The following is a 288,358-nucleotide window of genomic DNA, read 5'->3' as shown; positions in this document are numbered from 1 at the left end:
CTTCTAGATGTTGCATCGGGTCCCCTAAAGTGTAAAGCCCCTGATCCTCTAATTGTCACCTTTAAGGATCTTCTCTAAATTATCTTGTTCCCTGGCTATTGCCGCATCGAAACTAAGCTTTCTACAAAACCTCCTGACATGTCCTGCCTTTCTACAGTAAGAACAATGTCATTCTCTCAAAGGGCCTTGAGGTGTCTCTATCCCTCTTGTACCTTATTACTGCGCCTGAGTGGGTCGCAGCTGGTGAGAGAGAGACAGTGAATCTTGTTTCTTGAATCAGAAGGCTTGATTTATTAAAATATTATATATAATACATTATTACTATACTAATAGGAATAAAGAGAGGTTTGCAGAGCAGCTAGGCTCGGCTAAGAATAGATAGAAAGAATGTATAACAAAGTTGTGTCCAAGGACTGAGTCCCTGGCTTACACTTTGTGATTGGCCCTTAATTATAAACAAAGAAAATGAGTCAATCAAGGTGCGTCCCATTACATTCCACAGCAGCTGATAATAATTGTTTACCTTGTCTTCCGAGGCCTCTGGTCTCCAGAAGGCACAGAAATCCGAAAGAAAGGATTTCTGTGGAGAAATGTCTGCGACAGTACCTGACAGTACTGACCTATCCTTGCTTCCTCCTGGTGGTGGACCTGCCCACCCTGCACTTTCTCTAGCTACAGCAACCATAATCTTGGCCTTGGCCTTTGCTTTATCTTCTTCCCTCTTTAAATACACCTTCAATGCCTCTCTTAATAACTCATTTATGTCCTTCTCTTGCCAATCTTCCATCTTTTCTAATTTTCTCCTTATATCAGGCCATGATTTGGTAACAAATTGGACTTTTAGTAGCATTTGACCTTCTAGGGTGTCTGGGTCTATTCTAGAGTACAACTGGAAGTTCTGCTTTAGGCAGTTAAGCCAGGCAGCAGGAGTTTCATCTTTCTCTTGTGCACCCTCAAATGCCAATTGGGTGTTAGTTCCTTTGGGAACTGACTCTTTGATCCCCCGTACGATCAAAGATCTATATTCTATCATGGCCTTCCTCCCCTCCTCCTGGTTAGGGTTCTAGCTGGGATCCGTTAGTGGCAATTTCTGTTCACCTGATGGCACCTGGGGTCCTGGATGGTTATCTTTCTCCCAAATTCTTATGCCAGCCACCCTAATCATCTGGACCTCTTCTGGGGAAAATAATATACTCAGGATGGAATTCATCTCCCCCCAAGTGTAGATATTTGGACCTAGAAATTGATCTACTTGGTTGGCTATGCCCACAGGGTACTCAACTAAATGCCCCAACTCTTTCTTGAATCCTCTCACCTCAGAAGCAGTTAGGGGAGCATTCACAAAGCCAACACCTCCCGCTACTCTTTGCATAGGAACCTCTCTGAGGGGAAACGGTCTCTCTGCCTTGGAGGTCTTGGATCTGGTGCTACAGTACGGCCCATCTTCAGATGCCAAACTACTTTGAGGGATATCTGAGTTACCCTGAACGTTCTGCCAATCAACAGGTGTATTTGCTGACAGCTGTTTACTGCACGAGGAGGCATTTGTGTCCCAACTAGGAGGAGGTAAAGGGAAAGCAATAGGAGGGGGAGAAGAGCCTGAGTGGATATTAAGCGGAGCTGGAGAAGGGGTGGAGAATGCAGCAGGTGGAGTAGGCACTTGCGGTAATGCAGAAGGAACTGTAGGAGCTGAAGGTGGTGAGGGAGTGATTACTGGGGGAGATACTGGCTTTATCATAGGGGAAGCTGAAGAGATAGAAGGAGGAATTTGAGCAGGTGGTAATGAGATGGCAGCTGGGGGAAGAACCGGACCTGCCATTTGAGGTGCTTGAAGAAGAGGATTATAAGGTGGAGGGGCAGAAGGAGGCAAATAATCCAGGGGGTCCCATCTTTTACTAGTCCTATCATTCCCTCCTTCATTCCCCTCTTTCTTCCACTGTACCTTACAAATTCACACTCCTTCATCTTCAACAGCGCTCTTTACCCAGCAAGATACATACAGTAATTGCTCAGGATCAGTATCGCCTCATGTAGAAGTCCATCCGAAAATCCTTCATTTTTTGCCTCACAATTGTCATGAGAAAAGACTACCGAAGAGTTAAAAGTGCTGAGCCGGTTGGGAAAGAAAGTCTCCTGCTTATCTAGTGTGTTCACAGGTGATGCTTGCAGAACACGCCATGCTGTACTCAAAGGGGGCATGCTGCCCTTTTCTGGACAATTGAACTGGACTTTCTTCCAAACTCCTGAGCTGGCTGGACTGAGCTCTGGGGTGGCTCCCCCCCGCTCCATGAGAAGACCCCTCTTGCCTGTCTTCAACCACCGTGACAGATCAACAGAGATGCGAATCCCCTCATCAAGGAACCAAGAACCCCTCTGGCACCCTATTGACACCCCCATGGCACCCCCATGGCACCCCCATGGCAACCTCCTTCCAGAGACTGGGACTGTACTCCCTCCCAACTCAGGGAGGGGGAAAACTTAACGTACATGTGAGCATTCGGCCATGAAAACAATGGACTTCTCCCCTCCATGGAAACCTAATTTCAGTTACCTTCCCCCAACCAAGAACAGTATATATATATTGGGGTTCGGCCCGACTGTCCTTTGAGATCTCCCCAAGACGTGTACCAGCGAGTTTCAGCGGCGGGACCCCGAAGACATCACGTCTTGGTAGCTATACCCCATTCCCTGACCTTCTTTCCTCCCTTTTTTTCCTTGTCTTACCCTTCTCTTCCCCGGATCCCTTAACCAAACGCATATTTAGCTGTGGTTATAATCAATAAATTGCACCTTGTTGATTTGTTACTGCAAAACCCCTGTGCCTCTTGTTGGTTATTTTTGCACCCAAAAATCATTCGTCACCCGTTTATTTCGGGCGGACCTTCACACCTCAAGCTGTCAGATAATTATTTAATTGTTGGCACATCCACTTATCCTTTGTCCCACACCAAGGCCATCCTCCTTGCACCTCTAATTCTGGCCAGACTTCTACACAATAATGGATCATTTTCACTTTATCTAATCCCTCCGTGGCTTCTATAGAATCTCATTTCTCTAACAGTTCTCCTAAGGGACTACTGGGAGGTATATCCCTCAGTCTCTTGCCGGTCTTTTTACTATTACACCCTCCCATTTTTCAGGTCTCAATAGTAAAAAGTCCCAAATGTGACTCTACTGACTGGGAATTTCAAAAAAAAACTTGTTTGAGGAGCTTCAGCCACCTCCACTGAACTTGAAATTTCTGCCTGATGCTCAGGACTTTATACTGAAACAACTGCCCGATCTCTTGATTGCCCAACTTTCCCAACGTTCAGTCTCTCAACTCTTAGGTGGCTCGATGTTTTTGGGGTTTTCTCTGTTCATTTGGAATAGGGGTCCCACACAGCATGCTGGTCCTCGGAGTCACTTTACATAGCCCCCCCCCCACCCTCTCAGGTCTCTTCACCATTCTAGGGAAAAGTACAACTTAGCCTCGTGCAAGGCCCTGCTAATACAAAAGGAGCAATTAGCCACAACGACCCGTGATTACAGTAACAAAACAAGCAGAACTTCGGAAGCAACAGTGATCTGGCTGCCTTTTTGTAACCTTTTCTCACAAAAAAAATTAGCAGAATTTTTGTTCATAACACTACACATCAACCCGGAAGAAGGACTGTATAAGAACTCCACAGAAAAGCAGAAGAGTGTGTTAGTGGCGGAGTGGAGACTCCCTTGTCGCCCAGCGCTGATTTGCTTATTGCTTTGCCCGCTGTAATCAATAAATTCTCAATTGGTTTTACTTGACAAATTGTCGTCTCAATGTATAACAAATTTGGTGCTGTGACTCGGATAGGGATAATTGCGGAGGGCGGATTTTACCGCGAAGGCGCCCCCACCACCCCTGGTGGTCTCGGATCCGACTTTTCCCTTCTACCCTACCGACGAACCTAAATTTAAGGCATTAAGCAAAGGGAACCGGTCGACCCTGTAAACTTTGTGCACAAAGGTCCGGACGAAGATGCAGGACAACAGGACGCATAAGTATAGTGCGGTGACCATTCGGTCTGGGTTGGGTAACCTGGAGTGTTGCGAGTGAGAAGGGAACCGGCAGCTCGGATTCCCCAAGTGATTGCGGACCCTCAGTAGTGCATTTCTCACTGCTCACGAGAGCGTGGGCCACGAACCAGGGAAAGTGAAAGCAGATCTGTTGTGTGAGTGTACTCCACAAGACGGGGCGGGTGTACTCCAGAGGATGGGACAGGCGAGAAGTAAGCTGTCTGTATCTGATAAACTTGGTAAACTTCCCCCAGTGCCTAGAGACAGTCCGCTGGGATTCATGTTAGATAATTGGGAACATTACCCTAGCACGAAGGGTAAAGATAAGACCAGAATGATTCACTATTGTGTAGAAATCTGGGATGGGAAGGAAATATCCCCGGGGGTATATTGGCCCATGTTCGGATCGGAAGAGGACTGGGTCCGACAGGATTTAAATATATGGGTAAAGTCAAAACCCCATCTTAATAAGAAAGAAACCGACTATGCAGGGGTTTGGGCTGAAAAACCAAGTAATTTCATACAAATATACCCTCTAAGGGAGAGGGGAGGCGGCGTCAATTATAAAAAGAAAAATAAGAAAAAGGAGGAAGTTCTCTTAATCCCACCACTGTTATGAACAAAAATTCAGTTAATGTTTTTTTTATGAGGAAAAGTTTCAAAAAGGCAGCCAGACCACTGGCCCTGCCCAAGTTCTATGTGTTTTGTTATTGTAATCACGGGTCGTTAAGGCTAATCGCTCCTTTTGTATTAGCAGAGGCTTGCCCGAAGCTAAGTTGTACCTTTCTCATAGTGAAGACACCTGAGAAGGTAGGGGGAGTTATGCAAAGTGACTCCAAGACCAATGCAGCATGGTCTTCCACTGTACTGAGAAGACCCCAAAAACAACGAGCCAAATAAGAATTGAGAGACTAGAGTGATGTCTAGATGTGAGGAGCAGAGCGCTAAGCCTGCAGAGATGCGAGAAACCTTCATCGTTCCTCACCCTGTCCTCGAGATCCCCCGGGCCAGGACTGGGGTGTCTGGAGACCCGGACCGAGGCAACATCTGACGAGAACATCTTATGAGATCAAGCCCTGAAAGCTCCCAAGAAGATCTGATCCCCAGCTCTGCCCCTAGTGGACAAAGCTGCGCATATCCTCCTCCTCTGAGTCGCCCTGAGAGACGACAGACGCTGCAGACCCGTTGAGCCGCCCAATCCTGAGCTGATCACTTTTTAATAAAAGCATTACACAGGAGAAGAAGTCTCCTAGCCCTTTTTGTTTATTTCACCACCATATACCCCTCCAAATGCACCCCCTGTTCAAACAGAGAGATGCGATGAAGACCCCCTCCCCTTCCCAGATGGTTATCCTGACGGCCCAGAGACTCCCGAGCAAAGGGAGCCACCTAGTGAGCAAAGGGGACCACTGACTCTAAGTAAAACCAAAAGGCTCAACCTCTATCCCCTAAGGGAAATGCCAATGGGGGGTGCTCAAGCTGGAATTGGGTTTATATCAGTTCCCCTTAATTCAGGGGATGTCAGAGAATTTAAGAAGGAAATGGGCAAGTTATTGGAAGACCCATTGGGAGTAGCCAAACTACTGGATCAATTTTTAGGCCCTACACTTGGGAAGAAATACAATCAATTCTGAGTATTCTTTTTACTGCTGAGGAGAAAAACATGATTCGAAAGGCAGGAATGCGCATCTGGGATGCACAACATGTCCAGCGTCCACGTGCAGATACTAAATGGCCCCTGCAGAACCCTAATTGGAACCATCAGGACCTGGTGCATAGAACTCATATGCAGGACTTGAGAACCATAATTATCCAAGGAGTAAGGGAGGCAGTCCTGAGGGGACAAAATATTGACAAAGCAATCAATGAGAGGCAGAAGAAAGATGAAACTCCTACAGACTGGTTAGAAAGACTTAGGCGAAATATGCAGATGTATTCAGGACTGGACCCACAGAGTCCAGCAGGACAATCTTTTCTAAAGATGCACTTTGTAGCGAAATCATGGCAGGATATTAGGAAGAAACTTGAAAAACTGGATCACTGGGAGGACAGGGGTTTGGATGAACTCCTAAGGGAAGCTCAAACGGTATATATAAGAAGGGAGGATGAAGTACATAAAAGACAGATTAGGATGATGGCCGTGGCTGTTAGGGAAGGAAGAGAGTTGGATTATAAGGGACGAAGGTTCCAAGGAGAAAAAAAGGAAGGAGCTGGAGCTCCAAGGATTGATCAAGGGAAGAGTGTTTGTTTTTACTGTGGAAATAAAGGACACTTTAAGAGAGAATGCCACAAGAAGAAGAGGGATGAGAGAATGTTTCAAGAAGATTAGAGATTAGGGGTGTCAGGGGCTCTATCTGCTGGGGACATACAATAAACATCAAGAGCCCTTGGTAAAACTTAGAATCGGTCCCCAGCGTCAAGAATATGAATTCATGGTAGATACGGGAGCTGAAAGATCAACTGTTCAAATTTTACCTGAGGGGTGTAAAACTTCCCGGGAAACTGTTGTAGTAATAGTGTTGGAAAAGAAATGAAATTTAACAAAATATTTAATTATAGTGAGTTGTGTGTGAACTGGTTTGTTAAAAAGTAGTTTTGTAGCCGTTGAAAGTGTGTGTTGGGTTTTTGTGTGTAACCTAGCAGGTAGTCTTAGGGATTTAATAAATAATTAAACTAGTGCAGGAAAGTAAGAATGCTAACCTGTCTGGAGGCAGCATACAATGCTCTTAGAATAAGATAAGCAGAGGATTAATGATCTTGTTTGTGAACCAAGGAATGTATCACAAGGGGTCTGTGACCAGGCAAGGGGAACGGGGAACTGTTTCTTGGAGACTTTGTTGTGAATCGCATGTATAAGAGGGAAGAACCCATATGTGAATTTGGGGGCTCGGACTTTAGGGACGTGAGTCCCCCAGTTCCCCGGGCCCTTAATAAAGCACCCACAAAACTTATCCGAGTTTTGTGTCATTTATTAATCGGGCAACAATAGGGGCAAAAGGGGAACCGTTTGAAGTTCCAATTATCAAAGAAGTTCTAATAGAAACAGAATCCAGGATAGGGGTGGGGGATTTTCTTTTGGTTCCTGAGGCAGATTTTAACCTTTTGGGGAGAGATCTAATTGTCAAATTGGGAATAACTGTAGAAGTAAAGAACGAAGAACTAAAGGTCAGATTGTGCCCCCTCAGAGTGGAGGATGAGAAGAGGATTAATCCTGAGGTGTGGTACACCCCTGATAGTGTAGGGTGGTTAAATATTCCACCCTTCTTTGTTACCATACAGGACCCTGAGGTCCCGGTACGTGTGAAACAATACCCAATTCCCCCAGAAGGCAGAAAAGGATTAAAAGCTGAAATTGACCGACTAATAAGCAAAAGACTTTTAGAACCTTGTATGTCGCCTTTTAATACTCCCATTTTACCAGTTAAGAAACCTGATGGGACATACCGGCTAGTCCATGACTTAAGGGAAATCAACAAAAGAACTGTGACTCGGTTTCCAGTCGTAGCAAACCCCCACACCCTCCTAAGTAGATTAGGACCCGAGCATGTTTGGTATAGTGTAATCGATCTCAAAGATGCATTTTGGACATGTCCGCTGGATGAGAAATGTCGGGATTTCTTTGCTTTCGAGTGGGAAGACCCAGAGACACATAGAAGACAGCAGTTGAGGTGGACGGTATTACCTCAAGGATTTACTCAGTCCCCAAATTTATTTGGTCAGGCTTTAGAGCAAATACTCCAGGAATATCAATTAGGAGAGGGGGTAAATTTGATTCAATATGAGGATGACCTCCTCATTGCAGGAAAGGAGGAAGATATGGTTAGAACAGAGAGTGTTAAACTATTGAATTTTTTGGCTCTAAAGGGGCTCAAGGTTTCAAAATCAAAACTACAATTTGTGGAGGAGGAGGTAAAATATTTAGGACATTACTTGAAAAAGGAAGAGAAGAAAATAGACCCTGAGAGGGTTAAAGGGATCCTCTCACTCCCTTCCCCAAAAAGTAAGAGACAAGTAAGGCAGTTGTTAGGTCTGGTAGGGTACTGTAGACAATGGATCGAAAATTACAGTAGGAAAGTAAAGTTTTTGTACAACAAATTAAGTCATGAGGGCTTACTGAAATGGGATGAAAACGACCAATTACAATTAGAGGAACTGCAACAAGACCTAGTCACAGCCCCAGTATTGAGTTTGCCAGACCTAAAAAGGCCCTTTTATCTATTCATTAACACAGAGAATGGCACGGCTTATGGGGTACTTACACAGGAATGGGTGGGGAAAAAGAAGCCCATAGGATACCTGTACCTGTCCAAATTACTGGACCCTGTAAGTAGGGGATGGCCTACTTACCTACAGGCAATAGTGGTTTGTGCATTACTAGTGGAAGAGGCAAATAAGATTACTTTTAATGGGGAGTTGAAAGTTCTATCTCCCCACAACATTAGAGGAATACTACAACAAAAAGCAGAAAAATGGATTACGGACTCCAGGTTATTAAAATATGAAGGAATCTTGTTGGACTCCCTGAAATTAACTTTAGAGGTTACGAGCTTGCAAAACCCTGCTCAATTCTTGTATGGGGAACCCGAGGAGAATCAGTTGATTCACAACTGTATGACGACTATTGAAGAACAGACCAAGATTAGACCAGATTTAGAAGAAGAGGAACTTGAAGAAGGGGAAAAACTATTTGTAGATGGGTCATCTAGAGTGGTGGAGGGAAAGAGAATGTCTGGGTATGCTGTAATTGGCGGAAAGAATTATGAGGTACTGGAATCTGGACAGCTGAATAAATCTTGGTCAGCTCAAGCATGTGAGCTGTATGCGGTATTACAGGCCCTTAAAAGGTTGCAAAATAAAACTGGCACGATTTACACTGTTTCAAAGTATGCATACGAGGTCGTGCACACGTTTGGGAAAATATGGGAAGAAAGGGGATTAATTAATTCACAGGGAAAGGATTTGGTACACCAAGAACTAATTAAACAAATGCTCCAGGCTCTAAGGGGACCAAAAAGGATTGCAGTAGTACATCTAAGGGGACATCAGAAGGGATTAGATTTTCGAATCCAGGGAAATAATTTAGCAGATCAAGAGGCAAAACGTGCAGCAGTATCAGTATTGACACTGAGAGTGAGGGAAAAGAAATATAAATTGTGTGGAGTCGAAGATTGGGAGTATTGCCTCTGCTGCCCAGACTACTATAATGGGGACCCCCTGGAGGAAAGGAAGAAGTGCAAAGCCTGTGGGGACCACCTAGAAGAAATTTCTTGTGGCAGATGTTATGGAGCATGGGGGGCAGATGGCATAGAATGCATTTGTTACAAACCAGGTGCAGAATATTGTGAACGTCATCAGGAAAGATTGTGTTATATTTATAGTTTTACTTCAACAGAGAAGGAAAAACTGTTGCAAATGGGCTTAAAAGAGAACTCTAACCATGAGTGGAAACTTCCAGATGGTAGAACTATTGTTCCAAAGGCAGTGGCACGGGGAATCCTACAGAAACTACATGAGCAGACACATTGGGGAACACAGGCCTTGGTAGATCAATTTGGAACAAAATATATGTGTGTAGGGGTATATAACATAGCAAAACAGGTAGTCAGAGGATGTGTAACCTGCTTAAAATTAAACAAAGCTTATCTTCGAGAGCATCCTCTCGGGGGCAGACCTCTTGCTTATAGGCCGTTCTCACACATCCAGGTTGACTTTACTGAATTACGTAAGGTAGGGAGATACCGATACCTGCTAATTCTAGTAGACCACCTAACGCACTTTGTGGAAGCCTTTCCAACTACCAGGACAACTGCACAAACAGTAGTTAAAATTTTGCTTGAAAATATTATACCAAGATATGGGGTCACGGAAGTAATTGACTCTGATAGAGGACCACATTTTGTGTCTAAAGTCATTCAGGAAGTAATGAAAATAATGGGGATACAATGGGACCATCACACTCCGTGGCACCCTCAAAGCTCAGGAAGAGTTGAGAGGATGAATGGGGAAATAAAGAAACAACTCACTAAATTGATGATAGAAACAAAGTCATCATGGATCAAATGTTTACCATTGGCACTATTAAATATTAGAACCCAGCCTAGGGCTGATGTGGGGGTTTCCCCCTTCGAAATGCTGTACAGGATGCCTTACAACTTAAACACACCCCAAGACCACCCCAGCCTCAGGGACCAGCAGATTAATACATACTTGACCACCCTAATGCGATATAGGGAAGAACTGTGGAAAAAGGGCATGATAGCCCAAAGACCACCACTGGAACTCCGGTTGCACCAGATCCAGCCGGGTGATTGGATATTAATTAAATCATGGAAAGAGACTTCGTTAACCCCACAATGGGAAGGACCTTATCTTGTTTTACTCACTACAGAGACAGCAGTCAGGACGGAAGAGAGAGGCTGGACGCATGCTAGCCGAATCAAAGGACCAGTGGCTAAGCTTACTACTAATTGGAAAGTAACTAGTGCCCCAGAAGACTTAAAAGTAAAACTCCGGAAACAATAGGAGGGTTGTTGATGGTGTCGATGTAAAACTTGTCAGGATAGAAGGTGGAATCAGCCACAAGAGAAAAAGGGGGGAGTCAAGTTCTTGGAAAAATCATAGATGGTGCCCCTGTAATCCCATCCTTCGTACCCTTGGGTCATGAGCTCTCTCTCTCTGAAACAGCATAACAGTTAGACCCTCCTGAAGAAATACCTCTGCTGCCGAGAAGACTATACCTCTCTCGTAGCTCGAGGCAACCGAGTTGACGAGCAAAGGCAGAGTGGTAAGTACCTGTGGAGGAATCGATGCTAACCTAACAAAGAGAAAGATTATGGAACAGGCGGAGCATGAACTCCTAAAAAGAAAAGGGGTACAGTCACTTAATCGGGGAATGAATTGGCAAATATTTCAATCTGGAGGCGACACCCACCGTCTGTTCTGGCAGGTTCTGGTTTTCCTCTTATGTCTGTTACAGCCTGAGCGGGTTGGTGCAAAAGGAACCGAACACCAACCTTTTAAATGGTCATTGATAAGGTGGCAAGATCAGCAAGTGATTAAAACAATCACTACCCCGGGGGGACCATCCTTCCAAGTTTATCTAACAGAACTTGACACCTTTTGGGGAGGAAGGGATAAACCTAAGGATCCCTGGAATCTCGAAGGAAGATATAAAGCATTCTATATGTGTCCCGCCTCTAATCCTGGGAAAAGCTACTGTAATTATCCTGGGTACAATTTCTGTGGGTATTGGGGCTGCGAAACAATTGCGTGGGCATGGGCTAGAATAGCAAAAGATCAGTTTTTGCAAGTAGGCCGGGGGCCTCCAGGATGTACACCTCCAAAATATGATCATTCTGGAGCAGTACGAGAATGCTGTCCTGAGGCTGAGAACTGGTGCCAGTATTTATATTTAAATGTGAGTCGGCCAGAAGAGCCAGCATGGCTGATTGGGAAAACATGGGGAATTCAATTGTGGGAACCAGGAACAGATAGGGGAGAACTCATCTTAATGAAAAAGGAAATAGCTCCATCGGATCCTAAACCAGTGGGACCTAATCCAGTACTGAATCCAGAAGTGAGTGTAGGTCGAATCTCAGACCCAATCAAAAACAACCCCTTAAATACAGTTGGGGAAGGGATCAATAACACTCAAGTGAATAAAACAACAGAGCAGAACACTTTGTGGAAAGTAATGCAGGCCAGTTTTGGAATTCTAAACAAGACCAACCTGAACCTAACTGAGGGGTGTTGGCTATGTTATAATATCCAGCCTCCCTTCTATGAAGCAATTGGGGTAACTGCAAAAGCTAGAAGGGTGAATGGGACAAATCCTAGTCAGTGTCATTGGAAACGGGACAAAGAAAATACTAATTCTCAGGGAATAACACTCTCCCAGGTAACAGGGAAAGGGCGATGTATAGGGGCTATACCAAGAGACAAGCAGCACTTATGCAAGGAAATCATCCCAGTAAAAGACAGCACACCTCCTGCGGAATAGCTCCTGCCTGCTGCTAATACAAAATGGGTATGCCAGAGCATCAGAGTAACTCCCTGCTTATCTTTGAAATTGTTCAACCACTCAAATGACTACTGTATCCAAGTGACTATCATACCTAGAATTATATATCATTCCATGGGTTATGTAATTGACCAACACATTACAAGGGAAAACTACTTAGTCAAAAGAGAACCATTTATGGCATTAACAATAGCTGCCCTCCTCACATGTGGGGGGGTAGGGGCTGGTACAGGGGTGACTTCACTGATTACTCAGCATAAAGAATTTAGGGAGCTTAGAATTTCAGTCGACGAGGACTTAAGCAGAATCGAACAAGCTATTGATGGATTAGTAAAGTCCGTACGGTCCTTATCAGAGTTGGTGTTACAAAATAGAAGAGGATTAGATCTGCTGTTCTTACAGCAGGGTGGACTATGTGTAGCGCTTAAGGAAGAATGCTGTGCTTATGCTGATCACACCGGAGTTGTTATCGATACCATGGCAGAACTAAGAAAATGGCTGGAACAAAGAAAGAAAGAAAGGGAAGCACACCAGAGTTGGTACAAGTCATGGTTCAGCCACTCTCCCTGGTTAACCATGCTACTGTCTACCATTGCAGGGCCCTTAATTTTACTAGTGCTTGGACTTACATTTGGGCCATGTATATTCAATAAGTTGATTGCTATAGTAAGAGGACGCTTGGAAGCTGCACATCTTATGCTCATTAGGGCTAAGTACGAGCAAGACTCAGAAGACAAAACGTTGGAACTTGCTATACGGGAATTGCAAAGATTTAATAAACAAAAATAAACAAACAGAAACTATTTGATGAACAAAATGGTTAAAAAGAAAAAGGGGGGAATTGTAATGGGTTAAAACTTTAAGTTTGTTCATCAAAGCTGACAAAGTTATTCCAGTAAGACTGCTGCACCACCTCTAGTTTATTTAAGTAAATTTCCAGACTTAAAAGGATAAGGAAGGTGAAACCAAAAGACAATAGTTTCACAAACATTTGTTTATCTGTTTAGTAAATTGTTAATATGGGTGGGGGGTTTGCTATGATTGATAACACAGTATCAGCTTATCCGCTCAGTAAACCTAGGATTCCAGGAACTCAGCAGATTGAGCCTAAAAATTCCAGGAATCAGACAAAGGAAAATTATCAACCTTCATCTTCAGACCCCGGGAGGTGGACTATGACCACCTAAACACAAAAGAAGAATACGCAGAGTACTACACATCAACCCAGAAGAAGGACTGTGTAAGAACTCCATGGAAAAGCAGAACAGTGTGACAGTGGCGGAGCGGAGACTCCCCTGTCGCCCAGCGCTGATTTGTTTATTGCTTTGCCCGCTGTAATCAATAAATGCTCTGTTGCCTTCTATGCCAAGGCAGGCGACCTGGTTCTGAGGTACAGCTCGACAGCCCTCTCTCTAGGGCCGTTCGGGCCAATGACATACGCAGACACCAATGTGGTGGACGGTCAAAAGGCATTTATTACTTCTTCTCATGGGGTCTTATAGTCTTAGGGGTCTCTACATCAAAAAGGGGTTTGTCCTTCTTACCTATGGTTAGTAGGGGATGGAAAAGTACTGGGTAAGGGATGGAAAGTTACTGGCTTCTGTGGGGCAACATTCCTATTGTTAGTGGGACCACATTCCTATGTTAATTTCTTATCTATGAGTACCTGAGGGTCTTATCTATGGGGAACCGAGGGTCCTGGCTTTCCGTGACATCGCGAAATCTTCCGCAGCGCCTCTTCCCTAGCTACCACAATGCTCAATTGGTTTTACTTGACAAATTGTCGTCTCAATTTATAACATCCACCATAGAAATTCTGTTCTCTTCACCCCATTTTTGCCAGAAGGCAATAAGACTCTCCTCTGAAGGGGATAACGGAACCTCAACCTTGGTGGGAATACCCCACCACCTTTGCAGTCACAATCTGTGAAGGGCAGCATCCTCAGGAAGGGAAAAGCTAACAGTACCTTGTGACAGTGTCCAGCACTCTCTGGCCAGCTGCTTGGTGCTGCTGAGATTTCTGGACATCTTCCTGGAGGCTTTTCAAAAGGTTTTCTTTGTGGTCAGCCTTGCTGTGAACTCTGTCCAAATCAGGATCTTCAGTTCTTCAGCTCCTGGCTAGAATCTACTTCTGTGGTCACTCGTGAGGTGACCATCAATGCCACATACTCGGGGTTTACCCAAATGTAGCAATGCTCCTCTGGGGGTCTCACCAAGTGATGAATGTCCTCCTCAGTCGAGGATCACCATCTGTGACAGTGGTCACAAGGGTTTTCAGGATGAGGGAAGAGACGAGAATGTTGACTCCATGTTCAGAAGGCTTGATTTATTATTTTATTATATATATATTGCATTATAACTATACTAAAAAGAACAGAAAGAAAAGTTTCTTCTCAGAAGGCTAGCTAAGCTAAGAAAAGAATGAATAACAAAGATCTGTGGCTCGGACAGAGAGCGAGAGCCAGCTCTGCTGGGACTGGTCACTAAATCCAAACATCCACAGGAGACCAATCATGGATCCTCAGCTTCTCAGAAGGGAAAAAATCCTAAAGAAAAGGATTTTCACAAAAGATGTCTGCGACAATTCACCACCTCCAATAGGCGAGTAATTAAGCTCTCATGAGCAAATGTTTTCCCCTTCAGGTTAATAAACCCCTGTCCTCATAGTTTTCCAAATTCATGTGAGACCCCACATGCATACTTTGAGTTGGTAATTATATTCACCACCTTTCCTTGATACAATTCACAGGTTCTTATTAAGGCATACAATTCTGCAGTCTGTGCTGACCATGTAGATGGTAGCTTCCTCTCTTCTTGCAATTCCTTTCCTTTTGCTATAGCATATCCTTTAACTTGTTTTCCTGCTATTACTTTTGAAGATCCATGGATAAACAACTTTTTCCAATCTGGCCAAGGGGCATCCCATAAAACTTCCCTAGCTCGGGTCTGGAGATCTGTTACCTGGATACAGTCACGAGTTTCCCTTAGGTCTCCTTCCTCCAGACCAGTTAAACAGGAGGCTGGGTTAAACCCTTCTCTGTGTCTCAATTCTAAGTCCTCCTGTTCCATTAAACAGGTTTCATATTAAAACAATCAGAGATTCTCCTGCCTTAAGTTACCATCAAAGCTCTAGGCTGCACAATTCTGCAGACAACAGGGCCTCAGTTACCCTTGGAGCAAACAATGGGGCCACCCCCTTGCCAATGGGTCAAACATTTTAGCACTAGAATTTCTCTGGCACAGCCCTATTTAACATGCACATACAATTCAAATTCCTTTTCTGAGTCTGGAAGAGCTAAGGCTAAGGCATTATTTAATTTGTCTTTTAATTTTCTCAAGTTTTGCTCTCTTTCTCGTGCTCATACCACAACAGTGGCACTATCTTGAGTTAAAAAGTCATACACCAGTCTGGCTAGAACAGAAAAGTCCTCAATCCAGGTCCTGCATTATGCTATTCATCCTTAAAATTGTCACAGTTCCTTTATAGTCCTGGGTCACGGTACCTCTAAGATTCCCTGGACCCACTCTGGTCAATACACCACAAGTCTTCAGTCAAAATATGTCCCAAATATTTAACCTTTTTCTCCATCATTTGTGCTTTCTTTTCAGATACTCTAAGCCTCTTTTTAGCCAGAAATTTAGGCAATTTCACAGTGTCTTCTTCTACTATTTCCTCTTGCACTCCTGTTAGGAGCAAGTCATCCACATACTGCAATAACCTACTTTCTAGGGATAGAGTAAATTCTTCCAATGTTTTTTTTAAGGCTTGCCCAAATAACACCAGTGCTTCTGTGTATCCCTGCAGAAGGACTGTTCATGTCTTTACTATTTTTCCTTCTCCCTCTTGTTCCCACTCACATGCAAAATACTGTTTACTATCCTCTGTAACTGGGCATCCCCAGAAAGCATCTTTTAAATCAAGTACTGAATAGCAGCAGTGTGAGGAGATGGTTCAAAATGGTATAAGGATCTGGCACTGTGGAGTGTCTGAGCCTAATAATCTCATTTATCATTTTTAGGTCCTGCACCATTCTAAAGGTTCCATCTGATTTCATAACTGGCAGGATAGTAGTGTTAAAAGGAGACATACACTGCTTCAGAAGACCTGCTTTTAACAGGGACTCAGAAAGAGGCTGTAACCTCTTTCTTCTCTCCCTTTAAATCGGATGTAGCCGTGATATTTTCTGAAAAATCCTTTCCTTAGGATTTTTTTTCTCCTGAGAAGCTGAGAGGCCACAGGAACAAAATGTAAGCAATGATTATCTGCTGCTGTGGAATGCAACAGGTGGATCTTTGATTGGCCCATGTTTGTTGTTTCTAATTAATGGCCAATCACAGTCCAGCTGTCTGGACTGTCTCGGTCAGTCACAAGCCTTTGTTATTCATTCTTTTTCTATTCTTAGGCTAGCCTTCTGATGAAATCTTTTCTTCTATTCTTTTAGTACAGTTTTAATATAATATTTAATCATAAAATAATAAATCAAGCCTTCTGAAACATGGAGTCAACATTCTCGTCTCTTCCCTCATCTGAAGACCCCTGCCAACACCATCACAATAGGGCATTGCTTCTTAGACATCACTTGGCCTGCTTGCCTCAGAGCAATTTGGAGAGGCTTCATATCTAATTTTCCATATTTCCCTGTTGTAGAGGTGGCCGACTGGGGATCTGATGGCTCGACCTGGATGCCACAACCTTCCCAGAGAGAGGTCCCACAAAAGACAGCTTTCTAGGAGTCTTAGGCAGTCCTTCAGCTGCCAGGTAACCTCAGCAAGGTGCAGGCAGCTCAGCTCTTAGCAGTGATTTCAGCTCTTAATGATTTCAGCTCTGCCTTGCGAGGTGTACCCTAGCCAACACAGGGACAAAGAGACAGGAGCACTGTGTGTTTGTTCTGCAAAGTTAGCCTTTATTCCAGCACCCTGAGAAGGATTCCAGTGATGGCAGCCCCCTCCTGAACAGGGCAGAAACTGGGGTTTTTATGGGGAAAAGCAGGGGTGGTACAAAGGGGAAAACCAATCAGCCCAAACAAATCTACATGGGGTTCCAAAGCATGCTGGGAACTCACCATGACCAACAAGGATTTCTCAATCCATGAGAGTTTGAGAAGATCTTATCATAGCCCATTCAAGGGATACCTCTCCAACGGAGAGGGCTGGCATGCCCATGTCTCCACACCCTGTGTCTGGAAAAAATTCACAGCACCAGAGGTTTATGTCCAAAGAGGAGACAGAGGAGTCCTGTAACATTATTTGAATAAAGGGAGAGGCCATGGGACATCTCCCCTGAGATGTCTCAAATTGTTGAAGGATGCAGCCTCTTTTCATCCTATTTTCCCAGCTGCAACACCTTCTTTCTTTCCCCATTGGCTGAGGTACTTTAAGAGGTGCAGACTTCCCGAGCTAGTTACATTCCTCTGAATTTTATGGTTCCTTTCTGTTACTATGTCATCTATCAATCTCTGGTCTTATCTACAAGCAGACTCAGAGGGTCTGTTTGTAAAGACACTCATTCTTTTCAATCCCTCCTCTTTTTATTTTCTCAATAATTGTCTTTACAAACTGCAATTACCATTAATTTAATTTTATCTTTCTGGGTCGTTTTTGGTTTACCGATTATTTGTCATGGCATCGTTCTCTGTCTTTTTGTAGCCATTTCTGGATCAGTAGTCCTTGCTGCCACCTGTATCCCCTTGATCACATTCTCAATGAGCTGCACTATGCAAGGTGTTATGCTATTAGATTAGAGTTGCTATTGCACATAAGATGAAAAATAGCATTTGTTTAACATATAGTGCACCAGGTAACCAGGAAAGTATGTCCCATTCCCATCCTTTCCACATTTGGACTGGTACATGAGCTAACTTTCTGATTTCCTTTGTTATCTCCTTTACCACTTTTCCGTTGTCATCTATTTGCAAACAGAAGTTTGAGTCATTTAATTTTCCACAAACTCCTCCTTCTTCTGCTAATAGATCATATAATTTCATCCCTAACTGATTTCCCTGAACTTGTGGTAGTAAAAAGAACAATGGTCTAATGTATCCTATATTGTCACAGTCAGGGGGAGATGGAAAGACGACACGACATTGGGGTTCGTGCAGCAGAGAGACCATTTTAATGGCTGACATAACTCTTATATACCCTATTCAAAAGACTCCGCATTCAAACCTGATTGGCTGTGATTGGTTACCACCCAGCTCATTGACCAATAGCTGCCTGCTTACATTCATGTCAGGGATTGTCTCTCTGTAGCCAAACCCCTCCTCCTCTTATGAGGCCTACAGACCATCTGTATGTTGTCATACTATATAACATATCCCTGACCAATTTGGAGGCAATCTTCAGTAGGCATGTTGTTCACAAATCCAGTAATGACCTTTTAGGGCCTAACTTCCACTAGGAAAAGGGCCACTTCAGGTTCTCTTTTTCTGGGGTTGTTCATAATATAACATTTTCCCAGGCCCTATAGGCCCTCCTTGCAGAACTCCCTGGGGAAGTACCTGTAGTACCCTGTGTTTGGCCACCAGACGCAGTTACATCCCCACTGTATTCCCCTCCATTTTGTCTGATTGGTTTCAGACTTTTCAGACTAAAATTTTTGAAAATAGGTTCGACTTCATTTAAATGTTGCCATGTCCAATTGAATTCCCATCTGCCTATATTGGCTTCTGTAGTAGAATTACTTTGTTGGCAAGCCAAACATCATACCGGAATTCCTTTAAGGGTACCTTTTTACAACCTTCATGGGAGCGCTTAAGTCAACCATGATTACAGATCTATATATGGGTTTGGCTCCATTTCCCTCCATACTGGTTACAACTGATCAGTTTACAACATGGAGGGATACAATCTATTCCAGGAGACAAGGTCTTCTCACCAGACACCTTTTTCCTGCATATACACCCCCTGTCCTACTTAAACAATAAATGCCTTTTTTTGGAAAATTAAGTTCCCATGGACTTCCTTCCTCATCCCAAAATCCTGTTCCATTATGGACCTCACTTAGGGTGCTGACCCACCATTTAGGTTTGACTGGGCTAGCCATCTATGGCTAGTCTTCAGATCCTCTTGGCCCTCTGCAGACACAATAATTGGTAAGGTATAAAGGTTTTTGCTACTTTTTTTCCTAAGACTAGAAATCAATTCTCCCACCCCTGGTCCAAACCTTAGTGACAATATAAAAGTAGGATTATTGTTATTAAGAAAAACATTCCAATGGCATAATCTAATTACCCAGCCTAATACTCATGCTCTCTTCTGTATCACCTGTGGTGAGTGAAGGCACAGAAACAACTTAACATAAAGGAAACAATGACAGGAAGGATTGGCCCCCCAATGACTGGAGATCCAAAAGGAGGAATGCCCATACAGACTATTTTTATAGATGGTCTGCGGGTAAGCACACAGGGTTTTCCCTGATGGTTACTGCTCTGGCCTACTGCTGCAGAGTATTAGTTGAGGCCTCCCATCCTTCTCCTCCAGCTGAGAAGTCCAAATCTCCAGGGCTTTAGAGACCTTGATCCTGATGCCTTAAGGAGCTGGAAGAGAGGCTTGACAGAGTTAAGAGGAATAAAGTGGATATTTATTGAAGTGCCTTCAAAGGCCACACCCTGGCAGTACTGGAGCCACAGTAGTTGGCTCTGCCCAGATGGCTCCAAGATGGAAGCAAAAGAGGGCTTGGTCACGAGATCGCACATTTTTATAAGTTTTGGTCCATTAGTATATAGGAGTTAACTGTCCAATTAATAGCTTCAAATTATGAAGTTTCAACCTCCTTGCTTGCTTGCCCGCCCTCCTCTTTTCATGTTGTTTATGCTTTGGGCCTGAAGTTTTAAGAGACGGTCCTTGAGTCTCCAGCTAGAATAGGATTGTTCTGTCTTCACCACCCTGTGAAAAGACCCTAGTAACACTTAATATAAAGCTAAAAGCTGCACACCAAAACAGAACAGAAAAGCTTAAAATCTAAGGTATCAACTTGAGCATGATGAGTCCACCCATGTTCAGCTGTCTTGACGGCTGTGTCTGTGGTCAGTAACACTTGGAATGGGCCAGGCCACTTTGTCACCAGGAGTGCTTCTTTCCACTCCTTAACTAGGACCCAATCCTATGGTTGGATGTTATCAACAGCAAAGTCCAAAGGCAGGGTCTGTGCCAGCTGAGCTTCCTGTCAAAGAAAAGCCAGTATCTTGGCCACATATTGTTTTAAATATACATCATTTATCTACATCCTGTTGCGATCCGATTTAAACCCAGAAGAGAAAATTAAGTCTCTGTGTATAAAATGGAAAGAATTTTGAAGGTGCAAAATATACCCAGAAACGAGATTAAAACCAAATGAGGTTACATGTTGGTGTCAAAAAATTGAGAAAAAGAAAAAGAAAGAAAGAAAGAAAGAAAGAAAGAAAGAAAGAAAGAAAGAAAGAAAGAAAGAAAGAAAGAAAGAAAGAAAGAACGAACGTGTGGGGGTGGGGGGACAGGGGGATGGGGGAGAGTGACAGGGGTTAGGTGGAAGCATATCACCCATCCGAGAGTCCCAACAACTTGGGACCATGGCATCTTAGTTTCTATCACCAGCTTCAGAATGTTTCTTTATTTCCCCATTCATTCTTTCTGCCTGACCTGAACTCTCTAGGTGCCAGGGGAGTATGGACGTCCCATTGTATTCCTAAAGAAGCCATAACCCCTTGAAGGATCTTTCCTGTAAGATGAGTTCCCCTGAGTCTATTGCTTCCATAATCCCATATCTTGAAATTATTTGTTCTAAAAATACCTTAATAACTGATCCAGCAGTTGCTGAAGCAGTCTGGAATGCTTCTGGCCACCCTGTTCGCTGACATACTATTCCCAGAAGGTATTTAAATCTTCCCACTCAAACCATTTCAGTAAAATCCACCTGTAATGGCTGAAAAGGACATCCAGCCCAAGGCCCCTTTCTCCCAGCAACTTTCTTTATAACTCGGCTATTTGCTTTAGCACAAATCAAGCAACCTTCAATAGCTTGATTTGTCAGAACTGTCAGGAAAATTAATCCACAAACATCAGAGGTTTATGTCAAAAAAGAAGACAGAGGAGTCCTGTAACTTCATTCAAATAAAGGGAGAGATCATGGGGTATTTCCCCTGGGATCTCTCAAATTTTTAGAGGACGCAGCCTCCTTTTTATCGTAATTTCCCAGCTGCATTTCCCTTTCTCTTTCCCCATTGGCTGAGGTACTTGAGAGTTACAGACTTCCCAAAATGCCTAATACCTATGACTCCCTTCTAATGTAAACCTCCCCCTTTTTTTTTTTCTTTTCCTTGTTATGAGAAACACAACTCAGCATTTAAAAATTTTATTAAAGTTTATTAAGGGATAAAAGGAATAAAATCCAGCACTGGGGTACTTGGTGTTATAGATAATGAGATGATTGGCTCTTCAAATTAAGGGATTAATATTTTGTGTATATTAAGAGAAGCTTTATTGATGTATAGTTATGTAGTTATGGTATTGTGGTTTGTTGTTTAGATGTCCTTTGTTCTCCCCATAGTCCCATTTTCCCTCCCTCTGTACTGGTGCCATCAGACAGGCTAGGTTATCTAGGACAGGTAGAAAGAAGGCGCATACATATACCTCTTGCATGGGGCAGTTGAGAACAGCAAAGCTTGTTGCTAGGGGGGTGCGGCATGACAACACCTGACCCTCCAATCAAGTTGCAAGAAAGCAGTCTCCACCATTAAACAGCAAAGAAGAGTTGACTGACAGACTTTGGGAGGGGCCAGAGTTGCCTGATGCAACCCCCAGAGGTATAAAAGGCAGAACAGCCCTTTTGTGGGTAGCCATGGGGGTTGGGGGGGGGGGCTTCCAGCACTGTTATTTTTCCTTATTTAGTCCTTTTGTTGTATTTATTGTAAAGGTTTAATAAACCTTTGAAATTTTAAAAAAAGTGAGCAGTCGTTCCTCACATTGGCTATTTGCCAAAAGCACACCATTAACTTAAACCACGTTCTCTATATACTGTTACATTACAGGGCGTACATGCATATTCATAAGAGTTTCTCCATATTCAAATATTCTTTTGAGTTTAGATGTTCTTTAGCTTAGTTTTAACCTTTGACTTATCTTCATGCTATCTTGTAGATTAAGCTAATATATTTTATTTCTTATTTGGGTTCCATCCTGTTGTATTTTCACTCTCTGATAATGAGGATTAATAAATTCTTCTTTTTTTTCGGTGCTCTGGTTTCTGTTTCTGTTATCTTGTCTTTCAGATAAGATAGTCCCCAAATGTGGGAAATCACCTAATTATTGTACGTGATTTTCTGAGTTAGTTACATGAAAAAGCATTTCAACATTTTAAAGTCTCTATTATGCTACAGTCTAAAATAGCATATATTACACTACTATTTATAAAAGCTATACGGTACATACATAAACTGACAGATGATACTATATTAAAAGCAGTAATTACAAGATGTACTATATCAAGATTTTTGTGATCAATAATAACTTGCAAAACAAAAGTTAATGCATAAATGCAAAAGCCAATAACTATATTTGTTATTTATAGCACTTATGTCAATCACTGGAATTTCTATGGAACTTATAGTTCTTCTCGTTGTTTCTTTCATCTCAGTATCCAATTTTATTTATTGGCAGACCTATAGTTTGTAAAGACAAATCTCTCTCATTCCATTTCTCAATCAGTAGAATCTTTCCCACTGTTTTTTGTATCTCTCAGTGCTAGTTTTATCTACTAGCAGACCCAGAGTTTGTAAAGTCCCTAATTTCTTTAAGAACAGAATGTCCCAAAGCAGCATACATTTTGAGGAAGGCTTCTGCCAATCCTCAAGAACCCCAATGACTCCCTTCATGAAGTCTTTTTAATATTTGTAGGGTCAGAGCTTTTGGTATCCACTGTTGACCATTCCTTGTGAATCAGTTATCCTCTTTCCTCTGCCCCACTATTCTTAATTATGTCGAGCTCCTCTGGTGGAAAAGACAGTTTCTCTGGTAGCAGTGGAAGCACTGGGAACAAAGGGATGATGTTAGAGACTTCTGGCAACAGTGCAGCTTTCCAAACCTCTTAATCTGCTGGTCAGTTACGTATTGCCTCCTCTGAGCACCCTGCCTGATGTCTCCTAACATGAATTACTGCCACCCTTATTGGTAAATTCACCATCTCCAATAGGCGAGTAATTATGATCTCATGAGTTAACATTTTTCCCCTGCAGGTTAATAAGCCTCTTTCCTCCTACAATTTTTCAAATGCATCTACCACACCCATATGTGTCCTTAGAATCAGTAAAGCTGTTCAATATTTTTTTCCCATATAATTCACAGGCTTCTACAAGTGCACACAGCTCCGCCTTCTGTGCTGACTCTGTTGGGGGTAACTTCTCCCCTTCCTCTAATTGACTTCCCTTGATTATTGTGTGTCTTGTAACTTTTTTTCCTTCTACCACCCTAGAAGACCCATCAATAAAAACATTTTCTCTCTTAGGCCAGGGAGTGTCTTGAAAATATTCCCTGGCCTGGGTCTGGAGATCTATCATTTGAATGTAGTCATGGGTTTCTTCCTGGCCCCCCTCTTAAGGCCCATTCAAACAGGAGTCTTGGTTGAACCCATCCCCACTTCTCAATTCTAAATCCTCCTGTTCTATTAAACAAGTTTTATACTGCAATAACTGTGCACTGGTAATCCACTCTAAGGGCTTTTTCAGTAAACAAAACTTTAACTTGATGCAAGACTTTAACAGCAAGAGATTCTCCTGTAGTCAGTTTTTGGGCTTCAGTTACCATTAAAGCCCTGGTTGTACAATTTTGCAGACAATGAGGCCATGCCCTCATCAATGAGTCAAACATATTAGCACTCGAATTCCTTTGGCTGTCACATGGTGGTTAGGTGTGTGAGACAGCACACCCAACAAACCTCCCTTGGTCATCAGCAAACAGTGCGCTTTATTGTTCGGAGCTTACTTTTATAGGCGATTCAAAACTCCTGGGTATAGACAGCCCATTGGCCTAATCTTTACGCCCCCTAGACCTTAAACCAGTGAAATGCTTGCACCTCAGGAAAGATGTTATTGGTTGAAGCCCCTGTCAGTGTCCTGGTTCAGGGCAAATTTGGGAGAGAACCCCCAAAGGGGTTGCTCTGGAAAAGCAGATTCAATTGGCCCCTCTCCCAACTGGTTTGGGAAAAAACACCTCCTCAGAGAAAAGTTGTAAAAACTGTTTATTAAACAATAAAATCTAAACAATATTAAACAATAAAACCCCTTGCTGCTCCAAAAGAGATGACAAACTGAGAAAGTCCCCTCCCTGGGTTGCAGCTCAGCTCACTCAGTCTCTTCTCAGTCCCTCCGGTGCTGGAAATGCCTCAGCCCAGGCCTGGCCTGGTGAGCCACAGGTGCAAGCTACCAGTGCTCTTCTGGGTGTTCAGTCTAGAGCAGGTTTAAACAGGTCCAAAGTAAAGGGAATCAAAACCACAGTCCAGGGAACTTCTTTGCCTCAGCTAGCTAAAACTAACTAAAAGCAAAGGAGAGCTCTGTCCCACTGTCTATCCATTCGCAGACAACACAGTCCAGGAGCAGGAATGTGGAGGAGTGAGTGCAGTGTCTGAAAACAAACTGCACACTTCTTCTCTCCCCCCTTCACTCTCTGGAACAAGTCTTAAAGGTGCAAAACTTATTATTCAGCATAAACAGAACAGAAGATTGCAGATAAAAGCATCATATAGTCAACCCAGGACAGTCAGTCAGGCCAGGGGCTGGTTTATGGAACTGGGATGGGTTGCTTATTTATAACCGGATTAATGCTCAGTACAAGCCAGCTTGTACTGTAATTTAATGTGGTAACATCTCACCCTTGTGTCTTTACTTAAATTGTAACTTGCTCTTTGTCACCCATCTGCAAGGGCCCCCTGCTAATGGGGTGACAGAAAACAGTATGGGTTTAATTTGCATGAAGCTATGTATTACTCAAGCTGCAGCATTTAGGTTCAGGATCTGTTAGGCAAGAATACAGGCTGGCATGTCACAGGCTTAATGCTTAGCTTACAAGTTACAACTTACCTCTAAAAACAATAAACCACTTAACTCTTAAAACTGTTAAAGAAAAGTCTATAGGAAAAACAGTTTGTAAACAGAAAAACAGTTCATAAACAGGAAAAATAATTTGTAAACAAAGTTGCAAGTTATATCTTAACTCTAAGCTGAATTTATAACTTTGAAACATTCAACTTTAGAACTGTGAGAAAAAACAAACTTAACAGATGAAGCAATTTGTAAACAAATACAGTTTTTATATTAACTGTTACTTCAAGAGTTCCAGATTTCTATGAGGTAGTTATTAATTTTTCTGGTTACACGGCTCTGTGATGTCTTTTGAGGAGACATCAGGCTGATGCTGTCAGTGGTTCTGAGCAGGACGTAGTGAAGGCTGGATACATCTAGTAGAGGTGTCTAGAATGTCCTAGTGTCCATTGAAATGCATTTATCATAGGATTATTGTACAGTTATATGATTGATTGAAAGACATTAGAGCATTATATTACCTAAGACTTAAAGAGGGGGTGTACATTTACCCCAAACTTTTTTCCCCTTTTATTTGTATTAATAACTAAAAATAGGAACAAAAAATGGATTTTGAACAGTATTAATAAGGTACTATTTAGAAGGGTATTAATTTCAAATTTAAAAAAAATTAACATGAACAACATATGAATAATGAAAGAAATATAGGCATTTAAATTTTTCAGTTATTATGATAATAGTGCAAGTAATATACTTTTTGTTAGAAGTTAGAAATTTTTTATTGATTTCATAGGTGACTTTTAGGGCTTTTAAAAGGATTACAAGTGGTAAGTTCTCAGTTAAAAAATTTTGCAACTGAAATTTGCTTATGTTTTACTAAATTAATGCTTTATATATACTTTAGTGGCTCTAGAATGTTAGAACAAGTAAATTCTTTGAATTTTCCAGGTCGATCTAGAAACATTTCAAGTAGAAATAACAGTACTATAAGAAAACTTAGTAACATACATTCTAGGATATTTTTAATACACAGTAACCCATACTTGAAACAGAAACGTAATATTTTCTTAGTAACTGTAACAGAATCAGCTATCAGAGACTTATAAATTTTTGGTTTAGCAAGCATAAACAAAAATAATAAATATTGTACTATGAACTCTAGGGCATATTTAGTAAACAGTTGTGCATTTTTGTAACTCTTGTGTGATACCCGTTTTACTCTTAGCACGTTATTAGTTTATTAAAATCTGTGGAATATGAGAACTTTTGTATAGTTGAAGCAGAAGACAGGATGGCTGTGAAGCTTTGTTGAGGTTTGAGGGGTAATGCGAAAAACGCCAATCATTTGTTTTTCAATTTTAAAAGTTTAATAGTAATAAAATGGTTATAAAAATAGTAATACAATGTGGTAGTTAGGGAAAAGGCACTGCGGAAGAAACTCGCAATGTTACGGAAAGGCAGGACCCTCTGTTTCCCGTAGATAAGACCCTCTGTTACTCATAGATAAGAAATTAACATAGGAATGTGGCCCCACTAACAGTAGGAATGTTGCCCCACTAACAGTAATGCCAGTAACTTTCCACTCCTTACCCAGTACTTTTCCATTCCCTACTAACCATAGATAAGAAAGACGAACCCCTTTTTGACGTAGAGACCCCTTAGACTATAAGACCCCATGAGAAGAAGTAATAAACGCCTTTTGACCGTCCACCACATTGGTGTCTGCGTATGTCATTGGCCCGAACGGCCCTGGAGAGTGGGCTGTCGAGCTGTACCTCAGAACCAGGTCGCCTGCCTTGATCCAGAAGGCAACAATACAATTAGAGTAATAATAATTTGGACAATTAGGATTAGGACAATACGAGACAATAAAAACAAAGAGTTCCAGATGGTCCAGGTACCATTTTCTGGGCAACATAAGCCCGAAAAAGGACACACGTTAACAAATGATTAACCCATAAAAACAATAGCCTGTTGCATATTCATACACCTCATACATGATGCATAAATTCCATTCAAATACAGGATTCTGTCTGGTCATCGTCAACTTCTTCCTCATAATACTAATGGTGTCGTCCTGCCCGAGCGAGGCGGGAAGAAGTTAGTGTCTCCTGATAATGGAGCAATAAATTCTCTTTCTCTGAAAGATTTAGGTGTCCTGTGGCTGCTATCTCGCTGCACGTACCTCATTCCTCTCTTTAAAAAAAGTATCTTACATAGCATCGTTTCTATTTTAACATAATGGTATAACCTAAAACTGTATTTAACACACTAGTTAAGAAAATTAATACAGCATAACTTTCTAAGATAACACAAATAATATTCATTTTAATATTTTCAAAAAGCCAATCATAAAATACGCATTTTTCACTATCCCCACTCTTATTCTTTGTAAATCATTTGGCTTGAGCAATATTTCTTGTCTACTTGCATCTTCTGGACTATGCTGGCAAAATAAAACAGGAGATTACACAAGGAAGAACTATCAAAACAGTTGTAACACATAAAATGAAAAATCTTAATTTCTTCTAATACATTACCCCACCAGCTAGGTTTTAACATTGTTTTCTAATATTTAGACAGGTACCTGGGTTATTATATGTAATTTTTTCTTTGATTTCTTTTGCTTTTTCTAGAATGACTTTTCTGTGGTCATCAATTTCAACAATCTGCTATATTGAAATTTCCACAAACACCCCCTTCTTTAGCCAAGAAATGGTCCAAAGCCAACCTATTCTGATGCACTACAGTTTTTCTTTGGCTTAGCTGACTTGATATTAACTATAATGCCTGGGTGGCTTTATTTGCTATAATTTCTATAACTGCTTGGAGTCTTGTTATACAACTCAACATATAATTTGGGGTCAATACAGAGTTAAATTGCTGTGCTGGTTTTACCTTTTTGTTTAGTATTTGTTTTTTTACCAAATCTTGAACTGTATCTTCAAGATTAACTGTAAAACAAATCCATCTCTCTCCTTTTGGACATTTAATTCCAAATCTATTACCACTTTTTCCTTAGTTTCTTGTAATCCAGTAATTTCCTCAATTTTGCCTACAGGTACTTAATTTGGATGGGTTATAACAGTGGCTGTTGACATAGGTGTGTGTAATAAAAGAGGAACTTTGGTTTCTTTCTATGTGATGCTTTCTGTAGCATTTGTGACATGATCTTGCTGGTATCCCAAAAGGGAAAAAACAACAAATGAGTGACAGAAACAGGAATAACAGAGGTTCAGTATGGCTTATACTCTTACCTCTCATGCCTGTGAGGTTGCAACCCACAGCAGGTGTATTTGATCTTCTTGGTGGCAAATACAGAGGCCAATCTGGTCTTGCTCTCCATATCCTTGTCACTTTCTCTTAACTAATTTCCAGGCAAATTGTTTTTGACACCCCTTAACTGTGGTTTCTCACCATTCCTCAGGTATCTCTCATTCAACAGGCACTAATAATTCCCATCCACAAAACAAAGTTCTTACTTTAACACTTCTTGCAATAAGAGCATCAATTTTGTGAACTACAATACTAATTATTCCCACAATTCAAGCATTTACATATAACCCAGCTAGCATGTCCAGTATAGGAATGAATCAAATAAAGTTTACAGTAGGGTACTGATGGAAACAGTAATTCCCCTTCTTCCCTGTACAATTCACAGGCTAAGGTCAGAACACAAAAACAGTCTTGATCCTTCTGTCTGAAGTATTCCTCCCCAAGAAGATGCTTTATTCAGGCAGTGCTGGAAACCAGTGATATAAGCGTTGCCATATTTCTTAATTAGGTGTTATTCTTTGTACATTTCTTGGATCATTTGGGTTTTCCCAAACCATTACCACTCAGTCCCCATTGGAAAGTCAGTTCGGTATCACCCAGTGTAATGTGATGTGATAGTCCATTCTTCAGGTTCTTTCACAAGTCTTTTGATTCTGCTGGCATGAATTCACCCTCTTTCCATGATGCCGATTGTTGCTTCAGTAGTACCCGAAAAGGACTTCTTAACAGCATAGTAATAAAAGAAAGACAATACTGCATTAACTTTAACCATTCGCTTTTCTTCCAAACTTTCTGGGTTTAGCTAAAAGCTTTCTCCACAGTAGTCTCTTCTTCTTATATCCAGCTGTGCTAATAGCTGCAGAGGCAAATTGTTCTTTCTGTGAGCTACAGTTAGTTAAATAAGAAAGGCCAGGCCGATTTTAACACAAGATGAATCACATGTATTGCTTTTTACTTTTTGGGCAAATGTAATTGTTACAAACCCATTCTTCAGGGAAAAAAACTTCTTCCTTTTTAAACAGCAAACAAAACAAAAAACTTCTTACTTAAGAAAAATAAACCACTTTGTGAGGTTTGGAGAGTCAGCAATCTCTGCTTTGATTTTATCTTTTAGTGCGAGCCCCCTCCCTCTCTTTTCACAGCATTGCTGTCAACGCTGTTCTTCGCCCTTCCCCCGCTGCTGCCACTTCTCTGCAGGGCCCTGGACGGCGGGAGCAGGGGAGAACAGCCACGGGCATGGGGACCCTGGGGGCATGCCTTGGGTCCCTTTTGCCCCCTATCCCTCTCTTCTTCTCTCTCTTTCTCTTTCCTTCTCTCTCTATCTCTCTTTCTTCTTCTCTCTCTCTCTCGACCCACTTACTGGGGCCGACACTACCATCCTGGACTCGGGACCCCGACAGCCTGGGAGCCACCCCGGCAGTTCCGTTACGGAGTCAGCCCCCTCCTGGCCAGAAAACCTGTGTAATCTGCTCCCAGCACCGCCGCCGAGTCTCCTCCATGAATTGGTCCCTGCCGCAGCCCCCGAGGCCCCGCTGCTCGTACAGGAGCGGTCAAATACCTCCCAATCTTGACAACCCAAAACTTGGCTTCCTCAGGTGCTCCTGACATTCTTTTCCTTTCTTTAGTCAACTTATCCTCTTTTCCCTTCAAGGAGGGCCCGTTCTGCTAAACCCTTCCCGGACCCCAGTTCGGCTCTTAACTGTCACTATAGGACACAAAAGAAAACAAGCACACCACTGCTCTCAAGGTGAAGGAAAAAAGGGAAGTTTATTTTCTGACTCCAACATTTATAGTTTTATAAAAGTGACAGCGGATTGGAGGGTGACAGTGACACCTCTCCAATGACACTGGTCAAACCAACAGTCCATCAACTCACTCCTCCTCCATCAAGGAATGCAAAACAATGAGTTATTTACAGAAAGTGTGTGAGAAAGTTCACTACAAGAATGTCAATATCAGAAGGCTTAGAAAATCTTAAAAACCAGGGTGACTTCTCACCCTTTTCCGTTTAAAAAAGAAAAAGAGAAAAGGAAAATGAACAATGTGAAAAAGAAAACATGAACAATGTTCAGTGTCCATTTGCGGAGGAATCATTGGAGTGATCACTTTCATCATCTGCATCCAAGCCATCACTCAGTGATTCACCCGCTTGATGCCCTTCAGGTTGGTCATGGTCTCCATCTTGCTCGTCAGCTGCATTCTGCCTCTGCGGTCACAGGTCAGGGCGAACACATTTCGAAGGTACCCAGCGTACCCCAGTATCTGTGGATACACAAGCATACCCGCGCCCCAAAGCAATAAGGTCATAGGGACCTTCCCACTGCTTGGTGACTAAATTCTGCACCCGAACCTTCACCCGAGGCTGATGTGCCTCGTCCGCAGCCTGCAACGAGAGATGGTGATTCAAAATGACAGGATTATTCGAGTTCTGCAGCACAGTGAGATGATTGATTGTGCACAAAGCTTTTGCCAACCGACTGTGTGGGGTTTCACCCTGCATTCCCTGCATTTGTTTTTGAAGAACCTGCTTCAGAGTACCATGAGCACGTTCTACAATAGCTTGACCAGTCAGAGAATGAGGGATACCAAACTTGTGCGAGACACCCCACAACTGCAGGAGCTGCTGCACCTTTTGCAATGTGTAAGGAGGACCATTGTTGGTTTTCACAGCAGAAGGTATGCCCAGAACAGCAAAGGCCTGCCTCCAGTGGGCAAGGACATCACGGGCCTTCTCCCCAGTGTGAGCAGAAGCCCACATCGCAGAGGAGAATGTGTCCACTGTGACATGCACATACTTGAGCTGGCCAAACTCAGCAATCTGGGTGACATCGGTCTGCCAAAGTTCCAAGGCCCTAAGGCCTCTGGGGTTTACCCCTGCTGGCAAAGGCAGAGCAAGTGTGTGGCAGTCGTCACATGACTCAACAATGTCACGAGCCTCAGTTGGCGTCAGCTGAAACTGCTTCTGCAGGGTATGTGCGTTTTGGTGGAAAAACCCATGCGATGCCTTGGCCTGCTCGAGTGTATCAGGCTGAGGCGCTACCCATGCTGGGTTAGCCAACTTGCCAGCCCTCGCGTTACCTTCCACTATAAAGCCTGGCAAATTGGTGTGACTCCTCACATGCAGAACATAAAATGGATGAACCCGGGCCTGAATGGCACACCACAAGGTCTTCAGTAACTGAAACAAGGCAGGATTACTGACCTCCTTCAAAACTGAATGACCCAACCGCTGTGCGATATCAGCCACATAGGCGGAATCTGTGACCAAGTTGAAAGGTTCCTGGGAAAATTTCTCAAATGCCATGACAGCAGCCATCAATTCAACCAATTGGGCTGACCCATCCTCATGGCCTTCCAGAACCTGCCACTCAGATCCGTCCCTCCAATTAACAATGGCCTTTCCTGTTTTCCCCAAACCATCAGTGAAGACGGTGGGTCCTTGAACGGGTTCCTGGCTATTCTTGGGCCGCAAAGAAATTTCTGTGAATTTTGCCATATGCAGTAGCCTATGGCTGGGCAGATGTTAAGTGATGTGCCCTGAAAAATTTTCCAGAGCACTCTGCAGGGACACACTGTTTGCAAAGCTCCAGTCAAAATCCTCCCGTTGCACTGGGAGTATGATCTTTGCAGGATCCGCACCCATCAATTGCAAACACCGTTGCCGGCATTTGATTATCAAGCAAGCAATCAGCTCAAAAAATGCAGTTGCCATCTTCTGCGGCTGATGGGGCAGGAAAACCCATTCCAGAACATGCAAGGAATCAGACCATTTGTCACTCCAGTGACCAATGATGCCTGTGGGATGCGAATCTGGAGTGGTGAGGAACAGAGTGACATCAACGGAGGGATCAATGCAATAAACCTGACAAGCCGAAACAGCCTGCTGAACCACCTCCAATGCCTTACACGCCTCAGGGGTCAGTGTGTGAGGTGACTTTAGATCAGAGTCTCCTTTCAACAAATCATACAGAGGAGACAGCTGTGCGTCGGTTAGTCCCAAGTACGGATGTAACCAAGTGATGAAACCTGCCAATTTCTGAGCATCATTCAGTGTCTTCACAGAATGCACAAATTGCACCTCCTGGTGATGGATCGTCCGTTCCAGAATTTTGACCTCCAAGTGCTTCCAGGGTGGTTTTTGTTGAACCTTTTCTGGAGCCACCTGCAGTCCATGAGCATGCAAAGCATCAAGCAACCAAGGCTGAATCCTCAGCAGATCATCCTGGGTGGATGCGGTCACCAAAATGTTGTCCATATAATGATACAGATGCGCATCAGGAAACTGCTCGCGAACTCCAGACAAGGCACGGGCCACATACCATTGGCATATGGCTGGAGATATGCGCATGCCCTGAGGCAATGTCCTCCATCGATATCTCTGTGCGGGCTCAGCCTCGTTAATCACTGGCACCGAGAAGGCAAACTTCGGTCTGTCATCGGGATGCAAAGGAATTGTAAAGAAACAGTCCTTCAGATCCACAATGAGGACCAGCCAGTCTGCGGGAAGCATGGTAGGCGACAGCATGCCCGCCTGCAACGTTCCCATGCTTTCCATCACAGCATTGACCTTTCGGAGGTCTTGCAACAACCTCCATTTCCCAGATTTCTTTTTGATACAGAAGACAGGAATGTTCCAGGGACTGGTAGAAGGCTCCAGATGACCCTGGTCCAACTGCTCCTGCACCAGATTCTGAAGGGCGTCCAATTTATCTTGAGGGAGGGGCCACTGCTTCTCCCAGACAGGTTTGTCCACCAGCCACTGTATAGGAAGCGTAGGACACTCTGTGCCCTTCACTGCAGTGGCCCCCATCAAAAATCCATCCCAATGCGTACCCCCCAGACAGACAGAACATCCCTCCCCCAGAGGTTGGCAGGAGTAGAAGTAACATGAGGCCTAACCCAGGCCATCTGTCCCTCCGGGTTTGTGACCAGCACGGGCCACTGGCTCACGTAGCATTGCGTCGTCCCTCCCAGGCCAGTGACAGATGTCCCCACTGGATTCAAGGGCCACTCCGGGGGCCAGGCGGCAAGGGAGAGAACTGTGACGTCAGCACCGCTGTCGAGAAGCCCGCGGAGGTGTATCTCCGACGGCCTCGCACCAGGGATGGACAAGGTACACAGCATCTCGGGACGGTCCTTGGTCAGGACAGCAGTCCAGTGAATTTGAGACGGCCCAGTGGATCCAAAGCCACCAGCTCCATGCAACCCGTCAGCTGTCCTGTGAACAGAGGACTTAAAAGGCACAAGTTGAGCAAGTCGCGTCCCTTTCAGGATTGTGACGGGAGGGTGGGTGTGGAGATCATGGCACAAATCTGCCCTGTGAAATCTGCATCAATGAGCCCCAGGTGAACAATGATGCCCTGAAGGGTGGCACTAGACCTCCCCATAAGGAGAGAACTCATGCCCCCACCCAAGGGACCAAAGGCATCCAGGGGAACCTTGCGTATCTCAGACGAGTCTAAGACAACTGTTGCTGTGGTGCAGACATCCACACCTGCTGATCCGCGGGTGCTGGCTGCAAGCTGGCAAAGGAGACCTCCATCAGCTCCGGGGTCTGGAGAGCAGCTTGTGTCTGAGCGCGCCCCTCCTGCTGCGTGCTCCACTTGACATTTCCCAAGCCCAGTAAAGCCTGGCCATTAACATGAACAGTCGCCTTGCAGATATATTGGACATGTGATTCGGCCTACCACACCGACTGCACAAGAACATGGGGAATTTGACCTTCTGCGCTTTTTTCCCCCGCTTCTTGCCAGCTTATGCAGTCCCCTGCTGTGGCTGCCTGCCCTGCGGTGCCGCTCAAACTGGCTGCACAGCAGCAGCCACAGCAGCCAACTTCCGACCCGAGGGGATGTAGAAGTCCATCCGAAAATCCTTCATTTTTTTTTTGCCTCACAATTGTCATGAGAAAAGACTACCGAAGGGTTAAGACTGTTGAGCCGGTTGGGAAAGAAAGTCTCCTGCTTATCTAGTGTGTTCACAAGCGATGTTTGTAGAACATGCCATGCTGTACTCGAAGGGGGCATGCTGCCCTTTTCTAGACAATTGAACTGGACTTTCTTCCAAACTCCTGACCTGGCTGGACTGAGCTCTGGGGTGGCTCCATGAGAAGAACCTCTTGCCTGACTTCAACCACCGTGACGGACCAACAGAGATGCAAATCCCCTCATCAAGGAACCAAGAACCCCTCTGGCACCCTATTGGCACCCCCATGGCACCCCCTGGCAACCTCCTTCCAGAGACTGGGACTGTACTCCCTCCCAACTCAGGGAGGGGGAAAAACCTAACGTACCTGTGAGCATTCGGCCATGAAAACAATGGACTTCTCCCCTCCATGGAAACCTAATTTCAGCCACCCTTCCCCCAACCAAGAACAGTATATATATTGGGGTTCGGTCCGACTGTCCTTTGAGTACTCCCCGAGACGTGTACCAGCGAGTTTCAGCGGCGGGACCCCGAAGACATCACGTTTTGGTAGCTATACCCCATTCCCTGACCTCCTTTCCTCCCTTTTTTCCTTGTCTTACCCTTCTCTTCCCCGGATCCCTTAACCAAACACATATTTAGCTGTGGTTATAATCAATAAAATTGCACCTTGTTGATTTGTTTCTGTAAAACCCCTGTGCCTTTTGTTGGTTATTTTTGCACCTAAAAATCATTCGTCACCCGTTCATTTCGGACGGACCTTCACAGGGGACGACGTCCGCACAGGCCTCCGCCATCTCGGAGATAGTAGGAACACCAGGCAGAGCCACTATGACCTTCCTACAAGCAGTATTGCAATTACACCTGACAAGGTTTGCAATCGTAACACTCCTTGCCACAGGATCAGGCACCTGCCTCTCCACGGACGCAATCAGCCTTGCCGCAAATGCCATGGAAGGCTCATCATCCCCCTGGAGAATGGTCAAAAACAGCTGCTTCGGAGCAGCCATTTCCAGGGTCTGAACAATCGCTGCCATGCCCAGCGTGTGGCACTGGTCAAGCACAAGGGGATCGAATCCAATCTGCCCCTGAACATTTTCATAAAGCCCTGTCCCCATCAGCATGTCAGCAACAACTCCATACCTGGGGTCCTGCTGTGCCAGCCCAGCATTCTGCACCACCGCGTGGGCCGCCAAACGAGTCCACTTGGTCTCAAAAACACCAAATTGCACAGGGTCAAAAAGAGAATGCGCCACACGATGGAGATCGTGCGGTGTCAGCACATCCGTAGCAATCCTCCAGAGAGACTGCATAACCTCAGCAGATCCCAAACCATGCTGAGCCACTGCTTCACGGAGTTCCTTCTACAACTTATATGAAAGGGGTTCATGGGTGTTATGAGCAACGCCCCTGAGCACAGGGAAAGCCTGTGCCACCGCCCCTGCTGTGTCCCGGTCCTTTGGCCCTATGGCGGCAAAAGAGGACGATTGACTGGGAGCCAGGTCAACACCACTCGTCCCTGCGCCCCCTGCAGCACCGGCAGAGCCAAAGGAGTCCGCTCCGCGACCCTGCAGATGCCACGAGGAGACAGGCTCATTCATCTCGTCAGTCTTGGTTTTGGCCTCTCGCCAGAAACGCTCGGGGTGCCTCGGACGCACAGTCACCTGGCACGCAGGAAGCGTCCAATGATTTGACGAGGAAGTGCCATGGCCCCGGGCACCTACTGGCCTCCCACTGGCTGTGTCAGCAGTTGCGCTAAAGGTAAATACCTAGGCGTCCTGCCATGCTGCAGCTCCGGCAAGGGGCGCCTCGGTGGACGCAGGTGCCGGCACGGCCCGCAAATCCGGCGCGGGCCGGGACAAGCCCCGTGCAGGGCCCTCAGCCCCCGACGCGGGGGAAGGGCGGGATGCCGAGAGAGGCGTGGCCCGCGGAGCCACGTCACTGCGGGGTGGCACAAGGGAGCCCGACAAGCCCCCTATGAGAGCCCACCCCAAGCCGCAAGACTTCACAGTGGGCACCGCCCCCACCGAGCGGAGAGGGGCGGGCTGCCCGCCCACCGGAGCGGGGCCGGACGGAGCACCGACCGACGCCCCGCCCCTGGCTGCTTTCACCGACTGCGCATGCCCAGCAGGCTGCGCAGGCCCAGAGACGGGTGAAGTCGCCCCCCCCCCCCCCCCCCGCTGAGGAGACCAACTCGGGGGCGGGCGAGCCCATCCCTGCCGCGCTCGGAGGGAATGTGACGGATACACCGCAGTTCGGACACAGAGTTGTCACCGGACCAGACTCAAGCCGAGGCGGAGGCTGACCCTCAAAGGCCGGGAAGGCACAAAGAGAGGGCAACCCGTCCCCAGCCCCGCAACCCACTCAGGGCGGGGCAGGGTGAGGACGGCCCGCCGAATCCACAGAGCCCCCAGAAACCCACGGGGCTCCCACCCCCGGACGTAGGACCAGCTGGCTGCAAGCCCAATCCACCCCGGGGGAACAATCGCCACCCCCCAGCACACCGTCCTGGGGCGGGGAGGGGGACACCACATCGGACAGAAACTCAAACTCCCCCTCATCCACATCCCAGACAGAAGGGCTTCCCTGGTGTGAAAAACGTCAATCACTTGTGTGGTAGTCAGGGAGAGGCGCTGCGGAAGATTGTTGTGATGTCACGGAAAGCCAGGACCCTCTGTTTCCCATAGATAAGACCCTCAGGTACTCATAGATAAGAAACTAACATAGGAATGTGGCCCCACTAACAATAGGAATGTTGCCCCACTGAAGTCAGCAACTTTCCACTCCTTACCCAGTACTTTTCCATTCCCTACTAACCGTAGATAAGAAGGACAAACCCCTTTTTGACGTAGAGACCCCTAAGACTATAAGACCCCATGAGAAGAAGTAATAAACGCCTTTTGACCGTCCACCACATTGGTGTCTGCGTATGTCATTGGCCCGAACGGCCCTGGAGAGTGGGCTGTCGAGCTGTACCTCAGAACCAGGTCGCCTGCCTTGATCTAGAAGGCAACACACTTGTTTTTAAAATTTTTAAAAGTTTAATAGTAATAAAATGGTTAAAAAGAATAGTAACACAATTAGAGTAATAACAACTTGGACAAATTGAATTAGGACAATATGAGACATTAAAAGCAAAGAGTTACGGATGTCTGGGTACCTTTTTCTGGGCATCACGAGCCCGAAAAAGGACACCCGTTAAAAAAGGATTAACCATTAAAAACAATAGCCTGTTGCATATTCATACACTTCATACATGATGTATAAATTCCATTCAAACACAGGATTCTGTCTGGTCAGTGTCAACTTCTTCCCTCTAATCCTAATTCGAGGCAGGAAGAAGTTTGTTTCTTCTGATAAGAAGGCAATAAATTCTTTTTCTCTGAAAGATTTAGGTGTCCTGTGGCTGCTATCTCGTTGCAAGTCCTTTCTTTTAAACAAAGCATCTTACATAGCATCGTTTCTATTTCAACAATTTTTATAACCTAAATCTATATTTAACACACTGGTTAAGAAAATTAATACAGTATTGCTTTCTAACACAACACATATAATATTCATTTTAATATTTGTGAAAAGCCAATCATAAAATACATGCATTTTTCAAACCTTGAAACTCCGAGGGCTACAAGAACCAGACCCCTGCCAAACCTCCTCACATCTTTTCCACTGCACCAGCAGCGATGCCAGCGGTGCAATCATCAAAGAGGGCCTCCATGAGGCGGACCCCCATGAGAGACCACTCCTCCCTGGAGAATGCCTTCATAAGGACTGAAAAGAACCCTCGCTCTTGGGCCCACAGAAACAATCTCTCAAAATCACTCCAGGAAACAGAAATCTGTTTCCACTCCAGGACCCCCCTCCAGAGATCCAAAACAAGGAAATCGTCCTCAAAAGTCACAGAGGTTGCCATTACCCCAAGAACAGCAGGCAAAGCACCAAAGAGGGGGGCAGAGACCTCACCAAAATCCGCAGTCCGTGTCTCAGTCTAGGCTGTAATCATGTCGGGGTCACCAGATGTTGCTATAGGACACGAAAGAAAACAAGCACACCACTGCTCTCGAAGGAAAAAAGGGAAGTTTATTTTCTGACTCCAATATTTATAGTTTTACTAAAGTGACAGCGGATTGGAGGGTGACAGTGACACCTCTCCAATGACACAGGTCAAACCAACAGTCCATCAACTCACTCCTCCTCCATCAAGGAATGCAAAACAATGAGTTATTTACAGAAAGTGTGTGAGAAAGTTCACTACAAGAATGTCAACATCAGAAGGCTTAGAAAATCTTAAAAAATCAGGGTCACACTTAACAACCATGTGTTAAGACATTTCCCTGCCTTTCATGCAAAAAAAGAAAAAAAACTGCATTCACACTTCTGCTCTCATCTAGCACCAAGATGTCATCACTCCACATTCCAACATCTCAGTCTGCTAACCACCCCCCTACTTCAACTTCTCTCTTTCTTCTCTTCTTTCTTTCTTTTGTCTTTGATTCAACACACCTCAGATGGCATGAGGTATACCCAACTAGCTTACTTCCTAAAGTAAGCTTACAACTTTCTTTTACTTGGATTGCAGTAGCTGTTATAGCTTAAATACATACTGGCTTGCTGTGGCTTACTGGGTCTAACATATTTGATATACAAGTTACTAGTTTTTTTTACTTTCCTCACTCCTGAATTAAAATTTTATGAGCTACTTCATTTTCTGTATTTATATATAAATGATAAAGGATTTTTCTAACAATGGTAAGCTTAAAGCTGGTACTTAGGCTAGTTTTAACTTCAACTCATTTAATTTAACAATATCTTCCTTGGTCCGTTTTATATCATCTCCCTCTGTCAATTTTTCATACACAAATTTTACTGCCTTTGTGTACCCCTCAATCCATAATCTATAATATTTCAATAATCCAAGTAGTTTTCTGATCTCCCTATTTGAAGAGGGAGGGAGAGGGGATAAAATTCCTGCAATTCTCTCATGGTTGGGTTTCCAGCTACTATTGGAAAAAAGGCTCCCAATATTATCAGTTATATTGTGCCTGGGCCAGTCTGACCCTCGCTGCTGGGCCAAAGGCAGCAACCGCGGTGTATCACCCCAGAGATACCTTGGCTTGCTGGTGGTTGCAGCTGGGCACTGAACAAGTCCAGGCTTGTAAGGAACCCCGTTACCTCAGGAGGATAGCTTCAGGCGATGGTGAAGAGAAAAAGGAGAAGATTCTGCTGGAGGGTTTAATGTCCAGAGGTTTATTCCATGGTTACAGAGGTCTGAACATGAGCAACTGCTCCAACAGAACCGGGACCGCATGCTCTGATCACCTTTTTAAGCTCAGGGACAGGGGGAGGGGAGGTACAGGTGAGCCACCAACCAGGTGAGAGGGGCAGGGTCTCAGGGGAAGATGACACCCAGACAGGCCAATGACCCCCAGGCCTGAGGGGCATCCTTTGAACTTGACCAACCACACGACACCTTGCTGGAATGTTAAGTCTGATTGACAGGACTCACTCAGCATGGGGGTAAGGGGGAAGGGAAAGAGTATAGGCACACCTGGGAAAGTGACCTGGAAGGCCAAAATGGGACATCACAGCACACCACAACAAGCTACCTTTATTTATTAAGTGTCTAAATATTTTACCTCTGGTTCTACAAATCACAGTTTCCCTTTTGATAGCCTTAATCCTTTTTTCCGTGAGAAAATTTAAAAGTTGTATAGTAGCCTCTCTCACTTCAGCTTCCCCAGACAGTAAAAGTTCATCCACATATTGGATAATTTGTATTCCAGGAAGAGTAGGGAAATCTTGTAGTATTGTTTCTAAAGCTTGCCCAAATAAGTTTGGGGATTCTGTAAACCCCTGTGGTAATTTTGTCCATCTTAATTGCTGCTTTCTCCCAGTTTTTGGATCCTCCCATTCGAAGGCAAAAATATCTTGGCTCTCCTTGGCTAGTGGGCAAGCCCAAAAAGCATCTTTAAGATCCACCACACTAAACCACTGATGCTGGGGTGGGACTTTACTTAGAGGAGTATAAGGGTTTGGTACCACTGGGTAGCGAGTCTGAGTTCTTTTATTAACCTCCCTTAAGTCTTGTACTAATCTATAATTCCCATCGGACTTCTTTACTAGGAGAATAGGGGTATTATGAGGAGACATACAACATACAAGGTTCTGATGTCCCATCCTTTATTAGTCCTTCTATTACTGGCTTCAAACCTTCCCTTCCTTCTAAAAAAAATAGAATACTGACGTACACGTATAGGACAATCTTCTCTCTCAGTTGTAACCCTTATGGGGTCAATATCTAATCTTCCCCTATTTCCTTCCCCAGACTAAACTTCCTTGTTGATTTTTTTCTTTGTCGTCTTGGCCTAATATTAAAACTCTAGCTGTCATTTTCCCATCTTCTGTTATAACCCCTATTCCTAATTGCACTTGTCTCTCCCCAATAAATTGCTACCTGCCCCTGGGACCAATAAGATATCACTCATCTAAATTTATTTTCCCCCTCAATTGCCACATCTTTAATGAACGGAACTGTAAAACTTTCTCCTTTTGGGTCTGTTACTTTCACTGTATGTTTGCTCACACTATAACCTTTTGGAATATTTAACAGGCAGGTTCTTTCTGCCCCTGTGTCTACTACAAATTCCAATTCTTCTTTTTGGGCACCCACTTTTAAAGTTATCGCAGGCTCCAGATGGTATTTGTCCCCTAAAAAATAGAGCTTATGACCTCCCTATTCCTCCTCTGTGCCCATCTCTTTAAAGATTTTCAGATCTTCCGCTTGCTGAGGACAATTTTCCTATTTTTTTTAAGTTTGTTTACCTATATAGTTGGAGTTTCTTCTTTTCCCTCTAAAAAGCTGTCCCTAAAAAACCTTCTTCTTGCATTTCGCCTTGATATGCTGTCTCATTTATTCCCTTGATTATGTAATTACGATATTTATTCATGTGTTTCCTCCCCTCCTCATTATTTTGACCTCACTCAGAAGGTACAGTTGGCATTTTGTCTTCTCTGGGGGTCCCTGCGGATTATCTTTTTTCCCAAGCTTTTATTTCAGCTGCTCTGATTACTTGCTTTTCTTCCTGACATAATATTATTTTCATTATAGACTGCATCTCTTCTCAAGTATAAATGTTTGGACCTAAAAATTGGTCTAATTGTTCAGCTATGCCCATGGGATCCTCCAAATATCGCTTTCATTTATTTCTTTAAATTTCTGACCTCAGACGAAGTCTAAGGGGCATTTACAAACCCCAGTCCGCCCCCTCCTATGGGAACCTCTCTTAATGGAAATAGACCAATCCCTTTATCCCATTCATTTTGGATTTTTATCTTCTATAGCCTTTCTCCCGTATTTTTAGGAAGAATCAGGAGAGGGCTTTCTTTTAACTGAACTTTTAGTGTTTCGATAAAGTGCTTCCTTTAGAGAGAGAGTTCCCCTGATCAGCCGGAGCTGTGGTTACCAAGGGAACGGAGCTCGGGGCAGGCCCGGTGGGACTCAGCATAGTGCCGAGTCTCGGTCTTCCAAAGGCGGGGTCTGCAGGCGGAATCGCTAGAGGGGGATCTTCCGGTTCCGACCGAGGTAGAGCGTGGATAGGCCATTACATGGCTAATGGCGGCTGATCCGGCAGAGACAAAGCCGGCGACAGAGCCCGCTGCTGCGCCCGTAGCCGGCCCGGGCAGGGCAGCTGGGGATGGGACAGACGGGACCCCCTCTCGGTGCGGTCAGCGCAGTGACCACGGTCCACGCGGCACGACAGACCCCCACCCCCGCCAGCATGGCCAGCGGAGCAGCCGCGGGCCAGGCGGCCGGGACTGAGGCAGACGGACTGTGCCGGAGCCGGCACAGGGGCTGGGGGGGAGGGGGGTGTGCAGCTGCGAGCGAGTGGGTGAAGAAATGGAGCGGAGGAGGTTATCTTTTGTTCTCAGCCTTTTTCTTGGGTGAAATAAATAGGGCAAGGAGACTTTTTCTCCTTTTAATGCCTTTATTAAAAGTGATCAGCTCAGGATTGGGCAGCTCGGCAGGGCTGCAGTCTCCCGTCGTGTCTCCAAGGGCGACGAGGAGGAGGAGGATATGCGCAGCTTTGTTTATTAGGGGCAGAGCTGGGGGTCTGGTCCTCGTGGGAGCCTGTAAAGCGTGGTGACCCCTTCCGATGTTAAATTGGTCTTAATCTCGCCTCCTCCGAGACCCGGCCCGGGGGCTCTCGAACACAGGGTGAGGAACAACGAAGGTTTTCAGCGTCTCTGCAGGCCCAGCACTCCGCTCCTCACGTCGAGACATCACTCCAATCTCTCAACTCTTAGGTGGCTCGTTGTTTTTGGGGTCTTTTTTTAGCAAGCTAGAAGCAGTAGCTTCTCATGGCATGCTGGTCCTTGGAGTTATTTTGCATATCCCTCCCCTCAAGTCTCTTCACTGTCCAGGAGGTCCCCACCCTTCACTGTCTCAGAGAAGGGCCATTAATTCGCCCCAGCTAGGGCTTTTACTGATACAAAAACAACTATTAACAACAACGACCCGTAATTACCATAACACAAGCAGCACCCCAGCAGCAACAGTGGTAACCTTTTTCTCACAGAAAAAAATTGGCAGAATTTTTGTTCATAACATTGGGGTTTTTTGATATGTTTAAAGATGTTATTTTCTTACAATCTCCCCCCACCCCTCCAGCATGGGTGTCCTGGGTTGACTATATGATGCTTTTATCTCCAATCGTCTCATTCTGTTTATGTTGAATAATAAGTTTTGCACCTTTAAGAGTGTTCCAGAGAGTGAAGGGGGGGGGGGGAGAGAAATAGTGCACAGTTTGTTTTCAGACACTGCACTCACACCTCCACATTCCTGCTCCTGGACTGTGTTGTCTGTGGATGAACAGACAGCGGGACAGAGAGCTCTTTTGCTTTTTAGTTAGTTTTTAGCTAGCTGAGGCAAAGAAGTTCCCTGGACTGTTTTTTTCCCCTTTTTCTTTGGACCTCTTGAAACTGCTCTGGACTGAACACCCAGGAGAGCACCGGCAGCTGCAGCTGTGGCCCACCAGGCCAGGCCTGGCCTGCGACAATTCCAGCACCGGAGGGACTGATCAGACACTGAGTGAGCTGAGCTTCAACCCGGGGTTTTCTCAGTTTGTCATCTCTTTTAGAGTGGCAAGGGGTCTCATTGTTTGATATTGTTTTGGTTTTATTGTTTAATAAACAGTTTTCTTCCACCTTTCTCCAAGGAGGTATTTTTTCCCTCCCGGACCAGTTGGGGGGAGGGGCCGATTGAATCTGCTTTTCCCACCGGAGCTCCTTTGGGGGATTCTTCCCCAAATTTGCTCTAAACCTGGGCAATTTGGTATATTCATTTTCTTCTTGATTAAACGGTATTTTTACAAATAAATCTAGAGCTTAACAAATCTAAACTTATGCTTGGATACTTTGAAATGGTCGACGAGATAACTCACGACCTCATGTTTTTCTCATCATCCTTTTATTTATCCTTTGGCAAATTATACATCTTTCAGTTACTTACTTTTCTACTCCAAAAATCCCAATGCACCCATGGTTCCTTAAAAAAATGATTACACAAAGCCTGAGTATCCCACTGGGTTTTCTGATGCATGTCTTCTAATATTCCCTAGTAAGCATTTTATTAACTGTCTTCTATCAAGATGTTTCTATTTCCCTGATCTATCTTGTTCACCCCCTATCTTGTTTAAGTCCTTTTTTCTCTGCTTCCCTAAACTTGGAAATTTCCAATTTTTCCTCATTTGGATTTAATATTAACTCTTTCAACTCAATTTTCTGCTGTGTCTTTAGTTTCCTGATCTGCCAAATTATTTCCTCTTATTTCTGGGGTCTTTACCTTCTGGTGTCCCTTAATATGTACTATAGCTATCTCTCTTAGGTAATTGTAATGCCTCTAAAACCTCTAAAATAAATTTCTCATGTACTAATACTTTTCCTCTCCAATTAAGTAATGTCCCTTTTAAAATTTTTCTTAAAGTATGTACTACTACTCTAAAGGCATACCTTGAATCAATATATAACTCCTTTCTTTTGTGATAAATATTCTAGTGCTCTTTTTAAAGTATATAATTCACAAGTTTTAGCCTTCTAGTTTAAGGTTAATTTCCCTTTTTCCATAGTTTGCATGTTTTTCTCATCAACTTCTGCATACCCTGTATTTTGCAAGGAGTTGTATTTCTGTTAGCTAACATAACTCCAAAAGGGCTATCTTGGGGTTGTGTCTTCTAGTATGCTTTTATTCCCCCTTTTTTTTCCTGTATCCAACTTCCTGGTTTTCTGTTCCATTTTCAAGATCTTATCTATTCATCCCCTCCCTCTGTTTCTCACTTTCACTAACAGCTTAAATACCACTTTTCTTTCAACTACTCTACCCCAAAAATAAAAACCCTTTTTCTCACACTACTTTTCAATACAATACGCCTCCCTCCGAGGAGACATGGTAAGGCTTCTACATTACATATACTTCCATTCGTCTACATTCACTCACTTTTATTTCTCATTCACTTTCACACATTCTTTCACACCCTCAAGACACAAAGTGTATCCCTGTCGCCAGAAAATCATGGGTCCCTGTGGCCCCCCCTCGCCTTGGGGTTGGCCTCCAGGTCTCAGTATTGCCGGGCCTCCTGGATGGGCTCTGACTCTCCTTGCCTCTGGTGCCCGTTCACCTGTGAGCCTGTCTGCGTGTCACTTACACTCTTCAGATATGGCCCCCTCACCCGCCCGGGGAAACAATGGCCTGTTTTGTAGGTCACCTATACATTATTCCACAGCCCCCACCTGCCTAGGGGACACAATGGCTTATTTGCAGGTCACACACTCCTTTTCCACTGCCCCCCCTTCCCACCCGCCCGGGAAGTTGAGGGTGATTTTGTCTGTGACTCACTCTCACACACAAAATAAGACAATTATAAGGTACCTTTTACTTTCACATCACCTATTACAAGTTTAGGTGTTACTGGCCAGTCCCAGTGCTCTTGGATATCCCTCAACCCAGCTGTGTTGTCCAACCCCGGATGCTCTTGGGCAAAATTTTCATCCCTCAATCTAGCTGTGTTGTCCAACCCTGGATGCTCTTGGGCATATCCTTACTCCGGCAGAATTCTGCTCAGCACTGGATGCTATTGAATGTAAAGCCCTGGATGCTATTGAAATGTAAATCCCTCAACCCAGCAGGTTTTTAGGGGCCCCTCCTGTCCCGTTTCCTGGTGGATTGGGCTAGGAAACATTGCTCCCTACCTCCGAGGGGTCCAATCCTGCCCTGAGACCCAGTCCCAGTTACTCCAGGGGATTCTCTCACTCCTTTTATCACTCGCTTCGTCTCTTTACTGGCCACTTTGCTCGTGGAAAGTCGGAAACGCAGCATGGGAGACTCCAGCGCTTACTTGGCAGGTCTGGGACAACCAGCCCGCCTCTCATTCACACACATTCATCCTCCCGTACCCGTGCCTCAGAAAAAGTACTTACTAATCCCTTTTCCTTCCCGGGTTCTTCGTGCGCACTACTAGTCTTAGGGGCCCAATTACTGCGGTTTTAGGGAGCCTTTTTCCCTTCTCTGTTCTATTGCCTCACTTTGTCCACCAATCGTAACCTGCATTTGTCAGTCACCCCAGGGGAAACAGAGCGAGGCTGCCAAATAGGGCAGGGGGTGCCTTCCCCACTCTGACTCTCCTAAAGCGCAAGCAGCGAGGTGTTAAGTGTTATAAATGATCAATTGAGAAGTCAAATTATCAAAAACGTGAAAAGATTTTATTTATCTTTTTCTGCGACCTAAATAAGGTCCTCAAAACCACCACAGCCAAAGAGCGTCAAGCCTGGGATTGGCGCTGGGTCAACCTAGATCCGACCTCTATTGCATCGGACCCTTCCCTGTTCACGAGAGCCGCTTCTTGCGGGGTTGTTTTATAGAGTTTATTATGCCCAAGGCAGAGCAGTCTGTTGCTTTTGTAACTCTGCATATTCAAAGCTGGTTCTTCCACTGTGCAGAACTGGGCAATTGCTGTTTCCTGGTCGATAGTCGGTGTTAATCGAGGAGTCGGGGGAAGTCACGTATTCAGATGTATCTTTCTGGCAACTCCAGCTATCTTGATTGATGTTATCAACAGGGCAATGATCGCTCCTAGGCGTCTTCCGATGACTCTGAATAGTTCGCGCTGGGCATGTCTATTCATAAGTGTTTTGCGGAGAAAAGAAGAAACCTCACAACTTTATAAAAGTTGTAAAGCCCGGTATGTTTATTTACGACGCGCGCCGGGACGCAAGTCCCTCAACAAGGCATGCGTGCCTCTGAAGACCTCGAGTCTTCTTTTATCTCCCTTCTAAATGCATATGCATACAGTTTCACAATAAGTTCATACATATTCATTCCGTGTGACATTTAGCACTAGTTCTTCTTTATCAAAGGAATTTCTAAGTCGGGGGCAAATCGACCTTGTGGTCTTTTCTGTTTTTCTTTCTCTGTCTCCTTGCTGTCTCGGCATGCGAGTTCTTCTTTCAGCTTTGGCCTCACAGACTTTTCACTTCTCTTAGACACTTCACCTAATTCAGAATGGATCTTTACTCTGTCTCATAAGTTAACTGCTGATTGTTCTCCTGCCGCCTCCAGGAATATCGGAATTCAAGTAGACGTCTACCTTTGGGCTGCTTGTGGTCAGAGACTCGTTTGGATCTCACAATTTTTATAAAATACAATCTTTCTATAGCATGAATTATTTCATAACATATATTACATTAACCATCATCTGCTACCATAATTGTGAAAAATACCAATCACTTGTTTTTAAAATTTTAAATGTTTAATCGTAATAAAATGGTTATAAAAATAGCAATACAATTAGAGTAATAATAATTTGGACAATTTGAATTAGGACAATATGAGACAATAGAAACAAAGAGTTACGGACCTCGAGGTACCTTTTGCTGGGCAGCATAAGCCCAAAAAAGGACGCACATTAACAAACGATTAACCCTTAAAAGCAATAGCCTGTTGCATATTCATACATCTCATACATGATGCATAAATTCCATTCAAATACAGGATTCTGTCTGGTCATCGTCAACCTCTTCCTCATAATACTAATGGCATCGTCCTGCCCGAGCGAGGCAGGAAGTTCGTTTCTCCTGATAATGGAGCAATAAATTCTTTCTCTGAAAGATTTAGGTGTCCTGTGGCTGCTATCACAGTGCAAGTCCTTTCTTTAGAAAAAAAAAGTATCTTACATGGCATAGTTTCTATTTTAACATTATGTTATAACCTACCTAAAACTATATTTAACATATTACTTAAGAGAATTCATACAGCATAAGTTTCTAACACAACACATAAAATATTCATTTTAATATTTGCCAAAAGCCAATCATAAAATATGCATTTTTCACATGGTTTTATAACTCTTATCAAGTTTTTCTCGCCTCTGGAGGCTGCTTGAATTATAAATTGTCCAGTTCATGCCCTGGTATTAAAGTCAAAAGCAGCTTCTTTAGTTGTGTCTAATCTGGTTTTTAGGCCACGTTACCAATGCTAATAATACTTTTTCATCATAATCTATATCCCATTTCTCAACAAGAAGTTTCCATAACTTTAGTACTGGGTGGTCCTGCAGAGAAAGTTTCCCATATCTTGGGTGGAGTTTTTCTTCAATTTTCAGCTTCTCTGGTTTTTTGTTTTACACAGCCCTTTGACCGTGATTTTTTGCAGCCTTTCCTGCAGGGTGGGCTGTACTCGCCTCTGTTTCATTTCTGGCTTTTCGCTGTGGGGACAGGCTTTGCAGGCACTGCCCTGTGTCTCTCTGCTCTGCCCACGGGTCAATCCTTGGACTGTTCATCCTCACAATCGGGGGCTCCACTTTACATGTGGCGGTTAGGTGTGTGAGACAGCACACCCGACAAACCTCCCTTGGTCATCAGCAAACAGCGTGCTTTATTGTTCAGAGCTTACTTTTATAGGCAATTCAAAACTCCTGGGTATAGGCAGCCCATTGGTCTAATCTTTACGCCCCCTAGACCATGAACCAGTGAAATGCTTGCACCTTAGGAAAGATGTTATTGGTTGAAGCCCCTGTCACTCAGCCCAGGGGCCGGTTTATGAAGCTGGGCTGGGTTTCTTATTTATAACCGGATTAATGTTCAGTACAAGCCAGCTTGTACTGTAATTTTATGCGGCAACATTTGGCATGGCTCTGTTTAACATACCACATACAATTTAAATTATTTTTCCCTGTCTGGAAGGGCTAGGGCAAGAGCCTCAATTAATCTGCTTTTTAACACTTCAAAGTTTTGCCTTTCCTTCTGATGTCCATTCATTCAGTTTCTTAACTGGCAGGATAGGAATGTTATAAGGAGACACACTGCTCCAAAAGACCCAACGTTAACTGGGACTCAGAAAGTGGCTGTAACCCCTTTCTTCCCTCCCCTTAAATAGGGTATTGCTTTTTAGACACCACTTGGCCTGGTTGTCTTTGAGTAATTTGGAGAGTCGAGTCTTCATATCTAATTTTCCATATTTCCCTGGGGCTGTCCACACTTCTGCATTCAGTTCAGCATAGGCCTTCTCAGACATTTTACACAAAGTACAAGAGTATTGGCCTTTGTATCACCTTTTACATTACTAATTTTCAGTCCAAATTTAGCCATCAAATCTCTTCCCAGGAAATTGCAATCACAATAAGAAACAAACAGAAATTAATGCATTTCAAATCAATCTCCCACATCTACTAACAGTGGTTGAATAAAACACGTTCACTCATCTTTTCCACTTACCCCCTGAATAATCAAAGAACTTCTTGACAATTTTCCTCCTCTAGGTATAAAATTCAAAGTGGCTCGAGAGGCCCCTGTGTCTATCAAGAAACACCTCTCAGCCTGGACCCACACTAAATGTTATCAAGGCCTCCACTGTTATGGGTCCCTGGTATAATGGGAATCCCCGACAGCCATAATAATCCATTTCCATTAACCCATAGACTTCCTCCTCCTGAGGGTCCACCTGTCTCTGCTTCCAGTGACCCTCTGACCTGCAGATAGCACAATGATTCCTTCCCAACTGCTGTTTTCGTTTGCTCTTCCCTGAGGAGGAGGGTGTTATAGATGAGTAATGTAATAATTTGTTCTTACAATTAAGAGGTAGATATTATGTGGATGTTAAAATGTATAGCAATGCTATTGTAATATGTCCTCCCATAGTCCTCTTTCCCCTCCCCCTTGTAATAGCCTTAGTAGACAGGACATTTGGAGAGGGCCAGCTTATTACCAGGAGGCGCAATGTAACAACACCTGACCTCCAATCAAGATGTAAGAAGGTAATCTCCACCAATAGACGGCAGAGAAGGAGTTGACTGACAAAACTTAGGGAGGGGCTAAGGATAAAAAAGAGCATCCATTTTGTAGATGAGCCTGTGGCAGATAGTCATGGAGATTCCAAGTGCTGTAATTTTTCCTTATTCAGTCCTTTTGTGGTATTTTTGTTAAGGTTTAATAAACCTTTGAAATTTTAAAAGTGAGCAGTCCTTTCTCACAAGGGAAATGCCTCTGCCACATCCTAGTGGCCAGCCCCGGCCCCTCGGTCCTGGGGGCCCCCTTGAACCCTGTGGTTCATCCCTCAGGTGCTGTAGAAACTCTGCCCTTGCCTTTGTCTTCACATTCACCTTTTCCTCACCCCTTCTTGCATACACTTGCTGTATCTTTCTAACCAGCTCCTCCAAGGGCTTATTCTTCATTCCTCCAGCCTTCCCCCCCCCCCCCCCCCCCAGTGATGCCTGTGGGTTCTCATTTTCCCACAGGTGCCAAGCTTTCTACAAAAAAAAAAAAAAAAAAATCACCACTCCGTGGATCCCAATGGTGTTCCATTGGTCCTCTCCAAATGGTCTTCTTGGTGTTTTTCATGGTTTTGCCTGGGAGACACTTAGGGAAGTGATGCAAAGCTTCCAGCCACTAGAAAGCTGGACATGCCTCTGTGGAAAACACATGTTAAAGATGAAAGAAACCTGGGAACTTCCTCTTTTCCTTCCCATTTGGGAAGAGGTAACAAGGCCAACCTGGTCCCTGACTCGGCTGGGCTGGGCAGTCTCTGCTGTGTGGCCAGGCCCTTTCCAGGTAGCTCACTGAGCCCAGTCCTGGACAGGCCAAGCCTCAGCAGCTGACAGGCAGGAAGGCGGGGAGGATGCAGTGCCCTGGCCAAAGCAGGCCTGGGCCGTGGCTGATAACATCTTGCTGCTAGCGTCCCCCCGCCCCTTTCCCACCACAGAGCGGCTGCTGCACAAGATCATGTGGCTGAGGCCAGAGGCAGTCCTTCAGCCTGTGCAAAGTGGCCCTGCGGCTGGAATTTAATGCAGCAAAACCCAAAGACAAGCCATGCAGATGATCCTGACAGCCCCAGCCGCAGTTTCCCCCCTGCAAGCACTGAGTGACCATCTGCAGGCCCTGGGCAAGATGTTAACTCTTTCAGTGCTTCAATACTCCCTCAAGTGGGAGAAAGGAACAAGATGCAAGCATGTAAAGGAGCAACATGAAGACATCAAGGTCAGTGTAGAAGAAGTCAAGTCTCAGATGGGAGGGAGGAGGAGATGCCTTAATCGTGGGGCTGAAATCCTCTTGTAATAGCTATGGAGAAGGACTCTTTTTCCCTGTAACACATGAAAGCCATGGGGAGATGAAGGGTTCATTTTGATATCGAGCAAAGGCCTCTATGCCAAAGTAAGCAGATGTTAAAGTAGCTGTGATCCTATGAGGAGTTTGAACAGAGAAGGAGACGAGTGGTCCTGTGCCCACAGGAAGAGAAGACGACCTCTGTTCCCAGAGATGAAGATGATTTTAGAGATAGATAATGAGAACTTTTGCCTTTGAACAGCTCATCTTTAAAACAGTACCCCATAAGTTGACATGGCCCATAAACACAGCTGTGGAAAAAGCTTGTGGAAAATGGGAGGGACTTCACAATTGCAGATTTCTCCAGGCAGCTGCTATTTGTGACATATTGAGAGCCATGAGAGAACTGGTTTTTCCTCGTGGAGAAGTCTCCAAAACATTAACAAGAGGGAAAGAAAAGGTTGAGGGGTGAGGAGAGATGTTCTGAAGGTTCTGTTCTGATTCTTATTACTCTTTCTTTTAGTTACTGTTATAAATTATCAAATTGGGAGCCAAATTTATAAAAAAAATTTGACAAAGATTTATTAAGTCAATTAACAAAAATAGAAAATTTGAAATCCCACCACAACCAAGACAGCGTCAGCCCCGGGTGCAGCCGCTGGGTGCCCTTGGGATCCTGCTGACAGAGCAACAGTGTTCCCCCGAAGGTACACCCCGAGTGCTTCCAGCAGCCTGCTTATATACAGTTTATTCTGCCTGAGGCAGAGATGACCACATAATTCTTTGTCTCTCTTTGCATGTAAAGTTGGATCCATACATGTGTAGAAACAGACAAAGAGAGTGTCCAAAGTCTAGATGAATGTCTGAGTGCCCAAGAGGAAGAGCTATTCACATGTAGTAGATGATGCCATCTCTTGAGTAGTAGAGATTCCATCAAATCCATGTGTATGATCTCGTGGGTTTCCTGAGATGTCCCGTTGATCATCACCCAGGAAATTCCAGATGATATCTTCCAGGTGCAGAGAAAATCCTCTCTGATGGCTCCAGCTGGTCTCCTACATCTGATAACATGTCCAGTATAATCCCAGAGCCTGTCCGGGAACTGGTTACCATGTGGATACCTCTAGCCCCAACAAGGACAATTGCAGACACCATGACTCAGGGCTACTCTGTTCATATGAGAACAGGGTTTGATTTTATTTTAACTCTGTCTGGGAACCAGTTATAATGTGAATAGCTTCTGTTCCTGGACAGGGTGGTTTCACAAGCATAGGTTTAAGCTTTACTAATATTTTATACATACATATACCTATTTCTATAGCATGAATTATCTCTACTACATATAACATTACTGTTAAAAATTTTTTCTTTATACCCTTTAAAAGTTTTGAGCCTGCTTTGCCTTTTTCCTAATCTTATCTCACAGCAGGAAGTGAGTTCATTGGTGATTGACCAGTACTGAACCCACCACACTCATTGCTGCATTGGCCAGGAAATCTTAAAATTGGCGAAATATCAAATTGGTGAACCAAAACAATTACAGTTGTGAAGGTCCTCCAAAAAGCGCAGAATCTGATGTGTTTAAGATACGCTCAGGCCAGGTGGGAATGCCCAGGTACCTCCCCCTGGGGCAGGGGGGAGGCAGTTTGACACAGTGTCTTGCAGCACACGCTGGGCCTGTTGCATCACTTTTCATCACATGCAATCCCGTGGTACAAGGCCTGAGTAATGAGTCTGGGGAGCACTTTGGGGGCATCTTTAATGGATTATGACACCCCCTCAGCTGCTTCCTGCAGGAATGTTCTGTGGATGTGGCCTGTGGGGTTGGGAGTTTCACAGCTGGGCCAGATTGTGCAAGGAAGGATGGGTGTTCAGTGCCTCTGATCAGAGGCTACACCATACACCCGAAACCTCCCCCCGCTGCCTGTGGTTGGGGGGGAGTCTGTGTAAACCTGGCCTCTGTGGACTGTGGTGTCCCCTCCACTCCAGACCCAGCTGGAGATGATTCTCATCGAAGCTGCTGGGTTTGGCTTTCTTGTGGATGCATTCTTCTCCCTCAGCCTGAGATGACTGAAAAATAGTGTCTCCTTTATCTTATCTAGGCAACTTAACTCATAGTCCAAAGATCCAATCAGGCATCTTCAAGGAGGGGTGGGCTTCTGTGGTTGAAGCTTCTTTATACAGTTTTTGCTAAAATGGGCAAAACTCCTTTGTAACAATGTTTAAGGCATGAACCATTCCAGCCCCTGACAACTGCCCCCCTGGGCATGGATTGCTGAGACCCTTTCTTGACTCCCTTTATTGCCCCTCCTGGCATGGATTTTGGAGACCCTTTCTCAACTTTCCCTTACTGGCCTCTGTGTGAGTCTGTCCGAATTTTCCCTCATCTGCCTCACGATCGTCATTTGGGGACCACTGAAGAGAAGACCCCCCGTCTTAAATCTCTGGGTCTGTGGGAGAAAGTTACACACGCCAAGGGCCCTGCGACCTGAGCACAGTGCTAAGCTATTGTTCACAGGTGTTGTTTGCTGTATGCTACACTGAGCCCTATGAGAAGAAGAGGGGGGCACCATGCCCTTTTTGCAATAATAGCCTTGGAAGTTGTCCCACCTCTCGGGCCGGCTGGACTTCTCCTGAGTTCTGGGTGGTGCCCCACAGAAGACCCCTCTCACTCGTTTGCAACCACCATGACAGACAAACTGAAATGTAAGAAGCCTCTCCATCAAAGACTGAGACATGAAACCCCCATGTGAAAAGGCCTCTCTCCTCCTTCCAAGGACTGGGACTGAAAACCCTAACCTAGGAGAGGTTTATGGGGGAGGCAAGCGGACCAAAGCGAGATGTTTGCCTTCAAGTTGTGACCACTGGACTAAGAAAACAATGGCTCTCGCTTACTGCTGCTCACATGGACTACCTGTTACATCTATTCCTTATTGTATCTGTTCCACCCCCTGCCCCTCACAATTTCCAATAGAGTTATCATAATAAAAACCTCTGAGTTAGCTAGAGATTTTGAGATCTCCCTGACGTAACAGGTAGATCCTTGGCTGGACTGGACCAAAGGACTTTGTCTCTACATTTGGTAGCTATATCTCCCCCTCTCTCTCTCTCCCTCTTTTCTCTCTCTTTTCTCTCTCTTTTCTCTATCTTTTTCTCTCCCTTAATCCCTCGATCACATTTTGCTGTGGTCATTCAATAAAGGCGCATTTGTTTTGATTATCTCTGCAAATCCCTTGTACCTTGTCAGTTTTTTGCACCCTGAGATCAAATCCACAAACCATCAGAAAACCCATTCGTAAGGACGGATCGTGACAGCCTCCTTGGGCATCCATGTCCTTAATTACCTCTGTCAGAATGTGCAAACTACCTCAACATTCTCCCTAGAGACACTTAAGAGATATTTCAGAATCGTCATCCTTTTTACCAGGACCCTTTCCCAGCTTTACTGTGCTACCCTCCATAGGTGCCTTCTCAGGTTTACTCCCTGTCCTGGTTTAGGGCAAATTTGAGAGAAAACTGCCAAAGGGGTTCCTCTAGAAAGCAAATTCAAGTGGCCCCTCCCCCAACTGGTTCAGAAAAAGATTTCCTAGGAGAAAAGGGAGAAAAAACTGTTTATTTAACAGGCAAAGCATTCACCAGCACAAAAAATGAACAATACTAAACAATAAAACCTCTTGCCAATCTGAAGAGATAGCAAACTCAGAAAGTCCTTTTTGTGGATTGCAGCTCGGCTCACCCAGTCTGTTATCAGTCCCTCCAGTGTTGGAAATGCCGCGGCCCAGGCTCAGCCCTGGTGAGCCACAGGTGTGAGCTGCCAGTGTTCTTCGGAGTCTTCAGTCCAGAGTAGGTTTAAACAGTTCAAAGAAAAAGAAAAACCACAGTTCAGGCAACTTCTCTGCCTCAACTAGCTAAAAGCTATCCAAAAGCAAAGGAAAGCTTTCTCCAGTCATCTGTCCGTGATGCACACAACACAGTCTAGCAGAAGGATGTGGGTGAGCAAGTGCAATTTCTGATAACAAACTCCAAGCTTCTCCTCTCCCCCCTGAGACAGAGTAGAAATTCTCCAGAGTAGAAATCCATTCTGATTTAGATGAAATGTACATCTTTGAGTTAAGTCTGTAGTTTGAAAACATAGCTATTTAGCCTGACTGCAAAAAGCCTAGTCTCAGAGAAACTGCTTCACTGAAGGACAGAGATAAGGGGGGGGGGGGGGAGAGACAGAGGGTGATAGAGAGAGACAGAGACTGCTGTGAGAGCAGGTCAACCTGACCTAAGAATTCTTTCTGATAAAGAAGAACTAGCGGCGAATGTCACGTGAAATTCGTAAAAATGAATATGTATGAACTTATTGGGAAATTGTATGCATATGTATTTGAGAGGAGGATAAAAAGGGACCTGAAGTTCCCAGAAGTATGCATGTCTTTTAATGAGAGTTTTCTCCACATGCGTCCAGTGCTGTAATAAACATACTGGCTTTACAACTTTCATAAAGTTGTGGAGTTTTGTTTATCTCCGCAAAACACCCCCTTCACTCTTGAAACCAGTCTTTAAGTCTTTAAGGTCTAAAACTTATTTTTGGCCTAAACAGATGAATGGGGATATGAGCATCATGCAGTCACCCCAGTACACTCCCCAAAGATCTCACTGTACTCTCTGATGAGATTTTCAGTGGTCCTTCCATGTGGACTCTTCACGGACCCCCTCAAGTCAGCCACTTGTGTGTCTCTAGGACAGTCTCAGGAACCCAATCAATCACCCGATGCCAGCCACCACCCAAGGGAGCTGCTCACTGAAACTGGGTGAAGCACACCTTCAGTTCCGCTTGCCGTGTGCTGTTCTTAGATGGTGGAAGTGTTGCATTAGCATTAGTCAAGTTATAATAAGGAGCCCAGCTCAGCTCCATGAACCATCCTCTGGGCTGACTGACAGAAGCTCACAGCCAATGGAAGCTCTCCTAGGACACAGGCATCTTATTGGTTCAGAGTCTGGGGGCACACAGATAGACCAATGACCTGTCCCGACCCAAGAGTTTTGAATGGGCTATAAAAGAAAACCCTGAACAATAAATCGGGCTGTTTGCTGATGACCAATGGGAGTTTGTCGTGTATTATGTCTCAGACATACGAACATTACGGGTTATTAATGGTAATAGTGGAAGGATCCCAGACAAGTCCCCACTTGCCTGGAAAAATATCACAACACCAGGCATTTATGCCCAAAAAAGAGACAGAGGAGTCCTGTTACTTTCTTCAAATAAAGGGAGAGGCCCCGGGATCTGTCAAAATGCAGCGTCATTTCCCAGCCACATTTCCGTCTCTCTTTACCCATTGGCTGAGGTACTTGGTTGGTACAGACTTCCTGAAATGCCTACTACATGTCCCTTTTGTTGTGGTGTGCTGTAATGTCCCATTTTAGACTTCCAGGTCACTTCCCCAGGTGTGCCTATACCTCTCTCCCTTCCCCCTTGCCCCCATGCTGAGTGAGTCCTGTCAATCAGGCTTAACATTCCAGCAAGGCGTCGTGTGGTTGGTCAAGTTCAAAGGATGCCCCTATGCCCAGAAGTCATTGGCCTGTCTGGGTGTCATCTTCCCCTGAGACCCTGCCCCTCTCACCTGGTTGGTGGCTCACCTGTACCTCCCCTCCCCCTGTCCCTGAGCTTAAAAGGTGAATCAGACCATGCGGTCGAGATTCTGTTGGAGCAGTTGCTCATGTTCAGACTCTGTAACCATGGAGTAAACCTCTGGACATTAAACCCTCCAGCAGAATCCATCCTTTTTCTCTTCACCATTGCCTGAAGTTCTCCTCCTGAGGTAAACGGGGTTCCTAACAAGCCTGGACTTGTTCAGTGCCCAGCTGCAATCTCCAGCAAGCCAAGGTATCTCTGGGGTGATACACCGCAGTTGCTGCCTTTGGCCCAGCAGCGAGGGTCAGACTGGCCCAGGCACAATCCAACTGGTAATATTGGGAGCCGTATTTCAATATTTGGCGTCCCTGAGGCGGGCAAAGCGACTCTGCAGTCCGAGACGGACTCACAGTACCTCGGAGAAGCTTCTGGCAGCCGTGCATCCAGCTGAAAAGGGCTTTGGTTGCATCGCCCTCAGCTAGAGGCTTTGGGAATATTCCCAGAAGAAGTTTCGTGGACTGTTCGGTGCCTCTGGAAAGCCCAGCTCCTTTCTGGTGAGCAGATTTTCCAAAGGGAGGACAGGGTAGGCTCTCTCGCCCACAGAGAGGTCCTGTTCTGGTGAAGAGACCTGCCTGTACCCAGCCAGCTACAGCTTCCATTTTGGGTGAGTATCTCTGCTCTCAGTAGAGCAGGAGCTCAAAAACAGACTCTGCCGTGAGTTCTGCTCCTTTTTTTGCCTTTGCATTTTTGGCTGCGCAGCCCCACAAACGGCAATTCATTGCGTTCTAGCTTTTAGCTTTCTGCTGCGTGTGTTACTCTCTTTTGGAATTCGTGCCGGAGCGGGAGTGCTCTCTGCCCTTCCCCCCGGCTCTGCAGCGCAGCGTGCTCGGCTCTCTCCACGTGGTCGGGAGATCTTTCTCTCTCTCTCTCTCTGTGCGGGGGAGGGGGGGCTCTCCACGTGGTCAAGGGATATCTCTCTCTCTCTCTCTCTCTGTGCGGGAGAGGGGGGTTCTCTGCACACACAGCGCCGGGGGGCCCCGGTTTCGGCTTGCCACATGGCGTGGCTGCTCTCTCTGCTCCGCGGGGGGGCTGCATTCCACGGCGGGGGAGCCTTTGTTTCTGCCTCAGCTCGGCAGGGCGTGCCCTGCTGCTGCTGCCCGGGAATTTTAAAAGCAGTATATACAGCTGCATTGTGAAGCTTTTGTCTGTTCGTTATCGCTTTCCTATCTGTGCTTTTTTTTTTGAAATCGGTAGCTGATTTTGGCTTTGTTTTTGGTCAGGCAGGATTTAGTACTTTGCTTTTTTACATCTAACATGGGTTCGAAACTCAGCATTGTACAAAAAGGGATGTATTATAATATTGTTAGCATTTTAGACAGTGGTAATGTTAAGTTCTCTAAAGGAAAATTGAAACAGTTTATAAGATGGCTTTTCCTGCACTTCCCAAAAATTTCCCCTGAAGAAATCCACAATATTCAAATCTGGGATAAAGTTGGGAATGAACTGATAACCTTAGGACAATCTGGCAATGCACCCTCAGCTAAATTTGTGTTTTGGAGTTTACAAATTCGAACAGCATTGCTCAAACAAAACGAAATGGAGAAAAAGTCAAATGTAAAGCCATGTACCTCTGCTTTCCCTGTTTCTCCCTCTCCTAGTTCTAAAATCCCTAAACCTCTTTCCCCAAAACTTGGTATTTTAAAGAGAGCACACTCATTGGGAAGTCGACTCCCAGAGTCTGTTAAAATGCCTGAGTTTCCCTGTCCACAAGGCCCTGGCCAGGCTGTGTGGAACCTTTCCCAATCCCCTGTGTCCCCTCCTCTGAAACCCAGAGCAGGTGTCAGCTTTCCAGAGAACAGTGATGCCCAAAATGGCCCCCAGTCCCTAGGGGGTCCACAAGATGGTGGATGCCACGTGGTATCTTCCCAAACCTGGTCTTCTTCTTCCCAAAATCCCCTTAACTATCCCAAAACTCCAGCCCCATCCCCCTCTCCTCCTGTTCCTCGTGATACCTTCCCCCCTCCCCCTCCCTTTCCTGCAATACCCTCAGCTCCGCCCCTCTACTCCTCCCAGGGGGCGTCTGCTGACGTGATGTCACCAGGTGTCCCCGCCTCCTGCCAGCCCCTTGATCCCGCCCCTTGTTCCCACGGTTTCCCCGCCCCTTGCCAGCCCCCTGTCCCCACCCCCTGTACCCGTTGCGTCCCCGCCCCCTCCCGAGGTTCCCACGGTGGGGACACACCCACTGCCTTTCCCCAAACCTGTATCTGTGATCCCAATGCTTCCAATTCAAGGGATACCAGAGCAGGGAACAGCAGATTCAATGCATAGTCCCATGTTGTCACTGGCTCCTGTTACCTTTCAGCCTGCTGCTCAGGGGGGAGCAGCTCCAACTGCTAATTGGAGTTCTTTTGGACGACAATTGATTAAAGAGACCTGTAAATCTCATGAAGAATATGGTCGACACAGTCCATGTTTCCGTGGCCTTTTAAATTCTGAATTGAGTAGGACTGTAGTGATTCCACATGATTTAAAACAGCTTTTTTCCTGTCTCATGACCTCCACGGAATTCAAATTATGGGAAATAGCATGGAAACAAATGCTAAATTATGCTCTCCCAGGCTTGCATGCTGATCCAAACACAGCCAAAGACAACAGTGGTAACCCTATCACCATTGAGCACCTCTGTGGTGAGGGCCAATGGTCTTCTCCCTCAATCCAAGCTACTGCAATTCCTGCAGAAACACTCGAGAAAGTAAAGGAAGCAGCTGAAAATGCATTCTTTTCCCTACAACCTGAGGGGCCTTTTGAGCCCTATAGTAAAATTAAACAGCTATCATCAGAGCCTTTTTTGAAATTTGTAGAAAGGTTAACTAGAGCCATTGAAATACAAGTTAAAAAAGAGAATGCTAGGGAAGCAATTTCAGAGGAAATGGCATTTACAAATGCAAATAAACAGTGTCAAGCGGCAATCCTGAGCCTTCCTATAGAACCTCCCCCCACATTAAAAGATATGCTTCTAGTCTGTTACAGGAAAGTGCCTCTGATGAGTGTGGCTGAAGACACCAGACCAAGGCTGCTGCCAAGACCACCTCAGCGTGTCGCCGTTGCAAGCCCTGCGCCTTTCCCCTCATCACAGCAGTACCCTGGGCAGCAGCGGAGACCAGCAATGGTTGAGCCCACAAAGCCATGCCTGCTTTGTAACAACCTAGGGCACTGGAGTAACCAGTGCCCCCTGAAAAGGGAATTTGATGAATTTAGAAATGGCAGGGGAGGAGAACTACAAGCCCTCCCTGGGGGTCAACAACAACAAAAAAACTGAAAAGGGAGCGCCGGCCTGCCAGGTGTGCAGACACAAAAAGAGCAGGCCAAGGGAATAAGGGTAGCAAAACAAACCAAGCGTGCAATAATATTAATATTTGTGTAAGTGAAGCAGGTGCTTCAAAGACTGTGTATGATTTAGGTGATCCTGTGTTAACCATGTCTTCTGTCAATGAGCCTTACAGGTTGCAGCTGACTGAGTCACTCCACCTGGAGGACACTGCCTGGCATTTTGTCTCTGTCAATCCTGAACAGAAGGGTACTTGGAACCGAATTCATTCTAAGTACATCGTCATTGGGGACACCAAACACACACCACAAGAGATTCAGAATTGCTCCAGGAATGACAACATCAGATCCTGAGCAATTCGTTCTCGGCCTGCATTGTTTCCACCCACCCCTGTTTCTTCCCAAGGGAAAAATTGTTGCACAAGCTATCCCTGTGCCATCTTTACCTGAAAATATCAAAAAACAACGGCCCACAGTCGCCCCAGTACAAGTTATTGGGAAAGACAAGCGCAAATTATGGTGTAATGTCAGTGGGGGTGGGGAGTCTAAACGCATTGAGATGCTTGTAGACACAGGTGCACACTGCACAGTGATTCCAGTACAAGACTGGCCAGCACATTGGCCTTTGCAAAATGTTGCAGGTCATCTTCGAGGTGTAGGAGGTCTGCAATTGGCAAGACAATCCAAAAGCATTATTCAATTTGAGGGACCAAACGGACAATTGGCAAATATCCGTCCATTTGTGTTGGATTATTCGGAACCTTTGTTAGGGAGAGATTTAATGGCTCAGTGGGGTGTCACAATTGATATTCCAGACGCTCCACAGCATATTTGTACAGCAGTCATTGAACAACAGCGCCCCACCCAAAAACTGAAGTGGAAAACAGACAAACCAGTTGATGTAAAACAGTGGCCGCTCAGTAAACAAAAACTAAAGGTGCTTGAGGAACTAGTGGAAGAGCAACTAAAAAAGGGCCACATTGTGGAGACCATGTCCCCATGGAACTCTCCAGTGTTTGTCATCCAAAAAGCTGACAAAAAGAGATGTCGACTCCGCTGCGACCTCCGACAAATTAATAATGTAATTGAAGATATGGGTTCTCCCCAACCTGGTATGCCATCCCCAACAATGCTTCCCCAAGATTGGAAATTAGCTGTTATTGATATTAAAGATTGTTTTTTCCAAATCCCCTTGCACCCTGACGATGCACCGCGTTTTGCATTCTCCGTCCCTTCTATTAATTTAGAAGCCCCTATGAAAAGGTACCATTGGACCGTTCTTCCTCAGGGATTAAAGGTATCTCCAGCTATCTGCCAGTGGTATGTCTCTTCCCTGCTTTCCCCAGTACGTGCAGCCGCAGAGAAGGCCATCATCTATCATTATATGAATGATATCCTTGTGTGTGCCCCCAATGATGATTTACTCACACATGCGCTTGACCTAACGATCGATGCATTGATTGTTGCAGGGTTCGAGCTCCAGGAAAAGAAAATTCAAAAGATGCCACCTTGGAAGTATTTGGGCTTAGAAATTGGAAATAGGACCATTGTTCCTCAAAAACTAGAAATCAATCCAAGGATCAAGACCCTTGCAGATGTCCACAAGTTGTGTGGGTCTTTGAATTGGGTAAGGCCGTGGCTCGGTCTGACTAATGAAGACCTTGCCCCTCTTTTCAATTTTTTGAAAGGGGGAGAGGACCCAGGTGCTCCTAGGTCTATTACCCCAGAGGCACGGAAAGCTCTAGAAAAGGTTCAGATTGCAATGTCCACAAGACAGGCCAATCGATGCCGGCCTGACCTGCCATTCAAATTTATCATTCTAGGTAAGTTGCCACACCTCCATGGAATTATTTTTCAGTGGGAGGAAAAACAAACACCTAAGGCAAAGGACACACCAAAAAAGGACCGGGACTAGAGGGACCCTCTCTTGATCATAGAATGGGTTTTCCTTAGTCACAAAAGGTCCAAGAGACTGACAAAGCCTCAGGAGCTGGTAGCGGAACTGATCCGGAAAGCAAGGACCCGGATCAGGGAGTTAGCAGGATGTGATTTTAAGTGCATTCACATTCCAGTTGAGTTAAAATCAGGTCAAAATACTATGAAAATACTGGAACAATTGTTTCAAGAAAATGAAGTGTTGCAGTTTTCTCTGGATTCCTACTCAGGACAAATTTCGGTAGCGCGGCCCGCTCACAAATTGTTCGAACAAGATGTTCAATTTACCTTAAAATTGAGAAGTGCTTTAAGTAGGAGACCTTTAAAAAGGGCTCTAACTGTCTTCACAGATGCATCCGGGAGGTCCCACAAGTCCGTTATGACTTGGAAGGATCCTCAAACCCAGCAGTAGGAGACAGACATTGCTGAGGTGGAAGGTTCACCTCAGGTTGCTGAATTGGCTGCGGTTGTTAGGGCTTTTGAAAGGTTCTCAGAACCATTTAATCTGATTACAGACTCTGCATATGTGGCAGGAGTAGTATCCAGGGCAGATCAAGCAATACTGCAAGATGTGTCTAACATCGCACTTTTCGAATTGCTCTCAAAACTGGTAAAGTTAGTCACTCACCGAGAGCAACCATTTTATGTGATGCATGTCAGGTCACACACTGACTTGCCAGGGTTTATCGCTGAAGGCAACAGAAGGGCAGATGCTCTTGCTGCACCTGCAGTGATGGCCACTCTCCCAAATGTTTTTGAACAGGCAAAAATCAGCCACCAGCTTTTCCACCAAAATGCACCTGGCCTGGTTTGTCAGTTTAACATCACTCGAGAACAGGCCAAAGCGATTGTGGCCACATGCCCAAATTGCCAACAACATGCACTCCTTACAGTGAGTACAGGAGCAAACCCAAGGGGACTGAACAGTTGTGAACTGTGGCAAACAGACGTAACACACATACAGTCTTTTGGGCGGCAGAAATATGTTCACGTTAGTGTAGATACCTTTTCTGGAGCGGTCTATGCTTCTGCCCACACAGGAGAATCATCTATCGATGCTATTAAGCACCTCTTACAAGCTTTTTCTTTCATGGGCATCCCCAAGGAGCTGAAAACTGATAATGGGCCTGCTTATAAATCCAAGGAATTCGGGAGCTTCCTGCAGCAATGGGGAGTAGAGCACAAAACTGGCATCCCTTACTCCCCTACAGGTCAAGCCATTGTAGAAAGAACTCACCGTGATATTAAAAGGGTCCTGGACCAGCAACAACAGGTTCTGAAGGTAGAACCTCCTCATATCCGGTTATCCAGGGCGCTATTCACGATCAATTTTCTGAATTGTTCTTTTGACAGCCTGAACCCACCCATCCTACGCCACTTTGGGGGGAGCAATCATAGGCTGATGAAAGAAAAACCTCCGGTTTTAGTAAAGGACCCTGAGACTTGGAAAATGGTGGAACCTTACAAATTGGTTACTTGGGGACGTGGATACGCCTGTGTGTCCACCCCCTCTGGTTTAAGGTGGGTTCCTTCCAAATGGGTAAAGCCCTATGTTCCCAAGGTCTCAGAGAAACCTACAGAAGCACCCCAGGTTGCTCATGCTGCCTGGAGAAGAAAACGCCGCACGCATTCTCTGGAGGAAATTCCATTTAAGCCTCCTATCTGGAATAGTTTGTAATATATGTTTGTCTTAAGTTTCCTTTTACCGGTTTAGATCCTGATGTTCGTGTGCAGTCTCGAGACGCCATGAGACCGAGCCTGCTTCTCGTCCTACTTGCGATCATTTCTCCAGCGACCTCCTGGTTAGTCCCTCAGCCCAAAGCGAATGTATGGACCACTCTGGCCAGAGCCCTTGGACAAGATCACATTTGCCTCTCCACCGCGACAGCCTCTGACACTCTGTCAACTTGCCTGGTGGGAGTTCCTTTTAAATCCTCAGAGTTCCCAAATGAAATGTGGAGTGCCTTAAATGAAGTTAACTTACTCGCACCTTCCCCTGGCTGTTACCCTGCTGACAATCCTTTACTGTTTTGGCAGGAGTGGGCGAGAAAGTTACCAGCGTCAAAAAGGGAGCCACAAGAGTTCCATCTCTTAGGCTCCATGAATGCAACCTTTTGCATTCACTTTAAATTCAATTCCCACTTACCATATCAAGAAGCTAAACCAAACACCTATTCTGACCCTAGCAACCCACACTACACAGACAAGAACTGGTGTGAAAATTTAGTCTTAGTCATGCACTCATCTGGTGGTGATTACAAGCCTCGTGAACTCCCAAAGGGTGTGTTTTTAATATGTGGAGACAGAGCATGGGCAGGTCTCCCTCCTCGTCTGCTCGGAGGTCCATGTACCTTTGGCAAGCTGAGCCTGTTAACACCAAATCGAACAAACCTAATACATTGGCAAACTAAAAACAACACACATACATTGGCTATCAAAAAAAGAGACCTAAGGCAATTAGACCCTGACTGTAATTCAGAAATTGTTCACTGGTCCAGACTTAAGGCCACCGCAATTACAGTCCTTTTGCCGTGGATCTCGGCAGCAAAAACCATGGGAGAATTAGGCCGATTGGAATGTTGGGTTGCAAAACAGGCAAACCTCACTTCTACTGCCCTGAGTGACCTCTTATCAGATGAGGAAATTACCAGGCAAGCCACCATTCAAAATAGGGCAGCCATAGACTATCTGCTCCTTCCGCACAACCATCGCTGTGAAGAATTTGAAGGACTCTGCTGTCTTGACTTGTCATCAAAGGCAGAGAACGTACATGCCACAATTGACAAGATGAAAACCATGGAGAGCGACATCAAGAGATAAACTGACAACTGGCTGAGTGGACTGTTCAATGGCTGGGGACTCTCGGGCTGGTTGGGATCTATTCTGAAAACTGTGTTTTTAGTGCTGTTTATTTTAGTTATAGTTATTGTAGTTTTTAGCATTGTTTTTGGACTAATCAAACGCATGGTGCTCAAGTTAATTTCAAGCTCATCTCCCCCTCCTGAAGTCTACCATTTAGAAGCCCTCAGTGCTCCAATGGATGACCTGGAAGCCTCAGTGGAAAACACTGACCCTCCTGTAGAGGAAGAATTGATTTACCAACCATGGTTTGGCAATTATTCTGCACCACAAACACAGTCCTCTTCTTTTTAAACAAAACTAGGGGGAGATGTTGTGGTGTGCTGTAATGTCCCATTTTGGACTTCCACGTCACTTCCCCAGGTGTGCCTATACCTCTCTCCCTTCCCCCTTGCCCCCATGCTGAGTGAGTCCTGTCAATCAAGCTTAACATTCCAGCAAGGCGTCGTGTGGTTGGTCAAGTTCAAAGGATGCCCCTATGCCCAGAAGTCATTGGCCTGTCTGGGTGTCATCTTCCCCTGAGACCCTGCCCCTCTCACCTGGTTGGTGGCTCACCTGTACCTCCCCTCCCCCTGTCCCTGAGCTTAAAAGGTGAATCAGACCATGCGGCCGAGATTCTGTTGGAGCAGTTGCTCATGTTCAGACCTCTGTAACCATGGAATAATCCTCTGGACATTAAACCCTCCAGCAGAATCATCTCCTTTTCTCTTCACCATTGCCTGAAGTTCTCCTCCTGAGGTAAACGGGGTTCCTAACAAGCCTGGACTTGTTCTGTGCCCAGCTGCAATCTCCAGCAAGCCAAGGTATCTCTGGGGTGATACACCGCAGTTGCTGCCTTTGGCCCAGCAGCAAGGGTCAGACTGGCCCAGGCACAATCCAACTGGTAATATTGGGAGCATATTCCAATACTCTCAGGTTCTTCTTCTTCCATATACTTGGAAATGATTCACAGGTACAATTTTGTCTATGGTGGAGCTTCTTCAGCACGTGTCACTTGCTCTTGTTCCTCTTCATCAGTGAGACCACAGTTTCCACCTTATGGCCAGTTTGTAATTATCTCCAAAATCCCAGGGCAATTCAGGTTTCCATTATGGGCGCGCTGTGTGATCAGGGCAATCCGTTTGCTCCATGTGGCGTCAAGCGGCGTGGTTGGTAGTGGGAACCTCTGCTTTAAATATCCACCATAGCACCGGTAGTCGGGGTGCCAGGAGGAGTTGCGCTTCTGTGTCAATCACCTCTGAGGCAGCTTGAACTCCTTCATAGGCCACCAAGATTTCTTTCTCTGTAGGAGTGATGAGCCTTAATTTGTCTTATCATAGGGCAAGCTATTACAGCTCCAGAGCTCAGCCCCCAAGGGGACTGAGTGCCAGAGGCCAGCTCGCTCAGACCAAGGCTGCGGGTCAGCCCCTAGCAAGCAGGGGGATATTCAGCTCTTATAGTGATTAGCCAGCTCTTATGATTTCAGCTTTGCTTGCTAGGTAGCTTGCCCTTGGCTTGAGGCTCCAGCATATGGTAGAGAGAGGAGAAGGAGAAGACGCCGGCTGTTCCACGAGTATGGCTTTATTGGAGGGGTCCGTGAAGGGTCTCATCACTTCTTCTTCCGAGTTAGTAGGGGTATGTCACAGACCTCTTTTGTGAAAAATCCTTTCTTCAGGATTTTTCCCTCTTCTGGAAGGCTGAGGCCCCAGAAAGAGAATGTAATCAATGGTTATCTGCTGCTGTGGAATGCAACAGGTGCACCTGTGATTGGCCCATGTTGCATGTTTACAATTAAGGGCCAATCAGGGGCCAAGCTCTCTGGGACAGAATCAGAGAGAGGTCCTTTGTTGATTCACTCTTTTTCTATTCTTAGCATAGCAAGCTTCTGAACTTTTCTCTCTATTCCTATTAGCATAGTCATAATGTAACATATATCATAAATTAATAAATCCAGCCTTCTGATCATGAAGTCAAGATTCTCGTCTATCTCTTCACCCCTGAGGAACCCTTGCAAGCCCGGTAACAGGGGTACAGGATGCTACTTTTATAGCCTTGGCCCGGTTCCAATCTTGACCAATGGCAAAAGGTTAGAGGGAACATAAGTGACCAATAGTAGGGTTAACAAGATATTGCCTTACATGGTTATAGAGATAGGTTATAGGGTGGCTGTCCCTGGAGTCAGGAAGCTTCTTTGCTGTTATGTCAGCATTTCTATTATTCAGATTCTCCACAGGGCCCTGGCTAAACTTGTGGGTTTTACTACATAGGAGTATAGTTGGCTTCAGACCCTCTGTAGCTTCGACTCCAAAATCCTAGTGGTTGGCCTCGAGTCTCCAGGCACCTTCTGCCAAAGGCTCCAGGACAAGTCATTGTTCCCGGCTGCAGAATAAAGCATGTTCTTTACCTCTGGTCCTGTCCTGACTGGGCCAAGAGCTACTGCATGAGTGATCTCCTGCTTGATCTGGGCAAAAGCTTGTTGCTGCCCAGGGCCCCAGTGGAACTCATTCTTCTTGTGGGTGACCAGGTAAAAGAGGGCTCACAATCTGACTGTACTCGGAAATGTGCATTCTCCAAAAACCTATGGCGCCTAGGAAAGCTTGTGTTTCCTTCTTGATGGTTGGTGGAGACATCGCGGTGATCTTGTTGATGACCTCAGCGGGAATCTGACGCTGTCCATCTTGCCACTTCACTCCCAGAAACTGGATCTCCCAGGCAGGTCCCTTGGCTTTGCTCTTCATGATGGTGAAGCTGGCTTCTAGCAGAATCTGGATGATCCTTTCTCCTTTCTCAAATACTACTATTGCCATGTTCCCCCACACAGTGATGTCATCGATGTACTGCAGGTGTTCTGGAGCTTCACCCTTTTCCAGTGCAGCCTGGATCAGTCCATGGCAGATGGTAGGGCTGTGCTTCCACCCCTGGGGCAGTTGGTTCCAGGTGTACTGCACGCCTCTCCAGGTGGAGGCAAACTGATACCTGTATTCTGCTGCCAGAGGAATGGAGAAAAATGCATTAGCAATGTTATTAGTGGCGTACCACTTTGCTGCCTTGGACTCCAGCTCGTACTGGAGTTCTAGCATGTCTGGCACAGCAGCGCTCAGTGGTGGAGTCACTTCATTCAAGCCATGATAGTCCACAGTCAATCTCCATTCTCTGTCAGACTTGCACACAGGCCAAATGGGGCTGTTGAAGGGTGAATGTGTTTTGCTGACCATCCCTTGGTTCTCCAGTTCACGGATCATTTTGTGGATGGGGATCACGGCATCTCGAGTGGTCCAATACTGGCGATGGTGCACTGTCGAGGTGGCAATTGGCACTCATTGCTCTTCTACCTTCAGGAGACCTACTGCAGATGGGTTTTCTGATAGTCCAGCCAAAGTGTTCAACTGCTTAATGTTCTCTGCCTCTACAGCAGCTATGCCAAAAGCCCATCTGAGTCCCTTTGGATCTTTGTAATATACATTCTGGACAAAGTCTATGCCTAGAATACACAGGGCCTCTGGGCCGATCACAATAGGATATTTCTTCCACTCTTTCCCAGTCAGGCTCACCTCAGCTTCCAACAGGGTCAATTGCTTTGATCCCCCCGTCACCCTGGCAATGGAAACAGGTTCCGCCCACACATGTCCGATGGTATCAGGGCACACTGCGCACCAGTATCAACTAAGGCATCGTATTTTTGTGATTCTGATGTGCCAGGCCATCGGATCCACACTGTCGAGAAGATCTGGTTTTCCCGTGCCTCTCCCTGGCTAGAGGCAGGGCCCCTCTAACCCTGGTTATTATTTGTTTCCTGGGCATACATGGTAGAGGTACCCTCAAGGGGATCTGACAGATCATATTTGGCAGCTCGGTCATGGGAAGTTTAGGCTACCTTCACTTTACTGGAGTTCCCTCGGTTAGTGTTTTCCTCCTTGAGTTGACGCACCCGTGCTGCCAGGACAGAAGTAAGTTTTCCATCCCACCTTCTCATGTCTTCCCTACGGTCACGCCGAAAGAACCATAGGTCAGCCCGTGGGTGTACCTTCTCTGTCTAGCTGGGGAATGTTGGGCTCTGACTTTGGGGCCTGTGACTCACACTGGTGCGATATGGGAACTGTTCCTCCTCACCTCCTCCCTCACCACCTCCCTCATCTCCTCTTTGAGGTCCTTAATCACAGCAGAGACATGAGCCTGCATCGGGCCACTGATTATACTCTCATAATTTCTAAGCTTGTTTGCAACAGAACCCACTGTCTCTCGGCTGGCATTGGCATTAATTATTGCAATGAAGGTGGTGTATTGAGATGGCCCTAGATTTGCCAGGCTCCTCAACATTTGCCCTGTGCACCTGACCTTGTCGGGGTCATTATCATGCTGTCCATTCCTCCCAAAGAGTACCTCCAATACTGCCACTTCTCTCAGCTGTTGGATCCCTTCCTCAAGGGTCTTCCAGTGCATTCTATGGTGATGCTCCTGCATTATCTCCCTGTGGACAAACCTCTCTCTGACACTTATTAAAAGCCACTCCCAGAGGGAAAGGGACCCTGGCTCCTTGACAAAAATCTGATTCATACCTGAGTCCTGGGTCAAGGGTCCCAGATTCCTTGCCTCACCACCATCCAGCTGGACACCTGTACCCATAGGGTCCCAGACGCGGAGTAACCAGGTTGTATAAGCCTCACGTCCCCATCGTACAATGTCTTGTTGCAGATTACAGAGACTTTCATACATCAGGGACTCGGTGATGATTACAACCTCTGGCTCCCCTGTTGGTTGTGAGGGCCCTCCCCTATCTGGGTGCTCTGCTTTCATCTTAGATCTCCTTGTTTCTAAGGGCAACTGCTGCTGGCTGTGACTGCCTTTGCAGTTCAGCTGGAACCTGGACAGTTGTAATATCTGTGGGTTCTGCTGCTGCACTATTAGATTCTCCCTCTTCGAGGCAGGGGGAGGCCTTCTCACCAGCTGTGGAAGTGTATTCCTTCAGCATCTGGCCTATCTCATGCATCTCCCTCACCAGACCCCCTACCCAGTCAGGGTAGTTCATATCTGGGATGGGCTGTGGGGTAGGGTCAGGCTCTGGGGCAGCAGCATCCCTAGGCTCTGGTGCCATGTCAGGTTCTGGGGTAGGTGTCAGGGTGGTTATCCAGGTTACTCTTCCCTTCTCTCTAAATGCTAAATAGAACAGGCCTATCAGCAACACCAGCCACTGTATGATATCATTAGTATTTAGAGTTGATCTGAACCCTTCAAAAACTGCTGGGGCAGACCCAAAGAGATGGTCAAAGGGTTGAAGAAAATTTCCCCTGGTGTCATTTCCTTACAGCAGATGCCATTATTAAAGTAACCCCAAAAACATACAGTTAGTGTGTGATAGCTGTGAATCCATGTGCCTGCTTTCCAGAGGAAGTTAAAAATCCATTAATTCCTCACCTTATTCACCCATAAAGCAAACCGGATAACAACCACAGTAGCCTTGGTTATAGGACACATGTTTAGATAAGGGCCTACAAATGGGAGAAATACAGCCATGATCACGTGCCGCCCAAACCAGGGTAAGCTGGACCACATGGTGTTGCTTAATGAGATTTCTATAGCTGCACACAAAAAATTAGATTACTCAAGAACTGTTATTCCCCTTTTGTTTCTGTGCCCTCGAGCCTCACGTTGGGCTCCAAAATCTGTCTTTGGGAAACAAGTGCCTGCTAAGGAAGGCAGGAGCCTCCCCTGAAATGGAGAATGTAAACACCCTCCCAGAATTGCTATAAATTTTAAATTAAGGGGCTCTCAGGCAAAAAACTTGGGAGCAGGAAATAACAGTTCTTTAATAGGGAAGAAAATAAAAGGATATAATAAACAATGCAGTAAACTAAAACAACACTGACAGAGTCAGAACTCAACCTGACACCCTGTTGGTCAGGGTGTTGGCAGCAATCCAATTGGAAATGTGGCTGCAGTCCTCCTGGAGTGTCAGGTGTGGTTCTGTTGGAGCAGGGATTTTGTAGAAAAGGGTGTAGTCTTCCTTTGAAGATCCAGTAGTGGAAGAGGCAGCTGCTGTTCCTCTGGGAAATCCAGTGGAGAAGCTATGCTGGTATTCCAGAATTTCCAGATTATATCTCTGGTAGGAATGCTTGGCTCTTCCCTCTGGGCGGAGCATCTCACAATGGGATGTTATAGTTCTTATCAGTCAGGCAGTGACATTCAATAGCCTATTATCAGCAGATGTCCCCCCATTTCCCACCCCCCCTCCCCCCAGGGATGAGTGGTTGTAGAATAGAATACATCTTGCCTTGCAGTCTGGGACAAGCATCCACAGCTCTCACCTGTGGCCCACCAGGTCGGGCCTGGGACGCAGCATTTCCAATGGCAGAAGGACTGATAAGAGACTGGGTCAGCCGAGTTACAGCCCACAAAGGGGACTTTCTGAGTTTGTCATCTCTTCTGGAGTGGCAAGAGGTTTTATTGTTTAATATTGTTCATTTTTTGTGCTGGTGAATGCTTTGCCTGTTATATAAACAGTTTTTTCCACTTTTCTCCAAGGAAATCTTTTTCCCAAACCAGTTGGTGGAGGAACTACTTGAATTTGCTTTCTAGAGGAAACCTCTTTTGAGGTTTTTCTCCCAAAATTGCCCTAAACCAGGACATCTTGAGTGCTCACGGTAATCTTCTAATCGCTTGCACTAACTCAGATGTTGCAGATAGGACCCATGTTTAGATCTTTTAAAGATTGCCGTTTGCTTCAGCTTCTTGCTTGTCTTGTTACTCTTGTCACAAACCCATGCCTAAACCACAGGGTAAATCTATTTCTGTTACCTCAATAACCAGGGGATTCCTGAAGCAACACCCAGTCAGAGGCACATAAGTGGAGATACAGGCACTGTTTAACTCAGTCCATGCTAGAGGATCACTGGATGCTGTTCACACAATTTTATTAAGGATTATTCCCAGCTGCAAGGTCACTTGAATGTATTTACAATCCTCCTCAACAGTCTTCCCCTTTGTCATGGTTTAGGAATCATATTCTCCAATTTAGTCCTCCCACTAAAATAACCCCAAACACTGATCCCCCACCCCCCCACCTGGTTGGAGGCCCAAAAGGCAAAGATCATGGTTTGAGATAAGAACAATTTGCTGGAAACAAAAATAAGAAAACCAAGAGTCACAGCAACAATATTAATAACAAAATCATACAAATGAGAAAGTGATTCACATGCAAAAATGTTCACTGCAGAGCCTGCAACAATAAACAATACCAGATGGTGCCCATCTGTCACATTTACTTGACTGGAAGGAACCCCTTTTCCCCAGCAGAGAGTCCATTTCCCCTCCCCTGGCAAAGACTTAAGGTGGTATAGAATAACCTCTGGGTCCTGGCCATGCCCCCTCCTGGCTATTGCAAAAATTAACCCTGTTCTAGCCAGAACCAGGACACCATTTCAATCCATTTCTCCCAACATGACCCAACTGCTGTGGAATCCTCTGAATCTTTCCCCATAAGGCAAATCCCCAGTGCCTTGCCTTGGAAGAATTTACCATAGAGTTTTGCAGACAGAAAAGACTACCCCACAGAGTCTTACTCAGCACCATGATCCATCCCAGTTCTTTTGCCCGTATGTCCCAAATTCTAGTGGTTTCTCCTTTTCCTGTTTCCTTATTGGTTGTGGTATCCTTGGTGGCTGGCCCCGTCTTCCCTGTATGCTAATGCCCTTTGCCCTGCCCTTTGTACCGCCCCTGTGCCCTCCCATACTTAACCTTGTGCAGACCACATGGCCTCGTCTATTGTCCCTGATTTCCCTTTCGCACACTGCAATAAACCTTTGATGTAACAGAATCATACAAAAGGCCCTTCTGCCTCTCTTCGCTGAGCTAGCCATGGTGAGTGTGGTTTGTGGACTTGACTGCTTTGCCTGAATGCTTACCCAAGTGGCTTTTCCACAGGAGATGCTTATTGGGGAATAAGTATAGGTAGCAGCATCCACCATCCAAACCCTATGCTGCAACAGACCGCCACTGGTGGTTATGACTGGAGAAGTTACAGGAAATAAGAGTCAGGTTGGTGGGGGGTAGGGACACAGTGTCACATACAGTTCCTTCAGGTACCATGTAAGGAAAATAGTTCCTGTGTCGCTGACATCTTTTCATAAAAATCCTTTCTTTAGGATTTTCCCTTCTGGGAAGCTGAGGCCCCAGAAAAAGAATGTAGACAATGGTTATCTGCTGCTGTGGAATGCAACAGGTGCACCTGTGATTGGCCCATGTTGGATGTTTACAATTAATGGCCAATCAAGGACTGAGCTCTCTCGGACAGAGTCGGAGAGAGGTCCTTTGTTATCATTCTTCTCTATTCTATTCTTAGCTTAGCTAGCCTTCTGAGAACTTTCCTTCTATTCCTTTTAGTATAGTTATAATGTAGTATATATATCATAAAATAATAAATCAAGCCTTCTGATCATGGAATCAACATTCTTGTCTCTCTCTCATCCTGAAAACCCTTGTGACCACAGTCACAGTTCCTGTTCATAAAAAGATGCCATACTGAAATAACTAACTAGGTCTTAAAAAGCATTGTTTCCTGGCCTTTGATTGACTGTTTCCTAACTGTAGTAATATGTATTGAATATGTTCATTGATCTATGAAATGTAGGCTTTTAATGTAGGCAATTCCAATTTTGTGTGAAAAAAGAAAATTCCAGTTTTATCTGTCACACAGGCACTTGAGCAAACACTTATGCACAAAATTCAAGATATGCATTTTTTTTAGTTTGTCAAAATGCCAGGAAGTTTCCTGAGATACAATGATGTCCTATAATTACACTCAGAATCACAGAATGAATTAGGTTGGGAAATACCTCAGAGATGATTGAGTCCAACCTATGATGGAACACCATCATTTCAACTAGACCACAGTACTAAGTGCCAACTCCAGTCTTTTCTCCACCACCTCCCTGGGCAGTTCATTCTAGTGTTTAACAACTCTTTCTTTGAAAAATATCCTCCTCCTGTCCAACCCAAACCTCCCCTGGTTCAGCGTGAGGGTATGACCCTTGTCCTGTCATTAGTTGACTGGGAGAAGAGGCTGAAGCCCATTTTGCTACAACCACCTTTCAGATAGTTGTAGAGAGCAATAATATCACCCATGAACCTCTTTTTTCTCAAGACTAAACACCCCCAGCTCCCTCAGCTGCTTCTCATCAGACTTACTCTCTAGACCTTTCACCAGCTTTGTTGCCCTTCTCTGGACTTGCTCCAGCACTTGAATGTCCTCTGTGAATTGAGGGGACCCAGAACTAGACACGTGTTGGAGGTTAGGATTTGTTCCTTTTTTGTTTTTCTTTCTCTTATGGAATTTTTCTCCTATTTGTTGCCTTAGAGAGTGGAAGACGAGACTTAAGAGAGACAAAGGATGTGGCCAAGATGGGGGGAAGGCGTGCAGCTGGCTTCATTCTCTTAGCTTTGGGGCTTTCTCTTGGGAGGTGCAGAGATGCCATGTGCGAGATTTTGGCTGGAAGGTGAGGAGCTGGGCTCAGCTCCGTGCTCTCTCTCAGTCTCAGGACTGGAGGGGAACAGTTGGGTTGCTGTGGGGAGAATTTGCTGTGGGGAGAATTTGCTGCCACTGCAGAGTTCCATCCTTTACTCCTTCTCCTGCCATGAGTGAGACTGCTCATAAAAGCAACTGTTGAACTGGGACCTTATCAACAGCCGATCTCACTGGAAAGGACCCTCACCATCTACTCGGGTGCCTTGGGGAAAAACCCAGGACCTGGAGCCTCTCTGGAGGGAGTGTCTCCTAGCTGTTTGTGGGACCCCTGCTGCTGCTGTCCAGCCCCACTGTTTTCTGCTGCTGCTTTGAGCTTTTTGCTACACTTTAACCCAACACATGTAGTGAAACCATCAGGTTTAGCCAGGGCCCCGTGGAGGATCTGAATAACAGAACGCTGACACAGCAACAAAGAAGCTTCCTAACTCCAGGGACATTCGCTCTATACCCTATCTGTTATGAACAAAAATTTGGTTAATATTTTTTTGTTTTAAAAAGTTACCACTACTGCTGGGCTGCGGCCTTTGTTATTGTAATCACGGGTCGTTGTCGTTAATGGTTGTTTTTGTATTAGTAAAAGCCCTGGCTGGGGCGAGGTAATGGCCCTTCTCCTGGGTGGGGACCTTGCCCGAAGCTAAGTTTTACCTTTCTCAGAATAGGGAAGACACCTGAGAAGGTGGGGGGGGTTATGCAAAGTGACTCGCAAGACCAGAATGCTTTGTGGGACCCCCATCTCCAAACTCATGGAGAAACCCCAAAAACAACGAGCCACCTAAGAGTTGAGAGACTGGAGTGATGTCTGGACGTGAGGAACCAAGTGCTGAGCCTGCAGAGACGCGGAACACCTTCGGACCCTCTCGCCCTGACCATGGGAGGTGACCCCGGCAGTGAGAGCAAGTTGACAGAGTGGGAGGGGTAACATCTTATGGGATCAAGCCCTGAAGGCTCCCAAGAGGATCTGATCCCCAGCTCTGCCCCTGGTGGACAAAGCTGCGCATATCCTCCTCCTCTGAGTCGCCCTGGGAGACGACGGATGCTGCAGACCCGTCGAGCCGCCCAATCCTGAGCTGATCACTTTTTAATAAAGGCATTACACAGGAGAAGAAGTCTCCTGGCCCTCTTTTTGTTTATTTCAGCTGGGGGCTCTCGTCCGGGATAGCCACGCCGCAAGAGGACTCAGGACTGGCCATCTTGGATCTTCAGAGGACAGCTGGCTACCAGGACCAGAGGGACCAGCTCAGGACAGCGACGCAGAGGAGCACCGGAGCACCGGACTGGTGAGAAACTCGGTGGCAGGAGTGGGAGACGTGCGCAGGTGTGTGTGAGACGAGGGCCGGCAGCTGGACCTTCGAAGCGAGAGTGGACCCCTCAGTACTGCGGTTCCGTCTTTTCGCGAGAAAAGCGGCCAGGAACAGGGGGACGCGAGTGGAATTAGCGTGAGCGAAGTCGTCTCCCAAGGGGGAATAAAGGGCCCCCCCACTCCGGGCGTGCGGAGTGAATTACTGTGTATGAGTGGCACGCACCCCAAAGTCCTGACAAAGGGAGGTCAGGCACTTTTGTAGGTCTCGAGAAGGATTCGAGTAAGATTTGTCAGTCCCGAGAAGGATTCGGGTGTTTCACAAGCCCTGTAGGCAAAGTAAGTCCTGACAAAGGAGTCAGGCACAAACCCCAGCGAAGGAGGCTGCGGTTTGCTTTTAAGTCCTCATATGGTGAAGCCTAAAAATTGGCAGGTTAGGCAAACTAAAAATCAGGCAGTTGTTTTTCCTGACTGAGGATGTCAGGCACGACCCGGATTCTTGGCCGGGGCTTCATGTGTTTAAGTCCCGATAGATGTAAGACCTGACGCTGGGAAGTTGGGCAATCAAGAGATTGGGCAGTTGTTTCAGTATAAAGTCCTGAGCATCAGGCAGAAATTTGAAGTTCAGTGGAGGAGGCTGGAGCTCCTCAAAGAAGGTTTTTATTGAAATTCCCGGTCAGTAGAGGCACCTTTGGGATTTTTACTATTGAGACCTGAAAAATGGGATGTTGTAGTAGTAAAAAGACCGGCAAGAGACTGAGGTATATACATCCCAATAGTCCCTTAGGAGAACTGTTAGTAAAATGGGATTCTATAGAGGCCACGGAGGGATTAGTTAAAGTGAAAATGATCCATTATTGTATGGAAGCATGGCCAGAATTAGAGGTGCAAGGAGGATGGCCTTGGTGTGGGACCAAGGATAAGTGGATGTGCCAACAATTAAATAATTATCTGAGAGCTCGAGGGGATACTGATCCTGAGCAATTATTGTATGTGGCTTGCTGGTTAAAGAGCGCTGTTGGGGATGAAGTGGTGCGAATTTGTAAGGTACAGAGGAAGAAAGAGGGGAATGAAGGAGGGGATGATAGAACTAGTAAAAGATGGGACCCCCTGGATTATTTGCCTCCTTCTACCCCTCCACCTTATGATCCTCTTCTTCAAGCACCTCAAATGGCAGGTCCGGTTCCTCCCCCGGCTGCCATCTCATTACCACCTGCTCAAACTCCTCCTTCTACCTCTTCAGCTTCTGCTATGATAAACCCAGTATCTCCTCCAGTCCCTTCTGCACCACCACAAGCGCCTACTCCACCTGCTGTATTCTCCACACCTTCTCCAGCTCCGATTAATATCTACTCAGGCTCTTCTCCCCCTCCTATTGCTGTCCCTTTACCTCCTCCTAGTTGGGACACAAATGCCTCCTTGCCCAGTAAACAGCTATCAGCAAATACACCTGCTGATGGGCAGAACATTCAGGGTAACTCAGAAAACCCTCAAAGTAGTTTGGCATCTGAAGATGGGCCGTACTGTAGCACCAGATCCAAGACCTCCAAGGCAGAGAGACTCTTTCCCCTCAGAGAGGTTCCTATGGGAGGAGTGGCGGGAGGTGTTGGCTTTGTGAATGCTCCCCTAACTGCTTCTGAGGTGAGAGGATTCAAGAAAGAGTTGGGGCATTTAGTTGAGGACCCAGTGGGCATAGCCAACCAAGTGGATCAATTTCTAGGTCCAAATATCTACACCTGGGGGGAGATGAATTCCATCCTGAGTATATTATTTTCTCCAGAAGAGGTCCAGATGATAAGGGCGGCTGGCATAAAAATTTGGGAGAAAGATAACAGTCCAGGACCCCAGGTGCCATCAGGTGAACAGAAATTGCCACTAACAGAGCCCAACTGGAACCCTAATCAGGAGGAGGGGAGGAAGGCCATGAGGGAATATAGGTCTTTGATAATACGGGGGATCAAAGAGTCAGTTCCCAAAGGAACTAATACCCAATTGGCATTTGAGGGTACACAGGAGAAAGATGAAGCTCCTGCTGCCTGGCTTAATCGCCTAAGGCGGAATTTCCAGTTGTACTCTAGAATAGACCCAGACACCCCGGAAGGTCAAATGCTACTAAAAGTCCAATTTGTTACCAAATCTTGGCCTGATATACGGAGAAAACTGAAAAAGATGGAAGATTGGCAAGAGAAGGACATTAATGAGTTATTAAAGGAGGCATTGAAGGTGTATTTAAGGAGGGAGGAAGAAAAAGTAAAGGCCAAGGCTAAGATCATGGTTGCTGTAGCTAGAGAAAGTGCAGGGTGGGCAGGTCCACCACCAGGAGGAGGCAGAGGTAGGCCAGTAGTGACCGGTGCACGAAGGGTTGAGAGACCTCAAGAAGTCCCTTTGAGAGGACGACAGTGTTATTACTGTGGGGAGGCAGGACACATCAGGAGGTTTTGTAAAAAGCTCAGTCTCGATGAGGCAATAGCCAAGGAACAGGACAATTTAGGAAGGATTCTTAAGGGGAAGGACTAGGGGTGTCAAGGGCTTTTTACTATAGGGGACCCGATGAAACATCTAGAAGAGCCCTTGGTAAATTTTGAAGTGGGACCCCTAAATGAGGAATTTGAATTTTTGGTTGATACAGGGGCAGATCAGTCCTGTCTCAACAAAATACCACAAGATATGGAAATTGGGAGACAATTTTGTGAAGTATTGGGTGCAGAGGGGAGACCATTTAGAGCATCGGTGATTGAAGAAGTGAAAATAATTGGAAACTCAAGGCAGTGTAAAGCTAATTTTCTTTATCTGCCTAACTTAGAAAAAAGTTTGTTAGGAAGAGATCTGCAAGTCCATTTGGGAGTTAGGATTGTTCCAAGAGAAGAGAAGATAGTAGTACAAGTGATGAAGCTGTCTCAAGGAGATGTTGCAGAAATAAATCCTGAGGTATGGGCTGAGGGGGGAAAGAGAGGCTTATTAGACATTCCACCGATAACAATAAAAATGCAGGATGATACCTCACCCATACGGGTTAAACAGTATCCGATTTCCCTAGAAGGAAAGAAGGGGCTTGCTATAGTTATTGAGCAACTGTTGCAGGAAGGAATTTTAGAACCCTGCATGTCACCACATAATACCCCTATACTGGCAGTTAAAAAGGCTGAAGGGAAATATAGGCTGGTACAAGATTTGAGGGAAGTCAACAAAAGAACCATTGCCAGACATCCAGTTGTGCCCAACCCATATAGTCTCCTAAGCAGAATTCCAAGAGAACATGCTTGGTTCACTGTCATAGATTTGAAGGATGCTTTCTGGGCGTGTCCCCTGGCAACAGAATGTAGGGATTGGTTTGCCTTTGAATGGGAGGACCCGAGTACGAAAAGGAGACAACAGCTAAGGTGGACCCGATTACCACAGGGGTTCACTGAATCCCCCAATCTCTTTGGACAAGCTTTAGAGAGTTTGTTGGAACAATTTGTCCCTGAACAAGAAGTGCAGATCTTGCAGTATGTTGATGACCTGATGGTATCAGGAAAGGAAAAAGATCAGGTCAGACAAACTAGTATTAAACTTTTGAATTTTCTGGGAGAGAAAGGACTAAAAGTTTCCCAAGGGAAACTACAATTTGTGCAATCATAAGTAACATACTTGGGGCACATAATAGGGGGAGGGTATAAGAAACTAAGCCCTGACAGAATTTCAGGTATTTTATCTCTCCCGGCCCCAAAAACGAAAAGAGATGTGAGAAAACTCCTGGGCTTGTTCGGGTATTGTAAGTTATGGTTGGATCAATACACACAGAGTGTGAAATTTCTGTATAATAAACTAGTAGATCCAGAACCCCTAATTTGGACAGCTGAAGATGATCAACAATTTGAAAACTTAAAAAACAAATTGTCTTCTGCCCCGGTCCTAAGCTTACCAGACCTCAGGAAGGGCTTTGACCTGTTTGTGAGTGCAGAAGGAGGTATAGCCTATGGAGTATTAACTCAAGAGTGGGGAGGGTGCAGGAAACCCGTGGCTTACATATCCAAATTGTTAGATCCAGTGGCTAGAGGCTGGCCAGTTTGTATACAGGCAGTAGCAGCAACTGCAATCCTGATAGAAGAGACTCAAAAATTGACCTTACAGGGAAAAATTAAAGTGCATACTCCTCATGATCTTAAGGCAGTACTGAGACAGAGAGCTCCGCAGTGGTTAACCGATGCTAGAATATTAAGATATGAGATAATACTAATGAATGCAGAGGACTTAGAATTTATCACATCAAATGCCCTCAATCCAGCACAATTCCTAATGGGAGAGCCTATAGAGAATTTAGAACATGATTGTCTAGAATTGGTTTATCTCCAAACAAAAGTAAGAGAAGATTTGGAATATCAGCCTCTAGCAACTGGAAGAAGCTTATTCATAGATGGCTCTTCGAGGGTAGTAAATGGAAAAAGAGCTTCAGGTTATGCCATTATAGATTGAGAAACATTACAAATTGCAGAAAAAGGGAAACTATCCCCAAGCTGGTCAGCCCAAAGTTGTGAAATATATGCCCTGAAAAGGGGACTGGACTTACTGGAGGGGGACCGGGGAACCATTTATACGGACTCCCAATATGCGTATGGGACAGTTCATACATTTGGGAAAATATGGGAGGAACGTGGGTATCTAAGTTCAAAGGGAAAGAGCTTAGCCCATGAGAACCTAGTCCGATCAGTACTAGAGGCCCTACAAAAACCTATAGAAATAGCAGTGGTCCATATAAAGGGGCACCAAAGAGGAGACAGTTTAGAAGTTAAAGGAAACCGACTGGCTGATCAGATAGCCAAAGAAGCAGCTCTGGAACCAGGGGATCCAGTAAAAATTTTGAAGACAAAAATGACACCTGAAAAAGGGGAGGAACCTATATTTAGTGAAGAAGAATTAGAGGCAATAAAGGATTTAAAGTTACATCAAGGACAACAGGGAGAGTGGTTAACCTCAGATGGACGGGTGTTTTTGAATAAAGCACTGGCTCGGACAGTGCTAACAGAACTACATAAATTAACTCACTGGGGAGTCCAAGGACTATGTGATCATTTCCTAAGAAATAACCTATGCATCGGGGTATATAGCCTGGCTAAAGCTGTTACCAGAGGGTGTATCATTTGTCAAAAAGTGAACCAGAAAGTTATGAGAAAAGTAGCACCTGGAGGAAGGGAATTAGCCTTGAGACCCTTCCAAAGCATACAGATAGATTTCACTGAAATGCCCCCAGTGCAAGGATACAGATATTTACTGGTTATAGTTGATCATCTCACACACTGGTTAGAAGCCTTCCCGACCAGGAGAGAAACAGCTCAAGTCGTGGCAAAAGCAATCCTAGAGAATATTATCCCCAGATATGGTATTGTGAACACCATAGACTCAGACCGAGGTCCACATTTTGTGTCCCAAACATTACAAAATATAATTGAGGCTTTAGGAATGAAATGGAGGTTGCATACTCCGTGGCACCCCCAGAGTTCTGGGAGGGTGGAGCGAATGAACAAAACTCTCAAAAATGTATTAACTAAATTGATTGAAGAAACAAAGATGAATTGGCTGAAGTGTTTGCCCCTAGCGCTATTGCGCATCAGAACAAGACCTCGGGCTGACATAAGAATTTCACCTTATGAAATGATGTTTGGGCTGCCATTCTTGTTAACACCTTATAGCACAGGAGACTATCTGGAAGGGGAAGAAGCTACCAGAAAGTATTTAGAAATAATTGGAAGAACTCTGGAGGGACTTAGAAAGAAAGGATACCTTCCTCAAACTTCCCCTCTCGACACAAAAGTTCACAACATTAGTCCAGGAGATTGGGTTTTGATAAAATCATGGACTACGGGAACATTAATGCCTAAATTTGAAGGCCCCTTCCAGGTGCTCCTGATCACAAATTCAGCTGTGCGGACCAAAGAAAAAGGTTGGACTCCTATCACAAGAATAAAAGGGCCAGTCTCACCCCCAGGTACGAGACTAGATCCAACATCAGCTTCCCCCTCTGGCATTGGACCAGAGTCTACACCACTCTCACCCCCCGGCACTGGACGAGATTCATCTGCTTCACAAGCTAAATCACCTGAGTACACTGTGGTAAAAGGACCAAAGGATTTAAAGTTGACTCTCAGAAGGAAGAGTCAAAAAGACTGAACTGTGTGGGAAAAAATTGTTTGTTAAGAGTTCTAATATTGCTTAAAATGTTTTAAGACTGTTCTGTGTAAATTATGTTGGTAAAAAGTTTAGGACTGTAAATAAGTAATTCTGGTTAAGTTCCCCAATTTATTTCTAAAGACTCCAGGTTAATCCTCTACAGAACACTCCCTTGGGAGGGGAAACCAAAATTGGTAGGGAACAGACCAAGAGAGGTTCAACCAGAGAAATGGGTAGAAGGGACTCTAAAGAGCTTGGAAGCTTTTCCTCAGTAAAGTTCCCCAAGAGGCAAGGCCGGGTGGGCAGGCTGTGTGAGATGACCCATACCGGACTCTTGGGAAGGGTAGTAATGATGGCTCTGATTGCTGGTGGTGCTCAGGGGAGCCCAGCTGAGCCGTGCAATGAATGCTACCAACCCCTCTGTGAGGAGGAAGTGAGCTCCTTGTCGAGAGTCCACATCAGTTCTAACCCTGATTGTGTTAACCTCTCCCAATTGGTCTTTTATCAAAAAAATAAGAGAGTGTATTGGATAGTATACAATACTGCCACTTTTAGGCAGCCACTCCTAGGAGAGTGCCCTATAGGGGAAGCCTGGTTGTGCTTTGAATGGGATGCTGCTGAAACAAGCTCAGCAGATCTAGTAAAAAGCAAAGAAATGGTGAAAATGGTAAGAAAAATTGTTTGTTACAAGTCTCTATATGGGTATACTGGAAAAGAGATAAACTCCTCTTGGAACACATTTCAGGGGAGCCTTAAACCCCTAGATTCGATCTTGTCTGGCAGCTGCGCCGCTAGAGTGATAAAACCTATTTTCTTATTACCCAAAGAAATTGGATCAAGTTTGGGAGTTCCTATATATAATGATTTGTTGGGAGAAATTAAACAGAACAAGCAAAGTGGAATAGAAATTGAGAAAATCCAAAATTGTAAAAGCCAAATTCGGATCCCAATATCTATGTTAAACAAAGTTATTCGGCTCCAGGCAGTATTAAAAATAAAGAATTCAATTATTAGGAACATTTCAAACGAAATAAAAAGGTTAGCATGTGTAAATAATGAGGAACAAACTCCTACACTTGATCCCAGTGGGTGGGAGAACCTAAAGATTTTCAAAAAAGATGTATGGGAGAAGGTAGTTTTTCTCACTGTGTGTGTACTTGGAGGATTGCTCTTTTTACTATGCTTGTTTATCTGTTTTAGTAAAATAGTACTGGCCGTGCAGACCAACCTGAAGAAACCAGGGAAAGTAACAAAGTTAAGTAACCATGATTACCAAAGTGCACAAGGGATTTATAGTAGATTCAAAACAAAAAATTGGGAGTTGATGCGAGCTTAGAATTTAAGCTCGATCAAAGAAAAAAGAGGGGGGACTGTTATGAACAAAAATTTGGTTAATATTTTTTTGTTTTAAAAAGTTACCACTACTGCTGGGCTGCGGCCTTTGTTATTGTAATCACGGGTCATTGTCGTTAATGGTTGTTTTTGTATTAGTAAAAGCCCTGGCTGGGACGAGGTAATGGCCCTTCTCCTGGGTGGGGACCTTGCCCGAAGCTAAGTTTTACCTTTCTCAGAATAGGGAAGACACCTGAGAAGGTGGGGGGGGGTTATGCAAAGTGACTCGCAAGACCAGAATGCTTTGTGGGACCCCCATCTCCAAACTCATGGAGAAACCCCAAAAACAACGAGCCACCTAAGAGTTGAGAGACTGGAGTGATGTCTGGACGTGAGGAACCAAGTGCTGAGCCTGCAGAGACGCGGAACACCTTCGGACCCTCTCGCCCTGACCACGGGAGGTGACCCCGGCGGTGAGAGCAAGTTGACAGAGTGGGAGGGGTAACATCTTATGGGATCAAGCCCTGAAGGCTCCCAAGAGGATCTGATCCCCAGCTCTGCCCCGGGTGGACAAAGCTGCGCATATCCTCCTCCTCTGAGTCGCCCTGGGAGACGACGGACGCTGCAGACCGTCGAGCCGCCCAATCCTGAGCTGATCACTTTTTAATAAAGGCATTACACAGGAGAAGAAGTCTCCTGGCCCTCTTTTTGTTTATTTCACTATCCCTATAGCCATGTAAGCAATATCTTGTTAACCCTACTATTGGTCACTTATGGTCCTTCTAACCTTTTGCCATTGGTCAGGATTGGATCCGGGCCAAGGGTATAAAAGTAGCATACTGTACCCCTACTAACTCGGAAGAAGAAGAGCTGAGACCCTTCACGGACCCCTCCAATAAAGCCATACTCGTGGAACAGCCGGTGTCTTCTCCTTCTCCTCTCTCTACCATATGCTGGAGCCTCAAGCCAAGGGCAAGCTACCTAGCAAGCAAAGCTGAAATCATAAGAGCTGGCTAATCACTATAAGAGCTGAATATCCCCCTGCTTGCTAGGGGCTGACCCGCAGCCTTGGTCTGAGCGAGCTGGCCTCTGGCACTCAGTCCCCTTGGGGGCTGAGCTCTGGAGCTGTAATAGCTTGCCCTATGATAAGACAAATTAAGGCTCATTTAAGTGGCTGCCCAAATGTGATCGTCGTCGGACCCTGGCCCCCAGGAGCGAAGCGTCACCGGAGCATCGGAGCCTTTTGGGGTCTCCTGTTATTGCCTGTTCGGGAAGCCGCTCCTTCTGCGAATGGACTTTTCGTTTTAGAAAATCCTCTCTGCGGAAGGCTCGATTCGACCCTCAACACACACATCTGGGAGAGATAACGTCCGAGGAGAATTGAGCAGCAGACCCCTTCCACAGACCCCTGACCCCAAAGGACGTAAGTATTACTTAAGATTGCGCGCATGCCTTTGGGTGCTCTAAAAAATCTTTTTTGCTTGTTTTTTCTTTTTTTCTCATTTTTCTGTGGAAAGGGCTTGAAAAATATGGGTACTTCTTTAAGCACCCTGAAACTAACCACACTTGAGAGAGAGTTATATTTAACCATTGTAGAAACCTGTTATGGTTTGGGCCTGGCAAAGCCAGAGCCCCCATGAGGACACCTTCTCCCCGGTGTCTGCTGCGAGATGTGACCAGGAATAAACAAAGCAGGCTCCAACTTCAACATACAGAAAAGTTTATTAACTAAGCTACACACAAACAATTACTAAACTACAAAACTACACACAAAAGAGGGAAAAAAAATAACACGAGGAAAATGAAAACCTCACAAAAAAACACTCTCCCCCTCCTCCCCCCTAAATTCCCAATACAATACATCCTCCAAAATCACCAATTCTAGGTCCAACACCACCCTTTAGATTGCTCAAACTTTCAACTCCTCAAGAGGAGAGGGAGTCCTTCCATGTGTCGTGGTGGCCTTTTCCGTCCTTGTTCCGGTGCTCTCACCACCGAACAGGGATCAGGGCTGCTTCCAGGGTTGTCTTTTTTTTAAGGATGCTTTGTCCAGTTCCAGAAAAGCACAGTATCTCACCTTCTCACCTCTGGGACATCTGTCCCCCCCATATTTTATATACCCCCTGGGGCCGAGGGGTCCCCACACTGACTCTTCTTTGGCTCTGGGACATTTCTCCCCCTGGACTCAGTCTCTGTATCACACGGAAACATGGCTCTGTCCATGACTACACAAAAGAGTCCAGCATAAAATGCCACTCCATCTTCTCCATTCTTTCAACATCTCTCACTCTCTCTCTCTGGTCCAGACCTCCATCACTCGTTCATTTCCTTCATCCTCCTCCACTCTTATCACTCGTCTAGGAAGGGTTAATGTTCTGTAAGGCTTTCATTGTCCAAAAAAAAGGGTTAAAAAACTCCTCCAGGCGGCTGGACTCCTGGCTGCACACCCCCCCCCATCTCCTCAGCTGGGCTGCCTGCTGCCAGCACATATTTACTGAATTTCAAGGTAACACAGGCTGCACTCTCTCTCTCTCTCTCTCTCTCTCTCTCTCTGTCTCCAAGGGGGGGGAATGGCTGCCCGATGTCTCTTGTTGCTCTCCACCCTTCCATCCTCCAAGGCCTCCTCACTCCCATCTCTGTCCAGGCCCAGGCCTACCGCATGGCTGCCCCTCCCCCGCCCAGCAGCAGTGGCTGGACAGGGGAGAGATCCGACCTGCGTCCCTCAAAGTCCCAAGAGAGCGTCCCAGGGCCGAAGCTCTGCTTTTAACCCCTGGGTGTTCTCGGAGGTGTGTCCTAAAACCCACTGGCTACCCCAGGTGCCAATATCAAAATCCAAGCACCCATTGGTTTGACCACAACATCCCAGAATTCCCACTTCTTCCTGGTCAAACCACCACAAAACCTTATCTGTTAACAATTTCTCTTTTTCTAAAGGTAGTCTGTCAAAAAAGACTCCTAAAAAATTTGTAACTTGGATTGTGCTGCATTTCCCTTAAACTGATAAGACCACAATTACTGAAAATTCTTTCTGGGATACAGTTGGAAACACCATTTATATGTTTCAAACAAAACAGGACTTTTCTGTCACTAACTTCTTACCTTTATTTCATATAATAACAAAGACAATTGAAAAATTAAATTCTGAAAAAAGCTGCACACTAACAGATCTCTCCTCTTCATATGCTAATTGTGCTGATAAGATAACAGAGGTATGTGCCTTGCATGCCAGAGAGCCCCTGGGCTCTGCAGTACTTCCTGCAGATACCACCTCGCAGGCAGAGGCCAAGCAGTCCCCCCCGGACCCCCTCTCCCTTGCCCCAGAGCCACCACGGTCCCCCCCCCCACATCCTCCCCCCTCGCGGGACCCACGCTGCCCAACTCCCCGTTTCCGGCTGTAGCCCCCCATCCCCCCTGCCCCGCTTCCTTCCCGCTGCTGGCCCCAGGGGGCCCGCTCCCTGCCCCTGCCGCCGTAGCCCCCGCTGAGGCCACCCCTCCCCTTGCGCTGATCTACCCCCTCCTCATTCCCCCCGCCCCCGTGCTGCCTTTATCGCCTCCCATCGCCGCGATTCTGGTCCCCCCTAACCCCGCACCGCCGTTCCCCGCCCCCGCTTTCTCCATCGCCGTATTCCCCACTCCCGCTGCTGTCCCTGCCCTGGCCCCCGCCCCCCTCGCCGCACTTGCCATGCCCCCGGGCCCCGTTATCGCCGCTGCCCCCCCCAATCCCGCACTGCTCCCCCCCGCTCCCATGGCCGCCCTCCCCGCCGTCACCACCCCCGCTCCCGCCCCTCCCGAGAAAGCTCCGGCCCTCCCGGCCCCGGCTGAGAGCGGGCCGGCCCCTCCTGCCGCTTTCCCGAGCCACGCCCACACCCTATCCCCCTGCACCCAGCCTCACACATGCACAGTAACACCAGCTCTCCCTATACCTGTAGTATCCCAAACCAGCGGCACTGTTTGCACACCCCCAAACCCTCCAGGCGTGCATCCCTAGCCCACCCACCCTCCCTGCCCCCATGCATCCCTCCAACCCTTGATCCAACCCTCCTGCCACCCGAACGGATCAGAGACCACCCGTGGCGATACCCCCCCCACCCAATCCGGTCCCTGCTGTGCTGCTACCCCTCACCCAATAGCGCCAACTCCTGGCCAGTCATTGAAAACCTTGAGAAACGCTTCTAAATGAAAAAAAGGAATTCACGGGTAGCAAATCCCTCACAGCTTTCCTCAGACAATGAGAGCTCCTCCGATGAATCTGATTTTGATACGATTAACATAGACCCATGGGCTCTTATTAAGATAGAAGCTACGAAGTCTGGGAATTGGGACCTAGCACAGAAAATCACAGCCTTTCCGGTCGAGTATAGGCAAGGAAGGAATGGTGGGGAATCTAATATCAAGACATGGAAACCAATTTCTAATAAGGAACTAGTGCAATTGAGAAATATAGCCAAAGAACATGGACGTAGTTCACATATCTTTAGAAATTTCCTAGAAGCCATGTTCTCTGCACATGTCTTGATTCCTCACAATGTAAAAAATATTTCACAATGCCTCCTGTCCCTGGCAGAATATTTGTTATGGGATAGGCATTGGAAGAAACAGTTAAAAATGTTATCAGATTCATATACTGCCAATGCTACTAAGACCAACTTCACAGTAGACCAGCTAGCCAGCGATGGAGACTTACAAAAGCCAGCGGAACAAATGGAAACTCTGAATAAAGAAGCGCTGCAGGATGTAGCAATCCCAGCTAAAACCTCCTTGCTTCTTATGCAGGATGAGTCAATGCCAACAATGCATTTTTCTACCATTAAACAAGGCATTGAGGAAAGCTTTATAAAATTTGTGGACAGACTTAGAGATGCTTTGGAGAAAGAGACAGAGAGTGCAGAGGCAAGGAAGAAACTCTTATGTAAGCTTGCTCTCAGCAACTCAAATGAGAAATGTAAGGCCATTTTGAGATCTTTACCCGTGGATTCAAACCCTACTATAAAGCAAATGCTAGAATGCTGTACACGTCACATGTCCACTGAATATACAGTGGCCCAAGCAGTTGCTAAGGGTATTGCTGAAGGAGTTTTGGGTGCACACGCAGTCATAACCTCTAAAGAACAAGCTAAATGCTATCACTGTGGAGAACTTGGACATTATATAAAGGACTGCCCAGAGAGATCACCTCCCCGATACCATCGTAATTATTATCAAAGACCCCAACATCAGCAACGCTATCAGCCACATCCTTTAAACTCCTGTAGCCGCCTGGTGGACCTTCGGGCGCAGAATATAAATCAAAGGCCACCCAGACCCAATCATGCACAAACCCAGGCTGCTCCAGACCCAAAGAAGAAGCGCCAACCCACGGGACAGCCCAGATGGGTACCCGCCGGCAACTGGTAACTGCTTTGTCCATTGACTTTAATGATAAGAATGTTCACCGTGTTCCCCCAGGAAAATATGGACCTAAAGGGAATCCTTCAGACATTTTAATTACAGGTGACTCTCTAAAAACTCCAAAGGAAATCTTCATTGTTCTGGAAGTGCTGACAGTGCAGCCGGGACAAGAGATCCTCGTGCAGGTATGCTGCATAGACTTACCATTTTTTCTTTCTAAGGGAACTCCAATAGCTCAGGCCTTCTTACTCCCAAAGAATCACAGGGAACAGATTCCTCTAAACCCTACAGCTATGTGGGCACAAGTCATGGGACCATCCAAGCCTACCATCGAGTGTGGCCTCTCCCACAAAGGAGAGAAGACCTACCTGCCAGGGATGCTAGACACCGGTGCAGATGTGACCATCATCGCCCGTTCAGATTGGCCAGCGCACTGGAATCTACAACCTGTTGCAGGCATGATTTCTGGGATTGGTGGAGCTACAGTATCCATGAGAAGCAAGAACAACATCCTCGTTGAAGGGCCTGAAGGCAAGCTGGCAACCATCCGTCCATTTGTTGTAAGGGCCCCCATCACCCTTTGAGGCAGAGACGTTTTATCCCAGTGGGGAGCTTCCCTACGTATCCCCATTCAGGATTTCTAACTGGGGCCACTGAGTTGAGCGCGCTGCCAGAAATACCCCGTCTCACCTGGAAAAGCCACGAGCCAATCTGGACTGAGCAGTGGCCCCTAAAGAAAGCCAAGCTGCGTGCCCTAAACACCCTCGTGGAAGAACAGCTCAAAAAAGGCCACATAGTGGAGTCCGACAGCCCTTGGAACTCTCCAGTCTTCGTTCTACCAAAGCCTGGGACAAACAAGTGGAGGCTTCTCCATGACCTTCGCAGAATCAACGAAGTCATCGAGGACATGGGCCCTCTTCAGCCTGTCCTGCCCTCCCCATCAATGCTGCCTAGAGACTGGACACTTGCTATCATAGACATTAAGGACTGTTTCTTCAGCATCCCTCTACACTCTGAGGATGCTCTACGGTTTGCTTTCGTCATTCCCTCTATTAACAAGGAAGCTCCGCTCAAAAGATATCATTGGCGTTTTTTCCCTCAGAGACTAAAAAACAGCCCAACTATTTGCCAGTGGTACGTGTCTCACATCCTGTCTCCCATTCGGAAATAATTTCCAGACGCCATCATCAATCACTATATGGATGACATTCCGGTGTGTGCTTCAGACAAAGCTTACTTGGACAAAACAGTTAAAAAGACTATTGAAGCCATTGAAAAGGCAGGAATGGAAATTCGTGAGGACAAAATCCAGTACACGGAGCCATGGACTTACCTTGGAGTCCAGATCCGGGAAAGAACCATCGTACCTCAGCAGATCGTCATCAACGACGACCCAAAAACCCTCAGGGACTTGCACAGCCTGTGCGGATCCATCAACTGGGTACGTCCACTGCTAGGAATTACATCAGAGGATCTTGCTCCCTTGTTCAACCTGGTTCGTGGACCCAAGGAACTGGACTCTCCCTGCACTCTCACAGAGGAAACCAGAGGTGCCATCGTCAAAGTCCAGGAAGCCCTGTCTTCACGCAAAGCCCATCGCTACGAGCCCAGTCTGCCTTTCCAGTTCATCATCCTGGGAAAAGCACCTTGATTCCATGGACTGATTTTCCAATGGGACCCTCAGCTGCGAGATCCTTTGTTGATACTGGAATGGGTTTTAACAAGTAGCCAGCCTACAAAGACACTTACCACCTACCAGGAGATTATAGCACACTTAATAAAAAAGGCTAGGACTCGCCTTTGCTCCCTTTCAGGTTGTGATTTTGAATGCATATATTTGCCAATAACCCTTAAAGACTTTGAGGATTTGATCAAGACCAATGTGAGTCTACAGTTTGCTCTGGACAGTTATACGGGTCAAACTTCATCAGAGATCCCACAACACGATCTTTTTAACCAGAATGAAACTTTCCATTTGATTCCAAAACAAATCCAAAGTAGAAAACCTCTCAAGGCTCTAACCCTCTTTACAGATGGCTCAGGGTCTTCCCACAAGTCGGTGATTACTTGGAGACATCCCCAAACACAAGATTGGCAATCTGATGTAGAAACAGTAGAAGGATCGCCACAAATTGCAGAATTAGCAGCTGTCGTCAGAGCCTTTGAAAAATTTAAAAACGAGCCTTTCAATCTGATCACAGATTCAGCTTATGTTGCTGGTATAGCTATGAGAGCAGAACATGCTCTTCTCAAAGAGGTCTCTAACCCAAAGTTATACCAACTGCTCTCTAAATTAATACAATTGATATCTCACAGAAAGCAACCTTACCACATAATGCATGTGAGGTGTCACACGGGCCTCCCAGATTTTGTTGCAGAAGGCAACAGGAAAGCAGATGCATTAGCAATGGCAGCAGAAACTGCTAATGTTCTTAACATCTTTGCTCAGGCAAAGTTGTCACACGTGTTTTTTCATCAAAATATACCTGCCCTTATGAGAATGTTTAAGCTCTCAAAGGATCAGGCAAAAGCTATTGTGGCTACCTGTCCGAACTGTCAAAACTACCAGATACCATCTATGGGTACGGGAGTCAATCTCCGAGGTCTGAATAGCTGTCAGCTGTGGCAGACAGATGCAACTCACTTTGCACCTTTTGGAAGGTCAAAGTACGTGCATGTTTCGGTTGACACATTCTCAGGAGCAGTATTTGCATCATCACATGCAGGAGAAAAGACCATGCACACAATAAAACACTTTCTCCTCACTTTTGCCACCCTGGGTGTACCAAAGGAGATTAAAACAGATAATGGACCAGCCTATACCTCCAACAAGTTAAAGGAGTTCTTCAATGAATGGGGCATAGCACACAAGACGGGCATACCTGTAAACCCCACAGGACAATCCATCGTGGAAAGGACACATCAAACCATCAAAAGAGTCCTCGATCAACAGAACAGGGACACGAAAATCACATCTCCAGTGGAGAGACTTTGCAAGGCTCTTTATGTCATCAACTTCCTGAACTGCACAGCGTCAGAGCCTGACCCACCAATACTCCGCCACTTTGCAAATACCACCCAAGCAAAGCTCACGGAGAAACCATCTGTGCTCGTGAAGGACCCTGAAACACACCAAATTTCTGGGCCTCATCAGTTGATTACCTGGGGTAGAGGGTATGCGTGCGTGCTACTACCATCGGGTCCAAGGTGGTACCCAGGAAAATACGTCAAACCATACTTGGGCATTGCGAACACTACTGCTGCAGACGAAGACAAGAACTCTCCTGAGGCAAACACAAGACCACCTCAAAACCAAACCAGCTCAGCCTGGAGACGAAGACGCCGCCAAACACCCACAAACACAAGAACAGACCGCCCCATTACAAGGCAGCAGGCAAAACAGAAAGTTAAACAACAGTCTTATGCACCAGGCCACAGATAGCCTTAGCACAAAAGTGTTCTCTGAATTCTGTGTTATTACACTGTGTTTTGTATTTTAAAAAACCTTATTATTCCCTCTTCCTAACCTTTAAAACCCCTTAACCTTCTACCTGCTCCTCCTTCCTTAGTGTAGCTTAGAAATTAAAAGAAAAAGGGGGGGGAGGAGGGGAACACAGAAAAGAACAAGGCAGAAATCCCTCTCATCATAAAGATAACAAATTTTGCTTATATTCCCTATCAGAAACCCTATTCCTGTCCATAGATGAAGAATATCTCCATCAGTGCTGTCCTCACTGCTGCCTGGATGCTCTACACCGTACCGTGTGCCTTTGGCTGGATTAGCCCACAGCCTAGCCATAATGTTTGGGTAGCTGTCGCAGACATTTTTTCATAGAAATCTTTTCTTTTAGGATTACCCCTTCTGGGAAGCTGAGGCCCCAGAAGAAGAATGTAAACAATTGTTATCGGCTGCTGTGAAATGTAGCAGGTGCCCCTGTGATTGGCTCATGTCCCGTGTTTATAATTAAGGGCCAATCACAGGAGCAAGCTCGAGGACAGATTCCCTGGACACAGAACTTTTTTATTCATTCTTTTCTTTCTATTCTTAGCTTAGCAGCCTCTGCAACTTCTCTCCTTATTCTTTTTAGTATAGTTATAATGTATTATATATCATATATCAATAAATCCAGCCTTCTGATCATGAAACAAGATTCTCCACTTCTCTCACCCTTGGGACCTCATCAGGTCGCTGTAATAGGTAACCTTAGCAAAAACACTAAAACAAGACATGTGCTTGTCCATGGGAAGCATTGATAATCCACTTTCTACATGTCTAGTAGGAATTCCCTTTGTAGCAGACGACTGGCCTGTCTATAACTCCGAGGTTCTCCGCACCACAGGTAAGAGACCCAATGGGGCTGATACTTGGGACGAGTGGACAAAAATTCTGCCAGATGCTCGAGAGGAACCCCAAGAATTGAATCTATTGGGATCCTCCAAGGCCACATATTGTGTCAAATTTTACTTTAGGCGTCCGAAAAACGATTGGCCAGAAATTGACCAACACAAAAACACATATCGAAAAGATGTATCACCAATTAACAAAGCCTATAATCCTCATGATTGGTGCAATTACACAGCTCGTGTGATTTCTGTGTCCTCCCTCCATCCCAAAGTATTACCCAAGGGAATGTTTCTCATTTGTGGTGGCAGAGTATGGGCAGGGATCCCCTCCCGACTCCAGGGAGGTCCCTGTACCCTTGGAAAACTTTCTGCCCTTACTCCAAACATCACCCTGGTACATAATTGGAAAAAAAAAAAAGCGAATCAAAACGACAAAAAAGGTCCTACAATGAATTTGATGAAAATTGTGATCCGAGATTATACGATTGGAACAGACCAAAAAAGATTGCTGTCTCCCTGTTTTTACCCTGGGTAGCTGCAGCTAAAGCCCTCGGTGAAATCAATCACCTTGGGTGCTCACTCAGTAAACAAGCTAACGCCACATCATCAGCAGCCTTAAGTGATCTCTTAAAGGAAGAAGAAACCACAAGACAGGCTTCATTACAAAACCGAGCAGCAATCGACTTCCTGCTGCTTGCCCACGGACATGGCTGTGAGGACTTCGAAGGAATGTGCTGCTTCAACCTCTCTTCGCATTCGGAGTCCATCCATGCGAACATCCAGAAACTGAAAGATCTCGTGAAAAACTTGAAAGTAGAAAGAATCCCAGACTGGGTCAATTAACTTTTCAGGCAATGGGAACTAACAGGATGGGCTGCATCTTTGGTTAAGGGATTGTTGCTGATTCTCCTTGTAGTTGTCATTGTGTTAGCTATATTCTTGTGCCTTGTTCACTGTTTCAAAAGAACCATCGCGACTGCATTTTTTGTAAAAACAGAAAGTGGAGTTGTAGTGAAACCATCAGGTTTAGCCAGGGCCCCGTGGAGAATCTGAATAATAAAATGCTGACACAGCAACAAAGAAGCTTCCTGACTCCAGGGACATCCACCCTATACCCTATCCCTATAGCCATGTAAGGCAATATCTTGTTAACCCTACTATTGATCACTTATGTTCCCTCTAACCTTTTGCCATTGGTCAGGATTGGAACCGAGCCAAGGGTATAAAAGTAGCATACTATACCCCTACTAACTCGGAAGAAGTAGTGCTGAGACCCTGTCGCAACACAGCGCCTCCTGCAGCTGTGGGGGAATCCTCACACCTGCCCTGCCTGGTCAGGAGTCAACAGCACCCCTGCCAGCTGTGACCATAATTACACCAAAGGGGAAAGTGCTTGACAGCTCAGAGAATGCTGTTATTTGGGTCTCTGTTTTTTCTGTTTGTTGTTGCTTCTGCTTTTGTTGTTTGTTTGCCTTGTTTTTATATATATCCTAGTAAAGAACCGTTATTCATTTTCCCATATCTTTGCCTGAAAGTCCTGTAATTTCAAGATTATAATAATTTGGAGGGAAGTGGGAGGGAGGTTTCTGCCTTCCTTGGCAGGTACCTGTCTTTCAAACCAAGACAACACAGGACTCAAGGTGTGACCTCACCAGTGCCCAGCACAGAGGGACAATCACTCCCCTAGTTCTGCTGGCCACACTATTCCTGAGACAGGCCATAATGCTGTTAGCCTTCTTGCCCAGATGAGCACACTGCTGGCTCATGTTCAGTTGGCTGTCAACCAACACACCAAGGTCTTTTTCCACTGGGCTGCTTTTCAGCCACTCTACCCCCAGCCTGTAGCTCTGCGGGGGGTTGTTTTGGCCTGTCATGGTTTGACACTGGCCAAATGCCAGGCACCCACGAAAGTTGCTCACTCATGCACCCCTGTCACAGCTGGGCAGAGGAGAGAAAAAAAAATTAGTAAAGGGTTCATGAGTTGAGATAAGGACTGGAAGAAAACACTCCAAAGGGGCAAAAAAGGCTCAATTTAAAGGTACAAAGTGAATTTATTACAAACAAAATCAGAAGAGGATATTATAAATTAAAATAAGCCCTTTAAACACCTTTTCTTTCCCCAGCCCCTCCCTCCTTCCCACTGAAAGCACAGGGAGACAGGGTATGTGGGGGGGTTTGGTCAGTTCATCACCTGAGGTTTTCTTCTGATGCTTAGGGAGAGGAGTCCTCCTGTGAGACCATGGGGTCCCTCCCATGGGAGACAGTTCTTGGTGAACTTCTCCAGCGTGGCTCCAATTTCATGAGCAGTGTCTTCCCAAAGCTGCTGCAACTCGAGTCCCTCCCATGGGCAAACAGTTCTCCCAAAACTGCTGCAGCGTGGGTCACCCTTCCACGGGGTGCAGTCCTCCAAGGACAGGCTGCTCCAGCCTGGAAATAGGTGCCCCCTCTCTCCACTAGGTCTCCCCCCAGACCACAGCCTCCACTCCGGCATGAGCACCCCCCCACACAGGCTGCGGGTGGATCTCTGCATCCCCCATGGATCTCCATGGGCTGCATGGGGACAGCCTGCTTCACCATGGTCATCACCACTGCCTGCAGAGGAATCTTGGCTCTGATGCCTGGAGCACCTCCTCCCCCTCCTTCTCTACTGACTTTGGTGTCACCATATCGGTGTAATGTTGCCCAACAGGCGGGAAGAATGATGAGCAGGACTCCATGATATCAGAAGATTTATTAATTACTTTATTATACTATATTATTCTATACTATATTACACTGTATTACACTGCATCTAAATTGAAACTGAACAAGAACGCAACTGAACAAAATCTCATGACTGTCTCCTGACCGACCGTCAGGACACAGCTTTCAGAGATTGGTTAAGAAAACAAAACACTCACACCAAAATCCAATTACCAAATCCCTTCAGGTAAACAATCTTCCATAATGCATTCCATTTGTGCACAAACACAGGCGCAGCAAATGAGATAAGAATTGTTTTGATCATTCTTTTCTCTGCTTCTCCAGGGAAAAACCTGAGAGAGAGAATTGTCTCTGTTCACAGAATGTGTCGCCCTGTTTTTTTGAGATTTTCTAAGCCTTCTGATGTTGACATTCTTGTAGTGAACTTTCTCACACACTTTCTGTAAATAACTCATTGTTTTTCATTCCTTTATGGAGGAGGAGAGAGTTGATGGACTGTTGGTTTGACCTGTGTCATTGCAGAGGTGTCACTGTCACCTTCCAATCCACTGTCACTTTTGTAAAACTATAAATATTGGAGTCAGAGAATAAAACTTCCCTTTTTTCCTTCACCTTGAGAGAGGTGGTGTGCTTGTGTTCTTTTGTGTCCGTCAGCGACAAGAATGTGAATCCCACATCACCATGTTGTTTTCCCTCACGTATTCTCACCTCCTCCTTGTGCTGGTTTGACCGGAAATGGGAATTCTGGGATGCTGTAGTCAAACCAATGGGTGCTCAGATTTTAATATTGGCACCTGATGTAGCCAGTGAGGTTCGGACACACCTGTGAGAACACACAGGGGTTAAAAACCAGAGCTGCGCCCCCCGGGAAGCTCTCTTGGGACTTCAAGGGAAAGAGGTCAGATCTCCCTCCCCTATCCAGCAGCAGCAGCTGGAGGGGGGAGGGGCAGCCCTGTGGTAGGCCTGGGCCTGGACAGAGATGTGGGGTGAAGAGGCCCTTGAGGATGGAAGGGTGGAGGAGCACCAAGAGACATCGGGCAGCCACCCCCCCCTTCCCCCATGGAGAGAGAGAGAGGGAGAGCCGGCGTCTGAATTTGATAGCAGCCGGCCCAGGAGGAGAAGGGGGGGAGTGTGGTGAGAAGGTGCCTGACAGGGCAGCATGGGAGTTCCGGAGCTCTGGGACAGGCAGAGACTGAAATTTTTAACCCTTTTCTTGCGTGATAGAAACCTTGCAAATGCTGATCCTCCTGAAGCTGAATGAGAAGGGAAATAAGAGATGAGATAAGAGGGGATAGGCCACGAGGGAAGTGGAGATGACTCTTGAGTGGGGGGAGAGATGATGCAGTGGCCTTTTGGCTGGACTTTTCTTGTGTGGCCATAGACTGAATAATTTTTTTTTTCCTGTGACACAGAGACTGCATTTAGGGGGAGGCAGTGCCTCAGAACCAGGAGGGTTCAGTGTGGGTACCCCTCGGCCCCAGTTGGTGAAAAATTTGGGGGGGACAGATATCCCGAAGGAGAGACTGTGCCTTTTTTGGAGTGAGACAAGGCATCCTTGAAAGACAACCCTAGAAGCAGCTCTGGTCCATGCACAGTGGTGAGAGCACTGGGCATGGAAGGAAGGTGTCACAATAGCAAAGGACTTTCCGGATGGTGCTATGAATGACATGGAAGCACACGAGGTTTCAACGTGTTTCCAGGGGAAGCCTATGGTGCAAGAAGGACTCCTGTCCTCTTCATGAACTGAAGATTGAGTATTCTAAAGGGTGGTGCTGGACTGAGAGCTGGTGATTTGGGGGAATGTATTGCATTGGGAAATTTGGTGGGGAGGAGGAGGAAAATGCTTTTGTAAGGTTTTCATTTTCCTTGTGTTTTTTTTTTCCTCTTCTAGTTTAGTTAATAAAGTTTTCTTTATTTCTAAGTAGGAGCCTGTTTTGCTTATTCCTGGTCACATCTCACAGCAGACACCAGGGAGAGGGTATTCTCATGGGGGCGCTGGCATTGTGCCAGGGTCCAACCATGACACTCCTCTTCTCTGACTAGAAGCAAAACCTGTGTGATTTTGTTTTGATTTTCCTCTCTAATTGGCCCAGCTTTGGCCAGCAGGATGTCCATCCTCAGAGCCATCAGGGATTGACTCTGCCAGCCATGGTGGAAGCTTCTAGTAGCTTGTCACAGAAACCACCTCTTTGGCTCCCCTGCTAACAAAAACCAGGCTGTGCAAAACCAACACATTCCACCTTTCTCCTCTGTGAATCATATATTTAGGAATTATCATTAAAACTACATTCAACATGCAATCTTCATTTAGAACCGCAAAACTAACTAAACTAAACAGGAAGAAAAGAGAAAAAAATCCCCAGAAGAAGAAGGAGTCAGTGCTGTGAGGAGGTGCCCATGAGAAATCACCAAGAAGGTATGGGAGCTTCGCAATAAGATGATACCTGTGCCTTGATGGCATCTGTACACTGTGTACCAGTATCTACTAAAGCTTTATACTTCAGTCGATCTGATGTGCCAGGGCCCCACACTTGGTTGTGTTGAACCTCATACTGTTGGTCTCAGCCCATCGATAGAGCCTGTCCAGATCCCTCTGCAGAGCCTTCCTACCCTCCAGCAGACCAACACTCCCACGCAACTTGGTGTCATCCTCAAATTTACTGTGGGTGCACTCCATCCCCTCATCCAGATCATCAGTAAAGATATTAAACAGGACTGGGCCCAACACTGATACCTGAGGGACACCACTAGTGACTGGCTGTTCACTGGATGCAGCACCATTCACCACCACTCTCTGGGCCCAGCTGTCCAGACTGTTCTTAACCTAATGAAGCGTGCACTCATTGAAGCCATGGGCTGCCAGTTTTTCCCAGAGAATGATGTGAGAGATGGCGTCAAGGGCTTTGCTGAAGTCTCAGGAGACACATCCACAGCCTTTCCCTTATCCACTACGCGAGTCACTTGGTTATAAAAGGAGATCAGGTTGATCTGGCAGGGACTTGCCCTTCCTAAACCCCTCCTCACTGGGTCTGATTCCTTGGTTGTCCTGTATATGCTGTGTGATGGCACTTCTAACAAGTAAATTAACTTCCATCTGGGTGAAGCCCTGATACCTATCTGCTATCTTGGGGCTAGAACTATAGTAATACAGGTGCCTTTTTGAAGTATAAACTATATTTTAAAATATACTTTGCCAACTAGTTGCTAATGTAGTTCCCATACAACAAACATATGATACTTTGTTTTTTCCAGCCTCCACCAGTACAATCAAAGCAAGGGCATGAGCTGTCAGTGAGGAAATGTTTCTTTGTAAATTGGATAGCAATGCCCAAGGGTAGTACTGATGCAGCCATTCTGCTTTCAGCATGGTCATCCTCCCTATGAGCTGCTCATCAGTGAGACAGTCTAGTCTAGGTATGGCCATTTTTCTTCAGCAGTCAAGGCCAGTCTCTATCGCTAGTACTTGGCAAAATCCCTTGGCTGACATTTACTGCACAGACCTGTGTATTTCAGTGGGGGTTGTTCATTGGAGGCATACAAATGACATGAACTCTTAAAGGTCCTTGTGACAAACAGCTTTGTTTATTGTTTGGACCCTCTTTATATAGAGGGTTTGAATCTTCTGTTTTAAGTCAGCTGATTGGATGGGTTCTCTCTCCACCCAGATCTCTGGCCAGTGGTGTGCCTGCATCTAAGCTTTAACAGGGTTGGCTGAGGTCTTTGCTTGGGTTTGAATCCAACCTATCCCCACCTTATCTGGGGACTTGTTTTCTTCTAGGCTCGTTGAGTTTAGGGGACAGTTTCAGATCAGCTGCAATGTGACAATGTGTACCTATTCCCATGTCAGCCTCTGTAGCAAGCTGTGCAGGGCATAATTTGCTCCAAGCACATGGTATGGTGTCCTAGGTTGACTATATGATGCTTTTATCCCCAATCGTCTTGTTCTGTTTATGCTGAATAGTAAGTATTGCACCTTTAAGACTTGTTCCAGAGAGTGAAGGGGGGAGAGAAGAAGCGCACAGTTTGTTTTCAGACACTGCACTCACTCCTCCACATTCATGCTCCTGGACTGTGTTGTCTGCTAATGGACAGACAGCGGGACAGAGCTCTCCTTTGCTTTTAAGTTAGTTTAGCTAGCTGAGGCAAAGAAGTTCCCTGGACTGTGGGCTTTTCCTTTTTTCCCTTTTCTTTGGATGTGTTTAAACTTGCTCTGGACTGAACACCCAGAAGAGCACTGGCAGCTCGCATCTGTGGCCCACTGGGCTGGGCCGGGGCCGCGGCATTTCCAGCACTAGAGGGACTGATAAGAGACTGAGTGAGCTGAGCTGCAACCCAGGGAGGAGACTTTCTCAGTTTGTCATCTCTTTTGGAGCAGCAAGGGGTTTTATTGATTGATATTGTTTAGGTTTTATTGTTTAATAAACAGTTTTTTTCCACTTTTCTCCAAGGAGGTATTTTCTCCCAGACCAGTTGGGAGGAGGGGCTGATTGAATCTGCTTTCCTAGAGGAGCCCTTTGGGGGTTGTCTCCCAAATTTGCCTTGAACCAGGACATATGGTCATACTAGTATATCCAGAAAAGGATTGTGCCCTGTGTGCTTGCTGTGAATCTCACCATTATGATGGGGAATAGTTGGGGCAAATGGGATTTGGAGTGATCCTAAAAATTCCTTGAGTGATCTGACAATGAAATTGCTGCAGAGGCCCATCAGGGACAGGATTTGGGTGTCCAGCCTTAAGAGGAATCTCAGAACATGTTTGGCATATATGTGGTGTGAGCAATCAAGGAAACGGAGATCTGTCGCTTCCAGTTATAGTTCAATATAGATTCAACCGCTACTTCCAAAATTCAATAATGCTTACTAGGCTGTAAATTATCAAAAAGAAGGAACTTGCTGTAGGTACACAGTTTGTGGTAATTGGGAGTCGGGCTGCTGCTGAGCCTCATCCCTAATGGGCTACAACTGTGAAAATCAGGTGAACAGGACTGAAAGTGAGACATGGGATTGGAAATTAACCTGGGGTAGAAATCAATTTCATATTTAGATGAAGTATGCTGTTTTGAATTGTTTAGTCTGCAGCTTGCTCACATGGATGAAGTGTGTTTAACTTGTTTAGTCTGTTAATTTGCTGTGCTCAAAAAAGCTTGTGCTCGAAAAAATGCCTGTAGCTCGCAAAACTGCCTCAAACAAGGGGAAAGGAATGGGAACTTCCAAGCTAGAGGAAGATAAGAGGGGCCCCTTGAACCTTGAAACAAGAAGCAAACCAAAACCAAGGCTGCCAAGATACCCAGAAGACAGACAACCAGAGAGCTCTCTGCACAAGGACTGATAAGAACTAATTGTAATGTGAAACAGGACTAGTAAATGAAACTTAATGCTATGCAACAGGATAGGAGAAAAGGAGGGTCTGGACTTGTGAAAAGTGAAGGGGGGGAGGGTAGCAAAGGGCAGGAGGGCGTTCGTGTTCTTTAAGGAATGATTCTGCATGCACCTGGCGCTGAATAAATATACGTACCTACTTCATGACTTTTACGATTTGTGGAGTTTTTTTCTGCAAATCAAAAGCAATGAGACATGGAGTGCTGAGGTGTACTGACCAATCATGAAAGAGAACAGAAGGCACAGAGGTGCAATGCTTGAACAATGAGGGGTATAAAAGGTTGGCCTAAAGAACAAGAAGGGCAGATGCTTGCAGCCTTCTGAAGTGATATGATGTTACTCTGTATGGGCAAACAACTGAAGCCTTCTGATGTGGTATGGTGTTACTCTGTATGGGTTGAAGCTTTCTGAAATTGTATGATGATAGTCGGTGTATTGTGGTTGTCGAAACTGCGACATATGCTGTGACAAATTGCTGGTATGGTAATAGCATACTCAATGCTAATTAGAGGCTTTATAGTTCCTGCAGTGATCAGTGAGATGTTTCAAATTGATTTGTTGCTTATGAAGATAAAATGATTTTGTTTACCTTTCTAGGAATCTAATTCAGTTCTTTGCTACAAATGAAATAATTAAATTCTCATCTTGTGATGTGGACTAATGATTCTGTTTGAAACTTAGCATGCAGCTGTAGCAGTCTCGAAGGGATTGAGATTTGTCTAAAAATCAGTTGATGGTAATAGTGATAAAATGCATGTTTATTCAGTGTGGTCCATTCCACTCACTCTGTATATAAGTTCTGATACTTCCCCTGGTTCTGGTGAAGGCAGGACTTCAGCTTTGTGCTGTCTGCAGTCAAAGTGCAGGTTGTGCTAATAATTTATTTTAAAGTGTTTATTTTTGAGGGTGATGTGTAAAAGCTCTCAAAACTGCTAACTGACAACTTCTTAATGTTGAATAAGGGATTTGTGGGTTTTAAACTGGAAATTAAAGGAATGACAAAAGTTCCAGGCCCACTAAAATAAAAAGCATTTTCACATGCAGAAGGCATGTCAAAATTAGTAACTTGGATATGCAGAGAAAAATGAGATGAACTTGGTTGATGGAGTGAGAAGTAGTAAGAGGGTGTGATCATTTCGGTATGAAGACCTGAAAGGAAGCAAATGGAAGCTTAAAGCCAAGAAAGAAGGTAAGAGAGCAAGGTAGTAAGAAGCATTACAAGGAGAGTTTGCTAACGATTGTGGTGCCTAATCAGGAAACCATATATTGCTGCAGAAATATCTTAGTGACAAATCCCAAGTGTTGTATAACAAACAAGGAAGATGTGTATTCCTTGAGGGTTTTTCCTTGAGGGCTTCTTTTGTTGTGAAAGTTGCTGAGAGATCTAGTCTTTAGAATAGCAAAATGTCCTGGTTTAGGGCAAATTTGGGAGGAAACCTCCGAATGGGGTCCCTCTAGAAAGCAAATTCAAGCAGCCCCTCCCCCAACTGGTTCAGGAAATTATTTCCTTGGGGAAAAGTGGAAAAAAACTGTTTATTTAACAAGCAAAATATTCACAAGCATAAAAAAATAAACAATATTAAACAATAAAATCTCTCGCTGTTCTGAAGAGATGGCAAATTCAGAAAGTCCTTTTCATAGGGTGTAGCTTGGCTTGCTCAGTCTCATATCAGTGCCTCCTACACTGGAAAATGCTGCGTCCCAGGCCCTGGTAGGCTACAGGTGTGAGCTCACAGTGTTTTTCTGGGTTTTCAGTCCAGAGCAGGTTTGGACAGTTCCAAGAAGAAGAAAAGCCACTCTCCGAAGAACAACTCTGCCTCAGCTAGCTAAAAACTAACTAAAATGCAAAGGGGAGCTCTCTCCTGCATGTCCGTGCTGCAGACAACACAGTCTGTGAGAAAGAAAGCTGAAGCTCTTATCTCTGTGTTTTCAAATACAACTGCCTCAGACATTCCACCTCTACCACTTCTCCTTCTCCCTGCCTTCACTATAAGATCTAGTTTTAAAGGTGCAAAACTTATTTCTGGGCTAAACAGATGAATGGGGATATAATTCAGCATCATAAAGTCACCGCAGGACATAAAATTATGACTAGTATTAGTTGAGTGTTTTCTTTCAAAGATGATCTGAAAAGCTTCAGCTAAACTTCATCTAAAAATACTATTTAAAAATATTACGACTGTTTACAATATAGTTGTTGATTTATCTCACTGGAAACACTTAATCATTGATTCTATGATTTTGTCTACCTTCTATTACTTTTTAGGTTCCAAAATTCTCATCTGTCTCTATTGCCAAATGCCTCAGCTTTGTCTCTGTTGCCATATACCTGTGAAATACAGCACCAGTCCTAGTGCCAGCCCTCAAATATTGGTTCCTCTTTGCTGCACTAGCTGTGCAGTGGCGCTTGTTGATGCTGCTGAAGGAGTTCATTACAGCAACTAAATTGATCTAATAAAACTTTAGAACAGTGGGTGTTGATTTTTGGACAGTCTCATGCTTTCATGTCAGGACAAAGCAGGGATTTTGTCTGTCAATTGTTGGAATGCGCTACTGTGGGTGGTACTTCTACCACCATTGTCTTATGACCCTTGTATCCCACCAAACAGCATGATTACCATCAGAGAGTTTTCATATGTTTGCAGGGTACTATTTCTCCCCATCTATGCCTCAGCAACACCACCTAAGTAGCCCCATCGAATTAGGCTTAATTCTCATCTTGTTCAGTATCAGTCAGCATCAGTTGGTCTAATTAGTCATTTGCCAGCAACAGCCCTTCTCACAGTCTGAAAATTTTTTTGCAAAGGAAACTACTGAACTTTATATCTCAGAGTCCATGAACTAATTTGAGTGTCTGTGAAACATGACAAGGAAAACATGGGAATAGACTTGCATTCTGGAGATTGCAGGAGATTGAAAATCATGTTCTGTTAGAGCTTTCCTCCTCATCCTCTGATAAGGAGATGGCTGCTGGGCCCTTTCATCCCTACCCATGCTTTCCCCCACCTCCCTCCTCTTTTTCCCCACCTCTCTTTCCCCCAAAGTGCCTTTACCTTCTGGGGAGCCCCAGAAAATAGCAGTGCTAAACTACAAGCTGTTTTGTGCAGTCAAGAGACAGACTTCTAGCTGAGGTTCAGTATGGCAGGAACAAGTGACTGTTGAGATACTACTTAGATGACAAGATGAAATGCCTGAGCTACAGGTGTCATTATGATTCACATCTAAATTGAATTTTATTGCAGACTCCTGTGCACTCTGTCATGTTCTTTCTCTGAAGAATGTGCATATACTTTTTGTTTCAATTTTTGCTTTTTCAGATTTGTGAGAAAGCAAAATGTGAGTTTTTGCTGTTGATCTGGACATTGAGCATATCTAGTAAGACCCATCTGATTTCAGTACCTGTCATGCAGTGAAGTCAACACTGACCTACTGTACTGTTTTTGCATGGCCTGGTTTTGATAGTAGGGAGGCTACAGGGGTGGCTTCTGTGAGAAGCTGCTAGAATCTTCTTCCATGTCCAGCAGAGCCAATCCCTGGTAGCTCCAAAGATAGATGTGCTGCTGGTCAAGGCTGGGCCAACTAGAAATGGTAGTATCACCTCTGTGATGACCTATTTAAAAAGAAAGAAAAACAAAAAATGGTTGCGGCCAAAGAAGAGCAGTGTGAGAACATGCAAGAAGAACAACTATGCAGATACCAAGGTCAATGCAAAAGGAGGGGGAGGAGGTGCTTCAGGCACCAGAGCTGAGAATCCTCTGCAGCCTATTGCGAAGCCCATGGTGAATCAGGCTGTTCCCCTGCAGCTCATGGAGATCCATGTGGATGCAGAGATCCACCCACAGCCCATGGAGGAGCCCCACTCTGGAGCAGTGGGATGCCTGAGAGGAGGCTGTGATCTAGTGGGAGGCCCGTGGAGAGAGGGGCCCTGCTCTGATGCTAGAGCAGCCTGTCCTTGAAGGACTGCACCCTGTGGAAGTCACCCATGCTGCAGCAGTTTTGGGAGGACTGTTGCCTGTGGGATGGACTCACCTTGCAGCAGTTTGCAGTGAGCTGTTGCTTGCAAGATGGACTCACCATTAGATAAGTTCGTGGAGAACTGTCTCTTGTGGGAGGGACTCCATGGTGCAGCAGGGGAAGGACTCCTCTCCCTAAGCAGCAGGAGAAACAGCAGGTGATGAACTGATCATAGTGCCCATTCCCCGTCTCCTTGCGCTGCTGGGGTAAGAAGTAGAGCTGGGAAGGAGGGAAGGGTGAGGGGAAGGTGTTTGTGAGGGTCTTATTTTACTTCTCATTATCCTGCTCTGATTTTGTTAGTGTAATAAATTCAGTTCATATCTCTAAGTTGAGCCTGTTTTGCCTGTGATGGTAATTTATGAGTGAACTGTCCTGGTCCTTATCTCAACCCATGAACACTTTGTTAAATTTTCTCTCCTCTGTCCAGCTGCTGAGGGGAGTGAGCGGCTTTGGTGGTTGCTTGGTATCCGGCCTGGGTCAACCCACAATACCTCCAAAAATAATTTGTTCCATCAGTCTTGTGAATTTTAGGATAACATGTTAAAGCCTTCCCTACCTGATGTTAGGCATCTGAAGAGAGGATAAGATGCAGGACAATTCTTGTCTTCTGAGCACTTTAGCTTCGTCTGCGCCTGGTGATGTGGTCAGTGCCAAAGAAGGCTGCGAGGAGGGGGTTCTTAATATAAGATGTTGAGGGCAGAGCCTGTTGTCCTGGTGTGCTCAAAGTATGCTAATTGAATTAGTGAACAACTTTATTTTGAATTTTGTATGTCCTTTTTGCTGTTTGAAGAAATTTGAAAAAAATAGGTTGGTTTTGTCTGTATAGCATGTTTAATACTTCATGTGTAATATCTTAAAGGTGTATTTATATATGTGTGTATATGTATATATGTAAAAACATTAATCAGAGCATATAAAAATGAATGGGACCTTAAGGCCGTGGTGGCAAGCAGGACAAAGAAGAGTATCAGAGACAAATATTTAGAAGACAGCTATGTAGGGGACCTCTGTTCCTGCTGTTTTGTAGGGTTTCACAGTCAGTGAGATGCCTGAACAGAAGTAGTGGTGAAATAGATTGGAAAGGTGCATTTTCTTAGAGAAAGGGTGCCAAGGTGGAGTTGGTCAGGTCAAATGAATGACTTGCAATGAAGCAGGTGGAAGGTAGGTCTGAGAGAAAGATCAAAGCAAGGTCACTTGGATTCTAGTCTAAGACTCCCTTCATTCTTGGGTACCTGGAGGTGCCAACACTAGCAGTGTCCACTCCTGCCACCACCACTGTCTGGACAATAAGCTCTTGTTTGGCTTTTCTTATTCTCTGTGGAGAGTCAGAGCCTGGGTACTGATTTGTCCTGTGCTTTGCAACTCTGACAGCTTCTATGTTGTTGATGTTACTGAAATTGGTAGAAAAAACTCCTTAACACCAATGTAGCATTAAGAAACAGGCACTGATTCAATGCTGGATGCATGAGTGATTACTTCCTCCTATTGTGAATATCAAGTACAGAAAATCTGCTGTTTATATACTATATTTTACATACATATTCCTTGGTTTTCCCAGAAAAACATACATATGATAATTTCTCAGAATCCATGAACATATTTTCCCTGCCATTGGCTCATGCTTCCTCATATCCCAGAGATCCCTCTGGTGGTCCTTGGTGGTCACCAATGTCAAAGTTTGATGAACTTGGTGTTACTTCCCAAATATGGAGCTGAATTGGTATAACTGGTTTCGTTCCCTCTCTGGAACATCTTATGTATGGGATTCCTGAACATTTAGTTGAGATTAGCATCTATATAGTGGTTAATTTTTACCCTGAATGGACTATTTTATAGGATTGCATGTTCATCCACACCAGTGAATGTGCCCAAAAACATCTTTTGTGCCTTACATTTAAAGTTATCTGCTTTCCTGACTTGCCTCCTGTGTCATACAGAGATTTTTACTCATTGATAAAAACAACCATAAGTTGACAGTTTTTCTACTAATGAAAGTTCATGATTTCTGATTTCCATGTAATTTTTTTTTTTCCAACCTAGGGTTTTAAGGTATGCAAATGCAGTGCAACTGTTCACTTTCCTGCCTGAATATATAAACTAATATTTCAACTAATTTTTATAGGGACATGACATTTGTGGTGGGGTGACCTTGGCTAGACGTCAGGTGCCCACCAAGCTGTTCTATCACTCCCCTCCTCAACTGGACAAGGGAGATAAAATATGGTGAAAGGCTTGTGAGTCAAGATAAGGACAGGGAGATCACTCATCAACTACTGTTATGGGCAAAACAGACTCAATCTGGGGAAATTATTGAATTTATTGCCAATCAAATCAGAGTACGATAATGAGAAATAGACCCAAATCTTAAAACACCTTCCCTCCACCCCTCCCTTCTTCCCAGGCTCAACTTCACAACTGGACTACCTACCTAATCCCCTGAGTGGTACAGGGGCATAGGGAATAGGGGTTGTGGTCAGTTCATGACATATTTCTCTGCTGTTCCTTCATCCTCACCCTCTTCCCCTGCTCCAGCATGGGATCCCATCATAGGAGACAGTTCTTCACTAACTCCTCAAACATGAGCTATTCCCATGGCCTGCAGTTCTTTACAAACTGCTCTAGCATGGGTCCCTTCAACAGGGTGCAGTCCTTCAAGAACAGGCTGTTCTGCTGTGGGTCCCCAGCAAGGTCCCAAGTCTTCCCAAAAGACCTGCTCCAGCATGGGCTCCTCTCTCCATGGGATCACAGGTCCTTCCAGGAGCCTGCTCCAACGTGAGCTTCCCATGGGGTCCCAGCTACCTTCAGGCACGTGCACCTGCCTTTTTGTGGGGTCTACCATGGACTGTATGTGGATATCTGCTCCACTGTTTACCTCCATGGGCTGCAGGGGTAGAGCTGCCTCACCATGGGCTGCAGCGGAATCTTTGACCTGGCACCTTGACCACCTCTTCCTCTCTCCCTTTATTGACCTCGGAGTCTGTTATTTGCGGGAAAAAAACCTCCACAACTTGTAAAAGTTGTGAAGTAGGTATGTATGTTTATTCAGCACCAGCCGCATGCAGGATAGCTCCTTAAAGAACATGCACGCCCTCCGAGAGTTCAGATCCCCCTTTGTCCCCCAACCTGTTGCATATGCATTGTTTCACTATAAGTCTATGCATATTCATTTACTAGTCCTGTTTCACATTACAATTAGTTCTTATCAGTCCTTGTGCAGAGAGCTCTCTGATTGTCTGTCTTCTCCGTATCTTGGCAGCCTCTTGGAAGCCTTGGTTTTGGTTTGCTTCTTGTTTCAAGGTTCAGAAGGCCCCTCTATCTCCCTCTAGCTTGGAAGTTCACATTCCTTTCCCCTTGTTTGAGGCAGTTTTGCGAGCTACAGGCGTTTTTGCAAGCACAGCAAATTTAACAGACTAAACAAGTTAAAACAACACACTTCATCCATGTGAGCAAGCTGCGGACTAAACAATTCAAAACAGTACACTTCACCTAAATCTGAAATGGATTTCTACCCCAAGTTAATTCCTAACCTCATGTCTCATTTGCAGGGTTGTTTCTCTCACATATTCTCACTCCTGTTTCTGGCTGCTGTTGTGTGGTAACTTTTCCACTTCTTAAACGTTATCACAGAGGTGCTACCAGTGTCACTAATGGGCTTTGTCTTGGCCAGTGGTGGGTCCATCTTGAAGCTTTATGGCATTGGCTCTATCCAAAAAGGTAAGTTTCTGACATCTTCTCACAGAGAACAGTTTAATAATTGAAATAAAGTACAATGTAGGAACAATAATATTAGTGAAAAGGGAAAAGACAGAGGGAAATAAGACCCAGAAAAACAAGTAATGCATAATACAATTGCTCACCACCTCCTGACTGAGCAGTGATGTTTTAGTTGTTGCAATTGACATCATTCTCATACTAAGTCCAAAACACAACACTGTACCAGCTACTAGGAAGAAAATTTACTATATTCCAGCCAAAACCAGGAGAGAAATTTTCCAGGGACTTCTTTATGAACCAGTCACAGAATAATTTCCAATAGTAAGCAACTTTTACAATTTGGACAGCAATTTAGAGCATTTTGTGATTTCCAATTCAGTACACTAAAGCTATTAAGTCAATTTGAATTCTAAAACCAGCTATGACTCAGTCCGTTTAACATTAGTGTCAGCATTGTTCAGGTTGACTTAGAGGGGAGTCCAGGCATGCTTTTTGTTATTTATATACCCTCATTGTCTTCTAAAGTTTTGTCATTTGTAATTTAAGGAACTTTAAAAATCTAATGTTTGAATAGCTATTTGGTATTTTCAAAGTCCCATCTGTAATTTCATTGGCTTTGTATTATTTCAGACCATGCTTTGTAATTCTGCTGCCTTTGAAGTTTCCTTGTTCACATGTAAGACCAGAGTTAATGAGCAAAGAATAAATGTGGATGAAGCATAGATGCCTTAGTGTGGGCAAAGGGGAAGGGACAGAATTGATGGGCTGGGCTTTGAACCTTTCCTTCCTGAAACCAGGCTGTGGGAACTCAGCACAACATTCCTGATGTGCAGAGTCACCGAGACAACCCTTGGGGGGGCTCGGAAGTCCTGGAACGTTGCCAGAAGTGTTTGGTGGTTGGACTTTGATCCTGCACAGGAAACAACACCTGTATGAGGATGGGAGGATCACACGGGGATAAATGGTGAAGGGATAGATTAATTATAGTGTGAAACACAGGTTTTAGAATCTCGGTACAGGGGGGTTCTAAGGGGACAAGATGGAGGAATTAGGGCGTGTCCTGTCCTTCTTCTTCTTCTTCTTGTCATCCATCTTCGGTGGTGATGGTGGCACTTTGAGACTGGTTCTTACTGAAAGTGCACTTGTCAATAAGGGTGAAAGGTATTGGGGAGAAAAGGTAAACATCTTACACGTAGTTTTTGGTATAAAGATAAGTGACCGCCCCGAGGGCAGTCAGTGTGCTCATGGCTGGCTTGCTGTGCGGACCTCTGTCGGGCCGGGAGAAAATATTGTAGATAATAATTAATAAACAACACTGAAGACCGAAAAACCTGAAGACTCCTTTCGTCCTTTGGAGCGTGGGCTGCCCCAAGGCCATCCCGAGCCTTTCCAGGCCATTAGAACAGCCGAGGAACGGGACACCAGGCAATACTGAGTATCAAAATGTCTATTTTAGAATTATAAAAATAAATGGTGAAAACATGGGCTACAACTTACCCTCAGAAAAGCAAAGTATTGGAGCTGGCCAAAGCTGATCAAGCCAGCAGGCCTAACAGCTGTCTTGTGGCATATCAGGAAAGCCTTGTTTTCTGATCATGCATGACAATACATAAATTTCATAGAAATAAAAATATGAGTAGATGTCTAAATCACTTTGTTTTGACTTGCTGTATCTTATGTCCATAAAGTACTGCATGATAACTGATTTCAAGCTGACACACTTCAGTTGCTCAAAACTTCAGATCCTTGAAAATCTAACATATATTATGTAATGATGTTTCTGTCTGTTGGGGTTTAGGATTTGTCCTTTTGTTCCTTTGACTCTTGGAATTTTGTCCCATATGTGCTGCTAGGAGAATATAATGACTGGGTACTTAACAGAGAGAAAAGAGTTGCCACAGCTCTGTGGAGGGATACAGCTGGCTACTCTCTTTCTTATCTGGGGCTTTTCTTGTGGAGGAGTGGAGACACCGTGACAATTGGGCTGGTGGAATGGGTTGAGTGCAGCTCCTATTTCTATTGCACTCTCAGCATTCAGAGGGGAAAGAGGTTGCAGTCACCGGGAGAAGAATTCACCACCACTGCGGGGTTATGTCTTCTGCTGCCTTCTACCCTTGCTACTCCAAGATCCCTGCTACAGTTCCTTTTGCTATCCAGAGTGGGCACTGGGATCGGCTGCCTCTGGGGCTTCATAAAAGAAGCCCCTTCTCCACCCCTTTCTGCCGACTGTGTCCACAATTATCCACATGGAGAAAGACTGCCAGACTCGCCCCACAGCGCCCCCTGCAGCCGAGAGGGAGTCATCGTACCCGTCCTGCCCACTTGTAGCCTGCCAGTGCCCCTGCCTGCTGTGATGGTAACTACACCAAAGGGGAAAGTGCTTAAAGAGTGGGAATAGACTGTTTACTGGGTTTTCTGTTCTTGTTTGCCTTGTTATACATACTAGTAAAGATCTGTTATTCCTTTTCCCATATCTTTGCCTGAAAGCCTCTTAATTTCAAAGTTATAATAATTCAGAGGGAAGGAGGTAATATTCTCCATTCCAAGGGAGGTTCTCACCTCCCTTGGCAGACACCTGTCTTTCAAACCAAGACACTGACAAAAGTAAATGTATTTTTTTCTTAACCTTACAGATTTCACGAAAGGTTCTAGCCCATTTTTCTCCCCTCAGCTCCTGAAAAATTGCTGATATTTTTTGTGATGGTACACTAACTCAGAAGTGGTCAAAGGTCTAATGCTACAGGCTGATTGTTAAATGAGAAAAAAACAGTTTAGGAAACAGCTTGAAGGCATTGCTTTGTGCAGTATTATGTAGCTATAATCCATATTCTAGAAACTAATGAACTGAACTTTATATGTAAATGGATGTATATATCTACTAACTTCTAATTGAATACAGAAAACTTTCCAAGCTTTTTAGGAAACACTTCCTAAGCTTTTACTGACCATGAGTGAACCCAGCAGAAACCCAAAACAACAGCAAAAGCAAGTCTAAGAATGTAAGTGCAAAACTAGATAAACTGGTGATGGTATGGAAAGGATTTTGATCTGGTTGCTTGCTTGTTTTAAGACATCAAAGTTCTTATTATGTGCATGTAGTATAGAAAGTAAATTCTTAATATGTACTCATTTCACAAGTATGCTGAGTATGTTTTGATTGTGTTGTCAGTCACTTTCTGTCCAGAAAAAAATAGTTTTATTTCAGAACAGTTTCCATACAAGAAGCTGTAGTGGTTTTGGTTCGCTAATTTAATATTTTTTTCATTTTAAGATTTTTTGGTCTAATGTACTAAAGAGTGTAGTATGTTTTGGTGTTGGTTAATTATTAATGTACTTATTTCTTGTTGTGACATAGGATTAGAAAAAGGTAAAGTAGGTTCAAAACTTTAAAGAGTATAAAGAAAATTTTATTAACACTAATTAAAAGAAAAAAAGTAGTAAGAATCAAGAGAAAGTCTTCCTAATACTTCTCCTCCCCCTACAACCTTTTCTATTGACAATGTAAAGAAACAAAATGTAAAATTTCTAGTCAGTTTACTACCTCTAAAATAATCTTTCTTCAGTTTACTTAGGGAGAGAAGTTTTTTTTCTTAATGTTATGAAGACTTCTCCACAAGAGGAAAAACAGTTCTTGCGTGGTTTTTAATTTGGTCACGAATAGTAGCCACCTGGAAGAAATCTGCTATCGTGAAGTCCCTCCTATTTTCTACAAGCCTTCTCACAGCTTGTTTATGGGCCATGTTGACTTATGGGGTATTAGTTTAAAGATGAGCTGGTTAAAGGTAAAATTCTTATTATCTATTTCAAAAATTATTTTCATCCCTTGGAACAGAGATCTTCTCCTGGGGGCACAGGACTACTCTTCTCTCTCTGTTCACACTTCTCATGGCATCATAGCTACTTTAACATCTGCTTACTTTAGTATGGAGGCCTTTGCTCGGTATTATTTTGAACTCTTCATCTCCCCATAGTTTTATGTGTTATAGGGAAAAAGTCTTTTTGTAGCAGCAGCTCTCTGGCCACAGAGAGCAACATATAACTTTCCCAGGCCTTTCTGGGGAAGGCTGTGAGAAGATCAGAGAAAAGAATGAGAAACAATTCTTATCTTCACTTGCTGCACCTGGTATTGTGAACATGTGGAAAGTGTTATGGAGATTTGTTTACCCAAGTGTGGTTTCTTAATTAGCCAATGGTGATGGTGTTTGGATTGGAGGACCAATTAGGTCCAGGTGTATTGTAATTGTCTATAAAAGCAAAGGGTTTCTCAATAATAAGACTATAATAAAGAGATAGATCAGCCTTCTGTGAATCATGGAGTCAATGCTAATTATTACCTGGCTGGGGGCCCATCAGAGTGACAACTGGTGACCACACTGTGTGTTACATCGATCAACCCTTCATGGAGTCGCAGGAAGGGTGGAGACGCCTCGGGACCCCACTGGGACTCCGCTGGGACTCTGTCAGACCCTCACTAGGACCTCACAATGCCCTGTGCAGCCTGCTTCTAACCGGACACTTTCTGTTTCCCCAGAAAAGTAACATGAGCTTTCCCCATATTTTCCTGGAGAAGATCTGTCCCTCAGTATTATGGTCTGGGTTCTTGGGGTCTGTCTGACCCCAGCTGCCATAGGTGTCCCGGATAGCGAAGTCCCGCTAAGCACATCCTGTCCAGGTGTCCCAGGCAGGCTCCCAGCCGCAGGCAACCTTAGCAAGCAGCTTGGCTCTTTAAGTGAGATCAGCTCTTTGGTGAATTCAGCTCTTTAGCCATTTCAGCTCTTTGCTTGCTTAAGTGCCTCGGCAGACACAGGGATGAAAGAGAAGAGCTGTGTGAGGTTCCACAGATGTGTCTTTATTGGCAGCCTCTACCAAGGGTGTCAGGGACAGTTCTTCAGCCAAGCTGGTCAGAGGCAGGGGTTTATATAGGGTATGTGGGTTTTGGGAAACAGTTTAATAGTAAAGGTCAAGGTGGATATGACCAATGGTCTTACACAGAGAGATAACGAGGGTCTGAGGCGGAAGAGGGGTCTTTTGGTCCAGTCATCACGACTAGGCATTTCTTATCTTAGGCAACAGACTGCCAGGGAGGCCTTGCAGGCCCTGTGGCTGCTACACCTCGGGACCATGTTTTTGCCCTCGTAGCCTAAGAGCTGGGGCGGGGAACAGTTTTCCCAACATAGTACTGCCTGCAACCCGGGGTGGGCTTGCAGTTGGGAAAAGGTGCCTTTAAAATGGGCATCTAGATTTCTGTGCCAGAACATGTAACCCTTACAGTGTGGGGACATGATTTGTCATAAGGGACTTTGTGTGTCAGAAGATGCAGCAGTTTTTGTGCTTATGGGGAGTGTCACACAAACTTGGTATCGTGCACTCTCCAATGGGCCAGGCCATTGTTGAATGCGCTCATGGTATCTAAAGTGTGTTCTGGACCAACAAAAAAGGGGAATGCCTGGAGAAACCCCACACAGTCAATTGGAAAAAGCTCTATATACAATCAATAATCTTACAGTGCCACAAAATTCAGAGAATCCTGTCATTCTAAATACTTTTCTCTCATTGCACTCTTCAGGTGAGATGCACCTGCCTTGAGCAAAAGTCTGGATATGGGACCTAGCCCCTAATAAGTGGGAGGGCCTGTGTGACCTTATCATTTGGGGATGTGGGTACGCCTGTGTTTCCACAGATACTGGGGTACGGTGGGTACCTGCGAGGTGTGTTCGCCCAGATTTGCGAATCCAAAAACAGAATGTGGCCAACAGGCAACCTCCGAATGATGATCAAGATGATGACCATCAATCAGATGGGCCCTCCACGAGTGGGGAATGAACATACTATCCTTTCCTTGTTTCTGGAAAAGGACTGTTGACAAGTTAAGACTCTCAGTTCTTTGAACAGACTAAAGATAAGTTGTTACTATATTAGAATTAGTTTTGGTAGTGTAATAGAATAGGCAACAGATTTTAAGATTAATAGTGTATTTCTTGTAAGAGGAAATCACAAGATTTGATCTCTCCAACCATTTCAGAATGGCGTCTGATTGAGGTTCTGATTGATAACTAGCAACTGCTAGAGGAACCTCTGGAGTTGTGTTTGTTCTCCTTTCTGCAAGGGGCCATGCAGAGGATTACAAACACCGCCTCCTCCTTTAAACAAAAAGGACCTGTGGATGTGACAACCTGGTCAGAGAGTGAGAAAACTAGATAAGTTTTCCCAGAATCAGCCTGAGAGACTTTAGGGAGTTGAAGATGAACAATGATAGCTTATTATTATAAACAGCCTGCAGGTGTTGTTTTCCTACTCTCTGTTTTCTTGTTTTTCTCAAAGATTGTTTATAAGAAGGGTGTCTTGTAAATTAGCTAATCAGGTGAAATGTATTAACTAAATGGCCAATCAAATCTACCTGGATCGGAACAGCTTATAAAAAGGAGCAGTTCCAAATACACGGCAGGTTATGCCAATCAGCCTTCTGATGAGTCTGTGTTATTTCTTACTCAATAGTGACATCTGTTCTCTATAGCTTACAAGAGGATTTTAATTCTAAAATCAAGGCATCTTCTCATCCCTCCCATCTGGGACTTAACTTCTTCCTCACTGATTATGATGTCTTCATGTTGTTCCTTTCATACTTGCATCGTGTTCCTTTCTCTCACTCGAAGGAGGCTAGAAATACTGAAAGAGTTAACATGTTGCCTAGGCTCTTCAAATGATCACCTGACCCACTGCTAACTTGAGGCAGGAGCTGCAGTTGGGCTGTGTTAGGATCAGCTTCATGGTTGGTCTTCAGTTTTCTCTTCATTCAATTCTGGCCACAGAGCCACTCTGCATGGCTGCAGGGCTGCCTCTGGTCTCAGCCACGCTGGAGGGAGGGGGCCTGATGGTAAGATCTTAACAGTTGTGGCCAACCCTGCTCCAGCCAGGGTTCCGCAGCCTCCCTCACCTTCCTGCCTAGCAGCTGCTGGAGCCTGGCCCAGCCAGGACAGGGCTCAGAGTCCCCTGGAGACTTCGGAGAGGACCCTGGCCCTCTGTGACAGACCATGCACAGCCCAGCCTAGGACGGAGCCTGGTGGGTTTCCCAGGCTCAGCCAGGATGGGACCCAGCAGTCCCGGAGTGTGCATAATCCGTGGGTCTCTGGGCTTTATACAAGTCCAAATCTGGCTTGCTAAGGACTAAAGCCCACACGGAATTGCATACACGGAGGATAAAAGACCGAGAAGCGCTCTATGCCACGTGGAGAAGAGTATCCAGTTCATTAGCTGAGACAGGACACTTCTGTGGCCGCGATCACCCAGGAAGCAAAGAGGGCGTGGCCCTTACCTGCTGGGGGTTTTATACCCCAGGGAGAGGGGGCTGGGAAAGAGGACCATGGCCAATGGGGTGCCATTGGGGACGGGCGAGGGGAGGGGCCACCCGTGGGACAGACCACAAAGGAAAAAAGGGGGGTATGGGGACAAATCATGTGATGGGGAAAGGGGGAACAAACCAGGGTAAAAACACCAACTACATAAGCTATTTAGTGTACTACCACAGGAGTGTGTTATTTTCTTACCAGCCATGAAAAAAAGAAGTTCCCACATTTCTTTTATCTTTAACATGTGTCTTTCACAGAGGCGTATCCAACCTTCCACCAGCTAGAAGCTTTACATCACTTCTCTAAATGTCTCTCTGTCATGGTTTGACCCTGGCACAATGCCAGTGCCCCCATGAGAATACCCTCTCCCTGGTGTCTGCTGTGAGATGTGACTAGGAATAAGCAAAGCAGGCTCCTACTTAGAAATAAAGAAAACTGTATTAACTAAACTACAAGAAAAGAAAAAAAACACAAGGAAAATGAAAACCTTACAAAAGCATTTTCCTCCTCCCTCGTACCAAATTTTCAATACAATACATATTCGAAATCACCAACTTTCGGTCCAGCACCACCCTTTCTGTTATGAACAAAAATTTGGTTAATATTTTTTTCTGTGAGAAAAAGTTACCACTACTGCTGGGCTGCTGCCTTTGTTATTGTAATCACGGGTCGTTGTCGTTAATGGTTGTTTTTGTATTAGTAAAAGCCCTGGCTGGGGCGAGGTAATAGCCCTTCTCCTGGGTGGGGACCTTGCCCGAAGCTAAGTTTTACCTTTCTCAGAATAGGGAAGACACCTGAGAAGGTGGGGGGGGGGGTTATGCAAAGTGACTCGCAAGACCAGAATGCTTTGTGGGACCCCCATCTCCAAACTCATGGAGAAACCCCAAAAACAACGAGCCACCTAAGAGTTGAGAGACTGGAGTGATGTCTGGATGTGAGGAACCGAGCGCTGAGCCTGCAGAGACGCAGAACACCTTCGCACCCTCTCGCCCTGACCATGGGAGGTGACCCCGGTGGTGAGACCAAGCTGACAGAGTGGGAGGGGCACCATCTGATGGGATCAGGAGGCCTTAAAGGCTCCCAAGAGGATCTGATCCCCAGCTCTGCCCCTGGTGGACAGAGCTGTGCATATCCTCCTCCTCTGAGTTGCCTTGGGAGAGACAACGGACGCTGCAGACCGTCGAGCTGCCCAATCCTGAGCTGATCACTTTTAATAAAGGCATTAAAAAGGAGAAGAAGTCTCCTAGCCCTTTTTGTTTATTTCACTTTAGAATACTCAATCCTCAGTTCATCAAGAGGAGAAGGAGTCCTTCTTTGTGCCATGGTGACCTCTTCCTTCATGTCCAGTGCTCTCACCACTGAACACGGACCAGGGCTGCTTCCAGGCTCATCTTTTTAAGGATGCCTCATCCCACTCCAAAAAGGCACAGTCTCAACTTTGGGACATCTGTCCCCCCCCCCCCCCCACATTTTCCACCCCCTGGGGCCAAGGGGCACCAACTCTGAACCCTTCTGGCTCTGGGGCATTGCCCCCCCTGGACGCAGTCTCTGTATCACAAGGAAACATGGCTCTGTCCATGGCTCCACAAAAAAGAGTCCAGCATAAGCTACTCCATCATCTCTTCTCTCTCCCTTACTCGGACCTCCATCTCACTTACTCAGTTCCTTCTCCGTCTTCTGCTCCATTTCCTCTGCAGGAAAGGTCAATGCTCTGCAAAGTTTTCATTATCCACAAAGGGGTTAAAAACTCCTCCAAGCGGCCGGACACGGCATCCCCCCTTCTCCAATGGCGGGCTGTGCGGCCAGCACAGGATATCAAATTTCGAGATAGTCCCCAGCACGGCTTTCTCCTCTCTCTCTCTCTCTCTCTCTCCCCGAGGGGGCTGCCCGGTACATGGCTGTACAAACTCCCTGTGCTTCTCCCTCTCCTCCACCCTTGGGCCGGGCCTACCTCATGGCCGCGTGGCTTTTCCCCTCCCCCCGCCTAGCTGGCAGCTGGGACGGAGGAAGAGATTCAAAGCCTTTCCCGACAGAAATCCAAATAGACCTTCCCAGGGGAGCAGCTCTGCTTTTAACCCCTGTGTGTTCTCAGAGGTGTGTCCGAACTTCACTGACTACACCAGGTGCCAATATTAAAATCTGAACACCTATTGGTAACCACAGCATATCCCCCAAAAAAAAACCACCTACTTCCTGTCAGTGTCTCAAAACCATAACAGAAGCCAATGATATGCAATACTGTCCCACAAGCTACTGCATATAGCATTTATCAGACTTCAAAGCATTTTTAGGAATAAGGAAAATTCTGGGGTTTTTTTCTATTGCTTTGAATTGTGTTTACAGAGTTTGTTGACTCAGACTCTTGTGAAACCATTGATCATGTTTGGATGCCATAGTCAACAAATTAGTTTTGACCATAGCTGCATTTTTTATTCACTCTCCTTATTTCTTTTCAGGGATCCCTCATGAAGCCACACAGAGTAACAAAAGCTTGCTAAAGCTTTAAAAACAAGTTAGGGAGAGTCTTTTTTTAGACTGTAGCTGAGCACTGGGAGAAATCTGTAGCCTAGGTGTGTTGTCATTTTGAAAAAGCAAAAGGTCTTTATCCCATCCTAAATCCGAGGAAAATCAGCAAATACCTAAGAGATCATGCAGTGGATTCATGTTGTCTCATAAAGGGAGAAATCAACTTGAATGACAAATATAGAGGCTCGGAACTCACTGTGTGCATAACTACTACCTGCAAAAGTGTGTGTGATACCTACTGAGAGTTTGCAGTCTTTGGGACTGCCAGAGTGCATGTGTTGAGTATGCAGGCTACCTGTCCTGGTTTAGGACAAATTAAGGGAAATCTCCAAAAGGGAGCCCCCCAAACAAAACAAACCTCCAACCACCCCTCCCCCAACACCGGGTTTGGGAAGGAATTTCTCGGAGGAGCAAAGTGGAAAACAAAACCTATTTATTTACAAGTAACAAAAGAACACTCCCCCCCTCTCTTCCCCGCCCCGCCGCAGCAAGACGGTCGGGGGGGGGGAAGAGAGAAAAGGCACAGCTGCCAGACACAACACACGATATTGGGATAAAGGCTGTCAACCCACGACACTCCACCCCTTATCCCATATCGTGAATATACAATAAAAACTTTCATTTCACTTACTCACACCTTTGACACTTACGCATTCCTCTCATCTAACTTGCTCAGACCTTTGATCCTTACAGTTTCCTTCTGTCTCACATTCAACAAACAATGACATTCATATATGAGTCTCATCCCACAATCAGGTCTCCCTGAGGTACACACCGTGTTGTTCCATCTTTCTGCATTATCCACCATGTATAACCTGGTCCTTGAGCAAAGACAATCCCACGGATGGGTTTGTCTGTACTCAAGGCAGGGTTGATCCATACTGTCTTTCCCAACAAACCTCTGACATGGGCCACTGGGGCTTTATCCCCATCTACTATATTAAGGAGCTCAGACTGAGCAGGACCCGCTCGGTTGGTGGAACCTCGAGTGTTAACTAACTAGGTAGCCTTTGCCAAATGCTGCTCCCAGTTTTTTTAAAGACCCCCCACCCAATGCTTTTAAGGTGGTTTTTAACAATCCATTATACCTTTCCACTTTCCCTGCAGCTGGTGCATGATAGGGGATATGGTATATCCACTCGATGCCATGTTCCCTAGCCCAAGTATTAATAAGATTGTTTTTAAAATGAGTCCCATTATCCGACTCAATTCTCTCGGGAGTACCGTGCCTCCAAAGGACCTGCTTTTCAAGGCCCAAGATAGTGTTACGGGCTGTGGCATGAAACACAGGGTAGGTTTCCAACCATCCCGTGGTGGCTTCTACCATGGTTAGTACATAGCGCTTGCCCTGGCGGGTTTGAGGCAGTGTGATGTAATCAATCTGCCAGGCCTCCCCGTATTTGTACTTAGACCACCGCCCCCCATACCAGAGGGTCTTCACCCGCTTGGCCTGCTTAATGGCAGCACACGTCTCACAGTCACGAATAACCTGAGAGATACTGTCCATGGTTAGATCCACCCCTCGGTCTCGTGCCCACTTATAGGTGGCATCTCTACCCTGGTGGCCTGAGGCATCATGGGCCCATCGTGCTAAGAATAACTCTCCCTTATGCTCCCAGTCGAGATCTATCTTCAACTCCCCTATCTTTGCAGCCTGATGTACTTGCTGGTTGTTTTGCTGCTCTTCATTAGCTCTACTTCTGGGGACATGGGCATCTACATGGCGAACCTTCACAGGTAACTTCTCTAACCGAGTAGCGATATCTTTCCACTCTTCCGCAGCCCAAATTGGTTTTCCTCTTGGCTGCCAGTTCGCCTCTTTCCATCTCTTCAGCCATCCCCATAGAGCGTTGGCTACCATCCAAGAATCGGTATACAAATAGAGCCTTGGCCACTTCTCTCTCTCTGCAATACCTAGGGCCAGCTGAATAGCTTTGATTTCAGCAAATTGACTGGATTCGCCTTCTCCTTCAGTAGCCTCTGCAACTCGTCGAGTGGGACTCCATACAGCTGCTTTCCACCTCCGTTTCATCCCTATGACGCGACAAGAACCATCGGTGAATAGAGCGTAACGCGTTTCTTCTGCTGGTAACTGATTGTATGGCGGAGCTTCCTCAACCCGGGTCACTGGCTCTTGTTCCTCATCCGCGACACTAAAGCTTTCACCTTCGGGCCAATTTGTAATTATTTCCAGGATCCCAGGGCGATTTAACTTCCCAATTCGAGCGCGCTGCGTAATGAGGGCAATCCACTTACTCCAAGTAGCATTGGTGGCATGGTGGGTAGAGGGAACCTTTCCTCTGAACATCCATCCCAGCACCGGTAGTCAGGGTGCCAGAAGGAGTTGTGCCTCTGTACCAATCACCTCCGAGGCGGCTTGGACTCCTTCATAGGCAGCCAAGATTTCCTTTTCTGTTGGGGTATAGTTATCTTCAGACCCCCTGTAGCTCCGACTCCAAAATCCCAATGGTCGGCCTCGGGTCTCGCCAGGCACCTTCTGCCAAAGGCTCCAGGACAGACCATGGCTCCCAGCTGCAGAGTAGAGCACGTTCTTCACATCTGGTTCCGTCCTGACTGGACCAAGGGCTACAGCATGAGCGATCTCCTGCTTGATCTGGATGAAAGCTTGCTGCTGCTCAGGGCCCCAATGGAAGTCGTTCTTCTTGCGGGTAACCAGTTAAAGGGGTCTCACAATCTGACTATACTCAGGGATGTGCATCCTCCAGAAACCTATAGCACCTAAGAAAGCTTGTGTTTCCTTCTTATCAGTTGGTGGGGACATAGCAGTGATTTTGTTAATAACATCCGCAGGAATCTGACGCCGTCCATCTTGCCACTTCACCCCCAAGAACTGAATTTCTCGGGCAGGTCCCTTGACTTTGCTCTTCTTAATGGCAAATCCAGCTTCCAAGAGAATATAAATTATCTTCTCTCCTTTCTCGAACACTTCTATTGCCGTGTTCCCCCAAACAATGATATCATCAATATATTGTAAATGTTCTGGAGCCTCACCCTCTTCTAGTGCAGCCTGGATCAGTCCATGACAGATGGTAGGACTGTGTTTCCATCCCTGGGGCAGTCGGTTCCAGGTATACTGCACTCCCCTCCATGTAAAAGCAAACTGGGGCCTGCATTCTGCTGCCAGAGGGATGGAGAAAAACGCGTTAGCAATATCGATGGTCGCGTACCACTTTGCTGCCTTGGACTCCAGCTCGTACTGCAGTTCCAGTATGTCCGGTACAGCCGCACTCAGTGGTGGAGTCACTTCATTCAAGGCACGATAGTCCACAGTCAGTCTCCATTCTCCATCAGATTTTCGCACAGGCCAGATAGGGCTGTTGAAGGGTGAGTGGGTTTTACTGACCACCCCTTGGCTCTCCAGCTCTCGGATCATTTTGTGGATGGGGATCACGGCATCTCGATTCGTCCGGTACTGCCTGCGGTGCACTGTTGAGGTGGCAATTGGCACTCGTTGTTCCTCTACCTTCAAGAGTCCTACTGCAGATGGGTTCTCTGATAGTCCAGACAAGGTATTCAATTGTTTAATACCCTCTATCTCCACTGCAGCTATTCCAAAAGCCCACCTGAATCCCTTAGGATCTTTGTAATAGCCATTCCGGAGGAAGTCTATGCCCAAAATACACGGAGCCTCTGGGCCAGTCACAATCGGATGTTCCTGCCACTCCTTCCCAGTCAAGCTCACCTCAGCTTCCAACAAAGTCAACTGTTGTGATCCCCCCGTCACTCCAGCAATGGAAACAGGTTCTGTCCCCACGTGTTCCGATGGCATTAAGGTACACTGTGATCCAGTGTCAACCAATGCTTCATAGTCTTGTGGCTCTGATGTGCCAGGCCATCTGATCCACACCTTCCAGAAAACCCGGTTCTCCCGTGCCTCTTCCTGGCTGGAGGCAGGGCCCCTCTAAGCCAGATTGTCCTTCTTTCCTTGGGCATATGCCTTAGAAGTTCCTTCAAGGGGATCGGACATGTCATCGTCATCAGCATACTTAACATCTCGGCTACGAGCGACCGGAGCTGCTATCCTTTTGGTGATACTTTCTCTTTTCTTCAAATCACGCACCCGTTGTGCCAAAGCAGTGGTGGGTTTTCCATCCCATCTCCTCATGTCTTCTCCAGACTCACGCAGAAAAGCCCATAACTCAGCCCGTGGGATGTACCTTCTCTCCCCATCAAAGGAGCGCCAGCGTTGGACACCAGGGCCTCTAATTTGTACAGCTGAGATTTGAATAAGGTCTTCCTTAATCTCTTCCCGGAGTTTCTTATGATTCTCCTCTATTTTGTTCTCTAGTTTCTGCAGTCGGGTTTCCACTGCTGCAATTCTGGCATGAGTTGGGCCATGCACAGCATCTGCATATGCTCGAAGCTTCTTCGCCATATCGAGCACAGTCTCATATGTATCATCCCGCTTCATTATTGCTAGGGCAGAAGCGTATTCAGGTGGCCCAAGTCGCACAAGTTTCCTCCACATTACAGGTGTGCATGGTACCAGGTCCGGATTCCTAGTTGTTGTATCATCTGAGAAAATGAGCTCTGCCACCGCCATCTCTCTCAGGCATTGGATCCCCTGTTCTATGGTCTTCCACCGTGTCTGCTGCATATAGAGATCATCCGTACACAGGTATCATTCTGCTACACTTCTTAGGACCCGTTCCCAGAGGCTGTGAGGGTTAGCCCCCCTCATCATACCTTGATCGATGACAGGATCATGTGACAGGGATCCCAAATGCCTCGCTTCAGTACCATCCAAAATCGTAACCTCCCCTGCAGCATCCCAAAGGCGGACTAACCAACTAATTATAGATTCGTCAGGTTGTCGTCTGTAATCCTTTCTTAGGCCTCTGAGGTCCTTCAGAGAAAAGGAGTCAATATTAGCTCCAGATTCTGTGCCCCTTGATGTGGCCTCTGATTTTGGTGAGGGTCCTTCTCCTGCATCATCATCATCATCCTCCACCTTTCAATCAGTCTTGCCTTTACACTTTCCACCTCTTGTATTAGCTGCAACAGCCATGGTTTGGGGCCTATTGTCTGATTCAGCTGCTAGCCTGGAGCCTGGGATGTTACCTGCAGCCTGGGTCACTGGGATAGTAACTAACTTATCTCCCTGTTCCCTTTCTGCTATCTGCTGCTCCACAGTATCTAGCAGAGTACGGTAAACAAATGCCAAGGCCCAGCTCACTGCAATAACCCTTTCCTCCTTAGTATTACCATGGCACTTCTCCCTCAAATACTTTGCCACCTCGACTGGATCCTGAATTTGATCAGATGGAAAGTCCCAGTCTATAGGATCGGAAAATTCCTTTAAAGTCTGGCCCATGTCCTCCCATTTCCCACTCCAGTCAAGATTTTTCCTGCTTTGTTTTACTCCTAAGTCAGGAGTGTCTCTAACCCCTCTAGAAATCTCAGTCTTCATTTTATACACACTCCAGACAGTATAGAAAAGGCTTAATAAATTAAATGCCAGAAAGATGGTTTCTTTCAAACTCAGGGGAAATTCAGTATTTTCTAATAGAGATGTCAACAATTTGGAGGACAAGAAGGAAGACAAAGGCTGAAAAGCCCCTTCCCCTTCTTCTCCCCAAACAAACTGAGTAAACAACCATAACAACAATCCATACATTCCTGAAATAAAGTCCAGCATTTTTATCCGACATATCATCACACATAAGACCAGCACAATGACTATTCTGGTTAGTGCCCCCCGCTTACAAAAGCTACTTATTAGGGACAACATCAGAGCTATTTTTGGGTAAGGAAATAACCCCAGGGACCACAAAAGTATTAAAACTTCAAAAACCCCTAGGGACCAGAAATACCGGCAAGCTTCCACTCCAAATGACATTATGAATCACCAATATGCCCACAAAATAGCCAAAACCAAAATATTATTGTTATAGGTTTTTTTTCCACTGTTTTTTGGTCTCCGTTTCCCGGCCAACGCACCAAAAAGTATATTGTCCTGGTTTAGGACAAATTAGGGGAAATCTCCAAAAGGGAGCCCCCCAAACAAAACAAACCTCCAACCACCCCTCCCCCAACACCGGGTTCGGGAAGGAATTTCTCGGAGGAGCAAAGTGGAAAACAAAACCTATTTATTTACAAGTAACAAAAGAACACTCCCCCCCTCTCTTCCCCGCCCCGCCGCAGCAAGACGGCCGGGGGGGGGGGGAAGAGAGAAAAGGCACAGCTGCCAGACACAACACACGATATTGGGATAAAGGCTGTCAACCCACGACACTACCACATGGCAGGGCCTGCTGTGCCCAACCTGATCTCCCATCTCCTTGCCCCAGGTGACAATTAAGAGATGGTGCTCAGTGCCTGGTGTCTTTTTTTTTTTAGCACAACTACACTACAGGCCACAGTCCCCACAGTGCTGGACCTGCTCCCACCTCTGCTCCTGCTCAGGCAGCTCTTTGCTCCAACATGTCTTTTTTTTTCTGGCCTAAAGCCTGCTCTGTTCTTGTGTCTGCATAAGGTTGTCTCTGACTTTCTCCCACACAGTGCAGCACCCTCACTACCAAAACATTGTCAATTTATCCCAATATGTGTGTGTGTAATTTATTTATTTATTTAGCATCATTAACACACCAAAAGGGGAAGCAAGTAGGGCATCAACTAACACTATAAAAGTTTGTACCTTCTTTTCAGTAGCCTTAGTCTTTTTACAATAACTAAGACAACAGAATCCCAGCCTTGAGAAATTGTAGCTATTATGTCAATGAAAATTACTCTGGAGTCATGGTAGACCATGTTGGGAAAGAAGTAAGGAGGTCTTGAGCGCTAGTGTTGGCATGATCTGGATGTATCAGACACATCAAAGAATTTTTTTTTTAAAGCAAATGTTAATTACGGATTAGCAAGGAAGGTTCTTTCTAACTGTTTTGGTTTAGGGTAAATTTGGGAGAGAATTTTTAAAGGGTATTTTTTAGAAACAGATTTAAATGGGGTTTTTTAAAATTGGTTCGGGGGAAAATACTTGTTTGGAGAAAAGTGGAAAAAACTGTTTATTAAGCAATAAAACCTAAACAATATTAAACAATAAAACTTCTTGCTGCTCTAAAAAAGATTACAAACTTAGAAAAGTCCCTTCTCTGGGTTGTGTTTTGGTTTACTTAGTTTCTTATCAGTTCCTCCGGTGCTGGAAATGTTGCAGCCTAGGCCCGGCCTGGTGGGTTACAGGTTTGAGTTGCCGGTGTTCTTCTGGGTGTTTAGTCTAGAGCAGGTTTAAACAGGTCTAAAGAAAAGGGACAAAATTCCCCACAGTTTAGGGCACTTTTTTCCTTCAGCTAGCTAAAACTAACTAAAACCAAAGGAGAGCTCTGTCCTGCTGTCTGTTTATCTGCAGACAACACAGTCCAGGGGCAGGAATGTGGAGGAGTGAGTGCAGTGTGTGAAAACAAGCTGCGTGCTTTTCCTCTCTCCCCTTCACTCTCTGGAACAAGTCTTAAAGGTGCAAAACTTATTATTCAGCATAAACAGAGCAAGATGATTTGGGATAAAAGCATCATATAGTCAACCTAGGACACTAACCTTCTCTACTAATGTAAGCTGTTTTTATGAAATCTTTATTCTCACATGTAGAGAAAGAAACCCTTCGGTAGTCTACATTTTCTTGAAAAGAATGTGTTAAAATGTCGAAGTGGAAAGAGGAGTTGAAAACTGTTCATTCAGCTGTTAGTACGCAGGCATTTCTCCTAAGCCTAACCTAGGACTGATTATGTATCAATGAATGGATTTCTGTATCAATAACAAAAACTGGTGTGACTACCTCCCTAAGTGGTACTTCTTATCCTTCTTTAGTACTCACATTCCCACTTAAGTCAAGGCGGACTTAGCACTTATATATTTATAGTCTACATTAGACTGCAACGTTACAATGGTCAAGGTGAATTAAGAACAACAGCATATTAGCTTTATTGTTTCTGCCATACTTGAGCAGACATTTCTAATAGTCAGACTGTGTAACTATGGCATTGTTAGTTTTTTGTCTTTTTGTTCAGCATCAGGATATATCTGGAAAAAGGAATTACTTCTTGTAGTAAGTGACAAGTTCTTGTCTCAGTTCCTATCCTATTGTTTTTAATGAACACTAAATACTTTACGGTAATGAAGGAATGGTAACAGAAAGCTGAAAGAGGAAGATAAGGAAGAGTAAGGAACTGATAGCTGTTTTTACAGGATTGTTTTTTCTTATTTAAAGTTGTTCTTTTCTTCTTTCTCTCTCAGCTCTATATAGGCATAAGTGCATTTATATTCTTAGGTCTATATAAATATGTCTGAGCACTCAGCAAGGGAAAAAAGAAATGTCTCTTATTTAATATAATTAATACCTTTTCAGCTGAGTTAACCAAAACTTCCAGACTGGGAGGGCATCATGTTCTGGGTGAATAAGAAAAAAAAAAAAGGCTCATAAAGGTTGTTTAGCTGAAGTTGTAAATCTTGTAGATATTTTTATAATAACTTTTGCTTGTTTATGAATGTTTTAGTAATTTTAAAATTTATGTAGCTCTATAATGTGTTGCCACAGAAAAGTACAGATGAGTTATTTGTACAGCAACTTTGAAGGGCTTTAGTAGCTAATCAGTGACTGATTCTCTAACACATTTCATCCTGTAGACATAAGGTGTGTAACTTCCATTAAAAAAAAAAAGGTAGTGTCTTGGTTTAAAAAGGAAGTGAGTTTTTCGGGAGTCTGGTGGTCAAACCAATAGGTACTGAGATTTGAATATTAGCACCTGGTGTGGCCACTGAGGACAGAGATATGCCTCTGAGAACACAGAGGGTTAAAAGTAGAGAACTCTCAGGGGGAAGCTCTCTTGGTTCCGGTGGGTGAAAGAGGTGAGATTTCCCCTGACCAACTTCGGGCTGGGCGGGGGAGGGGAAGCCATGCGGCCGGGTGAGGTAGGCCGGGGCCTTGGACAGAGAAGGGAGGTGAAGACCCCTGCAGGATAGAAGGGTGGAGGAGCACTGAGAGGCATCAGGCAGCCCCCCCTCCCCCGCGAGAGAGAGCAAGAGAGCCTGTGCCTGTGCTTGTGCCACCTTGAAATTTGATATTATGTTCTGGCAGCACGGGCCGGCTGAGAAGGACAAGGGGGGGGGGGGGGCAGTGAGGATGCAGTGAGAAGGTGCCCAGCAGGGCAATCGTTAGAGTTCTGGGCAGGCAGAGCCTGAGATTTTTAACACTTTTCTTGAATGATGGAAACCTTACAAATACTGATCCTCCTGGATCTGAATGAGAAGAGAGATGGAGATGAAATAGGAGGAAATGGGCAAGTGTGATGAAAATCTGTGCAAGTGAAAGATGTCAGAAGAGTTGAGAAGAATCTTGGGTGGGAGGAGATGATGGAGTGGCCTTTGGCTGGACTTTTCATGTATAGTCATGGACAGAAACATATTTCCCTGTGAAACAGAGACTTCATTTAAGGAGAGGCAATGACTTAGAGCCCAGAGAGTGCAATGTTGTTATGTGAAGGAGCGGTGTGAACAGAGACAACGGGTGAGGAGGGTGGTGGTTGCCCTTGATCTTCAGCAAAGAAGAAGATCTCTGTTCTTGAGACCCCTCAGCCCCAGGAGGTGAATATGGGAGGGACATGTGTCCCAAAAGTGAGAGACTATGCTTTCTTTAGAACTGGGCAAAGAATCCTTAAAAGAGGAACCCTAGAAGCAGCTCTGGTCCATGTGCGGTAGTGAGAGCACTGGACATGGAAAGAAGATGTGAGGATAGCAAATGTTCTCCAGGCAGCGCCACATGTGACATGGAAACACAAGAGGTTTCAACTGTGTTTCCTGGGGAAGCCTATAGTACGAGAGGGATTCCTCTCTTCTTGATGAACTGAGAATTGATTATCTGAAGGGTAGTGATGGACTGAGAGTTGATGATCTTGATAGTGGAACCCTGGAAAAAAGTTAAAGATAGAATCTAAAATGTTAGGCTTTGTGCTTTCCCAGATCAACTGCACCTGCATAAGCAGTATGATAAATTATATAATTGTTAGATGTGATGATTGTTTAGGAATTAAATGTAATTATTATATAACCATAAGAAGAATAGTGAGAAACTATGTTGGAAATTCAGAGAGGGGCTAAATTTATGGATACAATAGAACAATATAATTTTAATAATTAACATGAAAGTTATGTAACGATAGAGTATAAAACATGATCATTTTGGATGTATGGTCGGAGTCAGATTTGGGTTGAATATACCCCGATTCCCAGAGCTCTTAATAAAAAGCGCCGCATATAATCCCCCGTGATTATGTGTTTTTGAACGCTAACAATCTGAGGGTTGGTAACTGAATTGAATCCAAGGTTTTGTCCTACGGTGATGTATAAGAAATTTGGTAGGGGGAAGAGGAATGTTTTGGAAGGTTTTCATTCTGAGTTCTGTGTGTTTTCTCTTTACATATAGTTGTAGGTTAATAAAGTTTGTTTTTTTTCTTTATTCCTATGATGGAACCTGCTTTGCCCTATTTCTGATCACATCTCACAGTAGACACCAGAAAGAATATACTTTCAGGGGGGCACTAGCATTGCGCCAGCGTCAAACATTCATTATCAAGTGTCAAAATGTATTCTAGTTGGTTTAATTCAACAGCCATCTGAAGTTTGGAATAGTTATTGGAAAAAACTTCTAATTACCCCAGCAATTAGGCAAAATTATGATTTCTCCAACTAGTTCAGTGAAGGCGGCAATGTTGTTTTTTTTGCCACAGAGTATAGACAACTTGTTATTCAGCAAAGCTGTAGTTTCAGTTAAAACATGGCAAGAAAAGACTAATTGCTTTATTAGAAGTGATAAAAAAGTGCAGGTAAGCTTTATTAATGCTGTTCTGTGTGGTGGTGTTCACAGGGGTCCCAGGACGAGGGAAGAGACGAGAATCTTGACTCCATGTTTCAGAAGGCTGATTTATTATTTTATGATCTATATTATATTAAAACTATACTACAAGAATAGAAGAAAGGATTTCATCAGAAGGCTGGCAAGGAAAGGAAAGAAATGAAATGATAATAAAATCTTGTGGCTGACCTGACAGTCCGAGAGAGCTGGACTGTGATTGTCCATTAATTAAAAACAACTACATGAGACCAATAAAACATGCACCTGTTTGTCGCAGACATTTTTTCACAGAAATCCTTTCTTTCAGATTTCTGCGTCTTCTGGAAGGCAGAGGCCTCAGAAGAGAATGTAAACAATTATTATCAGCTGCTGTGGAATGCAACAGGGGCATCTTGATTGGCTCATGTTCCCATGTTTATAATTGGAGGCCAATCATGGGTGCAAGGTAGGGACAGAGTCCCTGGACACAACTTTGTTATAGATTCTTTCTTGCTATTCTTAGCTTAGCTAGCAGCCTCTGCAAACTTCTCTCTTTATTTCTATTTAGTATAGTCTTAATGTATTATATATTATATATCAATAGATCCAGCCTTCTGATCAAGAAACAAGATTCACCGTCCATCTCTCACCTCCAGCGACCCACTCAGGATGCTGTAATACTTGTTGCATTCCCCAGCAGCAGATAATTGTTGTTTACATTTAGTTTCTGAGGCCTCTCAGCTTCTCAGGAGAAAAAATCCTAACGAAAGGATTTTTCATGAAATATATTTGTGACAGTTCTCTACCTAACTGTAATGTCTATGCCAGACACATATATACCCTGCAAAAAGCTTTGTGAAACACTGGTGAGGAATCAGCAGAAATATGCAAGCCATCTCCTCGAACGAATTGAGGCTATTTTAGATGGGGCAATATTAGATTGTTGTATTGACAGTAAAGGAGAGTAGCAACTCAAGGCTGAACAACTGGACTTCTACTGTGTCACGGTTTGACGCTGGCACAATGCCAGTGCCCCCCATGAAAATATATTCTTCCTGGTGTCTGCTGTGAGATGGGACCAGGAATAGAGCAAAGCAGGCTCCAACTTAGGAATAAAGAAGAAAAAACTTCATTAACCTACAACTATATACAAAGAGAAACACATACAGAACTCGAAATGAAAACCTTCCAAAAAACCTTCCTCCTCCCCCCCACCAAATTTCCAATACATCCACCCCACAGATCACCAACTTTCAGTCTATCACCACCCTTCAGATACTCAATTCTCAGTTCATCTAGGAGAGAGTTCTTCTTGTACCATAGGCTTCCCTGGAAACACAGTTGAGACCTCTTGTGTTTCCATGTCACACGTGGCACCGCCCGGAGAACATCTGCCATCGTGACGTCTTCCTTCCATGTCCAGTGCTCTCACCACTGCACATGGACCAGAGCTGCTTCTAGGGTTCCCCTTTTAAGGATGTTTTGCCCAGTTCAAAAAAAAGCACAGTCTCTCACTTTTGGGACACGTGTCCCCCCCAAATTTATCCCCTGGGGCCGAGGGGTCTCGAAAACAGAGATCTTCTTTCCTGAAGACTGAGGACACCACTACCCTCCTCACCCGTCGTCTCTGTTCGCACACTCCTTCACATAAAATCACTGCAGTCTCTTGGCTCCAAGACATTGCCTCCCCCCTGCATGCAGTCTCTGTGTCACAGGAAAAATGTTTCTGTCCATGGCTATACATGAAAAGCCCAGCCAAAGGCCACTCCATCATCTCCTCCCACCCAAGATTCTTCTCAACTTCTCTCGTGGCCCATTTCCTCTTATCTCATCTCTATCTCTCTTCTCATTCAACTCCAGGAGGATCAGTATTTGTAAGGTTTCCATCATCCAAGGAAAGGGGTAAAAATCTCAGGCTCTGCCTGTCCAGAACTCTCACAATGGCCCTGCCGGGCACCTTATCGGCACACTTTCTCCCCTTCCGCCCTTCTCCATCTCGGCCGGCCATGCTATCAAATTTCAAGATGGCACTGGCACAGGCACAGGCACCAGCTCTCTCTTTCTCTCTCTCTCCTGGGAGGAGGAGGGCGGGGAGGAGACGGCTGCCCGATGTCTCTCGGTGCTCCTCCACCCTTTCATCCTGCAAAGGCCTTCACCTCCCTTCTCTGTCCAAGGCTCTGGCCTTCCTCACCTGGCTGCATGGCTTCCCCTCCCCCGCCCAGTCCGCAGCTGGGCAGGGGAGGTCTTACTTCCTTCACTGACCGGAACCCAAGAGAGCTTCCCCCTGGGAGTTCCCTGCTTTTAACCCTCTGTGTTCTCAGAGGCACATCCATGCCCTAAGTGGCTACACCAGGTGCCAATATTCAAATCTGAGCACCTATTGGTTTGACCACAGCATCCCAAAAAACTCACTTCCTTTTCAAACCAGGACACTCATGCTTGCTTTAGTTGTATAGCTTTTGTCTACCTTTTAGGTATGAAAATCGTAACCTATTGTCTTGGTTTAGCCCCAGCTGGCAACTACGCATCACACAACTGCTTGTTCACTCCCCCTTGAGTCTGATGGGGGAGAGAATCCAAAGAGTTGAAGTGAAAAAACGCATGAGTTGAGATAAAGACAGTTCAAGAGGTAAAGCAAATGCAGTACACGCAAGCAAAGCAAAACAAGGAATACATTCAATACTTCCCATTGGCAGGCGAATGTTCAGCCATCTCCATCATGTGTTCAGCAGGGCTCTATCATGTTTTAACAGTTATTTGGGAAGACAAACACCATTACTCCGAATGTTCCCCCCTTTCTCCTTCTTCCCCTAGCTTTATATGCTGATTATGATGTCCTATGGTATGGAATATCTCTTTGGGGTCAACTGTCCTGGATGTGTCTCCTCCCAACTTCTTGTGCACCCCCAGTCTACTCACTGGTGGTGTGAGAAGCAGAAAAGGTCTTGACTCTGTATGAGCGCTGCTCAGCAATAATGAAAACATTCTTGTATCACTGTTGCCTGGAATCAGAAAAAAAACTTTTCCAAACAACATTAAAGTAGCAATATAAAAAGCAGTTCTTTATTGAAGGCTTTCAGGTGCACAAAATATAGCTATGCACACACATGGTACAGGATTTCTACAATTTTTATAGGATTAATTAATTAGTATATCTAGCAGATGCATCCAATAGAACACTTGTCCTGGTAACCCACCCCTGGGTCTGCCCCTTGGAGACTCTCCAGGGGCTTCTTTGCTGTATTTCTTGTTATGTCTCCCAAGTTCTGGTGCAAAACAGTGTCCTTGTTAGAAATTATTTTCTAGAAAATAAGACTAAACAGATTTTCAATAATATGACATAGATACTGTTTGTTCTAAAGTGTGAAAAAGGGTAAGAAAGTGCTAAAAGCCATAAAACTATGTATTAAAAATTTACAAAGTTACAAAAATATGAAAAAACCTAAAAATCTTTAGGCATCATCATCAGCACTGTTTTCAGGGCAAATCCAAAGCATAGTCCCATACTAGCTACTGTGAAGAAAATTAACTCTATACTAGACAAAACACATCACACCTCTGACATGTTGAAAGCCTCAGTTATATGACATACTCTACTGTGAGAGCTGAATGGTAATTTTGGTCAAACATGTATTCATTAACCACACATCTGTGATTCAGTTCTTGTCTTTTTAGTTAATGTGTTCAGAGCCTTTATTTTCTCCTTCCAATATCGATATTCATTCAAATAATAGTCAGGCTTCTATGACTTTTGTTTTGATGGGCTCTTTACCTTTCCAGACTTAATGAACTGGTTCTGCTGTGCTAATATGCCTCAAATTACATTTGGGTATGCTTGATTGGGAGGTAAATGGAAAATGTATCTAATATTGAAGACAAGAACTAAAGTTTAGGTGTGACTGAAGAAGTGATTGTCGAGACTCAGAAGAGTGATAAGAATTAGTGTAAATGTTATGTTAAACAAAAGGGCTATAAAAAGTCACCTTTGCATAACCTTTGTGTTTGTGCAAGGGATTGGAATCAGGAAAACAGCTACCCAACCTACTATATCTTGGTGATTTAGAGGGAGAAGATGTGTTGATGCTAAGGGTACGGTGACATTTGTATGGAGGACTAACGTGCATTGATTCCCCTGGCCTACCTTCCTCTGCCTTTAGCTTTCACTGAAACAGTGTTCTCATTAGTCTGTTCTGTATTGCATCTAATATCCAACACAGGAGAACATCACATCTTCTGATATGTGGGCTTCAAGAAGCCTTAACTGCTAGCTGAATAATATGATTCTGCTACTGAAATCAACTGGTCGCGGCTGCTCTTGCTGCCAAGCATGTTTCTGAGAGTTCACATGTACCCCTTTGTAATGAGGCCAGATTGAAACCCTTTGACTATGAGTACCCCAAATCCTATTTTTTTTCTTTGCTTTTATTTTAGGAAGAAAAATGTATTAAGAATTTACTTCTTACTTAAAGGGAGATGAAGGCAGGGACAAAGGATATGTTTCTTCACATCTGGAAATGGAAGAAAACAAAAGAGTTCAAAAACCTTCAAAGTTAAACTCAACTTCAAATTCTGGTACTTAATATCTTTGGGATTTGATGATGGCAGCATTCCCTGAAGAATACAGCAATCTATTTGTCAGTAAAATGCAGCTAAATTTAAAATGACAGCCATCTTAGTGACACGTAAATATTTTTAGATTTCTATGCAATCCTGTATGTCTTGGTGTTGTGGTTTGACACTGGCCCAATGCCAGGCACCCACAAGAGTCACTCACTCATTCCCCCCCCCCCTCCCCCCCCCTCTCCCCATCGCAGTCTTTGCTTTGCTTGCTGTGACCCATAGTTCAGCTTAGTCAGGGGGAACTGGCAAAATAAGAAACAGGTGTGATGGTGGCCTTGTCCAAAACATAAAGACTTTAATGGGGGGCATGGCAAACGCAACAAGGTATAGGAGTCTTCAGAGGTCAAGGATCCAATCATGGACGCAAACTCAGAACATGACTGTCCTGGTTTAGGGCAAATTTGGAAGAGAATCTCCAAAAGGGGGCCCCTCCAGAAAGCAAACCCACACGGCCCCTCCCCCCAACCAGTTCAGGAAGAATTCCTTGGAGAGAAGTGGAAAGAACCTGTTTATTTATCATGCACAGCACTCCCCAGAACACAAAATGAACAATACCAGATGACACCACTCTTTCACCACTCTGAAAAAGATGACAAATTCAGAAAGTCTCTCTTGGGGGTGGTCACTGTTATCAATCCCTCCAGCACTGGGGATAGCTGCTGCAGGCCACAGGGTGCAAACTCTCGGTGTTCCCAGGTCCCAGTCTGAAGCAGGTTCGAGTAGGTCCAAAAAAAGGAAAGGAGAAACAATCCAGGAAGAAATTTGGCCTGTTTAGCTAAACTAGCTAATGAGCAGAAGCAAGAGCAAGCAGAAGCAAAGCAGGAGCAAGAGCAAGAACAAAGCGAAAAGCAAAAAAGTAAAAGGAGCACAATGTACTGCCCCGTCTCTGTGTCCCAGCAGCCATGGGGGAGCGGCTGATAAGAAACCAAAACAAAACTTTCATTCTTCAGAGCCAGTCTTGAAGGCACAGAACATAATATCCAGCATAAATAGAACACATGAATGGGGATACAAGCATCATAATGTCACCCTAGGACATCAACCTTATTTGTAACAGGGTCCTAACCATCTGAGAACAAGAACCAGAAACCTGACCAAATATTGGATAGTTCTATTAGCATACTACTAATTCCCATGACCACATTCTACTCGCCATGACCTGGCTAGGTGTCTCTTTTACAGTATCCTGTTTCCCATGGTCTCATGTTGATGCCTCTGGTATATGCTCCTGAGGCTAAACCACCATTTATCCCAGCCAACCACGTTTCCACAGAGGGATAAAGGGAAAAAGAAATAACAAAGGTTGAATGAGTGAAATAAGGACCGGGAGAAAACACTTCCAGGGCAAAAAAGGCTCAACTGAAGGTTGAAAAGTGAATTTATTACTAACAGAATCAGAGGGGGATAATGAGAAGTAAAATAAGCCCTTAAAACACTATTTCTCCCCCAGCCCCTTTCCCCTTCTCACTGACAGTGGAGGAAGATGGGGCCTAGGTGTTTTGGTCAGTTCATCACTGAAATTTTCTTCCACTGCTCTGGGAGAAGACTCCTTCCTCTGTGAGACTGTGGGTTCCCTCCCACAGGAGACAGTTCTCCATGAACTTCTCTGGCATAGGTCCACTCTCACAAGCAGCAGTCCTCTCAAACCACACCTGCTGCAACGTGAGCCCCTCCCACAGGCAGACAGTCCTCGCAAAACTGCTGCGACATGGGTCTCTCTTTCCATGGGCTGCAGTGGGACAGATTGCTTTGCCATGGTCATCACCATGGCCTGCAGAGGAATCTTGGCTCTAATGCCTGGACCACCTCCTCCCCCTCCTTCTCTACTGGCCTTGATGTTGCCATGTTGTTTTCCCTCACATGTTCTCACCTCCTCCTCTTCTCTGACTAGAAGCAAAACCTGTGTGATTTTGTTTTGATTTTCTTCTTAAATATGTCATCACAGAGGCATCACCAACCTCTCTCATTGGCCCAGTTTTGGGCAGCAGCCCCATGTCCATCTTCAGAGTCATCAGCCATTGGCTCTGCCAGTCATGGTGGGAAGCTTCCACTAGCTTCCCAAAGGAGCCATCTTTGTTGCTCCCCTGCTACCAGAAACCAGGCCATGACAAACCAATACACTTGGTACAGATCATGGGGAAAAATAAGTTGCTAATTCCAAAGTACAGTATTTTTTTTACCTTAAGTGATTTTATTTGCTAAGCAGTTAATTTTGAACCATGCATGTTATACATATTTACTGTTGCTAGGAAAATATTTAGATGTGAAGCTCCAAAGAGTGAGAGTTTCACACCACATGTTCCTAACTAATTAATGTTAGTTTTAGAATAATTGGATTGGATCAGCCAGTTCAGTTTGAGGTTACGAGTTAAGATTGTGTCCTGGTTTCAGCTGGGATAGAGCTCATTTTCTTCTCAGTAGCTGGTATAGTGCTATGTTTTGGATTTAGTTTGAGAATAATGTTGATAATACATATGGTTGTTGCTGAGCACTGTTTATGCTGAGTCAAGGGCTTTTCAGTGTCTCATGCTCTGTCAGTGAGGAGCTGCACAAGAAGCTAGGAGGGACCATAGCCAGGACAGCTGATCCAAGCTGGCCAAAGGGATATTCCATACCATAAAACATCATGCGCAGTGTATAAACTGAGGGAGTTACCCAGAAGGTGATCGCAGTTCGGGGATGGGTTTGTGGGTTTGGTATCAATCAGAGGATGCTGAGCAATTGTATTGTGCATCACTTGTTTTTCTTGGGTTTTCTCTCTCTCTCTGTCTTTATTGTTAATATTATATTTTACTTTTTTTCAGCTATTAAATTGTTCTTATCTCAACTCATGAGTTTTACTTTCTTTTTTTGATTCTCTTCCCCATTCCACCAGGCTGTGTGGGGAATGTAAACAAGCAACTGTGTGGTACTTAATTGCCAATTGGGGTTAAATCATGACACATTAATTTAGAATAATCAGGGTATTAAAAGATTTTTGAGAAGATGGGTGTTAGAAGTAGTACACATCCTGCAACATGCAGTGTAACAAGATAAAGCTAACCATGTATTAATGCCCAGCAGTTTAAAGGGATAGATGGAGGGTGAGGACTGGGTAGGTTGTGGGACAGGGCTGAATCGATATTAAGAGGTAGCTGTCTTTATATGACTCTACAGCTGGGTGCTGATTTTTGCTTTAGAAGGCTTGCATTTTGCTTTAAATGTATATTAATGCACTTGCCTTCCCTATGCAGGAACACATACATAAGTTCTTAGGAAAAAATTATAATGTAAAGTGAAATGTGTACATTCCAGTGGGAACAACGGACAGATAAGTTGTGTGCAACAGTATTACATACAAATCAGATTAATTACTTTTACTCTCTATCCTTCAGGAAAAAACCCATCTTCAGCACCCAAGCTCATGTCTTCCAGATTGACCCAAACACTAAGAAGAACTGGGTTCCCACCAGCAAGCATGCTGTTACTGTATCCTACTTCTATGACAGCACAAGAAATGTCTACAGGATAATCAGTTTAGACAGCTCAAAGGTAAGCTTTAATTTTAAGAATTTGCTTGCTGATTGACTTCTGTATTTTCCAGTCTTATGTCCTTCGTGTATCTATTGAGATGCTTTCGTTCAGTAACATTATGGAAATGTTAAAATGGTTGCATTGCTTCATTATAATTTTTAGGTGTTTATTGAAAAATACTATTTTCCTTGCATTCATATTTACTTTGATAAATCTTTTGCTGAATTTAAGCAATGACCTGTTACTTAATATACTGAGCAGTCTAAGAAAGTATTCCCTGTGAGATGCACTAAAAAGCACAATTAGGGTTACAATGTTACCTGTTTTCATCTCCTTATTTGTCCTGGTTTAGAGCAAATTTGGGAGAAAACTTCCAATAGGGGCCCCCTCAGAAAGCAAACCCACACGGCCCCTCCCCCCAACCAGTTTGGGAAGAATTTCCTTGGAGACAAGTGGAAAAAACCTGTTTATTTAACAGGCAAAGCACTCCCCAGCACACAAAATGAACAATATCAGATGACAAAACTCATTCGTTGCTCTGAAGAGATGACAAATTCAGAAAATCTCTCCTGGGGGTGGTTGCTCTGTTATCAGTCCCTCTGGTGCTGGGAAAGGCTGCTGCCCAGAGTAGGCCTCGGCAGGCTGCACAGTGCAGGCTCTTGGTGTTTCCCCGGGTCCCAGTCCAGAGCAGGTTCGAATGGTTCCAAAAAAAGGGAAAGAAAATCAGTCCAGGGAACTTCTCTGCCTCAGCTAGCTAAACTAACTAAAAAACAACTGAGCACCATGTTCTGCCACATCCATGCCCACACAACACAGTGGAGGAGTGAGAGCAGGCTGATAACAAAACTCTGTGCTTCTTCTTCATGCTGACTTCACTCTCAGAACCAGTCTTGAAGGCACAGAATATAATATCCAGCATAAACAGAACACCTGATTGGGGATACAAGCATTGTGATGTCACTCTAGGACAACATTTAATACTGTTATCAATATCGTTGGCTTCAGGATTATGAAAGATGCATTTAGAGCCCATAATCACTTAGTAAATCATAGAATCATAGCACAGAATGGTTTGGGTTGAAAGGGACCTTAAAGATCATCAAGTTTCAACCCCACTGCTCTGGGCAGAGACCTCTTCCACCAGACCTCTGTTTTATAATTTTCCAATTTTTGCTATAGAGAATGTGGTGATTCCCTCCTAATAAAGCTTTCCATGGTAAGCTTTTATCAAAACTCAGTTGGGTTGGGGTTTTTTTTATTGGCTTGTTTTTTGTTTTGTTTTGTTTTTTAATTAGGAAAGATAATGTGTTGAGCTGCTATTGTAAGAAATCTTGTTTAAGAAATTAATGTAGAAGACTGGGAGAAAATATTAGACTATTTCTTAGGTTCTAAGTCAAGTGTGTATAAAAGCAGTAACTTTACAAATGACATGTCAGAAATTTCTGCAGTAAAGACATTAATGTACACAGTATAATCACATAATCCTTTCAGGAGACTTTAATTTTTAACTTATGGAGATTTGTCAATTCACAATGGTTGGAACTTAAATACGTTCCTAGACCCTAGTAGTATTCACAGAGATTTCTTGGCTATTTATTCAGAACTGAAAAACATTAATTTGCTAAATGACATGCATGTGGCTGTTCACTTGCAGTGGCTCAGATGCTGAGCAGAAAGACAGTAAGTTATGGCACCTTATGTATATGTCCACTCAGTGTGCAGTAAGTAAAGTATGAGAGTGTATTGGATTTGTGTGGCAAGGTTTTGGGGGTGGGGGTGATTTGTGGAAAGAAAAAAAACTCCACAACTTTGCAAAAGTTGTAAAGCCGGTATGTTTATTACAGTGCTGGATGCATGTGGGGATCGTTGGATGCATGTGGGGATCGTTGTCCACTTAAAGGACATGCACACCCCTCAGAACTCCAGATCCTTTTTTATCCCCCTTACTGATATATATGCATAGAATTTCACAATAGGTTCATACATATTCATTTTACTGGTTTCCTGTTACACTTGCAGCTAATTTTTTTTTTATTAGAAAGTACAGAAAGAACTCCTGAGTTATCTTGCCCTGTCTCCCCAGCCTCAACTTTGGTTTTTGTCTAAGTTCAAGGGGTCCCTCTTATCTCTCTTTCATTTTTCCTTCAGCTGAGGCAGGTTTTTTTTTAACAGCACATTTCACCTAAATCTGAAATGGATTTCTGTGGGATTCACATTCTTTGAACCTGAGAGAAGCAGTGAGAGAAGCAGAGAAAAGAATGATCAAAACAATTATCTCATTTGCTGCGCCTGTGTTGTTCACAAGTGGAATGCATTATGGAAGATTGTTTACCTGAAGGGAATTGGTAATTGGATTCTGGTGTGAGTGTTTTGATTCACTGACCAATTGAATCCATGTGTGGGTGTCAGGACTGTCAGCTGAGAGTCCTGAGATGTAGGGCAGTTGAGTGCTTGGCAGACTCAGTTTAGATGTAATGTACTATAGTGTAATATAGTATAGAATAATAAAGTATAATAAAGTAATTAATTAGCCTTCTGATAAGATGGAGTCCTCATCATCATTTCTCCTGAACGTCGGGCAAAAATATCACCTATAGATTTCCACCCTGGTAAATTTCCACTCTGTTTCAGGAGGGCTACAGGAGTGATTTCTATGAAAAGTTGCTAGAAGCTTCCCCTGGGTCAAATAAAGTCAATGCCAGCTGGCTCCAAGATGGACCCACTGCTGGACAAGGCTGAGCCAGTCAGTGACAGTGCACCCTTGTGGCAACATATTCAAGAAGGGGGGAAAAAACCCTGGCAACTTCAGCTGGAGAGAGGAGAGGGCCCCAAGATGGCACCCTCCACAGAACACTGTGAGTGGAGAGAAAAAACAAAAGATGGCAGCAGCCCTCCCCGCTCTTCCAGCTACATGTGGAGAAAGAGAACAAAGAGAGAAAAAAGAAAGCCCAATGCAGAAAACTGAACATCCGCAAATAGAAAAATCTCCCTCTTCCCCCAAACAATAAGCAACAGCGAACAAGGACAAAACAAAAAGAAAACCTGGAGTCCAAAACCAGTGAAATGCCTCTGTTAGCTCTCTGGTGGCAGCAGCTCTGATGAGAAAGGCAGCAGAAACACTCCGGCAGTTGGAACTCTGTCAGCAGCTGGAACTCATGGAGGGACTTTGTCTTCTCCTTGGCAGAAGCAGCAGGCAGCTGGCTAGGGTGACTCAGACTCTGTGCCATCCTGCTTTGACCTGGCACTGCTGGCTGGTTGAAACAACCGTATGGAGCGAGGCTGTTTGATTCTTTTCAGTGCAATGTCATGGCTGAAGCCAGGTGTTTGTGGCATTTACCTTGGAGCAGTCTAGGACCGTGAAACACAACCTCTTGGAAAACCAGCCTGAAGTAACTCCCTTGGGAAAAACCCAAAAGAAAACCAAGGGGAGCCTCTGCCTGTGCTGCCTCAGCTCTCTCTCTCTGTGCAAGAACAAAAGGAAAAGAGCAAGAGCCAAGAGGCAAGAGCCTGATGCCTGAGCAACCACAATATTTAAAAGACTTGCACCTGCTGGCCCTGCAGTCCCGTTTCGGCCCATTAAATCTTAAAAAGACAGTAACAGTTTTGGGAACAGATAGATATGTAATACAATAGCATTTTGGGTTACCCGGGACATTATCCCCCCCCTTATTCCATATCACCTCCCTAATGCCCAAATTATTATCTTTCAGCTGTACACATAGACATATAGCTATATACAAATGCAATTATTATTTCAGTAGCCACTGACCATCCCCCAGGATATGGCTTGAGATAATTTGGTTCATGACCAGTATAATGGGAGCAGTCTATTCTCATTGTCCATGGTATTTACGACATGCAGTGTATAAGGCCCTGAAAACTGGCTTGATGACCCTCTTAAAAGGGCTTACAGTTTTTTTTGCGACCTGAGTTAGATGCATGGGAGAAATACCAACAAGATATTCTCAAGAGGACAAAACAACAAAAAAATCTTTGCTGGCAACTTCAGAAAATCAGAGAATTTTGGTAAAAGTTTAGAGCAGCATTCAATCAACATAAAACATTTCACAAAACACTAACTTAATCCATTCAATTTAGCAAACTACAAGCCCATACAATCTTAAGTTACTAAAAACTCTGAGAATAGAGAATTAGAAGAAGAAGGAGAAAAAGAGAGAGAGTAAGAAAAGATACGGAAAAGAATGAATATAGGTACCACTCCTAGGTTGCAGTAGTATCTCAGCTGATTTATAATCCAAGAAAAGGTAGGGTCAGGACCTGCTCTCCTCATGTTCTGGGTTATGTACCTTTTGGCTTTCCTGGTCTCTTCCTCCAGGTGGGACTTCTGGTCATCTGGCAACTCTGGGGCTAGATTGCGGCTTCAGGGGTGGAGTGAGGAGCATTGCCTCCAGTGTGCCAGGGATTGGCGGCCAGGGCAGGGGTTGGGATATAGCCCTGGGGGGATGGGGTGTGCGGAGCAGTGCATTGCCTCACCAGAGCAAGACCTGACCTGCCCCTTCCCCCACACATGCACCTGAAATGTTTGGAGCCAGCAATCCTTTCAGTGTCTCACACAGTGTTGTAATGTGTTTTTATACTTTGTAATAGATTTGTTTTTGTATCCCCATATTTTTCACAAATGGTTTACCCCAGATTGTACCCCCTCCCTCTACCTGTGTAATCCCTTTCCTTTGCTGAAATCATCCCCAAATCCCCACCCTGGCTCTCTGTCAATCACTCAGCATCCCACCCCCTCCATCTAGAACTTTCGGTCTAGGACATCGAGTGATTAGCCAGAGGATAGGAGTCAACCCCTCAAGTGTTTCTCCATACACTGACTTAAATGTCCATTTCTCAGTATCCATACCTTAATTTTTCTTATTGGTTAGTGAAATGTTACCTACTTTAAGTTTCCACCTCCCTTTAAATGTAACCTTGGCACCTCTCCCGGGGCTCTCAGCAGGAGGCATCCTGAGGTGTAGGGGCTCCCCAGAGCTGGAGCTCCTGAATAAAACCTTGGATTAACCCCTGCTAAGAGTCGGCCCTTTTATCCTCTACCGATGTCTCTAGCGTCTCTTCTGCTGCAAATGCGACTAGCCTAGCTGCCTTCAGTACCCTTGGGGCACAAGAGAGTGTGTCCCCGCTGTCGCTGTCGGCCAAGTCAGGGTTGCCCCCCTGCTGTCTGCTGAATCGGGGCTGCCCAGGGTTCCTGAGGGGCTTCCAGACCCCCTTTTAACAAATTGAATAGGGGGGCTAGGTCCTCGGTGGAAATGCCTAGCCAAGGTCTTACCCAGTTTAAAGACCCACACAATTGATGGAGATCTGATAAGGTTTTGATGTTGTTCTTGATGGCTAATTTTTGCGTCACAATGGTCCACTTTCTAATTTCCAGACCCAGGTACTTCCAAGGAGGCATCTTTTAAATCTTTCTTCCTGGAGCTCAAACCCTGCAGCAGTATTGTTCCTGCTTTTTCATCAGGGCTCCTCCAAGGCTCTCCCTGACCAGCCAACCCACCCCCTTTTATCCCAGTTATCTTCATTAGCCACAGCTGCCGCCCAATTAAGGACATCACAGCTGCAGCCCATTTAGAACAACTAGGATCAGGGCAAGGCCACTTATAAAATACATATATTTTACTAGGACTCCTATTATAATAAACTACCTTTGATTTGGTTGCAAAATCCATTCCCCCTTCCCCCATCAAAAAAGAGTATAATTGGGGTCCAGATGAACTGCGCCTCTGAGATCTCCCTGACGTAACAGGCAGATCCTCGACTGGACTGGACCAAAGGACTTTGTCTCTACATTTGGTAGCTATATCCCCCTCTTTCTCTCTCTCTTTCCTCTCTCTTTCTCTATATTTTTCTCTTCCTTAATCTCTCTATCGCATTTTGCTGTAGTCATTCAATAAAGGTGCATTTGTTTTGATTATTACTGTAAATCCCCTGTGCCATGTTGATTTTTTACACCCTGAGATCAATCCACAAACCGTCACAAAACCTGTCCGTAAGGACAGATTTTGACAGATGTCAATCACAGCTAAATTCCAATTCTGTGGGAGCATGGTTGCTGACGGCATCCCTGGTTGGAGAGAGCCCATGTCTTCAATAATGTTGATTTGAAGGAGGTCATGGAGGAGTCGCCACTTGTCTTTGTTGGGTTTTTTAATGACAAAGACAGGGGAGTTCCATGGTGATGTGGTCTCCATGATGTGACCCTTTCTTAGCTGCTCCTCTATGAGCTGTTCAAGCGCCTTTAATTTTTCTTTGAGCGGCCACTGTTCTACCCACACTGGAGAACCAGTTTTCCAAATCAGCTTTTGGGTAGAGCACTCTTCAGTGGCTGCCGCCTGAAAAACCTGTGGGGTTTCTGTGATGTCAATTGTGGTTCCCTACTGGACCATCAGATCTCTGCCCCAGAGGGGTTCTGTGTAGTCTAAAACAAATGGGCGTATGGAAGCCACTTTGCCCTTCAATCCCTCAATTTGGACAACGCTTTTTGATTGTCTTGCTAATTGGATGCCCCCTATGCCTTGCACGTGTCCTGCCACGTTTTGCAATTCCCAATGTGATGGCCACTCCCTGGAGGGAATGATCGTAACATCTGCTCTGGTATCTAGAAGTCCTTGAATAGATTTGTACTCCCCATCCCGGTGCAACCCACATGATAACTTGGGTTTTTGTCTTCCTAGTACCTGAGTCCAGCAGACGTTGGGATGGAATTTATTTCTGAGGGTGTCTGCCTGCTCCTGGTCCCATGGAGGCTCAGGCACTGGGATGGCTTGGGCTATTATTTGGCCTTTGGGCAGGTACACGTGTGGGTGAGTACAGTGGAGCCAAATGACAAACTGCTTCGGGTCTAATGATATGAGACCCAGAGGAATGTTAATTTCCTGGGGTGTGTGTTTTGTGTCTCCAAGGATGACATATTTTCTGTGACGTTTCTGGCAAAGCTGTGTCCAAGTACCTGGCTGTTCAGGGTTAACAGTTATGAAATGCCAGTTAGTGTCCTTGAGATGGAGAGGCTCTGTCAGTGCCAATCTGAAAGGGTTATGGGGAGAATTGGTAGTTAGAATTGGTCTGGGATTGTCGCAGTTAAATGAATGTTTTGTCCTGTCCAATGCAAGTGTCTGACTTGGCACAGGTGGGTCTCTTAAACTTGGTTTTTTGTTTCCCCCCCCATCCCGTGCTGGAATTGGATTGACCTTATTTTTGTCATAGTGCCGGGAAAAAGAGCGCTCTTCATCTAGTTTTTTGGAAGGTTCTCTTTTGGGGAATTCTGATCTTTAAGCTTATTGTATTTAAAATCTAAAACCTGCTTTTTCAGAGGGCAGTCAGGCATCCAATGCCCTAATTTCCCACAAAGGTGGCAGGATCGGTCAGAGTTGGAGATTTTCTCCTGTGGCATTGTGATGTGCTGAAGCTGGCTGGTGGATGGTGGATCAGGGGTGTCCGCAGCTGCAATCCTCCTCAGTGGTTTTGGTCTCTCGTCCTGATCAGCAGGAGTGATGGTAACTTTCCTCGCACACACTTCTAGCATTGCTTGTAGTGTTGGTGTTGGATTGAGGGGCAAACTCAGGATGGCAGCTTTACACTTCTCATTGGCATTTTGCTTAGCAATGTCGGTGAGGACTTCAATCCTGGCTCCTTCATTCTGAATTTGCAAGTCCACAGCTTTTCTCAGCCTTTGACAAAACTCAAAAAGGACTCAGATGAAGATCAGTGGTGGTGACCTCATCAGCCCACAGGGCTGGTAAACTGGCTCTCACTTCTTTTATCCATGCTGCTTCCCACAAGAGGTATTCAGTTTGGGATAACAGGCAGGAAAAAAGCTGTTTGATGTCAGCGGGGGTTAAGGCATTAGCAGATAGCGTAGCTTTAAGAAGTCCTCTGAAATATTCACTGTTTCTATCAAATTCTTTTTGGGCTTTGACTAGTTCTTTGGTAGATTGAAAGGAAAAAGGAGTCCAATGCGGCTGAATTCCATCTCTCAAATCCGATATGTATGATACAGGAGCTGCAGAGAGGACTGGTGTTGTTTCTGGGTTCTGGCTCCCAGGCTCAGCATCTCTGGTTTCTCTGACGGGAGCTGGAGGGCGGGGTGTGGGACGGGCAAAGGGAGGGGACAGCTGATGAGCATGCCCCTGAGGGGGTGGAGGGGGGTGGAGCTGGAGAAGGAGGAGGAGGAAGGGTGCTGGGAGGGAGGGTTTCAGGGGAGGGGTTTTCTGACTGGAATGGGTTGGACAAGTGACAGGGACTATGGGGAGAAGAAGACGACACAGGAGCTACCATGTGGCCGTGGCCATCTTGGACCTCTGGGGAAGGCTCCGGAGGTGGATTGGGAGGCTCAAAACGAGCTGAAGGTTTTTGGGACGGGGTATTGAAAACTGGGGAAGTATGGGGAAGGGTAGAATCCCAGGGAGTTTGGCCAGAACTCTCTGGATTACAGACTGGGAGCTTCTGAGGGAAGCTCGGAAGTGTAGCTTTTTTTAGATTGCCCCATCTCAGGGCTGGGGGTGAGGAAAAAGGGCTAGGAGAGGGAGAAGGTAACTTGGGGGGGATGGATCAGGTTTCTGGGAAGCAGAGGCATTCAAATTGCTTCCGGATGGCTGTTCCTGCATTTATGATTTGGATTTTGCAATATTTCTGATCTGTATAGCTAAAAAGGCAAATTTTGACAGAGATTTATCACCTGACTTCCCTGCTCTCAATAACTCATTGCCAATTTTGTCCCAGAATGCCAAGACATGAATATATTCAGCTGATACATAGAGGAAATGAGGGAACAGCCATCTAACAAATTGTTTAACATCTCTTTTTGAAAATCGGATTTCCTCACTCTTAATAAAATCTAAAAGATGATAATAGACACCTTTATGAGATACAGAAAGCCTAACACCCATGGTGGCTGTGATTTAAAGTTTTGTATCTCAAATAACTTTCACCAACTGAGGTGGAATGGGGGGCGAGAGAAAAGAAACAAACTCCTGCAGCTGGCAGCCTGCCAAAAATAGGAAAAATACTTGGCACTCCACAGCAAAGGCAGGAAAACACCCCTCCTCCCAAAGAGGGGAGAAAACCAAGAAAAAGGTAAACTTACCAATCCAGCTGTAGAAGAGGAAAGAGGGTGGTCCTGGTATGATGTCCTCTACCTGAAACTGACTCTTGGGGTGTATAAAGAGCTACCAGTCTCATCCACAGAAGAGCAACTCATTAAAACTGAGTGTGTTCTCACTGAGGTAACTTGCCAGCCAAGGGCTTTGGTGAACAGTCTGAAAGAATGTCCGAGCCCTGTCTGTGAGATCTGGGGGGGTGTTCTCAGGCCCTCACGGTGGTCGCCAATCTGTCTCCGTCTCTCTGGAAGCCCCTCAGGAACCCTGGGCAGCCCCAATTCAGCAGACAGCAGGGGGGCAACCCTGACTTGGCCAACAGTGGGGACACACTCTCTTGTGCCCCAAGGGTACTGAAGGCAGCTAGGCTAGTCGCATTTGCAGCAGAAGAGACGCTAGAGACATCGGTAGAGGATAAAAGGGCTGACTCTTAGCAGGGGTTAATCCAAGGTTTTATTCAGGAGCTCCAGCTCTGGGGAGCCCCTACACCCCAGGGGGTCTCCTGCTGAGAGCCCCGGGAGAGGTGCCAAGGTTACATTTAAAGGGAGGTGGAAACTTAAAGTAGGTAACATTTCACTAACCAATAAGAAAAATTAAGGTATGGATACTGAGAAATGGACATTTAAGTCAGCGTATGGAGAAACACTTGAGGGGTTGACTCCTATCCTCTGGCTAATCACTCGACGTCCTAGACTGAAAGTTCTAGATGGAGGGGGTGGGATGCTGAGTGATTGACAGAGAGTCAGGGTGGGGATTTGGGGATGATTTCAGCAAAGGAAAGGGATTACACAGGTAGAGGGAGGGGGTACAATCTGGGGTAAACCATTTGTGAAAAATATGGGGATACAAAAACAAATCTATTACAAAGTATAAAAACACACTACAACATCTCCCTCTTTTCATTTAAATAAAAAGAGAGAGGCACTTAAGTCTAAAAAATTAAAACAGCTTGGGCTGATCTCAAGCATTGGCAAACCAAGGCTGTTTTATGAACACTGCAAGGGTTCCTGTTTCTTCCTTGGGAGTGGTGGGAACAGTCACCTGATTGATCTCTAAGGGAGAAGTAGCTTTCGATATTAATTTGGCCACAATGCTCTTGATGATCCCAAAGCTGATCAAAATAACAAAAAAACAAGCAAAACTAAAAGTACAGACTTTAGTATGGATCTGACCCAGCCCGAGAGTCCCCATCCTTGGAAAAGTCTGTCCATCCAGTCTGCTGATTCCTGTTTGATGTCCTGGACCATCTGTTGCATCTTTCTGATGATTTTGTGGACGTCCTCAGCCTTGGATGACAGGTTCAGGCAACAGAGACCCTCAAAATCCTCACACGGATGATTATGCAGTAGGAGAAGAAAATCAATTGCGTCACGATTTTGTAGTGTCTCTTTCTCGGCTGTTTTAATGACTTGGAAAGGCTCAGGGTGGCCTTGGGCAGCCCGCGCTCTAAAGGACGAAAAGAGTCTTCAGGTTTTTTCTCGGTCTTCAGTGTTTATTAGTTTTTTATCTAAAAGATTTTCTCTTGGCCCGACAGAGGTCTGCACAGCAAGCCAGCCATGAGCACACTGAGAGCCCCCGGGGCGGTCACTTATCTTTATACTCAAAACTACGTATACAATATTTACCTATTTTCCCCAATACCTTTTACCCTTATTGACCAGTGCACTTTTAGTAATAACCAATCCCAAAGTGCCACCATCACCACAGAAGATGGAGGCTAAGAAGAAGAAGAAGAAGGACAGGACACGCCCCAATTCCTCCATCTTACTTCTCTAGACCCCCCTGTACAGAAATCTTAAACCCTGTGTCTCACACTCTAATTAACTTATCCCTTCACCATTTATCCCAGTGAAATCCTCCCATCCTCATACAGGTGTCATCTCCCGTGCAGGATCAAAGTCCAGCCACCAGACGCTTCTGGCAACATTCCAGGACCTCCGAGCCCCCCAAGGGTGGTCTTGGTGACTCGGCACATCAGTCCTGAGGTGCTGAGATCCCACATTGTAGGGTGGCTTGCCTTGTTGTTTCATCATCTGCCAGGAGGTCAGCAAGTGCAGCTGATGTAATATTGGCTTGTTTAGCAACCCAACACTCTAGCTGTGATAATTCACCTAGAGCTTTGGCTGCAGACACCCATGGCAAAAACACAATGATTGCAACACCTTTTGGTTTAGGACCAATGTACGATTTCAGATTTACAATTTGGGTCTAAATTCCTTAAGTCTCTCTTTTTGCAGGCCAAATTGTGGGCGTTGGTTTTGGTTCGCCAATCTGCGATTTGGGTCTTGTTGGGCGTAAACAGGCTCAGCTTTCCAAGGGTGCATGGACCTCCGGTTAGACAAGAGGGGATGCCTGCCCACGCTCTGTTGCCACAAATGAGGAAAAACCCTTTAGGGAGGGCACGGGGCGTATTATCAGGGGTGGATGACATCTCCACATGGGAAATTTTCTTACACCAATTTTTTGCTGTGTAGTTTTCTTTAAACTGTTTGACTTCCTGATACAAATTTACCTGGTCTTTCAGTTTAAACATAAACTGAACACAATAGAATGTTTTTGCATAACCAAGGAGCTTGAATTCTTGGGGTTCCTTCTCTGTTATTGTCTGTCTTTGAACTAATTTTGCCCAGGGGGCTAACGGATTATATACCGGAAAAAAGGGGGTTGCTATTGTTGGCGGAAACTCACTGGATTTAGATGGGATCCCCACAAGGCAGGTAGACATCGGATCAGACATGGAGGAGGCAGACAGGCAAATGTGATCTTGGTTGAGGACTCCGGCAAGAGTGGTCCATACATTCGCCTGAGGCTGAGAAACGATCCACATCTGACTTGGATGGACAGCTGACAACAGGAGCAGCAGAAGGATGGGGCTCATTCTGATGGTACAGGGGCTGAGTTTAGATCAAGGGGAAACACTGAAAAAACTGAAGATAAAAAATGTTAGGAGTAAGGTTCAGGTAATAGCAACTTAACTTTAAAGAGTCTGATGGCGCTTCCTCCTCCAGCAGACATTGGCTACCTGTGCCGTGGGTTTATTTTTTGACACTTTCAGAATGTATGGTCTTACCCACTTTGAGGGGATCCATCTCAAGTCTGAGGGAGCGGATATGCACGCATATCCCCTACCCCAGGTTATGAGCTCATAGGGCCCTTCTATTTTCCAAGTCTCAGGGTCTTTTATGAGAACAGGTGGCCAGGCTTTCAGGTTGTACTGACAGTTCTCTTTAAAGTGCCTCATGATGGGTGGGTTAAGGTTCTCATAGGTGCAATTTAAAAAATTCAGCATGAACAATGCTTTGGACAGCTGGACTTGAGGGGACTCCACCTAAATAGCCTCCTGTTGTTGGTGAAGGACCTTTTTTAGGCTCTGGTGGGCCCTCTCCACCACGGCTTGGCCTGTTGGGGAATAGGGGATGCCTGTCTTATGTTCTATTCCCCATTGCTGCAGGAAGCTCTGAAACTCCTTGGACTTGTACTCTGGGCCATTGTCTGTTTTGATGACTTTAGGGATTCCTAACGTGGAGAAGGCTTGCATGAAATGTTTTTTTATGTCGGAGACCTTCTCCCCTGTGTGGGCAGAAGCCTAGATGGCACCAGAGAAAATATCCACAGAGACATGGGCATATTTAAATTTGCCAAATGATGAGATGTGGGTTACATCTGTCTGCCACACCTCACAGCTCTGCAAACCCCTAGGGTTTGCCCCGTACTTAGGGAGGGTAGTGAATGGTGTTGACAAGAAAGGCACGTGGCTATGATGGCCCGGGCTTGTTCGTGCTTCAGGTGGAATTGCCAAACCAAGCCGGGTGCATTTTGATGGAAAAGATGGTGGCTGATCTTTGCTTGTTGGAATATGTCTGGGAGTGGGGCCATCTTGACTGGTGCCACAAGGGCATCAGCCCTACGATTACCTTCTGCAATGAACCCCGGCAGGTCTGTGTGTGACCTGACATTCATCACATAAAAGGGTTGTTCCTGGTGGGAGATTATCTTTACTAATTTTGAGAGCAATTTATACAAAGGAATGTTGGAGACTTCTTGCAACACAACATTCTCTGCCCTGAACACTACACCTGCCACAATTGCTGAATCAGTAACTAAATTAAAAGGCTTGGAGAACCTCTCAAAGGCTCTGACGACAGCGGCCAACTCAGCAATTTGAGGTGATCCTTCCACCTTGGCAATATCTGCCTTCCACTGCTGAGTTTGAGGATCTTTCCAAGTCACCACTGACTTGTGGTATGCTCCAGACGCATCACTGAAAACTCTCAGTGCCTTTAGAGGCATCCTGCTCTGAATACTTGTCAGTGATAAAGTAAATTGAACGTCCAAATTAAAAATTTTGTGGGCCAGTCGATGGATCGAAATTTGGCCTGTGTAGCTGTCCAGCGCAAATTGCAGGGCTTCATTCTCTTGAAGCAATTGTTCTAACATCACTTTAGTTAGTTGGCCTGATTTCAATTTTAAGGAGATGTGGATGCAGTCAAAGTCACACCCTGCCAATTCCTTGATCCAAATCTTTGCCTTCCGGATCAGTTCTGCCACCAGCTCCTGTGGCATTGTCATCCTTTTGGCCCTGTTGTCACTGAGGAAGACCAACTCTATGATTAGGAGTGGGTCCTTCTTGTCCTGGTCGCTTTTCCCTGCCTGGGCAGTTTCCCACTGGAAGATCACCCCATGGAGGTGTGGCAACTTACCCAAGATGATGAACTTGAAGGGCAGGCCCTGCTGGCACCTGTGGGCCTGCCTGGCAGACATTGTCTCCTGGACTTTCTCCAGTGCAGTTCTCACCTCCTGGGTGAGGGTCCTAGGAGAACTAAGTGCCATTCAGCAACCAGTGTTACATATGTTGTGCTATTCACTGGCCCTCTGAACAGAGAGAAGCTGTGAGAGAAGCACAGAAACGAATGATTGAAACAATTCTTATTTCATTTGCTGCTCCTGTGTTTGTGCCCATGTGGAATGTGTTCTGGAGATTGTTTACCCAAGGTGATTGTTTGATTGGATTCTGGTGATGGTGTTTTGGATTCATTGACCAATTGGATCCACGTGTGTGAGTTGGGATTCTCATGCAGAGAGTCACAGGTTTTCTAGTTAGTTAGTGAGTAGTAAGTATGATTATTATAGTATAGTACCTCTCTTTAATATAGTTGTAATGTAATATAGTATAGTTCTAATAAAGGGAGTGTTTAGCATTCTGAAGCCTTGGAGTCAGATGCCAATCATTCCCAGACGTTGGAGTCGCCTTAAATTACTATATATGTTATTCACCATTACAGGCTGTTCTCACCCAAAGTCAAATCCCCCCAAGGTACACAACATGTTTCCACTCCCTCTGTGGTGGGTTTGACCGGAAATGGGATTTCTGGGATGCTGTAGTCAAACCAATGGGTGCTCAGATTTTAATATTGGCACCTGATGTGGCCATTGGGATATTTGGACACGCCTCCGAGAAGACAGGGGTTAAAAGCAGAGCTGCTCCTCTGGGAGGCTCTCTTGGGCCTTCAAGGGAAAGAGGTCGGATCTTTGTCCCCCATCCAGCTGCTACTGCTGGGCGGGGGAGGGGCAGCCATGCGGTAGGCCTAGGCCTGGACAGAGATAGGAAGTGAAAAGGCCCTTGAGGATGGAAGGGTGGAGGAGCACCAAGAGACATCCGGCAGCCACCCCCCCACCCCCAGGGGAGAGAGAGAGGGAGAGCCGGTGTCTGAATTTGATAGCGGCCGGCTGAGAAGGAGAAGGGGGGGGGGTGCGGCGAGAAGGTGCCCGGCAGGGCAGCATGGGAGCTCCAAAATTTCGGACAGGCAGAGACTGAAATTTTTAACCCTTTTCTTGCATGATAGAAACCTTGCAAATGCTGATCCTCCTGGAGCTGAATGAGAAGAGAGGTAAGAGATGAGATAAGAGGGGATGGGCCACGAGGGAAGTGGAGAAGACTCTTGAGTGGGGGCAGAGATAATGGAGTGGCCTTTTGGCTGGACTTTTCTTGTATAGCCATGGACGGAACCTTTTTTTTTTTTTCCCTGTGACACAGAGACTGCATTTAGGGGGAGGCAGTGCCTCAGAACCAGGAGGGTTCAGTGTGGGTACCCCTCGGCCCCAGTTGGTGAAAAATTTGGGGGGGACAGATATCCCGAAGGAGAGACTGTGCCTTTTTTTTGAATGAGACAAGGCATCCTTGAAAGACAACCCTAGAAGCAGCTCTGGTCCATGCGCAGTGGTGAGAGCACTGGGCATGGAAGGAAGATGTCACGATGGCAAAGGATTTCCGGGCAGTGCTATGAGTGACATGGAAACACATGAGGTTTCAACGGTGTTTCCAGGGGAAGCCTATGGTACAAGAAGGACTCCTCTCCTCTTGATGAACTGAAGATTGAGTATTCTAAAGGCTGGTGCTGGACTGAGAGTTGGTGATTTGGGGGAATGTATTGCATTGGGAAATTTGGTGGGGGGAGGAGGAAAATGCTTTTGTAAGGTTTTCATTTTCCTTGTGTTTTTTTTCTTTTCTTGTAATTTAGTTAATAAAGTTTTCTTTATTTCTAAGTAGGAGCCTGCCTTGCTTGTTCCTGGTCCCATCTCACAGCAGACACCAGGGAGAGGGTATTCTCATGGGGGCACTGGCATTGTGCCAGTGTCAAACCATGACACCCACCAAGTGTAACGAGGTCCTTGTGCAAAAACAATCCCATGGATGAGTTTGCCTTTGCTTGAGGTGGGATTAATCGAAACCATCTTTTCTAACATACCTCTCATATGCACCACAGGGGCTTTGCTGTATGCAGGGGTTTGGACTGAGCAGGGCCAGCTCAGTTGGTAGAACCTCTGGAGTTGACTAACCAGGTAGCCTTTGCTAGATGCAGATCCCACTACTTCAAGGTCCCACTATGCATTGCCTTCAGTGTGGCTTTTAATAGTCCATTGCACCGTTCCAATTTCCCAGGGGCTGGTGCATGATAGGGAATATGATACAGTCACTAAATACCATGTTTTTGAGCCTAGGTGTTATGAGGCTATTTTTGAAATTAGTCCTGTGGGAACTCAGCACATCACTTCGGATGTCCAGAGTTACTGAGAGGACCCTTGGGGGGGGGCTCGAAAATCCTGGAATGTTGCCAAAAGTACCTGGTGGCTTGACCTTGACCCTTCGAAGGATGTCCCACCTGTTTGAGGACATGAGAGTCACTTGGGAATGAATAGTGTAAGAATGATGTATTTACAGGGTGAAATATAGATTTTAGGGTTTTGGTACAGGGGGGTTATGGAGACAAGATGGAGTGATCAGGGCGTGTCTTGTCCTTCTTCTTTCTTCTTCTTGTCATCCATTTTCTGTGGTGATGTTGGCGCTTTGGGATTGGTCCATGGTGAGGGTGCACTTGCTAATATGGGTGAAAGGTATTGGGAAATAAAGGTAAATATGATGTACGTAGGTTTTAGTATAAAAAGAGACAACCGCCCAGTGGGAGGTCAGAGTGCCCTTGGCTGCCTTGCTGGTCAGACCTCTGTCAGGCTGGAAGAAAATTCTATAGATAAGAAATAATAAACAATCTGAAGACTGAAAATCTGAAGAGTCCAGACTCCTCCTTTGAAGCGCGGGCTGTCCCAGAGCCATTGTACGTGTGTCCGGGCAGAGACAAACAGCCGAACTGGACAAGTCCCATCATCTGACTCAATTCTTTCAAGGGCTATGTGTCACCACAGAATTTGTTTTTCAAGGCCCAAGGCAGTGTTCCGGGAAGTGGCATGAGGCACAGGTTATGTCTCCAGCCATCCAGTGGTTGCTTCTACCACTATAAGCACATAGCACTTGCCTTGGTGGATTTGTAGGAGTGTGATGTAATCGACCTGCCAGGCCTCCCTATACTAATATTTAGACAACTGCCCCCCATACCACAAGAGCATTACCTGCTTGGCTTGTTTGATTGCAGCACACATTTCACAGTCATGGACTGCCTGGGATATAGTATCCGTAGTTAAGTCCGCTCCTCAGTCACAAGTCCATCTGTATACTGCAGCTCTTCCCTGATGACCTGGGGCATCATGGGCCTACTGAGCTATAAATATCTCACCTTATGTTGCCAGTCCAGATCTACCTGTGACACTTCGATTTTGGCAGCCCGATACACCTGTTAGTTGTTACAGTGCTCCTCATTAGCTCAACTCTTAGGTACATGCGCATCTATATGACAGACTTTCATAGTCATCCTCTGTACTCAGGCAGCAATGTCTTGCCACACTTTGGCAGCCCATATGGGTCTTCCTCTGCACTGGAAATCAGTCTTTTTCTATTGTTCCAGCCACCCCCAGAGAGCATTTGCTACCATCCATGAGTAAGTGTAGAGTGTTGGCCACTTCTCTTGATCAGGGATGTCCAAAGCCAGATACACAGCTTTCAGCTCTGCAGTCTGACTTGATCCACCTTGTCCCTCGGTAGCTTCTGCAACTCTCCGTGTATGGCTCCATACAGCTGCTTTCTATTTTCTATTTGTCCCTATGATACTGCAAGAAGTTGTTACAAAAGGATGTGGGGGTTTAGATAAGTACTTGCCTTTTGTCCAGGCCTCTGGCAGCAGGAAGTAGCTTTATTGAGGTGGTCAGCACCCCAAAACCCACTCTCATTCACAAGTTCTTTAGTAATGGCTGATTCGGTCTATTATAGAATGAATTATTTAGACAGAAAACTAACAGACATAAGACTTAAACCAATACTACACAGGAATAAAGACAAAAAAGAGAAGCTACTAGTAGGTATGTACAGCGTGAGGTTAAAGGTACCTATTAATGTTACAGATAGCGAAGAAATAATATAACTTAGGATTCAATGTATCTTACCATCCAATGGTTGGTGAGGCACACATCGAGATCCTTTCCCTCAATCCTCAGGGAAATAACCATGGAACCTGAGTCCAGACTCCGGGGAGAAGTCTTCCACACTTTCAGGGTGTGTGTGTAGAAGGCTTCTGCCTCTGTGATAATTCATGTGTCTTTTATAGTTTGTAAAAGAGTGTCTCTAAGTCAAGAATATTTCTTTTATCTCTTCCCACATCTGCTCTCCAGACTAAGATGTTGATTCTTAGCTGAGGCCTGAGCCCTTTTGTCACCAGAGATGACCCCTATCAGCCCGGGTTAGCTCTTCATGCACCATCTGTCTGTGGTAGAGTGGGAGGGTAGACATCCTGCCGCAGAAATTATTATATCACCTCTCCGTTTATGGTAGCTGGTTATATAGTGGGGCCTTCTAGCATGTGCCACCTGCTCTTCTTCCTCTTCTGATGACAGTCCAAAATTTGCATTAACAGGCCAGTTCATTATGATTTTCAAGATCCCTGGATTTGGATTTCCTATTCAAACTCACTGTGTGATGAGAACAATTCACTTATTCCACGTGGCATCAGCGGCATGATGTGTTGCAGGTACTTTCCCTTTAAACATCCAGCCTAGCACGGGCAGTCAGGGTGTCAGAAGGAGCTGTGTTTAGGTACCAATCACTTCTGAGGCAGCTCGACCCCCTTCATAACGTGCTAGAATCTCTTTTTCATTTGGGCTGTAGCTGGCCTCAGATCCTCTGTATGCCCAACTCTAGAACCCCAGAGGTCATTCTCAAGTCTCTCTAGATACCTTTTGCCAAAGGCTCCAGGAAGGACCATTCTTCCTGGCTGCGGTGTAGGGCACATTCTTCACATCCTGTCCTGCCCTGACTGGTCCAAGGGTTACTGCATGATCAGTCTCCTGTTTGATCTGTTCAAAGGCTTGCTGTTCTTCAGGTCCCCACTTGAAGTAATTTTTCTTTCATGTCACAACGTAGAAAGGATTTACAATCTGGTTGTACTTTGGGATGTGCATTCCCCAAAAATCCATGGCACCTAGGAAAGCTTGTGTTTCCTTCTTGCTGGTTGGTGGGGACATAGCAGCTATCTTATTGATCACTTCTGTTGGAATATGTCAGCATCCATCTTGCCACTTCACTCCTAGGAACTGAATTTCCTGGACAAGTCCCTTGACTTTAGTTTGTTTGATGGTAAAACCCACTTTCAGAAGAATCTGTATGATTTTCTCCCCTTTTTCAAAACCTTCCTCTGCCATGTTCCCCCATAAGATGATGTTATCAATGTACTGCAAGTGTTCTGGAGCCTTACCCTTTTCCAGTGCAGCCTGAATTAGTCCATGGCAAATGATGGGGCTGTGCTCCCACCCCTGGGGCATCTGGTTTCACGTGTACTGCACACTCCTCCAAGAAAACACGATCTGTGGCCTGGACTCTGCTGCTAAAGGAATGGAGAAAAATGCAATAACAATGTCAGCAGTGCCACCACTTTGCTGCCTTGGATTCCAGTTCATACTGAAGTGGCAGCATGTCCAACAGGGCAGCACTCGGTGATGGTGTGACTTCATTCAGGCCACAATAGTCCACTGTCAGTCTCCACTCTCCATGAGATTTACGCACAGGCCATATGGGGCTATTGAAGGCTGAGTGAGTCTTCCTGACCACTCCCTGGGTCTTCAGTTCATGGATCATCTTATGGATGGAGATAACGGAGTCTTGGTTCATGCTATAATGACAAAAATGCACTGTTGTTGTGGGGATAGGTACTCGTTGTTCTTCAGCCCTCAGGAGTCCTATTGCAGAAAGGTGTCACTGACATCTTTTCATAAAAATCCTTTCTTTAGGATTTTCCCTTCTGGGAAGCTGAAACCCCAGAAAAAGAATGTAAACAATGGTTATCTGCTGCTGTGGAATGTAACAGGTGCACCTGTGATTGGCCCATGTTGGATGTGTATAGTTAGTGTCCAATCCAGGACGGAGCTCTCTCTGGGACAGAATCAGAGAGAGCTCCTTTGTTATTCATTCCTTTTCTATTCTTAGCTTAGCTAGCTTCTGAGAACTTTCCTTCTATTCCTATTAGCATAGTAATAAAGTAATATATATCATAAAATAATAAATCAAACCTTCTGAACATGAGGTCAATATTCTCGCCTCTCTCTTCACCCTGCAAACCCTTGCAAGCTCAGTAACAGAAAGGTCCTCTGAGAGACCAGGCTAGGTGTTCAACTGTCTAATGCCTTCTGTCTCCACATCAGCTATCCCAAAAGCCCAGTGATGTCCTTTTGGGTCTTTGGAAGACCCACTCTTGAGGTGATTTATGCCAGGAATACATGGGGCTTCTGAACCAGTCACAATTGAGTATTTCTTCTATAGTAAATCAGGGCAACTCCGATGAAGGGGAAAAATTATGCATCTGACTCCATTGGTATCAGAAGATGAATTAATTACTTTATTACACTATATTATTCTATACTATATTAATTTACATCTAAACTGAATCTGCACAAGCACTCAACTCCACTGAACTGCCCAGAATCTTGTGACTATCAGCCAACAGTCCTGACACACACACGTGGATTCAATTGGTCAATGAATCAAAACACTCACACCAGAATCCAATTACCAATTCCCTTCAGGTAAACAATCTTCCACAATGCATTCCACTTGTGAACAACAGGAGGCGCAGCAATTGAGATAAGAATTGTTTTTTCTTTGTCTGAGGTTCCTCACTGCGATTCCCAGAAATATCCTTGGGAAGTTGTGCCTTGCTATACTCTATGAAGAGAAATCCTGCCACATTTCTTCCACTCCTTCCCAGTCAAGTGTTACCATGACTGACAGGGGCCTCACCCAATCACACCTCTCCCAAGGCTGCAGGCATCTCACTGACCAGAACCTGAAGGAGAGTAGAGTTATAGCCAATGAAAGTATCCAGACCGGGTTTTTCAAATGCCCTTTATAAGGAAGGGCTTGGGAATAAACGTTCTCTGTTGCCACATGAACTTTGGGATGAGTGGTCGTTGTCTCCTGCCCACTTCCCCCCCCACATAACACTCACATGTGGTGACATCCAAAGTGATGAGGACTCAGCAGCCATAGTCTGGCACAGAGCAAAGGAGACAGACAGTGTAAGAGCCGGTACAGTATTTAGAGCTGGGATTATTACATTGTTAGAGCTGGGATCAGTGTGGGAAACAGAATACAAGCAGCATGAGAGCTGGAATCGGTGTGGGAACTGGAATACAACAGCGGGAGAGCCAGCACGATGTAAAACTGGGACTTCGCTGGGTAGACAGCAGAATTGCGGTGAATCTAACACGGGCAGTGGAAAACTGTGGCAAAAAATCCCCTCGGCAGACAAAGGAAAGTGCTATGTGGCTTCAAACTCTGTTTTTATGGACTAGAATCATTATTGAGACCATGGGAGCCTGAACTTCAACAGAATACCTCATCCTGAAGTTATGGACATTCTTTCTTAAAAAAAGAGGGATTTATTACAATGAATGGGCTCTGCAAACTCTGCTCACGTGGTGTAAGACCCATGAACTAAATATATCCAAAGGGACTGCTTTAGACTTACCCTTTTGGGAAGGGGTTGGACAATATATACGTGCTGCAGCCTTGGGAGAGGTGTGATTGGGTGAGGCCCCTGTCAGTCACTGTAACAGTCAAGCTCACCTCAGCTCCCAAAAGACTCAACTGCTGAGACCTCCCTGTCATGCCAGCAAGGGAAACAGATTCTGCCCCCACGTATCCTGATGGTATCAGAATGCATTGAGCGCCAGTGTCAACCAAAGCCTTGTATTTTTGAGGTTCTGATGTGCCAGGGCGTTAGATCCACACAGTCCAATAGACTACAGCTCCTCTAGTTCTGACTATTGTTCCCTCCCTGAGCACACATTATGGAGGTCCCTTTGAGGGGATCAGACATATCATCCTCCCTTCTGCTATGCCTAGGAGCTCGGACACAGGAAACTGAAGCTACGTTCATTCCTTCAGTTCCCTCTCTTAGTAGTTTCTTCTTATATCTTATGCACCTGTGCTGCTATGACAAAAGTGGGCTTTCCATCCCATCTTCTCATATCTTCCCCATGGTTATACAGGACAAACCACAGGTCAACTTGTGGGATGTATGCCCTCACCCTAGCTGAGGAATGTTTGCTTCTGATAACAGGATGTACTGGTTTTGCATGGCCTGGTTTTTGATAGCAGAGGGGCCACAAAGATGGGTCCTGTGGGAAGCTGCTGGAAGCTTCCACCACATCCTGCAGAGCCAATCCTTGATGGCCCTGAAGATGGACATGTTGCTGGCCAAAACTGGGCCAATGAGAGAGGTTGGTAACACCTCTGTGATGACATATTTAGGAAGAAAATCAAAACAAAATCACATAGTTTTTGCTTGTAGTCAGAGAAGAGGAGGAGGTGAGAATATGTGAGGGAAAACAACATGGCAGCATCAAGGTCAGTGGAGAAGGAGGGGGAGGAGGTGCTCCAGGTGCCAGAGCCCAGATTCCTCTGCAGGCCGTGGTGAAGTCCATGGTGAAGCAGGTTGTCCCCCTTCAGCCCATGGGTCCACTGGGGATGCAGAGATCCACCTGCAACCCATGGGGGAGGTGCCCATGCCAGAGTGAGTGGATGCCTGGAAGAGGCTGTGATCCAGTGGGTGACCCCATGAAGAGAGGGGCCCCCTGCTTCCAGGCTGCAGCAGTCTGTCCTTGGAGGACTGCAGCCCATGGAAAGAGAGACCCATGTCTCAGCAGTTTTGGGAAGACTGTCTGCCTGTGGGAGGGGCTCACATTGCGCCAGGTGTGGTTTGAGAGGACTGCTGCTTGTGAGAGTGGACCTATGCCAGAGAAGTTCATGGAGAACTGTCTCCTGTGGGAGGGACCCCACAGTCTCACAGAGGAAGGACTCCTCTCCCAGAGCAGTGGAAGAAAATCTCAGTGATGAACTGACCAAAACCCCTAGGCCCTGTCTTCCTGCGCTGTCAGTGTAAAGGGGGCAGGGGGTGGGGGAGAAATAGTTTTAAGGGCTTATTTTACTTCTCATTATCCTCCTCTGATTCTGTTAGTAATAAATTTCACTTTTCAACCTTAAGGTGAGCTTTTTTGGACCTGGAAGTGTTTTCTCCAGGTCCTTATTTCACTCATGAAGCTTTCATTATTTTTTTTCCCCTCTCTTCTTCCCAGCTGTTGCGGGGGGGGGGGGGGGGGGGTGAGTGAGTGACTCTCGTGGGTGCCTGGCATTGGGCCAGTGTCAAACCATGACACAGGGCCTCTGGTCTGTACTGGCAAAACTTGGAGAAGGTCCTCTTGAATCTCTTTCCTGAGTTTCTGAGTGCTTTCTTCAATTGTCTCTTCCAATTTCTGCATCCACTCTGTCAAGTCTGTTTTCACAGTGAAAACAGGCTCATGTCAGGATGTGGGCAGTATCTTTGTATGTCCAGAGCCTTCTTGTCATAGTGCCCACTGTCTCATTTCCCTCATTCCTTTGCAGCATCTCCAGGAAGTGGGAGTATACTTGTGTCCCGAGTCATGCTAGTTTGAGCCACATCAGAGTTGTACATTTTACCAGGTCTGGAGTCTTAGTGGTTTGGTTATTATTTGAGAAAAGGATCTCTATTACAGCAAATTCATGCAAGTGTTGGGTTCTTTGCTCCATGGTCTTCCAAGGGCCTTGCTGCATCTGGAGATCATCTTGGCGAAGGTATATCTCCTCACTTGCTAAGAGTCGCATCCAGATGCTGAGAGGTTTGGGCCTCCTTGCAATCCCCTGGTCAATAGTCAAATAATGCAACAAAGATCCCAAGTGCCTCACTTAAGTACTGTCAAAAACTGTACCATCACATGTAACGTCCTTGTCTTGGGGTGATTTTATGATGATACCCTATTCTCTGATCGTCTGCTCTATGGCCAGAAATGGTTGCTGTAGCTTTAAGGTAGGTCCAGGGGAGGGGGGAAACCTTTGGGCTGTTGCACAGGGTTTTTCAAAGCCTCACTCTCAGGCGTCAGTGGTGCAGTGTGGACAGCGTTACTTTGCTGCCTGGCTAGCTTGGGTTTTGTTAGCTTTGGCAAGAAGATTTTCTTTCCCTTTCCCTGGCCTTGGAGACTGCAAAGGCAATCCTTCATCAGTCTTTTTTCCTGAACTGTTCAGTTTGGGTTTGGTCCAAGATCAGAGAGTCAGCAGGAGAGGCATCAGCTGTGGACCAGCAGGGAGCCAAGGAGCTGCCCTATCCCAGCCCAAGACCTTGGAAAAGCCAAGCCAACAAGAGAAAGATACCCAAATCGACCAGCTTCATCTGCTGTGAAGAGGAGACCAACATCAGAGATTGTGAAAAACACCAATCACTTGTTTTTAAAATTTTAAAAGTTTAATAGTAATAAAATGGTTAAAAGAAATAGTAACACAATTAGAGTAATAACAATTTGGACAAATTGAATTAGGACAATATGAGACAATATAAGCAAAGAGTTACAGACATCCAGGTACCTTTCTCTGGGCATCACGAGCCCGAAAAAGGGCACCTGTTAACAAAGGATTAACCCTTAAAAGCAATAGCTTTTTGCGTATTCATACACTTCATACATGATGTATAAATTCCATTCAAACACAGGATTCTGTCTGGTCATCGTCAACTTCTTCCTCCGAATCCTAACAGCATCTTCGAGGTGGGAAGAAGTTAATTTCTTCTGATAAGAGGGCCATAAAAGAGTCCTTTCTTTTAGAAAAAGTATCTTACATAGCATTGTTTCTATTTTCACAATTTTTATAATTTAAAACTGTATTTAATACAGTACTTAAGAGAATTGTCCTGGTTTAGGGCAAATCGAGCTAGGAACAACTCTCCCTTATGTTCCCAATCTAGGTCCATTTTGGACACCCCTATCTTTGCAGCTTGGTCTACCTGCTCATTGTTTTGGTGCTCCTCATTGGCCCTACTCTTGGGTACATGGGCATCTACATGGCGGACTTTCACAGGTAGCCTCCCTACCCTGGTAGCAATGTCTTTCCACTCATCAGCATCCCAAATTGGTTTCCCTCCTGGGAATGTCCTGGGGTGACGTTATGATGCTTGTATCCCCATTCATCTGTTCTGTGCCTTTAAGACCGGCTCTGAAGAGTGGAAGTTTTGTTTGGGTTTCTCTTATCAGGGACACAGAGACGAGCAGTACATAGGGCTGTTTTTCACTTCTTGCTTCAGCTTGCTGCTTTGCTTGCTCCCTTTTCTGCTCTTGCTTCTGCTCTGCTTTGGCCTCTGCTTATTAGCTAGTTCTAGGTAAACAGTCCACATTCCTTCCTGGACTGTTTCTCCTCTCCTGTTTCTGTGACCATCTGGAACCTGCTCTGGACTGGGACCCGGGAACACCGTTCGGCTGCAGCAGCTGCCCCAACACCGGAGGGACTGAGAACAGAGCAACCACCCCCGAAAGAGACTTTCTGATTTTGTCATCTTTCTCAGAGCGGTGTCATCGGGTATTGTTCATTTTGTGTGCTGGGGGGTGCTGTGCCAGTCAAATAAACAGGTTCTTTCCACCTGTCTCCAAGGAATTTTTTCCCGAACTGGTTGGGGGGAGGGGCCGTGTGGGTTTTGCTTTCTGGAGGGGCCCTCCTTTGCAGATTCTTTAACAAATTTGCCCTAAAGCAGGACAAAATATTGGCGCCCAACGTGGGGTTGTGCTTCCACCCCTGGGGCAGTCGGTTCCAGGTGTACTGCACTCCCCTCCATGTGAAGGCAAACTGAGGCCTGCATTCTGCTGCCAGAGGAATGGAGAAAAATGCATTGGCAATGTCTATAGTGGCATACCACTTTTCTGCCTTGGACTCAAGCTCATACTGGAGCTCTAATATGTCTGGCACAGTGTGGTGGTTTGACCAGGAAGAAGTGGGAATTCTGGGATGTTGTGGTCAAACCAATGGGTGCTTGGATTTTGATATTGGCACCTGGGGTAGCCAGTGGGTTTTAGGACACACCTCCAAGAACACCCAGGGGTTAAAAGCAGAGCTTCGGCCCTGGGACGCTCTCTTGGGACTTCGAGGGACGGAGTTCGGATCTCTCCCCTGTCCAGCCGCTGCTGCTGGGCGGGGGAGGGGCAGCCATGCGGTAGGCCTGGGCCTGGACAGAGATGGGAGTGAGGAGGCCTTGGAGGATGGAAGGGTGGAGAGCAACAAGAGACATCGGGCAGCCATTCCCCCCCCTTGGAGACAGAGAGAGAGAGAGAGAGAGAGAGAGAGAGAGAGAGAGAGAGTGCAGCCTGTGTCACCTTGAAATCCAGTAAATATGTGCTGGCAGCAGGCAGCCCAGCTGAGGAGATGGGGGGGGGGCTGCAGCCAGGAGTCCAGCCGCCTGGAGGAGTTTTTTAACCCTTTTTTTTTTGGACAATGAAAGCCTTATAGAACATTAACCCTTCCTAGACGAGTGATAAGAGTGGAGGAGGATGAAGGAAATGAACGAGTGATGGAGGTCTGGACCAGAGAGAGAGAGTGAGAGATGTTGAAAGCATGGAGAAGATGGAGTGGCATTTTATGCTGGACTCTTTTGTGTAGTCATGGACAGAGCCATGTTTCCGTGTGATACAGAGACTGAGTCCAGGGGGAGAAATGTCCCAGAGCCAAAGAAGAGTCAGTGTGGGGACCCCTCGGCCCCAGGGGGTATATAAAATATGGGGGGGACAGATGTCCCAGAGGTGAGAAGGTGAGATACTGTGCTTTTCTGGAACTGGACAAAGCATCCTTAAAAAAAGACAACCCTGGAAGCAGTCCTGATCCCTGTTCGGTGGTGAGAGCACTGGAACAAGGACGGAAAAGGCCACCACGACACATGGAAGGACTCCCTCTCCTCTTGAGGAGTTGAAAGTTTGAGCAATCTAAAGGGTGGTGTTGGACCTAGAATTGGTGATTTTGGAGGATGTATTGTATTGGGAATTTAGCGGGGAGGAGAGTGTTTTTTTGTGAGGTTTTCATTTTCCTCGTGTTTTTTTTCCTCTTTTGTGTGTAGTTTTGTAGTCTAGTAATTGTTTGTATGTAGCTTAGTTAATAAACTTTTCTGTATGTTGAAGTTGGAGCCTGCTTTGTTTATTCCTGGTCACATCTTGCAGCAGACACCGGGGAGAAGGTGTCCTCATGGGGGCTCTGGCTTTGCCAGGCCCAAACCATAACACACAGCAGCACTCAGTGGTGGAGTCACTTCATTCAATGCACGATAGTCCACAGTCAATCTCCATTCTCCTTCAGATTTTCGCACAGGCCAAATGGGGCTGTTGAAGGGTGAGTGGGTCTTGCTGACCACCCCTTGGCTCTCCAGCTCTCGGATCATCTTATGGATGGGGATCACAGCATCTCGAGTGGTCCTATACTGTTGTCGATGCACTATGGAAGTGGCAATTGGCACTCGTTGCTCTTCTCCCGTCAGGCATCCTACTGCAGATGGATTCTCAGACAACCCAGGCAAGGTGTTCAATTGCTGGATGCCCTCTGTCTCTACAGCAGCTATTCCAAATGCCCATCTGAGTCCTTTTGGGTCTTTGAAATACCCACTTCGAAGGTAGTCTATGCCCAAAATACATGGGGCCTCTGGGCCAGTCACAATAGGATGCTTCTTCCACTCATTTCCCATTAGGCTCACATCAGCTTCCACCAAAGTGAAATCCTGGGATCCCCCTGTCACACCAGCAATAGAAACAGACTCTGTCCCTACATGTCTTGATGGGATTAATGTGCATTGCGCACCAGTATCGACCAAAGCTTTGTACTCTTGTGGTTCCGATGTGCCAGGCCAATGAATCCACACAGACCAGAAAACACGATTTTCCCTGGCCTCTACCTGGCTAGAGGCAGGGCCCCTCTAAGCCTGGTTATCCTTCTTTCCCTGGGCGTATGTTTTGGATGTTCCTTCGAGGGGATCAGACATGTCATCATCATCATACTTGGCCGTTCGGCTAGTGGCAACTGGAGCTGCTCATCTGTTTGTTGAGTAAGGTCTTTCCTCAGATTGCAGAAACTTTCTAAGGATAAAGATTTGGTGTTTTTTTCTGGTTCTGATTCCTCTGCTGGCTGTGAGGGTCCTGCCTCCCCACTGTCATTCACAGGGTGAATGGATTTGGTCTTGGCTGAGGAGTGACTGCTATTGGCTTAGGCTGCCTTTGTGGTTTAACTGGTTTAACTGCAGTGTACTGAAGAACCCAGAGCAGTGGCATAGAAGCAGTGGGACTGGACAGCAGCAGCCCAGCTCCCGAACACAGCCAGGAGAGGCTCCCTCGGAGGTGGAGAGGGGTTCCGGGTCCCAGAGGTTCCCCTGAGGCATCTGAGTAGATGGTGAGGGTCCTTTCTAGTTGTGAAAAATGACCAGATAATATTGACTTTTGCATTTACATATTAGCTTATGCATGTTGTTAGTGATTATATCTATTTAGAAATAGTATCAATTATAACTCCTTTTAGCTGCATGTTAGTATAATATAATCTATCAGCTTAAGTATACACTGTATTGCTCATAGAAATAGTAGTGTAATGAATATAATATCTATGTATCACTTATGGAAATAATAGTGTGATGAATGTACTGTGTTATAGGCCTTAAAAAACAATGTTATAGATACATATTATAATATTGGCTTTTTGCAAATATTAAAATGGATTTTATATGTGTGATGTTAAAGTAACATTGTTATAAAGATATAGTTTGTATTTCTACTGTTAAATAAGCTTAGACATAGTAGTGAAATAGCTATGCTTGTGTTAAAATGCCTGCTTGGATGGGATAACATCCAATGAACATAAGATGAGGACACCTACAGATATGCCAACTATCAGCACTCACTGTCTGAAGAAAGCATGGACCAAGGCCCAAACTGGAAGTGATAAGGAGAAGGAGCCAAAACCACAGCCAAGAAACATGCATGCTCTAAAAAGGTGTATCCCAATCAGGGGCTATGTAAAATAGTTCCTGGAAAATGTAAACCAGTTTATGGATATGCATAAGGGTCTATGAATATGCAACAGGCTGATGTAATGGAAAAAGTATTTAAGGGGTATCCTCAAAGGTAACAGGGTGGTCTTGGCTCAGTGCCAAGATGCACCCGGCCATAATAACCTTTGCTCTATTGTTGTTGTCTCCTAATGTCCTTTATTAAACTCTTTACAATTTCACAGGAGAGTGAACGTGTTTTTCACAATAAGATGTGAAAAAGGCTTTTGTGTAACTAAAAACAGTGTAAGGCCATCCACTGACCAACCTGTCCAAGTGATAAGATAACCATGACACAATCCAGAGCACCGGTGGACAATTAGAGAATACCATGCTAAAAATAAGGAGCACATACTAAAAGCTTATCAGAGGATGTGAAACAGAAGGATGGAGACACAAGAAGAAATAAAATATATTGACACCCAGGATGTCATGCAGATAAACTCGGGTGTGAAGAAGTCAAACAAATGAGAGGAATAGCAGATTTGTCTTTACAAACAAGCTGTGGGTCCGCTGGTAGATGAAACTAGCACTGGGAGATAAAAGAAACAATGGGAAGGATTCCACTGATTGATGAATGGAAAAAGATATTTGCCTTTACAAATAAACTTTATGTTTGCTGATAAATGAAATTAGACATTGAAAGATGAAAGAAACAATGGGGGAAACCCCTAAATTCCATAAGAATTAAAAATTAAAAGGGAGGGTTATACATTAGAGGGAAATCTTCGGTATCAGGCGTTCTGGGAAGTCTGTACCTCTCAAGTACCTCAGCCAATGGGGAAAGAGAGAAGGGAAATGCGGCTGGGAAATTAGGATAAAAAGGAGGCTGCATCCTCCAAAAGTTTGAGAGATCCCAGAGGAATGCCCCATGGCCTCTCCCTTTATTCGAATAAAGTCAAAGGAATTTTCTAGTGTCCTTTTTGGACATAAACCTCTGATGTTTGTCGATTAATTTTCCTAACATCTGTGGGCTCCTCTGGGATCTTTCCACCGCTCGGGGCGATCGCTCGGGGCAGTGAGTGGAGCTGAAGGCGCGCCTCACCCAGTTTGGGTGATCAACTCCCCTTGGTGGCAGCTGGCTCCCGGTGATTGATTGGGATGACAACCCCATAATACTGTCGGAGAGTCCCTTGGAGAGAATGCTGAGGTCTTGGAATGCAGCAAGGTGTGGCCTTAAAGTCAGGTGTCCGGCTAGCAGGAGGGCGGCCAACACCCAGCTGCAAATGTGAGAGCACCCCTCGGCGTCAGAAGGCTTCGGGCTGTGCTCACAGCAGACGGAATCGCTGCTGGCCGACGAGAGTAAAGAGTCCGGACACTCACTGGGGACTTGTCAGATTTATTGTAGCAACCAGGGAGTGACAGATACCCAGGTGTTGAATCTAACGTATCTGCCAGCGAGTGACCAAGAACAAAAGGTGCAACAGGGTTATAAAGGGGAGGAGGGATCTCAGGGAGGGGTTTACAAAGGACCAATAGGGGAAGGTAGGGGAGTGGACTTAGCATAATAGGCATAAGGGGAAACCCAATAGAAACAATGTAAAGGAGGGGCCCCGGAGCCACAGCCAATCAAGTCTCCCTAAGCACAGAAGATTCTGGCAAACTAGGAGGAGTGGGGAGTGATTGACTGGGCCCAGGGAGGAGAACAAATTCACATATAAGGAAACACAGGGGAGGGGAAATCATATAACAGAGAGGATTGGCATAAACTCTGGCGGGAGTAACCAAGGTAACCAAATGACAGACAATACCATGGCGGGAGTTGCCATGGGAACATAATAACTGACAAAGCTAAGGCGGGAAAAACTGGGAGGGCAGAACCATTACAGAAAATGGGGGAGCAATACAGAAAATGGGGGAGCAATTAAACAAACTAACAGAACACACTACAACATTGGAACAGATTATACATTGACCCTGAGGTAACTAGGGAGATCATGGTAAAATATTGTTATTTTGTGTGGCCAGAGTTTAAGTTGCCCAAGGGGCTTATGTGGCCACCTTATAGAACAGATGGAATTTGTTTGTGTTGAATTTTGTGGAGGTATTTAGAGGAGAATTAGAAAGGATGGATTGAAAGGGAATGTGGATTGATATGGATTAGACAAGCATCAGGAGAAATCTATGTGTTAAGAAAGAAAATTGAAAGGAAAGGTTTGGGTTTGTAATAGTACCACTTACTATCATGGATATAAGAGGGTTGAAAAAAAAGAATTACCCCCATATTTGGATGATCCCATAGGGATGGGGGAAAAGATAGAGGAATATTTTGGAAATGTGGATTACACATGGAAGGACTGGGATTTTCTGTTGGGGATTTTGTTTGGGCAAACTTTGCAGAAAATGTGAAGAGAGTTTACTTCACCCTCAGGAGTTATGTTGTTGCACTATATGTATGATTTCCTTTTATCGGGGGAACAAGAAAAGGTGGTGAAGGAGGCTACTGTAAAGCTGAGATAAAAAAAAAAAAAAAAAAAAAAAAAAACCCAAAAGATTTAGAGTGTCCGAATACAAGGGATTTTACAAGTGCCATTACCCCAGACAAGGAAAGGAATTGTGGTGGTTTTAGGGGTTGGTGGGGTGCTGCAGAGAATGGATTGAGGATTTTTTTTGTGGTGGGCAGACCTTTGTGTGACTTTTTAACCAAGAATAGTCCTGGTGTCATGGTGTGAACACCAGAAGGAGAGCAAAGCTTTAAAAATTAAAAGACAGATTGGTTAAGGCCCCAGTCTTAGCTCTTCCAGACTCAGAAAAGGAATTTGGACTACATGTGGATGTTGTTAAACAAGGTCATGCTAAAGGAATTTTGGTGTTAGAGCATGGGGGAACATAAAGGCCTGTTGCTTATTACTATGCTGTTAGAGCTGGTGGCTGGAGGCTGGCCCCAGTGTCTGCAGAACTGTGCAGCCACAGCCTTGATAGTGGCTGAGGCCCGAAAGCTGATAAGGGAAGGGTATGTGATTGTTAAAGTTTCACATCAGATGAAAGCTTTGATAAATGAAAGAGCCTCTAAGTGGATGACCAGTGCTCGGTTATGTAGTATATGGTAGAAATAATTCATGCTATAGATATTGTTATGAACAAAAAATCGGTTAATGTTTTTTTTTATGAGAAAAAGTTTCAAAAAGGCAGCCAGACCACTGGCCCTGCCCAAGTTCTGTGTGTTTTGTTATTGTAATCACGGGTCGTTGAGGCTAATCGCTCCTTTTGTATCAGCAGAGCCTTGCCCGAGGCTAAGTTGTACCTTTCTCATAGTGAAGACACCTGAGAAGGTGGGGGGGGGTTATGCAAAGTGACTCCCAAGACCAATGCAGCATGGTCCTCTACTGTACTGAGAAGACCCCAAAAACAACGAGCCAAATAAGAGTTGAGAGACTGGAGTGATGTCTGGATGTGAGGAGCAGGGCGCTGGGCCTGCAGAGATGCGGGAAACCTTCGTCGTTCCTCACCCTGTCCTCGAGATCCCCCGGGCCAGGACTGGGAGGGGAGCGAGACCCGGACCGAGGTACCATCTTATGGGATTAGGAGACCCTGAAGGCTCCCAAGAGGATCTGATCCCCAGCTCTGCCCGTGGTGGACAGAGCTGTGCATATCCTCCTCCTCTGAGTCGCCTTGGGAGAGACGATGGACGCTGCAGACCCGTCGAGCCGCCCAATCCTGAGCTGATCACTTTTAATAAAGGCATTATAAAGGGAGAAGAAGTCTCCTGGCCCTCTTTTTGTTTATTTCAGATATAGATATATGTGTGTATAAAATATTGCAAGGACTCAAAGTTATGTCTCTGACCAGGCTGGCTGGGGGAAGAGTCTTAGTCTTATTATAACCAGTTCCGGACAGAGTTGAGATGATATCAGATCTGTTACCGTATGAATGGAATAGTCCCCGGCTATTATGGGGGATTTCTTCCAGTTCCTGCATTCGGGAGATACCATCTGGATCTTCCCGGAATGGAATGTCTGGAGGAGCGCAGGAGACATACACCTGGTACATGACTTCATTGCGGCACTCAGAAAACCAGTACATGTGAATGCAGCTTCTGCCTGGACACTCAGACATTCGTCCGCATCTATGAGTTCGCCTTTGTTTGTTTCTACATCTGTGTGGATTCTACTTTATATGCTAAGAAACACAAAGAAATATGTGGTCATCCCTGCCCCAGGCAGAATAAACTGTATATAAGTTGGCCGCAGGAAGCACTCGGGGGTGTACCTCTGGGGAAACGCTGGCTCTCTGTCAGCCGGACTCCTAGGTCACCCAGCACTGCTCCCAGGACTGACGCTGTCTTGGCTGTGGTGGTTTTTCTTTTTTTTTACCAAAATTTCTATTTTTGTTATTTGTTCTAATAAACCTTTGCGACATTTTTTTTATAAATTTGGCTGTTGATTTGATAATTTATAACAGTTATTACAGTATGATTCTTGCTTAATGGAACAGGAGGATTTAGAATTTAAAAGTGGGAAAGGGTTCAACCCAGCCTCCTGTCTTAACAGCCCTGGAGAGAGGGGGCAGGAAAAAACCCATGACTGTATTCAGGTGACGATCTCCAGACAGAAGCTAGGGAGGATTTGCAGGATACTCCCTGGCCTGAGGGAGAATATGTGTTTATTGATGGGTCTTCAAGGGTGATAGAAGGGAAACTATTTACAGGATACTCTATTGTGCATGCAAAGCAATTAAAGGAAGGGGGGAGGTTACTGCCCACCTGGTCAGCTCAGACAGTGGAACTATGTGCACTTGTGAAAGCCTGTGAATTATATCGGGATGAGACAGTGAATGTTTTTACTGATTCTAAGTATGCATATAGGGTGATACATGCATTTGGGAAATTATGGGAAGAAAGAGGTTTATTAACCTGCAGGGGAAAGATGTGAGCTGTGAAAAACCACAATAACTTGTTTTTAAAATTTTAGAAGTTTAATAGTAATAAAATGGTTATAAAAATAGGAATATAATTAGAGTTATAAAATTTTGGACAATTAGGATTTAGGACAATACGAGACAATAAGAACAAAGAGTTATGGATGGTCCAGGTACCGTTTTCTGGACAAAATAAGCCTGAAAAAGGGCACACGTTAACAGAGGATTACCCCTTAAAAGCAATAGCCTGTTGCATATTCATACACCTCATACATGATGCATAAATTCCATTCAAACAAAGGATTCTGTCCAGTCAGTGTCAACTTCTTTATTAATCCTGAAGACGTCTTCAGGACTTAGCGAGGCGGGAAGAAGGTAGTTTCTTCTGATGAGAGCAATAAATTCTTTTTCTCTGAAAGATTTAGGTGTCCTGTGGCTGCTATTTTGGTGCAAGTTCTCTCTTTAAAAAAAATATCTTACATAGCATAGTTTCTATTTTAACAGTATGTTATAACCTATAACTATATTTAACACACTACTTAAGAAAATTCATACAGCATAATTTTCTAATATTACACATATAATATTAATTTAAATATTTGCAAAAAGCCAATTATAAAATACGCATTTTTCACATTAGGTCATCTCTCGCCTATTCGAGGTGGTGAACTTACCGAAAAAGTTAGCAATAATACGCATCAAGGGGCACCAGGCAGGGTGCTCAGAGGAGGTAATAGGAAATCGACTGGCCGATGAAGAAGCTCAGAAAGCTGCATTGTTGCCAAAAATTTCTAAGATCCCCCCTTTTCTCCCAGTAACTGCACTGCTGCCTGAGAAACTGTCTTTTCCACCAGAGAAACTTGAAGTAATTAAAAAGAGTGGGGCAGAGGAAAGAGAGGATAATTGGTTTACAAGGGATGGTAAGCAGTGGATACCAAAAGCTCTGGCCTTACAATTGTTAAAACAACTTCATGAAGGGAGTCATTGGGGCTCCCAAGGACTGGCAGAAGCCTTCCTCAAAATGTATGCTGCTGTGGGTCTTTTTATTCTGGCTAAGGGAGCTATTGAGGGTTTTTTTATTTGTGCTAAAACCAATAACAGAATTACAAAGAAACTTGCCAGGGGAGGGAGACCTTGGGCTGTACGTCACTTCCAGAGATGCTAGGTGGATTTTACTGAAATGCCCCAAGTGGCAAGATACAAATATCTTCTGGTAAGAGTATGTCCGTTAACAGGGTGGCCAGAACTATTTCCAGCCATTTCAACAACTACAGGATCAGTTATTAAAGTATTTTTGGAACAAATAATTCCAAGATATGGGATTGTGGAAGCAATAGACTCAGATAGGTGAACTCATTTTACAGGAAAGATTCTTCAAGGAGTTATGACTGCTTTAGGGATACAATGGAATCTCCATAACCCCTGGCACCCCCAGAGTTCCGGCCGGGTTGAGAGGATGAATGGAGAAATGAAGAAACACCTCCTGAATCTGGTGGTAGAAACTAAGATGCTGTGGGAACGGCTCTTGCCACTGACTTTGGCAAGAATAAGGGCCAGATCCAGGGGAGATATTCAATTATCTCCCTTTGAATTGATGTTTGGAATTCCTTACTCTTCTAATTCTCAGCCTAGTAGGGGGGTAGAGATAAGTGATGTATATTTGAAACCATATCTAGTCAGGATACTCTCTTGTGAAATCTTTTTGACAGGAGGCTCAGCTGACACAGACCCTGCCTTTGGACTTTGCTGTTCACAACATCCAGCCAAGAGACTGGGTCCTAGTTAAGGAGTGGAAAGAAGCACCTCTGGTGGCGAAGTGGCATGAACCTTTCCAAGTGTTACTGACCACAGAAACAGCCGTCAAGACAGCTGAACACAGGTGGACCCATCACACTCAAGTCAAGGTCTCTGAGGCCTCGGAAGTTTGGGCATCTCAGCTGGAGGAGAAGGATGGGAAGCCACGACTGACACTCCGCAGGGGTAGACTGGAGAAGCAGCCAGTGCGTCGACATTGGGGGAAGCCCTGTGTTCCAACCCACAGACTGCCTGCTGAAATAGTCTGTGTGGGCATCCCTCCTCTTGGATCTCTAGTCATTGGGGGCCAATCCTCGCTGTCCTTGTTTTCTTTATATTCAGCTGTTTCTGTGCCTTCTCTTGCGACAGGTGGTGTGGAAAACAACGTAAAAGTGAAAATTAGGTTAGGAGATTAGATTAGATTACACCATTAGAATGTTTCTCTTTATAAACTCACCCTTATATTGTCTGTTAGGTTGGGGCCAAAAGTGGGAAAATAATTTTTTGAACCTTGGGAGAAGAAGCAAAAACCTCTAACCTTAGTAATTGTTGGGTCTGCGGAAGACCAAGGGGATCTGAAAGCTGGCCATGGGTGGCCAGCCCAGTCAAGCCAAAATGGTGGGTCAGCACCCTGTGTGATATACATGATTATGTATATCCCTGTGGAAGAACTGTCCATTTCAATTGTTCCTTTACCATTTTTCCTCCTTCCTCCTCTTCCCACTCAAAGGCAAAATACTGTTTACTATCTTCTGTAATTGGACATCCCCAGAAAGCATCCTTCAAATCCAGTACTGAATAATACTGATGTAAAGAAGGGATCTGATTCAGGATTATATAGGGATCCAGAACTGTGGGATGCCTTGGATTAACAATTTCATCTATAATTCTTAAGTCCTGCACCATTCTGTAGGTTCCATCTGCTTTCTTAACCGGCAGGATAGGGGTCTTATAGGGAGACATACATGGCTCCAAGAGACCTGCCTTTAGCAGGGACTCAATTACAGGCTGTAACCTCTTCTTTCCCTCCCTTGAAAAAGGGTATTGCTTTTTAGATGCTGTAATATATGTTGTGAAATAATTCATGCTATAGAGAGAATGTATTTTATAAAATTGTGACATCCAAACGAGTCTCTGACCACAAGCAGCCCAAAGACACTGTCTACTTGAATTCCGAGATTCCTGTAGGTGGCAGGAGAACAATCAGCAGTTAGCTTATGAACAGACGTGCCCAGTGTGATGATCACCACTATCCCGAGTCATCGGAAGACACCTAAGAGCAATCATCGCCCTGTTGATAGCATCAATTAAGATAGCCGAAGTCGCCAGAAAGATACATCTGAATATGCGACTTCTCGAGACTCGATTAACACCAGGACTCGATTAACACCGGCTAGCGACCAGGAAACAGCGATTGTCCAGCTCTGCACAGGGAAAGAATCAGCTATGAATAAGCAGAGTTAGAAAAGAAACTTGGATTCCTCAGCCTCGGGCATAATAAACTGTATAAAACAATCCCGCAAGAAGTGGCTCTCGTGAACTGGGAAGGGTCTGATGCGATAGAGGTCAGATCCAGGGTTCACCCAGCGCCGAACCCGGGCTCAATGCTGTCTCTTTGGCTGTGGTGGTTTTGAGGACTGCATTTTGGTCGTGGAAAAAGATAAATAAAATCTTTTCACATTTTTTATAATTTGGCTTCTTGATTGTTTATTTATAGCAGACGTCACTTATGCTGGTTGTTTCAAAGTAATTTGGAGAGGGTCAATGTCTAGTTTTCCATATTTCCCTGGGGCTGCCCACACTTCCAGATTTATTTCAGCATAAGCTTTCTCAGACATTTTACACAAAGATATCACACTGTTGGACTCTGTGTAATTTTTTACAATACTAATTTGCATTCCCACTTTAGCCATCAAATCCCTTCCCAGTAAATTACAATCACAATTAGGAACAAACAGGAATTGATGCATTTCAAACATGTCTTCCACATCTATTAATAGGGGTTGAATAAAATGCACTCGTCCATCCTTCCCACTCACTCCTTGAGTAACCAATGATCTTTTTGACAATTTCCTTCCCTTAGGTATAAAATTCAAGGTGGATAGAGATGCCCCTGTGTCTACCAGAAAACACACCTCCTTCCGATCCAGACCCATCTTAAAAGTTATTGTTATAAATGATCAATCGAAAAGCCAAATTTTCAAAATGTGAAAAGATTTTATTTTCCTGCGACCAAAAAGCGGTCCTCAAAAACCCACAGCCAAAGAGACAGCATCGAGCCCGGGATCAGCACTGGGTGAACCTAGATCTGACCTCTATCACATCAGATCTCCCTCTGTTCACGAGCGTAGCTTCCAGCAAGGCTATTTTATACAGTTTTTTATGCCTGAGGCAGAGGAGTCCCAATTTCTTTTGTTACTCTGCATATGCATGAAAGTTTCTTTCACTGTGCAGAGCTGGACAATCGCTGTTTCCTGAGCAGTGGCCGGTGTTGATCGTGTCAGAAGTCGCGTATTCAGATCTATCTTTCTGACGACTTCTGCTATCTCCATCAATGATATCAGATGGGCAATGATCATTCTTGGGCATCTTTCGATTACTCCGGAGAGCAGCGATCATCACGATGGCCACGTCTATTCATAAGTAAACCAGGGGTATTGTTCTCCTGCCGCCTTCAGGAATTTCGACATTCTGAAGTAGACATCTGCCTCTGGGCTGCTTGTGGTCAGAGACTCGTTTGGATTTTACAATCTTATAAAATACACTCTCTTAAAGCATTAATTATTTCATAACATATATTACATTATCAAGGGCTCCAGAGTGGTGGGTCCTTGATATAACAGGAGCCCCTGACACCCCTAATAATCCATTTCCATTATCCTTTGGACTTCCTCCTCCTGAAGGTCCAGCTGTCTCTGAGGACACTCCCTTTTCCAATGCCCTTCTGACTGGCAGACAGCGCACTGGTTTCTCCTTAACTGCTGTTTGGGTTGGCTTTCCCAGGCCGAGGAGGGAATGCCTCTGCCACTTAGTTGCTGCCGACCCCGTCCCCTCTGTCCCAGGGGACTCATTAGACCCTGTGGTTAATTTCTCCAGGGCTGCAAATATTCTTCCATCATCTTTACCTTAGCTTTAACCTTTTCCTCATCTCTTCTTACATATATCTGCTATGTTTTTCTAACCAATTCCTCCAGAGGCTTTTTTTTTTTGCCACTCTTCATCTTTCTGTACTCCTTTCCTTTTATCAGGCCAGGCCTTAGTAACAAATTGTACCTTCAGCAATGTATTAAAGGCTGGTCTCTCAGGATCCATCCCCCCATGCTTTCACAGGGCATCCCTAATCCTTTCCAACCTGTTTTGCGGAGAAAAGAAAAGGTACTCCACAACTTTGTGAAAGTTGTAAAGCTGGTATGTTTATTACAGCGCTGGATGCATGCGGATATTGCTCTCTTCAAAAAAGGCATGCGTACTTCTGGGAAATTCAGGTCCTTTTTTATCTTCCTTTCAAATACATATGCATACAGTTTCAAAATAGGTTCATACATATTCATTTTTATGGATTTCAGGTGACATTTGCCCCTAGTTCTTTTTATCAGAAAGAATTCTGAGGTCAGGTTGACTTGTCCTTACAGCAGTCTCTGTCTCTCTCTATCATCTTCTGTCTCCCCTCCTTTATCTCTGTCTTTCACTGAAGTAACTTCACTGAGATTAAGCCTTGCAGTCAGGCTAAATAACTATGGTTTCTAACCACAGACTCAACTCAAAAATGCACATTTCACTTAAATTAAAATAGATTTCTATCTTGGAAAATTTTCACTTTGCCTCAAACCAATGAGAAGGGCTTTCATGTTTCTCCTGTTTTAATGGCATAGCCTTAGCTATGTTGTTAGTTCTGGGACTGGCTGATTTAATTGCCCTAATCAAATAGGCACAGTAAACATGGAGGCGAGCAAGACTATCCTGGTTATTTGGGTCCCACTGGGGGTCAGCCTGTGGGATGGCATCATCCACTGTAGGTATATTAGGTCCAGCACCCCCTGTTGCTTGTGGATGTTTGTCCACAACCTTCAGGGGGTTGAAAGCAGAGCACTCTCAGGGGGAAGCTCTCTTGGGTTCCGGTGGGGAAAGAGTTCGGACCTCTCCTGGCCCAGCTGCTGCTGCTGGGCGGGGGAGGGGAAGCCATGTGGCCGGGTGAGGTAGGCCGGGGCCTTGGACAGAGATGGGAGGTGAAGAGGCCCTTGAGGAGGGAAGGGTTGAGAGGCGTTGGGCAGCCCCCCCTCCCCAGGAGAGAGAGAGAGAGAGAGAGAGAGAGAGAGAGAGCCAGCCTGTGCCTGTGACTGTGCTACCTTGAAACTTGATAACATGTGCCGGCAGCACTGCCGAGAAGGAGAAGGGGGTGCAGCGAGAAGGTGTGCGGCCACTGTGGGAGTTCTGGGCGGGCAGAACCCGAGATTTTAGCCCTTTTTTGGACAATGAAAACTTTGCAGAACATTAACCTTCCTAGAAGAGAGATAGAGATGAAATGGAAGAGGAAATTGGCAAGTGTGATGAAAGTCCATGCAAGTGAAAAATGTCAGAACAGTGGAGAAGAATCTTAAGTGGGAAGAGATGATGGAGTGGCCTTAGCTGGACTTTTCTTGTATAGCCATGGACAGAACCATGTTCCTTGTGACACAGAGACTGCATCCAGGGGGAGGCAATGGCTCAGAGCCAAGAGGATTCAGTGTTGAGACTCTTCGGCCTCAGGGGGTGAAATTTGGGGGGAAAGGTGTCCCAAAGGTGAGAGGCTGTGCTCTTTTTGGAACGGGACAAAGCATCCTTAAAAGGAAAACCCTAGAGGCAGCTCTGGTCCATGTGAAGTGGTGAGAGCACTGGGCATGGAAGGAAAAGGTCATGATGGCCAATGTTCTCCAGGCCGTGCCACGAGTGACATGGAAACACAAGAGGTCTCAACTGTGTTTGCTGGGGAAGCCTATGGCACAAGAAGGACTCCTCTCCTCTTGATGAACTGAGAATTGATTATCTAAAGGGTGGTGATGGATCGAGAGTTGGTGATCTGAGGGATGGATGTATTGGAAATTTGGTGGGGGGAGGAGGAAATGTTTTTGGAAGGTTTTCATTTTTCCTGTGTGCTTCATTTCACATATAGTCGTAGTTTAGTTAATAAAGTTTTCTTAATTTCTAAGTGGGAGCCTGCTTTGCTTATTCCTGGTCCCATCTCACAGCAGACACCAGGGAGAATGTATTTTCATGGGGGCACTGGCATTGCGCCAGCGTCAAACCATGACCATGTTCATCCTCCCACAGCTGCCAAGCTTTCTGCAAAATCATTTGTTTCTCTGATGGCCCAAACAAAATCCCCAAAAGAAAACCCCAATTCTTCCATGCATAATCTGCATTTCCCAAATATTCCTCTATCTTTTCCCCCACCCTTATGGGATCATTCAAATATGGGGGCAATTCTTTTTTCAACCCTCTTATATCCTGGGTAGTAAGTGGTACAATTATAAACCCAAACCCTCCCCCTTGACCCCCCAAAGGAACTTGGCAGAGTGGCATCTGGTGTACTGTCTCTTGGGTCCAGGGGGCTTCTGATGTCCTAAATTGAGTTACTTTTCTAATTATAGGAGGAGAAACTATATACTGCTCCCCTCCCCCCCACACCATCATTATTCTCAGGTGGGGCTGTAGGAACAGCATTTCCCTGATCCCCTTGCTCTGGGAGTTGAGGATACAGGGGACCTACAGCTGGCTCTGGGTCAGCTGGCAACACTGCAGGACGAGACAAGGGAAGGTGCTGAAAAATATCCCAATCCTCACTGTTTTCCTCTTCCTCCCCTTTTTCCTCTTCTCCCATTTTTCTTGACAGATTTGTCCTGTTGTTTGTCTAATCCATATAAATCCACATTCCCTTTCAATCCATCCTTTCCAATTCTCCTCTAAATACCTCCACAAAATCTGACACAAATGAATTCTATCTGTTCCAAAAGGTGGCCATATAAGCCCCTTTGGCAACTCATACTCTGGCCACACAAAATAACAATATTTTACCATTATCTCCATAGTGTTAGGAAAATTAATCCACAAACACCAGAGGTTTAGGTCCAAACATGATACAGAGGAGTCCTTTGACTTTATTTGAATAAAAGGAGAGGCCATGGGGCATTCCTCTGGGATCTCTCAAACTTTTGGAGGACGCAGCCTCCTTTTTATTCTAATTTCCCAGCTGCATTTCCCTTTTCTGTAATTCTGCATTCCCCCATTTTCTGTAATGGTTCTGCCCTCCCAGTTTTTCCCGCCTTAGCTTTGTCAGTTATTATGTTCCCATGGCAACTCCCGCCATGGTATTGTCTGTCATTTGGTTACCTTGGTTACTCCCGCCAGAGTTTATGCCAATCCTCTCTGTTATATGATTTCCCCTCCCCTGTGTTTCCTTATATGTGAATTTGTTCTCCTCCCTGGGCCCAGTCAATCACTCCCCACTCCTCCTAGTTTGCCAGAATCTTCTGTGCTTAGGGAGACTTGATTGGCTGTGGCTCCGGGGCCCCTCCTTTACATTGTTTCTATTGGGTTTCCCCTTATGCCTATTATGTTAAGTCCACTCCCCTACCTTCCCCTATTGGTCCTTTGTAAACCCCTCCCTGAGATCCCTCCTCCCCTTTATAACCCTGTTGCACCTTTTGTTCTTGGTCACTCGCTGGCAGATACGTTAGATTCAACACCTGGGTATCTGTCACTCCCTGGTTGCTACAATAAATCTGACAAGTCCCCAGTGAGTGTCCGGACTCTTTACTCTCGTCGGCCAGCAGCGATTCCGTCTGCTGTGAGCACAGCCCGAAGCCTTCTGACGCCGAGGGGTGCTCTCACATTTGCAGCTGGGTGTTGGCCGCCCTCCTGCTAGCCGGACACCTGACTTTAAGGCCACACCTTGCTGCATTCCAAGACCTCAGCATTCTCTCCAAAGGACTCTCCGACAGTATTATGGGGTTGTCATCCCAATCAATCACCAGGAGTCAGCTGCCACCAAGGGGAGTTGATCACCCAAACTGGGTGAGGCGCGCCTTCAGCTCCACTCACTGCCCCGAGCGATCGCCCCGAGCGGTGGAAAGATCCCAGAGGAGCCCACAGATGTTAGGAAAATTAATCGACAAACATCAGAGGTTTATGTCCAAAAAGGACACTAGAAAATTCCTTTGACTTTATTCGAATAAAGGGAGAGGCCATGGGGCATTCCTCTGGGATCTCTCAAACTTTTGGAGGATGCAGCCTCCTTTTTATCCTAATTTCCCAGCCGCATTTCCCTTCTCTCTTTCCCCATTGGCTGAGGTACTTGAGAGGTACAGACTTCCCAGAACGCCTGATACCGAAGATTTCCCTCTAATGTATAACCCTCCCTTTTAATTTTTAATTCTTATGGAATTTAGGGGTTTCCCCCATTGTTTCTTTCATCTTTCAATGTCTAATTTCATTTATCAGCAAACATAAAGTTTATTTGTAAAGGCAAATATCTTTTTCCATTCATCAATCAGTGGAATCCTTCCCATTGTTTCTTTTATCTCCCAGTGCTAGTTTTATCTACCAGCGGACCCACAGCTTGTTTGTAAAGGCAAATGCACCTTTCCTCTCAATCACTTTAGTATACTATACTTATTAAGAAACCCATCACCCATACAGACAGTCATGATACAGGCGGACCCAATTGGCCCTTCAATCTAAACATCATCACCATTGGCCAATTAAGATACCACCCTTTGGTAAACAAATCTCCATAACACATTCTACATGTTCACAACAACAGGTGCAGCAAGCTAAGATAAGAATTGTTTATCATTCTTTTCTCTGATCTTCTCACAGCCTTCCCCAGGACGATGCCTGGGAATGTTATGTGTTGCTCTCTGTGGCCAGAGAACTGCTGCCACAACTACACATCTACAAAACTTCTCTTGATGTATATATATTATTCACCCCTTAACTGTGAGAGCCAACCATCTCATAACTCACCTATTACTATTATCATTAGTCGTAGTAAAATTAAAATATTTTGTTTCAATTTTTTGCACTGTTTCTATTTTGACTCATGGGTTTTACCTTTTTCTGATTTTCTTCTCCATCCCACCAGGGTGGTGGAGAGGGGGGGAGATGAAGAACAAGGAACTGTGGTACTTAGTATGATGGCTGGGGTTAAATCACAACAGCATGTAAGAAATGTTCTTCATGAACTGTTGTGTTCACAGTGTATGCTATTTTCTGGGAAGTTTTAAGGACATTCTCTTTCGCATGGGTTTTACAAAGCACCTATTAATCAGTGTTTTATTAAAAGGGCTGTGAATTATTTAACAAATGTGACTGAAACTCTTAGTAGCACCAGACAGATGAGAAAGCATGCCCGCATTTCACTTCCAATACATATATTGGGTTTTGTGGCTAGTCTTTCTTGTTCATGTTGGCTGGCTATAACTGTAATGGCAATAATTTTTTTGTTAAATGAAACCCATATGTGTCCTTATAAAGCAGGTTTGTGCAATACAAAAGCTTAAAAATAAATTGCGCTTCTTGTTTTATTGCATGTTTTCCAGTGAGTATTGCATATGCAACAGGGGTAATGCAACTGTGGAACTTACAATAGATCTTGAGAGGCATTGCTTTAGGGAATGAAGAAATCCACTTGTGAGACAAGATAACCTCACTAGTTCTTCTATTCTGATCTTATTAGCCTATATGGATGCTTTAAAGCTCTTTTTTTAGATTTGCTGTCTATTCAATGACTACTTGCAATTGCAAACAGATGCCCCTCTCCTTTTGCTCCTTTTAAAGAATGTATGCCAGTATATGCTTTATAATTTTAGCTGTAATTGAATTAGAAATTGTTCTCTATTTGCAAATTTGTCTCAGTGTACACAGATACTTGTCTATAATAGTCATTTTTAATTATTGAGAAAACTTTTTAAAAAATCAAAACCACAGAGCCCCTTTTTTTACCACCATTCCTTTTTTTTCAGGCAATAATAAATAGCACTATCACCCCCAACATGACATTTGCAAAAACATCCCAGAAGTTTGGCCAATGGGCAGACAGCAGAGCAAATACAGTCTACGGTTTGGGATTTTCATCTGAACATCACCTTTCAAAAGTAAGTATGACCAATAACAACTATTTGGCCAAACAACTTAAGAATCAAATACCTTTGCTGGTTGTAACTAGACTTTGCTCACTACTATTGTTTGAAAATAGTTTACAATCAATGTTCTGTATCCATTCTTACAATGTAAAAAGACAAGACAAAATTGTTATAACGCTTTGTTGCCTATGAATTTTCTTTTAACTTATTGAGGAGTGTAGGGATATTCAAGTTATCAGAGTGTATGATGTTAATTCTTTCCCGGTATTCACTTGTTAGGTTTTTTAAGTTTCTCTTCCTTAAAGTTGTTCTTTCATTACAGTTTTTCACTATAGAATTTAAAGGAGTAGAGTATGTAGTGTTTCTTCCATGTTTAGATCTCCTAGAAAACAATTGCTGATCGTTTTCCAATGCATTTTTGTCTTTTAAGCTGCATTCACTTTCACTTTTTTGCTGTGTAGTTCATCAAATTACAGATATTACAACATGTGCAAGCTTAAAGTAAAACTAGTGGGAAAAATATTCAGTGTAAAAGAAAACTACATTTTCTTGTTGGAGTACAAATGTTGACAGTTTTACTAAGGAAACTCAGTTCCCTATGAGTTTTTTTCTGGTCTGCTTGTGCAGTAGGGAAGTCCACCTTAATCCAAGGAAAGCAGTAACTCCTTTTACTGAAAGTCATGGTAGGGTTCACTGTGAGCACCCTTTCTACAATCCCTATTGTTATTGATAGCACTTTGGTAGATGAGTCCAAGAACCTGCAAAAATCAGTGTTGTTTTTCTCCAGATGAGGAATCCATTTTCAGTTTGAAAACGTTTCTAAATTAAGCAGAGAATTTTCATCTTTGAAATACACAAAAGATCTGGAAACACAAATGCAATAAAAATGAATGTATAATAAATGTTTGAGTAAAGAATAATGATTGGCTTTTTATTAAAAAGCCTTAAATAAACAAAAAAAATATCATACTGGCCCTTTTGAGAAAGTAATTGTTATTGTCTAAGGATGAGAATGGGCCTGTCAGAAAACCATTAATAAAGGAATCAGTAAATCGGCTTTATTTGGACAGCATGATATACTTGTATGACTTCTTCCTTTTATAATCCAATTGCTTTGATTTCTAAGAAGCATCGCACACAGAAGAAATTCTGAGTGATATTGAGTATATGCATGTGCATTTGTGCATGTCATTGCTTTAGTGAACCCAGAAATTTTGTCATTTGTTTAAATTGATGTGTATGTCTATTGGTTTGGCACAGCCTGGTTTTTGGTAGCGGGGAAGGGGGGGGGCGGTTAGGGAGAGGGATACAAAGATGGGTCCTGTGAGAAGCTACTGGAATACTGGAAGCTTCCACCATGTCCGGCGGAGCCAATGGCTGATGACTCTGAAGATGGACATGCTGCTGGCCAAAACTGGGCCAATGAGAGGTTGGTTGTAAAGGCTAATCTCTCTAATCTCTCTGGGGCCTTTGAGGGTCCAATCCGGCTAGCTCTGGACCCCTGGCCCCTTGCAGCCTTTACAAGGACAAAAGTAAAAGACTAGAGGCACTCTTCTCTTTGGGACCAAAAATCCCACAGCTTTATTGTGGAATTACTCCAGGGGGTTCAAGACAGGAAAGAGCAAAGGAGAAGAAGAGGGCGAGGGTCTTGTCCCAGGAGATTTTAAATCCGGGGGAACGGGGGGCAGAGGACAGGGACCACAGCCAATGGGATACAAGTGAGGGGAGGGGCAAGGAGAGGAGTAAATCAGGAAGAGACCACCACCATGGGGCTTTGGAGTGGGTGGGGGGGGGAGGGGGGAAAGGGGAGAATGGAACAAACCATGTCCATGTGATCAGTGCAAATTACCAAATACTCAGTGCAAAAACAACAACTAAATAAACTATTTAGTGCAATACAACAGTTGGTAACACCTCTGTGCCAAAAGGACTAGCACAGGTGCTGGTGAGATCCTCCTGTAGTCTTCCTCCACAATTTTTCACCTTTTCCTTAAATTTTTAATCCTCCAGAGAACCCTTCCTTTCATATAATGAGATATCATCATTATTTAGTAATTTTATCAAGAGATTGCTAATAAAGCCTTGTATTTTGGCCTTATTATCATGCAAAGCTGCTCAGGAGCTCAGTCCCCTTAGAGGACCGGGTGCCCAAAGCTCAGCTCACGCCAATGCCGCAGGGCTATCCTCTAGCAAGCATGGTGATATTCAGCTCTTATAGTGATTGCAAGCTCTTTAGGATTTCAGCTGTGCTTGCTAGGTAGGGGTGCCCAGGGCTGAGGCTGCAGCAGACAGAGAGAGAGGAGAAGTAGACATTGGCTGGTTCCACAGAGATGATTTATTGGGATGGTCTGTGAAGGGTCTCAGCTCTTCTTCTAACTAATGGGGGTACAGTATGCCCTTTATATAGGTTTGGCTAGAATCCAAGCTTAACCAATGGTAAGTGTTTTTAGGAATATCCATGATTAGCCAATAGCAAAGATTTAGGGGTAACATTGCCATATAGGGTTACAGAGATAGATTATAGGTCAGGGGGTTGGAGAGACAGGGATTTCTTTGCTGCCTCAGCATTCCTATTGTTCAATTCTCCAAGGAGCTTTTCCTATTCCCATGGGATTTGCTACAGATTGCCTCAAGTAATTATCGTAATTTTTTTAATATTTCCACTACATTAGACTTGTTAGCTCTTTCTTTGAATGTTATCTATTTATCTGTCTATTTGTGGTGATTTGACCCTGGCTAGCTGCCAGACAACCACCAAAGCCACTCACTCACTCCCCTCTGCAATGGGACAGAGGAGAGAAAATATAACCAAGGGTTCATGAGTTGAGTGAAATAAGGACCAGGAGAAATCACTTATCAAATACCACCACAGGCAAAACAGGCTCAGCTTAGAGATATTACTTGAATTTATTGCTAACAAAATCAGAGCAGGATAATGAGAAGTAAAATAAGACCCTTGAAAACACCTTCCAACCACCCCTCCCTCCTTCCCAGCTCTACCTCCTACGCCAGCAGCGCAGGGAGACAAGGAATGAGCATTATGGCCACTTCATCACCTGTGGTTTCTGCCATTGCTCAGGGAGAGGAGTCCTTCCCCTATTGCATCATGGGGTCCCTCCCACAGGAGACAGTTCTCCATGAAGTTCTCCAACGTGAGTCCATCCCACTGCTCCAGCATGAGTCTTTCCCATGGGCTACAGTTCTTCACATACTGCTCTAATGTGAGTTCCTCTTCCATGAGGTGCAGTCCTTCAGGCACAGACTGCTCCAGCATGGGTCTCCCAACTGGCTCACAAGTCCTACCAGGAAAACTGCTCCAGTGTAGACTCCTCTCTCTATGGGCCCGCAGGTTCCTGTCCAGGAGTCTGCTCCAGTGTAGGCTTCCCACAGGTTCACAGCCCTCTCTCAGGCATCCACCTGCTCCAGCATGGATCTCTTCCACAGGCTGCAGATGGATCTCTGAATCCCCATGGTCCTCCATGGGCTGCAGCAGCACAGCTGCTTCACCATGGTCTTCACCACGGGCTGCAGGGAAATCTCAGCTCTAGTACCTAGAGCATCTCCTCCTGCTCCTCCACTGACCTTGGTGTCTGCAGAGTTCATCTCACATATTCTCAGTCCTCTCTTCTTTGAGTGCAATTACCTCCATGCAATAACATTTTTACATTCTTAAATATGTTATCACAGAAGCGTTACCATAATTTCTGATTGGCTTGGCTCTGGCCATCTCTGGGTCTGTCCTGGAGCCATCTGACATTGGCTTTGAAAACCTGGCCATGAAAACCCAATACACTGATAATTTTTTTTAACCGTTTCTACTACTGTGATACAGAAGATCCTATTTACTGCCTTCTATGTCTTCAACCGTTCTAAATCTTAGCATCATGTTTGCTCACTTACCAATCATCTGGTCCTAAAGCTGATTTAAATAATAGGTTATACATTAGATTTTGTGGTCTATCTACAACTCTTAAATAAGTATTGTTTTGCGGAGATAAGCAAAACTCCACAACTTTTGTGAAAGTTGTAAAGCCGGTATGTTTATTACAGCGCTGGGCGCATGTGGGAATCGTCCCCCTAAAATGACATGTGTACCTCTGGGAAGTCCAGATCTCCTTTTATCTCCCTCTCAAATACATATCGCATGCAATTTTACAATAGGTTCAAACATATTCATTCCACTGATTTTGTGTGACACTTGCCACTAATTCTTCAGAAAGAACTCCTGGGTCAGGTTGCCCTGTTCTGTCTGCCCCCCTCCTCCCTCCTTATCTCTTGTCCTTTGGCTGAAGCAGTCCTTCCAAGCACAGGCTTTTCGCAAGAACAGGCAGTCAGACTAAACAGCAAGCTACATACTTAACTCAAAGATGTACATTTCACCTAAATCAAAAGGGATTTCTACCCTGGAAAATTTCCACTCTGCCTCAGTATCATCCAGTTCTGGTAATCTGTGGCCAATTCTATTATCTGTTTTGAGACTTTTCTTGATAACTTAATTAGAGTTTCTGGATGGTATATTTTGTCCCCTATGTTTAGGAAACGTGCTTTTAAATAACCTTACAGACGAAATATAGGATACCAGTGGTTAGAAATGATACTTCCTCAAAAACTAGTAGCCTACCAGGAGAAGTACTTTAAAGACAATTATGTTTTTTAGATCTTGAATAGCAAGTGAAGTTCTGATTGAAAATTAGTTGAGGATATTGAGTCACACAAAGATAGCCTTCATCTGTTTTGAATACATGCAGCGCAAACTAATTTCTTTGTATGCTGCTGCTGGAGAGATTTAGAAGGTGTTGGTGAAGTTTCCAATGTTTTTGCAGGATAATTTCAGTCTTGAGTTGATCATAATAAGATCATGGTATATATAAAAGCAGTAGAAGCCAAAATGAATGTTTAGTTACTATAGCAGTTAGTGTAGTGTGAAGCTGAGATCTGTGAAGCCAAATTTTTCTCTAGCCAGAGAACCCAGGCCCTCTTCTTAATACATTGATTTAATTTATCAGTTTTAAGAGTGCATTTATAGAGGTTTTGGTTTGCCAATTTGAGATTTCGTCAATTTTGAGATTTCCTGGCCAATGCACTCGCTTCCTGCTGAGAGATAGGATTAGGAGAAAGGCAAAGCATGCTCAAAACTTTGAAAGGGTATAAGAAAAAATTATTAACAGTAACTAAAGAAAGAGTAATAAGAATCAGAACAAAACCTTCAGAATACTCTTCCTCCCCCCACAACCTTTTCTTTCCCACTGACAATGTAAAGAAGCAAAACATAAAATTTCAGTCAGTTTACCACCTCTAAAATAGTCTTTCTTCAGTTTACTTAGGGAGAGAAGTCCCTCTCGTTAAGGTTATGGAGACTTCTCCACGAGGAAAAAAAGTTCTCTCGTGGCTCTCTCATGAATAGCAGCCGTCTGTGGAAATCTACAATCGTGAAGTCCTTCCCATTTTCCACAAGATTTTCCCAAAGCTGTGTTCATGGGCCATGTCAACTTATGGGGTACTGTTTTAAAGATGAGCTGTTCAAAGGCAACGCTTCTCATTATCTATCTCTAAAATCATCTTCATCCCTGGGAACAGAGGCCCTTCTCTTCCTGGGGGCACAGGACCACTCTTCTCTCTTTCTCTGTTCAAGCTTCCCATAGGATCACAGCTACTTTAACATCTGCTTACTTTGGCATAGAGGCCTTTGCTCAATATCAAATTGAACCCTTCATCTCCCCGTGGCTTCCATGTGTTACAGGGAAAAAGAGTCTCTCTCCATAGCTATTACAAGAGGATTTTCAGTCCCAAGATTAAGGCATCTCCTCCTCGCTTCCATCTGGGACTTGACTTCTTCACTGACCTTGATGTCTTCATGTTGCTCCTTTACATGCTTGCATCTTGTTCCTTTCACTCGAGGGAGTATTGAAGCACTGAAAGAGTTAACATCTCACCCCGGCCTGCAGATGGTCTCTCGGTGGGGTGCTTTTGGTGCTTTCAGAGGGAACTGCAGCTAAGGCTGTGTCAGGATCAGCTGCATGGCTGGTCTTCGTTTTTTGCTGCATTCAATTCCAGCCGCAGGGCCACTCTGTGTGGGCTGCAAGGCTTCCTCTGGCCTGAGCTGCATGTTCTCGTGCGGTGGCTGCGCTGGGGGCAGGGGATCCTAGTGGCAAGATGTTAAAAGCCAGTGTTATAGGTTAGTTGCAGTAAGGAATTAATCACCAACTAATAAGTCCAAATAAAATGAAATTTATTAATTGATACAGCAAGCGATAATAGGCAAAGTCAGTGCCCCGGGCGCGCTGGGCGACAGGAGAGTCTCCGCTCTAACACTGCCGCACTCTTCTGATATTTCCGTGGAGTTCTTATACAGTCCTGTTTCCGGGTTGATGTGTAGTACTCTGCGTATTCTTCTTTTGTGTCTAGGTGGTCATAGTCCACCCCCCCCGGAGGTCTGAAGATGAAGATTGGTATTTTCCTTTGTCTGATTCCTGGAATTTTAGGCTCAATCTGCTGAGTTCCTGGAATCTTAGGTTTTCTGAGCGGATAAGCTGATACTGTGCTATCAATCATAGCAAACCCCCCCACCCATATTAACAGTTTACTAAACAGATAAACAAATGTTTGTGAAACCTATTGTCTTTGGTTTCACCTTCCTTATCCTTTTAAGTCTGGAAATTTACTTAAGCAAACAACTAGAGGTGGTGCAACAGTCTTACTGGAATAACTTTGTCAGCTTTGATGAACAAACTTAAAGTTTTAACCCATTACAGCCAGGGCCCCTCACAGCCTCCCCACTCCCTGCCTGGCCACTGCTGGGGCCTGGCCCGGCCGGGACAGGGCTCAGCAGGCTCCCCAGAGAGGGTCCCGGCCCTGCAGCAGAGGGCAGAGCCGGCCCGGCCTGGCCCAGCCCAGCCGAGATGGGCTGGGCTGGCCTTGTTACCTGTTCCCAGACCAGAAGGAAAAGAAGTTGTTCCCGGGTTTCTTTCATCTTTAACAAGTATTTTTCACAGAGGCATGTCCAGCTTTTCAGTGGCTGGAAGCTTTGCATCACTTCCCTAAATGTCTCCCATGCAAAACCATGACAGCATGTATTTCTAAATTGCTGCTTTAGCTATTTTGTCTAAGATGTACATGTAGCAGAGAAATCATGCTTCATATGGCAGTTCAGTGTGAAATTCTTGACTTTAGTGTTTGGTATATTTGAGGGCTTACTTCAATGAATTTGTTAACTTGATTCATGTCTATGAACAATCAAGAAATGAACTTGACTCAATATTCCTACTGCTGCTTTCTAAATTAGCTACCAAAATGATAAATGCTGTAAAATTTTGGGAAGAAATTGGTATTGTTTCAGTCATGAAAAAATGAAGTCCACTGAAGGCGCTAGGCTAATAGTGACCATGGTGGCTTTCAGAACAAGATCATTTGTTGTCAAGAAAACAGTATAACCTGAATCTGAAAGTAGCTGTGCAAGGCAGCTTATCATGATTGTATGCCATATATGAGGTGGTTTTTTTAACACTATCAGCTGTAATGGGTTAAAACTTTAAGTTTGTTCATCAAAGCTGACAAAGTTATTCCAGTAAGACTGTTGCAACACCTCTAGTTTGTTTAAGTAAATTTCCAGACTTTAAAGGATAAGGAAGATGAAACCAAAAGACAATAGGTTTCACAAACATTTGTTTATCTGTTTAGTAAATTGTTAATATGGGTGGGAGGGTTTGCTATGATTGATAACACAGTATCAGCTTATGCGCTCAGTAAACCTAGGATTCCAGGAACTCAGCAGATTGAGCCTAAAATTCCAGGAATCAGACAAAGGAAAATTACCAACCTTCATCTTCAGACCCCGGGAGGTGGACTATGACCACCTAAACACAAAAGAAGAATACCACATCAACCCGGAAACAGGACTGTATAAGAATTCCACGGAAAATCAGAAGAGTATGACGGTGGCGGAGCGGAGACTCCCCTGTCGCCCAGTGCTGATTTGCTTATTGCCTTGCCCGCTGTAATTAATAAATTCTCAATTGGTTTTACTTGGCATATTGTCGGCTCAATTTATAACATCAGCAACAAATTAAACTTTGTTGCATCATGAATTTCCTGTCATATAAACAGAGTACATTGTCTGAAAGGTATGTCACTGTGTAGCTGTCCTAAATAAAAATCTAACAAGGATAAAAAATTTAAAAATTCTACTGAGAGAATCTGACTTTGTAAAATATTAAGTACAGCATTCTGTTCTGCATGTAGTATAACTACTTGCCCACTACTTTTTCTCTTTTCCCCTTTTTTTTAAACTTATACCTTCAGTTTGCAGAAAAATTTCAGGAATTCAAAGGCGCTGCAGGACTAGCAAAGGAAAAATCCCAGGAAAAGATGGACCTAACAAGTACACCCTCTCAAGTGAGTGTTATTCCCTGATTCAAGCCTAGTACTTCATAGTCTGTGCTAATTACCATATCTTTCACGCATTGTTTTAAAAAAGAACAGAGTACTTCACAGTTTCGTTTAATCCCCTCATCAGTCAGCTAGAAGTGGCAAGAAGTCTAAGAATGCATTTAATATACTTTGCAAAACTGTCAAAGGGGCTTGCTTTAATATTAAATTGTCCTTTTGTTTATTCCCATCCCTTTCTTTGAGTTTTCCTCAGAAAATATGAGTAAAGATGGTGTGAAGTTATGTAAGTCTATAGTTGTGATGGTGTTCACAAGGGTTCTTGGATGAGGGAAGAGACAAGCATCTGACTCCATGTTTCAGAAGGCTTGATTTATTATTTTATGATATATATTACATTAACACTATGGTAAAAGCATAGAAGAAAAGGTTTCATCAGAAGGCTAGGCTAAGAATAGAAAAAGAAAGAAAAGAAAGAATGATAACAAAAGCTTCTGTCCCGGACAGAGAGTCCAAGCCAGCTGACTGTGATTGGCCATTAATTAGAAACAACTCTATGAGACCAATCACAGATCCACCTGTTGCATTCCACAGCAGCAGATAACTATTGTTTACATTTTGTTCCTGAGGCCTCTCAGCTTCTCAGGAGGAAAAATCCTAAGGAAAGTATTTTCCATAAAGGATGTCTGTGACATATAGTAAAGACCTTTTATGTGTTTTCTTATTGTAGCTATGAAATCTCAGGCAATGCACTCATTACAACAAAAATGAAGTAAAACCAGCAAATTATAGTTACTTATTTCCTCCTGTTGTAGTATTCATTTGTGAAATGTGTTGAAGGAAGATGGCAGACTCACATGTGGATTCTGGGGTTTTATTTTTAGCCATGTTGTAACAGAAGAGTTTATAAAAAACATCTCAAAATATTAACTGAGTTAATAAAGACCTAACCAGAAAATAAATTAATATAGTCAAATGTACATCAGTTATGACTAAAATTAATTTACTTGAAAATGAATGCTTTGAAATTAATTTGCAAAAATAAATTTAATGAGGCTTTTATGCCCCTCCCCTCCGGCATTTCTGTCTGTGTGTGTAGCTATTTGCTTTATTTTAAGCAATAGAAAAGACAAAAATAGTTTCTCCTCTTGGAGGATGAAGCAGCTTAAAAACTACAGCAGGGGTTCCTGAGCTAAGTAGGATTCATACAGCTGAGTCTTTTTTTTTCTGGGAAGTTGTCTTGGTTTGAAAGACAGATGCCTGCCAAGGAATGCGGGAACCTCCCTTGGAATGGAAAATATGAACCCCTTCCCTCCAAATTATTATAACTTTGAAAATACGGGGCTTTCAGGGAAAGATATAGGAAAATTAATAACAGATCTTTAATAGGAGAGATATATATTAAAAAAACAAGGCTAAAAACCAACAACAACAACAGCAGCAACAAGAAACAGGAAAAAACAGATCCAATAACAGCCTCTCTGGGCTGTCAAGCACTTTCCCCTTTGATGTAGTTATGGTCACAGTCAGCAGGGGTGCTATTGGCTCCTGGCCAGGCAGGGCAGGTGCAATGATTACCCCCTGGCTGCAGGGGGCACTGTGGGGTGAGCTCGGCTGCCTTCTCCACACAGTTAATGGCAGCTCAGCCAGCAGAAGAGATAGGAAAGGGGCTTTGTTTGCAAACCCACAGGGGCAGCTGGTCTCAGTGCCTGTCTGGATGGTGAAATGGGCTGTAGCAGGGACCTTGGAGCAGCAGGCTGGAACAGCAGAGGCGAGCACACCTGGGGTAGCAAGCAAAGTGTAGAAGAAACTCCAAAGCCATAGCAGGAGCCATGGGGATGCCGAGTGGACACGGAGTGTCAGGTTAAAGTGTAGCAAAAAAGCCCGAAGCAGCAGCAGCAGAAAACAGCGGGGCTGGGCAGTGGCAGATGGGCTTCCACAAGCAGTCGGAAGATGCTTCCTCCAGAGGGGGTTGGAGGCCAAGGTCCCCTTCTCAGTGAGGTTGTGTGTTGAAAAGGTCCCAGTTCAACAGCTGCTCTTATGAGCAAAGGCTCACCCACGATAAGGAGATGCAATGGGTGGACAAAAAGTTTGTAGTGGCAGCGAATCCTCTGGGCAGCAACAGTCCATCACCAAAACTGCACCAGTCTCCACTCCGAACCTAAGAGAGAGCAAGGAGCTGAGCCCAGTTCCTCACCCCTCAGCCGAAATCTTGCAGTATCTCTGCCTTTCCCGAGAGAAAACCCCCAGCTAAGAGACAGCAACAAACTGCACCCCTTCTCTATTCCCTGGCTACATCTTTTGTCACTCTTAAGTATTCGCTTTTTTTCATCTCTTGGGCAAAAAATGGGAGAAAAATTCCATTATATAAATAAAAAAGGGAAAAATCCTAACCTCCAACAGGAGTGCATCTTCATTCATTGAATCAGTGCATGTCTTGAGTACTTTACACTGCAGTATGCTCATGGTCTTTGACGGAACAAGGATGGCAGGCAGTTTGCAAGATGCTATATTAATAGATTTATTGCCACCAGAAAGCTGCATCAGGTGTATTTCCAAGAGAAGTCAGTAGAAACCACAAGAATGCAAAATGAACCAACCTCGTGTTTTCCTAATACACATTTTGCCCAAGTACTAGGTTGGCTTTTGCTCTTAAAGGGAAAGTGCTTGCTCTACTATAACAGGAGAAAATAAGGCATTATTTTTTATTAGTTTTCTTGACTGTCTCTAAACTTCTCATAATTTCCACTAATAAATACATAAATAATGGAAGTATTATATCCTAGTATACACTTGGACTTTAGAAACAGTGAAATGCTTCAGCCAGGCCTCTAGTTGCTCAATATTATGGGTAGAACAACTACTCTGTTTCTCTTTTAATATGATGATTAATATTCTGCACTCAGAAGTTAAATCTGAAACTGTTGAATGGAGTGACTTATTTGGTTTGGACATAAATTTGAGCTATTTATTCAGAGACAAGATGCTTTTGTCTAACAGTTGCCCAGGATTAAAGCTTTTTCTTAATCTATATGAGCTATTAATATTGTTTATTTTCCAGATGCTCCTTTGTACTTGAAGCCTAGCATTCTATACTGTTGTCAGCTATAGAAATGTTATCTCAAACAATTGTATAATACACATTGAGAACTACAATTTATTTACTGCATGCTTAGGAATAATTTCATATTCAGGCCTTACTTTATTGTGGCAACAGGCCCCCGAACAGGGAATAATAAGCATTGACTCCATGATTGCAGAAGGCTGATCAATTGCTTTATTAAGCTATACTATACTATACCATAGTATACTATACTACACTACACTACACTACACTACGCTAGATGAAAAACCCTTCACCCTTGCCAGACAGCCCGATACACACGTGGATCCAATTGGTCAATTAATCAAAACACCATCACCAGAATCCAATTAAGAAATCCCTCTTTGGTAAACAATCTCCATAAAACATTCCACATGTGCACAACAACAGGTGCAGAGATTAAGATAAGAATTGTTTTTTCTGAGCTTCCTCACAGCTTCTCAGGAAAATCCTGGGAGAGAATTAAGTCTCTCTCTGTTCAGAGAATATGTGATTACCACAATAATTTTCATCTGTTGGCTCTTAGCTGTGTTAATAAGTTAGTGTGTTATTCCAAAAGATACAGTTAGTGGAAGTGCTGGCACATCAGCATAGTAGTCTTCACATAATTAATGCTCCTGATTAGTTCTCCAGAAAGAAGAGAGTTTTGAGAAGATGAGAAGTGATGGCTTTACTACAGACTCCAGCACTTCCATAGAGTTGGAGCTTATTTGAAGAAATTTATGTCTAGGGGAAAGACTGGTGCTTAGTACTGGGGAGGGAAGGTGGGACTCCAGAGATGTTTGAAGGAGTACTTGCTCTTATTTTGATTATCTGCCAAGAAGTGGCTGCAGGGCACGTAATTCCAGTGTTGCCTTTCGCAATCATTTTACTTTTTTCCCTTTTAAGTAGTGATCCTTTGCAGAGAGGGGAAGGAAAAAGAGGAAGAAGATATATTTTCAGTGGCCAGTCAAGACTTTGTAGGAACCTGGTTTTTAAAGGAAGTTTTGACAGGAAAGGCATTGGGAGGTAGTGTGTGAGTGGTGAGCAGTAGCTGAGTTAGCTACAAGTGTCAATCCCTCTGCTGTCTTGAACTTGTAGATATCATTCTGCATTAAATTAATAATAGGTAGGAAGATACTCCATATAAAAACTGTAAAATATACTTCTAAAACTTACATAAAATGTGTTACATTTCTAATAGTACTGCTGTAAAAAAATGCATTCTTTTGTTCCTGTCATAAACTGCATCTTACAGTGATAAGCCACCCATTGTCTATTTTCAGTTACAGGCTTGCCTATGCACTGAAAGTGCAACACTTTCATCTGGAGTTCACTAAGTAGCATGAATCAATAGGCTGAAAACTGTGATCCACCTTTTTCCTCCTTTATTTTTAAACTAATGTTAATTAGGTTCAACTACAGAACTAAATAGTGCAAGTTGTGGGATTTGCACCCTCACCCCATCAGTCTTACAACCAGCTGAAGAACTGGAGTCTGAAACTCAGTTCTTTTTTTTTTTCTAAGCCAGAATCTTTCTTCAGCTATTACTTTTGACCTTGGTCATATCAGATTAGGAACATTGTTAATTCTTGAAATCGTGTGGTGAGTAAATAAAAGTAGTCAAATAAATAAAAATAATCCAGTTCTTTCTTCTGTGGTTCTGACACACTCCTATAATATTAAGAATAGCTATTGCCTGAAAAATTTTAGTATCACAACATTTTTATAGTGCAATGAAGGGGTTGGTTTTGGCAAAATGGTCATGGTTTTATCATCTTTTAGCTTTGTCTTTGAAGTACTCAATTTACTTCTGAACCTTGCAGAAAAAATGGGATATTGTGTGAATTGCTATACTGGAACAAATGTTTCAGACATTATGGTATCTGAATCACTAGCAGGCAGTCTTATAGCCATTGCCAGTCTATGAAGTGTCAGTTTCTCGGCTGTTTCAATGACCTGGAAAGGCCCGGGGTGGCCTTGGACAGCCCGCGCTTCAAAGGACGAGAAGAGGCTTCAGGGTTTTTCTCGGTCTCGGTGTTTATTAGTTGTTTATCTAAAAGGTTTTCTCTCAGCCCAACAGAGGTCTGCACAGCAAGCCAGCCATGAGCACACTGAGAGCCCCTGGGGCGGTCACCTATCTTTATACTCAAAATTACGTATACAATATTTATCAATTTTCCCCAATACCTTTTACCCTTATTAACCAGTGCACTTTTAGTAATAACCAATCCCAAAGTGCCAACATCACCACAGAAGATGGAGGCCAAGAAGAAGAAGAAGAAGGACAGGACACGCCCCAATTCCTCCATCTTACTTCTTCAGACCCCCCTGTACAGAAATCCTAAACCCTGTGTTTTACACTCTAATTAACTTATCCCTTCACCATTTACCCCAGTGAAATCCTCCTATCCTCATACAGGTGTCGTCTCCCGTGTAGGATCAAAGTCCAGCCACCAGACACTTCTGGCAACATTCCAGGACTCCCGAGCCCCCCAAGGGTGGTCTCGGTCACTCTGCACATCAGTCCTGAGGTGCTGAGATCCCACAATGAAGAAGAATGATGCCAGGGAAATGTATGGAATACTTAATCACAAACCAATACAATGCTTAATAAAAAAAAGAAGGTGTAATTCTTTTGGTTTGTTTTGTTCATGTATTTGAATTACCTAATCTTTCTTTTCTTTTATTCCATATTTAGTCACTGTTGGAGATTAAAATAAGTTTACTTATAGAACATTAGAAATCAGTTGTGCAGGTTTAATTGTAACTTACAGCTTAGCATGAGTGGGCCCTGCTTAAAAGTTACCGTAGGTGAACTCTAAATGAACTGTCAGCATGAATGGCTGACCAGGGGAGGAAAAAGAAAGGGTTGAGATGCTGAAGGGCCCCAAGGCCTCCCCAAATTGGAAGATTAGCGAAATTAATGTCCTGCCCACATGTGTTGTGGTGTGCTGTATTGTCCCATTTTGGCCTTCCAGGTCACTTTCCCAGGTGTGCCTATGTCTCTCTCCCTTCCCCCTTACCCCCATGCTGAGTGAGTCCTGTCACTCAGACCTAACATTCCAGCAAGGCGTCGTGTGGTTGGTCAAGTTCAAAAGATGCCCCTATGCCCAGAGGTCATTGGCCTGTCTGGGTGTCATCTTCCCCTGAGACCCTGCCCCTCTCACCTGGTTGGTGGCTCACCTGTACCTCCCCTCCCCCTGTCCCTGAGCTTAAAAAGGTGATCAGACCATGCGGTCATTGTTCTGTTGGAGCAGGTCCTCACGTTCAGACCTCTGTAACCATGGAATAAACCTCTGGACATTAAACCCTCCAGCAGAATCCTCTCCTTTTTCTCTTCACCATCACCTGAAGCTATCCTCCTGAGGTAACGGGATCCCTTACAAGCCTGGACTTGTTCAGTGCCCAGCTGCAACCACCAGCAAGCCGAGGTATCTCTGGGGTGACACACCGCAGTTGCTGCCTTTGGCCCAGCAGCGAGGGTCAGACTGGCCCAGGCACAATCTAACTGGTAATATTGGGAGCCTTTTTTTCCAATACACATGGACATGGAGGAAGAATCCAATGAGGTGTTAGAAGACCACAGACCACAAATCACCATAGGACAAAGAGGCATGTGAAGATCAGGTGCACAGACTGTAAGGGTGTGAAGGTCCAGGGATTTTTTGTTTGGGGTCCCTCTGGAGGCACCCAACTTGAGCTGAAATAAACTGCCTCAGAACCTAGGGTCTGAACTCTTCTTTTACAGTCACCATTAGAGGTTGTTTGAGCTCTGCTGTGAAGTCTGCTTGTTTTACTTTAGAGACTGTTTTATGAGTGCATGCATTTTCTTAATAAGATTTTGAAATTTAAGACATCTTTTGATTGATTCCCCTTTATTGTGCTTAGTTTGTATGTTGTAGACAACTGTCATTCTTATACTGCTTGGCATCACCAGTCTTGGATACTTAGTAGGGCCAGGGCTCCTTTATACAGTGCAGATGTGGTATATATATTTTTAGAACATCTAGCATAGTTTGGGAAGAGGAGGAAATAAAGAAACTCTTGGGTTCATAATGCCTTTCATTTAATGGCAGTGAAAAAACCTTTATCAAATCAGAGGATTAATAATAGACAAACGCACATAATTTGTGTAAAATAATTAATGTGCTTGATTATCTTGCCAGATCTGCACTCCTTTGACACTTTAATTTCAATTCAAATCAGTTTTAGTTCAGTAAAATTGTTCTGTAAAAATATTTAATTTTGACATCCAAAGTAGTAACACTTTAAGTAATACTTTTGTTTATAAAATAAATACTTTCTTCCTGAAAGTAGGTAACAGTTTGCATTCATAAAATAAATAATTTACATTTATATTATAAATAAAACTTTTTTTTTGGGGAATAAATCAGTGTAAGCTAATTATTTTCTGCTTTTTAATCAGTAGGAATTTAATAAGATACAGAATGAAGACACTTGTGCATGTGCATTGTGTAACTTGAGGAATGCTAAATATAATTGTGGCGGTTTTGGTTCGATGTAACCAGGTAGAATAATAGAACTTGAAGTCATTATTAAAATTTTTTTTGTAAAACTCTGTATTACTCAGTAATTCAAGTTGTAGAGTGAGCTATGTCTCTCACTATGTGAGAAATATAGAAGAATAAAAGCAAAATTTTGACAATTGTGTTGCAAATTATTAATATAATTTCAAGTGTAATGACAACGTTGAACAATATTGTTGGTTAAACGACACCAGTGCTTTATGGAAGGAAATAATGGCAGCCAGATCTTATTTTCTTTAAAAGAATTTAGTTTTTCCATCTGGTCAATTCTCAAAGTCAAGGGCAACATTTCTTATAGGATCAGATTCAGTACTGGTCTTTAAAAAGCCTTATCCTTGTAAACTAGTTGAAGGCTACAAGTGGAGGCTTAAAAACAGACCCATATTTTGTAAGATCATGACCATCTTCAGATACTTGCAATTTCTTCTGAGATTGCGGTTCTTCAGTTTTCTACCCAGTGTCAAAGAGATGGGAAGAGGAGCTGCTGGCCTTCCAGAGACTGTGCTTGTGCTCCAGTTGTAGTGGTTTTGGTTCTCTGATTTAAGTTTTCTTCAATTTTGAGATTTCCTAACTAATGTACTGATGAGTGTGGTGGGTTTTTACTGCTGGTTAATCACTCATGCACTCACTTCCTGCTGTGAGACAGGATTAGGAGAAAGGTAAAGAAGGCTTAAAAGTTTAAAAGGGTATAAAGAAAATTTTATTAACAGTAATTAAGAGGGAAAAAAGTAGTAAGAATTAAAAAAAAACTCTTGAGAACACTTATTCTCCCCCCAAAACCTTTTTTGTCCACTGACAATATAAAGAAACAAAAGCTAAAATTTCCAGTCAGTTTGTCACCTCTGAATTAGTTTTTCTTCAGTTTACTTAGGGAGAGAAGTCCCTCTTGTTAAGGTTATGGAGACTTCTCTACAAGAGGAAAAAAAAAAGTTTTCTCGTGGTTTTTTCACAACTAGTAGTTGCCAGGGAGAAATTGTTATCATGAAACCCCTCCCATTTTCTATAAGCTTTCTTAGAGCTTGTCAATGGGCCATGTTAACTTATGGAGTATTGTTTTAAAGATGAGCTGTTCAAAGGTAAAAGTTCTCATTATCTATCTTTAAAATCATCTTCATTGCTGGGAATAGAGATTTTCTTCTTTTCCTGGGGGCACGGGAGAAGGTATTCTCTTTTTCTCTGTTTAAACTTCTCATGGAATCACAGTTACTTTAACATTTGCATACTTTAACATGGAGGCCTTTGCTTGATCTTAATTTGAACTCTTCATCTCCCTATAGTTTTATGTGTTATAGGGAAAAAGAGTCTTTTTTCCATAGTTTACAAGAGGATTTTGTTATGAAAAAAAAATTCGGTTAATATTTTTTTTTTTTGTGAGAAAAAGTTACCACTACTGCTGGGCTGCTGCCTGTGTTATGGTAATTACGGGTCGTTGTCGTTAATGGTTGTTTTTGTATTAGTAAAAGCCCTGGCTGGGGCGAGTTAATGGCCCTTCTCCTGAGACAGTAACGGGTGGGGACCTCCCCGAACAGTGAGGAGAAGAGACCTGGAGGGGAGGCGTTATGCAAAGTGACTCCCAAGACCAGAATGCTTTGTGGGACCCCCGACTCCAAACTCACGGAGAAACCCCAAAAACAACGAGCCACCTAAGAGTTGAGAGACTGGAGTGATGTCTGGATGTGAGGAGCGGAGTGCTGGGCCTGCAAGAGATGCTGGAAACCTTCATCGTTCCTCACCCTGTCTTTGAGATCCCCCAGGCCAGGTCTGGGAGGGGAGCGAGACTCAAACCGAACTAACATCTGACGGGGACATCACGCCATAAAGGCTCCCACGAGGACCGGATTCCCCCAACCCTGCCCCTAGTGGATAGAGCTGTGCATATTCTCCTCCTCTGAGACGCCGTGGGAGAGACGACAGACGCTGCAGATCCGTCGAGCCGCCCAATCCTGAGCTAATCACTTTTAATAAAGGCATTAAAAAGGAGAAGAAGTCTCCTGGCCCTGTTTATTTCAGATTTAAGTCTCAAGACTAAGGCATCTCCTCATCCCTCCCATCTGGGACTTGACTTCTTTACTGATCTTGATGTTTTTATGTTGTTCTTTTACATGCTTGTATCGTGTTCCTTTCACTCAAAGGAGGATTGAAATACTGAAAGGGTTAACATGTCGCTTGGGCCCTTGACCTGCAGGTAACTTGAAGTGGGAGCTGCGGCTGAGTTGTGTTAGGATTGGTTTCATGGTTGGCCTTTGGTTTTTTCTGCATTTACTTCTAGCCGCGGGGCCACTTTGCACAGCTGCAGAGCTGTTTCTGGTCTCAACCGCGCTGAGGGGAGGGGCCCTGACGGCAAGATCTTAACAGCCTCGGCCAGCCCTGCTCCGGCCAGGCTTCCGCAGCCTCCCTCCCCCTTCCTGCCTGGCTACTGCTGGGGGCCCTGCCCGGCCCGGCCAGAACGGGGTTGATGGGGGGCCAGCGGGCAGCCCGGGAGAAGGGGCCCAGCCCATGGCAGGGCTGCCCGGGCTGGCCTGGCCGAGACGGGGGCCGGGGTTTGTTACCGTTTTGCCGACCAGAAAAGAAAGAGTAAGTTTTTGAGGGTTTTTTTTTGTCTTTAACATGTGTGAAAAACGCCAATCACTTGTTTTTAAAATTTTAAAAAGTTTAATAGTAATAAAATAGTTATAAAAATAGTAACACAATTAGAGTAATAATAATTTGGACAAATTGAATTAAGACAATATGAGACAATAAAAACAAAGAGTTACGGACGTCCGGGTACCTTTTTCTGGGCATCACGAGCCCGAAAAAGGACACCCGTTAACAAAGGATTAACCCTTAAGAACAATAGCCTGTTGCATATTCATACACTTCATACATGATGCATAAATTCCATTCAAATACAGGATTCTGTCTGGTCAGTGTCAACTTCTTCCTTCTAATCCTAACAGCGCCTCCAAGCCGGGAAGAAGTTCGTTTCTTCTGATAAGAAGGCAATAAATTCCCTTTCTCTGAAAGATCTAGGTGTCCTGTGGCTGCCATCTCGCTGCAAGCCCTTTCTGTTAAACAAAGCATCTTACATAGCATCGTTTCTATTTTAACAATTTTTATAACCTAAAACTATATTTAACACAGTACTGAAGAGAATTAATACAGCATTATTTTCTAATACAACACATATAATATTCATTTTAGTATTTGCGAAAAGCCAATCATAAAATACATGCATTTTTCACAACATGTGTTTTTCACAGAGGTGTGTCCAGTATTTAGTGGTTTAACAGACAGACTGTCTGTTACACAAAAAGCTTTTGCCTCACTTTCCTAAATTCTTCCCGTGTCAAACTATGACACCAGTTTAATACAGTAAATAGCAGTTTTATCTCTTCTCCATGCAGATGGTAAAATCTCTGTGGCCATAGAAGGTGCTTACCTTTTGGAAATACTGTAATTCAACCAGTCCTCTGCTGGATAGTCACCCCTCCATGACATCCACTGAACTCTATTCATGAAACTCTCTCTTAGAGTTAAATGTTAACACTTGATTACTAAAAGCCTACTAAGACATTTTGAAATTGAAATGAGCTATTTAGCTTATATGACATGATATAATAGGAAAGAAAATATTAAAATTAAACCACATACAGGGACTGAAAAACCTAAAATGTTCCAACTTTGGGTTTTTTGGGGTTTTTTTTGTTTGTTTGTTTGTTTTTTTTTTAAGAAGCACTTTTCAGTGACTAGAAATTGAAAAATAGTGTTTGTTGACCAAAACATAAATGTATGTGTTGACATAATGAGAGCTGATTAAAACTGTACCAGTGCCTTCTGCTAGGAAGAAAGCCAGTAAGTTTTTCAGGTGTAGCTGCCTGGATATAACTGGAGTATTCTCCTTCCCAGATGATACTATGACCAGCAAGAGCTAGGCCAGGCTAACATCTATGAAAGTTTTGCGTGGATTGTGCTGAAGTTTTCTTTACAGATGGCTTATAGGCAAAACTGTGAATGCACCTGTTCACTTTAGTTAATACATAGAATGAAAGCTAGATTTTGAAACAAATATCAGAATTGTTTTTTTCACCATGTTAGAATGTAAAACAAGAGATAAGAATCCTTGGTGTCAATAGTTGCCTGTTATGTACCTGGCTGAGGGCTGCATAAAATATCAAGTAAGAGAGTGAGGTCTGTGATAAGTGTGAGGCTGGACACTTGCAAATAAATCATAGGTCAGTTGTGTTTTGTGCAAGATAATTTGAATCCTATAGTAATACACTTCTAAATTAAATTGACATGATGAAATATGCCCATGAGTGATGCAGGAAATCTGTGAGCCTCACATTAATACTGTCTAAAGTTCATATCTCATATAAGAATTAAATTAATGATAGTGCTTATATACACACAGCCTTCCTGAGCAGGTCACTGAGTAATTCTGTCATTTGTTTCTTTTACTTAAGGAATCAGCTGGAGGGGATATTCAGTTTCCTTTAACGCCAGAAAGTATTAATGGGACAGATGACGAGAGAGTGATGGCAGAAGTGAGGCAGAACTCAGAATCAAGGGCTGAGCCAATCCAGAGCGCATTGCCATTTACTCATAGGTACAGATTCCATTCCCACATCCTGATTAAGTGATACTTATCTCCTTCCTTGTTAAAGGGACCTTCTCCTATGTCATGGCTTCCAACTAGCAAAGTTAAATTACATAATTAAAAAAAAAAAGTTTTGCTTTCAGATTTACATTATAAACTTTGTTTATGCAAAAAAAAAAAAAAAAAAAAAGAGGAAATGTCTTTGAGTAACATTTTGGTGGGCAATATTTTGTAGTTTAATCAGCTGAATGCAAGCCCTTAAACACTGGTTAGTGCAGGTGTCCATTTTAACAGGAAGCATTATTTCAATGTTTGAGATCTTAGTAAACTTGATTGCTTCTTAGAATATTCAAATTTAATTATTTTTGCACACATTTTCTTTAAATTAATTATAGGATTGGATGCCAGCCTTTCATGGATTAGTTGTTGGAATAAAAGGGACTCTTACAACACTTATGAATTATAAAATTTAAAGCAGCCTCAAATTAAAAAGTTCTTTGAGAGTTTAAAACATTTTCATCTTCTTTTTGAAAAATGAGAAAAGTATAGTTCTGCTTCAGACTGAATTTTAAATAATTGCATTAGGAATATTGTACTCTGTTCTTTAAGAAAACTAGGTCTTTTAATTATACAAATAATGAGAAAGGATGGGTATATCTCACCTGTGGGAACAGTACCAAACACCTGGCATCTTAAATCAAGATTAGAACAAGAGGATGTTGACCCTAAAGGCTCTGCTAATCTGTGTGTTTGCTGAGTGTGCTGTGAGAAATCACTTCAGTGGAAAACCGCTGTATGTGTGTGTGACTTACTTTGGCCAAAGACAGTCACATGAACGGAATGCTTGAGACATGTTTTGTGTTACAAAATTAGCAGAGATTCTAGGGTCCAATTAGAGCATGGCTGTTTATCTGTAGTGGACAATAATAAAGGGAGCTCACATGAGGGAAAAGGAAGGGGAAGAGAAAAAAAACACCACCTGTGGAACTCAAAAACTACAACACTTGTGCTTTCATCTCTGACATCTTGATTTTTTACATTAAGATTTTTTTCTTTGCATTTGATTTCATCACCAACACTCACCTATCAGAAATGACTGTACATGGGACACTCAATAAAACTCATTATGTACTGAGATTATGGAAAGCAACTTAAATATTTAACAAACTTTTCTCTAAATTAGAAATACTAGATTTATTTTTTTAAGTATGGTCTAAATCAGTTTAAATAGAGTTTAAGGGCTCTTGATCAAGGATTGGAGAACAGAAAGATGTCGGATATGTCATGCAAATAATAAAGAATGAACAGAGATGTAATTGTTCAAAACTTCTCATGTTTTTTGTAAAAGAATAATACTATTAAGCATATCTGGAAAAAGTAATTTACATTTTCAAATGAGAAAAAACAAATACTTTTTAAGCTGAGTGATTGTATTTATTTTTATGCTTCAGTTATGACCGGTGCATCTATTGCATGTTTTACAAGAATTGGTGCTTTGTAAGAAAACTCTGTGCATGTTGAAGTAGTATCAAAAATGCTACACATTAGTGTCCTGTAACAAGTTAAACTTACTGTTTGTGCCTTGGAATTATCTATCAATATTTTTGGGAAAAAGAGTTGTGACAAAGTCCAGACAGGAGTGCTGGTGTTTGCTGTTGTTTTTGGTTGTTTTTTTTTCTTAAATGAGGTCTTCCCTCTCAGTTTGGACATGTAAATATGTTTTCTGGTATGCCAGTATAGTAACTATGTTTGCTATGCATTAACAGTGACTGAAGATATATTTTGAAACTACCCAGGTATAATTTTTGATGGTGTAGAATAGAGCTTACAAAATTTTTTACATGCTTTGCATTTTTATATTTACTTCATGTATGCAGTATGGGTGCCTTATTTTAGTTTATTGTCCTGTTAAGTACCACTAGCTGGAATTCATATTCGTATTTCAAAGGTTACTTCTCATGATGATTCTCACAAGAATCATTTGTCATGCCAATGGCAGCATCAACTTTATAAGTGAGCTAATGCAAAAAAATGCAAATTTGTTCAAACCCTTTGAAATTAATTGAATTTGGACTTGATAAGGTTTTATTAGAAATAAAAAACTCATATGGGTTAGTTTGGGGGTTTTTTAATAATAATGAAAAGCTCAAGTGAGGGCATTATATAATATTATTTAAGCCAGACAGAAAATGCTTTCAGGTGCTTTCTGATTTTTTTTTTAATAGAAGAAAAGAATCCTTTTGTATGTCTTAGTGTCAAGGAACACTGTCTCAATCAGAGGGAAACTACCATTTAAAGAAATGTATATTGCAAAACATTCCAGTTATTTCCCAGGCACCATTGTTTTTCAAAATTATGACAAAATTTAGTTTGAGAATCAGCTGCTTTGATTTGATTTAATTGTTAGCTATAATGAAGGCTCTCTAAAATGGCACTGTGTAACACATGCATGGAAGAGATGGCAAGTGAAGCCTCCAGGACTGTGCTACTGCTGGTTAAATTGTTATGGTGTTTTGAGGCATTTCACCATATTAAATTGGCAACTAGGTAGACATAGCTAGTTGCTTGTGCTGGCTGGAAGTGTATTGTCTTCCGAAAGTTTGCCCCTGATTTACAAAAAAATAAAAAAGCCCAAACCCAAAAACCATACACCCTGATCTTCGGAAACTCCCTGGGCTTTTTTCGATGGCCTGGCACTTATGACCCACAAAAATATATGGCTTTTTTTGACACTGGCGCTCAGTGTACCCTGATGCCATCCAGGTATGTGGGACCAGAATCCATTTCTATTTCTGGGGTGACAGGGGTATCCCAGCAGCTGACAGTACTGGAAGCTGAAGTGAGTTTGACTGGAAAGGAGTGGCAGAAACACCACATTGTGACTGGCCCAGAGTCCCCATGCATCCTCAGCATAGACTCTCTCTGGAGTGGGTATTTCAAAGACACCAAAGGACATAGCTGAGCTTTTGGGATAGCTGCTCTAGAGACAGAAGACATCAGACAACTGAATACCCTGCCTGGTCTCTCAGTTGACCCCTTGGCTGTGGGACTGCTGTGGACTGAAGAACAACAGGTACCAATAGCCACAGCAACAGTGCACCGTTGGCAATACCGCATCAACCGAGACTCTGTGATTCCCATCCATAAGATGATTCATGAACTGGAGATTCAAGTGATGGTCAGCTGTAGTAAACCCCATAGGTTTGGGAAAGGCACCATGGAGGATTTGAATTGGAATGCTGAGGCAGCAAGGAATATCCTGTCCTTCTGACTCCCCGACCTACAACCTATCTCTGTAACCCTATATGGCAATATTATCCCTAAACCCCCACTATTGGTCAATCAGGGATATTACTAAAAATCCTTGCCATTGGCTAAGCTTGGATCCTAGCCAAGTCTATAAAAGAAGCATACTGTACCCCCATAAGTTAGAAGAAGAAGAGCTGAGACCCTTCACAGATATCCCCAATAAACCATCTCTGTGGAACCAGCCAGCTTCGACGACTTCTCCTCTCTCTCTGTCTGCTGAAGCCTCAGCCAAGGGCACCACTACCCAGCAAGAAGAGCTGAATATCTAAGAGAGCTGATACCACTAGAGAGCTAATCACTACTGAGCTTGCTCGAGTTGGGCCCCGTGGTTATTTGGCCTGAGCATTTCATCGGGCACCCGGTCCCCCTGGGGACAGAGTTCCTGAGCAGCCTGGCATGATAATAAGTCCAGATAACAGGCTTTATTAGTCAGCAAGGCTTGTTCACCCTTTAACAGCCTTATGTGGCCAGTGTGTAAGTCCAGTGGAGAACGGAGACTGATGGTAGATTACTGTGATCTGAATGAAGTCACGCCACCACTGAGTGATGCCGTACCTGACATGCTGGAGCTTCAGTATGAGTTGGAGTCCAAGGCAGACAAGTGGTATGCAACCATTGACATTGCCAATGCATTTTTCCCCATTCCATTGGCAGCAGAGTGCAGGCCCCAGTTTGCCTTCACCTGGAGGGGTGTGCAATACACTTTGAACTGGCTGCCCCAGCGGGGGAAGCACAGTCCCACCATCTACCATGAAATGATCCAGGCTGCAGTGGAAAAGGGTGAGGCTCCAGAACATCTGCAGGACATTGATGACATCATTGTATGGGGGAACACAGCAGGGGAAGTCTTTGAGAAAGGAGAGAAGATTATCCAGATTCTCTTGGAAGCTGGTTTTGCCATTAAGTGAAGTAAGGTTTAGGGAACTACTTATGAAATTCATTTTCTAGGAGTCAAGTAGTAAGACGGTTGTTGCCAGATCCCGATGGAGATAATTACCAAACTCACAGCTATGTCCCTATCTACCAACAAGAAGGAAACCCAGACTTTTCTAGGAGCTGTGGGCTTTTGGAGGATGCATATCCCGAAATACAGCACAATTATAAGCACTCTTTATGTCGTGACACAAGAAAGAAAAGTGATATCCAGTGGACCCTTGAACAAAATGGGGCAGGATTTGAAAAATAAGCTCTGTTCTGCAGCCAGGGAGAATCATCCTTCCTGGAGCCAGTAGCAGAAGTGATCTAGAGAGACATGAGCATGACTGCTCAGGTTCTGTAGTCAGGTATACAAAGGATCTGAGGCCAGCCATACTCCAACTGAGAAGGAGACTTGTGACTTATGAAGGGGTTCGAGCTGCTTCAGAAGTAATTGGAACCAAAGCACAGCTGCTTCTGGCACCCCAACTACCTGTGCTGGGTTGGATGTTCAAGGGAAAAGTTCCATCCATGCATCATGCCACCAACGCCACATGGAGCAAGTGGATAGCTCTGATCACACAGCAAGCCCGGGTAAGGCATCCTAATCGCCCTGGAATTCTGGAAATCATAACAAACTGGCCTGAAGGGGAGACTTTTGGATTATCTTCTGGAGAACAAGAGGAGCAAGTGACATGTGCCAAGGAAGACCCACCATTTAATGAGCTACCAGAGAGTGAAAGATTATATGCCCTCTTCACTGATGGTTCCTGCCAAATAGTAGGTGCTAACTGGAAATGGAAAGATACTGTATGGAGCCCCACACGGTGAGTTGCACAAGCTACCGAGTGACAAGGTGGATTGAGTCAGGTTGCAGAGCTTAAAGCCGTCCAGCTGGCTTTGGATATTGCCGAATGAGAGAAGTGACCAAGGCTCTATTTCTACACTGACTCATGAATGGTAGCTAATGCTCTGTGGGGATGGCTGGATTGTTGGAGAAAGGCCAAGTGATATCACAGAGGGAAAACCATGTGGGCTGCTGAGATTTGGCAGGACATCGCCCATGATAGCTCTGGTCATCAGGGGATAGATGCAACATACTGATGGGCTCATGACTGAAGGGTGGATCTAGCTATTGACTGTATCTCACAGGTCATCCACAGATGTGAGACATGCACTGCAATCAAGCAGGCTAAGCAGGTGAAGCCTCTGTGGTACAGTGGGCAATGGTGAAAGTATAGGTTTGGAGAAGCATGGCAAGTTGACTACATCACCCTTCCCCAAACCCGCCAAGGCAAGTGCTACATGCTGACCATGGTGGAAGCAACCACTGGACAGTTGGAGACCTACCCTGTGCCTCATACTACTGCATGGAACACCATCTTGTATTGGAATTAAAAGCCAATATAGCTGGATGGAATGTGCCTGGGCTCGTCTGGCCCTTGCTGCTTGACCAAAGGTGGCAACTGTGATGGTTTCACCTCAGAGACACCTTTGGCTAGCTGGATGTTGCAGCTGGGTACTTGGGACAAGTCCAGTCATGCAGGAGCTCAGGTTTACCTCTGGCAAAGAAGCTTTAAGGCAAGGTGAAGGAAAAGGAGTCGGATTCTGCTAGAGGGTTTTGATCCAGAACTTTATTCCTGGCCCACAAGCCTCTGAATCCAGCAACAGCTCTAACAGGACTAGCCGAACCACATGGTTTCTGTGTCTTTTGACCCCAGGGAGAGGGGGAGGGAAGGGGTAGGGATCTCACCAACCAGGTAAGGGGGGGGAAGTCTCAAGGGACAAATGACACCTGGATGGCCCAATGTCCCTCCAGGGCTGAAAGGCATCTTTTGAATTCTGCCAATCACTCACGCCCTTCTGGAATGCCAGGATTGGCAGACAGCACTCAGCAGGGGTCAGGGTGGGGGAAAGGAGAGGTGATTGACACCTGGGGAAGGAATCCACAGGGAGAAACCCAAGGTATCTGAGGCAAACTATGACATCGCACTGCAAATATCTTGGGCCTGGAAAAGCAAGTCCTGTGGAGACACAGCACCGCTGAGAGAATTGAGCTGGACAACAGGACCCATTTCAAGAACAGCCTTAGAAACACCTGGGCCAGAGAACATGGTATCAAGTGGGTATATTATATTCCCTATCATGCGCCAGCTTCAAGGAAAGTTGAACGACGTAATGGACTGCATAAAATCACCTTGAAGGCTCTTGGTGGGGGGACCTTCAAAGACTGGGAGCTGCATTCAAAGACTGGGAGCTGCATTTAGCAAAGACCACCTGGGTGGTCAACACCAGAGACTCCATCAATTGAGCTAGTCTTTCCCAATCTAAACTATTGCACATAGTAGGTGGTGATAAAGTCCCTGTGGTACACATGAGAGGTATTTTAGGAAAGACTGGATTAGTCCCACCTCAGACAAAGGCAAACCTATCTGTGGGATTGTTTTTGCTCAAGGATCTGGTTACACTTGGTGGGTAATGCAGAAAATGAGGAAACTCCTTGTGTACAACAAGGAGACCTAGTTTTAAGTGAGAACTGTGTGTAAGGCTTCATTGTGAATATGTATATAAGTAGAGTTTAAAGATGGTATTGATTTGAGTATGATGTAGATGGTAATAAAGGGTCAATAATATCTTAGGTTACAATGTAAGATGTAACCAAAAGTATGTATCCTATTACCATCTTCATAAGCTGTTAATAATAGGTGGGGTAGTGTTCTTTATCTCTTCCATGACATCCCTCCCTGATAACTCCCTCCAGGGATTATCTTCTGCTAACAGGCCATCAAGTCTCACTGCAGGACTCATCCCATTGTGAAATGCTCCACCCAAGGGGAGGAACAAAGCATTCCCACCTGGATATAATCTGATATTTGGAGCACCATGAACAGCACTACCCACTGCATTCACAGAGGAGAAGAGCTCTATAATCACCACTGGACCTCCAGAAAAGGACCAAGCTTCACTACAGAATCACTGCTTCGACAGAATCACATTCATCACTCCAATAGGACTGCAGCTACCATTTAATCAGACTGCCACTACCACCCTGACCAACAGGGTGTCAGGTTGTATTCTGACTCTGTCAGTTTAAGCCAGTTTTTCTATATTATTACCTTTATCATAATTTTTCTAATAAATTGTAATTCTGACTTGAGATCTCCCACTGGTTTGCTTTCAGACTAGTCCACACTCCTCATGTAAGTTGCCACACTGAAACCTTCCTTGTGTGCCTTGGTAACTTCTCCCAATTGCTGAGCCTCTTCTGTGCCCTGTGTTTCAGCAAAAATAAAGTTTAACCAGTGCTTCTGTGTGTGAAGGAAAATGCTGGAAGGGCATGTGTTTTCTTGTGGATGATAATGCTTCTTACTCATATTTGCCTTTTTTTGGAGCTGTTTATCAATTGCTAGGTGCTTTTCAAAAGGTAAGATCATGGAATCATAAATCAGTAAGGCTGGAAAAGTCCTCTAAGATCATCGAGTCCAATTCTTAAACTAGCACCACTGTGTTTTGCACTCCGGGCAACAGGCCCCCGAACACAAACTCAAGCTTTTTTCCCAGGGAAACAAAACTCACCAACCCCGGTTCCTGATGGCAGATCGCGGGAGCCACTCGGCACTGTCAAACCAGTCCGAATTGCAAGTGGGGTCAGCGTGGGTTGGGGGGGCATCCTGCACATTGCAGAATTTCAGGAGGCAGCCGGCCACTCCCGGCGACAGGCCCCTGAGCAGCAATGCCAGACCTGTTCCCAGGGCAACAAAATGTCACCATCGCCGGGTTGTTGATGGCAGATTGCAGGAGCCACTTGGCCCTGTCAAACCAGCCTGAATTGGAAGTGGCGACTGCTTTGGTCTGGGAAACGCCCTCCGCATTGTGGAATTTCCAGAGCCAGCTGGCCGCTCCCGGCCACAGGCCTACATACAGAAACACTGACCCTTTTCCCCGGGAAAGAAAACTCACCAGCTACGGTCCTGATGGCAGTTTTCAGGAAGCACTTGTCACTTGCAAACCAGCCTGAGTTGCAAGTGGCGCCAGCCACAGTCAGGGAAGCATCCTGTGCATTGCTGAATTTCAGGAGCCAGCTGGTCACTCCGGGTCCCACCACCCGAACAGAAACACCGGCCCTTTTCCCAGGGAAACAAAACTCACCTACTCCGGTCCCTGATGGCAGATCGCAGGAGCCACTTGGCACAGTCAAACCAGCCCGAGTTGCAAGTGGCGCAAGCTTGGGTCTGAGAGGATTGAGGCACAATGCGGGCTTTACAAGAGCCAGACAGCCACTCCGGCATACAGTCCCCCAAATAGCAAGGCCGGCCCTTTTCCCGGGGAATACAAAAAACACACGTCCCGGTTCCTGATGGCGGATTGTAGGAGCCTCTTCGCACTGTCGATCCAGACCGAGTTGCAAGTGCTGCCAGCTTGGGTCTTGTAAGCATCGTGCACAAGGTGGAATTTCAAGAGCCAGGCAGCCACTCCGGGCCACAGTCCCCCAAACACAAACTCAAGACCTGTTCCACAGGGCAACAAAACTCACCAATTCCAGTTCCTGATGGCAGATGGCAGGAGCCACTTGGCACCCAGATGGCTCCAGCTATCTGCCATTGAGAAACGGAGATGGTGAGTTTAGTTTTCCAGGGGAAAGAGCCAAGGCATGAGTTCGGGGCCTATAGCTGGAGTGGTCGGCTCGCTCCTGAAATTCTGCAAAACACAGGATGGTTCCCGGACCCAAGCTAGCAGCATTGCCAAGTCAGACTGGATTGACAGTTCCAAGTGGCTCCTGCAATCTGCCATCAAGGACCGGGGCGGGTGAGATTTCATTGACTGTAAAAAGGAACGAAATTTCTGTTCGGTGGCCTGTGGTAAAGAGTGGCCGGCTGGCTCCTGAAATGCCGCAATACGCAGGATGGTTCCCAGACCCAAGCAGGAACCTGTACCAAGTACAACCGGTTTCACAGTCTCAAGTTGGTCCAGCTATCTGCCACCAAGAAATGGTGAGGGTGAGTTTAGTTTGCCAGGGGAAAGAGCCGAGGCATGAGTTCGGGGCCTACGGCTGGAGTTGTCGGATGGCTCCCAAAATTCAGCAATGCACAAGATGGTTCCCAGACCCAAGCTGGCACCAGTACTACGTCAGGCTGGTTTGACAGTGCTAAGCGGCTTCTCCAATCTGCCATCCAGAACTGGGCCCGGGGAGTTTTGCTTGTCTGAGAAAAAAGCCGAGGCTTATGTTTGGGGCCTATGGCTGAGTGGCCGGCTGGCTCCTGAAATTCCAAAATACGCAGGATGGTTCCCAGACCCAAGCTGGAACCAGTGCCAAGTAAGACTGGTTTCACAGACCCAAATGGCTCTAGCTCTCTGCCATCGAGAAACTGAGACAGAGTAAAGATCCATTCTGAATTAGGTGAAGTGTCTAAGAGAGGTGAAAAGTCTGTGAGGCCAAAGCTGAAGGAAGAACTTGCATGCTGAGACAGCAAGGAGACAGAGAAAGAAAAACAGAAAAGACCACAAGTTCGATTTGCCCCCGACTTAGAAATTCCTTTGATAAAGAAGAACTGGTGCTAAATGTCACACAGAATGAATATGTATGAACTTATTGTGAAACTGTATGCATATGCATTTGGAAGGGGGATAAAAGAAGACCCGAGGTCTTCAGAAGTACGCATGCCTTGTTGGGGGACTTGCGTCCGGTGCGCGTCGTAAATAAACATACCGGGCTTTACAACTTTTATAAAGTTGTGAGGTTTCTTCTTTTCTCCGCAAAACATTATGGCGAGCCAGCCAGGAGTTCTCTGTCCCCGCAGGGGCAGGAGGGATAGACGGACCTCCAAGGCACGCCCTAGGATTTTTTTCCTGGTGGGGCTCCGCTCGTCTCAACTTGCCACCTGCGAGGACAGACAACGACCTGCTAGCCTGCGGAGGAAGATACGGTATGTACTGAGGTGTTGCCTTCTGGATCAAGGCAGGTGACCTGGTTCTGAGGTACAGCTCGACGGCCCACTCTCCAGGGCCGTTCGGGCCAATGACATACGCAGACACCAATGTGGTGGACGGTCAAATGGCATTTATTACTTCTTCTCCTGCGGTCTTATAGTCTAAGGGGTCTCTACGTCAAAAGGGTTTTGTCCTTCTTACCTATGAGTAGTAGGGAATGGAAAAGTACTGAGTAAGGAGTGGAAAGTTACTGGCTTCAGTGGGGCAACATTCCTATTGTTAGTGGGGCCACATTCCTATGTTAATTTCTTATCTTAGAGGAACAAAGGGTCCTGGCTTTCCGTGACATCGCGACAATCTTCCGCAGCGCCTCTTCCCTAGCTACCACACTGAGGGGCCCTGGGGGAGGGAAAGGAGAGCAAGGGAGTAAACCACCCAGAGACGTCTGGGTTCAGCTGATAGAGCAGCTGTATTAGAGATGGGGTTCATCATTCTGATAGAGCAGACCGCAAGCGGTTCTGGGGGTGAGCCGGGTGAACCCGTGTATGTGTGTTGGGGGTTCATAGTTCTGATAGAGCAGAACTGTTGAGCCCGTGTGTGTTTTGTTTGTATGTGTGTGTGATGTCCGGACACTGTGTTGCTGTATGGTTAATGTGTGCATTGTATGGTCGGTGCACTGTGTTTCTAATCGTGCAAGTGTATAAGTGTATGGTGTATAAAAGAGAATAAATCTACAGTGCGGGGTGGTCAGTACTACCCGTGTTTGAAGCAGCTGAGTGAGGCCTGAGGCGCCGGCTGCAGCAGGCTGCGGGGGCAGGGACAGAAGTGCCTCGCAGAGAAGCGAGTGGAAGAATGTCAGTGATGGTATTTATCGTGTTTAAATGTAGTGATTTGTGTAGATCTGGTACATTTTAACCGTGAGTATGAGCTCAGAGAGTTCCTTTGCCTTGGATGTTTGATTTTGATCTCTAGACTGTATGCTGTTATTTTGATTGTGTCCAGGAAAATTGATGTGAGTAAATGCTGAATTATGGTATGCTATGTTGTGTTGAGAAAAGCGAGAACTTTGAGAGATATGCCCTTTCCCAGTGGTTTTGTGTGGTGATTTTCTTCCGCTGCATTGTGGTAATTTGATTCTCAGATTGTATAGTAGTAGTAGTGTTTGTGGAGATTTTAAGATTTTATTGCAACAAGAGTGGCATTTTACATAGGAGAACTATAGTACGGTGATTTATGCTTAATTACGATAGAGTTAAAGGAATTCCAAGAATTCCCCCCCTCACAGCAATTCAAGCCTTGGCTCTAGCGAATTTGAGATAAAGGGGGGGTGCGGGTGCGAGTGTTTGTGTCTGTGGGCATATCAGAGTTTCGGCTGTGACTAGCACAGCCTTTTTGCAAAGCAGTAAAACAAGTGTAAGTAGACACAGGGCTTAATTAGATTGTGCAAGAAGAGAACTAGAAAACACTGATATTTTGTTTGATCAGAATATAGTGTCTATGTCACGTTTTTGATTAGCATGCTGTGTGAGGTGACAGTGGCTGCCCTCTGGGCACAGAGACAGCTCTGGCTGCCCCGTCTCCCCAGGGAACACGGGAATGGCCTGTGAGCAAAAGCTGGATGTGCAGTTATTATTGCAGTGCGGTGTTTATGAGAAACACTGGTTTTGCTGTTCTAATAAGTGTCAGGGCACATGTAAATTAAAGGTTTCTGGTCAAGCGGATTCAGAACCTAAGGTCTTAGAACTTGTGTGTGGGAACCACATCTGATACCTGCCACCTGGAGCTGTGTGTATAGGAGGAAAGTTGAGAAACTACTGTGAAGGTCTGTAAAAAGGTTTGAGTGGAAGCGAGATAGGGCAAAGAGAAATAAATAATGAGAACTGACCAGAGCAAAGAGGTTCCTAAATTAGCTCCTTTTGGGAGGGGCTCACTGGGAGAAGGCTGCCAGTAGGAGCAGCTCAGAAAATAAAAAGATTTATAATACTTCATTGCTGTTAGTACTGTTTTAAAATAGGAGGATAAATGGGATAGAGTTTTGTATGCTGAAATGTCTTTGTGTTTTAAGAAATCACCCAGAATGGCAAAGAGACTGTAAGATCAGACCGCCTGTTGCGTTCTAGATCAAGGCAGGCGACCTGGTTCTGAGGTACAGCTCGACAGCCCTCTCTCTAGGGCCGTTCGGGCCAATGACATACGCAGACACCAATGTGGTGGACGGTCAAAAGGCGTTTATTACTTCTTCTCCTGCGGTCTTATAGTCTAAGGGGTCTCTACGTCAAAAAGGGGTTTGTCCTTCTTACCTATGGTTAGTAGGGAATGGAAAAGCACTGGGTAAGGGATGGAAAGTTACTGGCTTCTGTGGGGCAACATTCCTATTGTTAGTGGGACCACATTCCTATGTTAATTTCTTATCTATGAGTACCTGAGGGTCTTATCTATGGGGAACCGAGGGTCCTGGCTTTCCGTGACATCGCGAAATCTTCCGCAGCGCCTCTTCCCTAGCTACCACATCTCCCCCCGCCTTTTCACAAATGAATGAGGTAGTCATGTACCTAGGTGCTGAATTGAGGTGTAAAGTTGTAACTTGACAAGGGAAAGGGATTTTGGGAAACCTGAGTAAGCTTTTGCCAGGCAAGTTTCGAAAATCTTGTGACTGGCAGTGTTCTTTGGTTGAATTCCCTGGTTGAATTCACAGCAATTGTCGTCGCCCTATGAACAGGATGTTGGTCCGTTCCAGGCGGCTCTGAACGAACGAGACTAGCTTGTTCAGCAGGCATGGTCCGAAGGTGACTGTTAGAAACAGCATCGCCAATGGACCTATCAGGGCAGAAATCAGAGTGGTTAGCCAAGGTGATTGATTGAACCAGGACTCGTACCAGCTCTGTTGGGCTTCCCTGTCTTTCTGCCTCTGGGCCAGTCTGTTCCGGAGTTCTGCCATGGAGTCTCTCATGACTCCCGTGTGGTCTGCATAGAAACAGCACTCTTCTTTCAAGGCGGCACACAGGCCCCCTTGCTGCATGAACAGGAGGTCCAGGCCTCGCCTGTTCTGCAAGACCACTTCTGAGAGTGAGGAGACTGACTTCTCTAGATAGGAGATGGATTTCTCGATCCTCTGCAGGTCCTCGTCAATCGTTGCCTGCAGCTGGGACAGTCCTTGGTGCTGGGTCGCTAGGGCTGAGACACCCGTGGCCGTTCCTGCTGCTCCCAGGCCGAGCAGCATTGCGATAGTTATACCTGTCATTATTTCTCTTTTGTGGATCCAGCTGGGTCCCTCAAGAAGATGGTACATCTCTTCGTCTGAGTGGTACAAGACCCTAGGAACAATCAGAACTTGGACACAGAAGTCGTTAGAGTCATTGAATTTGGGAAGGAACACACAAGGACTCACTCCGGATCGCTGGCAAACCCACATCCCTGATGCGGATGGGACTGCCCACTTATTGTTTTTCCTGTTCAGCCTGCCAATTTTGGTGCAGATGTGAAGCCCTAAAGCAGATAGCCTTCTAGAAGTAATGGGTTAAAACATGGAATGTGAGGCCTGTAAAGCGGGGCCTAGCACTAGAACACACGGAGAAAGCACAGCACTAGGAAAACAGAGTAACAAATTAGATAAGGGGTAGAGCATCATGACAGGGGAAGAGATAGGTATAGGAGAAACTAATGGACTAAGCAGGTTTAGAGCCAGCAATGTCGAAACGATCCTAAGGGTTTTGCCAAACCACGGGATCTAAGCCAAACACACCGGGAATTGACCAAATTAGGAAATGAGTTCAAAAGTTTAAAGAGGAAGACTCATCGGAAAGACCCCGTCTATGATGAAGGCAACAGGAACGACCACCTGAAAATTCCCCAAAAGAGATGTCTCCACCTGCGCTCCGCCCACGCTCCGCCTACACCACGCCCCATATGAATATGCATGATTATGTACCTGATCTGATGTAATCCTATACCCAAAATTGTATATAAGGCTTGCTTTTGCTATGAGAACTCAGAAATCCATTTTGTGATTTCTCCGACGCGTCGCTAATAAAAATACCTCCTGCTTAATTGACTTAAGTTGAGTCTGATTAGGCAGTCACTCTGCCTGTTTGGGGCAAAATTCGGCATCATTTCTGGCGAGCCAGGTAGGAGGTATGGCACCAGACAGGAGATCCAGGACTTGAGGGGTCCTCCCCGAGCCGGGTCCGGGGTCGGGACCCTCGGGCGCCCCTGACTAACGTTTGTCAGAAGAGACTCCCCCCCCGGACCAGTGCTCTCGGTGGACGAAGAGTACCCTGCATCTCCTGCTCCAATTAAGAGGTATTTAAATTCTTTATTGGTTTTAGAATAAAGCGCTTTTATTGGGAAACGGGGGTCAGACGTGACCGCCCGAAGGGAAAGCTGGGGGACGCCCCAGTAAAGAATCCCAGGTTTGCTAGCATTGGTTTGCTAGCATTGGTTTTGCTAGCATTGGTTTTGCTAGCATTGGTTTGCTAGCATTGGTTTTGCTAGCATTGGTTTGCTAGCATTGGTTTTGCTGGGGTTAAAAATCCCAGCTTCGGTTAAAATTAATTGAAGAAAAAAAAAAAAAAAAAAACAAAAAAAAAAAAAAAAAACAGGTTACAGTCCTGCCGGAGGGAGTATTTGTTTATCTTGGTATCTTCGATCTGTTTTTACTGTGTGGGAACTGTTTTAAACACTGTGCACTGTGTTATAACACTGTGGATCGCTTTCTGAGAGGTCTGTCAGCCAGAGATCCTTTTGTGTCTGTTCTATGTGCCTGTTGCAGAATCCTACAGGAAATATCTTGTCGCTCTCTCTGTAATCTTTTAGAAAAGACTAAGTTGATAGACGTCCAGCAAGGAATTTGTCACCCCCTGCAGTTGTTATACTGTCTACAGTTGTGATTGCATGAGTCTGGCAAACCGGTATCTCGCGGTCAGTAGGCGACCTCTCGTGACCAAACCTGGTAAAACAGTCTGTTCTGACATAAGACCATAAGGTAGGAGCCTTTCACTGTACGGGTGCGTGTGTGGAGTGAGTGAGACGCAGCATTGCTGCGAAACGAGAGCGGAGTCTCGATCCGCATTCTCTGGACGAAGCGAATGGAAATTGTGTGAGTGAAGTGTTAAGGGATATTGGCATATAGTACTTGTGGAAAAGAGCACGAATACAGATAATAGCCATGGGAAGCCAACAGAGTAAAGATATAAATATGAAAACCCCTTTAGGATGTATCCTAAAACACTGGAAGGACCTGGGAGGGATTCCAGGGGGAAACATAAGTAAGAAGACACTTCTTAAGTATTGCACACAATGGTGGCCCCTGTACCGTCTTGATGACGGAGAAAAATGGCCACCGGAGGGGACAACTAACTATAATACCATTTTACAACTTATGCTCTTCCTTCGGCGGCTCAATAAATGGGATGAGGTAATATATGCAGACATGTTTTTCACCCTAAGGAATAAACCTGAGTGGCAAAAGGAATGTGGAATTAATGTAGCCCCTCAGGACCCCCTAGTATTGGCTTTGGAAAGAGATAAGAAGGGTCCGAAGTCAAAGGACCGTTGCTGTGATGCATGCAGTATTGGACAGCAGTGTCTCAAGTTAACAAGGAGAGATAGTGGAAAGGAGAGCGAAATAAGCTTGTGGGAATACCATCCATTCGCTCCCGGGCGGGAAGGACCCCTTCCCAGACCAAAAGAGGAACAAGGGGATCCTAGCCCATTAAAGGAATTGGAGCAGTGGTGGAAATCTAAGTTTGGATGCAGCCCTCAGAAGCTAGACAACGGCTGGGAGGAGGGTAGCCCATCAAAATCGGGGATTAGTGAGGGAAAGGGCAGCCCTCAGGAACCAGGTAGCCCACAGGGGTCGGGGAGCTATGCTGACAGCCCACCCAGACTGGAACTTCAAAGGGAAGAAGGCAGTCCGTCGGGAGTAGAGAGCCGGGGGGAGACACGCAGCCCGCCCGAGCTTAGTCCATATGGGGATAGTAACACATCCAGAAATGGGGGTGACTGTAGAATAGAAACTAGCACACCAAGGACTGGAGTTTGCAGGATGGAAACCAGCACGCCAAAGGCTGGGGACAAGAGCGGCTCATTGGGGGGCGACGTCTCTGAATTAAAATATAGTAAGGGGAGTGGTAATGTGACATGCGAAAAGGAGACAAAGAACAACTCGCAGAGACTGAGTATAATAATACAGATAGAGGATAAAAGAGATGGGAAAGCAGCAGAGGACGAGAGGGGTAGTAGCCCGGGGCAGGATAGGAGCCGACAGATATTAGGGGGACGACAGACCCAGGACGGGAGTCGGACGGACTGTGTAATAGAGATAGGAGGTGAAAATGAGGAACTGGACATAGAGGCACAGGAAGAGGACCCCGGGGCAAGGACCAGTCACTCGTATTATACCAGATCTGTGGCACGAGGGGAGGTAAAGCGAAGAGAGGAGGGGAACCATACGATAGCTCCTCTCCGACAAATTATGCCAATGGTAGGGGAAAAGACTAGAGTAAAGGTGCCGTTCTCAACAAGTGATTTGAACAATTGGAGAGATGAAGCAAGAAACTTCAGGAGGAATCCAGAGGGAGTAGCAAAGAGGTTTGAGCTAATGGCAAAGAATTTAGATATTGACTGGGAAGATATAGAGGTGATGCTGTCAGAACTGACAGATACAGAAAGGGAACTCGTATTGGAAACAGGAAAACGACATGCCCAAGTATTGTCAGGGAGACTAGAGGATAATTTCCCCAGCAGTAAACCAGAATGGGACCCGGGCAACGAAGAACACTATCGACGACTGGTGCAGTATAGAAAGCTGATCGCGATGGGCCTGCGTAATGCGATCCCTAAGGCTATCAATTGGTCGATGCTATATGACATTAGGCAGGGAAAGGATGAGACCCCGTCAGAGTTTTTGGATAGACTTAGGGCAGCCATGAGACAATACACACCCCTGGACCCAGCAACGGAAGAAGGGAAACAACACCTGTTGGGATTAATGATGGGACAGAGTAACCCAGACATTAGGAAGAAATTGCAAAAACTTGAGCATCCAGAAAATAAAAACCTGGAGGCCTTGCTGAATGAGGCATGGAAGGTATATAATAATAGAGAAGTTGAGGAGAAGAAAAAAGAGGACAAGAGGATAGCCCGAGTAGTGGCTGTGGCAGTAGCAGCTCAGAAGACAGGTTACCCGGAACCTGGAGCCAGGGGTAGGGGTAGAGGCTACCCAGTGAGAGGGGGAGGGAGGTTCCAACCCCACCCAGCTAGAGTGGGGCCAGATCAATGTGCATACTGCCTACAGACTGGGCACTGGAAGCAAGAATGCCCCCAGTTAAAGAAAAGGCTAATGGCCACTACTACCACCACACGGCAAGAAAGTGAATGAGGGGGACCGGTGGGCCATACCCTAGCAGACCCACTGGTTAAAATGGAGCTAGGGGAAGGTAAACAGGAATTGGACTTTTTGATTGATACGGGAGCGACTTTTTCGGTTTTAAATCAACAACTGGTACCTAAAAGTGATGAATTTGTACAAGTTATGGGAGCAACAGGCCAACCAGAAAAAGCTTACTTTTTGAAACCTATCAAATACAAAATTGGGAAACAAATGGGAATTCACCAGTTCCTGTATTTGCCAAATTCACCAAAGCCTCTATTAGGGAGAGATTTATTGGAGAACTTGGGAGCCACAATAAAATTCAATAAAGACAGATTGGAATTTCAAGTAAACTATGAACAACTGATTACAGCCCTAAGCCTAACAATCAGTTGTGTGGAACCCAAACCTGAAAACCACAACTTCGAGCGAATCCTGAGCAAGACTTATCCGTTAGTATGGGCCACGGATATACCTGGAAAATCAAAACGAGCGACACCGATTGTTGTCGAACTTAAGGTCGGGGCAAGACCAGTGGTAAGAAAACAATACCCTCTGAGAATAGAAGACAGAAAGGGAATTGAGCCCATAATCAAAAGGTTTTTAGAACTGGGGCTATTGGTAGAATGTGAATCGGATTTTAATACACCGATCTTGCCAGTAAAGAAACCTAATGGAACGTATAGGCTTGTTCAGGATCTGAGGGCAGTAAACGAAATAACCAAGACATTACACCCGGTGGTTGCTAATCCATATACACTTTTAACCAGGCTAAAGGATAGCCTGGCTTGGTTCACCGTATTAGATTTGAAAGACGCATTCTTCTGCCTTCCCTTAGCCCCCGAGAGTCAAAAGATTTTTGCCTTTGAGTGGGAATCAGTAGATAGGGGGAGAAAGACCCAACTTACCTGGACACGGTTGCCCCAAGGCTGGTCTAACTCGCCCACAATCTTTGGGAATCAGTTAGCCAAAGAATTAGAACAATGGGAAGGGCCACCGGGAGATGGCGCCCTCCTGCAGTACGTAGACGACCTCCTAATAGCGACAGTGACGGAGGAAGAATGTATTGAATGGACTATTTCCTTGTTGAATTTCCTGGGCTTAAGTGGATATCGAGTCTCTCAACAGAAAGCACAACTGGTGCAAAAGGAAGTGGTGTACCTGGGATACGAAATCTCCAGAGGACAGCGATCCCTGGGAGCAGCCAGGAAAGAGGCCATCTGCCAGATGCCCAAACCAGAGACGGTGAGAGACCTGCGCGCCTTTCTGGGGATGACAGGTTGGTGTCGGCTGTGGATCTATCAGTATGGGATACTCGCTAAACCACTATATGATTTGCTGAAGGAAACCAAGAATGTCCTAGTTTGGACTCCTGAGGCGGAAGGGGCCTTCAAGAGACTGAAGCGGGAGCTGATGAGAGCACCAGCCTTAGGTCTCCCAGATGTGTCAAAACCATTCTGGCTATTTTCCCATGAGCGGCAAGGGATGGCCCTGGGAGTCCTAGCCCAGCAGTTGGGACCACACAAGAGAGCTGTGGCCTACTTCTCCAAGCGATTGGATGAAGTAAGTAAAGGATGGCCAGGCTGTCTGAGGGCAGTGGCCGCAGTGATAATTAACATAGAAGAGGCCAGGAAGCTCACGCTGGGCCAAAAGGTGACTGTGTTAGTATCCCACACTGTGTCAGCCGTGCTGGAACAGAAAGGCAACCATTGGTTGTCGCCTTCCAGATTCTTAAAGTACCAGGCCATCCTGGCTGAATCAGATGATGTAACCATTCAGGTAACTAATATTGTGAACCCAGCTTCATTCTTAGAAGGAAGAGCCCCAGCAGAACCCATCGAGCATGACTGCCTGGAAACAATTGAAGCCGTCTACTCCAGTCGCCCAGATCTCAAAGAGGAGCCGTTCGAAGGCGCGGACAACTGGTTTTCGGATGGCAGCAGCTTCGTGAAGCAAGGGGTAAGAATGGCTGGCTATGCAGTCACCACTACAGAAAGGGTAATTGAGTCAAACCCCCTGCCTGCAGGGACTTCAGCTCAAAAGGCAGAGCTGATAGCTCTAACCCGAGCCCTGGAATTAGCAGAGAACATGCAAATTAATATATGGACAGACTCTAAATATGCCTTTTCTGTCGTACATGCTCATGGAGCCATCTGGAAAGAAAGAGGACTGCTGACTACACAAGGAAAAACAGTCAAACATGCAGAAGAGGTTCTGCGACTGCTGGAGGCGGTCCAACTCCCAACACAGGTGGCCATAATGCATTGCAAGGGGCATTTGAAAGGCAATACTATTCCAGAAATAGGGAACAGGAAGGCAGATACAGAAGCTAAATTGGCAGCCGCAAGAAATAGGGAAGCGGAAATAGCGGCCCTAATACCAGGGGAGCTGGATATCAATATCCAGCCAGATTACCAAGAATCAGATCATAGATGGATTCAAAGGAATAAGGGCAAAATACTAGAAAATGGTTGGGGTCAATTAGAAACAGGACAGTTAGTGATACCAGGAAACGTGATGTGGCAGTTTGTGAAGGCAGAACATGAGAAGGCCCATTGGGGCCTAGATTCGCTTTACCAATATTTGCAGACCAGAATAGCAGGACCAAAATTATTTACTACTATAAAACACGTTACGTCCCAGTGTGAACGGTGTCTGAAGAACAACCCGAATACAGGAACCAAAGTACACCAAGGAGCCATAAGCCGAGGTAAATTCCCAGGAGAGGTATGGCAAATTGATTTTTCTGAACTCCCAAGAAAAGGGGGGTTTCGGTACTTGTTGGTATTAATTGACACATTTTCTGGGTGGCCTGAAGCATTCCCCTGTAGGACAAATAAGGAAAGAGAGGTAACTAAAGTACTGTTGAATGAAATTATTCCACGGTTTGGGGTACCGAAGAGCATTTCTTCGGATAGAGGTACACATTTCTGTGCAAAAGTAGTGAGAGCAATAAGCAAAGCATTACAAATCAAATGGCAATTACACACACCCTACCGTCCACAGGCCAGTGGGCAAGTGGAAAAGATGAATCATCTTATCAAACAGCAAATTGCTAAAATATGCCAAGAGACTAATTTGCAGTGGTATCAAGCTTTGCCTATTGCTCTGCTGAGACTGAGAGTCAAGCCAAGATCGAAGGAAAAATTAAGTCCTTTTGAAATTCTGTATGGTAGACCTTATGCTATGCAAGTTGTAAATGGGGATGTCATAGACCAGATCGGTAATCAATACATTTACGATTATGTAATTGCGGTGGGGAAACAGTTTGATAAGAATGCTACTGTGATGATTGAGCACCAACCTAAGCAACCTGATTGTAAATTGCATCCGTTTAACCCCGGTGATTGGGTGTATGTTAAGAATCTTTTAGGAAAACCCCTACAAGAAAAGTGGGAGGGACCTTTCCAAGTGCTGCTGACTACCTTCACCGCGGTTCGGATCAAGGAACGACCTACGTGGATCCACTATTCACGGGTCAAGAGAGCTCCGGAAAACAAACAAGAAGAGCTTAAACCTGCCCTAGATGTACAGACTTCTGAGTCAGCTGACTCCGCAGGATCACGTGAGAATCCAACATAAACTAACATTGACTTTGCCAAAACCTTTATCTATCATAGCAGAATTTAATGCCGAAGCTAGAGCTGCATTGCGTAGCACGCCAATACAGTGGATAGGGTGGGTTGAAACATATAGTCAACAAGGACCTGACCCACAGGACCCTATTCACGATCAGCCGTGTTTTGGGTGTGGGGAAAGAAATTGTGTGGGACTAATTGGATTTCTTTGTGGAGGTTGTGATAGAAAATTTTGGAACGTACAAAGTTGTTTACTGGACCTCCAATGTTATGAGTGTAGCTGCAAAGAAGCAAGGGAAAATGACGACTATTTGGCCTTAGAGAAATTCGCCAACAGACCCATTTTAGAGGCTAGGGAATTGTTTGAAGCTCCCGAACAAATTGTATTAGGGTGGTGCCATTGGAAAGTACACCGCTGGTTACAATATTGTTTGAAACTTAGTCGTTCCAAGGTTTTATCGACCCGCTGCTATTCTTCTCTCCCACGACATCCACTAACAAGTGACCAAATTGGACCCTTTAAAAAACAAAGAGATTTAGACACTGAACTAGAAAAGGTTATTTTACGGGTAGAACAAATTCGCATCAAACAACGAGAGCGCCAAAAGAAACAAAATTGACAGCCAGACATCATGACCCCGACTCCACCTCAAACCTTTGCAACTCTGATCATTGGACTCTCGATAAGTATAGCTCTTCCCCAAGACCCTTCCCCAATAGACCCATGGTCTCAGGCACACCAGTGTATCCATCCAGAATTGGGAATGAGGAAACTCTATTTCGAGGTTTATGCCTTACGTAACAACCAGCCATTTCCAAGTGAAACATGGGAGCGGCTCTCCATGGTAGCGAACAAGGGAGACCAGATTCAGGTTGGGTGTCGAGAGCTTGACCCGGTAGAAGGACCGGTAGAAGGAAAAACGAGGCGACTAGTATTAACCATTCAACCCTCGAACCCAGACTCTGAAAATGACATAATCACCTATAGTCCAGTGAAGATGGGCAAGCCCACTATTTGGACTCAGCATAAGGGCCCGATCTCATGTCAGTGGGCCGATTTCAGGGGAGATCCACCCGGGTCCCAACCCCGGACCTCGGTAATTTATAGAGAGGATTCGCTTGGGGAACTACGTCCCCAGAACATAACCTATAACCCTCACCCCCTTCTCCATCTTCCGGGAGAAATTGTAGCATCTAGTGGCCCAAAGGAAGGGAAAGCACAGTGTGAGATGGCATTCAGATTAGATCAGGCAATGATGTTCACGTGTGAAAGAGAATCGAAGACACTGAGACAGGGTTCTTTCTTCCCTAAGCGTAATGGTGCATATGAGGTGGGCGTGATCCCATCAGATCCGGATGTAAACTCGACCCAAGAAACCATCCTACCAGTGGAATGTAAAGCAGTACATAACCTAACCTTTATAGGGCCTCAGGTGATAAGAAAATCTAACGAACTAAAATTGTTGTTAGACCCCACTTATTCCCTGAAAAAGGTGCAAATGAACATTCAGACCGATATTACTTATTTGCAAAAGGATTGCCGACCATTTATACAGCAAAGCCTTAAGGGATGGAATGCATGGTTAGCGACAAGGTCTCATCACAGAAGAACAAAAAGAGATCTAAGTGGGTGGATTGGCACCGGATTTGGCATAGTAAACACAATAGATCAAGAGGTATTAGTAAACAAGTTAAGTACCGTCACATCAAGCTTAGGAAAGCTTAAGGTGCCCCTCAGTTCATCCATGCTTACATTAGCTGAAACACAATCACTAGTGGTGAAATTACTAACCATGGTAGCAAACCATACTGCAGAGGATTTTGTGAAGCTCGCTGACTACACAGGGGAACTTAGCAGAGACATTGCACTCGCTATCCAATGCTCTCAGACGCAACAATGGGTGCAATCAGTAGCGGCAGGAATAATGAGAGAAGGAACGTCAGGTATATTACCTCAAGAAATAAGGGAAACAATATTAAAGGACAATCATACTACACAATTTGAGCGGGACCATCAGGCTTGGTGGCAATTAGTGAACTTCACTTATGAGCCTCAACAGGAACACATTGAAGCTTATGTTCTCACCATTAGTGCGGCAGAGGAAAGAACTATCTTTCCCATCCTCACCCTAGGGACAATACACCAAGATGCCATTGTCAGGCCAATAGACCATAACGTCTGGGCCAGTTATGATTACACCAAAAATAGGTGGCAATCGGTTAGCACAGAAGCATGTATCCCTAGAGGACAATTAGGCTATGTTTGCGAAAATGCTGTGGTAGAAGCCGAAGATTTATGTTTAGATGCTGAAAATAGTGTATGTACCTTAGAAATGCTTCCGCATGATAGAACACAATCACAAGTTTACTATATAGGAAATGGGTGTGCTTGCGTAAGGACGGCTTGTGACAACGTCACTATAGATAATTGCCAAGAAGAGACTAACAATACTAACTTTTGTGTATGCAACTTTGCCAAGATCGTAGGTTGTGATTTTCATTACACTGTCCCAATAACTACCCAACAGCTAATTAACGCAAATTTCAACCTATATCAAGAGATATCGAAATTACAAATAGGGATGGACGTCAAGATTCTTAAAGCAATGCTTGCACACCCTGAAGTAAAGAAATTGGTGCAAAAGGTGAATCAAACAACTAAACGAATGGTATGGCAGATCGAACACAATTCAGAGAGAATAAAAAATGTCCTGACCAAAGTAGAACAAGTAGGCCAGCATCACTGGTGGGACATCTTTACAGGATATTCCCCAACAGCTACACAGGTCTTCCATTACCTGGTGCACCCAATGCTAGTAGTAATTGGAGCTTTGCTGTTACTAACTCTTATAAACATTTGTTTGTGGTGGAGACTCAGGAGCATAATGAAAAGGACCCAAATGATTTGGGCAATGGTACGAGCCTATCAACGTCCTGTGGGACCAGAACTTGACGAAAGAATTCGTAAGTTACAAGAAAAAGGGGGGAAATGAAGCCCTAAAGCAGATAGCCTTCTAGAAGTAATGGGTTAAAACATGGAATGTGAGGCCTGTAAAGCGGGGCCTAGCACTAGAACACACGGAGAAAGCACAGCACTAGGAAAACAGAGTAACAAATTAGATAAGGGGTAGAGCATCATGACAGGGGAAGAGATAGGTATAGGAGAAACTAATGGACTAAGCAGGTTTAGAGCCAGCAATGTCGAAACGATCCTAAGGGTTTTGCCAAACCACGGGATCTAAGCCAAACACACCGGGAATTGACCAAATTAGGAAATGAGTTCAAAAGTTTAAAGAGGAAGACTCATCGGAAAGACCCCGTCTATGATGAAGGCAACAGGAACGACCACCTGAAAATTCCCCAAAAGAGATGTCTCCACCTGCGCTCCGCCCACGCTCCGCCTACACCACGCCCCATATGAATATGCATGATTATGTACCTGATCTGATGTAATCCTATACCCAAAATTGTATATAAGGCTTGCTTTTGCTATGAGAACTCAGAAATCCATTTTGTGATTTCTCCGACGCGTCGCTAATAAAAATACCTCCTGCTTAATTGACTTAAGTTGAGTCTGATTAGGCAGTCACTCTGCCTGTTTGGGGCAAAATTCGGCATCAGATGTTACCTCCCCGCTTAGCTAGGGTTGAATTGCCAAAGCATCTGCCTCGGCCTGTGACTTGACTCAGGGTGATTCCTTTGCGAGGGGTATCCCATCTGCACTGGTGAGGGGCATCGGCTGAGGAATAACTGAAGGGGGTGTCTAAAGCGACTCCTTCGTAAAAGGGGGGTTTGACATCGTAACAAAGCCAGCAGGATTCGGTTAGGTTAGGGTTGGATTCGTTCAGGGATACAAAGGTAGCCTCTAACATACGAAGGATTGGGTCTGCGTCTGACTCGGTTAAGCGACTCATCTGAAAGGTTTCCGCTTGACCGGTCGGGACATTGCTGACCCCTGTGGGTAAGGTTTTGGGGTAGGTTATGTTTCGCCCTTTCGGCACGCTTTTAATCACTTTGTTAGGTCCGACTGCTCGGGGTGCTGACGGCTGGAGCCTGATAATTTGCACGTTCCCCCTCTCTTTTGACCCTTGAAGGACCACTGTCCACGTTCTGCCTGTGGCCCAGCTAGGGTGATCTGGCTGCAAGACCGTCATGTTGTAATCAGTGCATGCCCGAAAGTTAGGGATTTTAATTTGGTTTCGATGGGGGTTTTCGTGAAAGAAGAAGGGTATTCTGCAGCTGATGGGTGCCCAGGTGAACTGTAAGAATTTGTCTGGCTCTTGTGGATCCCACCCAGGCCCCGATGGTCTGGCATCTGTGACTATGGTTTCGCAGCCCCAGTGCCCACAATATCCCCACCCTGGGTGATTGCAGTAGCTTTTTCCCAGGGTTTGAAGCTGGGCACCAGTAGGATAGGTACGAGTGTTTGACGTGTAGGGAATAGGGGTTTACCCTTGGCTGTCCTGGAAACAGGTCGGTGATGCGGAGCACCAAGGATGGGGTGTTAGGTGTGGTGATTTCTCTGAGTGCTTTGCCATTACCAAGGTGTCGCATGACCCACCTGAAGGGCTGATGGGGGTAGTGGTCTGGGCTGGCTTGCCCTCTGGCGACAAGCCCCAACAGCAAAATCACACAGAAACACCCTTGGTGTTTGGGTTTCACCCGTGCGGGTCTCTCGGGTGCTGCCTGACGGCTTGGTGGTCTGTCACTTTCGTCTGGAACCGGAATGTACGCGTCACGAGGGCGTCCCACGAGCAGGTCCTGTAAACAAAGACTCGCAATTCTCGTCACTCTCATTCTGCTCGCTATGAAGGTCCGGTTTAATCGACTTAAGTGGACACCACCTGATTTTGCCGTCCTTTTTGACAGCCGCGTACCCTCTCCCCGTGAGCATCAGCCTCCAACCCCGTTCCCACTCGCCTAGCTCGTTTCTGATTACCACCTGTGGGCCCTCTTCTAGTGCTCGAGTGGCCCAGTGTTTTTGGATGGGACTGTTTGTTTCGTCCCCCCTAGGGAATTGATTCAGTGCCAGCAAAGCGGTTGCCAGCATACGTGCCTGATCTCCTGGGGGAATGGCATTGGCAAAGCCCTCTGCTTTTGCCAACACTTCTAGCTTGGTTTTCAGGGTTTGGTTTGCTCTCTCAACTATGGCCTGCCCGGTACTGTTGTGTGGGATGCCTTGCACTAACGTGATGCCCCATTTCGCAGCGAATTCCTGTACTTGTTTAGAGATGAAATTGGAGCCGTTATCCGTTTTGATCTGCTTGGGGATACCAAGCCAAGCCATGGCTGTCAGCCAGTGCTGAATTGTGTTTTTGGAGTTAGTTTTGGGGTGCTGTGTGGCTATGATCGTCCCGCTTTAAGTGTCTACTGTCACTGCAAGCCATGCTCGGGGCTTCATCAGTTCGCACCAGGTGAAGTCCGACTGCCAGATTTCTGAGGGCTTGAGACCTCTCGGGTTGACTCCGTAGGTCCAAAGGGGTGACTTCTGACAGTAAGGGCAGGTGGCTACCAGGTGTTTCGCGTCTGCCGTCGGGATTCCGCATCTCTTCGCCAGTGCTTTGACTCCGATGTGGAGCGACTCATGTAGTTGACGAGCTCTTTGCAAGGTCCAAACGCCTTTTGCTGCGGCGTCCGCTTTATCGTTGCCGGTCTGGAAGTAACCTTTGACTGGGTCATGGCTGTTGATGTGGATGACTGACACGGTGCCCTGTCGCGAGGAAAGTGCTTCTTCCAGCATTAGGGCTGCTGCTGATGTTGACACTCCTGGTCCTGCCATAGCTAGGCAGAGTCTTGCCACGAATATAGAGTCCGTTACAATGTTGAGGTGTTCGTCTTGGAAGAGTCCGCACGCCAAAACCACTGCTGCTGCCTCCAGCTGTTGCACCGACAGTGTGGGGTCCCACGCTTTGATGCAGTGCCATTGCTCTCCTGCCTGCCACACTGCTGCTGCGGTTGAAGTCGTGGAGGAAGCGTCTGTGAAGACCATTGGTCCTGGCTGCGGTCTGTCCTTGACCTTCGATGGCACGTCCATGTCGACTACGGTCAGCAGCTTTGTCCAGGGTGGCTTGGAGGAGTAGGAGATTTCTCCTCCGAAGCCGGAGAGAGCAAGGGCCAGGTACTCTGATATTGTGGCTGACTCCGAGGTCGGCTGCTTGCGAAACGGAAGGTGGATGCTTGTCGGCTCTGTCCCTAGGTGTTTCAAGGCGAGTCTCCTGCCTTTCATGATGAGACTGGCGATGCATTCGATTCCTGGGGAAAATGCACGAGCGGGTCTTCTGAGGACCACCCATTGGATCGGTCGGGCCTTTTCAGCAAGTCCTTGAGCCAGTGCTCCCACTCCCCCCTTCGGTGTAAAGTGGACGTACAGGTCCAGTGGCATGGCTGGGTTCCACCTGGCAAGTGTGCCAGTGGACATCTGGTTTTCGATGAAGTCGAGGGAGCTCGTTGCTTGCGGCGTCAGCTCCTTGGGATCCCAGGGGTTCTTCCCTTTCAGGAGGTCGTACAGAGGGTCCATGACCTCGGGAGGAATCAGGATGACGTTGCGAAGCCACTGCAGCGATCCCACCAGGCGTTGCACGTCGTGGAGCGTCTCGACTTCTCGGTTGATCTTCATCTCGGGGGGTGTCACGTAGGAGCTTGTGATTCCTACTCCCAGGAAGGTCACGCAGGGTCCTCTCTTGATTTTTGCGCTCGCGATCTCGAAGCTGTTGGCCTGAAGGGTCTCTGTGATTGTGGTCACCAGGTCATCTACTTGGCTTGTTGATGGTGCTGCAACCAGGATGTCGTCCATGTACTGGATGATGGTTGCGGTGGGATTGGAGTGTCTGACTGGCGTCAGTGCTTTGTCCACGGTGATCTGGCATATGGTCGGGCTGTCGACTAGGCCTTGTGGAAGCACTCTCCATTGGAAGCGAAGGTTGGGCCGCTCGCCGTTCCGAAACGCCACGGAAAAGGCGAATCGTTCTCTGTCCTCAGGGTGCAGGGGTATTGAAAAGAAGCAGTCCTTGATATCCAGTACTGCGCACGGCTGCCCTGCGGGGATGGCTGAGTTCGCGGGTAGCAGTGTCTGGACTGGACCCAGGGGTCGGATCGTCTTGTTCACCTCTCTCAGGTCGTGGACGAGATGATAGCCTTGTCCGGACCTCTTGGGGATCACGAATACAGGGGTGTTCCATGGGCTGGTGGAGGGTTCTATGTGACCCTTTTGCAGTTCGCGGTCGACCAGTTCCAGCAAGGCTGCCATTCGAGGCTCTGTCAGGGGCCACTACTCAACCCATACAGGGTCTGATGATTTCCAAGTCAATTTGATTGGCAGCGGGGGGTGCACGGCAGTGGCCCTCAGGATAAATTTGTAATCCGAAATCCTAGCAAGGAAAGAACATCCCTTCCCAACAGGGGTGGAGAATTTTGCAAAATGTAGGGGTAGATTGCTGCTGTCTGTTCTGGTCCCTTTTTCGTGAGAAGTGTTATAGCCACCAGCTGGGTGCTTTTCCATGCCCGGGACTGCCCCCCCACTCCATTCACTGGAGGGACTTCTTTGAATTGCCAATGTCCGGGCCAGTGTGCTTGGGGAATAATCGTGCAGTCTGATCCTGTGTCCGCCCAGAACTGAAACCCTATGACGTGTGGATCTTGACTACCATAAAGGCGGCATGTCCCCCACACCATCAGGGGTTCCTTCCCTATTTTCATGACCAAGGCCACCCAGGGATCCCGCTCTGGGACGTCCCCTGCGGTTCCTGTGACTCCGGCGCGGCTTGTGGCGGTGGGGGGTGCGAGGGTATTGAGGGCAGTGCTGCGCAACTCTGCCATTGTATTGCTGGGGGGGATGCAAAGTTGACTGCTCCCTGTGGGGCCATAGGGTATGAGGGTCCCCTGCCCCACTGGGGGTTGCTGTAGCTGGGCCGCTGCATGTTCCAGGTGGGAGGGGGCTGGATACGGCCTGGCTGCCCCCTCCCTCTCGCGTTTCCCTGAAACCTGGATCTGCATTCCTTAGCTAAATGCCCCTTACTTCTGCACACCCAGCACGGCCCCCTACCTCCTCCTTGGCGTGGTGGAGCATCTGCTGATGGGCGCCTTGGCTGGGGGCAGTTTACTGCCAAGTGGCCTGTTTGGCCGCACTTAAGGCACGCCATCACACTGGTTATTGCGGTGTGAACTGCTGCTTGAATGGGAACTAGATGTTCCTCCTTTGCAACGTGTCTGATCATGGCAGCTATATTGGACCCCTGCGGCAGTGACCTTAAAATGTCTTTGGTGGCTGAGTTACATTGCTGGCGTAGGCAGTCTGCCAGCACGGGACCCTTCGCCTCTGAGGGTAACGCAGAGGAATCTAATGCGGCCTGAAGTTTGTCCACAAAATGAGTGAAACTCTCACTCTCACCCTGTTTTATGAGAGACCACGGGGATGGTTTAGCTACCACTTTCGAAGCGTCACAGATGGCTTCTCGGGCAGCACGGGTTGTTGTCATGACCTCATGGGCCCGCAAGCCCTCAGCCTGCGCCTGGGGGGCGATCATGGTGGGGTCTGTGCCCATTAGCCTCTGTATGCTGGAGCCGTGCAGTGGGTGGTCTGCCCCTGTTACCAAGGCTAGCTGTTTGAGGCAATTATCCTCCCATTCTTGTTTAAAAACGATCATTCCCGCACCATCAAATATCATTCTACACGTCTGCTTAATATCAAAGGGAAGCATATCGTCCCCACCAAAAAGGACGTCAATAAGAGTGCGAACCATGGCAGAATTAATTCCCTTATCCGCAATCGCTTTAACAATTGCCTGCACATCTTTTGGATTAACTGGTGAATAAATCCTTTGGTTTCCGCCTGCCCCCCCCACGCGAACTGGGAACACCAGAGTGGCAGACGGAGCCCATTCCGCGCAAGCCATTTTTATTTTCCGCCAGTTTGTAAGCGGGGTTCGGTTTTTCTCTGGTAACCCCTTCACCCATGCAGGAGCGCTGTGGCTAGTGACCTTACTTGCCACTGCTCTCTCTCTGTTAGAGCTAGAATCTGAGTCGGAATCTTCCGACCCTGTCTCGGGCTCCGAGCTCGAGTCCGAGTCCGAGCCGGAAGTCGAGTAAAGAAACGCTTCCGGGCTGCTCTGCCTTTTCCTCGGGCTCCGACCCCGCCCCTTTCTGCGGGGGTCGGGCCGTTCCCTCCCCCTGGGGTCCCCCCGCCTCCTGCTGGGGGAGGTCCTTGCCCTACAAGGACTTAATTTGAATAAAGCTCTCTGATTGGTCTTACGCGCCACCGCGGGGGCCGCCCCGTCTCCCCGCTCGCCCGCGCATGCGTTGTTCAGCGGGCTGACTGCGTTTCCGCCCCCCGCCTCCTCCTTTCCGCCCTGACCATGCGGTCCGGCGCCATTTTCAAACGCATATGGTGGGGGGGCATTCCTATCGGTCCCTATGGGGTCCGACATTCTGGCCGCGTTCCGCGCCTCCTCCGCAAGCCCCTGCCAGAACGCCCGCGTGTGCTCCCCCCCCTCCGATGGTGAGTCCGCTCCCTGAGGGGGATCCGGCGCCCGCCCGGGTCAGGCACCTCCGCGGTTTGTGTCGCCGCGCCCACCCCCAACTGCGACACGGCTTATAAACAAGCTCGCGCAGCTTTCCAGGTTTCTTGCTCTTGTCGAGCTTTTTTCAGAGCCTGGACAACTCTGCCCCACGATTTTAGGGCTTTCCCTGAGCCCAAGGACATAGCGTCCTCCGCCAGGGCTTTTGTACAGTTATCCCACACGTCCGAATGTAGGACGTCCACGGGGCTTTCAATAGCCCCAAGATTAATCAATCTCGTCAATGTGAGAGTTAAATCCTTAAGTTTACATTCTATACCCCATTGCGCATGCATCTCTGTTACGACCTTCACTATGGCTTCCATCGTCCAAGCTGGTCCGGGAGCGTCCTCCCCGCTGCGATCAGTCCCGCTGTCGCAGCCGCCGTCCTCGTTCCAGGAGTGTCCCCGTTCGCCGGGCGCAAGCCGCTGTCCTGGGTTCCGGCACCAAATGTTGCCTTCTAGATCAAGGCAGGCGACCTGGTTCTGAGGTACAGCTCAACAGCCCTCTCTCTAGGGCCGTTCGGGCCAATGACATGCGCAGACACCAATGTGGTGGACGGTCAAAAGGCCTTTATTACTTCTTCTCATGGGGTCTTATAGTCTTAGGGGTCTCTACGTCAAAAAGGGGTTTGTCCTTCTTACCTATGGTTAGTAGGGAATGGAAAAGTACTGGGTAAGGGATGGAAAGTTACTGGCTTCTGTGGGGCAACATTCCTATTGTTAGTGGGACCACATTCCTATGTTAATTTCTTATCTATGAGTACCTGAGGGTCTTATCTATGGGGAACCGAGGGTCCTGACTTTCCGTGACATCGCGAAATCTTCCGCAGCGCCTCTTCCCTAGCTACCACAACCACCCTCTGGTCTTGGCCCTTGAAAAAGGAAAACAAGGCAAAGAGAAAGCAAATCAAACATGTTGTTCAGCATGCAGCATAAGATAGCAACGTATGAAATCAGGCAAGGATTATCAAGCTGAAATGCAAAGCAATCACAGTTCACAAAATGAGTACATATGATTTGCTAAAGGCTCCTCCCAAGGTAAGGGAGGAAGGGTAAAGATGTCCTCCCCAAAAGGGAAGAATTTTTGTTGACACAAGGGCCATATATTCAGCTTTAAATAAAGCTTTAGTACCTGTGGAGAATGTTTATGTTGCAGTGTGGGGAACAACTGAACAACTGGCCAGTCTGAGAAGGCATACTTGTGCAAACCTTTAAAGTAATATGTGTACTATGTGTACCTAAAAGCTTTTGTACAATTCGCTCAATTTGCTAAACATTCTCAAATGAGAAAGGTTACTCTGGAGGCAAATGATATAAAGATGTTAGGCTTAACATTAACAGACACTGAAATTAAGAAAGACATTAGTAAGGAGATATTAGAATAAGTAAATAAATGTTTTCAAGGGTATGGGCCTCTGCTGTACCAGGGAGACTGAAAGATGCTCCCCCATGAGCATCAAGCTTAAGGAAAGAACACAACTAGTGAGAACTGAGTAGTACCCTCAAAAGGAAGATACGGAAGGAATCAGCCCAATAATTGATAGTACTGGACTAAGGGCTGTCAATAAGATAACACAGAATTTATACCCTGTGGTAGCAAATCCATATACCTTACTAACTTGTTTAACAGCTGAGCTAACCTGGTTCACTGTTTTAGGCCTAAGAGATGCCTTCTTTTGCCTCCCTATCCACGAAGCCAGCCAGAAAAATTTTGCATTCAAACACAAGCTCACATAGTCCATGTGCCTGAAGGCTTCAAGATTCTCCACTCCGATTGGAGAACAGCTTGCAAAGACCCAGAGTCCCGGGAAGCTCCACAAGAGGAAAGGAGGCTGTTGCAGTACGTGGACAATCTTCTAGTAGCCACTCGGATGAGGGAAGCGAGAGAAGCCTGGACGGTAAGCCTTTTGAATTTCCTAGGACTCCAAGGACGCAGAGTCTCAAAGAAAAGGCACAGGTAGTGAAACAGAAGGTAATCTACCTGGGGTAAGAAGCGAGTGCGGAGCAGCAGACTTTAAAGCAAAGAAGCCGTATGCCAAACCCTGAAACCCCAGACAACGAAAGAACTCCGAACCCTCTTAGGCATGGTAGGGTAGTGCCAGCTGTGGGTTTATAATTATGGACTGCTCGCCAGACCCCTCTATGCTCTTATTGCCAATGGAAACAGAGATCTCCAGTGGACACAAGACACCACATGGGCCTTTCGCCAGCTAGAGAGAATGCCCTCATGTCGGCTCCAGCTTTGAAACTTCCAGATGTAAGTAAACCATTCTTTCTATTTTTCCCACGCAAGGAATTGCCCAGGGAATATTGGCTCAGGACTTGGACCCTTACTGAAGGGCAGTTGCTTACTTCTCTAAGCAACTAGATGCAACAGCCAAAGGATGGCCAGGTTGCCTCAGAGCTGTAGCAGCAGTCGTGCTGAATATTCAAGAGGCACGCAAGTTTACCCTGAGACAAAAATGACTGTGCTAGTGTCCCAGACAGTGTCCGCAGCACTGGAAGTAAAGGGTGGCCACTGGCTCTCACCACAGAGGTTTCTGAAATGCCAGGCCATCATGGTAGAGCAAGACGATGTAGAGATAGTGGTGACTAATATTGTCAACCCAGCTTCTTTTCTCAGTGGAATCAAGGAGAAGCAGTACACCATAGTTGCCTAGAGACCACCGAAGCTACCTACTCCAGCAACCCAGACTTAAGGGACACTCCTCCGGACGATGCAGAGACCTGGTTCACTGACAGGAAAGCGACATTGCAAAGTTCACAGTGACTACCTGCAGAGAGGTAATCGAGTCTGGACCCTTACCAACAGGTACTTCTGCACAGAAGGCTGAGAGAATTGCCCTGACCCGTGCCCTGGAAAGGGCAAAAGGGAGGAGAATAACCATCTACACAGACCCAAGGAATGCATTTGGAGTCATACATGCACATGGAGCCATCTGGAAAGAGAGGGGACTGCTGACCTCACAGGGAAAGAAGAGACAATCCAGCTGCTGGAAGCAGTTCAGCTACCTGAAAAGGCATATTAAGGCACACTAGAGAGTGAGCTTAAAATTGGAGGAAAGAAATGAGCTGGCGGATGGAGAGGCAAAGAAAGCAGCAAAGGGTGAGGTACAGATTTTCCTCGAAGGTAAGCCATAATACAATAATACTAACCAAAAGAGACGTACAACTGCAAGGGGTGGGCTACCATTGAAAGAGAGCTAGTAATCCCTTCCCATTTTCGTGGTTACTAGTGAAGGAAGGGCACTAGAAAATACACTAGGGCCTAACTACTTAAAAGCCTTTTATAGAGTGTGGCTCCTTTCTCAAAATGACCAAGGCTGCGAGTGATACAGAGTGCATTGAAATGAAGTGTTGACTTTGAAGCAGTAATTTCCACAGGCTTTCTAGAACACACATCTGATTGAAACAATCGTTGTATCGTTGTCAGGAATTTATATGCCACTATCACTCAGGTAAGCCGACAATGTGATCCTTGCCTCCAGACTAACCCCAAAATACCCCCCGGCCAAAACTTGGTCAGACTGGGAGAGGCCATGGGCCTGTACAGCAGTGGCAAATTAACTTCTCAGAACTCCCAAGGAAAAGGGGGGGGGGGGGGGTATCAGTATTTACTGGTATTAATAGATACATTTTCAGGGTGGCCAGAAACATTCCCCACCAGAACTGTCAAAGCTCAAGAGGTGACCAGATTATTTTTACAAGAAATAATACCACGCTTCAGAGTTCCAGCCACGATATCCTCAGATAAAGAATCACGTTTCATTTCCAAAATAGTGCAACAGATTAGTAGCCATCTGGGCACAGATTAGGAACTTCACACCCCATACCACCCCCAATCAAGCGACCAGGTGGAGAGAATGAATAAGACTGGGGCAAGAAGTTAATCTACCCTAGCCCAAGCTCTTCCACTAGCACTATTGCAAATTCAAACTAAACCTTGAGCTAAAGGAATGCTGAGTCCTTTTGGAATGCCTTATAGAAGACCATATAGAATACAAAGGGAATGTCCAGAATGTCCACCTACATGGTGGCATTAAGCAAACAGCTCAGAGTAATTGAGAAACATGTGGCTGGAACTCGGAGCAGGGAGTTAGATAGCCTGGGGATGATGTATATGTTAAGTCTCTTACAGAGAAGACTTCGGAACCACAGTGGGACAGACCACTGCGAGTACTTCTCACCACCTTCACTGCAATCAAAATCAAGGAGCAGAATGCCTGGATCCATCACTCTCGGGTGAAGAAGGCCCAGAAACCCCTTAAGGAGTGACGCCAGGAGACAATGAACTGAGATTAAAACTTACTCGGGCAAAATGAGTATATTGCGGTCGGGATTAGCTCATATTTTAGTTTGTAGAATTGTATTGTGTGTAATCATAACTGAAGTTTCAGAACTTGAGAGTACCTCTGTTCAAAGTAATGCTAAATGGCCTTGGTCCCTGGCATTTAATCAGTATACTGGATCCATAGGAAAACCTTCTGAGATAAAAGATTTAAACATATCTACTGTAGTAATCCACGAGAATCAGATATATGAGGAGCAAGAATGGCAAGAACAGGAACTGTGGACTCTTCAAGGAATCAGAGGAGAAGAAATCAAAGTAGGGTGCCAGGTCATCAATAGGGTAGCTTATGAGAGACCAGATGTAGTTAGTGTCTGAACCTCTCCTGGTGTATATGAACACCAGGAAGTCTGTGATAACCTAAGTGAATCAGACTGTTGGTGTAATTTCACCTTGATACAGCCTGTAGAAGTGACCTGTCTTTGAGCTCGAATTAATATCAGACTTTCATTTGAATTCAAAGTGGATGTGACTGAACAACAGCTATTATTCAATCCAGAATGGTCTCTCAAATGTGCGGAGTTGATAATGCAAATTAACATCTCAAAAATCCAACCAGCCTGCTCCTCCTTCCTAAAAACTCCCTTTGAGGGCTGGACACTGCACTTTCTACCACAGCAGGGCCTTATACACCCCATACTAGTTCAGACTAAAACAGGCATATCTCAGGAGCAGAACAAGAAAGGAAGGAGCCAGCTCTCCTGGTGCCTAAAACCAGGAACACCAAGAAATCAGTTTCCTTAGGTCATTTTCCAAGCCGGTTGGCTGAACACTCAGGCAATGACTGGTAAAGGGTGCTGAACTGCAGGTGGTAAATTAACCCAAGCAAGGAAGGTGATTTTCTTTATTTATAGCTATCCCTTTTCCTACTGAGATTTGGATCAGTGATTGTCCCAGTCTGAGGCGGTTGGATTCTGCTTAAAAGAGGTAGAGAGAGACCCCCCTCAGAGCTCAGCAGCAGACTGCAGGATTTTGAGCATCACTTTTGTGCTGAGTGTTTCAAGTAGCAGAAACCCGATCCCAGTTTCTTCTGAGGCACTGAAATGAATTTAAGCTCTTCTCTCAGACTTCCCCTTCATTATTTACTTGAGGCTTGGACCTGAAGCTAGGGGCAAGGTGGGTGAGGTTTCGTAGACCAGGAGAGACATTCCTGCTTGCCACACATCTGGGAAATCAGGTGCTTTGGAGGGGGAAGGAGATTCCTGAGGTCTCTACATTTCAGAACAAACATCTGCCTCAAATATGACCTAAACCTCTGTCAGATACACTTGTGAAGTGTGTCTGAATTTGCAGTGTGAGCCCAGCACATCCCTCTGGCAGGGAGGGATGGTCATAAAGAGAAAGCAGTTCCTGTTCCCCATAACAAACATCTAACTGGCATATTAGGGACAAGATTAGGAGTTTTAAATGGAATTGATTCAGAAATACTGATGAATAAATTGGCCACTGCAGCAGGTAGCCTAACAAAATTGAAGCAGCCTTTATAGTAATCTCTATTGGCATTAGGAACAGTGACAGATTTCAAAAGTACTGCCAAAGTAAGGAAGTATGAAAAGGCTGGGGACCAAGACCACAAGTTGATAGTAGAAGCACTTAGTATAGTACAAGATAATGTGTCTTTAGCTTTCAGTTGTATACAAGCACAGTTATGGATACAAGCAACAGCAGCTCTGATCATATGGGAAAGGGGTGAAGGTAATTTTCCAATTCAAGAAATTATGTGGGATAATGCAATTGATGTTGAAAGGAAGTTTCAAACCTGGCGGACTATGGTGAATTTCACCTATGATCCTGTTTCTAATGTGCCAACTGCCTTTGTGCTTACCATACATAATGCCACTGTTTATGTTATCCATCCCATCGTTGCTCTAGGATTAAACCATGAAACTTAGAATCCTGCACTGCTAGAGAACAGATGGGATTCATTTGTGAAAGCGATACTATTAATGCTCAGGATGTGTGTTTGGACACTGAGCAGAGTATTTGTCGCTTCGAAATTCATCCAGTCAATGACCAGAAAACTGTGCTCGTATATACTGGAAAAGGGGGTATGCTTGAGAACTGCTTGTGCTGCTGTATGCTACAACGAATAGCTGTACTAACATCTTTGTCAAAAGCACATGGTGAAGCACTAAAAGACACTTACTGTTGTGAAGGTTTTCATTAAGTAAAAGAATTTACTTATTTCATAGGAAAGGGGGGAATGAGACAGAGTAAAGATCCATTCTGAATTAGGTGAAGTGTCTAAGAGAGGTGAAAAGTCTGTGAGGCCAAAGCTGAAGGAAAAACTCGCATGCCGAGACAGCGAGGAGACAGAGAAAGAAAAACAGAAAAGACCACAAGGTCGATTTGCCCCTGACTTAGAAATTCCTTGGATAAAGAAGAACTGGTGCTAAATGTCACACAGAATGAATATGTATGAACTTATTGTGAAACTGTATGCATATGCATTTGGAAGGGGGATAAAAGAAGACCCGAGGTCTTCAGAAGTACGCATGCCTTGTTGGGGGACTTGCGTCCGGCGCGCGTCGTAAATAAACATACTGGGCTTTACAACTTTTATAAAGTTGTGAGGTTTCTTCTATTCTCCGCAAAACAAAACGGAGATGGTGAGTTTAGTTTTCCAGGGGAAAGAGCCGAGGCATGAGTTCGGGGCCTGTAGCTGGAGTGGTCGGCTCGCTCCTGAAATTCTGCAAAACACAGGATGGTTCCCGGACCCAAGCTAGCAGCAGTGCCAAGTCAGACTGGATTGACAGTGCCAAGTGGCTCCTGCCATCTGCCATCAAGAAAAAGGGAGGGTGAGCTTTCATTGACTATAAAAAGGAGCGAAATTTCTCGTCGGCGGCCTGTGGTAAAGAGTGGCCGGCTGGCTCCTGAAATGCCGCAATACGCAGCATGGTTCCCAGACCCAAGCTGGAACCAGTGCCAAGTACAACTGGTTTCACAGTCGCAAGTTGGTCCAGCTATCTGCCACCAAGAAACAGTGAGGGTGAGTTTAGTTTGCCAGGGGAAAGAGCCGAGGCATGAGTTCGGGGCCTACGACTGGAGTTGTCGGATGGCTCCTGAAATTCAGCAATACACAAGATGGTTCCCAGACCCAAGCTGGCACCAGTACTAAGTCAGGCTGGTTTGACAGTGCTAAGCGGCTTCTCCAATCTGCCATCCAGAACTGGGCCCGGGGAGTTTTGCTTGTCTGAGAAAAAAGCCGAGGCTTATGTTTGGGGCCTATGGCTGAGTGGCCGGCTGGCTCCTGAAATTCCAAAATACGCAGGATGGTTCCCAGACCCAAGCTGGAACCAGTGCCAAGTAAGACTGGTTTCCAAGACCCAAATGGCTCCAGCTATCTGCCATCAAGAACCAGGGCAGGTGAGTTTAATTTTCCAGGAAAAAGGAGCGAGAGCGAGGTTTTCTGTGCAGGGGCCTGTGGCTGAAAGTGGCCGGCTGGCTCCTGAAATTCCACACTACCCAGGATGGTTCCCAAACCCAAGCTAAAGGCCGTGCCAAGTCAGACTAGTACGACAGTGCAGAGTGCCTCCTGCCATCTGCCATCAAGAAAAAGGGAGGGTGAGTTTCGTTTTCCCGGGTAAAGAGATGAAGTTTGTGTGCGGGGCCTATGGCAGGAATGGCCGGCTGGCTCCTGAAATTCCATGATACGCAGGGTGGTTCCCAGACCCAAGCTGGCAACAGTACCAAGTCAGGCTGCTTTGACAGTGCCACGTTTCTCCTGCAATCTGCCATCAAGAACCGTATCCGGTGAGATTAGTTTTCCAGGGCCAGCGCCGAGGTTTGTGTTCGGGGCCTATGACTGGAGTGGCCAGCTTGGGTCCTAAAATTCCACAATATGAAGGATGGTTCCCAGACCACAGCTGGAACCAGTGCCAAGTAAGACTGGTTTCACAGACCCAAATGGCTCCAGCTATCTGCCATTGAGAAACGGAGATGGTGAGTTTAGTTTTCCAGGGGAAAGAGCCGAGGCATGAGTTCGGGGCCTATAGCTGGAGTGGTCGGCTCGCTCCTGAAATTCTGCAAAACACAGGATGGTTCCCGGACCCAAGCTAGCAGCAGTGCCAAGTCAGACTGGATTGACAGTGCCAAGTGGCTCCTGCCATCTGCCATCAAGAAAAAGGGAGGGTGAGTTTCGTTTTCCAGGGTAAGGAGATGAAGTTTGTGTGCGGGGCCTATGGCAGGAATGGCCGGCTGGCTCCTGAAATTCTACGATACGCAGGATGGTTCCCAGACCCAATCTGGCACCAGTACCAAGTCAGGCTGCTTTGACAGTGCCACGTGTCTCCTGCAATCTGCCATGCAGAAGCGGAAGAGGTGAGTTTTGTTTGCCAGGGAAAATTGCCGAGGTTTGTATCTGGGGTGCTGTGGCTGGGAGTGGCTGGCTGGCTCATTAAAATCCACAATATGCAGGATAATTCTCAGACCCAAGGTGTCACCTCTGCCAAACCGGTCTGTTTTATACTACCAAGTGTCTCCTGCCATCTGCCATCCAGAAGCGGGGCAGGTGAGTTTTTTTTTTCCAGGGAAAAGACCGTGCTTTCTGTTTGCGGGCCTGTGGCCGAGAGTGGCCGGCTGGCTCCTGAAAATCCACGATACGCAGGATGGTTGCGAGACCCACGGTGGCACCTGTGCCAAGTCGGGCTGGTTTGATAGTACGAAATGGCTCCTGCAATCTGCCATCCAGAAGCGGGGCAGGTGAGTTTTGTTTGCAAGGGAAAAGGGCCGAGGTTTGTGTTTGGGGGCCTGTGGCCGAGAGTGGCTGGCTGACTCCTGAAAATCTTTGTTACGCAGGATGGTTCCAAAACCCAATGTGGCAACACTGCCAAGTCGGGCTGGTTTGGCAGTTCCAAGTGGCTCCAGCAATCTGCTATCACGAAGCGGCGTAGGTGAGTTTATTTGCAAGGCAAAAGGGCCGTGGTTTTTGTTTGGGGGGCTGTGGGTGGGAGTGGCCGGCTGGCTCCTGAAAATCCACGATAAGCAGGATGGTTCCCAGACCCAAGGTGGCAACACTGCCAAGTCGGGCTGGTTTAATAGTACCAAGTGGCTCCTGCAATCTGCCAGGCAGAAACGGGGCAGCTGAGTTTTGTTTGCCAGGGTAAAGGGCCATGGTTTTTGTTTGGCGCCTGTGGCCGAGAGTTGCCGGCTGGCTCCTGAAAATCCACAATACGCAGGATGGTTACCAGACCCAAGGTGGCACCACTCCCAAGTCGGGCTGCTTTGACAGTGTCAAGTGCCTCCTGCAATCTGCCATGCAGAAGCGGGGCAGCTGAGTTTTGTTTTCCAGGGAAAAGGGCTGTGGTTTTTGTTTGGGGGCCTATGCCTGGGACTGGCCGGCTGGCTCCTGAAAAGCTACGATGGGCAGGATGGTTGCCAGACCCAAGGTGGCACCAGTGCCAAGTCAGACTGGTTTGACAGTACCATGTTGCTCCTGCCATGTGCCATCCAGGAGCGGGGCAGGAGATGTTTTTTTGCAAGAGAAAAGGGTCGAGGTTTGGATTCGGGAGCCTGTGGCTGAGAGTGGTCGGCTGGCTCCTGAAATTCTTTGTTTTGCAGGATGCTTCCCACACCCAAGGTGGCACCAGTACCAAGTCAGTCTGGTTTGACATTGCAAAGTGGATCCTGCAATCTACCATCCAGAAGCAGGGCAGGTGAATTTTGTTTGTCAGGAAAAAGGTCCTAGATTTGTGTATGGGGGCCTGTGGCCGAGAGTGGCTGGCTGGCTCCTGAAATTCTTTGACATGCAGGATAGCTCTCAGACCGAAGATGGAAACATTGCCTAGTCGGGCTGGTTTGATAGTGTCAAGGGGCTCCCGCATTCTGGCATCCAGAGGCAGGGCAGGTGAATTTTTTTTGCCAGGTAAAAGGGCCGTGGTTTGTGTTTGGGGGCCTGTGGCTGGGAGTGGCCAGCTGGCTCCTGAAAATCCATGACACGCAGGATGGTTCCCAGACCAAGGTGCCACCAGTGCCAAGTCGGGCTGGTTTGACATTGCGAAATGGCTCCTGCAATCTGCCAGCCAGAAGCGGGCCAGGGTAGTTTTGTTTGCCAAGGGAATGGGCCGAGGTTTCTATATGGAGGCCTGTTGGGAAATTGGCTGCCTGGCTCCTGAAATTCTTTGATATGCAGGATGGTTCTCAGACCCAAGTTGGAAACATTGCCAAGTCGGGCTGGTTTGATAGTACCAAGTGGCTCCTGAAATCTGCCATCCAGAAGCGGGGCAGGTGAGTTTTGCTTGTCATGGAAAAGGGACGTGGATTGTGTTTGGGGGCCAGTGGCTGGGAGTGGCCGTCTGGCTCCTGAAAATCCACGACACGCAGGATGGGTCCCAGACCCAATGTGGCAACACTGCCAAGTCAAGCAGGTTTCAAATTGCCAAGTGGCACCTGCAATCTGCCATGCAGATGCGGGGCAGGTGAGTTTTTTTTTCCAGGTAAAAGGGCCGAGGTTTTTTTTAGAGGGCCGATGGCCAGGAGTTGCTGGCTTGCTCCTGAAAATTTACGATACGCAGGATGTTTCCCAGACCCAAGGTGGCACCAGTGCAAAGTCATGCTGGTTTGATTGTACCAAGTGGCTCCTTCAATCTGCCATCCAGAAGTGGGGCAGGTACGTTTTTCTTGCCAGGGAAGAAAGCCGAGGTTTTTGTTTTGGGTCCTGCGGCAAAGTGTGGCCGGCTGGCTCCTGAAAATCCACGACACGCAGGATGGGTCCCAGAGCCAACGTGGCAACACTGCCACGTCGAGCTGGTTTGACATTGCGGAGCGACTCCTGCAATCTGCCAGGCAGATGCGAGGCAGGTGAGTTTTTTTTTTCAGGTAAAAGGGCAGAGGTTTGTTTTAGAGGGGCCCGTGGCCAGGAGTGGCTGGCTTGCTCCTGAAAATTTACGATACGCAGGATGTGTCCCAGACCCAAGGTGCCACCAGTGCAAAGTCATGCTGGTTTGATTCTACCAAGTGGCTCCTTCAATCTGCCATCCAGAAGTGGGGCAGGTGAGTTTTTCTTGCCAGGGAAAAGGGCCGAGGTTTGTGTTTGGGGTCCTGTGGCAAAGTGTGGCCAGCTGGCTCCTGAAATCCACGATATGCAGGATGGTTCCCAGAGCCAACGTGGCAACTCTGCTAATTCGGACTGGTTTCTTAGTACCTAGAGGCTCTTACAATCTGCCATCCAGAAGCGGGGCAGGTGAGTTTTGTTTGCAAGGGAAAATGACCGAGATTTGTTTTTGGGGGCCTGTGGCTGGGAGTGGCCCGTTGGCTCCTTAAAATCTTTGATATGCAGGATGGTTCCCAGACCCAAGGTGGCAACGCTGCCAAGTCAGTATTGTTTGACATTGCCAAGTGGCTCCTGTAATCTGCAATGCAGAGGTGGGGCAGGTCAGTTTTGTTTGCAAGGGAAATGGGCCGAGGTTTCTGTTTTGAGTCCTGTGGCGAGCAGTGTCCGGCTGGCACGTGAAAACCAAAGATACGCAAGATGGTTCCCATACCCAAGGTGGCACCAGTGCCAGGTCAAGCTGCTTTGATTTTACTAATTGGCTCCTGCAATCTGCCATCCAGAAGCAGGGAAGTGAGTTTTGTTTTCAAGGGAAAAGTGCCGTGGTTTGTGTTTGGGGGCCTGTAGCCGAGGGTGGTGGTTGGCTCCTGAAATTCATTGATATGCTGGATGGTTCCCAGATCCAAGGTGCCACCAGACTGAAGTCAGGCTGGTATATAGTACCAAGTGGCTCCTGCAGTGTGCCATCCAGAAGCGGAGCAGGTGTGTTGTGTTTGCCAGGGAAAAGAGCCGAGGTTTGTGTTTGGGGGTCTGTGGCCGAGATTAGCTGGCTGGCTCCTGAAATTCTTCGATATGCATGATGGTTCTCAGACCCAAGTTGGAAACATTGCCAATTCAGGCTGGTTTGATAGTACGAAGTGGCTCCTGCAATGTGCCATCCAGAAGCGGGACAGGTAAGTTTTGTTTACCAGGGAAAAGGGCCTTGGTTTGTGTTGTGGGGCCGGTGGCTGGGAGTGGCCGGCTGGCTCCTGAAAATCCACGATACGCTGGACGGTTCCCAGACCCAAGGTGGACACAGTGCCAAGTCGGGCTGGTTTGACATTGCCAAGTGGTGCTGCAATCTGCCATCCAGAAGTGGGGCAGGTGAGTTTTTTTTGCCAGGGAAAAGGGCCGTGGATTGTGTTTGGGGGCCAGTGGCTGGGAGTGGCCGGCTCGCTCCTGAAATTCTTTGCCATGCAGGATGTTTCCCAGACCCAAGGTGGCACCAGTGATAAGTAGGGCTGGTTTGATAGTACAAAGTGGCTCCGGCAATCTTCTATCCAGAAATGGGACTGGCGAATTTTGTTTTCATGTGAAAAGTACCGAGGTTTGTGTATGGGTCCCTGTGGCCGAGACTTGCCGGCTAGCTCCGGAAATTATTTGCTATGTAGGATGGTTCTAAGACCCAAGAGGAAACATTGCCAAGACTGGCTGGTTTGATATTACCAAGTTGCTCCTGCAATCTGCCATCCAGAAGCGGGGCAGGTGACTTTTGTTTACCAGGGAAAAGGGCCCTGGTTTGTGTTAGGAGGCCTGTGGCTGGGAGTGGCCAACTGGCTCCTGAAAATCCACGATATGCAGGATGGTTCCCAGACCCAAGGTGGAACCAATGCAAAGTCGGGCTGGTTTGATAGTACCAAGTGGCTCCTGCAATCTGCCATCCAGAAGCAAGACTGGTGAGTTTTGTTTGCCAGGGCAAAGGGCCATGGTTTGTGTTTGGGGGCCTGTGACTGGGAGTGGCCATTTGGACACTGAAAATGCAAGATAGGAAGGATGGTTCCAAGACCCAAGGTGGCAACACTGCCAAGTTCGGCTGCTTTGATAGTACCAAGTGGCTCCTGCAATCTGCCATGCAGAAGGCGGGGCAGGTGAGTTTTGTTTGCAAGGGAAAAGGGACGAGGTTTGTGCATGGGAGCCTGTGGCCGATAGTGGTTAGCTGGCTCCTATAAAGTCATTGTTATGCAGGATGGTTCCCAGTCCCAATTTGGCACCACTGCCAAGTCCGGCTGGTTGGTTAGTACAGAGTGGCTCCTGCAATCTGCCATCCAGAAGCGGGGCAGGTGAGTTTTGTCTTCAAGGGAAAAGGACCGAGGTTTGTGTTTAGGGGCCTGTGGCAGATAGTGCTGGCTGGGTCTTGAAATTCTTTTTTATGAGGGAGGGTACCCAGACCACCGGTGGCACCAGTGCCAAGTTGGGCTGGTTTCATAGTACCAAGTGGCTCCTGCAATCTGCCATCCAGAAGCGGGGCAGGTGAGTTTTTTTTGCCAGTGAAAAGGGCCGAGGTTTTTGTTCGGGGGCCTGTGCCCAGAGGTCCGGCTGGCTCCTGAAATTCTTTGATATGCAGGATGGTTCCCAGACCCAAGGTGGCAATGCTGCCAAGTCGGGCTGGCTTGACATTGCCATGGGGTTCCTGCAATCTGCCATCCAGAAGTGGGACAGGTGAGGTTTTTTTTGCCAGGGAAAAGGGCCGTGGTTTTTCTTTGGGTGCCTTTGACTGCGAGTGGCAGGCCGGCTCCAGAAAATCTGCGATACGCAGAAGGGTTCCCAGACTGAAGTTGGCACCAATGCCAAGTCGGGCTGGTTTGATAGTACCAAGCTGCTCCTGCAATCTGCCATGCAGAAGCGGAAGAGGTGAGTTTGGTTTGCAAGGGAAAAGTACCGAGATTTGTGTTTGGGGTCTGTGGCCGAGAGTGGCTGGCTGGCTCCTGAAATTCTATGATATGCAGGATGGTTCCCAGACCCAAGGTGGCAACCCTGCCAAGTCGGGCTGGTTTGATAGTACCAAATGGCTCATGCAATCTGCCATCCCGAAGCAGGGCAGGTGATTTTTGTTTGCCAGGGAAAAGGGCCGTGGTTTGTGTTTGGGGTCCTGTGGCCGACAGTGCCAGCTGGCTCCTGAAATTCTTTTATATGAGGGATGGTTCCCAGACCACAGGTGGCACCAGTGCCAAGTCTTTCTGCTTTTATAGTACCAAGTGGCTCCTGCAATCTGCCATCCAGAAGCAGGGCAGGTGAGTTTTGTTTGCAAGGGAACAGGGCCGAGGTTTGTGTATGGGGGCCTGAGGCCGAGAGATGCTGGCTGGCTCCTGAAATTCTTTGATATGCAGGATGGTTCTCAGACCCAAGGTGGAACACTGCCAAGTCAGGCTGGTTTGACATTGCCAAGTGTCTCCTGCAATCTGCCAGCCAGAAGCAAGACTGGTGAGTTTTGTTTGCCAGGGAAAAGGGCCGAGGTTTGTGTTCGGGGGCCTGTGGCCGAGAGTGGCCTGCTGGCTCCTGAAAATCCACGATACGCAGGATGGTTCCCAGACTCAAGGTGGCACCAGTGCCAAGTCGGGCTGGTTTGATAGTACCACGTGGCTCCTGCAATCTCCTATGATCACGTAGAGAAATACTTTCTGGTGTCCGTACTGGGCCATATGCTCTTTCTTCTCTCCCTCGACTTCTCCATCACCTCTCATCTCTTTCACATGCGCTATCTTCAAGGTCCACAGGCTACTTTTCACAGAATCTTCAGGCCTGATACAGTAAGAATGATGAATAGAACAGAGCTTGGATCTATTTTCCAGTTTGGATGAAATGCATTCTGCACACAAATCCAAGGAGAAGGTGCTACCCCGATGCCCAGAAAAACTTTCACTACTGCTAGTGTTCTACGTCAACCGCAACTTAGTCTGAAAGAAAAGCTTTTTCTCTGAGAGCATCTGAAAGGTTTGCACGAAGCACTGATATCTGACATATGCAATTTTGAATAGGAGAGGAAAAAGAAAATGGCAAGAAGTTTTTAATTTTAGTGGTTTCAATTTTAATTTCCGTGCACTTTTTCAAAACTTGTCAGCTCAAATGCCCATCAACATCTTTTAGTCATCTGTAAGTCAGTATTCATATAAAATGTGCTTCAAATCAAAAGAATTTCAAATTTGCACTCCGAGTTTCTATGCCTAGATTTATGATTTCCTACACATATTAGATGAAAGGAAGGCCTTTTTTTCTGTGGGAGTGCTGGAACACTGGAACAGGTTGCCCAGAGAAGTTGTGGGTGTCCCATCCCTGAAAGTATTCAAGGTCAGCTTGGACGGGGCTTGGAGCAGCAACAAAGGAGAAGCTTGATGGTAGAGAAACAAAGTTGGACTATAGAAGAAACTCGGATTGAAGTATAGGAACAAGTTTTCTCTCAGCTCTTGGGGTAAATTCAAAGTTGTACAAAATGACATTTATCTGTGATTTTCACTACTGTAACAGAAAGGTTCATGAAAACTGTACAGAAGATAGCAAATTTTAAAAGAGATAAGAATTACAGCATAAAATCCATGGGATGGGTTACAACGAGACACTCTCTAAGAGAAAATCTCTGTGTTTCAGCACTTCATCATGGTAAGATTTCATGAAGTGCCAAATAAGGCGGCAAAATATCATTCGGGACATTATTTACTGGAATTCAGCCTGGCCATTTGTAGGAACTGGGTTTGAACACATCATGTAGATATACCACACACACTTTCCCTTCACTGAAAAATTACTGTTTACAACGAATAAGCAATTGACGATCAAAATTGATTGAAAGCATCTTAAACATGTCAAGTATTTCATTGTAGATGATCTGTGATCCAAATGCTTCTTCCACCTTAGAGAGGGACAGAACAATTCTTCCATATCATGATGGTTTAAAATTGTATCAACCAATGTTTTCTGCTGAAAAGATATCATCTATTTTTTTCTATTTTTGGAAGAAAATATTCCTAGACATACAACAGGTGAGAACTAAGTAATTTTAAAGAAACAAATGAAATGAAAATATTCTGTAAATAGAATTAAATGAAAAGCTGTGTTTTAAATAGGAGCTAAATATTAAACAGAATTTTTGTACCAGGCATTTGAATTACTGCACCACCTCTTTTGCCCATAAAGAAAGGCATTTAGCATTTCAGTCTTTTCCAAGGTGTTCATGATCTGCTATGCTGATCTCTGTGTGTGCCTAGGTGTGTGTGGAAGGGGGGGCATGTGAAGGGGAGTGTGTATGTTTGCTTTACAATTGTTGTGGCAGATTCATGCCTCAGCTCCACATTTTGTTTTAGAAAGGTCACACAGAGTGGATATGAAGTTTACTATCAACAAGAGATCAATTCCCAAATCATCCATTTGACTCTACCTTATAAATCATGTGCTTTGTTGCATATTTTATCAAATATACTTTCAAGCCAGATGGAGGAAGGAGGATGTGGGAATCCCTCCACCATCTTGCAACTTTTATGCAAGTAGGTTTTCAAGAAAATCATCATTTCTCTTTTAAATATGTCTGTAACAGGCACGATGCTAGTGTCAACCTGTTGGAGTTTTTGTTGCTGGAAGAAGTTGTACAAAAGGATTGGTTTTTACATTGACCAGTTACTGAATCAAGCGCAGGAATACATTGGAAATTCAACTGGGGGTTCCTTTTCCCAGCAGACTCCTTCCAGAACGAGCTTGTACACTGAAGCTGACTCTTTTGCTCTCTTTTTGTTTCTTTCCTATTTTCTTGGCTTCTTTGCCACTATCTAGACAATTTTGGAACTTTTTTCCCAACTAAAATGGTTTCAATAGTCTGATTGTGATCATACATTTTTACAAGGAATTTTTAAAATCTTTCCTTGAGTTAAGAAAGTCAAGGACTTAGGTCTTTTTCTTCCCTTATCAATATTGCAATGAAATTGATAAATAAAGACCAACTCTTTATTTTTGTTTTTAACCCAAGTAGATAATTCCCATCCATTAATCCATTTTGTGGACCAATATTTGCCATTCTGATGTAAGTTGTCACTTCTTAACAATAGGCATTCTGTGACTATGTTGACAGCACTTTGGGTGAAGATCCTAACTGGTCTTAGATACACATAGGGAGAAATTTGCTCAGGCAGTGTCAGTCTTAAGCATGCGTATCAGAAGATCTTTCTATAGCTGGGAATTTTCCCATGAAAGGGATTCAGTTAGGGAAGAGACACTTGTCCCAGAGTTTTACATTCTTCTTGAACACTGCTTAAGGAACTTAGATGCCATGTCCATTTGGATCTCTGTCTGCACAGAACTTTGTCATGCCAGTGCTTGAAATGCATCTTGAAGAGAATTCACTAGCACAGAATGAATGAGAGTGGAAGGGGTTGGTGGGGCTAACCAGGCCCAACCCCCCTGCCTAAACCAGGATACCTAGAGCCTCTTGCCCAGGATTCAATCTGGGTGTACTTTTAATGTCTTCAAAGATCCAGGCTCCACAATCTTTCTGGGCAGTCTGTGCCGTGGTTCAGTCACCCTCACAGTAAAGAATCATTTACTGATGTTCAAAGGCAATCTCCTGTATTTCAGTGTGCGCCCACTGCCTCTTGTCTTTTCACTCAGCATCACTGAAAAGACACTGGTTCCCTCCCCTTTGCACTATTGCTTCCATATGTATGTGTGCTGCCATGTACAGATATGTCAAAAACCTCCCTGAAGCCCAGGCAGATAATATTCCCTTCATCTACCAGTCAAGTTGATTCATCAGAGGAGTTTGAAGAGATGTTCAGCATGAAATTCCCCTGAAAAATCATGCTAACTACATTATTTTGTCGTCTTTCATGTGCCTGGCAAGGTTTTCCAGGAAGAGCTGCTTCATCAACTTCCTGGGGATAAAAAAGAGGCTGGCTGGTTTGTACTATTCCGAGTCCTCCTAATTGCCTTTTTTGAACATGGGTGTCATTTGCTTTCATCCAGTCTTTAGCCTCTCTTGTCGTCTACATCTTAGCAAAAAGCTTTTCCACTACATCTGGCAAGGAGAAACTGTGCCAGCACAGAAAACATCTCCCATCATGTTCTAGACATTGCACGGAAGTGTGCCGAGTGTTTTGGAAGAAGAGAAAGAAAGTTGTCCAAAACAGCTTCTAATCGAATGTTCATGTGATTGGAAAAGTCAGGAGAGTGCAAAGGAACTGTTTTCTATCAGTTGGCAAGCTGCGCACACAATCCCAGTGTTGTACAGCTTCCTTCTTCACCTTTCCGAAGCTGCCGCTCTCTCCGGCTCCCGGAGGCGAAGAAGTGGCTACTTCGCGCAGAGACGATTGTGCCACTCACAGTGCTCTCCTTAGCGCGACTTCTGCCGAAAGACGCCCCGGAGCGGCTCTTAGCTCCAGGGGGCTCCGTACCTTCCAATTCAATTTTTAGTCTCGACAAACCAAATGGTATACTTGCAGCATTAGGGCGGGACATTGACTGGACTTTCTCCTTTTAGAGAGAAGCTAATGAAAAAGTTTCACTGGAATCAGAGCAGGCTGTAAAACAAGAAAAGTGTCATGAAAATAAGCCAGCCTTATCCTCTTAGTCTTGCTTGTTGTGATTGGCCAAGAATGAAATGTGTCAACTCTGTGTTTCTGGGTATCACATCAGTAACAGGTACTTCAGCTGCTGTACTTCTCTCCTAAAGTTAAGAACAGAATCCAAGGAATTGTGATTCCATGGTCTCAATTCACCCTATGGTGCCGAAAAAGGAGTGGAAGGTGCACGGGTCAATTAACTTGAATGGCCTATGTAAATCAGCGGCCACTGATTTCCTGAAGGCTTCAGCAGGTTAGCTGCCTATGTTTTTCTTGGAATTGTTTTAACCTTTGGTCATGTTTTTCTTGGGATTCTTTTACCCTTTCCCCATTAGTTCAGCCTTTGCTCTCAAGCCTTTGCTGACATTTCCAATATCTCGGTAGCCTGGAAAAATGTTGTCTTTATTGATCACATCATTATTCCCTTCCAAGGGTTGTTTGCCTCAAGTCTCAGTTTGGCTGGTTTTCTGCTAGTTGATTGTCAGAGGGCAGCAGGTGTTTTGTAAGAGCAAGTACACAATCCCATAGCTTGCTTTTCTTTTGATTTGGCCTGTCTAGAAAATGGAATGACTGAACATCTCTGAGAGGCTTTTGTCTCCCCATTAGGTTTCACTGGAAGGGCAGATGCAAATCGTCTACCTAAAGTCTTGGCACAGAAGAAAGTAGTGGTTTGCTGCTGCATATATCTAGAAGCTTACAAAAGGAAGGCCTTGGGCTGAGGCCCATTACTTTGGCTAAGTAGAAAAGGACTGTGGGAAGGTGAGGCAGCTGAATTAGAGGTAGATCAACAAGTTCTAGAACCATTGTGTTCACAGCGTGGTGCATGGTGGTTGGTTGAATTGTGTTTGTTATGGCGTAAAGCTATGGAACTGATAAAGGCCTGAGTGTTTCAAAAGCCTGGTTTTTGCAAGAAAGCAGCTCTCCTTTGCATCTGCCTGGGGACTCTGCATCACCACGGACCCTCACTCCCAGTTTGCCAAGGAGATGATCAGTAGGAATGTTGCAGAGCTGCTGTGTGCATCTGAATGGAATGGCAGAGAGCGAAGCGCTGGACATTTCTGGCTTTAGTACAATGCTGCTGCATTGGTGCCAGTTTAGTTGGTTTTCCATCAGTGGCCTTTCTGTCTAGAAGTACACTGCCCAGAGTATTTGATGCCATTTCCTTCCTGTTGTTTTCATACCTTCCTTCAGTTGAAAGGATGATACAACCTTTACATTTTGAAGATCCCTGTTAGGAAACACTATGCCAGAGGAGTCATCGCTCCCTTTTCTTCTGCCTCCTTTGTCATTTTCAGAGACTCATTTCAAATTTCTGCTAATGTCAAGAAGAATACTGAGACTACTTAGCAGGGTTGACGCTCTCAGCTGCTTTCCTCTTTCATACTGCTTCATACTGGATGTGACTTCAAGGCCTTGTTTTGTCATCTGCATTTTGCCGTGATCCAAAGCTAAATATTCCAGGCCTGTGAACACAAAAAGAACTCTTAGTCTTTTGCAAGAACTACCCCTAGGAGGATTTGTGTTCACTTTGATCTCTACAGTGTTTCAGAAAAAAGGAGATTGTACTCTCTTCTTGTGTACTCTCTTCTTGTGCTCTCATTTCCCTCTCTCTGCCTTGCATGCCCTAGTTAATCTACCGGCATGACTCATTTGGCATCATCTCACGGTGCAAATTCTGCATAGTTTCTGTCGGATCCCATTTTTCTCTTTCTCTTCTGTTTTATGGTTGATTTATGTTTGCTGGTTGTCGGTTTCTCTTCCCGGCTGTTTTATGTTCGGAGATAGCTCAGGGATGCCACTTGCTCGGTTTCTCGGTTGTTTCAAAGACCTGGAAAGGCCCAGAGTGGCCTTGGACAGCCCGCGCTTCAAAGGACGAGGAGAGACTTCTGATCTTGTTTCGGTCTCAGTGTTTATTAATTGTTTATCTAAAAGATTTTCTTTCAGCCCGACAGAGGTCTGCACAGCAGTCAGCCATGGGCACACTCCCCAGCCTCCTGGACGGTCACCTATCTTTATACTCGAAGTTACGTGTACAATATTTATAATTTTTCTCCAATACCTTCTACTCTTATTAACCGGTGCACTTCTAGTAAAGACCAATCCCAAAGTGCCACCATCACCACAGAAGATGGAGGCCAAGAAGAAGAAGAAGAAGGACAGGACACGCCCCAATTCCTCCATCTTACTTCTTTAGACCCCCCTGTACAGAAATCCTAAACCCTGTGTTCTACACCTTAATTAACTTATTCCTTCACCATTCACCCAGTGAAATCCTCCCAGTCCTCATACAGGTGTCGTCTCCTGTGTAGGATCAAAGTCCTGCCACCAGACACTTCTGGCAACATTCCAGGACTCCCGAGCCCCCCAGTGGTGCTCTCGGTCACTCTGCACCCTCATCCTGAGGTGCTGAGATCCCACAAGTTTCATGTCCTTACAAATGCCAGTTGCCAAGGAGCCTATCTAACCATTCAAGGGGCAAAGAATTGTAGGGCTGGCAAGTTCAGGTGCTGAAACTGTAAGTCATGCCATATCAAAGTGACAGAGCAAATCAATTGATCTAGGACTTTCAGCTGGACACCTCTGAGAATAGCAGCTTGTCAGCAATGACACAGCCATCTTCCTAGCTGTATTCTAGAAAGAGGAAAGGGACACCTTCAATGGTTAATATGTTTGGCATGAGAAAACAGCAAGAAATGTACCGCAAAATACTTCAGTCAGATCAAGTGCGTTTCTCTAGTGAGAATTTTGCACTTGTTCTTTCTTGTCTGTGCCTTTACTTTTCACAGAAGACAGGGGAGCATTTCATTATTACTGTTCTTTTGTTTTCTTTTGTTGGCCTCCCTCTTTCCACCTGCAATTAACAAATTTGCCTTTCTTTACTGGCTTCTCTTTCTTTACTTCTACAAGTTGACATGAGGTCATCCAACCTTATCATCAATGTTCTCAGACAGTGGAGAGAAGTAGAAGGTACAGCTAAATGGATAAAACAAACCCACAAAAATAGACAGGTTTTTACAGTCTTCTGTGAGAACATTAGGACACAAGATGTCTTTGAACTGAGTAATGCTCTATTGATTTAACTTTTAGTCCACTCGTTACTATTATTACATGTGTTTGGCCTTTAGTACAGAGCCTTGGAACTAATCCAGGCCAATACTTTGGCTAATTTTGTTTTATTTCTAGTGAGGACTTTGTTTCTTAAGGAATAGTCCAGAGAAAGAGTGTCCATGGTACAGTTACGGGTCATAAATTCTGGTACAGTTTGTGCTGGTAATACGTCTAGGAAAGAAAGGTTTGACATCTTTTTTGACTTTCAAATGGAACCATGATTTGAAAAACCTAAGAGTTGTGGTTCCCCCCCCACCCCATACCCCAAGTAATTCTCTTTGCACTATTACTCAGGGATTACACATAAAAGCCCACCCTGTAAAATACGTTGCAGATACTTTGCAATAAGTGCAGCGTAGCAGCTAGAGATGATAACGTGGGTTAAATAACATTGCTTCTGTAGTGATGGAAACTCTGTCTACGCAGACATACTCAACAAAGTTTACGATGGCTTAGCTCCTGTGCTCAAGTTAACGTGCATTTTAGAACTTCCCAAGAAGGTGAATTCAACCTCCTTCATTGCTCTCTGCTGGAGTCCCAAGAGAATTTCAGTCTGCTTTTTGTCATTTACAGCTGTCACTGCTTAGCTCTTGAACGTGAGACTCCCTCATGACTGATGAAAGTTGTCTAGTTAAGAGTGGGTGAAAGACATGGTCTTGCTTTAGAAGGAGATGAGAAGGTTTCTGCAGTCTTTGTCACCTCTACTGCTTGTGATTTCTATACAAAACCAGTGGGAAGTTTTCTGAAGGCAGTCCAGAAGCTGGCAATATGGACAGCTTACAGCCGAACACTTGCTGCAGTGCAACCATGGTGACACCAGAAAGGACTTCAAAAATTTAAAAGGGCAAACAAAGCAGTTGGAAGGAAAAGAACATGAACCATTATTCCATTTTTCTAATCTATCTTTCTTTAAATCATCATTTTCGTGCAGTTTCGCGGCTTGCGTTGGTATCCCTCCGAAGGAATCTGAGACAGAGTAAGCTTTTTAATGGAGTAGAAGTGAGAAACGCAGGCCAAGTTGCCTTTTTTGCCATCAAATACCAGTTACGTTTGAACTACCCTTTGCTTAAGGTGCTTAGCTTACACTAAGAATTGATTAGCACATTTTGATGTGAGCAAATTTTACTGTCATGACTGAGTAAATTTTGCTGTCACTCAGAATTTTACTGTCGTCTGAATAGCAATGTTTGCGGTCAAAATAGTATTTTGTCTCCTGTATCTGCAGCAGGTAAGCCTTTTGCTGTCAGCAGTGTTGCTTAACCTTTCATGTCATATCCCTCTTCACATCCATCTTCTGCTTAAGGCTTATTAATCTACTTTAGAATTGGCACGTGGAATAAGACTACTTTTCCTTTTTGAAAGCTAATGTCATTTGACCTACTTACAGCAAATAATTCATTAATTGCAAGTCCCCAGCTAGCATCTTTTCGGCATATTCTAACCTTCTAAAGAAGTAACAAAAGCACTCTCCAATACATTACTTCTTAAGCACACAAAATGCTTCCCTCCTTTGCAGTTGGCATCTCTAAAATGAACCACATGTCTGCGGTATTTTAACATGCGCCATATTTAGCCAAGTCATTCATAACAAACAAAAAGAAGTCCCTTCAATTCAGAAATAGTTTTCAATTGTTCTTGAATATACAAAACATACCCTTACCGTAGGCATTGCATGCAGATTTAATGGTCGTGAAAGCAAACCCTATGTTTCTCTTGTGATAGAAGGGTTTTCCACAGTTTTCCACAATTGTTCTTGGCACACTTTTCTACTGATATGACTGTTAGGAAACTTGAAGGTACTTCTAAGGTACTGTAGTAAGCAGATAAGGAGGAGAGGTTGTGCCTTATTTCTGGCTTCCTTTGGTTTTCTTTTTGGTTTTCTTCCTCTTGCTCTTTTTCATGTCACCTTTCTAGATATTGTGATTTAGATTGGTAGTTTACTAAGCTGTGTTTTCTGTCGGGAATTCTTGTAAATTCCGAAAGGAACCCAACCGGTGAATAGGCATCTTGTTATGATTTGCTAGCTGCATAGAAAATCTTCCTGCTGCTCTAAAATGCTTTGATTTGATACGCATTTTTATCACCATTCAAATGAAAAGAGAATGGTTCCTCTAGCCACTGCTTTTGTATTGGATTCAGTTCAGTGTTCTCTAACGGTGCAAAAAAGTCCTGCTGGAAGAAAGGATCTGCATAGAAATTGACCAAGACACGTGCTACATGGGTCTTGGAAATGTCTGAAGTTTCTCTACCTTTCTGGCAGTCTGTCTTCACAGCAAGACTTGAGGAGGGCTTTTGCTAGCATTTCTTTGACAGAAAGCAAGAACAAAGCAAGCAAAATGGAGCAGCAAAAGAAGATAGCAGCAAAAGGCACATTATCCCCTCTGTTATTCATGCATCGATGGAGTATACCATCTATGCATACTAATAAATGGGGACTCCAGACAAAGGAGCACATGCAGATGAATTTCAGGGAAGGAAATTAGTGGAGAGCTAACTGCAGTCCCTCGACTTCACAAGAAATGGTGTCCGGTAATCCCAACCAGAAAGAAATAGAACTCCATTTTCAAATGGGTTGCCACCTATGGTCCTCTCTTCTTCCTGTATGAAGGAACTGTGTTTTGAACCAATCTTCAATATGGGATGGATAAAGACCTTAGATGCCTCCGATTTTATTTTATTATTTTTTCCAGAAGCAACTGTCTCAAAACCTCTTTAAAGCTGACTTTTTCCCTTAAGATGCCATCATTTAAAAGAGCACCTTTTCATTTAACAGGGTATTTCAAACATCATTTACGAATTTAGACTAAAAGTAACACTTTTCCTAGTAGTCTTTCATTTTTTGCAGCTCAGTGCTAACATAGGCAGCAAAGAAGAGAACAGACCACAGCTCTTTCTGGAGCATCTTGAACAAATGCCCTTGCTTATGTTCTAATCATTCACTTCACCAAAATACCTAATGATGAAGAAAAGGTTGTTTACATGGCAATGAATGGGTGTGATTTCTCAAGTAGAATTTGTATCACGTAGATGATACTTGGCAAACAGCAAATGAAGGGGTTTTCTTCAGCTCTCAGACTGATGTTACGTGTGGGTAATTAAAAGAAAAGATAACAAGAAGGATATTTTTAACATGTGAATTTAATTACACCCCTACCATGGGCATCTGAATCTTATTAAAGAAAGATAGGTTCATAAACCCTTTGCTGATGGAATGTAGCCTGTTCATTGGTTGAAATGAAGCAGGTAGACAGGACATATGAAATATTTTTTTTGTGGATCAAACATTTATTTTCGAAAGTGATGCTGACAGATGGTGACCTCACCAATTTAGATATTGCCAGTAGACAAGGTTGCATAACTTGCTCCATCAAGTTATGCCTTGGAATTATCATCCAAGGGGATTTTACCTGCATCTGTGAAAATGTGCCTACCTTTTTCACGATATTTTTGCAGCAGCATTGTTAGGCCTGATCAGCTGGTATGGAGGGTGAATTAGCAGCAGCAGCAAGGTGACTGGCCAGGAGAATTTGCTTCAATGGATTTTGATCTCCTGGATATTTTGAAGATCCGCTTCAGCCCTGTTTGTCAAACACCACCTTTAAAGGGTGTTAAACAATTGTTCAGGCTGGCTCCAGAAATTCTTTGATATGCAGGATGGTTCCCAGACCCAAGGAAGCAATACTGCCAAGTCGGGCTGGTTTGATAGTACCAAGTGGCTCCTGCAATCTGCCATCAAGAAGTGGGACAGGTGAGTTTTGTTTGCGAGGGAAAAGGACCGAGGTTTCTGTTTGGCGGCCAGGGGCCGAGTGCCGGCTGCCTCCTGAAATTCTTTGATATGCAGGATTGCTCCCAGACCCAAGGTGGCACCAGTGCCAAGTCAGGCTGCTTTGATACTACAACGAGGCTCCTGCAAACTGCCATCCAGAAGCGCAGCAGGTGAGTTTTCTTTTCCAGGGAAAAGGTCCGTGGTTTTGGTTTGGGGGCCTGTGGCTGGGAGTGGCCGGCTGGCTCCTGAAAATCCATGATATGCAGGATGGTTCCGAGACCCAAGCTGGCACCAGTTCCAAGTTGGGCTGATTTTAGTGCCAAGTGGTTCCTGCAATCTGCCCTCCAGAAGCAGGGCAGGTGAGTTTTGTTTGCAAGGGAAAAGGACTGAGGTTTGTGTTTAAGGGCCTGTGGCTTGGAGTGGCTGGCTGGCTCCTGAAAATCCAAAATACGCAGGATGTTTCCCAGACCCAAGGTAGCAATACTGCCAAGTCGGGCTGGTTTGATAGTACCAAGTGGCTCCTGAAATCTGCCAGCCAGAAGTGGGGCAGGTGAGTTTTGTTTGCAAGGGAAAAGGACCGAGGTTTCTCTTTGGCGGGCAGGGGCCGAGAGTGCCGGCTGGCTCCTGAAATTCATTGATATGCAGGATTGTTCCCAGACCCAAGATGGCACCAGTGCCAAGTCGTGCTAGTTTGTTACTACCAAGTGGCTCCTGCAATCTGCCATCCAGAAGCGGGGCAGGTGAGTTTTGTTTTCCAGGGAAAAGGGCTGTGGTTTGTGTTGGGGGGCCTGTGGCTGGGAGTGGCCGGCTGGCTCTTGAAAATCCACGATACGCAGGATAGTTCTCAGACCCAAGGTGACAACACTGCCAAGTATGGCTTGTTTGACATTGCTGATTGGCTCCTGCAATCTTCCCGCCTGAATTGGGGCAGGTGAGTTTTGTTTGCCGCGTCAAAGGGATGTGGTTTGTGTTCGGGGGCCTGTGGCTGTGAGTGGCCGGCTGGCTCCTGAAAATCCATGGTACGCAGGATGGTTCCCAGACCCAATTTAGTAACACTGCCAAGTCGGGCTGTTTTTTTATTACCAATTGGCTCCTGCAATCTGCCATCCAGAAGCGGGGAAGGCGAGTAGTGTTTGCCAGGGAAAGGGGCCATGTTTTGAATTTTTGGGCCTGTGGCTGGGAGTGGCCGGCTGGCTCCTGAAACACCACGACACGCAGTATGTTTCGTAGACCCAAGGTTGCACCACTGCAAAGTTGGGCTGATGGTTAAGGCCAAGTGGTTCCTGCAATCTGGCATCCAGAAGGGCGGTAGCTGAGTTTTGTTTGCCAGGGTAAATGGCCATGGTTTGTGATTGGGGTCTTGTGGCTGGGAGTGGCCGGCTTGCTCCTTAAATCAACGATACGCAGGATGTTTCCCAGACCCAAGGTGGCTCTAGTGCCAAGGCGAGCTGTTTGGATAGTACCAAGTGGCTCCTGCAGTGAGCCATCCAGAAGCAGGGCAGGTGAGATTTGTTTGCCAGGGAAAAATGCCGTGGATTGTATTTGGGCTCCTGTGTCTGGAATGGCCGGCTGGCTCCTGAAAATCCACGATACGCAGGATAGTTCCCAGACCCAAGGTGACAACACTGCCAAGTATGGCTTGTTTGACATTGCTAATTGACTCCTGCAATCTTCCCGCCAGAAGTGGGGCAGGTGAGTTTTGTTTGCCGCGGAAAAGGGCTGTGGTTTGTGTTCTAGGGCCTGTGGCTGGGAGTGGCCAGCTGGCTCCTGAAAATCCACAATACGCAGGATGGTTCCCAGACCCAATGTGCCACCAGTGCCAAGTCCAGCTGGCCTGAGAGTACCAAGTGGCTTCTGCAATCTGCCATCCAGAACAGGGGCAGGTGAATTTTTTTTGCCAGGGAAAAGGTTTGTGTTTGAGGCCCTGTGGCTGAGACTTCCGGTAGGCTCCTGAAATTCATTACTATGCAGGATGGTACCGAGAGCCAAGGTGCCACCAGTGCCAAGTCGGGCTGGTTTGACATTGCCAAATGGCTCCTGCAATCTGCCAGCCAGAAGCGGGGCAGGTGAGTTTTGTTTTTTGGGAAAAGGGCCCTGGTTTGTGTTTCGGGGCCTGTGGATGGGAGCGACCAGTTGGCACATGAAATTCTTTGATATGCAGGATGGTTCCCAGACCCAAGGTGGCATCAGTGCCAAGTCGGGCTCGTTTGACAGTGCCAAGTGGCTCCTGCAATCTGCCATCCAGAAGCGGAGCAGGTGAGTTTTGTTTGCCAGGGAAACGGGCCGAGGTTTGTGTCTGGGGGCCTATGGCCTTGAGTGGCCGGCTGGCTCCTTAAAATTTACGATTCACAGGATGGTTCCCAGACCCAAGGTGGCACCAGTTCCAAGTCGGGCTCGTTTTATAATACCAAGTGGCTCCTGATATCTGCGATCCAGAAGTGGGGCAGCTGAGTTTTGTTTGCCAGAGAAAAAGGCCGTGGTTTCTGTTTGGGGGCCTATGGGTGGGAGTGAACGGCTGGCTCCTGAAAATCCACGATACGCAGGATGTTTTCCGTACCCAAGGTGGCACCAGTGCCAAGTTGGGCTGGTTTCATAGTACCAAGTGGCTCCTGCAATCTGCCATCCACAAGTGGGGAAGCTGAGTTTTTTTTGCCAGGGAAATGGGACGAGGTTTGTGTCTGGGGGCCTGTGGCTGGGAGTGGCCGGCTGGCTGCTGAAAATCCACGATACGCAGGATGGTTCCCAGACCCAAGGTGGCAACAGTTCCAAGTAGGGCTGGTTTGACAGTGTCAGGTGCCTCCTGCAGACTGCCTTGCAGAAGCGGGGCAGGTGAGTTTTGTTTGCCAGGGAAAAGGGCCGAGGTTTGTGTTTGGGGGCCTGTGGCAGGGAGTGGCTGGCTGGCGCGTTAAAATCCACGATTCGCAGGATGTTTTCCGTACCCAAGGTGGCACCAGTGCCAAGTCGGGCTGGTTTGATATTACCAAGTGGCTGCTGCAATCTGCCATCCAGAAGAGGGGCAGCTGAATTTTGTTTGCCAGAGAAAAGGGCCGTGGCTTGTGTTTGGGGGCCGATGGCTGGGAGTGGCCGGCTGGCTCCTGAAAATCCACGATTCGCTGTATGGTTCCCAGACCCAAGATGGCACCACCCAAAACTCAAATCAGCCAGGCCGAGAGGTGGGGAGGATTCCAGAGCTATTGTGCAAAAAGGGCAAGATGCCACTTTGAGCTCAGTGTAGCATATAGCAAACAACACCTGTGGAAACAGTAAGCTAGCAATACCTTCAAGCCTCAGGCACATGACTTTCTCCCCCACTGGTCCAGCAAACAGGAGTTTTTAATTTTTTGGTGGTCTCTCTCCATGACAATCATGAGGCAAATGAAGGATGTTTTGGACAGACTCTCAAACCAGGGGAGGGCTCAAGTTGTTCCAGGGGAGGTTTAGATTCGAAATTAGGAAACATTTATTCACTAAAAGGGTGTTCAGGCATTGGAATAGACTGCCCAGGGAAGTGGTAGAATCACCATCACTGGAAGCATTCAAAAGGCCTCTGTATGTGGCATTTGGGGACATGGTTTAGTGATAAACACTGTGGTGCTTGGTTAACAGTTGGACTCAATCATCTTGAGGGCATTTCCTGTCTTTGTAATTCAACGATTCTATAGGTAACTCATGTCCAGTTTTTCATCTACCAGTATTCCCAAGTCCTCTACAGGGCTGCTGTCAATACGTTCATCCTCAAGAAGTCCAGGAAGATTCTGGCTATGCACGTATGTTGTGAACTGAATATTAAATCTGGAGTGATGCGTCATTTCTAGCCCTTAGGTTTGTTTTTAATTTTTATGACTTTTTACATGTGTCAAACAGCTCCCGTGGAGCCCCTGCAGCTTAAGGCTGCTGCTGCCATTGCTCCCCTAGTGTGTGAAGTACAGGAAGAGAAGTCTGGCCTGGGGAGCCTGGTAGTGCCCTGATGGAAGGGCACCTGTGAGGGGCCTATTTGTGCTGATGGGTCTGAGGTACAAGTACTGCTGAGGAGGTAAGAGAGCTCCTTATGGGTGGTTATATTGTCCACAAAAATCAGATTCCTCTCCCTGTGTGCAACAAGCCAATAATTATGTACTTGAGAGAGTCTCAGTTTGAAAAGACAGGTGTCCGCCAAGGAAGGAAGGAGCCTCTCTTGAAATGGAAAATGTAAACCTCCTCCCTCCGAATTATTATAATTTTGAAATTAAGGGGTTCTCAGGCAAAGATATGGGAGTAGAAATAACAGTTCTTTTATTAGAAAAAGTAATGATGGAGTAATACAAAACAACACTGACAGAGTCAGAATACAACCTGACACCCTGTTGGTCAGGGTGTTGGTAGCAGTCCTGCAGTCCTCCTGGAGTGACAAATGTGGTTCTGTTGAAGCAGTGATCCTGTAGAAGGGTGTAGTTTTCCTCTGAAGATCCAGTTGTGGTGTAGATGGGCCTGGTCTTCCTCTGGGAATCCAGTGGGAAAAGGCTGCCTATGGTGTTCCAAATCTCCGATAATATCCAGGTAGGAATGCTTGGCTCCTCCCTCTGGGCACAGCATCTTACAATGGGATGATGTAATTTTATCAGTCATGCAGTGACACTCAATGGCCCATCAAAAGAAGATATTTCCTGGAGGGAGGATTGGTTGTGAAAGACATGAAGAAAAACCGCCCCACCTTGATGTTGCGTCCCGATTGCAAGAGGGACGGTTGTTCGCACGCCCCGATCTCCTTTCGCTTTCAGCATGCGCACCAGGAGTGGCCGTGCCCCACCTCTGCCGCCGGCAGGCAGGATTGTGGTTCAGCCAGTGGCTGGGATCCTGGACCGCCAGGAGCGGCCGATAAATGTGGACGCACGTCGAAGGACCGGGGCAAAGGAAAAAGGAAGGACTGCTTACTTCTCTGAGCTGCCTTTATTCTTTCCTGTGGCGGGAGTAGCACGGAGGCTGCAACGCAGCATGGAAGTAGGGCAAGTGATGCAGCACTGCGCGGGTGCGAGTGGGGCAGCGGCAAAGAGTGGGAAACAAAGAAAAACAGTGGCTTTTATGGAGGGGGGGGTGGATTCCTGGGAGGAGACCGTCTAACAAATCAAGGGCTAGATAGGAGGGGTCTGGGGGGACAAATGTAAAGATAATACCAATAAAAAATGGAAAGGGAAAGGTACATACCAATGAGAGAAGGGAAATATCATAACTGACAGCAAATCTTCTGGATAAATGGGTGTAGCAAATTATGACAGACAGGCTGCAGAGGCAGGATTTTGGAGGATAGACAGGGAAGAATCTGGAATTATCATAACTGCCACGGGGAAAAGGCAGGAAGACAGGTGGTAAACAACTTCAGGGAGAGACTAAACATCAAGCCCTCACTGCCACAATACCTGGTTTTAACAGGTGGCTTAATTAACAGAAGATAACTGCCCCACCTCTAACAGATGGCAGTACAATTGTGAAAAAAAGAGTTCACCCCTTAGAATTTTTAAAATTTTAATAATAATAGGATGAAAGAAGGACAATATTTCCAGCACTGGGGTGCTTTTGACAAACGGCCAAAGAGCACAAAAACCCCCCTTAAAATCATGTTCTCTATATATGATTACATTGTTGGGATTACATGTATATTCATTAGCTTATACATTATTTAAACATTCCCAAGAGCTTTTGATGTTGCAGGGTCTCTTCGTGTTTAGGTTTTCCATCTGGACTTATCTGTATGACATCCTGAGATCAAGTCAATAAATTGTATTCCTTCCCGTGATTTCATCCCTGTTGTTTCACACTTTTCTGATAAGAGGAGTTAACAAGCTCCTTCCCAGTCTCCTCCAGTGCTCTGTCTTGTGTTACTGTTATCTTATCACTTGGATGGGTCAATCAGTGGATGGTCTTGCACTGTTTTCTTAGTTACACAAAAGCTTTTTCACATCTTATGTTTTGCTAAGGTCTATAGTACAATACGTCCATCACACTACTATTTCTATGAGCAATACAGTACATACTTAAGATGATGGATTATACTGAGTCAAGGGGTTGAGCTAGGAATGCAGCTAAGATAGTGAAAACAATATATTTTAATTAGGAGCTTAAATGAGTTAAGGGGTTAAGTAAGAAATGTAGTTAGTAAAGATCATACATTTTGATTAGAGCTTAACAAGGAGATTAATTGATACCAGGAGGGGATAACTGAAGCAAAGTTAGGCGTGACAGGGGATACATGAAGTATTGTAAAAGGGCAGGAACTATAAATACAACTGGCTTCTGAGAATAATTGAACTATGAGGGGAGGTTTGGACTGTGACCAGCAGGTCAAGAAGCCCTGCCTACTTGACATGGGTGAAGAGTTTACTATGAGGAAAACGTCTTACTTCCTCTTCAAAGAACCCACTGACCCATTTCAGAGCCCACTGACCCAATTAAAGAGGACAATTGTGCAGCCATAATAGGCATTCAGCTAATTATAATACAGTGTGGGGACAGATAATAATAATGTATTAGGCATCTTGGAAACCATCTGAATATGTAAAACCTTTTTGGATAAGTAGAGAGCCAGAGGCTGTGACTCTTCATGCATGCCTTTGGAAAATATTCTGCATGTGTCCAGCGCTGCAATAAATATACCCTCTTTTCAACTTTAATTAGTTGAAGAGTCATCTGTCCATGCTTCTATATTACATTAACAAGCAGCTAAAAGGTTATAATTTGTACCATATCTAGATACTTATGATCAATAACAACATGCAAAAGCTACTCCATAAATGCAAAAGCCAATATTATCTGGTCATTTTTAACAGAACACACACCCCCAGCTACACCCCACATTTGCAACCTAAGACAGAGAGACATTGATTATTTATTTCAGAGTTGTGCAAGCCTGGGTGCCTGGTGGTATTCCACAAATCAAGCACACCAGCTATAAGAACTTTTTACTATTTATACATTTTAGCACACAAAGGAATTGGTGTTCATTGGCTACAAGTTACACATTTCTCTTATTAATTAGTATTCTACCCTCTGTTGGTTAATATTTCTCTCACTTCTCATGCTAATTAGGCCATATGCTCAAATCCCAGAATTTTCTGAGTTGAAATGGACCCACAAAGATCATCTAATCCACCTCTTTAGTGAACGGCCCATATGGGGATTGAACCCACAACCTTGGTGTTATTAGCACCATAATCTACCCCCATCTCCAGGCATGAGGCAACACTTGGTGAGGCGTGTGTGCATGTGTCCAGCAGTGAGCCATGTGGAAGCAGAGGACTGGAAGGGTAAAGAGCGTTCCTGTGGCAATAGGAAAGATGAGTGCTAATGTCTTTACAAAAAACTGGATGGGTGAGGGTCTTTAGGAGAAATGGGTGTTAATGTCTTTGAAATGGGTCTTAATGTCTCTACCAACCTAGGGCTGCCCAAGTTTGTTACAGAACCCAGACAGTTTGACTACAGTTTGAACTCCTGAACTTTAAGGTAGTAGACAAATGAGTCCATGTAAAGTCTACTGCAGAGCCCAGACAGTCTGAACTTCGAGTGGATCCGCAGAACTCAGATAACCTGAACTTCTGAACTTTGTGGGAAAATGATGATACATGTTCAAGGCGGTGAATATGTGGTATTGAATCCTAAGTGGTATGCAACAAAAGATTAACCACAAGTAATACTGTAACAAGATGTGCAGGTAAAACAAGCAAGATAGCAAAGCAAGCAAGATAGCAAAGCCAGTGAGATAACAAGCACCAACCAAGAGAAAGATAGCAAGATTTAAAGGAACTTGCAAAATTAGCAAAAAACAAGTTAGACTGAAAAACAAGAAGTGCCAGGCACGCACTGAAGGCAAAAAGTTCAAACATGAGGAAGATTACAGAAGCCTTCATCAAAAGACCACCAGAAGACTGACTATCACCACAGAAACAACAAACTGTTGTAAAACCATGACACAGCTTTATGCAAATATGAGTATGCTATGTTATAATTGTGACTGTTATAGATACATATTGTAATATTGGCTTTTTGCAAATATTAAAATGGATTTTATATGTGTGGTGTTAAAGTAACTTTGTTATAAAGATATAGTTTTTATTTCTGTTGTTAATTAAGTTTAGACATTGTAGTGAAATAGCTGATATAAGCATGCTTGTGTTAAAATGCCTGTTTGGATGGGATAACATCCAATGAACATATGATGAGGACACCTGCTACAGATATGCCAACTATCAGCACTCACCGTCTGAAGACAGTGGGGACCAAGGCCCAAAAACTGGAGGTGATAAGAATGGACTAAAACCACAACCAAGGAATATGCATGCTCTAAAAAGGTGGACCCAAGAGGAAGATATGCTAAACAATTCTTGGAACATGTAAACTAGTTTGGGGAAAAGTTTCCTATGCATAAGGGTCTATGAATATGCAACAGGCTGATGTAAGGGAAAAGGTATTTAAGAGGTATCTCCGAAGATAACCGTGTGCTCTTGGCTGTGTGAAAAATGTGTATTTTATGATTGGCTTTTCACAAATATTAAAATGAATATTATATGTATTATGTTAGAAAGTTATGTTGTATTAATTTTCTTAAGTAGTGTGTTAAATATAGTTTTAGATTATAACATAATGTTAAAATAGAAACCATGCTATGTAAGATACTTTTTTAAAGAAAGGACTCGCACCAAGATAGCAGCCACAGGACACCTAATTCTTTCAGAGAAAAAGAATTTATTGCTCTCTTGTCAGAAGAAACGAACCTTGCTCAGCCCTGAAGACGCCGTTAGGATTAAGAGGAAGAAGTTGACACTGACCAGACAGAATCCTGTATTTGAATGGAATTTATGCATCATGTATGAGGTGTATGAATGTTGGGAATTTAGCTGACTAGAGACTGGAAAAGTACAAGGCCGTGGTTAATTCTTGCACCTGCAAGATAGCGTGTCCTTGGGCCTAGCTGGGTATGATAACAAGTAGACAGAGAGACATGGGAAATAGAGAATGTAGGCCCAAAGGAATGATGAAGAGTTGATGGTATAGTTTGACCAATAGATCGTTTGGCTTACAGAATATTCATACGCTTATTACTTGCTGTATAAGTGTCTGATGCTCTCTTCAATAAACGGAACTTGCTTATCACTCATATTGAGTGTCGGAGTCTCCCCTCACTGACAAATGGCTCATCCCCGACAAAGGCCTCATTCTGCAACATATGAATATGCAACAGGCTGTTGTTTTTAATGGTTAATCCTCTGTTTAGTGTGTCCTTTTTCAGGCTTATGTTGACCAGAGGTCCCTAACTCTTTGCTTCTATTGTCTCATATTGTCCTAATCCAAATTGTCCACATTTTTATTACTCTAATTATATTGCTATTTGAATAACCATTTTATTAGTATTAAACATTTAAAATTTTAAAAACAAGTGATTGGCATTTTAAACAGTTGAATGACAAGCACCTGGCCGTTTTTAACCCTTTGCTTTATTTCTGTCTCCTACTGTCTTTTTATTAAACTTTTAAAATTTTACCAGGAAAGTGAACCTCATTTTTCCCATGACATTGTGTGGAAGGACTTTTACAATGTAACTTAAGGCTAAAGAAGATTGAATGAGTTTTTGGCGGAGAGATCCCCCTCACTACCAGCACTATATAAACAAATACCTGCTCTGTAGCTGTCTGAAGAGTTTTATTTTCTTGCCTAGTTTTGGGCATCAGTAGGCGGTTCGGAAAGGCTGTACCTTCGTCCTTGTACCTTAGCAATAGGGAAAGGAAGACGGCAACATGCGGCCGGGAGTTTAGAATAAAAGGAGGCTGCGTTCTCCGAAGCCTCGAGACAGAAACCCCACGGGGGTATGCCCCAGCCGATTCTCCCTTTATTCGAAGAAAGTTGCAGGATTCCTCTGTCTCCTTTATGAACACCGGCTTTTCATAGCAAGGTTTTCCTCACAAGTGGGAGCCCGGGAGAAGTTGAGGGCGGGGACCGGAGCGGAAATGCTGGGTGGGGCCGGGCGGCCATTTCACTGCCGTCTCCATCACACCCGAGGCCACGGACCCTAGACTAGGCCGCCGTTGCAACGGTGACCGGCCAGTGGCGCCCCGCCCTGCACCGCGCGCCGAGCCCCGCCCCGGCCAATCGGAGGGATGGTGGCAACGGAGCGAGGTTCCCTTTGTTCAGCCATTTTAGAATCGTTAGTGGGTTTTGGCACTGAGCTGCGGAGGCAGAGGATTGTCTGCCTCGCACCCTCGCTACTTCTCTGCCGTCGGGGTCTGGGATGGTGTGGGTAGGTGTTTGGGCTACTAGGGGCGGGCTGGGACGTCCCATCTCCGGCAGCCACTGCCTGCATGCCTACGGGCGGCAGTATGGCCGGTTGGATAGCTGGGCAGCCAGCCGTGGGCCCGGCAGCCGTTATGGGTTTTCGCGCCGCCGCTGGGAGGGGAGCCATGCGGACCCGGACTTAGGCTGCTCCCTCTCTACCCGCTGTCGTTGGCGGGCTGTGTCGTCTCGTCCGGATGGCTTGGATGATGGGGGAGGACCGGGCATCCACCCACCTCTCCAGCTCCCTCGGCTCCTCTTGGTGCTACAACTGGTGTCGTCCCCGCAGCCTTGCGGTGAAAGTCACCTGGGGAATATAAGAAAGTGTCCATATTTCCTGCCTTTTTTTTTTCTCTGCGCTGTAGAGGGTCCCTGCTAACCAGGTCTGGCTAGGTGGGTTTTCGGTTTTTTTGGTGTTGTTTTTTGTTTTCTTTTTTCTTAAGAAATATTCGATAGGAGTGAAATTCTGTAATTATTTTGTACTTATGTTTGTTTGCTTCCTTGGGGAGCTTGTTAGTTTAGGTGCTTAATGGAAATAGCTGATGGAACTCGTAAAGCCTTTGTGGAGTGACTGTACAAAAGGCACAAACGCATTTTGGGGTTGGCATAAATGGTTTAGTCAGTCTTCAAGCTCTTGATTTCCTTGCTGTGAAGGTCATTCCACTCCCTTGAATTTGCGCTCAGGACCCAAGAGATCTTCCTACTGTGAGGCTTGTTCTGCTATGCACTCTGGCCACCACAGGTTCATAACTTGTTTGCTTGCCTTCTTGGCTGTTTAAGTAGTCCTTAATGTGGTATTTAAATATTTCCCAGATATTAGAAAATCCTTACAACAGTAATTGACCAAAACATTAATTTGTGAGTAATCAAACAGAAAAAATAATTGCATGTCCAAGATCATACAAGGAGCCTTTGTTAGAATTGCGAGGTGAGCCTATGATTCAAATGAAGAATCTCATGTGTGTAAAAATACCTGTTTGTGGTCTGTTTCTAAAAGTCCTCACTTTGCATCTGCTGCATGAACTGTAGTTATTTTGGCATTATATATGGGAGGTTGGAGGAAAGCTGCTCACAGTTGAGAAGAGTAGTTTTTATATGATCATTAGTACTTTAGAGTGTATTGGTTCAAAATTCTTCTTGAGGAAGAACTTCTTTACTGTGTGGGTGACCGTGTACTGGAACAGATTGCCTGGAGAAGTTGTGGAGTCTCCCTCACTGGAGATATTCAAGAACTGGATGCAATCCTGTGCCATGTGCTCTAGGATGACTCTGCTTGAGCAGGGGGGTGGGACGAGATTACCCACTGTGGTCCCTTCCAACCTGATCCATTCTGTGAAAATATCTAGTTAGCTTATGCTCAAAGCACTATAATGAAAAGGGATAATTATGATCCTGCAAAAACAGGGTAAAAAAGCCGTTTACTCTGTCTTCAAGGTGGAAGGCTCTGATTAGAATTAATATTGACTAAGGACCATTTTTACCATTGGATATAGGCAGTAAAACAGACTTCAGAGACTTCTGAAATTGATATAAATGTAAGCACAACTGCTAAATTGAGCTAAGCATGCCTTGTGGCAAGAAGGTAAAAATAACATTATTGGTGGGTTTATGAATGTAGATTTATTGGATTATCTGGCATATGTTTTTTTCTAGTATATTTATTTAGATTGCAGTTTAGGGAGTGCTTGTATGCAGATATTCAAGAGAACCAATATATGTGCTTAATTTTAGGTTCGTGTTTTAAATTGGAGCAACACCAGGGACTGAATTATCTTATAATCAGGTGATAGGTACACACAGAGCTGTCCAGCAGACTGGCAGATTTGGAATAGAGTTTAATTCAATCAAATTTAATTCCTATTCCCACTTTGGGCACACCAAGATGCTATAGCTACAAAGGAGATTGGCAGAAGACCAAGTATAATCCTCCTTCATAAAAGCTGATATTCAGAATCTGTATGGTCTGAAGATCAGGGCTAAAAGGAATACTGAGATTTTATTTTTGAAATGTTTCATTGATAAAGATCTCCTTTTGTAGACTCTGCATTGTCACTGTCATAACAGTTTGGACCACAGGTTTGTGAAACTTCTGCACCAATCAAAGCATTGTCAGTAGAATTGTGTCAGTGATATCCAACAGGGGGAGGATTTTTCTTGGCTTTTTTTTTTTTTTTGGAAAGGGCTAGGACTGTTTTTACCATCATTTTCATGTGTTAATTATGTTGTAACTTTGAGTAGATTTGACCAGATAAATGAATTTTACTAGTTAATTCAGTTGCAGATTCTTTGAACATTCAAGTACATGTACCAGAATATTTTTGTTACCTATTCCACTTCTTTAAATTAATTTATAGCTTGATTTGGATAGCTCGGATAGGTTTTCTATATATTTTGATAGATTTCATATCTATATGATGATTGAAAAAACGAATATGTATTTATGTGTATAATATACAGAAGCTACAGGGACTCAGGATAAAGACTGTAATTAGTATTGAAATTGTATTTTAAAAATATTTAATTGGTAGATATATATTTGTGTAGACCCAGTGTTGTTTGGTTTATATATGAGATCTATCATATACATGATAAATCAGTGTACATAATAATCTGTTTATGAATGTGCACATGGAGGCCATGAAATGTGGCATTTTTTTAATGCTATAGAAATAAATTTCCAAACATCACTTTTAGCCTTCAGTTTTCCTTTTCCAGACCAGATTCCAGAGTGTAACTTAATCAATTAAAAAAAATCACTCTTAATTTTCTGCGTACTGAATGCTTTGAAATTTTGTTTGTGTACATTTTTAGTCAAAATTAACATGTTAAGAAAACTTAGGGGTTTGGAGCCTTGAGGATAAAGTTACTGTTACATTAGTCCTCTGTTAAATTAATTTTATATAACATTTTCTACTAGTCATTTTGCAATAACTTGAACATTCAAAATATGCTGCTTATGTAGAAGCTGCCATTAAGGGCATTGATTTAAATACTTGATTGATGTTAAATATAACGGCAGAGGAAAAGGCAAGATAAAATGTTTTTTGGAGAATATGAAATAGTATGTAAGTAGGTACAAAGATGCAAGGAAACTGTTACTCTATTAGAAACCAAAAAGGAAATACTTGCAGAAATTATGGTGAGGTATCACAGACCGGGGGCTTCCAAACCTAGTTAGGAGGTATATGATCATCATTAGTAACTTCTGGCATCCAGAGTCACATGTCTTTCTAACCACACAAAACCAGAATCTCATCTATGGCTTTTCTGCTCCCAGTTTTCCTACTGGATGTTCTTGTCTTGCAATCTAGGATTGCAGTCCAATGCTCATACTCACCTTCCCCATCCATTCATGCACCTGCAGAAGTTTACTCTAATTTTTCACTTCAGCCACATTCTTTCCCCTTGCACATGTTCAAATCCTGAATCTTCATGTCCAGCAAGTACAAAGTGGAACCTTAGTTACCCCTGTGTGTATGCCATCACCCTAATCCTGGTCTTCCTCCTTCATCATGTTTCGATCCTCTTTCTATATCCTGAACTAGAAGTGCAGGTCTGCCTGGAGGCAGCAGAGCTGTTCATTGTTGTTGAATGCAGATGGTGGCTGCAGTAGTTCCTGTGTTTACAGAGCCTTTATAGGACCTAGTAGGTAGTTACTCTGCTGCCTTTGTAAATGCAGCGAGAGCCAGGAGCCATGGCTCATTTCAGGACTGAGCATATCACAAAGCAAACATGAGTGGTATATGCACTATAGTTTGGCCACCTTTCTTATAGAGAAACAAGGAAAGTCAGTAGCAGACAACTGTGGAGAGACAAGAGTAATTCTCATTGAAGAATAAAAAGCACAGGTCTGAATTTTAAACCAAATAAGCTAAATCAATGCAGAAGTCCAAATAGACGCCTTTATTTCAGTCTGCTTCACATCAGCTGAGCTTGAGTCCATTCCTTAAAAAAACCCCCAAACATAAGGCAGCCTTAAATTTAAAGAAATTGTTCCACACAGGATCTTTAAAATTGACATATAAGCAAGTTTAAGCTAAACTGATATAACTTTCTTGTGCAGTCAAGCCCTGAGCTAGCTGCCTGAAAATCAGGAGGGATTTTACTGCATTCTGTTAGATGTAATGCAGGCAAGTGGAGTTGACATAAGAGGTGAAAGTTTCAGTTGTTGACTTAGGTCCATAAGTAGTTAAAAACAAAGAAGATCGGGTTTGAATGAACCTTTTGAGCACATGGGAACCAATTGCATTAACAAGAACACTCTAATCATGTAATTAGGTTCTTCACTCTTATGTGAGAGACTAGTCAGCACTAGGTTGAAAACACGAGTCTGAAGAGACATGCTATTGGAGCTCCACGGAAAAGGAATTAAGGTAGACAAAGTGATGAGAGGAAATGATTGGTTAAAAAAATTATGGTTTTGTGGTTTTTTTCTTACACAGTGCAAATGTGTGTATTTGTGTGTCACATCTTCAAATATCTGTTTATTTAAAAATCCTTTAACCTTTGATGTGTAAAAATCCAGTTGGTCATTTGGTCACATTACCAAACATCTTCAGACATCTTCCCTTCCAAAGTCCTCCTATCTGTAGAAAATACTATAAAAAGTCTTGTATTTCTTGACTAAAAACTGAGTAATGCACTGTAATTTCACACAATGTTTTGCTTCTGGAGAATACCCTATTAAAGTTGTTCTCTGAGCCAATGAGTACTTGTAATATATTTTGCAATTTATAATATATCTTTCAGTTTAGCAAAGAAGCATATTTTAGGTTAGGCACTCTCCATTCTAATGATTCTCTTAATTTGGTGATTGCACAGAATCAAAATACCAAATGAAAATTAAATAAAGCACAATTGGTGGTATTTTCACAGCTTCCTTCATTTAGAGTGTATATTTCAAGACATGCTTGATTTGTTTGCTACTTACATTTGCAGTCCTTTAAAATGTGGATTGGAAAAGATGATACTGAGAAGGGAATTTTGAGACAGAGGAGAATCTTGCATGTAACCACTACTGAGTTCAATCTCTCATTAATAGTTGTAAAATGTGTTTCAAAAATAAGACAGCTTTCTTTTAGATAAGAAAAAATGAATATAATATATGAAGTTCCATGCTTTAATAGTTTTCCATTTAAAATTATGGACTTTTATCTCCGGACATGAGAATAAAAATTGGCAGGCATTGAGATTACTGCTGTTGCTTTGTTTCTTTTATGCTATGTAAGAGGGCAAATGGAGCATAGTGAGGCTTGGATAACCTTAGATCCACTGGGGTGGAACACTCCCTGTTTTAAAAAAATAAGCAAATAAGATAGCAGAGGCTGTCTTTTTAGGGTCTTTTTGTAGGTCTTGCTTTGAATAAGCATATTTGTCCTGGCTTAAAGGACAGGTATCTGCCAAGGAAGGTGGGAACCTCCCTTGGAATGGAAAATGTGACCCCCTTCCCTCTGAATTATTATAACTTTGAGATTACAGGGCTTTCAGGAAAAGATCTGGGAAAACAAATAACAGTTCTTTACTAGTGTGTGTATATATATATATATATATATATATAGCAAGGCAAACAAATGGCAACAACAACATCAGCAACAACAAACAAAAAAACCAGACCTGACAACAGCCTTCTCTGGGCTGCCAAGTGCTTTTCCTTTTGGTGTAGTTACGGTCACGGCCAGCAGGGGCGATGTTGGCTCCCAACTTGGCAGGGCAAGTGTGATGATTTCCCCTTTAGCTGCAGGGGGAGCTATGGCGTGAGCGCAGCCTCCTCTCCACATGGGTAATGGTGAATCAGTTGATGGGAGAGAGAGAAAAGGGGCTTCCTCTTCCTTTGCAAACTCGGGGGGGGGGGGGGGGATGGGGGAGAGGGACCTGGTCTCAGTGCCCCTCCAGATAGTGAAGTGGACTGTCACAGGAACTTCGGAGCAGCAGGCCAGAACAGCAAATGTGGGCACGCCTGGGGTGGCAAACAAAATGTAGCAGAAACTCCGCAGCTGCAGCAAGAGCCGTGGGGGTTAAGCGGACACGGGGTGTTGGGTTGAAGTGTTGCAAGAAACCCAAAGCAGTAGCAGAAAATCAGCAGGGTTGGGCAGCGGCAGCTGGGATCCCGCAAACAGCCGGGAGGCATTGAGACAGCCCTGTGGAGGAGAGAGGGGTCCCAGGTTTTCCCCTGAGACATCCGAGTAGATAGCGAGGGTCCTGTCCAGTGAGATCGGGTGTTGATAAGATCCCAGTTCAATGGCCACTCTTATGAGCAAAGCCTCGCTCATGATAGAAGCAGTAAAAGACAGAGCTCTGTGGTGGCAGTGAATTCTTCCCACAGCAACTGTAGCCTGGCCGTCTCCTTTCCAATCTGAGAGCGAGAGAGTGAGGAGCCAAGCCCATCCCCTCACCCCCCCAGCCAAAATCTTGCAGCATCCCTGCCCCTCCCAAGAGAAAATTGTGCCTGCATCTGCTCTTCCAGCCTGCTGCTCCGAAGTTCCTGCTACAGTCCATTTCACAACCTGGAGGGAAACCAACCACACCCCTGCCCTGCTCCTTCCCCCAGCATATCTCCTGTTCCTCTTAAGCACCCATCGCCACCATCTCCTAGGCAACAAACGGGAGAAAAAAAAAAAAAAGGGAAAAATTCTAACCCTTAACAATATTTCAGGATGTTTCCAAATTCAGCAGTAATGCAGATTTTATTGGACATAAGGGTTCTTTAAAACTTTCTTTGCCACACTTATTTCTTGAACTTTTGGAGAAAGAGAATACTCTTGAAAACAAATAACTATATCATAATTTGTCTGAGGTTATACAAGTTGAGTTTATACTATGAAAGAAATTTTGAAAGTTGGCCTGTGAGTTATTCGTTATCGGAGTTTGTATTTTCACAAAAAACAGATGATACTTAGATTTTTACATATAGGGAAAACAATAATAGAAAATACGATTTATCAATTTGGCAGCAGTGAGAATTAATTTATGTGGATGCCAGCCTGGTCAGGGAGAGAGAAATGGCAATCATTTCTCACAGTGGCTTGTGAGAATTTTAGGGAGTTGTAGGAATGTGATAGCTTGTTAGTATAAACAATCTGCAGGTGGTGTTTTTCCACTTTGTTTTTCTGTTCTTCTCAAGGACAGTGTGCGAGAAAGATGTTTTTATTTAACTAGCCAATCAAGCAGAATGTATCGTATTGGTCTATATAAGCCGGAGAGTCCTTTGTATTAAAGCTTCTTTTTTTCCTCTTGCAATTCAGTCTCTCGTCTGTTCTTGTATCATTCTTGGCTCAAGGGTGGCAAATTTATATTTTTCATCCCATTTTCTTGATGCTCTTGTTTTATCTAAGGTTTACAGCAGAAAGAATGAAGTGTTAGAACTGAGAGATTTGGTGATAAAGTGATAAATAAGGAAGTGAGATGCTCATTTCAGAAATTGCCCAGTATAGAAGAATTTGATATCTGTGATAAAACATGACATCTATTAGAAGAAATTATAGAAAATATGCTATAGTATGTGATTTTGGGCCCTGGAATATCCCTTGTAGCATCTTCTGTGCAGATTACAAGAGATACCTCAAGGTCAAAGGCAATTTAACAAAGTGGTCATATGCAGTGTAATGTTTTCATTGCAATTTAATCCTTGGGTCCTCCATAAGAGGATATTAATTTAAGGTAATAAAATTCATAAAACTTTTCACAGTTTTGTATAGATGAAGTTACTGCAGCATTGCATCTGGGAAAACCTGAATGAAGGCAAGCAATTTTATTTGTATTTTTAACTTGAGTGAAGTCTAACTGTCCTGTTTATACTAGGTAAGTGTATATTAGGGAAAACTGGTTATTATACATGTGTTCTTTGATATTGTGCTAATTTAGTCATGAGTATGTGTGGGACTGAACTCTGCTTTCCTCAGTTACACTTTGAAGTTCAATTTCGAAATTTAGAAGAAATACTAAAACTCAGTGTTGGTCTTAACCATGCTGAACAACTTTCTTAGAATCATGGATTCATTTAAGTTGGAAAAGATCTTTTAAGGTCATCAAGTTCAATTGTAAACCTAACACTGCCAAGCCTACCACTAAACTGTGTCCCTAAGTGTCACATCTACACATCTTTGAATCCCTCCAGGGGTGGTGACTCCACCACTCTACTGGGCAGCTTGATAACCCTTTTTCCTAATATCCAATTGTAGTGGTTTTGGTTTGCCAATTGGAGATTTCACCAATTTTGAGATTTCCTGGGCGGTACACCCATGAGTGTGGTGGGTTTCAGTGCTGGCCAATCACCAGTGCACTCATTTCCTGCTGTGAGGTAGGATTAGGAGAAAAGCAAAGCAGGCTCAAAACTTTTAAACAGTATAAAGAAAAATTTATTAACAGTAACTAAAAGAAAGAGTAATAAAAATCAGAAAACTTTCAGAACACTTCTCTCCCCACAACCTTTTCTTCCCACTGACAATGTAAAGAAAACCTAAACTTTCAGTCAGTTTACCACCTCTAAAATAGTCTTTCTTCAGTTCACTTAGGGAGAGAAGTCCCTCTTGTTCATGTTATGGAGACTTCACAAGAAAAAACAGTTTTCTCATGGCTCTGTCACAAATAGTTGCCACCCGGGGAAATCTGCAATTGTGAAGTCCCTGCCATTTTCCACAAGCTTTTCCCACAGCTGTGTTTATGGGCTATGTCAACTTATGGGGTACAGCTTTGAATATGAGCTGTTCAAAGGCACAAGTTCTCATTATCTATCTCTAAAATCATCTTCATCTCTGGGAACAGAGGTCTTGTCTCTCTGGGGGCACAGGGTCTTCACTCTTCTCGTAGATTACAGCTACTTTAGCATCTGTTTACTTTAGCACGGAGGCCATTGCTCGATATCTACAATTTGAACACTTTCATCTCCCCATATCTTCATGCATTATAGGTGTTATAAATGATCAAATCGAAAGCCAAACTTATAAGAAAATTTAGCAATGATTTATTAAATTGTCAGCGAGACCAAGTTTCGATTGTCAAAAACCACCACAGCCAAGGGAAGCGTTGAACCTGGGATCGGCGCTGGGTGAACACACGGATCTGATCCCCGAATGTCAGTCTTGAAATAAACAGGGCCAGGAGACTTCTTCTCCTTTTTAATGCCTTTATTAAAAGTGATCAGCTCAGGATTGGGCAGCTCGACGGATCTGCAGCATCTGTCGTCTCCCAGAGCGACTCAGAGGATATGCACAGCTCTGTCCACTAGGGGCAGAGCTGGGGGAATCCGGTCCTCGTGGGAGTCTTTAAGGGGTAATATTCCCATCAGATGTTAGGTCAGTCCGAGTCTCGCTCCCCTCCCAGACCTGGCCCGGGGGATCTCAAAGACAGGGTGAGGAACGATGAAGGTTTCCAGCATCTCTTGCAGGCCTAGCACTCCGCTCCTCACATCCAGACATCACTCCAGTCTCTCAACTCTTAGGTGGCTCGTTGTTTTTGGGGTTTCTCCGTGAGTTTGGAGTCGGGGGTCCCACAAAGCATTCTGGTCTTGGGAGTCACTTTGCATAACGCCTCCCCTCCAGGTCTCTTCTCCTCACTGTTCGGGGAGGTCCCCACCCTTTACTGTCTCAGGAGAAGGACCATTAACTCGCCCCAGCCAGGGCTTTTACTAATACAAAAACAACCATTAACGACAACGACCCGTAATTACCTTAACACAGGCAGCAGCCCAGCAGTAGTGGTAACTTTTTCTCACAAAAAAAATATTAACCTAATTTTTGTTCATAACAAGTCTCCCCTGTTCACAAATGCTGCTTTGCGCAGCGAGTTCTTATACAGTTTATTCCGCCTGAGGCAGAGATGACCGAATGTTCTTTTGTGTCCCTTCACATGCAGAACCGGGGCTATACATGTGCAGAGTTTGACAAAGTCCAGTCCAGGTGTCTAGATGTTGTCAGAGAACTTCGGGGAAGTCAGTATTCACATGTAACAAGGTGACACCGTTAATAATCGTGGTAGATATAATCTTCGAGGCGATAATCACTCTTGAGTGGTCCTGGCAACCCAGGGAAGCTGGTGATTATCACCCAGGAAGTTTCCATTCTTACGTTAAAGAACCCGATGTTATCTTAACGTGTCCGGGAACTAGATGAATATGAATAAGACACTGCTCCCGGCTGGGGTGGTCAAAAGACATAGTTTGGATCTTACAGTATTTTATACATTAATAGCATGAATTATCTCTATCATATACTACATAGGGAAAAAGAGTCTTTCTCCATAGCTTTACAAGAGGATTTCATCCCCAAGATTAAAGCATCTCTTCATCTCTCCCATCTGGGACTTGACTTCTTCACTGACTTCAATGTCTTTATGTTGCTCCTTTACATGCTTGCATCTTGTTCCTTTCTCTCACTCGAGGGAGGATTGAAGGACTGAAAGGGTTAACATGTCGTCTGGAGCCTGCAGATGGTCACCTGACTCTGGCTGGCAGCTTGCAGTGAAACGGCTGTGGCTGGGAGGGGCGGCTAGGATCTAATCAGCCAGGCCAGAACTTAGCGGCAGCAGTCCGGGAAGTGTGTGTGTGTGGGGGGGGGGGGGGGGGGGGAGGTGCGGGGGTGGCTTCTCCTTCCCCCTGCCCGGTGGTTGTGGGCGAATCGATCTCCATGGTGGTGGGATTTGGGAGCTGGCCCCGGCCCGGGGCTGCTCCTGGGGCCCAGCTGGCCCTGGGCTGGGAGGGGCAGGGCTGTAGCAAGCAGCCAGATGTTAGCAATTGCCATCATGGCCTGGCCCGGCTCTGTGGCCTCCCCTCCCCTGCCTAGCCACCGATGGAGGAGGGGGGTCCGGAGGGTGCCCCGGGAAAGGGGGTCCCGGCCCCGCAGCAGGGGCCACTCAGCCGTGTTACCTCTGCCAGCCAGAAGAGGAAGAGGAACTTTTCGGGTTTCTTTTGTCTTTAACATGTGTTTTTCACAGAGGCATGTAGTTTTCTAGTGGATAAAAGCTTTGCATCACTTCCATAAATGTCTCCCATGCAAAACCAGGACACCAGTGTAAACCTCCCCTGGCACAACTTGAGACTGTTTCCTCTTGTCCTTTCACTTGCTTAAGAGAACAGATCAACCCCCTACCTGACTACAACCTCTTTTTCCAGCTCAACTTGGTATTGTCTGCAAACTTACTGAGGGTGTACTCAATCCCCTCATCAAGATCATTGATAAAGATATTAAACAGAACTGGCCTCAGTACTGAGCCCTGGGAGACCCCACTAGTGACTGGCTCCAGCTGGATGTAGCACTGTTCACCATTGCTCTCTGGGACTGGCCATCCAGCCAGTTCTTAACCCAGCAAACAGTATTCCCATCCAAACTATGTGCTGCAGCTTGTGCAAGAGGATGCTGTGGGAGACAGTGTCAAAGGCTTTACTGAAGCTGATAGACCACATCCCCAAAGTGGCTCACCTGGTCATAGAAGGAGATCGGAGATCAGGTTGGTCAAGCATGACCTGCCCCTCCTAAACCCATGCTGGCTGGAACTGATCCCCTGATTGTCCTGTATGAGTTGAATGATGGTACTCAAGATTATCTGCTCCATGACCTTCCCTGGCACTGAGGTCAGGCTGACAGGCTTGTTGTTCCCCAGATCCTCCTTTTGGCTAACCTTGTAGATGGGCATCGTATTTGCTCACCTCTAGTCACCTGAAACCCTCCTGGTTAACCAGGACTGTTGGTAAATTATTGCAGGTGACTTGGTGAGCCCTTCTGCCAGCTCCCTCAATACTTTTGGGTGGATCCCATCTGGCCCCATAGACTTGTGAGTATAAGTGGCATAGTAGGTCAGTAATCATTTCCTGGACCCCTCTGCCCTTCAGGGCTTCCTCACAAGGGACTCTGTCAACCAGGCCCTTTAACAGGCCAAAGTCTGTCCTTTGGAAGTCCAAGGTGGCAGTTCCCTAGTTGGCTCTCATTGTGTCAAGAAGTTATGTTCTGCATACTCCAGGAACCTCCTGGACTGTTTTCTCTTTGATGTGTTGTATTTCCAGCAGATGTCTGGTAAGTTCGAATCTCCCAGCTGCTTATAGAATATTTCATCTGACTCCTCATGGTGGTTGAGTGGTCTGTAACAAACACCCACCAGGATATCTGTCTTGTTGGCTTCACCCCTGATCCTTACCCATAAATATGTGACCCTTTCATCACCACTGGCAAGCTCTAGACAGTCAAAATGCTCCCTAACATACAGGGGCTACCCTGCTGCCTGTCTTGCCTTGCCCATCCCTTCTGAAGAGTTTATGGCCATCCGTTGTAGCATTCCAGTTGTGTAAGTCATCCCACCATGTCTCCATGATGGCAGTTTGTCAGGATCCGTCCTAGTGAACAGATGACCTGATGGTTCGTAGGAATGATCTCAGAGTGCAAAAACCAACACGGTACAAGGGGGTTTGCAGTGATAATCAAATCAAATGCAGTTTTATTGAAATAACCACAGCAAAAATGCGATAGAGGGATTAAGGGAGAGAAAAAAATGGAGAAAGAGAGAGAGAGAGAAAGGGGATATAGCACCAACGCAGAGACGAAGTCCTTTGGTTCAGTCCAGTCGAGGGTCCGCCTGCTATGCTGGGGAGATCTCAAAGGCTCTAGCTAACTCAGAGGTTTTTATTATTGAAAATTGTGAGGGGGGGGGGGGAAACAGATACAATAGGGAACAGATGTAACAGGTAGTCTATGTTCTCAGCAGTAAGCGAGAGCCATTGTTTTCTTGGTTCAGTGGTCACAATCTGCAGGCAAACATCTTGCTTTGGTCAGCTTGCCTCCCCCACACACCTCCCCGGGTTGGGGGTTTCAGTCCCAGTCCTTGGAAGGAGCAGAGGGGTCTTTTAGGAGTTTCATGTCTCAGTCCTTGATGGAGAGGCTTCTTACATCTCAGTCTGTCTGTCACGGTGGTTGTAAAACAGATGAGGATCTTCTGTGGGAGACCACCTGAAACTCAGGAGAAGTCCAGCCAGGCTGAGAGGTGAGAGAGCTTCCAAAGGTGCTATTGTTGCAAACGGGACACGGTGCCCCCTTCTTAGGACACAGCAAACACACCTGTGAAAACAATAGCTTAACACTGAGCTTTCAGGTCTCAGGGCCCATGGCGTGTGACTTTTCTCCTTCAGAGCCAGATATTCTAGACAGGGGGGGTCTTCTCTTCAGTGGTCTCCCAAGGATGATTGTGAGGCAGATGAGGGAAAATTCAGACAGACTCTCACACAGCTATATCATAGTGTTATCCAGCTGTGCAATGTTTGTTGCTCCTCCTGTTTGTTGTCCATGCTACATGCATTGGTGTAGATGCACTTCAGCTGGGCTATTGATCTGGCCATCTTTTTAGGGGGAGAAGCTCTCATTCCCATGTGATTCTTTTCAGGCACTTCCATAGTTTCTGATAAATCAATAACCGCCTTGTCTTTGCTGCATCATAGATCTCCATTTCCTACCTCCACTGAGATGGCAGAGCAAAGGAGCTTGCTAGCACACCCCTCAGTCACATGCCTCCCCCCCACTCCTTCCCCCAGCTTACCTGTAGCAAGCTTGGTTTTATCCCTTTCCTCCTTCAAAGATAGTGTAAAGCTCTTTCAATGAGCCCTGCTAACTCCTGTGCAAAGATCCTTTTCTCCCTTTGAGACAGGTGAACCCAGCAGGCTTGGTGTTGTATAGACTGACCCATGATCGAGGACCCCAAAGTTCTGCCAGTGACACCACACTCGGTGCCAGGTATTGAGTTGCTGCCTCTTCCTGATTCTTCCTTCGTCATTCCTTGTGACTGGAAGGATAGAGGAGAACACTACTTGTGCCTTTGATCCCTTAACCAGTCATCCCAATGCCCTGAAGTTTCTCTTGATTGCCCTCAGACTTCTTGTTGCAACCTCATTGCTGCCTACCTGAAAAATCAGTACTGGATAATAATCTGAGAGCTGTACTGGGTAGGAAGCTCTCTGTTCACATCTTTCATGCCCCAGGGAGGCAGCGGACATTGCAGCGGACATCCTTAAGGAGTGAGTCTGATCTGCATATGGTACCTTCTATTCCCTTCAGAAGGGACTCTCCTAAAACTTTGATATTATTTGTACTGGTATGCAATGATGGTAAGACCAAGTTTTACAAAAGAGATTTTTAATTTAGGGGTGTAATTTTTAATCTAGTGCATTGTCAAATTCTGAAAATTATTATTGAAGATGATTTAAACGAATTAAAAAATAGAAAAATAAAGCTCCCAAGAACTAAAAAAGATTGGCTGCCATGTCATGCAGAAAATAGCCCAAACCTTTTTGCAATTGAGTATAATATTTTTTTTAGTTAATATTTAAATTGCAGTAGTACCCAGAAGCTCTACATCTGAATTAAAGTTCTAACACATTAGGCAAGTGTTAAAAAGCATCAGTCTTTTTTGTATATGACTTACAACTGAATTACAAAATAAAAGATAAATGGTCTACAAGAGGCAGATAGAAGGAGAATGCGAACTATGAGAGAGACTCAAGGCATCGGTGAACATTGCACCAAAGGAGAATTTCTACATAAAATCTGAGAAAGGGCAGAAAGTATGTTGTAATGCTGCTCGTCAGTAAATTTAGCCTTGAGGTGAAGACTGTAGAATCATTAGCAGAGAAAAGAAGCTCAGATTTTGAATCATTATAATATATAACAACTGTTATATAGGACTGAAAAATAATTTCTTCTCTTCTCTGTGGATGATTTAAGATGTCAATGTGATTTCAACTCTTCATAGCTTTAAGTTTCATGTAGTGGTTTCATTATTATTTTAATACTAAGATCATATGTGAAATGCCATCAAAGTTGTTTAGTAGAGATGGTAAAGGTATTTGCAACAGGTTTTGATTAAAATAGCCTTAAAGTTCTTTAATGACCTGTGCATTTAAAGTAAATTTAATTATTTAAAATAAGATTTTCCCCACTATTTATATTTCTTTTACCTTTGGGGAAGAAAAAAACCACAACTGTTTAAAAACTTTGAAACATTTGTTCTTTATTAGTTGCATTATGGTCACATTTTAAGAAATTATTTAACATCTCTAGCTATTTAGACTATAGTCACAGTTAGGGATCCTCTCTGATTCGAATACAATTCTGATATATTTCACAAACCTACATTAGAGTATTTAAATGCCTAGAATATTGAAAACTTACAACTCAAGTAAAAATTACATTGAAATTCCTCATAAAATTATATTTTTATGGTTTCAAATTCTCTTAGGTTTATGTGGATTTTCAAACTGAAGTAATAATTACTTTTATTTAATTTTTGGTTTTTAACATTTCTTCTTTGGGCATATGTTGCCTGGAAAGAACACAGAACTTTTCCAAACAGTGTTAAAATGATAATATAAAAGCAAGCCTTTACTTGAAAGCTTTCCAGTACACAATATGGAGAAAACTGCACCTGGAATTAGATTAGTACAATTTTATAAGATTAGTAATTAGTATATATAGCAAATATTATCCAATTAGAAGAGGAGTTGGTTAGGTAAATTCCCCCCAGGTTCTTCCCCATTGGAGTTATTCCAGGGGCTTTCTTGTTATGTCTTCTAAGTTCTGGTGGAAAACAGTGTCCTTGGTAGCCTAAAAAGCAAGACTAAACAGAATTCCAATAAGCTAGCATAATATGTGGGAAAGTGCAGCTACTATGCTAAAGTGCCCAAAGAGTTAGAAATTATACAGCTATATATTAAAATATATAAAGCTGCAGATATGAAGGAAAAAATCTTTAGGCATCCACATAAAATGCTGCATTTGATATAAAATGAGATAAAAATAATTGGTATGGGGACTGGTAATGCTTGTAATGTCTATTTAAGGCTGCATTAGTCACCAAGAAATTTTTACCTGGTTGTTCATCTACACAACAGCAATCTCTCTGTGTAGAAAAAGTAACATAGCTTTACTCTGTGTGTTCCTTTACGCTCATTCAATGCTGCTTCAAAGCTGGTATTATAGATGTAGTTGTAAGACTGCTTTTTCAAAAAAAATTGGTAGAAATGAGTGAAGAAAGTAAAACTAAGAACACAGTAAGAATTATACTCTCATGTACTACTTTTTTTTTTTTTTTTTTTTAACCAGACACTGTAAATGTATAGAATCATAGAAAGGTTTGGGTTGGAAGGGACTATAAAGATCATCTAGCTCCAACCTCCCCCACATGGGCAAGGGACAACTTTCACTAAACCAGGTTGCTCAAAGCCCAATCCATCCTGGTGTTAAACACTTCCAGGAATGGGGCAGCCACAGCTTCTCTGGGCAACCTGTGGCAGGGCCTCACCACCCTCACAGTAAAGAATTTCTTACTAATCTCCAGTGTAAACCTACCCTCTTTCAGTTAGGAGCCATTCTCCCTTATCCTATCACTCCATACCCTTGTAAAAAGCCCTTTCCCGGTTTCTTGTAGCCCCCTTTAGGTACTTGAAGACTGCAGTAAGGTCACTATGAAGCTTTTTCTTCCAGGCTAAACGACACCAACTCCCTCAGCCTTTCCACATAGGAAAGGTGCTCTACCCCTCTAATCAACTTGGTGGGCTCATCTGGACTTGCTCCAACAGGTCCATGTCCTTCCTGTGTTGGGGGCCCCAGAGCTGGATGCAGTACTCCAGGAGGGGTCTCAAATCAGAGGGCAAAAATCCCCTCCCTCGACTGGCTAGCCACGCTGTTTTGAATGCAGCCCAGGATACGATTGCCTTTCTGGGCCGTCAGTGCATATTGCCAGCTCATGTCCAGCCTCTTATCCACCAGCACCTCCAAGTCATTTTCCTCAGTGCTGCTCTCAATCCATTCATCACTCTGCCTGTACTGATACTGAGGGTTGCCCCCAACCCAGGTGCAGTACCTTGCACTTGGCCTTGTTGAACCTGATGAGGTTCCCATGGGCCCACTTCTCAAGCTTGTCCAGGTCCCTCTGGATGGCATCCTGTCCTTCAGGTGTGTCAACTGCACCACTCAGCTTGGTGTCATCTGCAGACTTGCTGAGGATACACTCAATCCCACTGTCTGTCATTGATGAAGACATTGAATAGCACTGGTCCCAATATGGACCCCTGAGGGACACCACTTGTCAACAATGTCCATTGGGACTCTGAGCCATTGATCACTACCCTCTGGATGTGACTGTCTAACAAATTCCTCATCCACCAAACAGTCCATCCATCAAATCCATGTGTCTCTCCAATTTAGCGAGAAGGATGTTGTGGGGGACCATGTCAAACGCTTTACAGAAGTCCAGATAAATGACATCCATAGCCCTTTCCTTGTCCACTGATGTAGTCACTGTTGTAGAAGGCCACATGTTGGTGAGGGAGGTTTTGACCTTGGTGAAGCTGTGCTGGCTGTTCCGAATCACCCTGTCCTCCATATGCCTTAGCAGAGCTTCTAGGAGGATGTGTTCCATGATCTTCTCAGGCACAGATGGGAAGCCATGACTTTTCATGGAGAGTGGCTTGGCAACTACATTAGCCAGTTCCCTCAGAACTCTGGGATGCATCTCATTGGATCCCATAGACATGTATGTAATGGTTCCTCAGGTGGACATGAACCTGATCTTCACTTACAGTGGAGGGACTTTGCTTCCCCAGTTTCCATTTTTCTGTCCATGCACTCGAGAGGTGTGGGAAGAGAGGTTGCCATTGAAGACTGTGGCCAAAGTTGAGTATGTCAGCCTTCTTGTCTGTAGTTACCAGTTTGCTGGCCTTGTCCCTTTCCAAGTTCAGCTCCAGGTTTGCCTTGGCCTTCCTCACTACATCCCTTAACAACTGGACTACATCCCTAGACACTTCTGATTGTACCTGTCTCTTCTTCCACTGCCTGTGCATTTACTTCTTGCTCTTTGACCAGCCATGCTGGCATCTTCTTTCCTTGCCTGATTTCTTGTCCCTGGGGTTCACTAGGTCTTTTACTCCATGGAAGATGTCCTTAAAATCTGGTAGCCCCTGTTCCACTCCCTTGTCTCTGAGGGCAGTCTCCCAGGGGATCCTACTGACTTTCTCCTTGAAGAGCTGTAAATTTGCTTTCCTAAAGTGCAGGGGCCTAACTTTCCTCCTTATGTGACCCTTGTCCCTCAGGACTACAAACTCCACCAGTGCATGATGACTGCAGCCCAGGCTGCCTCCAGTCGTGACATCCCCAATTAGTTCGCTTACATTGGTGACCGTCAGATCCAGTATCGGATCCCCTCTGGGAGGGTTGTCTATTACCTGGCTCAAGAAGTTATCCTCCATGCATTCCAGGAGTCTCTTGGATTGCCTACAGCTCTCCGTGCTCATTTCCCAGCAGATGTCAGGGTGAAGTCTCTCAGTAGGACAAGAGCCTGCAAGTGCAATGCCTCCTGTAGCCGGAGCAAGAAGACTTCATCACTAGCCTCCCCTTGAAGACGTGGCCTTAGTAGTTTAGTGGGTTGACCTTGGCTGGAAGCCAGGTGCCCACCAAGCTGCTCTATTACTCCCCAGTGGGACAGGGGAGAGAAAATAAGATAGAAAAACAACTTGTAGGTTGAGATAAGGCAGTTTACTAAAGCAAAAAAAGTGAAAATTTGCGCGCACATAAGCAAAGGGAAAAAAAGGTTTATTCTCTATTTCCCATTAGCGAGCAATATTCAGACACTTCCTAGGAAACAGGGCTTCAGCATGTGTAGTGGTTGCTCTGGAATGTAAATGTTGTAGAATAACGAATAAATGAATACCCCCCAGTTCCTCCTCTCTCCCTTAGCTTTTATATCTGAGCTGACATCATATGGTACGGAATACCCTTTCTGGTCAGTTTGGGTCAGCTAGTCTAGTTGTGTCCCTACCCAGGATTTTGCCTACCCCCAGCCCCCTTGATGGGGAGAGAATGCTGAGAGACAGTGCTGATGCTGTGCCAGTGCTGCTCAGCAGTAGCCAAAACCAATGGTGTGTTATCAACACCTTTACAGCTCTTAATGCAAAGCACAGCTTGTGAGGGCTGCTAGGGGGAAGTGAGCTACAGCTCAGCAGGACTCAATACAATCTCTACCCATTATTCCATAGCATTTGCATCATACTTAGAACTCACATAATTTTATATATATACATTTATGGTCTAGCTGATCCTTTGTATTTATTTATCATTACTGGAATCCTTCTTACCTACACATACAACTTAAACTACATCCTTAAACCATCTCTGTATCCAACACAGAGGTTTGTACATTTTCATTAACTACTATCCCCTGTCCTTTCACAGATAGATATTATTTTCCTTTTTCATGGGCTTCTTCCACCCCTCCAGATCCATGACTTGGGCTCCAGTCCATCAGGATGGGTGGTCAGGACAGGAGAAGCACCACAATTAATCATTGGGCACTGGCCCGGTTTGGGTTGTTATC

General features: G+C 45.0%; 1 protein-coding gene across 1 annotated transcript; it reads left to right on the top strand.

Annotated features, from left to right (window-relative positions):
- Window positions 1-92,479: 92,479 nt before the first annotated feature.
- Window positions 92,480-262,687, top strand: LOC134431417 (homer protein homolog 1-like). Its single transcript, XM_063179431.1, has 9 exons — window positions 92,480-92,591; window positions 131,932-131,959; window positions 137,112-137,268; window positions 181,795-181,926; window positions 190,213-190,305; window positions 202,374-202,516; window positions 206,301-206,445; window positions 262,390-262,494; window positions 262,643-262,687. Exons 1-9 carry the CDS (start codon window positions 92,480-92,482, stop codon window positions 262,685-262,687), a joined length of 960 nt encoding a protein of 319 aa, XP_063035501.1.
- Window positions 262,688-288,358: the final 25,671 nt, after the last annotated feature.

The sequence above is a fragment of the Melospiza melodia genome, chromosome W (assembly GCF_035770615.1).
Source record: "Melospiza melodia melodia isolate bMelMel2 chromosome W, bMelMel2.pri, whole genome shotgun sequence".
Taxonomy (NCBI): Eukaryota; Metazoa; Chordata; class Aves; order Passeriformes; family Passerellidae; genus Melospiza; species Melospiza melodia.
This window is presented reverse-complemented; position numbering and strand designations above follow the sequence as displayed.

What these genes read in the sequence shown, in the direction of transcription:
- LOC134431417 (XM_063179431.1), top strand. Translation starts at nt 92,480, where the DNA reads ATGTGCTTGTCCATGGGAAGCATTGATAATCCACTTTCTACATGTCTA. An exon ending in CAACCATTGACATTGCCAAT is followed by an intron (nt 206,446 to 262,389) that starts GCATTTTTCCCC and finishes ACGATTCTATAG; the next exon opens with GTAACTCATGTCCAGTTTTT. An exon ending in GGAAGATTCTGGCTATGCAC is followed by an intron (nt 262,495 to 262,642) that starts GTATGTTGTGAA and finishes TTGCTCCCCTAG; the next exon opens with TGTGTGAAGTACAGGAAGAG.